This window comes from Lissotriton vulgaris, chromosome 2_1 (assembly GCF_964263255.1).
Source record: "Lissotriton vulgaris chromosome 2_1, aLisVul1.2, whole genome shotgun sequence".
NCBI lineage: Eukaryota > Metazoa > Chordata > Amphibia > Caudata > Salamandridae > Lissotriton > Lissotriton vulgaris.
Genome location: NC_141687.1, coordinates 547,400,798 through 547,689,155, shown reverse-complemented (window position 1 = coordinate 547,689,155; position 288,358 = coordinate 547,400,798). Strand labels below are relative to the sequence as shown.

General features: G+C 45.6%; 1 protein-coding gene and 1 long non-coding RNA gene across 2 annotated transcripts; both read left to right on the top strand.

The window, feature by feature from the left end:
* The first annotated feature begins 127,565 nt into the window (after nucleotides 1-127,565).
* LOC147730733 (uncharacterized) lies at nucleotides 127,566-130,751 on the top strand. Its single transcript, XR_015308393.1, has 4 exons — nucleotides 127,566-127,636; nucleotides 127,723-127,786; nucleotides 127,889-127,957; nucleotides 128,552-130,751. It is a non-coding gene; the product is annotated as an uncharacterized LOC147730733 (long non-coding RNA).
* A 12,083-nt stretch (nucleotides 130,752-142,834) lies between these two features.
* POFUT2 (protein O-fucosyltransferase 2) lies at nucleotides 142,835-274,626 on the top strand. Its single transcript, XM_086955529.1, has 9 exons — nucleotides 142,835-143,107; nucleotides 150,225-150,475; nucleotides 186,006-186,150; nucleotides 191,343-191,453; nucleotides 195,516-195,582; nucleotides 229,302-229,427; nucleotides 231,249-231,429; nucleotides 232,500-232,623; nucleotides 273,174-274,626. Exons 1-9 carry the CDS (start codon nucleotides 142,932-142,934, stop codon nucleotides 273,325-273,327), a joined length of 1,335 nt encoding a protein of 444 aa, XP_086811655.1. The 5' UTR covers nucleotides 142,835-142,931; the 3' UTR covers nucleotides 273,328-274,626.
* Nucleotides 274,627-288,358: the final 13,732 nt, after the last annotated feature.

The following is a 288,358-nucleotide window of genomic DNA, read 5'->3' as shown; positions in this document are numbered from 1 at the left end:
CTACCATGAGTGTATGCATTATGTGTTTCTTATATATCCATTCTAGAGTTAACAAGAAGATTGGTGAAAATGCAGATTTTTCTAGTATTCATGACGGAAAATCTTAATTTTATTAAAGACACGGAGGCGAGTATTATGCTTTCTATTCTTGCATTTAATTGCACAGCAGCCAAGATAAGCAACAAACTACAGTTCCCAGAGGGCCAGAGCACAACTGGGCCATGGGAACGAGAATAAAACGAGAACACAGTAGCCAATCATAGAGGACCTATTAGATAAAGACCCTAACTGACTGCGCAGCTTCCTCTTTTCGCTGGCGAGCAGGTCATGAAAAGTCATTAAACAAAGGGAAAATGAGTAAAATTAAGGATACAGCCAAAGTCCAGGAACATAAGTCTTGTATCAGAGGAATCCAAGGAAGAAGACCAAACAGGAGTCCAGGAGGAGGATCCGGGAGCACTGGAGTTGGAGAACTCGGAGGTGAGGATCGTAGGAGACGAAGAGTAGATCTCTTAAGATGAAGCCGGAGGCAGGGCTGGATTCGCTGTAGGGAGGGAGAACAAATGTTAAAAATGTTGCGGCGGGATAATACTCGCCTCCGTGTCTTTAATAAAATTAAGATTTTCCGTCATGAATACTAGAAAAATCTACATTTTATGGCAAGACCGGAGGCTCCTATTATGCTTGTTCAAAGCATATTAACTACATCAGAAGCCACAGTATGAACAGGTTTACAATAGAGCATGCGAAATATACTGTCATTTGACCAGTCTGCTGATCTCAGAATGTCTTCCAGACGAGAGCCAGACCAAAAGACTGTAGAAGCCATGGCTCCCCTGGCCGAATTAGCCCCGAAAACGGAGACATCAATTCCGGCAAGAGACATGACCCAACGGACCCAACGGGCAAGGGTAGGAGAAGAGACAGGAAGATGGGGTTTACGAAAGGAAATAAGGAGTTGAGAATGAGAGGCGTTCTGAGATCAGCAGTTCGGTGTTCGTACACTTTTAAACATTGTCCCACACACAGCTTAGGATGAGCTGGAAAGTAAGGGTAAAACACTGAATCCAAATTAGTCTTGGTACGTCTGCGTATCTGAAACAGAACACCTGTAGGAGAGAATTGGCGAGCAGAAACATCTAGAGCCTTAACATCAGAAACTCTCTTAATGGAAACCAGACACAGTAACATGGTAAGTTTAGCAGATAGCATCTTGAGTGAAAGAACAGCATTGTCTGGCCAACTAGTAAACAATTTAAATACCACTGTAACATCCCACAAAGAGGTATACTTAGCCAACGGTGGTTTTGCACAACGTACACCTTTGAGTAGACGACAAATCATAGGATGCGCACCAACTGGTTTACCATCAATTTGGGAATGGTAGAGAGACATGGCTGAACGATAGAGATTGATGGTGCGATAAGCCTTACCGGAACTGGCTTGTGAACCTAGGAAATTAATTATGAAATTCAGAGAGGCTGAAATGGGATCGAGGTCCCTTTCCAAACACCTGCTTGTCCAAAGAGACCAGGCGGATCTGTATGCTTTGGATGTTCCCGGAGCCCAAGCCTGGCTGATAAAGATCGAAGCCTCTTGTGAAATGAGGACGTCAGAAGAGGAAGGCCAGAAACTTTCCAGGCCGAGAGTTGCAGGGAGGAGTCGAGAATGAGACTGTGTTGGTCGCCTTGAGGATTGAGGAGAAGATCCCCGAAGGAGGGAAGAAGGACCGGGAAGTCCACTGCTATTTCGAGAAGAGTCGGAAACCAAACCTGGGCTTGCCAGAAGGGGGCAACTAGAACCAGAGACGAAGACTGACGGCGAACCTGAGAAAGAACCCTGTTGATCATCAGAAAAGGAGGGAAGGCATAATGAAGATGACGAGACCAATCTTGCAGGAAAGCGTCTGTTGCCAAAGCCAGGGGATCCGGGCGCCAACTGTAGAACCGGGGCAATTGGGAATTGAGTCGGGATGCAAAAAGATCGATAGAGAAAGGGCCCCAAAGATGGGAAAGAGAAAGGAAGACGGATGGACAAAGCTTCCAATCGCTGGAATCTCGAAGAAATCTCGAGTGCCAATCCGCCACGCTGTTGAGATCTCCAGGGAGATACTCTGCTGTCAGAGAAAGATGATGGGCGAGACAAAATTCCCACAGACTCTTTGCCAAGTCCGCCAGGGGTTTGGACCTTGTTCCGCCGAGATGGTTGATGTAGCGGACCGCAGAAACATTGTCCACACGGAGGAGGATAGAACAGTGAATCCTGTTTTTGGAAAGGCTTTTGATCGCAAAGGAACCTGCAAGCATCTCTAAACAGTTGATGTGCAACTTGGACTCCTCGGCGGACCATGAACCTCCAGTCGAGATTGGTCCACAACGGGCGCCCCAGCCCGACAGGCTTGCATCTGATTCTAAGACTAGATCTGGGGCCGTGGCGAAGATAGTGCGCCCGTTCCACGCATCCAAATGGTCTATCCACCATTGAAGCTCGGTGCGGGATTCGGGGTCTAGAGCCACGAGATCTGAATATGCGAGGCCTTGTCGAAGGTGATGAATCTTTAGGCGCTGAAGAGCGCGATAATGGAGAGGGCCAGGGAAGATGGCCTGAATGGAGGAGGAGAGGAGACCGACGATCCGTGCTAGAGAACGGAGGGACAAAAGAGAGGACTGAAGAACAGAAAAGATCTCCGCTTTGATCTTGGAAACTTTGGATAGGGGAAGGCGAAGGGACGCTGCAGCAGAGTCCACCAGGAAACCCAAGAATTCCGTGTTCTGAGATGGAGTCAGAGACGACTTGTCTTCGTTGATGAGAAAACCCAGGTCTAGAAGAAGAGACTGAGTCAAGAGCAGGTCGGAAAGAGAGACTGTTTGTCTGAATTCATGAGAAGGATATCGTCCAGATAAATAATTAGTCTTATGCCCAGAGATCGAAGATAGGTGACCACTGGTTTCAAGAGTTTTGTGAAGCCCCAGGGCTCGGATGATAAGCCAAAGGGAAGAGAGGTGAAACAATAGTTGACACCTGCCCACTGGAACTGAAGAAATTTCCATTGAGAGTGATGAATGGGAACCGTGAGGTATGCCCCCTGAAGATCCAGACGGACCATCCAGTCGTTGGGGCGAAGAGTGTCCCTCAGATGTAAAATGGTTTCCATTTTGAAATGGCGGTAAACCACAAACTGATTGAACCATTTCAGATTGATGACCGTGCGGAGCTTCTTGTTTTTCTTTTGAACAAGAAAAATGGAGCTTAGAAAGCCTGAGGAGTCGAAGGGAAAAAGTTGAATCGCTCTTTTGTGGAGTAGAGCCTCGATCTCGTTTGAAATTTGAGATGCCATGAGAGTTGAAAAGACGAGAGGGGGGGGAAGAGAAGATTGAACGGGAGGGGAAAGGAATTCTATTAGGTAGCCCTGCACTGTGCTTAAGACCCACGGGTCTGAACTGAGAGTGCACCATTTTTGAAGAAACAGTTTTAAGCGACCCCCCACAGGAGGGGAACCTTGTTGGTTGGAGTTTTGACGATAGTTTCGTTGACCTTTCCCTCTGAAGCCACGGCCACGTTGGGGGTAGAATTGAGGCTTGTAGTCCTGGTTGTTGTTGGACGAACCTCTGGAGCCTTGGTTGTAGGGACGGTCGGAAGAGCGGCCCCTGCCTCTGCCGGCCCGTCCAAAAACCCGAGGGGCGAAAACCTTTTTCACTGTTTGCTGGGCTTTGTCCAAAGAAGCAAAAGTAGAAACAAATCTACTAAGGTCGCGAACCAAATTTTCTCCAAAGAGGAGACCATTCGCCTTGGGGCCAGGATCCATGAGTGCCAGATTTGAAAGTTTAGGATCCAATTTAATTAGGAGACCCTTGCGACGCTCATGAGTAATTGCGGAGTTAGCATTCCCCAGCAGACAGAAGGCGCGTTGAGCCCACATGGAGATTTCTTCAGCAGAAAGTTCAGAACCTTCTAAGCGGGATGCTTCCGCTAAATCAAAAATGCGGGCAAGAGGGCCCACAATGTCCAACAATTTGTCTTGGCAAGTGGTCCAAGCCTTGTCCACCCCTCTGTGGGGGTCCTTGCCAAATTTGGAAAAGAAGGTGAGGAGAGGTTGGTCGATGGAAGGAACCATAGTGATTTTGTCGGGGAGAGAAGGCTTAGGGCATTCTGATTTAAGTCTGGCCCTTACCGGAGCCTCCAGAGGGAGACGTAAACTGGCTAAGATACATTCTCCGACATGGTGAGAAGGGAACCATTCGGTAGAATTAGGGTGACGAATAGTGGAGGGATCAAACATGGGAAAACCCTCGGAGTCAAAAACTGGCTCAAAAGAAAAGGTATCCAATTTAGCAGATTTAGAAGGGGGGGGGAAGGGTCAGTGATGTCAAACAGGTCAACCAATTGATCAGCGTCATCAAAATTAGCATCATCATCATCATCATCTGTGTCCAATATGGTGGAAATTACCAATTTTCTCCTAGGAGACTCTGCGTGTTTCTCTTTTTGTTTGCGTTTGCCCTCGGAGCCAACAAACCCCTCCTTAGAAGGAGGCCTGGGAGGAACTGAGTCCTCAGTCAAGAGCGAGGAAGACTCGCTAACCAAAGACGCTTTTTTAGGGACACGAGATTGAGCAGAGAATTCCACCTTTCTCTTTCTGCTTTCCCCCGCAGACTGGGCCAATACTTTGGACATGATGCTTAACATGGAGTTTTCCATATTTTTTGACATTCTTTTCATAGAGACTTCCACAGCTGTTTCCACAGAATTATTAATAAATTTATTCAAGTCTCTTTTGAAGGTCTGAGAGTCCTGGGTAGGGACTTCCTCCGAGGAACTATTGAGTTCCATAACCAGACTGTGAAGAAGAACCAAATATATAACACAGGAGGTAGGCGAGGGTTAACTTTCTGAGCAGGGGCGTGTTCAGGAGGTGGGCCGGGCAGAGAGCGTGAGACGACGTCCCACACGGAGGTAGCAAGGCACAAGACTGGAGCTGCAGGCACACCAAAGGAGCCGGTGACCGGAGAGGCTCTCGAGAGGTGAGAGAGGTCGAGGAAGACGCGCGAAGCAGCGCGCGCTAAGACGCTACCAAGAGCGTCTGAAAGAGGGGGGAGGGGGGAGCGAGGAAAAACGAAGCGCCGGAGCTTCGTTAAAACACGCGCGTAGAGCGCGAAAGCAATAGCGCGAGGACGCGCTTCACAAATACCATGCAAATACTATAAAAACGGTCACAATAAATATCAAACCAAGCACAATAATACTGAGAGCAAAAGATAAAGACACTTATCTGACTGCGAGCAGCAAGAAAAGAGGAAGCTGTGCAGTCAGTTAGGGTCTTTATCTAATAGGTCCTCTATGATTGGCTACTGTGTTCTCGTTTTATTCTCGTTCCCATGGCCCAGTGGTGCTCTGGCCCTCTGGGAACTGTAGTTTGTTGCTTATCTTGGCTGCTGTGCAATTAAATGCAAGAATAGAAAGCATAATAGGAGCCTCCGGTCTTGCCATAAAATTGTAAATTACAAATTACTCCACAACATATATGCATGCTTTAGTGTGTATGCGTCTATTGACTAGGGTTTCCCAAGCAGCTTGGTCCTGAAGAAAGCCACTGTGACTCATAGGGCAAGCATGATTGGCTGAAACATGTCAACCTAACAATAGAATGTGAGAGACCATTATTTCTTCATTTTACATCCACCACATCACTGTTTTTAACCCTACCCAAGAAGACCACAATTAAAATTTCCGAAGTGACGGGTTCCTTTGAGGTAGTTTTAATTCACTCACAAACTCACTAATTCACAGGAAAAAAACAGCTCTTCGGTAATCCTGTGTCATAGCACACCTGGGATGCAATCGTCCTGGGTGGGAACCCATTGATGTACCACCAACTAGGTTGGTGGGGGAGGGTTCTTTTAAGGAACCTGATGGGTTTTTTTTATACATGAGTGAAAGACATTCATGACAGCATATTGGGATGATAGCGAGCTTGATTTCAGTTGTTTTTTATATTGATAAGGGAAAGAGAAACTGGCTTATCTCATCTTCTCACTTTCCTATTTTGTTTATCTTGCAGCATGTTGATATACATCTGATAGAATGTATTCCCAGTAAAACTATCACAGCAGAACATACAGCTATATTATTAAAAATTAAAATGTTTTCAAGGTTCAATCTTCCTTTCCAAGCAGAAAGGGACAGGGAACTCATTTCAATAGTCAGGTTATCGCACATGTGTACAATACTTGGTGAAACATGCAATCCTTTCACTTCATACGGACTGCTGCCTAGCAGCACAATTAACATTGTAATTGATATAGTATAAGAATGTTCAAGAAATATGTTAGTGATGTGCATAAGGAGTGGGATTTAAATTTCTGTGTAGTTTTATTGATGTTAAAAGCTACATCCAATATGATTATAAGTATTCCTTGTTCCGACATTTGACCTCTAGGCAAATTACCATATTAGATTATCTTTTGTAAACAACACAGCATTCCAAGGTAATAAAACACACAAAAAATAATGACAGAAATGCTTGCAAATAGTCTCATGCCTGGCCATCACTCGTGGTAGTATTCCAACTCATCTTTTTTTTTGCCAATTATGCCACCTGGGATTAAACCCAGTCATATACAAATCAGCCTTGGTCCTGCTCAAGTAGGAATGCTCCCACCAGAGCTACCAAGCCATGTTCCCACAAAACCAGAATATAGCAAACCAAGACCGGTTTCAGCCTAGTTGGGCCTTTTCAGTTGGGTTCCATTGGCACAGTGAGCCTGGGCCTCATGCCTGGGCTACCTAACAAGACTGAAACCTTTCTCAGGTTACTGGTGTTTCCTTCTGGAGGTTTCTTCTACAAATTTGGGATGGACTGTTCCCAAGAGGATTAGGGTCAGTACTTAGTTGCATAAGGCAGGCCTTTTTCTAGCGTGGCACAGTGGGTGAAAAATGGTGGGTTGGAATGCTACCCCAATCAACTGCTTGTGTTTAGCCTATTTCCAAGCATTCCACCACTTTTTGTGAGGTGTGAATGCAACAAAGCCATCCAGTGTGCATGACTAAGTCAATAATTTGCATGAACTGTGGAACATGAGCCCGCATTTCTATCGATGCCCACGCTGGTGGCGCAAGTCGCCTATTAGTTCCCATTCTGAATAGTTACAAAAATAAAGAGACGGGCGCTGAGAGCCGGAATCAAAGAACAGAGTTTATTTCTCATGAGGAGAGCCTGTCATTTCAGACACGAAACAAGGTGCCATCGGGAGGTGCTCTAACAAGTGAGCTGAGACTCTGTCTTTTATACTTTGCAGAACACTTGGCATTACAGTCACAGCATTGTGAAACAAAGAAAAGACATCCCCATAATCCTCGTGTCAATCCTACCCCACATGTGTTCACAATAGGGACCCTTGACTTGCTGATAAGAGGGGAGGGCAATCACGCAGCTGAGTGTTCCGTCAACTGTTTAGAATGTGTGCGCCTGATCATAGCCCAGGGGGTGGGGTGGCCAGGATCAATAGTGGGTCCTTTGAAGAGGAGTGACTTCATACAAAAAGGGCAGTAAATGGTATCTCCTGGCTTAGGCGATGGCCTCGGACATGTGTGGTCAGTCGGACTCGGGGGAAGGGGTCCTCAAAGGAGAGGTATTCATGCCGCGTGGACAATCGAGTGCGGAGGGAGGGCTTGTCAACAGAGGGGCATTCATGGAAGGAAAGGAGGTGTTGGTCAGGCGCGGCCGTGACTACCAAGGACAGGATCTTGCAGAAGGAGGTTTATGACTTGCCCGTGTGAGGGAGAAGGGGAAGGGGGAGTCAGGGTGTGCACAGGGACAGAGTCGCACACAGAGAGAGAGAGAGAGATCTTATGACTCATGCATGAGTGAGCGGTGGTAGTCAGGTGCAGCTGGGGAGGGCTATGTCAGCTGGGGCGAAGGTGGCCTCATCAAGAGGTAATGGGGGTTTGCGTGGGTCAAGCAGAAGGGCTGCCTTTCAGGGCAGGGTCGCGCAGAGGGAGAGGGTTTCATGGTTTATGCATGTGAGAGAGAGGGGGGGGTTTCAAATACGCGCAGAGAGGAAGCCGGTGTTTCTAATCTTAGGCGGGCAAAAGGCTAGGGTGCCTAAAATGGCTGTCATGTACACATGGGTACAGGCCTTTGCTGACAGAGTGATGCAGTCAATGCTCTACGGTATTCATGGTGCATGCAGGGAGAGAAGTGGGAAAAGGGAAATGAACGTTGCTTATGTACATCAATATTTCTGATTTTCTACAGTCGCCCCTTTTTACATAGCAAAGTTCATTTTCGTAATCGATGAGGGTACATATAAACAGGTGCGGTCGAAGAATTAGCATTTGTCAATACTAACATAGGGCATGTAATCATGGACAGTTAATGTGTTTGGCAGAATGCAGCACATAGGAGATTACATTTGTCGAGTTCCTGTTGTTTCAAAGCACTACATAGCATAAATGTTTCTGACTTAAAAATGTGACCAATGAGGATTTTGATCAAGTAGTCGAGGGCGGAATTCAGTTCAATACACAAGATCTTTTCGTCACAGTGTCTTTTAGTAATGAGCCATCAATGGTAGGCTCTAGTCCGTGTCCTTTCGTTGGCGCTGTTGAGCACCGGCGGTGGAGCTATAGGTCCAGCTCGGGTCTATCCTTATGCGTTGCAGGGTGCGGTCAGTCCTCTGCTGTTAGACCACAGTCCTGTTCCCTAAACAATCCGTTTGGCGGCGCCTTATGCTCGGCACCCATATTTCTGTGGCAACACCCTATTCCCAGTTGAATGCAGTTCTTCCTTTTGGCCTTCCTTTTGGCAATAAGTCACGTGGAAAAGAGGGTGTGTGTAGTTCAAATAGTCGATAGGAGAGAGAGTGGAGTTGGGTCAGAGTTCCTGGGACACACAAAAGGGACCAAGGGAGCAAAGGATAACAAGCAGGCAGGCCCATCAATCGGGCCCAAAGAAGGGGGACGGAGACTCCAGGCACACGTGGTTTAGCAGACGGAGGGCTTCAGGGCAGCCAATCAAGCTTCATTTTCCACGTTTGAAATTGCTGTCTCGTCCCGTATCTTGTTGCTCTGCGGCTCCACCTTTGGTCGAGGTCACATGTGTCTCAAGATCTGCAGCTAGGCTGTACGCCACGTCCGACCCTTCTCCTCCGGTGATCGTGAATCTTTGAATAGGTACAAAACAAGCTTTTAGAGAACTGGCAGACGAAGACATTTATGCATGTGAATTCCTCCCTTGATTCTACGCGTTTGGGAGATACGCTCATCGGTCACAGTCAGAGGTCTATTACCAAGCAGTGCATATGTCGGCATTCCTACTGAGTTCATGCCAAGTTTATTCATCGTCCCATTTATAATTCAAGTGAGGACAAAATAATATTCCCATCAACTGTGCGTTTCATCATGTTCAACATTTCGGAACATTTCCCCTCAAGGCTGGCTAACCTTTTCAAACAGGGCGGGGGCGCTATCATCGAGAGTCAGGTAAAACAAATTTTTCTCGAGGGACGACAGTTACTCATGGTCATCATGTTTATACCTGGGACAGCAGCTGGGGTCTATCAAATGGGGCGGGGACGCTTCGGGCGCTCGCGCTTGGGTGCAAAAGGAAGGGGAGGGAATCTGGGCGTTGGGGGTCAAGCTGGACGTTGGCGTTCGTCTCCGATGAACAGAAAAATAGGGTGCCATTGACATACAGTTCCCCTATAAAGGCCAGATTGGGGGACCTTAGTCGTCTTACCTGTCCTTCCCTTCTCAGCCAATTGGAGTTCATTCATTTTGCAGAAAGGAGAGGTAGTAATATGGCGATATACAATCATTTTAGTTTTCGGTCAATTTCGCTGAACGCCTTCGCGTTCAATAATTATCCAATCAGACTGGTGCCTGCGAGGCACGATTTTACCATAAAAAGGAAGAGGAAATAGGGAGACTCTCATAGAGAGTGAGAGTCGTCCGCAACCTAAACGAGCCATTCGGTACACGTATGACATGTAGAGAGAGAGAGAGAGAGAGAGAGAGAGATAGAGAAAGGGAGAGACGTGTACAAAAATAGGTCATTTAGTGCGTTCACAACACAGAACAGTAGGGGGTCAGGTAACGGAGAGACGCAAACAAAGGGAGAACATAAACCCCTACAGTACACACACACACACACTCAGACGAAGGAAGACAGTACATGTATTACATACATAAGACATTCACAACAAAAACATAAAACAATAGTTGGCCAACGAGATCTATATATTTTTATATCCTACTTATCTTTTACTATCCTATTTACCTACGTGCTTAGCTCTGTCTACCTTTCCCTCCCTTTTCCCTCTCGCCTGTTATCTTTTCGAGCGTTCTCAATTGCCAATACTTACACCTTGGTTAGTCGATCAGAAATGAACCTGGTCGCGCTATTTACCCATGGTTGGATTTTAAACCATTCTCCAGTTTCTTCCTTTGGTGGGAAGTTCTTCAGGCTGATGCAACGGCAAGTATTGATCGGGAGAACAGTCGGACAGCTTGGCTAGATCTATGAGAGTGTGAGAAGGGGGGGCAGTACATTTTGAACATCAGCAACATTTCTAACCTCCCCGATGGGTGCAGTCTTGGTAACCCTTACCCGTGCACTTTTTCTTTTGTCCTTTCCCTACCTAGTCAAACGTCTAGTTACATTCTCTAACGTGTTATTTCGAGCCAATTTTTCGTCATACAGTACCCGTCAAGTCTCTATGTCAGTCCATCCTCCCAGTCGCTATGTTCTGAGGAGATACAGTCATGTCAAGTCTACGTCTTTTTTAAGAACCTATGGTCATAAGGACCATGCTCATATTCCCTTCTTCCCTTTCTCGTCGGTGGTTCGGTCATCGTCCTCCCATACTTCAGCCGAGGTTCCGACGTGACCTGCAGAAGGGAGGAGAAAGAAGGGGGTGGGGGGAAGCATTCAAGCCACATCAGCATGCAGTAATCCGGAAATGTTTTTACCTACCACATACTCTACCTATCTCCACGTAGTTCATTTCTTTGCCATCTCAGCGTTTAAGCCTAGAGGGACCAGAAATGTCAGATAGATAATCACTGACGATCTGCGTATCTACATGAGTTACTTGGTCGTAACCCCTTTTGGTTGGGTGCAAGGGTGGCGGTCAGGTGGCATTTCTGTGGTGTCGCTTTAAGGCTTCTAAAACACTTTTCCGGCTGCCTGTGACACATAATGTAGCTGCTAAATATCGGGTCCTTTTTAACCTTCAGCCTTCATCATACTTTCTCGTTGCTCACAGTAGTAATACATTCAAAACTCATTAATGCAACCGCTACAACTATGCTTTCGTTTTCAAAAATACCTTTAATAAAAAGTGCTGGTGTATAAATACAGGCCTACAACCCAGTGGACCGGCCATGGAGCAGATTGGAAATGTACATAAGAAGAACGAAGTTGGTGGCAGTTCATTGCATAAAGTGCGGTAGTGCAATAAAATCGTATAAAACTTTACTACAGAGCAAGCATGATGCATGTCAAGAATTCAGTTTTTCAATTAATTCATTAATTCATTATCCAGATGCTCGTTCACTGTCTAAATTACACCAATTCATTGTTCCCATTCATAATTAGTACCCACCCTAAATCAGTTCATTGTCCAAACACATGATCAATATCGGTATTGCTTTTCTTCTATAAGCACATAATCACTATCCATCTTATCGACTTTCATTGTCCAAAAATGCATACATATCTCAGAGCATCAATATTCGAGCAATCCGGGTGAACAGGGAGTTCGAAAGTTTCGTTTCGTGTATCGGTGCCATTTTGGGCGAGGTCAGGCAGGTTCCGGTATAGTCAGAATGTCTCCAATGACTCATGGTTGGACCAGAACCTTCCGTTGGCAGTTCAAAAAGTTTTTCGCAATGTGGTAACAGTCTAACAATATGGACCATCAGTCAAAGAGTGGGGAGGGCAACAACAATTTTCCTACCGGGTCATTCTGGTGTTCCACCGGAACTGAACAAGTCTGTACCTTGGCTGTGTTTTAGCCATTTCCAAACTGAGGTTGGCGCCGGCAGGAGTGTGTCGATGTTGCGGGTCCCAGTGAGGGGGACGGGGGCACCCATGCAGAGGGGTCGGGGGCCCCCCGGCTCTCATAGAATCTTCAAGGTTGAGGAGAGACGGTATGGGGCATGTGCCCGCCCCGGGCAAAAGACCGCTTTTCGATGTGGACCCTCTTTAAGTAAGAGCGTTGGGGTGTCGCTGGAAGCCTCCACCTGGAGGGAGGTGGGGGAGGCTCATTCGCGCCACCTCCCCCTTCCAGCGACCCCTCGCCGATCCTCGGCTCCGCCGTTTCGATATTGGCCGTGCCGGCTATTGAAGATGGGGGGGGGGTCGGTGGCTGAGGCAAGACAGCCCCCCCCCCCCTTTTTGACATGTGGTGGGACTACCTCCAACTCTCCAGGAATTTGAAATGTGGCGGGACTACCTGTAACTATCCAGGCGTCGGCATGTGGCGGGACTACCTGTAATTATCCAGGCGTCGGCATGTGGCGGGACTACTTGCACTTGTCCAGGCGTTGACATGTGGCGGGACTACATGTAAGCGCCGCCGTTCTCGCTTCGGCTTCGGCCTTCTTCGCGGGCCGGGCCAGGCGAGAGACAGAGGGGGGGGGGGTCGGTGGCTGAGGCAAGACAGCCCCCCCCGTGGCCTGCAGGGCAGCAGAAGAGGAGAGAAGGAGAGGCCATCACGGTTTTCTGGGCCGTCCGCCCCACAGCCTCCCCTTCCGTCTGCGGCCAGGCGAGTCCCGCATGCCTCGAGGCCTCGCCTACCGGATGGGCGTAACCGCGGACCTGTGGCACTTCGGGAGTTTCCGGAATGGGGGTAGGTACCTGTTGATTTGTATCTATTTCATGTGACCGTTATTTGGGCGTGGTGGGCAATGAGGCAGACATGTTTAGGGCAGGAATAGGCAACGGAACCTAGTTACCTCGTGGCTTGCCTTGGTGTCAAGCTTGTCTTCCCTCGCCATTTTTATGTTTCTTATTACGGGTTATTTCTAACGTTTCTTATTTTATTTTTAGCGAAGTTGATAACTCCTCAGTGGCCTACTGATTTCGCTCAACTCCTTTTCTTTTATTTTTATGCCATAACCTATTATAAGCTATAGCGACTAGTCCACACTTTAATGAACAGGTCCTTATTAGATGTGCCCTCCAGTGGAGCTGGATGGTTCGACTCTAATAAGTGGTCCGGGCTAAACAGGCTACCAACCAGTGGGGAGAAGATAGGCATGACGGATTACAACGGGGACAAAAGTCTGCACTACCTATCTTATCACGGCGGGCAAAGACTAGACAGAATATTTCTATTCTCCGTTGTTTGCAGGCGGTGAATACCTCAAAAGAACCAATACCGAACAATCAATGTTCGGTCAATCAAACAATCAGTGGGGAGAATAAGTGGGCACGAAAAGTTATCGTTACCTACTCTTTCTCTACCTGCAAAGAGAGACCTTGTTCTTCCCTGTTTGCAGACAAAGAATCTCCAGACAATAATCCACGAACGACAGTTCGGGAAACAGTGGGGGAGGAAGATAGGCACGACGGATTACAATGGGGACAAAAGTCTGCGTTACCTATCCTTCACTGCTTGCAAAGAGAGAGCCTGTTGTTTTCTCCGTTTGCAGACAGTGAATCTCCAGAGGTTTCAACAAAGCGTAATACTAGTATTATCCAACAAACAATCATTTCACAATTTGTCGCATTTACGCGACCTTACCCGGACCGGACCGTGTGGGCAGTTCTTCGCCTTCCTCCTTCCAGCGCCCGATCGTTCTCTTACTCCATGATTTTACCGCAGCAGTCCTGTGGGATTCCAGTCAGGACAGTAGGTCACTCAAGAGAGGTCCGTTCAGAATAGGTGAAGTTCATTCAATCGGCAGCCGGACGAGGGCCCTCTCAAGGCAGGTATACTCCGATCATTTAGATGTTCACCTCATCGTCTGGATCTCTCTTACTGGACCTTATGTCACTGATGGGCCCCACTTTGGGCGCCAATTGTGGAACATGAGCCCGCATTTCTATCGATGCCCACGCTGGTGGCGCAAGTCGCCTATTAGTTCCCATTCTGAATAGTTACAAAAATAAAGAGACGGGCGCTGGGAGCCGGAATCAAAGAACAGAGTTTATTTCTCATGAGGAGAGCCTGTCATTTTAGACACGAAACAAGGTGCCATCGGGAGGTGCTCTAACAAGTGAGCTGAGACTCTGTCTTTTATACTTTGCAGAACACTTGGCATTACAGTCACAGCATTGTGAAACAAAGAAAAGGCATCCCCATAATCCTCGTGTCAATCCTACCCCACATGTGTTCACAATAGGGACCCTTGACTTGCTGATAAGAGGGGAGGGCAATCACGCAGCTGAGTGTTCCGTCAAGTGTTTAGAATGTGTGCGCCTGATCATAGCCCAGGGGGTGGGGTGGCCAGGATCAATAGTGGGTCCTTTGAAGAGGAGTGACTTCATACAAAAAGGGCAGTAAATGGTATCTCCTGGCTTAGGCGATGGCCTCGGACATGTGTGGTCAGTCGGACTCGGGGGAAGGGGTCATCAAAGGAGAGGTATTCATGCCGCGTGGACAATCGAGTGCGGAGGGAGGGCTTGTCAACAGAGGGGCATTCATGGAAGGAAAGGAGGTGTTGGTCAGGCGCGGCCGTGACTACCAAGGACAGGATCTTGCAGAAGGAGGTTTATGACTTGCCCGTGTGAGGGAGAAGGGGAAGGGGGAGTCAGGGTGTGCACAGGGACAGAGTCGCACACAGAGAGAGAGAGAGAGATCTTATGACTCATGCATGAGTGAGCGGTGGTAGTCAGGTGCAGCTGGGGAGGGCTATGTCAGCTGGGGCGAAGGTGGCCTCTTCAAGAGGGAATGGGGGTTTGCGTGGGTCAAGCAGAAGGGCTGCCTTTCAGGGCAGGGTCGCGCAGAGGGAGAGGGTTTCATGGTTTATGCATGTGAGAGAGAGGGGGGGGTTTCAAATACGCGCAGAGAGGAAGCCGGTGTTTCTAATCTTAGGCGGGCAAAAGGCTAGGGTGCCTAAAATGGCTGTCATGTACACATGGGTACAGGCCTTTGCTGACAGAGTGATGCAGTCAATGCTCTACGGTATTCATGGTGCATGCAGGGAGAGAAGTGGGAAAAGGGAAATGAACGTTGCTTATGTACATCAATATTTCTGATTTTCTACAGAACCTCTGAGAAAAGCATGTATATTCACTCTAAAAAACATGTAAATCACAAAATAAAATGATGAGGCATATGATGACAAATGCACCACAGAATGTAAAGTAGAGGATTAGGTTTTCCTATATCTTCAGCCGTAAATATTAAACAACAGGCAGAAGATTTCAGCATAACATTTCAAGACACCTGGTAGGTCCACAAAGATTGATATAATAACCCTATCCTGTGGCATTCAGAATCCAGATCCCTAAAAAGGGTGTTCAAAGATACCAATGCGGCGGACCAAGGTCCAGCATTTCTATTCCAAAGTAAAATAAAGTCCTTTTTTCTGTGCACACCCGTCCGGAGCTTGCCGCGCTTTCGCTCCACTGAGGATCAGACAAAACGTGAAGGTAAGGATGGTGCACCAGAGATGAAGTCAAAGAAACTGTAAATATATTCATAATATCCTTTATTCCATAAGTTAGTTTCTTAAAATTTGCACCACAGCCAACGCGTTTCGTTCGTTAGCACTATGTCAGGGTTGGAATGAACACAAAAATAAAAACACTAAATATATGGACGTGACATATATATTTACACAAATAAACATATGACATATGTAAAGTCATGCATGTCAGCAAAACAACCAAGAAGCGACAACTTGGAAAACATATAACGACCATACTTCCCTAAAAAGGGTGGATAAGCTGAAAAAGCCAAACTTAAATATTCCCCTATTGACCAGTTAAAGAAGTCTCACCCAAGAGGGGCAGGGGCTAGTTTAGATTATGTTCATTAGCCTGTAGTAGAAAAATATTGTACAAAATCATTGCCTTTGAAGATCATAGGAGCTGATGCACACAAGCATTTTTGTGGACGGAAAGCTGTACTGCAGAAGTGGTGCCATACATACCCTTACATGCCGTTGTGGTTTAGCCACAAAATATTCAACTACCTACAAATAAAAAACTTTTACTTTGTTGTGTCAAACTATATATTGTTGTAGAACCTATTATGTCATGTGAGCGCGTACGGGCAGCTCTAGGCCTGGCATTTGGTGCTGATTAGTGGTAGTTTAAAGGCTTCTTGTACTAGCCTTAACTAATAAACAAGCTTTGCAAACCATGCTGCCGTTTTAGAGCACCCTTTCAGTGGCGACGAGGATGGGATCTATGGATGGAGGATATGTTGAGTTGTGCTGTAGATTTACATGATGTTGTAGAATCTATTATGGTATCATAATGTGAAGGGGCCAGGATTCTGGACCTGGCAGTTGCCGCCTTTTGGTGCTTTCTGAAGGAATTTCTGTACTACTCTTAGCAAATAAACGTCACTTATAATCTCCTTAGATCTTCCTTTCAGATAAATTTTACATTTCTCACAAGACACCCACACCATCAAAGGACAAAAAACAAAAGAATAAAACAATAGGAGAATGAAGTAAAATGGAAGATGGATGTTTTTCAGCTCAGCTGTTCGTATGTGAATACATATATCAATATAACATTGTTGACAGTTACAATACGCCATGCGCACCCCATTACAGAAAAATCACAGCTAGAAAGTCAGCAATGTACACTTGTAAGCTTGTGCCTATGATTTTCATATATTTACTAGAAATCTCCTCCTGTAGCTAATCCCCAAGATTACCTGCAGCCATAAATATTTTCGCCTGTATAAATATACCAAGTCAACATTTTTTTTTAACAAACTTTATTGAGGAACTGTAGCAATTTGACAGCATAAAGTTATCACAATACGATCATTTTCTTTTTTTGATCCACATTATGGGTATATGGAAATTATACAGAGTAGGAAATCATTATACAGTGGTACAGATAATGTAGTTGTAGAGGATCTGTGATCATTTGAAAGTGCAGACGACATTTTTAAGTGCCAGGCTGCAATGTTATTTGAACATTCACACTATAAAGCTGATTTTTCCTCTTCGAACTGAAATCAACAATCCCAACTATACCCTCCCACCCTTACGCACCCTTCCCAAGCTCCTGGTCTGAAGTATAGTAATGACATTAGCATCTAAGGGGGATTTAGATGGTATTCACCTAAGGGGTTTATATATCGCTAAAGTGACTGAGTGGGGGGTCTGGGGCTTCTAAATACGTGGTCGAAGGGTCATAACTATGTCATCGGGGTACCATGTAGGGGCGGGGGTCAAGAAGTTCAAACCTCTGTAGCATGACATCCCATTCCATCTAGATGGGTCGCTTCCGGAGACCCTTGTCTTAGAGCTACACTCTCAGCTTTCCCTCACTGTATTATGTCCTCTTGCCACCAAGTCAACATTTGTTAATGCAGAAATTAAAAACTGGGGGGCAGATTTACAAGCCCCTTGCGCCTCTTTTACGCCACCATTGCATCACTTTTGTGACACAGCAGCGGCGCAAAGCCAGCGCCATGCTGTGGGGTATTTACAATGTGACGCATCTGGGAGATGAGTCACGTTGTAAAGCCCTGCGCCTCATGTAGGTGTTCCGGTGCCAGGGGGGCATTCAGGTGCAGGAACTCTTCCTAAAAGTAGCTGAGTGAAATCTACAAGATTTCACTCAGCCACTTTTAAGGCCGTGCTGCGTCAAAACCCTGTGCCTGCTTGCAGCATGTTAGGGATAGGGCACACCTGAGCCTTGCTTGAGCTGCATTGCGCCTACGACGTAACTCCAGCAATGCATCGCCTTTCCGACGGGGGATGCGACACGCATCTGTCCATCCGTGCGCTACAGTGCGCTGCATTGTAAATGGAGCGCATCAGTGGTGGCGCATGGGTGGGCAGATGCATCGCAACTCTTCTGGCGCATCCCTGCTGATTAGCAGAGATGCGCCAGAAGTAGTAAATCTGCCCCAAAGTACATATGCACTACTAAACTGTTTTGTGTATAGAAAAGGAAAATATTTTTCTCATGGATAATACTACTAAATTGCGTAACCTGCTAGATTAGGGATTTATGTTACACCTCTGAGCCTGTGCTTTACTATTTTGAGTAAAATATTGAGTTTATTAACAAGCATTGGCAAAGTAAATACGTCTGCCTTTGAGAGCCACTGGCCCTGGTTTGTAACCATGCTGTCGGTAGGAATAGAGAGTGGGCAGGAGTTGCTAGGACAAACACATAGACAATGGAGGGAGGGTGGTAAAGGGTGGGGCAAGCAGATGGACAACCGAGGATAAAATGGATTAAAACACACTGGAAGGTGTACAGGAGGGGCTAGGAAGCAAACTGAGAAACACTTGAGGGTGGGTGAGAGTGCTGGGGAAAGCAAACAGACAACAAAGATCTAAAAAGATAGAATTCTATCGTCACTCCCAAGGAGGATGATGCATTAACAAGGGAATGGGTCAAAACATCTCGCCTACTGGTGAGGATATGTTCCACATGCAGCTTTATGGTCGGTTCAGCTACAGTAGTCTTCACTTCTCAGGGACAAGCAATGTACTTCTACTTCCAGAGAGGAGACTCTCTATGAGTTCTCATTACTGCTGATGTACCATTAGATAATTTATTCACTGAGAATCTTGGAAAGTAAAGATTGTTCCCCTGCTATTTTAATAAAGTCAGAAAAGAAAAGCACAATATTTGGCTTTCTGTCTATTAAAAAACACAACTTCCCTCCATATTCTATAGAGAGAATCAAAATTTGAAAAGAATGTGTGTGTGGTTGTGCCCAGACAAGGTACCTTAAACATTTATAATAGTCAGATGTTGGTCACCAGTGATACAACAATGCAGTCTGGTACCTGCAGTCTTTACAACAGTTACAACAATTTTAATATTCTAGTGCCCGGTGAGATCCCAAAAAATGCTGGTACTTGCTGTCTGTCACATCACAGCCTTTCATATTTTTTCTCAATTTAAAATCAGTATCACACTGCATGAAAGCAACATCCTTATGTACGAGGCATACTTGTTATGCAGCCTGCTCCAGTTGCAAACATACTTTCTCTTCAAAGAAAATATGTATTATCATCATTATTATTATTATTATCATCATTATTTTTTTGTTTTTAAAAGATAACAGCATAATGTGATATAACATCTGATCATGAAAAATTCATGCTGACTCAAGAGAACTATTGATGTCTATCAGTAGTTCTTTCAAGAAGTGAAACAATCATGTGAGACTGGCATGCAAATATTTAACTGAAAGAGACACGTTAGTGATAGATTCCTTACCTTAGAATATCCCCAGGCGTCAGACTGGATCCGGAAAGTTTTTTCGTCAGCAGTACCCCTGCGTGTCGGTTGGTGGCATTGTGCGGCACCGCGTCCGTCGCTGGCATCGTAAACACCAAGATGACGTCACAGCAACTACTTAGGCGCAACCCATGTGCGCTGACATCAGTTATTCCTTTTTACCCGCCAGTAAGCGCATATCCGGTTAGAGCACGTACCTTAGTCACTTTTTGACTATCTTTTAGAGGCTTTTGTCTCCTGTAAGTCTACTCTGGTGCAAGTAGGGATGCCTGGTTTTAAGTCTTGTGGGGCCTGCCGCCGCAATATGCTGGTGGCGGACCCCCCACAACGTCTGTCTCTACTGCCTGGAGTGCGAACACGACTCTCGGTCCTGCATGGACTGTCTGGCAATGGGTCCGAAAGACTTGAAGGAGCGGCGCTGGAAGCTGCTTGAGGTCTGGCACTAGTACTATGCCATTCTTGGTCCAGGGGCCACTCCAGAGAATACTTGCGGGGCCACCATCATCGCTCCTCTAGCTCCAAGTCTTCACCCTCGGATTTTGGTAAGAGACGACACAAAAAGAAGTCAAAGAAGCATTGTCGCTCTCCAACGTCCCCCCGTTGGTCCCCGCATGCAGATGAGGGGGACAGGGGTTCTGCCCCTGTGGCTCCTTTGGAGCCCGGGAGTTCCGTGGCCTACCCACCTTATCTGGGTCCGTCGGCGACTCCCGCACAGGTGCAAGAGTTTCTTGCTACCATAGACATCGGGCTCCTGCCGGTGCGCCCTTGGGCCTCGCAGTCCCGTGCCAGGATCCTGTTGAGCCGGCGGCTCCAGCCCCGATGCCGTAGGATCTTACGCTGGTGGTTCGGCCCATGGTGCTACACGGTCCCACGCTGCCGGCTCTGGCCCCAGCGCCACCCTTGGCTCCGCCTCCGGTGCCGCACTGAATACCATTTGTTCCGCCCTTGCCCCGGTTCCCGGACAATTTTGTCCCTACCTGGGATCCGCACTGGGACACAGCGCCGGTTTGGCCCGTTCGGCACCGTTTGTTCCTTCCCCGGTCCCTGTCCTCCTCCGCGGGCTGTACAGCATATGTGGGAGGTGGAGGATGACTGGGAGGGGTCCGAGGACCCTCTTGCTCATCAGTGTGACTCTGAGCAGGACTGGGCAGGTGACTTAGAGGAGGCTGGTGGCCTTGATGTCTCCTCTGACCCGGGGTTTGCCTCTCTCCCACCTACCATGGAGGAGGGCGCCTCTTACATGGTGGTGCTCTGTTGAGCAGCTGAGGTCCTCAACCTTGATCTCCCTACGGTGGCCCTAAAAACAAATCTCCTCACTGAGGTGCTCCAGATGGCGTCCAAGCATGGGTGAATTTTGCGAATTTGCGATTCACGAATTTGCGGATTTGCAAATTCGCGATCCGCAAAATTCACGAATTTGTGCAAATTTGTGGATTTTTTTACTTTTGCGTGTTCGCGGGGCACTTTGCGTGTTCGCGGCGCGGGGCGTTTTGGCATGTTTGCGCGTGTTCGCAGGTTTTTTTTGGGCGAGACCGTGATGCGCCCTCTGGTTCATCACTGCCACCCTCTCGTTTTTTATGCCCTTCTGCCCTCTGTACCACTCGTTTTTGTGCCTTTCTGCCCTCTGCCCCACTCGTGTTTGTGCCCTTTTGCCCTCAGCCCCACTCATTTTTGTGCTCTTCTGCCCTCTGCCCAACTCGTTTTTGTGGTCTTCTGCCCTCTGCCCCACTCGTTTCTGCCCTCTGTCCCACTCGTTTTTGTGCTCTTCTGCCCTCTGCCCCACTCGTTTTTGTCCCCTTCTGCCCTCTGCCCCACTCGTTTCTGTGCCCTTCTGCCCTCTGCCCCACTCGTTTTTTGTCCCCTTCTGCCCTCTGTCCCACTTTGTGCCCTTCTGCCCTCAGCCCCACTTAGAATGGCGCTGGCAAGCTGCCAGCGCCATTCTAAAATAGCTACAAAGTCAGCTTCAACAGGAAGCACTAAAAGATAAAGTAAAGCAGGTGCTCAAGTTGAAGCTCAAATTCAGATACACAATCATTAATCACCCCAAGTTTGGGGTGATTAATGATTGTGTAACTGAATTTGAGCTTCAACTCGAGCACCTGCTTTACTTTATCTATTAGTGCTTCCTGTTGAAGCTGACTTTTGTAACTATTTCAGACTGGCTCTGGCAGCTTGCTGGCAGCTTGCCGGCACCATTCTAAATTAGTTACAAAAGTCAGCTTCAACTTTTGACCCAATCCGTTCCGCTCGCGAATTTGCAGAAAATCCGCAAAATCCCCGAGCGGAACGGATTTTCCGCCCACACTTAATGGCGTCCACTTTGTTGGAGCCCCTGCTGCCATTTAATGACGCCCTCACTGACGTCTTGCTGGGCACTTGGTTGCGGCCAGCCACAGGGACCCTATGGATAAGAACGTTGCCAGAAGTCATCGCCCGGAGCCGGGTGACCCTGCCTTTCTGACCACTCATCCTATGCACGAGAGTCTGGTCATCCAAGCTTCGATGTCCCATTGTGCCTTTCCCAAGGCTCTGCCGGATAAGGACTCTAAGAAGCTGGAGCAGTTCGGCAAGCGGTTGTTCTCTCCGTTGAGCTTAGGGCTGTGGTCGGTGAACACCTCATGCCTATTGGGCCGCTATTTCCACACGGTGTGGGATACAGTTGCACAGGTGTTGCCTCAGTGTCCTGAAGAGGTCCAAACTGTGCTGTCCTAAACTGTTGCAGAAGGTAAAGATGCAGCTAAGTTCGCCATTCAGTGTAGTTTGGACACCGCAGACTCACTAGGTAGGGCAATTTCTACAACTGTGGCGTTTCGTCAGAAGGGGCTCCCCTGCCCGCTCGTTCAGTCAGAAGCCTGCGAAGAACCAAACTCAACGTAGCCGTGGACGTGGAGGCCACCTTGGCGGCACAGGGAGCCAGCATGCAGGTCAGACCACCCCCGCTCCCGCAGCATCTGCCTCAAAGTCTTCCTAGTCCGAGCTTTGGGGTGCACCCCATGCCAGTGGTTGGCTGGATTCAACATCACCTCCCCAACTGGCATTCTGTCACTTCCGACAAGTCGGTGCTGCAACTCGTCTGGAGGGGTTATTCCCTCCCCTTCGAGTCTACCTCCCTGTTAGACCTGGCACAATTGGCGTGGGTCTCCCTTCCATTTTATGCTGTTGCCTCATGTATATTTGCTGGTGTTGTATGCTTTGGGCACTGTGCCACTGCTATCCAGTGCCACAGTGCAAGTACTCCCTATTGTAAATTGATATATGGATTAGTGATTCCATGTTTGACTATTTTGGTTTACTTGTCAGACCCTAGTCTAGTGCATTGAGTGTGCCAGGGTGTGTTATCCAAATGCTGCTGGTGGGCCTACAGGACTGGTTGTGTCGCCTACAGGACTGGTTGTGCCACCCACAGCCCTGTAAAATGTACCTAAGGTCTGCCATTGCAGAGCTTGCGTGCAGTCTGGTACTGTCATGCTGACTGGGCAAGTGCACCCACTTGCCAGTCCCTAAACCTTCCCTTTTCTTCATATCAGTCACCCCAATGGTAGGCCCAAGGGCAGGGTGCATTGTAAGTATAAGGTAGGTCAAGCCCTGGTGTGTGTGGCATGACCTAATAGTGAATTACAGCCATTTTCGTTGTTCACTATTGCAAGGCTACCTGTTCTCCATAGGCCAGAATGGGCTGTTAGAATTGTTACATTTTATAATCCTAACTGTCTCAGAGAACCTGGTAGAAATTCAAGTTCAGTATGCCTGAACTCAGAATAATAAAATACATATTTTAGTAAAGTTTATTTTAATATTCTGTGTTTGCAAATACCACTTTTAGAAAGTAGGTATTTGCTTGTCTAACCATTCAAACCTGCCTCTGCTAGGTTGTATATTCCTATGTCTGGTTTTGAGAGTGACAGGGCTGGGGAATTCCAGGGGACAGGCTGAGTTACCCAGTGGTGAATAGAGAGATCTGCATCTAGATGGGAGGGAGGAGTTGCACCTGTACCTTAAATATGGCAGTGCCTGCCTTCCACAATGCTGGCTCCACCACCTGGGGAGCGGCTGATGTCTCTGCCCTGCACTGTGAAAGGAAAAGAGAAGTCTGGTAAACAGAGTGCTTCAGAACTGGTTTGGACTGGGCAAAGGCCCCTCTCCCCTCCGACAACTAAGGATTTTGGAGTATAAGTATTGGGACCCTGATCCCATGAAATTAGATCACTTTGGACGAAAGAAGAAACCTTTAGAGAGGAGAGGAACCTGATGAAACTGAGGAGAGACTATTCCCAAGCTGAAGTGCTGCTTGGGGGGATTGGCCTGCAGTGGTTGCCTTACTGCCAAAGGAAGGAGAAAGGAACTTTGTGTACTTTGATTTCAACTTGTGAAGGATCTCCAAGGGCTTGGAAAAGAGCTTGCCTCCTGTTGAAGTCTCAGGGACAACATACTTCACCCCCCCAGCTCTCCGGAGTTCTTGTGGAAGTGCCTGCTGCTGTTTTGGGCCTTCGGAGGAACTGCGTGTCGCAAGGAGCTGGAAGCGCGACTCAACGAGAAGAAGCCTGTCGCCGTCGCTGTGCTTGCAATCGTAACTCCGAAGAATGATGTCGCCGCTGGAACTGTCGCACTGCACCGCATCGGAGAGAAGCGTGCCGCAACACAGAGGGAGCATGTTGCCGTCGCTGCTGCTGCCCTCACAACTCCGAAGAAGGAGGGTGTTGCCGCTGGAGCTGTCGCACTGCACCGCATCAGGAGAAGAACCTCGCAACGAGGTCAGAGTGTGTCGCCGTCTCTGTGCCTGCCGTCGCAACTCCGAAGCAGGAGGGTGTTGCCGCTGGAACTGTCGCATTGCACAGCATCGACCAAGAGCACCTCACATCCCTGAGAAGCACGCCGTCATCGGAGCTGCTGCCATCACATCTTGGATGTCGCCGCTGTAGTTGTCGCATCGTGGAGAAGAGCGTTGCTGCTAGAGCTGCTGCCATCGCATCGTAAGGGTGTCGCCGCTGCAGTCCACGCATCGAACCCAGGACTTCTCGCATCCCCGAGAAGCGTGCCGCATCTGGAAGATCTTCACATCTTTATTTCTTTGCACCTGACTTTGCCGCATTTCCCATCGCTTCAACATTGCTTGTCGTAGAAGCGCAACGAAACTTAAGGTACATTGACGCATAGTGTTGCATCTAAGAACTGAACTGAACTAAGCTTAAATCTACCATCTTAAAGTAATCATAGTGTGTATTTTTGTTGTTTATGGTCTTGTGGTAACTCTATATAAAGCCTACTTATTTTTTATATAAAACCTGTGTGGTGTCCATTTGTAGTGTTGTCACTGGGTTACTGTATGTGGTCACAACTGCTTAACTTACAACACCTCTGAAATAAGCCTTGACTGCTCACTCTACGCAGCCTAGACGATGAGCAGGGGTTATTTTAGGAGTGTAATCCCCTTGTCACAATTACCTACCTGTGCCAACTAGAGACCCCCAAATCTAACATTGGAAGCAGCGGAAGGATCCTGGATTTGCATTTGTGACTCATGTACATTGACTGGTGAACACTACTTAGTGATTGCAGACCATAACTATACCACATACTTTTTGGTAGAATCCTTTTTGGATTTTTGTTCTATTTTTGAAAGATGCCTAATTCAGTAGAGAGAGCAGAATCTGTAGCCTCCCTTAATTGTGAATGGGAAAAAGAGAGGCTTGAATGCTACACAGTAAGGCAGATTAAGTATTTTGAAAGAAAGTCAATGTTTCCACTTCTGGATTTAAAGTGAAGGAAGAATTCTACAAGGCACTGAGGGCCTGGGTAGAAGCCAGGAAAACTCCTATAATTGAGGAGGATGATGATGCAGAAGTACAACAGGAAGAGCAATTGGGCTCAAGAGGAAGGAAGGTACCTTCCCCTGCAGATAGCATTGGCTCTAGCAAAAGTCTGTCTCCAGAGAAGTTGGAGGACAGAGAGAGGTCAAGAAGGCATGAAATGGAATTGACCAGGTTCAAGGTGGATAGGCAGCTGGAATTAGAAGATAGAAAGTTAGATCTTGAGGAAAAGAAAATACAGTTTGTGAATGAAAAAGTTTTGAGGGAGTTGGAGTTTAAAACCAAAAGTTTAGAAGTTACTCCCTCTGGAAGCAGCATACCGTCAATATTACAGAAAGTAGAGTGTATATTCCCAAGGATGTGGTGAAGGAGTTTTACAAAAGTGATGATATTGGTCAGTGGTTCAGAGCCTATGAGGTAGCCATGTCTTCCTACCGGGTCTCTGAGAGAGATTGGGCAGCGGGGTTGTGGGGAAGGTTCCATAGTGAGGGGCGGGATACATTCTTAGACTTGCCTTCTGAAGTCCACAATTCATACAGCCACATGAAAGATGCATTGATGTCTAGATATGGTTTGACACCTGAGCTCTATAGGCAGAGGTTCAGGAAATGCAAAAAGTTAGAAAACAGAACTTGGGTTAAATATGTCACTGTCTTTTGCAGAGCATTGGATGGTTGGGTAAAGGGCAGCAAGGTTAATGATTTTCAAGGTCTCTTTGATTTGATTGCATGGGAGCACTTGTCTGATAAATGTTTTCCAGAGCTGTGCCAGCATCTGATAGATAGCAAGCTGACTAACCCTAGGAATCTTGCTGAGGAGGCGGACCGCTGGGTCAGTACCAGGGTCGACAAGGTTCACATGGGAGACTCAGCCAAATGTGGGCATGGTCCCAGCAGAAAAGTGGGGGGGACAAGGGTAAACAGAAGGAGCTCTGCAAAGGGCCCCAAAGTAGTCCCCAAGGGAACCCCGTGAAAGGTTCCCCGCCTCCCCCTGAGAGAAAGCAAGGGGCCCGACAGGTAGTCCTGTTCCCCAGGGGCCCCTGAAATGTTACAAGTGTGGTGATCTGGGTCATAAGGCGAATGATACCAGGTGCCGCCTGTTTGGTAAACAAGCACCCACTGGTGCTCCGCCCTGGCAGATGGCTAATGTAGCCTTGTCGGAGGAGATTGATTTCCACAGTGGGGGGGGGGGGTCCTGCACAAATGACCCTTGTCTCTTTAGGAGACTGTGAAACGGTCTTAGAAGCTCAGCTACCCAAGAACACTAAGAAATATGATCAGCGAGTGACAGTGAATGGCCAAAAGGTGGAGGCTCTTAGAGATACAGGAGCCAGTGTGACAGCTGTCAGGTGTCACCTGGTGTCTCAAGAGCAGATTGTCCCTCTTGCATTTTGCCAAGTGTTATGAAGTTAGCAGGCTAGTGGTTGTGGGTGGAGCCCAGGGGGAATAGGAAGAGGAGGTGATGGACAGAGGAAGGGGCAGTTAGAGTAGGGACAGGAGACAGGCTGGATGCAACAGAATAAAGCTCCAGTATTCATAAGTAATGGTGTCTGTGGTTATTTGTAGCAGGATGCTACAACTGGCGACGAGGGTGGGATATCACTGACTGCAGCCCACAAGATCACATAACGACACACTGTCCCCTGCAGCGTCGAGGGAAGAGCTTCGCTGCCGAATGAAGCTGAGGCCTGATGAGTAAGGTCGCGAGCAAGTGACCGCGGCCCTAAAGACGCCGGGGAATCCCGAGGAAATCCCTATCTGGGAGCGCTGAAACGCTCGGTCGAAGAAACCCTTGAGCGCGAGTTCCGCCGGGGTGTGTCGCCCAGCAGCCGTGAAGAAACAGGAGTCGGGAGCCCACTCCGACCCTGTCCAGTGCCCCACAGTGAGTAAAGAGGCGCCCTGGTGGAGAGGACGCTGCCCCGAGAAGTTGCCGTCAAGCGCGGCCAAGCGCACCAGAACCGGAGCCTGTGCCGTTGGAGGTGCCTACCTCACACTTGATGCGTGGGTTTTGGCACGCAGTCGGCAGAGAAAAGCGGGAAACTGAGAGCAAGGTGGGAGCCCACCCCAGCCTTACCTGGTCGTAGCAACAGATGAAGAGAGGAAGACCCTGAAGTGTGCTGCTTCCGAGAACTGCCAACCGGTGAGTCCAGAGTGGACGAGTGATCGAGTGAGCAGGGAGAGAGAGCCTCGTGTGCCTGCAGTGACGGCGGCCATCTTGAAGTCAGGCACGTTTCAAGACAAACCCCTTGACTGTTACACAGCAGCCATTTTGAAGTCAGGCACTGGGCAAAGAAACAAGCATTGGCAAATAAACAAGCATTGGCACCAGAAACTAAACAAGCATTGGCAAATAAACAAGCGTTGGCACCTGAAACTAAACAAGCATTGGCAAATAAACAAGCACTGGCAAGTAAACAAGCATTGGCAAAGAAACAAGCATTGGTGAGACCAAGTGAGATTGATAAAGACACAAACAAGCACTGGACTCGACGTCTAAGCAAACATTACGTAGAAGCAAATAGGAAGCGGGTGACACCTACTGCAAAATGGTGTCCGACGTCGAAGGTAATCCCCCTCAACTGAATGACGCCAGCCCCAAGGCTACAGGTGGGTCGCACCTGCGAGCACCCGAGCCTCTCAAAGTGACCACTGGGGGAAGCATAGGTCCCAGATGGCAAGAATGGCTAGAAGAGTTTGAGGATTACATCAAAGGATCGGAAGTGATTGTGGACAAAAAGAAGTTGATTGCCCTGCGCAACCTAGCGGGGCGAGAAATAGTTAAAATAATCAAGGACCTTCCTGCTGCTGAGGCGGATACTTATGACAAAGTGCGTGACGCCTTGAATAAAAGATTTCTTCACAAAAAGAATGTAGATTACGAACGCCATACGTTCCACTCTGCTCATCAAGGGAAGGATGAACCCATGAGTGCCTTCATGATGCGCCTGCGGAGACTAGCCAAACATTGTGAATTTGATAATTTCTCAACAGATGCTGCAATTAAATCACAAATAATAGATGGATGCTACTCCGATCAACTTAGGAGGCGCCTACTGAGAAAAGTGCATGAACTAGATGACATAGAGGAGATGACACGAGTTTATGATCAGGCGGAGGAGTATGCAGCTGATATTGAAACAGGACACAAAGGAAGTCATGAACAAGTGTGACATGCGCACGCCAAAAGTGACAGTCGAAGGAGTTCGAGAGACAGACAATGGAGGTCACGCTCGTCCTCCCGTCAAGAATAATCAAAATATCAGCGACGAGAGCCGTGGAAGAAAGAGAGAAAACCTGAAAGAGTGAGGAAATGTTACCGATGTGGGTATGATTACCCTCATGTGGACAGTTGCCCTGCCATGGGTCAGAGATGTCGGAAGTGCGGTCGAACTAATCACTTCGAAGTGATGTGTGGGGATTACAACAAGGAGAAACGAAGTGGTGCCACAAGGACACCCCAACCTGACACACGAAGCAGTGCCCCAAGAATGTCTCGGTCCGACACCCGAAGACACCATGCGCGAGCTGTCCAAGACCAGACGGAGCAGTCCTCTTGGTCGTCACACTCTAGCAGAGAGTCACGTCGGTCCAGGTGGGAACGGAGGTCACCCTCCAACGAATCCAGACTGTCATCCCGAGACTCAGCATACACCATCGAATACCTGAACCTAGCGGCAGATCCGGACCAACTTAAGAAATATCCTCGGCTGGATATCAAAGTTGGCAATCCTGACACAAAGTTCGTGTTAGACTCCGGCGCATCCCTAACCTACATTCCGGTCACCGAATACGAAAGAATGAGTCCACGGCCTCCTCTGACATTTGCACCCGTGAGAGTCTTCACATGGATGGCTAAGAAGCCACTTCCCTGCCTGGGGAAGTTCTCGACGACCCTCAAACATGACAACACAACCATATCAGCAGTCATCCACGTTATCAAGGGCCCAGAAGCAGACTGTCTACTGAGCTTGCCGACAGCTGAACGTCTTCACCTAGTGGAAATCCTTTTTAAGGTCAGCGACAACCAAGATGTGACCCGCCAGTTTCCCAGATTATTTCAAGGATTAGGCAAATTGAAAGACTGTCAAGTGCGATTGCATATTAATGAACAAGTCAGACCCGTCGCTCAACACCCTCGACGGGTACCATTCCATCTACAGACCGCTGTTGAGGAGGAGCTCCAGGATCTGTTAGCTGCAGATATCATCAAGCGCACTGATGGCCCAACACCGTGGGTATCACCAGTGGTTGTTGTCCCGAAGAAGGGCACGGCCGGCAAAGTCAGACTCTGTGTGGACATGCGCCTGCCCAACACTGCAATCGAAAGAGAACGACACCCGGGACCACATCTGAGCGATATGATCGCAGCTCTCAATGGGGCCACAGTGTTTTTAAAGTTGGATTTAAATAAAGGATACCATCAGCTGGAACTGGATGTAGGGTCAAGATATATCACCACTTTTGCAACCCATTTAGCGTTGTTCAGATATAAAAGACTGAGCTTTGGAGTTTCCTCAGCGGCCGAAATATTTTAGGAAGCAATTCGGCAAGTCATTCAAAACATTCCCAAAACGTTCAACTATAGCGATGACATCCTTGTCTATGGTTCCGATCTACGAGAGCACGATATCGCACTCAATCGTGTCTGCCATGCCCTATTGGAGGCGAACCTGACTCTAAACAAAGAGAAGTGCGAATTCCACCAGGCCACACTGAAGTTCTTTGGCCATATCTTCTCTGGCGCTGGCATGAAGCCTGATCTTGATAAAATTGTGACTTTAAACAACACCAAGAGTCCCCAGGACGTCAGTGAGCTCAGGTCGTTCCTCGGAATGGCCAGCTACTGAGCTCGCTATATCAGGGACTACGCAACAATCAGCCATCCCCTCCGCATCTTAACCAAACAAGGTCAACCATTCGAATGGACTCCCCAATGCGAGCAATCATTCAAGGAGATCAAGAGAACGGTGGAATCTGCGGATCACCTGTCATATTTTAACCCAAAGCGAAAGACTGAGATAACTGTGGATGCCAGCCCCGTTGGGCTTGGAGCCATCCTAGCACAATATGAGAATGACTCAGATCAACGCCGTATCATTGCATATGCGAGTCGTAGTCTGACTGACCCGGAACGGGCCTACTCGCAGCCCGAAAAAGAGAGCCTAGCCGTAGTGTGGGCATGTGAACATTTTCATGTTTTCATATATGGAAAACACTTCACCCTAATCACAGATCATCAAGCTCTCGTCACCATTTATGGAAACCCACGATCCCAGATGCCCCCGAGGATTGAAAGGTGGGGCCTACGGTTGCAGGAATATACATTCACCATAATCCACAAACCTGGGAAGTCTGAAAACCCAGCGGACGACATGTCCCGGCACCCACTTGCATCGTCAGTCTCTAATCCATCCATTGCGGAAGAGTACATACACTTCGTGACTGACCAAGCCCTACCTCTAGCTATCCTCATGGATACCATTCGAGAGAGTACGGCCCAAGACGTCATCCTGCAGAAAGTCCTTCACAGGGTTGGAAACAATCGGTCGAGACACGAACTTCAGGATGAAGATACCGATCCCATTGTTAAACGTGAAATGCAAGCCTTCCGGCATGTATGTGGCGAACTGTCAGCCACCACTGACGGCATACTACTGCGAGACCAGAGGATTGTGATCCCCACTCAACTGAGACAAGGAGAGGTTGCTCTTGCACATGAAGGGCATCGGTAGATTGTGTAAACCAAACGTGCGCTAAGGGAACGAGTATGGTTTCCGTATCTCGATCAATTGGTGGAAGCCACCTTAAAGGATTGTCACCTCTGTCAGCTAACCGGCAAAAGTGATCCTCCAGCACCATTGCACATGACTACCCTGCCCCTTGGAGTGTGGCAAAAGATCGCCATTGATTTCTATGGACCCCTGTCATCGGGCAAATATGTGCTGGCCATCATTGATGAGCATTCTCGATATCCCATTGCATGCTTCGTACCGTCTACAAACGCCTCTAGTACTCTCAAAGTACTTGATGAAGTCTTTGCAACATGGGGAGGTCCCAAGACAGTGAAAACAGACAATGGGCCCCCTTTCAATGGGCAAGACTTTGCAGCATTTGCGAAACACCTAGATTTTCATCATCGTAGGATGACACCCCTCTGGCCACAGGCAAACAGGACAATCGAAAAATTCATGGCCACGCTCAAGAAGACCTTTCAACATGCTACCGCGGAAGGAAGAGATCTGCAAGTGGCACTCAATGAGGTCCTCCGAGCTTACTGCACAACTCCTCACGCAACGACTGGCCAGTGCCCAGCGACACTCATGCTGGGACGCCCCATGAGGAATCGCATTCCAACGTGGGATGGAGCCTTGAAAGCATCACCATCCGCAAGAGATCACCAAGAAATGATGGCAACCGACAAGCGCAATAAAGATAAAATGAAGTCCTATGCAGATCACCGGAGAAGAGCAAGGTCAATATCACTACATGAAGGGGACCATGTTCTCGTCAAGCAAGAGCAGCAGAGAAAGACCGACTGTCTGTTCAAGGATGAACCACTGCTGATCACAAAGAGGAAAGGAACTATGCTGACAGCGGAGTCCGAGCAACGGCGAGTCACGAGAAACATCTTGCACTTTAAGAAATTGTCACGAGATACCACCAGAACCATGACGAGTGAAATGGACACTCCCAGTTCGGAAGAACCACATTCAGTTGGTCATGAGAACACTGCTCCGATCAATTAAACACTGAGTAATACTAGTCCGAGAGCCAGGTTGCCACGACCTCATCGTGACATACGTCCACCCAAAAGACTTATCGAAGAGATGGACTGAGAAGTCAGTATGTTTGTTTGTTTTGTTACAAAAGGGGGAGATGTTATGAAGTTAGCAGGCTAGTGGTTGTGGGTGGAGCCCAGGGGGAACAGGAAGAGGAGGAGATGGACAGAGGAAGGGGCAGTTAGAGTAGGGACAGTAGACAGGCTGGATGCAACAGAATAAAGCTCCAGTATTCATAAGTAATGGTGTCTGTGGTTATTTGTAGCAGGATGCTACACCAAGTTGTTAACGCCGACAACACAGAGAGTCATTGTCCAATGGCTCAGGTTCCCTTTGAGTGGGGGGGTCTCTGGTACTCTTCAGGTAGTTGTAAGGCCCGCCATACCTGCTGACTGTTTGTTGGGAAATGATTTGGAGAGCTCCCCTTGGGAAAAGGTGGAGAAAACAACTCACTTGAAGATGGTTGGACTGCCTGACTGGGCGTGCGTGATCACCCGGTCAATGTCAGCCAGTAGGGGTTCTCGAGAGGATCTGGAGCCTGAGAGGGAGGCCCAGGACCCTGCTAAAGAGAGAAGTCGCGAGGGGCGCGGGGAACCGGCCCCCGAAGTTCTCACGGCCCAGGAGGAAGTAGAACCTGAGGGGAGCAAGTAGCTGAACTGTGGGACCTGCCTGCCCCTCCAGGGAGGAATTGTGCAAGGAACAGAGAGAGTGCCCTTCTCTTGTGGGCTTGTAGCAACAGGCTGCAAGCCAGGTAGCAGGTGATCAGTCAGGGTCATACTTGATTTACTGGGAGAATGGTCTCCTGTATAGTGAGCCTAAGGTTGCTGAACCTGGGTCAGCCCGTGTGCTGGTGGTACTCCAGAAGTTCAGAGCCTTCCTACTGTAGCTGGCTCATGATGTGCCGTTAGCAGGACATTTGGGGCAGGACAAGACCTTGAAAGGCTTGTCACCCACTTTCATTGGCCCCAAATGCGCAATAGCTCTGATGCTCATTGCAGGACTTGTCAGACTTGCCAGGCAAGTGGAAAGAAACACCCTCCTCCGGGCATCTCAAACATCCCCCTCCGGACCTGTGGTGGCCAACGGAAATGGGCCCTGCCCCATCTCCCGGAACCCATGCAAAAAATCTAGGAGTAAGATGGGATGAGAACCTGTCCTTCTTGCCGCATATACAACAGCTTACCGCTGGCTGCCTGCACAAACTCAGAAATTTGCGAAAATTTCTGCCTCTGCTACCAGTCGAGTGTCGAAAAATGGTTGTTCACGCAACAATCACATCTCGACTTGACTATTCAAATGGCCTCTATCTTGGTCTGCCCAAATATGTGGTGCAACGCTTACAGATCGTGCAGAATACGGCTGCGAGATTGATAAAACGTGTCCCTTTCAGGCAGCACATCTCTCCGCATCTGCACGAGCTGCATTGGTTGCCAATGGCAAGCAGAATTAAGTTCAAGGTGCTTACCATGGCTTTCAGAGCGCTAGTGGTTGTTGTCCCGAAGAAGGGCACGGCCGGCAAAGTCAGACTCTGTGTGGACATGCGCCTGCCCAACACTGCAATCGAAAGAGAACGACACCCGGAATCACATCTGAGCGATATGATCGCAGCTCTCAATGGGGCCACAGTGTTTTCAAAGTTGGATTTAAATAAAGGATACCATCAGCTGGAACTGGATGTAGGGTCAAGATATATCACCACTTTTGCAACCCATTTAGGGTTGTTCAGATATAAAAGACTGAGCTTTGGAGTTTCCTCAGCGGCCGAAATATTTTAGGAAGCAATTCGGCAAGTCATTCAAAACATTCCCAACACGTTCAACTATAGCGATGACATCCTTGTCTATGGTTCCGATCTACGAGAGCACGATATCGCACTCAATCGTGTCTGCCATGCCCTATTTGGAGGCGAACCTGACTCTAAACAAAGAGAAGTGCGAATTCCACCAGGCCACACTGAAGTTCTTTGGCCATATCTTCTCTGGCGCTGACATGAAGCCTGATCCTGATAAAATTGTGACTTTAAACAACACCAAGAGTCCCCAGGACGTCAGTGAGCTCAGGTCGTTCCTCGGAATGGCCAGCTACTGAGCTCGCTATATCAGGGACTATGCAACAATCAGCCATCCCCTCCGCATCTTAACCAAACAAGGTCAACCATTCGAATGGACTCCCCAATGCGAGCAATCATTCAAGAAGATCAAGAGAACGGTGGAATCTGCGGATCACCTGTCATATTTTAACCCAAAGCGAAAGACTGAGATAACTGTGGATGCCAGCCCCGTTGGGCTTGGAGCCATCCTAGCACAATATGAGAATGACTCAGATCAACGCCGTATCATTGCATATGCGAGTCGTAGTCTGACTGACCCGGAACGGGCCTACTCGCAGCCCAAAAAAGAGAGCCTAGCCGTAGTGTGGGCATGTGAACATTTTCATGTTTTCATATACGGAAAACACTTCACCCTAATCACAGATCATCAAGCTCTCGTCACCATTTATGGAAACCCACGATCCAAGATGCCCCCGAGGATTGAAAGGTGGGGCCTACGGTTGCAGGAATATACATTCACCATAATCCACAAACCTGGGAAGTCTGAAAACCCAGCGGACGACATGTCCCGGCACCCACTTGCATCGTCAGTCTCTAATCCATCCATTGCGGAAGAGTACATACACTTCATAACTGACCAAGCCCTACCTCTAGCTATCCCCATGGATACCATTCGAGAGAGTACGGCCCAAGACGTCATCCTGCAGAAAGTCCTTCACAGGGTTCGAAACAATCGGTGGAGACACGAACCTCAGGATGAAGATACTGATCCCATTTTTAAACGTGAAATGCAAGCCTTCCGGCATCTATGTGGCGAACTGTCAGCCACCACTGACGGCATACTACTGCGAGACCAGAGGATTGTGATCCCCACTCAACTGAGACAAGGAGTGGTTGCTCTTGCACATGAAGGGCATCGGTAGATTGTGTCAACCAAACGTGCGCTAAGGGAACGAGTATGGTTTCCGTATCTCGATCAATTGGTGGAAGCCACCTTAAAGGATTGTCACCTCTGTCAGCTAACCGGCAAAAGTGATCCTCCAGCACCATTGCACATGACCACCCTGCCCCTTGGAGTGTGGCAAGAGATCGCCATTGATTTCTATGGACCCCTGTCATCGGGCAAATATGTGCTGGCCATCATTGATGAGCATTCTCGATATCCCATTGCATGCTTCGTACCGTCTACAAACGCCTCTAGTACTCTCAAAGTACTTGATGAAGTCTTTGCAACATGGGGAGTTCCAGACAGTGAAAACAGACAACGGGCCCCCTTTCAATGGGCAAGACTTTGCAGCATTTGCGAAACACCTAGATTTTCATCATCGTAGGATGACACCCCTCTGGCCACAGGCAAACAGGACAATCGAAAAATTCATGGCCACGCTCAAGAAGACCTTTCAACATGCTACCGCGGAAGGAAGAGATCTGCAAGTGGCACTCAATGAGGTCCTCCGAGCTTACTGCACAACTCCTCATGCAACGACTGGCCAGTGCCCAGCGACACTCATGCTGGGACGCCCCATGAGGAATCGCATTCCAACGTGGGATGGAGCCTTGAAAGCATCACCATCCGCAAGAGATCACCAAGAAATGATGGCAACCGACAAGCGCAATAAAGATAAAATGAAGTCCTATGCAGATCACCGGAGAAGAGCAAGGTCAATATCACTACATGAAGGGGACCATGTTCTCGTCAAGCAAGAGCAGCAGAGAAAGACCGACTGTCTGTTCAAGGATGAACCACTGCTGATCACAAAGAGGAAAGGAACTATGCTGACAGCGGAGTCCGAGCAGCGGCGAGTCACGAGAAACATCTCGCACTTTAAGAAATTGTCACGAGATACCACCAGAACCATGACGAGTGAAATGGACACTCCCAGTTCGGAAGAACCACATTCAGTTGGTCGTGAGAACACTGCTCTGATCAATGAGACACTGAGTAATACTAGTCCGAGAGCCAGGTCGCCACGACCTCATCGTGACATACGTCCACCCAAAAGACTTATCGAAGAGATGGACTGAGAAGTCAGTATGTTTGTTTGTTTTGTTACAAAAGGGGGAGATGTTATGAAGTTAGCAGGCTAGTGGTTGTGGGTGGAGCCCAGGGGGAACAGGAAGAGGAGGAGATGGACAGAGGAAGGGGCAGTTAGAGTAGGGACAGGAGACAGGCTGGATGCAACAGAATAAAGCTCCAGTATTCATAAGTAATGGTGTCTGTGGTTATTTGTAGCAGGATGCTACACCAAGTTGTTAACGCCGACAACACAGAGAGTCATTGTCCAATGGCTCAGGTTCCCTTTGAGTGGGGGGTCTCTGGTACTCTTCAGGTAGTTGTAAGGCCCGCCATACCTGCTGACTCTTTGTTGGGAAATGATTTGGAGAGCTCCCCTTGGGAAAAGGTGGAGCAAACAACTCACTTGAAGATGGTTGGACTGCCTGACTGGGCGTGCGTGATCACCCGGTCAATGTCAGCCAGTAGGGGTTCTCGAGAGGATCTGGAGCCTGAGAGGGAGGCCCAGGACCCTGCTAAAGAGAGAAGTTGCGAGGGGCGCGGGAAACCGGCACCCGAAGTTCTCACGGCCCAGGAGGAAGTAGAACCTGAGGGGGATGCCATGGAGCCTAACGGGGAGCAAGTAGCTGAACTGTGGGACCTGCCTGCCCCTCCAGGGAGGAATTGTGCAAGGAACAGAGAGAGTGCCCTTCTCTTGTGGGCTTGTAGCAACAGGCTGCAAGCCAGGTAGCAGGTGATCAGTCAGGGTCACACTTGATTTACTGGGAGAATGGTCTCCTGTATAGTGAGCCTAAGGTTGCTGAACCTGGGTCAGCCCGTGTGCTGGTGGTACCCCAGAAGTTCAGTGCCTTCCTACTGGGGCTGGCTCATGATGTGCCGTTAGCAGGACATTTGGGGCAGGACAAGACCTTGAAAGGCTTGTCACCCACTTTCATTGGCCCCAAATGCGCAATAGCTCTGATGCTCATTGCAGGACTTGTCAGACTTGCTTGGCAAGTGGAAAGAAACACCCCCCTCCGGGCATCTCAAACATTCCCCTCCGGACCTGTGGTGGCCAACGGAAATGGGCCCTGCCCCATCTCCCGGAACCCATGCAAAAAAATCTAGGAGTAAGATGGGATGAGAACCTGTCCTTCTTGCCGCATATACAACAGCTTACCGCTGGCTGCCTGCACAAACTCAGAAATTTGCGAAAATTTCTGCCTCTGCTACCAGTCGAGTGTCGAAAAACGGTTGTTCACGCAACAATCACATCTCGACTTGACTATTCAAATGGCCTCTATCTTGGTCTGCCCAAATATGCGGTGCAACGCTTACAGATCGTGCAGAATGCGGCTGCGAGATTGATAAAACGTGTCCTTTCAGGCAGCACATCTCTCCGCATCTGCACGAGCTGCATTGGTTGCCAGTGGCAAGCAGAATTAAGTTCAAGGTGCTTACCCTGGCTTTCAGAGCGCTAAAAGGCACGTGTCCCAATTATCTAAAACTTCGACTTCCCCGTTACCACCAAAAACGAGAGCTGCGCTCAAACTCCTTGCTCAAGCTAGCTATTCCGCGCGTGAGGAAAGCTAGACTTGGAGGCTGGTCCTTCTCGGCCGGCACGGCGAAACTTTGGAATACCTTGCCCCCTGCCATCCAATCTGCCACGACAGAAGCTAGCTTTAGGAAGCTCCTAAAAACTTGGCTTTTTATGCAATAATCCTGATCTTCCTCCTGACTACTCGCTCTTTGCTGTAGGACTCGCTAGCGCCGGGACATCTCACCAGAGGTAGCTGTTCGCGCTCTACAAGCATCTGTACTATTATTATTATTAAAGAGTGGGAGGAAGCACAAGGCTCCTCTCCAGCCATTCCCTGTGGTCAGTATCCCCTTTGAGCGGGTGGGGATTGACATAGTGGGGCCACTGGACCCCAAGACAGCCATGGGCAATAGGTTCATCCTGGTCTTGGTGGACCATGCCACCCGGTATCCGGAAGCCATACCTCTGAGTACAGTGACGGCCCCCGTGGTGGGACGAGCACTGATGGGTATTTTCTCCCGAGTGGGATTCCCTCGTGAGGTAGTGTCTGACCGGGGAACCAACTTCATTTCCAAGTATATGAAGTCCCAGTGGTAGGAGTGTGTTGTAACCTACAAGTTCACCACTCCTTACCACCGGACCTTGAAGGGCATGATTATGGGTCTTGAGGAACCCAAGAGGCATAAGTGGGACGTCCTCTTACCGTGCCTACTCTTTGCATACTGTGAGGTGCCACAGAAATCTCTAGGGTTCAGTCCCTTTGAGCTTCTCTATGGATACCCAGTCAGAGGACCTCTGAGTTTGGTTAAGGAAGGCTGGGAGCAATCTCCCAGGAAACCTCCACAGGATGTATATAGCTAGATGCTGGCCTTCAGAAACCAAACTAGGCGTTTCAGGCAACTCGCTGAGGCGAATCTGGAAGCCAGTCAGGAGGAGATGAAGCGCTGGTATGACCAGAATGCCACTCTGGTAGAGCTTCAACCTGGCTTGAAAGTGTGGGTCATGGCCCCAGTGGAGCCCTGTGCACTCCAAGATAAGTGGACCGGACCGTTTGAGGTTGTGGAGCGCAAGAGTCCAGTTACCTATTTGGTGGACTTGCGGTCTCCTAGGAACCCTTGAGGGTCCTACATCTAAACCACCTTAAGCCCCACTTAGAGAGGTCTGAAGTGGACATGCTCTTGGCAACAGATGCTGGGACGGAGGAGGAGACTGAGCCTCTTCCTGACCTCCTGTCAGCCTCAGAGCAAGATGGGTCAGTGGATGGTGTTAACCTCTCTTCCACCCTGACCCCTGAGCAACAGAATGACTGCCGCCAGTTGCTGGGACAGTTTTCTCCCTGGTTCCAGTGTCACAGATTAGTGCGTCCATGATGTGGACAAAGGAGACAGCTTGCCTGTGAAGCACAAGTCTTACAGGGTAACTGGCAGGGCTTGCATTAAAGAGGAGGTCTAAAAAATGCTTGCACTTGGGGTGATTGAGTCATCTAGCAGTCCTTGGGCCAGCCCAGTGGTCTTGGTCCCGAAGGCTGCAGCGCCGGGTTCCACACCTGAACTCCAGTCCTGTGTGGACTACAGAGGGCTCAATTCAGTCACGAAGACTGAAGCGCACCCCATCCCCAGAGCTGATGAGCTCATAGATTGGCTAGGAGCTGCACGGTACCTCAGCACTTTTGACATAAAGTCTGGGTACTGGCAGATTGCCTTGACTGATGAGGCAAAGGAGAGGTCAGCATTCTCCACACTAGATGGGCATTTCCAGTTCCGTGTTATGCCCTTTAGAATGAAGAATGCCCTTGCCATCTTTCAGAGGTTGGTCAACCAGGTGTTGGTTGGACAGGATGAGTTCAGTGCCGCCTACCTGGATCGCAGTGTTTAGTGCCAGATGGGTTGAACATCTGCTCCACCTCTGGGAAGCGTTGATGGTGCTGCGGAAAGCAGGTCTCACGATCATGGCGAGTAAGTGCCAGATCGGGCAGGGTTCTGTGGTGTACTTGGGACACCAAGTTGGGAGCGGCCAGGTGGCACCCATACAACCCAAGATTGAAACCATCCTGGCATGGGAGCCACCCAAAACCCAGACAGAGGTAAGAGCCTTCTTAGGTCTCACTGGGTATTACAGGAGGTTTGTTAAGGGGTATGGCAGCATGGTTGCCCCCTTGACAGAGCTGACTTCCAAGAAGCAGCCTAAGAAGGTGATCTGGACGGACACCTGTCAGAAAGCTTTTGAGGCCCTGAAAGCTGCCATGTGCACGGCTCCCGTACTCCTGGCACCCAACTTCTCAAGAGAGTTTATCGTCCAAACAGATGCTTCAGAGCATGGTGTGGGGGCTGTTCTGTCACAGATGAAAGAGGAGGGCCTAGATAAACCCGTAACCTGTGGTCTGGGCACTAAATAAGCTGAGACCATACCTGTTTGGGACTCACTTCCGGGTTCAGACAGACCACAGGCACCTCAGATGGTTGATGCAGATGAGGGTTGAGAATCCAAAGCTGTTGAGGTGGTCCATCTCCCTACAGGATATGGACTTTACGGTGGAACACTGGCCTGTTACAGAACACGCCAACTCTGATGGTCTGTCCAGATTTTTCCGCCTTAGTGAAGAGAACTCCCAGGAGTTAGGGTAGTTTTCCCCACTTTTCAGCTGGAGGGGACACGTGTTAGATCTGGCACCATTGGCGTGGGTCTCCCTTCCATTTTTTGCTGTTGCCTCATGTATTTTTGCTGGTGTTGTATGCTTTGGGCACTGTGCCACTGCTGTCCAGTGCCACAGTGCAAGTGCTCCCTTATTGTAAATTGATGTATGGATTAGTGATTCCATGTTTGACTATTTTTGTTTACTTGTCAGACTCTAGTCTAGTGCACTGAGTGTGCCAGGGCGTGTAATCCAAATGCTGCTGGTGGACCTACAGCACTGGTTGTGCCACCCACAGAATCAGCTCTGTAAAATGTGTCTAAGGTCTGCCATTGCAGAGCCTGCGTGCAGTCTGGTACTGTCATGATGACTGGGCAAGTGCACCCACTTACCAGTCCCTAAAACTTCCCTTTTTTTCATATCAGTCACCCCTATGGTAGACCCAAAGGCAGGGTGCATTGTAAGTATAAGGTAGGACAAACCCTGGTGTGTGTGGCATGTCCTAATAGTGAAATACAGCCATTTTCGTTTTTCACTATTGCAAGGTTACCTGTTCTCCATAGACCAGAATAGGCTATAATTGTTACATTCTATAATCCTAACTGTCTCAGAGAACCTGGTAGAAATTCGAGTTTAGTAAGCCTGAACTCAGAATAATAAAATACATCTTTTAGTAAAGTTTATTTTAATGTTCTCTGTTTGCAAATACCACTTTTAGAAAGTAGGTATTTGCTTGTCTAACCATTCAAACCTGCCTCTGCTAGGTTGTGTATTCCTATGTCTGGTTTTGAGAGTGTCGGACTGGGGAATTCCAGGAGACAGGCTGAGTCACCCAGTGGTGAATAGAGAGATCTGCATCGAGATGGGAGGGAGGAGTTGCACGTGAACCTTGAATAGAGCTGTGCCTGCCTTCCACAATGCTGGCTCCGCCCCCCGGGGAAAGGCTGATGTCTCTGACCTGCACTGTGAAAGGAAAGGAGAAATCTGGTAAACAGAGTGCTTCAGAACTGGTTTGGACTGGGCAAAGGCCCCTCTCCCCTCAGAGAATAATGGATTTTGGGGTATAAGTATTGGGATCCTGATCCCATGAAATTAGATCACTTTGGACTACAAGAAGAAACCTTTACTAAGGAGAGGAACCTTAAGAAACTGAGGAGAGACTATTCCCAAGCTGAAGTGCTGCTTGGGGGATTGGCCTGCAGTGGTTACCGTACTGCCAAAGGAAGGAGAAAGGAACTTTGTGTACTTTGCTTTCAACTTGTGAAGGATCTCCAAGGGCTTGGAAAAGAGCTTGCCTCCTGCTGAAGTCTCAGGGACAACAGACTTCACCCTTGTGCTCCCCAGAGTTCTTGTGAAAGTGCCTGCTGCTGTTTTGGGTCTTCTGAGGAACTGCGTGGCGCAAGGAGCTGGAAGCGTGACTCAACAAGAAGAATCGTGTCGCCGTCGCTGTGCCTGCAGTCGCAACTCCGAAGGAGGGTGTCGACGCTGGAGCTGTCGCACTGCACCGCATCGTAGAGAAGCGTGCCAAAATGAAGAGGAAGCGTGTCGCAGTCGCTGCTGCTGCCATCACAACTCCGAAGAAGGAGGGTGTCGCCGCTGGAGCTGTCGCACTGCACCGCATCAGGAGAAGAATCTCGCAACGAGGTCGGAGCGTGTCACCGTCGCTGTGCCTGCCGTCGCAACTCCGAAGCAGGATGGTGTCGCCACTGGAACTGTTACATTGCACCGCATCGACCAAGAGCACCTCGCATCCCGAGAAGCGCACCGCTGTCGGAGCTGCTGCCTTTGCATCTTGGATGTCGCCGCTGTAGTTGTCAAAGAGGTAGAGGTTACGCACTCCTCAGTTGTTAGTGTGAGTTGGGTTGTGGTGTGCACCAGAGATATCACTCCCCGACAAGGTGTGGTAATCCAGAAACAGGCTGCGACACTTGAGATAAGTGCTGTCTCGCTGAGCACAACCTTATTGAACGTGAAGACGTTCTGAAGAATTATAATCAAACTTCAAAGAATCATGATTTCCATCATAATTTATTCCATGTTTTATCCACAGGAATTTGTTTACATCATTCAGCAAATTGCTAGTTTGACATCCTTAAACTTCCCAAACTGTTCGAAAAAATCATTGAGAGTTCACCCAATGCATTTCGGACTATTGCAGTCCTTCATCAGGGGTAGTCTGAAAATAATATAGAAAAAATATATGTAGGATTTTGTCAAGCGTCATATTGCACAAACACATTTCAAAATGGAAAATAAGTTGATAAACAAAGTGCTTCATGATGGTTACTGAGTCAATCACATTTGTGCCAAAACCAAATGAACAATGGATATAGTATTCCAATAGCGAGTAACGTTAAACCAAAGGATCAAAAGCAACAGAATGTGAGGTGGGTGGTCAAATAAAAGGTCAGAGAAGACCGCAAACCAGAATGTACAGTAAGTGCACGATGTTAGCCCAAAATGTTTAAAACAAATATCGAAGAGTTCAAGTTAATCAAGAGTGGTGTAGGAAACAACAACATAATGAGATAAGTGCCGGAATCGTAGTTGCTAAAATAAATGGTGTGACATAGAGAAGTATACCAAAAGTTATATCCAGATCAAAGGCGAAAGTGAAAAAAACACGTAAGATCAAGATGACGAAAGCAGAATATACCGTGCAACAAAGTGTGGTTAGTTGAATGAGCGTACTAGCGGCTAGCGGACAGAACTTACTTTAAGGCTCAAGACAAACAGCATGTCAACGCCGTTCAGTTGTCTTTACACAAATCTGTGTATTCGTGTAGTAAATATAGTAAAGGTTGAGGACAGACTAGAAATGTGAACATAGAAAGAGGACAAATTTAGTGGTGGCCATCTTGTAACGGCGTATATAAGAAAATTAAAAACAAACAAGAAGTGTATATAACAGAGAAGAAGTTAAGATAATTAGATGTGTCAGCTGTGCCCAAATATAAAAATGACAGAAATGTCTACGCCAATGCATTCATGAAGTATTTTGAAGAGAACAACATCCTGAACCTCAACTCTTGGAAGACACATGCCAGGATTTTCCTAAGGTACATTGATGACATCTTTGTCTTGTGGCAGGGAGATCATGAATCTCTGAACAACGCACTACTACAATTGAATAACATTAATGATCGCATTCAATTTACTCACGAATTTAACCAAGAATCAATCACCTTCCTTGATGTCAAAATCACCCGTGTTAAAGATCATCTTGAAACTGACGATGCGAGGGGAAACATGGCGGCCGTAGGCTAGGCGCGGCTCGCACGCCCAGAGGCTGATTTCCGAGACCCTCGCTGTTACTACTGCGGTCTCACTGGTGATGCCGTATCTGAGTTTTTTCTGAACTGTACCTGTTACCGGAGCCTTTGGGGAAAGCTTTGAACCGCTTCAGCGGTGTTCTTGTACGACGTGAAAGAACTGCGGAACAAACGACAAGCTGCTTCTGATGTGCCACCCTTTTGCCTCACCCGTCTCAGCCTCCGCCTCTCTCCTGTGCTGGGGGCATGCAGCCGTGGAGATCAGGTGCGGCCGCGCGGCTGCTGCTCGAAGCACACACACGGCGGCAGCGTTCAGAGGAGGGAGAGGAAGGGAATTGTTGAGAGCTACAGCGTCGACCGCTTTGGTGGCAGAGGGGACGAACGGCACGAAGGAAGCTGCAGAGGCGGGTTTGTTAGATTTCGGTGATCAAAACATCTTTTCTCACAACTCAAGTAAGCTCTTTAAGTTCTGTCGCTAGCCGCTAGCACACTCATTCAACTAACCGCACTTTGTTGCACGGTATATCCCGCTTTCGTCATCTTTATCTTACGTGTTTTTTTCACTTTCGCCTTTGATCTGGATATAACTTTTGGTATACTTCTCTATGTCACACCATTTCTTTTAGCAACCACGATTCCGGCACTTATCTCATTATGTTGTCGTTTCCTACACCACTCTTGATTAACTTGAACTCTTCGATATTTGTTTTAAACATTTTGGGCTAACATCGTGCACTTACGGTACATTCTGGTTTGCGGTCTTCTCTGACCTTTTATTTGACCACCCACCGCACATTCTGTTGCTTTTGATCCTTTGGTTTAACGTTACTCGCTATTGGAATACTATATCCATTGTTCATTTGGTTTTGGCACAATGGTGATTGAATCAGTAACCATTATGCAGCACTTTGTTTATCAACTTATTTTCCATTTTGAAATGTGTTTGTGCAATATGGCGCTTGACAAGATCCTACATATATTTTTTCTATATTATTTTCAGACTACCCCTGATGAAGGACTGCAATAGTCCGAAATGCATTGGGTGAACTCTCAATGATTTTTTCGAACAGTTTGGGAAGTGTAAGGGTGTTAAACTAGCAATTTGCTGAATGATGTAAACAAATTCCTGTGGATAAAACATGGAATAAATTAAGATGGAAATCATGATTCTTTGAAGTTTGATTATAATTCTTCAGAACGTCTTCACGTTCAATAAGGTTGTGCTCAGAGAGACAGCACTTATCTCAAGTGTCGCAGCCTGTTTCTGCTGCTGTAGTTGTCGCATTGAGCGGAAGCTTCAAGCATCGTGGAGAAGAGCGTCGCTGCTGAAGCTGTTGCTGTCGAATCGTAAGGGTTTCGCTGCAGCAGTCCACGCATCGCACCGAGGACTTCTCGCATCCCCGAGAAGCGTGCCGCATCTGGAAGATCTTCATGTCTTTATTTCTTTGCACCTGACTTTGCCGCATTTCTCATCGCTGCGACATTGCTTGTCGTGGAAGCGCAAAACAACTTAAGGTACATTGACGCAGAGTGTCACATCTAAGAACTGAACTGAACTAAGCTTAAATCTACCATCTTAAACTAATCATAGTGTTTAGTTTTTGTCGTTTATAGTCTTGTGATAACTCTATATAAAGCCTACTTATTTTTTATATAAAACCTGTGTGGTGTCCATTTGTAGTGTTGTTACTGGGTTACTGTATGTGGTCACAACTGCTTAGCTTACAACGCCTCTGAAATAAACTTTGACTGCTTGTTCCATGCAGCCTAGAGGGTGAGCAGGGGTTATTTTAGGAGTGTAATCCCTTGTACTGACTAGAGGAGAGGGCCCCTATTTGTCACAAGTACCTACCTGTGCCAACTAGCGACCCCCAAATCTAACACTCCCCCAGCCATGCCACCTCAATTCCACTGCATGTCAGGGGATCACTTTGAGCTTCTCTGACAGGAAGTCATGGCCCTCTTGGCCAAGGGGACCATTGAGCACTTTCCTGGGCCAGAAGTAGGACATGGTTGTTATTCCCACTACTTTCTGGTCACGAAAAGGACAAAGGGGGCTTGCGCCCCATCTTGGACCTCAGGAATGTCAATCGCTTCCTCCGGAAGAAGTTGTTCAAGATGTTGACTCTTGGTCAGGTTTTGGCTGCCCTTGACCCATGAGACTGGATGGTAGCGTTGGACTAACAGAATGCATATTTTCACATCTCCATCCTGATGGCCCACCCGCGTTACCTGTGGTTCACCGTAGGCCAGGAGCATCTTCAGTTTGCCATGCTCCCCTTCAGCTTTCCCAGCGCCCCTCGGGTGTTCACGAAAGTGATGGGAGTTGTCGCAGCTCACCTGCGCAGGTCAGGGGTGTCAGTCTTCCCCTACCTCGACGACTGGTTGTTAAAGGCTGGTTCGCCCCAGGCAGTTGTAACCCACCTTCAGACTACGGCCGACCTCCTGTATTTGTTGAGGTTCTCCATCAACTTGCCGAAGTCGCACCTGAGTCCCTCTCAGAAGCTCCCCTTCATCTGAGCAGTCTGGATTCGACGCAGTTTCGGGTTTATCCTCCCCAGCAGCGAGTCCGGGATATTAAGGCTATGATTCCGATCTTTCAGCCTCTATCCCGGGTTTCAGTCAGATGACCATCCGGCTCCTGGGCCTGATGGCCTCCTGCATCCTGCTAGTGCAACATGCCAGATGGCATATGCGGGCTCTGCAGTGGGACCTGAAGTTCCAGTGGGTGCAGCATCAGGGCAACCTGTCCAATCACGTCCAAATCTCAGAGGGCACTGCAAGACAATTGCAGTGGTGGCTCACAAATCACGATTGGGTCATTGGCAGATCCCTCTCCCTTACCCAACTGGAGCACACAGTGGTGATGGATACGTCCCTTTTGGGAAGGGGAGGCCACTTGGGAGAGGTGGAGATCAGAGGCCTCTGGTCTCTGGCGTAATCCCGGCTCCATATCAACCTTTTGGAGTTTTGGGCGATCTGACTTGCACTGAAGGCATTCCTTCCCTCTGTCCGGGGAAGTGTGGTGCAGGTGTTCACGGACAACACCACTGCCATGTGGTATTGTAACAAACAGGGCGGTGGGGTCGTGGACCCTATGTCGAGGGCTCTGCGTCTCTGGACATGGCTGGAACATCAAGGCATTACCTTGGTGGTTAAACACCTGGCAAGTTTTCTGAACGCCAGGGTGGACGAACTCAGCCGCCGGAGCTTGATGGACACGAATAGCGTCTGAACTCGGACATGGTGCAAGGTCTCTTTCAGCAGTGGGGAGAGCCTTGGTTAGATCTATTCGCCACCGAAGAGACCTCGCAATGTCATCAGTTATGCACGTTGGAATTCCCAAGGCAGCACTCACTCAGCGACGCTTTTCATTGCGAGTGGAGTTGCGGTCTATAGTACGCCTTTCCGCCTATACCACTACTGCCCAGCGTGCTAAAGAAGATGCGGCGCGACAGGTCCCAAGTCATTCTTGTAGCTCCGGATTAGGCACCAAGATGCTCGTATCCTGAGCTACTCAACATGGTAATCGATCCCTGGATACAACTGCCTCTTCGGAAGGATCATCCGTCACTGCAGCAGGGAACAGTCCTCCACCCGAATCTGTCTAGCCTCCACCTCCATGCGTGGAGATTGAGCGGCAACAGTTGACGGCTTTCGATCTTCCTCCCGAAGTCCATGATGTTATTCTGGCAGCCAGGTATCCCTCCACCAAAACGGTATATGCCTGCAGGTGGAACAAGTTTGTGGCATGGTGCACAGCTAAGTCGGTGGATCCCCTTTCTGCCCCAATTTCTGGAAGCCTTCTGTTCCTTCTTTCTTTGGGCCAGCAGGGCTCTGCTATGGCAAATATCAAAGGTTATCTTTCAGCCATTCTCTGTTTAAGTCTCCGGTTGTTAACCATTTTCTGAAAGGCATTACACACACGTTTCCTACCGTGCCGTTCATTATGCCTCAATGGGACTTAAACCTTGTCTTAACATATCTGATGAGCGCTCCCTTTGAGTTTTTCATAACTGTCCTTTGCGTCTTCTTCTCACTCTCAAAACGGCTTTCCTGGTAGCTATCACCTCTGCCAGAAGAGTGAGTGAGCTCCAGGCTCTTTCTTCCAAAACTCCTTTCCTTTCTCTTCATCCGGACAAGGAGGTTTTAACCGCATCATTGCTGCAGCAATTCCCGTCCTGTGCTGCAATTTTAAAAATCCTGCGTTATGTGACAAGGTCAACTCGTCACAAGCACAGCGCAGGTAACGCCCATGACGAGCTGATCTTGTCACACGCATCGAAGGGGTTAAGGACCAGTCCTTCTTTCTTGCCAAAGGTTGTCATGCCCTTCCACATCGGGCAGACCAACACTTTGCCCACCTTCTTTCTGCCTCCGCATCCATCAAAAGAGGAAGAGAGGCCTCACCATCTGGACCCGAAACGTGCGCTCTCGTTCTATCTGAAGCGCACACAACAGTTCCGGGTGGATGACCAGCTCTTTGTTGGCTTCGTAGGCACAAATGGACCATCTCTCTGTGGGTTGTTCTGTGCATCAAAGCATGTTACTCATTGGCTAGGAAGGAACCGCCTGTGGGGATGCGTGCCCATTCTACTAGGGCAACGGCAGACACTCCTGCCTTGGGATGAGGTTGCAGGACATTTTTCAGGCAGCTGCGTGGGCTTTGCTACACACGTTTACCAAGCATTACTGCCTTGACAGTCAAGTCCAGAAAGATGGCTTCTTTGGCTGTTCTGTTCTCCGTGACTTTCTGGTATAATCTTGTTCGCAGTCCCACCTACGGGGTTGGTGTTGCTGGGGTATCTATTCTAAGGTAAGGGATCTATCACTAACATAACTCTTTCAGATGCACAAGTTACTAATTGTGTAACAATATATCTGCAAGAGACATTAGTTAGTGATAGATTCCTTACCAAACCACCCATCCTCCCCGTTCTGTGAACTGATTTCTAGGGTTAAGGTCATCCATTTCAGGGCCCTAGTTTCATGGCACCAGTGGTCAGTTTCTTACATGGCTCTGCATTCCTGGTGCAGAAAGTCGTGTACAGAACTGACGTCAGTGCCCATGGTTGGCGCCTAAGTATTCTCTGTGACGTCATCTCGGTGCTTACTACGCCACCTACCAATGCGCAAAGATTAGGCATGGGCAAATTTTGCGAATTCGCGTTCCGCGAATTTGCGGATTTGCGAATTCGCGATCCCCAAAATTCACGAATTTGTGCGAATTTGCGGATTTTTGTTTTTTTGCGTGTTCGCAGGGTTTTTTGCGTGTTCGCGGGGTTTTTTGCGTGTTCGCGGGGCTTTTTGCGTCTTCGCGAGCCGCTTGCATAGCTAAGTTACCCATGCAGTCGTTTATGGGAGAGGGAGAGAGATAGATAGATAGATAGATAGATAGATAGATAGATAGATAGATAGATAGATAGATAGATAGATAGATAGATAGATAGATAGATAGATAGATAGATAGATAGATAGATAGATAGATAGATAGATAGATAGATAGATAGATAGATAGATAGATAGATAGATAGAGAAAGAGAGGGCAAGAGAGAGGGAGAGAGAGAACGAGAAAAAGAAAGAGAGGCCGGATCTCTGAAGGGCCAGATTCCTGTGTTGCCCCTACAGAACATACAGCTTTTTATTTTTAGCAAAATGCATATGAAAATTGTGCTGTAAAGATCTCTTTTAGTTTAACCCCTCCTGACAACTCAAAATGGGTGTATTTGCCATCCTCTCCCTTCTTCCTGTTTTTTATATCTGTAAGTGCTTCCTGATGAGGTTTAATTCCTTGGACAGGTGCCTCGTTGCCTACTTGTAACTATTCTCTGACCCTGCTTCAAGGGTCAGAGCAGGGTCAGAGAATAGTTGCAAGTAGGCAACCAGGTGCCAGGAAGCAATTAGCAGCAGGTGTCCAAGTTGAAGATAAGTTGTTTGTAACCCTTTTGTAAAAGGTTCCAAAGAAATTAGGTTCAACTTTTGCACCTGCTGCTGTAACCCTTGCTTGGCGGAAAATTCGTCCCCACTGATTCGTGGATTTTACCACGATTTTGCGAGATTCGCGGATTGCGAAATCGCGGAAAATCCGCAAATTCGCCCGCGAAACGGATTTTACGCCCACCCTTAGCAAGGATCCAGTCTGACACCTGGGGATATTCTAAGGTAGGGACTCTATCGCTAACTAATGTCTCTTACAGATATATTGTTACACAAGTAGTAACTTGTGCGTATAGAACAACAAAAAGCTATACCTTCCTGTCGTGTGTGCTTGAAATGCGCGGATGTATGTCAGGTTAGATATCCTGTTGCCGATGGTCTGCTGTCGTATGAGATGTGCTGACAACCATTTTGTTCAGCATTTAGGCTCTCTGACACCTTAAGAAATGTTAAACATGGTATTTTATATTTTATATCTGTCCGATTACCACATTTCTAGTGATCCATGAATTGAGAATGCTTGAACCATATTTCAAACTAACACACTGCTCACATTATGAAGAGCAAATAATCCTAAAGCAAGAATAGTTCTGGCTAAAGACAGCTGCACAGATGCTATATCCATAAGGTATCAGTGGTCCGCACTTACCATCTAATGTTCAAACTACTCCAAAACCATAAATGCATTAAAACAGAAAAAACACACAAAAAGGAGTGCCTCAAGAGCCGAACAATTGTATTGTAGAGTTTGTTCTCTTTGCTTCTTCTCTCCACCTTTCATGAAGTGCACGTAGTTCAATGGTGTCAATATCAATGTACTCTTCTCCAATATCAAAAAATCATGGGAGCCGTGATATGAAGTCTCAAAACAGTTATTTTTATTGTTCTTCATTACATCAAAGAAACAGCCTGGGCAACACATTTTGTTCTCAGAGAGGACTTCCTCAGGGTTAATGTATTTCTTTACAGCAATGTCACAGCGCCGTCTACTCCTATTTTGTTGTAAGGTAATACCAAATGACCATATATGAAGGAGGTCAGTGACAGTGGTGGTGTGTCGTATTATCCAGTCTGAGCTTACAGAATACAATGGGGTGTGGACATTAAGCTGCAATATTTACATATAGTAGCCTGGTATTTCCCTACAACAATATAGGAGCAGTACAAGTACTCCAAGAATTTCAAGGAAAACTGATCAATGTTACATGTGTAAAACTTCACTGTGACAGACTTCACTGTGACATTGCAGTTACATGATCTCCTTCATGGTGATAAATATTTCACAGCAGAGTGTGTTGAATTATCACAGCATACATTTAAAATACATTTAAAATGTGAGGCGCAAGAAGGTATTTGAGGGTGATCTCAATAATGTTGTCAATTGTATGCAAAAAGGTTCTGGTGAAAAGAATGTCGAGGGACCAGTAAATTGAAACGATGCCGAAGGATATTTTATTGAAAAATGTTCAGGTGTATGTTGTCCAGGGTAGGCCAAGTAAGTTCCATCTAGAACGAAAATATTAATTTATTCGAAAGTGTATGATGATTTAGTTTGTGAAGAAGGAAAACGTAGAGGAGATCAGATTGTATCAGCATGAAAAGTAGACATTCTTATCCATTTGTCATGCCATTTATTGTAAAATGTAAATTTGTATTGTTTAGTTAATTAAAACCATAACAAGTCTAGCATTATAAAACATGGTACATCAAGTTTCATAATTAGAAGAGACTTGATTAACATATAATCAAGCGTTAATTCCTTGTGCGGAATAGTCAAAGTAGTATACATTATTTGAAAATGCAGAACTCATGAGGCTAGCCATAGCTACAACGCAAACTCCATTTTTAGGATGGAACATAATAACATTTCGCCTGAAGTTAATTAGGTGTACAAAGTTAGGCGGTTAAATTAGTGTGCAAAATGAGCAATGTAAACACTGGCATAGTTTACAGGAATCATAAAGTGCATTTGCTAACTATAGCTAACACTCAAACTTCATTTTTACATTGAAGCATAATGAGTGCCTCGTCTAAAAGTTGATTCAATGTGTAAAAAAGCAAGGTAAGTGCAAACTCCTAAATTAAATGCTGTCGCGAGCACGTAAAGTGCATTGTGTTGACTAAAACTGCCTCACTGTTGGCATTCTTCGATTGAAACGTTTATATAAAAGTTATAATTATAATTATATGATTAATTATATTTGATTATAATTTAATTTAATTAATTTAGACAGTTAAGCCCATTAAAATAGCTAATACAAAGCGAGGATATTGCAGACAGGGTTAAATCAAACTTAGCATTTGTGCGTCTACGCATCTTATTTTTTTAAATTCAACCAGGTGCTATATAAGAAAGTGCCAGAGCGTCATGTGCAAGCTTAGATGGATTCATGGACCTGTGCAAATGAGCAATTACACAGGCAGACCGCATAAAACCCTGCACGAAAGCCTGGATTTCATTGTGAATTTAGACAATGTTGTGCAAAATATCACTAATGATCTCATATCATACTGTGCCTAGGGTGCAGTAGACTAGACTAGTGTTTCATCTGCTTATATGATCCTACCTGGACCAAACTGCACCTATGCAAATTAGTTCAGTTTAGATGAATAAAACTATACTACAATAAATACAAGTGGAAACACCGGAGAATATTTAGAAAATTGTAAGTTTGCCCCTGGGGAGCGTCCCTCGTTGTTTGTCCAATCTCTCATAGGAGTTTGCCAATTTCCACGAAAAATGTGCCAAACTGTGCAAGATCGTTTGGAGTCACAGATGTGTATATGAGCAATAGTGCTTCCTTACATGTTCTTATCCCATGCTGCATAAAGATTGGCCCTAAATACCTTCATCTCTGTTGTAATAAGCTTACGCAGCAGCATACAATGTGGCCAACTGATTAAGAGTGGGATTGGCACAGCCCGCATTGCTCCTGTCCCAGGGCACACTGGAAGAACTGTATTCCCTTATGGGTGCTATTCAGAGCCTAACTGCCAAAATATTTTTAAATGCATATTTTCCGATAGCTGCTCTCAAGTAAGGTTGACAAAGGAAGACTTCGTATGATGCTGGAAGCTCATCTGCAACTCTGATGCTTCTTGCTTTGTTTATGTCCAATTTCCTTGAAACTTTCTTGGCATGTATCTTTATTTTGTTCTATAGTTGTTCTTTAATGATTAGGAGAGCTAATAAGAGCGCTGTTTAATGTTGATTCGGCTGTGTCCAAGTACTTCGCCCAAGTGCTTTTCTTGTCTGAAAACAGTGCTAGGAGGGCACCCCTCAAAGACTCAGGATCTGCTCAGCTCACCTGATGATAACATTTGATTGTGTCTTTTTTGCATGCTATATCCATGCTTACTAGATTGAATTCCAACTGGATTAGGGCGCATCGAGTGTTGTTTGGCATGCCAAATATTTTCTTATATGATGCAGCGCTCTAGAGTCTCGGTTAACCTTCCTGGTAGGCAGGGTGGCCATAGTTTATTGTAGGTGCAAGTTTGCCCCCTACACCTCTTCGAATTGCCTCAGCAGAGTGGCTGTTTAGTTTGTGATATAGGTTTGATCGCGCATACGTAGTTTTTGCATCTTTTCCGGCTACTGCCTTTACCAGCACTGTTTGTGTTCCCGTATCCAAATTCCGACGTAATTGTATTATTTTTATCTATTTTTAGTGGACCGAGATGCCATTAATTGTAGAATTAAAGTAAGAAAAGTATTAAGAGCTGAAAATGGGTAGCTGGTTACGTGCAGGGAGAATGAGGAGATTATACATCAATTTAATCTGTTTCTTGTTAGTGGTAAATCAATGAAATTCCCAAAACCTCTACACCAGCCTTTGCTTGTTCAAAGTGCACCATGTCGGTGAAGTACACTGGCATGGGACGTAAAAGGTCCTTACAGTGGTCATAAGGCCACCTCTTGGTTTGTCCTAGAATTTATTGATGATTAACAAGAGGACCATCCTCCAGGGCTAAAGAAGAAAATTCCCCCACAGACTAAATATTATTTAGCTTATGACATTGTTCGAATACTTTATGAAGAGTTCTTCAACACATGACAGGTACATCTATTTTCTTGTTTATTTTCAATAATTTATTGATTGTTTGTATGTATATCAAAAAAGCTTTTTTCTTAATTTCTGTATAATTTTCTTTTTTAGTTCATTATTTTCTCTTGATTATATAAACATTAAAATTCAACACATCATATTACTATTTTTCAGGTTTTAAATACATTTCAAAAGGACAACCAAACTGCCACACATAAATCTACACTCACATACCACTCATATATTCATCTTCACACACTCCTCTTATATCCAGAGCAATCTCTTTTTTCTGTAGTTGAGGTAACCCAAGTTATAATGTAGATTCCCATGCCAGGTGAGACAGGACGAGAATTTCGGATCAGATTTAGTGAACACAAATCTGCAGTTAGGATGAAAAAGATGCCGGCCCCATTGGTGCAGCATTGTCTGGACAGTCACCATAGCGAATCAGATTTGAAATGGTGTATACTGGAAAAGGTACAACATAAAATGGGACAACAAATGGAAAACACACGAAAGAAACAAGAGGGTTTCTGGATTTACCATTTGGACAGTGTTCGTAAAGGATTGAACGAGAGTATAGCCTGGTATGTGACTAAGAACCCCTGATATTTCTCTATTTTGATTTTATCTTTCCCACCTAGAATCCTCAATATTTCAATACTTTCAACTGTACCGATCATGCCCAGGTACTTCAGTTAAATTGAGGTCTTTAACAATGGTTCGATCTGACCCTATGATATAATAACTGTTGTATGTATTGAATATAGGGCTACAGGTTGTTGGAGAAATATTGTTGCATATGGACTGCATTATAGTGGTATGATATTGTTAAATCAAATATTGCCATTCGATATTTGGCAGTTACCACTTTGTAGGATCTGAACAACAGGAGAGGCATGTGAAGTATAGGTGCGTTGCAGGATGCATAGCTTTTCTATCATTAGTCTTTAGACAATACAATATGGCGGATACCTTATCATTAAGTTTGTCCTTCTTCGACCCTAAGGACTTTTGGCTCGGTTACAGTTCCTTCTTTATACAAGGCTATTGTTACGATCATAGCGATTGCGACATCATGAACATGCTTTACAACAAATTCCACCATAACTTGGTGTACAACCGAGGACACTAGTAAATTAGAGGGTCTGCCCTTATTTCCATATACCATAGCATATCTTAACTAAATAAATAGCTTTAGATGCTAAATGGAAGCCGACAGATAAAATGAGTATTATTAGTAATTACTTGGTAATCATTGAGAAATATAATAAACCTTTAAAACTCTGATATAGCGAATAAAACACGTTACAATATGGCACCCGTGTTTGGAGATCGTGCTGACGTGCGGTTAACACACCTCTTTGAGGGAGATCACGTGTGAATTGCCTTCGTGCCAGTAGCAGAATTTAAATCGGTATGAGGGTGCTGCTTCGAATTATGGCGTTTTGAGTCGGAGTAAATATGGAAACGTGAATTGAAGATCATCATGGTAAGTTTGGCAGGATGCGTCTGGATGCCATCTATAGAATAGCGTTCTCGATAAAATTAAAGCCGCTTTTTTAACTCTTTATAGCGGTTATTGGATATGCAAATATATCGGCAAAAAAACTATGATTATTAACACTCATAGTGTGAGAGAGAGGCTATATAAAGGCTGAGTGTTTTAAGTAGTTTGCCATCATTTATACGGTGTATGCCAACTCTTATAGTTAGGTAGTACGAGAGTATGTGTAAGCTCATTTATAATGCTGAGACACTAGCACAAGGTTATAAAACATGTTGCCTTACAGTATATTATCCCATCAAAAATCTAGTGTATTAGAGTAAATTAATACTAAAACGACAGAATAGTAAATTAGGTATTTCAATTAACAAGAACTAATACATTCCGTATCACTATACTTTTTGACATCGTATTCACAGTCATTTCAGTAAAGATAGCCCCCAGATTTTTTAAAAATGGAATGGGGTTTTACGTTATAGTCGAATGTCAGGAATAAGCTGTGTTCTTTAAACTATACCTAATAAGTTAGTGGATTAGAATAGCAAACAGATATCATAACCGCACTTTCCCTCTTGTAGGTTTGATGAAAAGCCTTGAATGCACAAGTTAGAAAATATAAAGATCTTTTCACTACAAAATCTGAAGAATTAAGAGAAATGCGAGTTTCCTGACTAAAATATGGTCAGTTTATATCGAGAATGGCGAGAGGGTCCATAGCATTTCTTAAATATGAGAGATCGATCTTAGACTTATACCAGTGCCTACATATATCCCGGGCCAAGAAAGAAAATAAGAAAAAAAGGAAGGAAGGACATATCGAACTACAAGGTCCTATAACTATCTTGTATATAGGTAAGGAAACCACTTGAATAATAGGCCTCACCAAAGAAACATTAGAGGTTCAATCTGATAGATAACTCTCATCTGCTATCTTTATAGGACTGTCAATTGAACTGAGTGGCCTTGCAGATATGAACAGGTCTTCTGTGTTTCCCTAGAATCTTTAGAGGGTAAGAAGAGCCTTCATTAGATATGATGTTGAAATGGGGGAGACATTGCTTAGAGATTGAGTTGTCTCTTTTGTGTTTCTTTCCCGCTAGTAAATTCTCTTGATAATATCTTCTTCCGGTATTTGCTGACTCACAGTTAGTTTTTAATTTAAAGCCCTTATGTCTATTGATGAGACTTTAATACAAGTTTCCCCCCTGGCACTTTATGACATGTTGGTGTACATTGTATTTCAATGCAATTGAGAAATTATGTGTAGCTGAGTATCACAATATGTATTTGACTGTCCTTCAAACATATGAAATGTCATGGGTACATAAAGTTGTATTTTGTAATTTTAGATACCCAGTGTCCACACAAAAAGGAAGCAAACTTTTCTCTGTTGGGCCTGAGGAAGGTGGTACAAGCCCACCGAAACGTGCGTTGACCTGGCGTGGGAATCTACATTGTTACTTGGGTTACCTCAACTACAGAAAAAAGAGATTGCTCTGGATATAAGAGGAGTGTGTGAAGATGAATGTATGAGTGGTATGTGAGTGTAGATAGATGTGTGGCAGTTTGGGTGTCCTTTTGAAATGTATTTAAAACCTGAAAAATAGTAACATGATGTGTTGAATTTTAATGTTTATATGATCAAGAGAAAATAATAAACTAAAAAAGAAAATTATACAGAAAATAAGAAAAAAGCTTTTTTGATATACATACAAAAAATCAATAAATTATTGAAAATAGATGTACCTGTCATGTATTGAAGGACTCTTCATAAAGTATTTGAACAATGTCATAAGCTAAATAATATTTAGGATGTGGGGGAATTTTCTTCTTTTGTCTTGCTATTTTCCTCTCTATTCCCTGGCTTTAAGTTTACAACAGGGGTCCCAAGTCTATGTTGTTCCATCCTCCAGGGCTATCACAGACAGAGAATTCCAAATTTGTGGTAGAGTTTAGCCATGAGGCGGCACCAGTTGTACTTGCTGAGGACAATGCATTCCAACTCAAGTTGATGTATGTATGATCTAAAGTTGGGGACTAAAGCATCTGTGTATGGTTCTCATGCTTTAGGTCAAATAGATTGATTTACAGAATGACAATAGCATTGAAAAAGTCTGCTCAATAGGCAAGTGAGATTTATTGACAAAAGTGGTCATGTATATCTTCGCAACACAAAACACCCAGGGATAAACACCTTTAAAACTGTTCCGAAAGATGAAAGTCATAAACTTACATTGGTTGGTTAATTGACACAGTCGAAAATAGTTGTAATGAATGGGCAGGAAGCAGAAAAGAGAATATCCAAAGTATGGCCAAAGTATTTGAGAGACAACTCATCTTTTTCAATGCAGGTTCTCACAAATGAAATGGGAGTGCGAGGAGGACAGGCATAAAACAACAAAACATTAGCCAAATACAACACAAAATAGGAGAGGAGGAGTGTAGTCTTGCAGATGATAGTGTGATGTACAGGGATGACACCTTGGACTTTAAATCAAGATGCTTGTTGTGCATATCCTTGAATCAAGGATGCATATGAATGAGGAAATGCTGCAGGCATTTGGCATCATGAGGTTGCCATCATCTTCGCAGCAGAAATATCTGGAGAGCAATCTGTGTTCGCTTGTGAAATTCGAAGACTTTGTATGACATTTAGGTTTCATTCTTCATGCTTTCTTCATTCACAGTTAATAGGTCACAATACCAATGCAATCAGTCTTCCCCAATTTATATCCTCCTGCAAACAAGAGAAAAAATATTATATTAGAAACAGGAGCACTGACTCACATGACAACTAAACATTCACTAGTGACTTTTATGTATATTTCAAATCCTAGAAGATATATAAAACAATGTATGACAATTAGAAAATCATTTTGCTTCCTGTGTATAAGATTTTGATTTTAGAAAGAGAATAACTATTTTTTGTCTGGAGTTTGTAAAGTCACAGGGGCAGATGTATCAAAATACCTATTTGCGAATTTCAAATAGCGATTTTTTGAGAATCGCTATTTGAGAATTGCAAAATGGTATGTATATAAAAAAATTGCAATTTTTTTGTGATTTCTTAAAATTACTTAATTGCGATTAGCAAATTGCTAATCGTAATTAAGGAATAATTTCTCATTCATTGCTATGGGCCAGGAGGCCCATAGGAATGAATGTGAAGTTATTCTCAATTTGCGATTTATAATTTGAAAATCGCAAATTGAGAATAAATTCAAGGGTGCAAGGGTGTCATAAGGACACCCTGATGCACCCTTGAAATTTACATGTGTGTGCATATGGTGCACATACATGCCTAAGGGCATGTATGTGCACCATATGGCACCTTCACATATGCCAAAAAGTGCATTTGTGAAAGAAATCGCAAATTACCACCAACTTGAAGTTGGTGGTAATTTGCGATTTCTTAAGGAGAAATCGCAATAATTTAATGCTTGATGCATAGCATTTAAGGAATTACAATTTGCGAGTCCTTAAATGCTTACGCAAAATTAAGGAATCACAAATTTTGCGATTCCTTCATTTTGCTATGCAATTTCCTTCATACATACCGTTTAGCGAATTTTTAGTCGCAAACGCTGCTTTTTTGCGAATCGCAGCTTTTGCGACTAAAAATTGCTCTGTTACATCTGCCCCATAATCCTGTTCTATCCATAATATGGTGCTATATCGTCTGCTACACAGCAATTCATCCCCTCAATTGTTGAGGCTTTCCCTCCCTTCCCCATTGATGAACACTTTGGGGCTATTTGGGGTAGTTTCTGCCTCGGGCTCCTTACATTTTGTTCAACATAAGATATCCATGACAAACTTGTGTCCTTTTTTCCAACATCCTTGGGATTTTAAAGGGGTATAGGGTTTGTGGCTTTCCCTGGAGGGGAACGAGAAAATAGTCAAATACAACTAAATTGTGAGTATTTTTGGGAAAAATAGGAAGCAAGTTCTCCTCAAAAAAGTGTCTGTTTTTTGTTTTGTTTTTGTTTTATAAATAAAAACAGCATCAATAAAAGGTTTGCATTGCTAAACTCACCATCTTCTCAGCTTACAGGAGCATGCAGCACTAAATAAAAAAAATGAATCGCAGCCCATTTTTCCAATTTTTGTGCTTTCAACCCACTTCCGTTTTGTGGTGGAAACTGGTGTAGAACCCATGGGTGACTCAGAAAAGCTATAGATTTATAAAAAAGTAGACAAAATTCTGATTTCAGCAAGGGGTCATATGTGTTGATCTCTCACGGGCCTGATTACGATATTGGCCGGGCTGCGGACTGGAACCATAGTTTGGTGGTTCCGACCACAGAATTTGGATGCGACTGCCCTATGGGCGGTCGGAAACATCCAAATTTCAATGGCAGCCGGTGCAATGGGCGGAAAAGGTTCGTAGTCATAGCTGTCATTGAAAAATGGATGTCTGTAAACATCCCTGCATCGTGTGGCAGGCACCATGCGGCTGCCACATGGTGCAGGGATGTTTAGGAGGGCACCATAGGTTCCCCAAGGCCCCATAGTGGGGAAAAAGTGGGCACCCAAAGTCACTTTCTGACAGCCTTTCAATGTCAGAAAGGCCGACATGGACAGGTTGAGGGAAAGTGCCATCCTAATCCCGACGCAGAGCCAAGACTGGTTCCGTAGTCATAATGGGATTATGATGCCTTCTGTTGCTTGAACAGCAGCGCCTGATGCCTCTTCCTGCACCATTGTAATGCAGTGGGTGGACCGCAGTGGCAGATGTCGGATGGACCACAGCCAATGTTGGTCCGTTACGATCCGCCCAACATCATAATCGGGCCATAGCTATTGAAATAAAGAAATATTGAAAATGAGTAGAAAAAAGGCTATTTGTGACAATGATTTAATCTGCAACTTTTTGTCACAATGGTTGATTTACAAAAGCAATATACCATTATGTCCACTAGTCTTTTCTGGTTCTGGTAAAGTGCCCAGAGTCATAAAACCAACAAAAACAGGTCAGAACAGAAGGCCACAAAGCAAAAAATCTGAGGATACACCCGCTGTAAAAGCCAGGTCTAACAATTAGTCATACCCAATATTAAAGATTCATGTTAACTGTAACTTATTAGCCCTGATGAAGTTGGTTAGATACTGTTCACAAGACGAAACACGTGTTGGCTACATTCTTTCTTCAAACTGACTTTAGCAACATTGACCTTGAAACTCTAACATTGGAATAAAGCAAAGAAGTTACTACAACTACGAATTGGTGGACTTACATTTTGATTGGACGTTTGCTCAGGATAAAACCATTTTTGTATTAATATTTGGGGATGTCTTCTCCAAACTTTGGGATGCCTGGTGCACATTGCCTATTTAACCTTGGAGCAATTCTGGAATTTTTGAGTATATAACTTTGTATCGATTCAGCACAGATTTGTCCCTACCACCTTTCATCTTGTTGTAATATGTACGGGGCTTTACTTGGAGGTTTTTTCGGTAGTTTGTTTAGGATGGCTAGGCCTTTCTTGAGAAGAGGCTATACAATTGCAAAACCGCACCTTAAAGCGGTGGCCTCAAACATTGCCCATGATGTGGTGAGATCTGTGACTTCTGCTGTTGCATAACACATTAACAAACAATACCAGGAAGGTGCGGGTCTTGTGTACAGGCCAAGCACAAGTATTAAAAGGGCGCAAAGATCTTTGAGGCTTAAGGGGTCCACCAGCTGCCTATAATAAAAGGAGGCGCTCTTCAAAAAGCACTTGCAAAAAAAGATCTGTGACGAAAATTCTGCATCTCATTGTTATGCATTACTTGCAGACTGGCAGGAAAACTCAACTGTGCTGTCGCCCCAGCATTTTAAAACGCTCAATCAAATTGCCAAACTCACACTGCTTGTTGGCCGTATATTGGGAGACATCAGACCTTATTTCAAAGCTGATGCCATCTACTGTCAGGATTTTCTTTTTTAGAGCCTTTGTAAGGATTTCTTCCTTAATTTTATAAGTATTGAAATTAACTAGAATTTTCCTTGGTTTTGTTTTTATTGGGTTCACCCTGTATGGATCTCTATGGGCCCTCTGTATGTCCATAACCAGTTCTTCTGAGCAATCCATGTGGGTTCCCAGCTTAATCAGCCTCGCTACAAAGGCCTTCAGATCTTCTCCCTCTGCCCCTTCTGGGATTCTAAGTATCCAGAGATTATTTCGTCTCTGATTGTCCTCTAGTGACTCCATGTTTTCCTTTAATAGCACCTCATTCCCTTTAGGCGCATGATCTCTTTCGTGTTACCTTCCAATTGTAGTGTTAGATCTCTCACAGATGTTTCCAGCTGAGATCTCCTGGTAGCAGGCTCATCCAGCTTCCTATCCAAACTATCACATGCAGTTCTGATCTCTCTTTGATTTGATTGCGATATCTCAAATCTATTCCTGACCTCAATAGTTAACAGCTGCATAAGATCTGTAACTGATTGGGACTGTGTTTGAGGTTAGAGTTGATGTTGAGTTTGCACTATCTCTACTGGGCCTAACCCCCCTCCACACTCAAGTGATGGATGTAGGTCATTGTGAAGTAGTGGCATTGACTGGGATTTTTCTGTATGAGAGTGCTCTTTAACTCTAAAGGAGGAATAGCTCATTTTCTCTTTCTGACCAAGCCCAAATTCTTTTGAGACTGATGCCTTTTGCAGCTCAGTCATACTTGCCAGCACCTGGAACCTATTTGAACTTGTAATATCTTGACCTTCTGACAGCCTGTTTGCTGTAGAGACCAGGGCTGGATTTTGTAGTAAGAGGGTCAGTACTACCTTATAGAAAGTCCTTAGTGAGAGTGTAATCTTCAGGTTTTATACCTGTGTCCCTTCTTTTGCCCCCCTCGACTTCCTCCTACTTGGGCTTACCCACACTCCTATTGCTGCACCATCCTGTCTTGAAGCGGAAACCTCTGACACCAACATTTTCTTGCAAGATTTTATTTGCGTATCCTTCGTGGAGTTTTTTGCTCCCAAACTCCTCAATTGGTACCTAGCCTGATGAGCGTTTTTTTCTAATGCCCCCACTTCACTCTGTGACACTTGAGCCGCCCCTATATTTAATTGGTCAGTTTCTTTTGTGCTCGTGAAATCCCCTCTCTTCCTTCTATTGGCAGAGTTGACTGCTTTCTGCCTCTATCATCTACACTACCCCTCTCCTTGGTCAAAATACCTGCTGAAGGGGTTCCTCAACACACATGATGTCCGGAGGTGTCTGCCATATATGCTGCAGGGATTCCAGCAGCATGCCTGGCTCACGATTATCAACTTCATGCATCCTGTGCCGCCTCTGCCAGAGCCGTCCGAAATGGAGCGCTGAGCCACTGCCCTCCGGCTCCTACCGAGCTCCCGAGCTGCTCGTGCCCAGCATGAATCCCGGCCGGGCAGCCCCGCAGACTCCGCCAGGCTGAAAAGCAGCTACTGGTAAGATGGCCTGATAATTCGGAGTGAGCCTGCTGTAGTTTCCCTCGAACCGAACGCCATCACCGCTCTATGTACTTTCCAGCGCTGGCTCTGACTCCAGGCGAATCCTAGTTTCGTAATTTGAAAATTAAATGTTGCTTCCTTCGTTTAGTAACCCCTTCACCTATTTCAATTCACCATTTCTAACTTAGCCTAGTGGGACCGTAAAAGTATTGTTATTAGTGTCTTACTCGGGAGTCTCTGCAACCGCATTTTAACAGGCCGCCACAATTTTCGTAGCATAGAGGAGGGCGAAGAATTTCTTAAATCTTTATCAGGTACAGGGGGAAATAGAGAATGACAGAAATTGGTGGATATATGTAGTTATAATCAATCTGACTTCTGGCCTATTTATTTTTACTCTGATTGAATATCCTCTATATTTTTTCCTCTTATATCTATTTTCCTTTTGCCTTTTTGCTTTGTTTTGATTGGCACAGTTCTCGCTTCTGGATTTTCTCTGATCAGGCGCAGGCAGAGAATTTCCTAAAACCTGCAGTTGCATTTAGCTGAACGAACTCTTAAATTTGGTAATAGTCTCTTAATTTTGGAGGGCCTCCTCAGGCTTAGGCCATGTAGAAGGAAGAGGAGGGTTTTCTAAGGGTGGGAGGGGGTCACAGGTAGATTTTAGTGCACAAGTGGGGGAGCATGGGGTAAAAAAACAAAAACTATGTCCTCATCAAATCAGCTGGTACTCAGGCCTCAGTCTGACAACAAGTTTAAGACATAGAAATAGAAGATGACCACCACTAAGAAGGTACAGATAGAATGACTATCTTGGAATGTCAATAGGCTTAAAGTGAAACACAGAAGGGAAAAGATTTTGCAATATTTAAAATATGTCCCAGCCCAGGTCATAATTCTTCAAGAGACCCATCTAACTAGCGAAGAGATGAAAGAGATATTTAAATCTAGAAAATGGCTACAGAGAGTGGTGTTTACGGACCATCAACTTACTATATGTGGGGTAGCGATCCTTGTCAAAACTAACCCACAGATAACAATAGAGGACAGCAGAGTGGATAAGGCTGGTATGATTGTTAAGTAAAGATGTTATGATCAAGCCTACTCTGTAGTCGATTATTATGGCCCTAATGTAGATGACTCTATTCCATATGGTAATCTACTTTCAGAACTTTTACATTTCTCTGACCCTATCATAATTGCAGGGGATTTCAACGTGGTTTTAGATGCTAACCTAGATCGTTCCACTTTACAGACCAGTGAGTTAGGAGCTGTTATAGATTCTTCACAATTTTCCATGTCGATTAAATTGTTTACAGCATTTGCTTTGTTATTCAAGATTTCACTGCCGCTGCTGGAACACTTAATAGGGAAAATCAGTTGCGGCAAATCCTTTAGGCTGAGCGTTTCCACCCACAGGCTGTGCGCTTTTGTCAAAACCTATGATTTCGTGATCACCCTCTTTAAGGTTGCTCTGCTGCACATTCTGCTCCATTGCCACTGGTGTCAGGCTACGATAATATCGATCAATAGTGTTCATACCACAATCAGAGGGCGTCTTTTTGATGAGGTGGCTGTATCTCTTCTAATAACTGAGAAATCTCTTTCAGGAGGGCGGCTCCTGGGTTTGGCAAAAAAAATGGGTTGTACTCCTCTACATCACAGCATGGTCACCTGTTCTCCAGGCACTGTGGTTCGTTGAGAGCTGCCACACAGCCATATCCATGTGGTAGAACCATGAGCACGTGACTAGTACGTTATCAGGGTGATGTCACAACACTACATGGCCCAACGCGGTCACGTGACACACACCCTCACAACCCACCCGGAAGTTGAGGTAATGGAAGGGACATCACTTTCGGGGCGGGATAACTGTAACTTTTTTCTTGATGTGAAAGGTATCACTCCTACTATTCCCCAATCCTGACTCAGAATTTGATTACAAACAATTTGTTTATTATGAATAGGGGGAAATGCTGAACAAATCTGGGATATTTAGTTTGCTTCCAAAACTTCATGGCTATAATATCCAGACGGTTATTCTCCATTTAAATTGAAGTTTGGATCCTTCAAAAAGTGCAAAAAGCTAATTGCAGTACATTTCAGAACTCCTACACGACCTTACACTTGTTAAGAAACAAAAACATTTGAGGTGCCACCCATGGGTTTTGACACATTCCCAGATCTGTAAAGGTGGAAATGATTCAAAACTGCACACCTCCCCAGAGCAGGCATAACGAGGGTAAATATCTTTATTTCTCCACATTGTTTCCTCTTTACATGTGTGCTTTATTCTGAAGCACACATAGAAAAAGGAAAACGCCTTATAGATTAATTTTGTGAACGAAGGTGTCCCTTCCTGCACAAAACCAATCCTGCCAACAATGCAGACACCCTTGCACTGTGGTGCCTGGGAGCCGGCGCTAGCTCATGGGAGCCAAAATAACTATTTCACAGTGGTAAAGGACAGGAATGCGCTGTATATCATAAATGTGGTGCATTCCTGCCCTTTACTTTTGACACAGGGCAGCACAGCAAAGTGACTTTCTGCGCTGCCTTGCATCAAAACTCGTAAATGAGGCAAGTAATGTAAAATAAATTTACATTCAGTCTAAACATATTTTTTCTGCAATAATGTTGGTTTTCTTTTTTATTGTACATATTTATTTAGTCTTGGTTGTTACAGTTTATTTATCATTTTCCACATTGTTGCATTCTCCAAGATCTATGGTGTCTTTTGACAGTGTGTTTTCTCCTTCCCTCAAGCTTGGTCTTCTCTCATACCAAACTGCTCATATCCCTCCTGACTCCGACGGAATAAATTTTTATAGATAGATAGATAGATAGATAGATAGATAGATAGATAGATAGATATCTATATATAGGCCTGCGTCTTGGGGGAACCCGGGAGAAACAGGACAGTGGATTCTTATATATATATATATATATATATATATATATATATATATATATATATATATATATATATATATATATTACCTACTGGCGGTCGCCAGTAGGTAGTTATAGTTAGGATAATTTTCAATGTTAAATCTCAACATTCTATTTTGAATAACTTTGGCGCCGGTTGACGAATCTGCCTGAAATTTTCAGGAAAATGGTCTCATGGCGGTCCGGTCCTTCCCTGAAAGTTTGGGGGGGATTCGTCAAGCGGGGGCCGAGATAAAAGGGGGGTCCCAAAACGCGTTTTCCCCATGTTAATTTCCATAGGGCGGTCGATTTCACTTTTAGCCCGAACGGCTGAATGGATTTCCACCAAACTTGGCAAAATTGTAGGGACTGGTAGCCCGATGTGCCTTTGCTATGTCTCAAGATATGTGCTCCAGTGGATTTTGAGTAATTAAGGTTCAAAAAAATATATATATCTATAGCAGCGCACCGGTACGCGCACGGGTGCGCGTACCGTGCGCGCCACACGACTTGCGCGAGGAAAGCTGATTGGCTCTCGGGTGTCTGTAAACATTCTAAACAGTCCGGAGCGGCCGCCATCTTGTGTCTCGGTAAAATCGAGACACAAGAGGTGGCCAAAACAAAGAGGGAAATGAACATAAGGGGGCAGAGTAGACCCCCCCTGACCCCTAGGTTTGATGTGGGGGCCATAAAAGGGCCCCGCAAGGCAAAAAAAAAATTTTTTTTTTTTTTGATTTTCGCGGGGGGAGCGCCCGGTACGCGCACGGGTGCGCGTACCGGGGAGCGTACCATGGGAAAAAAGAATGACAGTTTTAAAAGTAGCTGTTTAGAAAAAAAAATGTTTAGTTGTTTTTTTTATACATACACATACATATATATAAATGCATATGCACATATATATATGCATATATGTCTATATGTGTGCGTGTAGAGAGAGGTAGAGAGGTAGAGGTGTAGAGGTAGAGAGGTAGAGAGGTAGCGGTAGAGAGGTAGAGATTAGTAGAGAGAGAGAAGAAGAGAGAGGTAGAGAGGTAGAGAGTAGAGAGTGAGTAATAGAGAGTAGAGAGTGAGTAGTAGAGAGTAGTAGAGAGCAGTAGAGAGAGTAGCAGAGTGAGTAGTAGAGAGTAGTAGAGTGAATAGTAGAGTGAGTAGTAGAGAGTAGTAGAGAGTGAGTAGTAGAGAGTAGTAGAGAGTAAGTAGTAGAGTGAGTAGTAGAGAGCAGTAGAGAGTGAGTAGTAGAGAGTAGGAGAGAGTAAGTAGTAGAGAGTAGTGGAGAATATTCCAAAGTTTGGCACAGCACCACTTTCACAATGAGTCCAATCAAATCATATCACTTAGAGTACTTATTGAAGCGCTGAATCTTGGTGTATATTCAAATGCTTTTATTTTCCTTAAGTTTATGTACCACAGCCAGCCGAAACGTTTCGTTCTGTACAACAGAACTTCTTCAGGGCGTTCTTATTTCCTTCAAGTTATGTCGGTATCCCGTTGTCATATAACTAGATATTTCTTCCAAATGTTAGACGAGACATAAGTATATTCTTATTAAAAGTGACTAGGTATCAATTTTACCCACACAATTCGGGCAGACTTGAGTAATTTATAGCATCCTCAAAGTCAGTCTTTCAAAAATTCCAAAGTATAGGACATGATAATCCAAATCCAAATGTTTCTCAAGAAAAGTCATTTACAATCGTTCGGAATATCGGTGTTTGGGCAGATATGATCCAGGGACCCCCAGTATGCAAGGGGAATTAGTCCCCCCTCTACAAACATGCACGGGGGCTGCGTTGCAGAGAGGTGTAAAAAGGGTTGTGGCTTCATTACACCTCTCTGCAATGCAGTCCCCTGGCGCATACTGGAGATTCCTGGTGGGCTTTCAGGTCTTATATAGTTAGGAATTAGCATTAAAAAAACCTTTGAAATTCACTGAAAAAACCAAAGGTTTCACACCAGTTATAGTTAGGAATTAGCATTTAAAAAACCTTTGAAATTCACTGAAAAAACCATAGGTTTCACACCAGTTATAGTTAGGAATTAGCATTTAAAAAACCTATTAAATTCACTGACAAAACCAGTTATAGTTAGCTGGAAATTTTACTGACATAAAACCATTGAAATTCCCACGTTATAGTTAGTTGGACTCACTATAACTTGCGCGCCTGCAATGCACTGCTGATGACGTCACATATTACATCACTCATGACATGGTCAGTGACATCACTCATGACATCACTGATGACACCATCCAGTGAATGTGTGTCTTTCTGAAAAATAAATTTGTTTTATATATGTATTTGTAAAGGTCGATGGAAGAATAAATGTTTAAATAAGTGTGTAAATGGATGTTTTTTTTAAAAAAAATTGGTTGGTTAACTGGCTTATTAAGTGTATCTTAGTGAATACATATATTAGCGAGTATTGTTTAAATATTTAAATGTTTGTATCAGTGTTTCTCTTTGTGTATAAGTGGCTGCAGGGGTTGGTGACTGACTCACTGTTTGTATGTGTTTTGAAGACAGAATATGTGCAGGACTGTATGGGTGGACGAGTGTGTATATGTGTGTGTTAGTGAGTGAATGACTGTCTCACTAGTGTCTTCATTACTAACGACATATGTTTTAATCTAGTATATGTGAGTATTGATGTATATAAGTGAGTATAGTATATATAGTGAGAGATTGTAGGAGTTCCTGTTTAAATAAGTATGTGTTTCTATAAGTGATTGTTTAAGAGAGTAAGTATGTGTAAGTTTCCTTAGAAGTAAGGTGGTAGTGTGTGTATAAATGTATATGCAAATAAATGGATGTTCAATAGTTTATGTGCATGTGTGAGTATGTGTGTGAGTAACTTTTGGATGACTGCTGATGTGTAACAGGATGTATAGGTGTATCACTACATATGATGAGTGAGTATATATATGAGTGACTATATAGAACTGTTGGTGAATGAGTGGATGAGTATATAGATGGTGGAATTACTGAATTGGTTGTTGTTACTGGTTTGGGTATCTCCATTTTTTTGAAAATGTTTGTTTCTATTTTTGAATATTTGTTTCAAGCGTTACATTACACTGAAATTAGGTCTGTCACTCTGTCACAAGGATAGTGTCATCAGTGATGTCATGAGTGATGTCACTGACCATGTCATGAGTGATGTAATATGTGACGTCATCAGCAGTGCATTGCAGGCGCGCAAGTTATAGTGAGTCCAACTAACTATAACGTGGGAATTTCAATGGTTTTATGTCAGTAAAATTTCCAGCTAACTATAACTGGTTTTGTCAGTGAATTTAATAGGTTTTTTAAATGCTAATTCCTAACTATAACTGGTGTGAAACCTATGGTTTTTTCAGTGAATATATATATATATATATATATTATATATATATATATATATATATATATATATATATATATATATATATATATATATATATATATATATATATATATCATTCCACAAAGTTGCCCTTGAAGGAGATCACACACCTCGGGGTATCCGCACACTGGACCTCAGGCGGCACCACCAACAGAATGCCACACGCAATCACGAAGCCATACGCGTTTCAAGCCATTACAGCCCTTGTTCACTGGCAGGAAATGAGGCAAGATGCGGGCTTAGCAGAACGTGTTTTTAATTAATTACAAAGTCCCGCTCATGTGGGCGTCACCGTATGCATGATGGTAACTGTAGTCCTAATATTGCCACAATAGGACTTCCATATATATATATATGGGTAACTGGTCATAATATTGATTACAGAATATCGATTGGACAAAATATCGAGTAAAAAATATCGAGTATAGAGATATATCGAAAGAAAGAATATCAAGGTCCAAAATATCGTTAACTGAAACAGTAATAAAATATCGAAAACAAAAATATCGAATCAAAAATATCGAGTAGTTATAATATCTATTTTTTAGTGTTGGTAAAAATATTGATAAAGTAAAAATCGAATGTTAATATTATAATAAAAACCTTAAAAAAATAATAATATGTGTATTAAATGAAAAAATAGTTATATTTAGTCAATATTTGTAATGTAAGAAATGTGTAATTTATTAGAAATATATATCTTTTATGGACGGGATGTTGGGTTAATAGGGGATAAGGGTGGGGAGTAATTTAAAAAATTGTATGCAAATAATAAAATAAATATTATAAATAATTTGTTAGAATAATAAAAAAATAAAAAAATATTTAATGAAAATAATAAAAATTTAAATAATTTATTTTAAAAAAATTATTTAAAAAATACAATAGAAAGTTAATTTTTAGGAGCGGGATGTTGAGTTATTAGGGGATAAGGGTGAGGAGTAATTTAAAAATTAGTATGAAAATTTGAAAAAAATAGTAGAAAATAAAAATTTGAATAACATTTTTTTTTTAAATTATTTAACAAAAAATTAAAATAATTTAAAAATGTTATTACATTTTATTAAAAAACAAATTAAATTTAATGTTTAGGAGCGGGATGTTGGGTTATTAGGGGATAAGGGTGGGGAGTAATTTAAAAATAAATTGGAACAAATAAAAAAAAAGTAAATAATTCTATTTATAGTAATTAAAAAAAATGAAAAACAAAAAAATTCAAAAATTAAAAATTTCATTTAGAAAAATAATTTAAATTAAAATTTGAATATTTAAAAATATGAAATAATATAATGAATTGCATTGAAAATAAACATTTGGAAAAAAAATAATATGGAAAAATAATAAAATAATAGATAATATAGAGCATTTAAATATTTAAAAAGTTTAAAATAATACAATTTCAATAAACCATTATAAAACAATTAAAATTTAAATATTTAAAAAAAAATGAAATTTATTTCCTAATAGTGGGGTAAAATTGTATAATCATAATTTAAAATTAAAAAAAGTAAAAAATAATAAACATTTATAATGGGTTACTGTCCAGCACCTTCCCTGATATTTGTCTGACTGGAGTTGGAATAGTAAATTATAATGGGTCAGTGTCCAGCACCTTCTCTGATATTAGTATGGCTGGAGTAGGAATAGTAAATTATAATGGGTCAGTGTCCAGCACCTTCCCTGATATTTGTCTGACTGGAGTTGGAATAGTAAATTAGAATGGGTCAGTGTCCAGCACCTTCCCTGTCCCTCCGGGCAGGTCACCCCCCGAGCACACTCCCCGTGAGTGAGCCCGTCCCCTGGTGCCGCCTCTGCCCTGAGCTGTGCCCTGTGCATCTCTGCCAGATCCGCGGATCTCCTGTGCCTCCTGCCACCAGCTGTGCCCTCTGCTGTGCCCGACCGCTGGATCCGCTTGGTCCGCGGATCTCCTGTGCCCCCTGCCACCAGCTTGCTTTGCCGCCTTTTCGTTTATCTTTTCCCGCCGTTTTGCCCTAGCCCCCAGTGCTCCCCCCCTCTTCGCCCAGCCCCGGCCGCGTTTCCCGCCACCTCCCCGCCGCTGCCCCCCTGCGGCCCCACCCCCTTCCCTCGCTCGCCATCCCCATTCGCCACCCCGCTCCCCCTCCCAGCAGCCCCTCCCTCGCTCCGCCCCCCCACTCTCCTCATATGGCAGAGTGGCCAACGCGCAGCGTGTACGCGCAGCGGGCACGCCCTAAGCGCGCCGAAGGCGCGCCAAAGGTAAGCCCTTCTGCGCCCGTCTGCGCCTGGACCGCGCCCAGCGCCCAAACCCCTGGCCCCGAGGACCCCAGTCCACCCGCCGGACGTACAACGCCGCCACCCTCAACGCACTCAACACCGGCCAAGTCCCGGGATGCTACCGAGCCACCCCGAGACGCACCCACGGACCCTTCAGCTGCCACGCCTGCAAGTTCACCTGCATCCGGACCTGCCCCGCACCAACACCCGCCAAGCCGAACACCAGCAGCAACCACCTCAAGTGCATCCTGCTCAACACCCGCTCCGTCCACAGACACGCCATCGAACTCTGGAACCTCCTCGACACCACAGCTCCTGACGTTGCCTTCCTCACGGAAACCTGGATGAACGACTCCTCAGCGCCCGACATCGCCATCCCAGAGGGATACAAGATCACCCGGCGAGATCGCGACATCCAGCCTGGAGGAGGCATCGCCATCATCCACAGGGACACCATCCACATCACGACCAACACCGACGACACCCTGACTACCGCCGAACACCTACACTTCCAGATCCACACCGACCCGAAGACCACCCTCAGAGGCACCCTGATCTACCGACCCCGGGGACCATGCACACAATTCAGCGAGGACATCGCCGACTTCGTCAGCCCGCATGCCCTCCCCTCCGCTGACTACATCCTCCTGGGGGACATCAACTTCCACCTGGAGAACAACAACGACCGCAACACCACCACCCTGCTTGACAACCTCGCCAACCTCGGACTCAAGCAGCTGGTGTCCACCCCCACCCACCTCGCCGGACACACACTCGACGCCATCTTCTCATCCAGCAAAGACATCGCCTTCAGCCATGCCACTGGACTCCACTGGACGGACCACAGCTGCGTCCACTTCACCTTCAGAAGAACCACGATCCACCACCACCAGCAACAGGTTGCTCGAAGAAGCTGGAACAAGATCACAGCCGACCAGCTCGCCGCTTCCCTGAGCCAGCACCCTCCCGCCAGCTCAGCGAACCCCAGCCAGGCCGCCGACAACCTCACGAAGTGGATCAGCAACTGCGCGGACGAACTCGCCCCACTGAGGACCCCGCCCAGCAGACCCGGCATCAAGAAGGTCCCATGGTTCACCGACGAATTTGAGAGCTCCAAGAAGAACTGCAGAGCCCTCGAGAAAGCCCCATCTCGCTCCTCCCGATTCCAGCCAAAGTCATCGAGAAGACCGTCAACAAACAGCTGGCCGCCTTCCTCGAGACGAATGGATCCCTCGACCCCTCACAGTCTGGCTTCTGAGCCAACCACAGCACCGAGACCGCCCTCATCGCTGCCACCGATGACATCCCAGCCCTGATGGACAATGGAGAAACAGCGGCCCTCATCCTCCTAGACCTCTCCGCGGCATTCGACACTGTCTGCCACCGCACCCTAGTGCAGCGCCTCAGCAACGTCGGAATCCAGGAGAAGGCACTGGAATGGATCATCTCCTTCCTCGACGGAAGAACACAGAGAGTCCGCCTACCACCGTACAAGTCAGAGGCCACCGAAGTCATCTGCGGCGTCCCTCAAGGATCCTCGCTGAGCCCCACCCTCTTCAACGTCTACATGAGCCCCCTCGCTGCTATCGCACGCCAACACAACCTCAACATCATCTCCTACGCTGACGACACCCAGCTGATCCTCTCCCTGACCAACGACCCCGCCGCCGCCAGAGCCAACCTTCACGAAGGGATGAAAGACGTAGCCGAGTGGATGACGACCAGCCGCCTGAAACTGAACTCAGACAAGACGGAAGTCCTCATCCTGGGCTCCTCGCCCTCCGCCTGGGACGACTCCTGGTGGCCCCCCGCACTGGGCACCCCACCCAAACAGACAGACCACGCACGCAACCTGGGCTTCATCCTGGACTCCTCCCTCTCCATGACCAGACAAGTCAACTCCGTCTCCTCGTCGTGCTTCAACATCCTGCGCATGCTACGGAAGATCTTCCGGTGGATCCCCACCGAGACCAGGAAGACGGTCACCCAGGCCCTCGTCACCAGCCGACTGGACTACGGCAACGCCCTCTACGCCGGAACCACCGCCAAGCTCCAGAAAAGACTCCAGCGGATCCAGAACACCTCAGCCAGACTCATCCTCGACATCCCACGACACAGCCGCATCTCCGGACATCTGAGAGACCTGCATTGACTCCCCGTCAACAAGAGAATCACCTTCCGTCTCCTCACCCACGCACACAAAGCCCTACACGATCAAGGCCCGAGCTACCTCGACAACCGCCTCAACTTCTACGCTCCCAAACGCCATCTCCGATCAACCAGTCACGCCCTCGCCGCCGTCCCCCGCATCCGAAGAACGACAACAGGAGGAAGGTCCTTCTCCTACCTGGCCGCCAAGACCTGGAACTCCCTCCCTCCCGACCTGCGCCTGACCCAAGACCACCTCTCCTTCAGGAAGAAGCTCAAGACCTGGCTGTTCGAGCAGTAGCAGCACCCCCCCCCCCCAAGCGCCTTGAGACCCTCCGGGTAAGTAGTGCGCTTTATAAATGTCTTTGATTGATTGATTGATTAGTATGGCTGGAGTTGGAATAGTAAATTATAATGGGTCAGTGTCCAGCACCTTCCCTGATATTTGTCTGACTGGAGTTGGAATAGTAAATTATAATGGGTCAGTGTCCAGCACCTTTCCTGATATTTAATAGACTGGAGTTGGAATAGTAAATTATAATGGGTCAGTGTCCAGCACCTTCCTTGATATTAGTATGGCTGGAGTTGGAATAGTAAATTATAATGGGTCAGTGTCTAGCACCTTCCGTGATATTTAATAGACTGGTGTTGGAATAGTAAATTATAATGGGTCAGTGTCCAGCACCTTCCCTGATATTAGTATGTCTGGAGTTGGAATAGTAAATTATAATGGGTCAGTGTCCAGCACCTTCCCTGATATTTGTCTGACTGGAGGTGGAATAGTAAATTATAATGGGTCAGTATCCAGCACCTTCCCTGATATTTAATAGACTGGAGTTGGAATAGTAAATTATAATGGGTCAGTGTCCAGCACCTTCCCTGATATTAGTATGTCTGGAGTTGGAATAGTATATTATAATGGGTCAGTGTCCAGCACCTTCCCTGATATTTGTCTGACTGGAGTTGGAATAGTAAATTATAATGGGTCAGTATCCAGCACCTTCCCTAATATTTAATAGACTGGAGTTGGAATAGTAAATTATAACGGGTCAGTGTCCAGCACCTTCCCTGATATTTGTCTGACTGGAGTTGGAATAGTAAATTATAATGGGTCAGTGTCCAGCACCTTCCCTGATATTTAATAGACTGGAGTTGGAATAGTAAATTATAATGGGTTAGTGTCCAGCACCTTCCCTAATATATTTCTGGATGGAGTTGTAATAGTAAATTATAATGGGTTACTGTCCAGCACATTCCCTGATATTTGTCTGACTGGAGTTGGAATAGTAAATTATAATGGGTTTCTGTCCAGCACCTTCCCTGATATTTAACTGACTGGAGTTGGAATAGTAAATTATACTGGGTCAGTGTCCAGCACCTTCACTGATATTTATTTGACTGTTTTTTGAGTACTATATTGAATTGGGTAAGTTTCAACAATTTTGTTAGTTTTCTATGTAATTTTCATGAAGTGGCAATAGTGTGTTATATACATGTTAAATATCTATCTCAAAAAGAATATTAATAAAAAATCAGAAGTAATTTATTTGTTTTTACAATATATGTAATGGTACATGCAGTTTGACATTTACATTTCTTAACATAATTAATAAAAATTGTTAATAACAGTTTATTCATTTATAAAAAATAAGTAGACAATTTGTATTTATAATATGCACAGTACAGTATACAATATTTGTTTCATTTTACTGAAGTACTTAGTTACATAGGATGTATTACAATACATTTATTTATAATCATAAATGTTGTACATTTTTACAAAAGGATATTTTTGATAATATTTCAACAAGAAATGATAAAGAGTTCTTCCTTACATTTGCAAAACAAATAGTAATATTTAAAACATATTTAACAAAAATAATGTATAAGCATATTAATAATTTATTTAATAATGTTAATATGTAATATATTAATATTATTAAATACACATGTTATATATAGACATAAATATAAACTAATAAGGAAGTAAATATTTATGTTTATAATTTTAAATTAAAATAGAATTTTAAATACTTTGGTACATATTAAATACAATGTTCATAATCAAAATAAGTTATACAAATAATTATTATTACATGTATATAAATCTTTTAGGAAAAAACATTATTCCTAATGGTATAATAAATAGTAAATCATTTAGCAGGTTGGATATAATGTTTCATTAGTAATTTCAAAATATTTACATACACGTTTAAAATTATTAATAATAATAATTAATATAGTATATTAATTGTTAAAATTAATTTACAATGGTTTTAAATGATTACATTTTTATAAAATCAAATCTATGAAAGCTACAAATATTTACTCACATTTATATTTCTCATTGTATTCATTTACAATTGACATATATAAATGTTATTAATAATAATAATAAATAATATTTATTATTTATTATTATTAATTTAAAAATGGAATATAGTTGTAGAGTCACTTAAATAAAGGAACAAATATAATATCTATAAATTCACAAATAAATATGTTTGATGTATTTATTGCAAATGTTATATATTTTTATAATATTAACATCAAATAATATTAATAAAATATTATTTAATATGAATTAATAAAGGATATTTAATCTAATAATATTTTTATATGTGTTAGAAAATAGTGTATAAAATTATAGGTGTACTTATATTTTTTATTTCAACTCAGAACATTGTATTTTGTATGTTTAAGTTCCTAATATTGTTTGAAGGGGACTACTTTTTTACCTCGTAAGGTTATTTTGCTTCATTCAGGACTGGAGAAGCTCAAAGTTGGAAGCTGCATCGCGTTGAGAAAGGTAAGGTGTATTTTAAGTAATATATCTTAGAGAGTAGTAGGGTTTGAGTGTATATTACAGTTTTGTAGTACTATTGTGTGTATGTAGTCGTTTTGCTATGTTTAAGGTGAAAAATCCTTTTGATGGAGGTGTCGTGAGTGTTTGAGGCGAAGTGTAGTTTAATGTTTTGGATATTATCATATGTGCATTTTAATGCTTTACATTATTGTTTATATATATTTGGAAATGTATGGACGTTTATGTGGGTGGGTTTGTTTTCTGGATGCTTTTTTACAGGTTCCGGTATTTCGCTGGTTATTTGCGGAGAAGGAAGCGTTTTTTTTGGGGAGAAAAGAGTGTATTACTTTGTAATGTAATATTTAAAACTCTCTCTCCTTTTTTCGTGCTTTCATGGAGCGATTTTTATTTATTTTAATATTTTTCAGGTTTTAATGGGTATCCGTTTGGAATGGACTTGGAGAAGATAATGCGTTTTTTTTTTTAAAACAAAGTGTGTGTATGTTCATTTTTTGGAATAAAGTCTACAAACTTTGTTTATTTCCGTGTTCCTGGAGCGATTTTTATGTTATTTAACTGTTTTTCGAGTTTTGAGGGTATCGCCTTGGATTGGGAGAAGAATATGCATTTTTATTTTTAAACACGTGTGTGTATATCACTTTAAATAAACAAGCATTTGCAATGCAATAGGTCTAGCATTAGGAAAGTTTGAGCTATTGGTATTGTAAATTAGAATTTTTTTATTTATGTGTTGGTTTTGAAAATAGCGAAATTAATAGCTTTGTCATTTACAATGCCAATAGTTATAACTTTCACAAATGTGACACCTATAGCATTTGTAATGCAATATGTGTTGTATTTACATGACTTAGATGTATTGATATTACAAATAACAACAGCTTTTATTTTTTTTTTAATAATTAATACTTCAATAAAATTTATTGTAATTTATAATGGCAATAGCTTAAACTTTTGTAAATAACTTTTGTGAAGATTATGTTCAGTGTATTTTATTGTGACGAAAATCCAAGAGTCGAAGTGAAATATTAACATCTTTTTGTGACATTTGTAATAAAGCTTGAAACATTGATAGAACATATTTGAACCAGTTGTTGAATGGTTGCATAGATTGATGCTGTGGTGGCGACGAGTAATGCTGTGGCGTTCAGTGATGCTGTGGTAGCGCATAGTGATGTTGTGGTGCCCCCGAGTGATGCTGTGGTGGTGCTAAGTGATGCTGTGGTGATGCGATAGATAGATAGATAGATAGATAGATAGATAGATAGATGGATAGATGGATAGATGGATAGATGGATAGATAGATAGATAGATAGATAGATAGATAGATAGATAGATAGATAGATAGATAGATAGATAGATAGATAGATAGATAGATAGATAGATAGATAGATAGATAGATAGATAGATAGATAGATAGATAGATAGATAGATAGATAGATAGATAGATGGATAGATAGATAGAGTGAGTGCGATAGATGAATAGAGTGAGTGCGATAAATGAATAGAGTGAGTGCGATAAATGAATAGAGTGAGGGCGATAGATAGAGGAAGGACAATAGATAGATAGAGGGAGGGCGATAGATAGAGTGAGGGCGATAGATAGATAGATAGATAGATAGATAGATAGATAGATAGATAGATAGACAGATAGATAGATAGATGGATAGATAAAGTGTTGGCGATAGATAGACAGATAGATAGAGTGAGGGTGATAGATAGATAGATAGATAGATAGATAGATAGATAGATAGATAGATAGATAGATAGATAGATAGATAGATAGATAGATAGATAGATAGATAGATAGATAGATAGATAGATAGATAGATAGATAGATAGATAGATAGATAGATAGATAGATAGATAGAGTGAGGGTGATAGATAGATAGAGGGCGATAGATAGATAGAGTGAGGGCGATAGATAGATAGAGTGAGGGCAATAGAGTGAGGGTTATAGATAGAGTGAGGGTGATAGATAGAGGGCGATAGATAGAGGGCGATAGATAGAGTGAGGGTTATAGATAGAGTGAGGGTTATAGATAGAGTGAGGGCGATGGGTTGCATTCAGTAGAGTGTAATTATGTGGTGTGCAATTATGTGGCACTGAGTGGTATTGTTTGGAGTGTATGCTGCATTGAGTGCAGTGTAATTATGTGGAGTGTAACTATGTGGCACTGAGTGGTATTGTTTGGAGTGTATGTTGCGTTGAGCACAGTGTAATTATGTAGCATATTTAGTTATGCAGCACAATATCCTTTGTGCAACAACATCAACTGTTGCATGGCTAAATACTTATAAGGTCCCAAAGGCGAGATCTATTGGGTATGCCAATGCTTGTTTAGTCTTTCCACTGTCATCCATCCCTTCAATATGGATACGATCAGCAACACAAGATGCTATGCTGTAAAGTGTGCTATAAAGTGTCCTTGAACACCAGATCAACTCATTGAACATTCTTGTCTCCCCTTCTCCTTTTTGGAGGCCATCTTAGACTAGCTAGTCTTCCACTCTGCTGATATTATTATTACTAGTTTATCTTATCCCCTCAGCACGGTACTACACCTACCCCCTACTCCCAACATGGAACCCATGGGCAGCAAACACACTTATAAAATAAATTACCCCACCGGGCTCACCAACAAAAATGCAAAAAAGTTTAAGCACAACTTCTTGAAGTCCCATCCTGAAACCCCCTTTGTAGACACCTACTTCTCCCTCAACAATGGAACGAAGAGCACAGAAATCATCCTATACACTACACGCAGAGCACAATAGAAAAAAGCAGTCCTTACCCTGCTCACCGTCTCGACCACTAGGAAAAATGCCTATGGTGTAACACTCTCAATCACACCATCACAACGCTATCCTGCTAGAGCAACCATCACCATCTACAACAACGGCACCATCTTAATTCAATCCACAGACAGAAACCTAGACCTATTTGACATCCTGTTCCCCGCCTTCAAAGAATACTTCTCAAAAAATCTCAGAGCCCACACCATCCAGCCTTCATTCCCAACACCCTGGACTCCTCAGCACCTCCTAACACTAACACGCACCTCCCCCCTCCCCCCATTACTCTACTCTATCACCCTCCGTCTACAGACACCTCACACCCTTCAACCTTAGACGCCGAACCCACCTCCTCTTGCGTCCCACACACCGCCACAGCCTCGTCCCCTCTCCCACATAACTCACCAATCACACCTCCGACTAGCTTCTCAGAACACCCCCCTCCCTTAAATGCACCCAACGCAACATGACACTCGCTCTTCCCATATCCCCCCTACACTTTGCACTCCCGTCCCGTCCCGCAAACCAATCTTCGCAGAACACCCCTCCTCCCCCAACCGCACCCCACACAACATGACTCTCTCTCCTCCTATCTCCCCCCCCCACACTTGGCCCTTCCGCCACGCCTAGCCTTCACCCCTCCCTCAGCCTCTCACCCCCATTCTCACTCCCCACTTTCCCACCTCCACCCCCGCAACCCCCAGCCTCCACACCTCCCCCACTTACCCTTCCCCTCTTAGCACTGATGCCCTGCCCAATAACGCCAACACTCACCCTAACACCAACCCTCTCTCCAACTTTTCCAACCCCTTCCCCAGCACCACCTCTCCACCCCGTCTCCCCCCATCTCCAGTAACCTATACCCCTGTTCACCGCCAGTACCCTTCCCCAACTCCGTACCCAACACCCGTACCTGTTCACCGCCAGTACCCTTCCCCAACTCCGTATCCAACACCAAGCTGGACATGATGATGTCCACCCTCCTCCAAATGAAAGAAGAACTACACAACGTCAAAGAGCTGCTCATCACACACCTCAGACACCACCCCCCCACCACCACCTTTACACCTAATAACACTCTCCCCTCACTTCCTACTCGCCTTACCACACAACACTCCCCACTCTGGACCTCTATCCCCTCTCGCAATACCACCAATCGCCCCAGACGCACTACCAATAGGCTTTCGGACCAGGACATACACACCCTTCTCCACTCTTACGTCTCGGCTCCCCAAAATCGCCTAGCCACCAACAACCTGTCCATCCCAACGATTCTCTCTAACCCTCTCAGGCACCACACGCATAACACCAGAGGCTCCGTCCCCAACAACCTCACAAATGTACCCCTCACTACAGAACCTTCCTCCACCCTCTGCTCCCCCAAACTCAAATGCATACTTCTCAACTGCAGATCGGCCCAAAGGCATTCCGCGGGGGTCGCCGATCTCATCGTGTCTCTGGAACCGGATCTAGCCATTCTGACTGAAACATGGTTGTCTGAATTTTCCACACCTATCATGGATATCCTAGTCCTCCCCCAACTACAGTATCAGTAGACTTGACAGGTCCAAAAAGAAAGGCGGTGGAATTGCCTGTATTTACAGAAGCAACCTCTCAGTTATTAAAGCGACCGCCCCCTCTCTTACCTCCTGTGAATACCTCTGCCTTGATGTCATCAGTGAAAGCAAACCGGTACGCTCACTACACATCATATACCACCCACCTGGGGACAAGCTCTTCTTCTCCCAACAACTAATGGACATAATCTCAACCAACTCAGGACGGCAAAACACCCAAATTTTCCTTGGCGACTACAATCTCCATTGGAATGATCGCTGCGACACAGTGGTAAATAGCCTCAAAAACTTCCTCAACGCCCTTGATCTCACTCAAATATGCAATAGCCCGACCCATGAGAAAGGCTCCATCCTTGACCTCATCATTTCCAAAGAAGACTCTATTCAACTTGAGTCAATCCAACCTTGTGACTGGTCAGATCATCATATTGTCTCCTTCTTCATATGAATAAAGTTAATTTAACCCAGTTCAACCCTCCAAGCCCAAAGTTTGGAAAAGAGACATGAAGAAACTCAACCCAAACTCCTTACCGCCTAACAGCTACAATCTCTTACTTCCTCCGTCCGGCGTTACGGACGTTCAACTCCTGACTGACCATTATTTCAATGCTATGACCACAATAATCAATGAGGCTGCACCCATGCAACTGAAAAGAGTTGCGTCCAAGATCTCCAACCCATGGTATGACGGGAGCCTCAATGAAGATAGACGGGCCATGCGAATGGCAGAGCGCACCTGGAGATCAGCCCCCTCTGCACTGCACCTAAAAACTTTGAAAAAACAGAGAAACGCCTACTTCAGGAAAATAAAACGCTCAAAGAGAGATTTCTCCAGCCTTCAGCTAGCCCAAGATAAAAACCGCCCAAGAAAACAGTTTGAGCTAATCAGAACACAATCCAAAGTACAACCCCAGACACTCTGCACCATGGGCGCTACACCTTCCTGTGAAGACTTCTTTGCTTTCTTTAACCAAAAAACCGACAACATAAGAAGCGATCTCCTCAATGACGCTATCCTTTACTCCAACCCCCAACACACAGCACTGTCTGAACCAAAGAACAATGCTACATGGTCATCTTTTGGCACCTACTCCGAAGAAGAAATTGGCAGACTGCTCAGCACCCTGAAACCATCTAATCACCTCACTGACCCCCTTCCTGCTAACGCTCTAAAAGTCTTTACCCCGTCGCTCCTCCCACTTTGGACTAAGATCATCAATAGCTCTCTTCAACAAGGATCCATCCCTAACGCCCTCAAAGTCGGACAAGTTACACCGCTACTAAAAAAACGACAGCAGACCCCACTGATCTAAAAAATTGCCGTCCTATTACAAATATTCCCACGCTCGCTAAACTGTTGGAAAAATGCGTACAGCTACAACTGACTAACCACATAAATAATTTTGATCTCCTCAACCCTCATCAATCAGGCTTCCGAGCAGGGCACAGTACCGAAACTGCTATGACTCACATAGTTGACGACGCCCTCCAAATCCTAGACCAAAATGATACCTGCCTCCTCATCCTTCTTGATCTCTCTTCAGCATTCGACACAGTTAAACATGAGAACCTACTCGAACTACTAAACACAAGAATGGGTATATCTGGTACTGTTCTCAAGTGGTTCACTTCCTTTCTACACAACCGGTCTCAGAGATTCAAAAGCAACAACCTGATGTCCTCCTCGGTACCTGTATCGTTAGGCGTCCCTCAAGGTTCCTCACTCTCCCCTACACTATTTAACTTAGTTATGGAACCTCTCACTACTTTGTTACAAGCATCCAATGTTCACTTTCACATGTATGCCGACGACACCCAACTTTATCTCAAAATACAATCCCCCAAGGACATCATGCTTCTGAACTCCACGATCAGAAACACCCAATCCTGGCTTGCAGAGAATCACCTCAAACTCAATGCGCTGAAGACTGAGTTCCTCCTGATCTCACCGCCCGCAGAAATTTCTACCGCTCAAACTTGGCTCAAGCAACTAACTGCTCTCAATGTACAACCTACCATCGTTGACTCAGCAAAATCTTTAGGCATAACACTTGACGCCAATCTCAACATGCAGGAGCACATCAGCAAGGCAACCAAAGGAGCGAACTTCCAAATCAATACCTTGAGAAAACTTAAACCCTTCCTTCCAGCCAAAGACTTCCAAACTGCAGTACAAGCTATAGTCATCCCGCACATAGAATACGGCAGCATCGCCCTCTGCGGGCTCCCCCTAACCACAACGGCACCCCTAAGAGCGTCCCTTAACGCTGCAGCGAGACTCATAACTGGTTCAAAAATACACTCGCATATTTCCCCTGACTTTAAATCCCTGAACTGGCTACCTTTTGAAGCCAGAATACATCTGAAAATCTCCTGCATGACACACAAGGCTATACACATGAACTCACCCGCCTACCTCTCTCAAAAGCTGACAATTTCGGGCGGTTCTAGAACTACTAGAAGCACAAACAATCTTCTGCTGAAGCCTCGAAGATTTCGGAAGGAAAAAACCTATAAACGCTCCTTCTCAGGAATGGCGCCCAGGATCTGAAACCAGGCTCATCTCCTCCAACAAACTTTTTAAGAAAGAAGTAAAAGCGATCTTCATGGCTAAATACACATGAACTATTATTCTGTATTTCCCAGGACTCCGCTCTGTACTACCTACCCGACCCCTTGGTCTATTTGTATTACTTGTATTATCGACGCACTTGATTGTATACGTTCCCTCTCTATATATCCTACTTTATACTATTGACGTACCTGTCTGACTTTGCACCCTGTACCTACACCACCTCAAATATTACCTACTGTTGTATTACTGACTCACCTGCGTGACTATGCACCCTGTACTCACCTACCTCAACTATGCCTACCTCTTTGCTAATTCCAAAAGTAGTTTAAGCACGCTTAGACAAGTATATGCTCCCTCCATTTTGTACTTTCATATTATTGGCGTACCTGTTTGACTATGCACCTTGTACCTACACTACCTCAACTATGACCTACCTCTTGTTTTTTGACCTATCTATGTAACTTTGCATCTCGTACCTAACTACCTCAACTATTACCTATTATTATGCTATCACCCCATGTCCTTGAAAAGCGCTCTGATATCTGCAAAGATCTTGTTCGCGCTATATAAAACTTTGAAAATAAATAAAATAAATAAAATTGTGGTACTGCAAAAAAAAACAAGGTAGTTCTGTGCAAGGGTGAGTGCTATGGTGTTGGGCCCAGAAGCATAGTTTGCACCGCAAACGTTTTACAAACTAGACCTGAACTCATCACCGAGGCAAATGCACGAGGGTAGACCACACTCATTTAAATGATTTCCTTATGTTATCCCTGCTGCCACGGAAACTCTACTGGCTCCCACAGATGTAACTTAAGTTCAAGGTCTTTGCATAATTTTCTACGCCTTTCAAGTTGTGAACGCAACTCCAGAACCCATTCAAAAGCTTGTCACTCACTACGTGCCAGCATGGACCTACAAATTTAGTAGTGACAAATTGATCTTCCTACGGAAAACCAAACGAAAGCCTAGATAAATAAACATGGAGACAAAACAATCAAAGTACTTGGACTCTGCCAAACATGGAAAAGCTCAGAAGAAAGCTGAAATCATCTGAATTCAAGGGAAATCGTCAAAGCATTCCTTAGACTATACAGGACAACTCCCCCTTTGACAGAGGGACTGGGGACCGTATTTCTAATGATGTTGACATCTTCCATTACAACCCTATGGAAAGGGGCCACCTGCAGCATATCAAAGTGTTTGTGACTCTGCAAAGTCCCATCTACCTAAATCCTTGCTCCAGGATACTGGTTAAGAGGAATATTTTCACTAGCACGTGCCACAGTGCAATTGTAATGAATTTAAATCAAGAAATAAGGTCACGATGTACGAAGCCCAGGTGGCACACTATAGCGTGCAAATTTCACTATGACGTGTGTGACTTGGGCTTCATTTTTTGATCTGACTGATGTAATAATCAGTTGCATCACAAAATGTGGGTTCATAGATACTCCCAAGACCTCTTGCTTCATGAATATTAAAGAGGCAGGAAGAATTCTGCAACCCTCCTGAGAATGCCTGCAAACGCAGGGATGGATGCATGCGAGATGCAACACACAACAAGTAGTGTCGTTCATTTCTAAAGCTAGCAGTGGCTTGGAATGTCCGTGCCCACACTTATCAACCCACTTTGTGATCTAGTGCCCATTTGATGGCGGCCCCTGCTTTTATCATGTGCAAATTATTAAAAGCCACACTTGGCAGGCCTTGGGCTGTCCAGTGGCAAGGGTGTAGGACAGCACAGCACTTTTGACTGCAGAACGCGGAGGGAGGCTCACGTGCCAGCACCACCGGTTTAGGAAAACAGGCTTGAAGCAGGGACGTAACACAGCAGCCCCTCCCCCACCTTCAGCCGAATGCCTGTGAGAATCCCAGGGATATGTGAGAGTCAAGGGCCCCCGGGAGGAAGGGCGCTCATGAGAGCTTTGTGTCAGTGTGGGCACAAAGTAAATCATTTCCCAACCAGCCAAAGTGCACAGCACTTCCACTTATAGAGCAGACTGTGTGTAAAATCCCCTCTTTGATCTCCAATGTTCTATTTAAGCAATAGTGAACAAGGGACGGTGCGTATCAAAGGAGGAGAGCAAGGAGATGACTGGGAACGTGGGGAAGAGAACGAACCAAGGATGTGGCTGGGCACTGGGAGGCGTAGTCTCAATGGGAGTGAATGCATAAACTAAGCACAGACCTGGTAGCACACTTATTGGGCAATGGACGCCTCGCACTACACTGGCTCGACAGTGGTAGGCACACCTCTCTCCCGAAGATTTGGCCAAGAGAAGAGACGCCTCCTGACACCATCCAGCCTTCTACTCACAAACTGCTAGTCACGAACAGGCAGAAACATCGATTGCACTTACCCAAACACATTTCAGGCTTATACTTTTCAGGAAAAGTTGCATGTTTAAAGCCACAGATTACATTTATAATGAAACTGCACTACAGCAACAGCACCGGCCCTGATGTAATATTAACCCCTTGTATGCTGATGACGAACCCCAGCCGTCATGCACTACGGTGCTCGTGTGCTGATGACGGCTGGGGTTCGTCATGGCCCGCCCCTGTTCTTTTGTTTACCGCACAGCGGCGGAAACGGGCCAGCAGCGAAGGGGTTAATAGCCGCTGAGCAGCAGGCTAGCAGCAGAAAGTCTTTTAGGCGCTTACGCAACACGTAGCTAAACTAATTTTGCAGTGAAAGGATCCCATATGTCAGGCAGGCTCTGAGGGATCAGTGAGAGCCGGACTAAGGAGTCGCTCATTAGCGACCCTCAAATGTCAGACACCGGGAGGAAAGGAGAGGCCTGACAGGGAAGGAGAGACAGCGACACAGACACCTGGAAGGGAGAGGTGCGAAAAAGACAGCGAGGTACAATGATGGAAGAGGTGGCGACGTGAGAAAGGGAGCGGGCACAAAGAGGGGAGAGGGCGCGAGCTAGACGGGGACTGCAGGTTAGAGATAGGAAATGAGGGAAGGTTCGTGAGAGAGAAGGATTGAGTTGGTTGCCCGGGCGTGGAGTGGACTGACGACTCCAACGCCCGTGTGTTCGGGAGTGGGGGGAGTAAAATAAGTGTTGCGTAAATCTGGGACTACTTTAAAGGGAAGAAGTGGCTTTGTGTACTGTGTGGACTGTGTGGGGGTATGCATGTATCTGGGTTGTGTTTGTGACAGTAACTAAAGAGAGGAGCCGAAAATGTGTATTGGGGGGCGTTCTGCCAAGCTAGTTGTGACACACAGAATAGATGTAAAGTGCGTGTCTGCAAAGTGAGGTAACATATCTTCTGCGGCCGCGAAATGAAATAAAAAAAACAAGCCCATTACCGCTAATGTAATTAAAGCAGGGGATGGGGGAGCGGATCCTTTGAAGCACGGCCTTGCGGCAGTCAACAAAGAAGTAAACAGCAGGGATGTAATTAGGGGGGAGGATAAGTCGCGCTTGGGTGAATGCCTGAGGCCAAGCTGCCCGTGGGAGGGAGGCTGATGGCTGTGATAGAAGCGCGGTCACGAGCACGTGCACTTCTACAAATCCGGCTCGTAAAAAGTCAGCTTTGTGGATGGGCGGCATTAGGTCTCTCTGCGAGACCTAAAAAGGTACCACACTTCTTTTTTTGGGATTTCTTGGAGCGTTTTTTTCTTTTTTTACTTGTTTTTCGGGTTCTTGACTGTTTCCTAAATTGGATTTGTGATGGATTGCCAAGGGATTGGATGGATTATAGGCGGATGTATTACGTCTTCTTCTGTGACATAAATTGTAAGTATTTTCATTTTATATTAGTTGGGTGGGAAATGTAATTTTCATTTTTATTGTAATGTTTGATATTATAATAAATATTGCATATTTGTCTACAAATTGGTTTTTAAATGTTTATAAATATGTACTACAAATATGTAATATTTGTTATGATACCAAAATATCAAGATTTAGGAAATTTTTAAGTAAATATCAGAAACAATTGTTATTTTTTGAAAGATAATTTACAGAAGGGTTTTTGCTATTAGGGATAGGTAGTCTAGACCTCTTGTTGAAGTATATAGTGTGACCTGGCTTTGAAGTAGTCGGAACATTTGTTTTGTTAGTTTTGGTCCTATTTGTGTTACAGATTGTTTTATGCGTAGTTCTTGGTAGCTTTGTTCTTTTAGTAAAGCTTGTATTAGATTGTGGAAGGTGGGTTTTCCTCTGCTAGTAGTAGTTTGGGATGCATTGTGCCATCCTTCTACACTGTTGTTTGTTTTAGCCTCCTGATTCAAAGTACTTAGATATACATTCCACCAAGCTATATGGAATTTAGGTTGGCGTCTGTGTCCAGATTTATTTATTTATTTTATGATTTCTAGAGCGCCTGGTGACCCGTAGGCATCCCCGCGCTATAAATCTGTGCAGACCAAGAAGGGGAAAGGAGGGGAAGGATTATTTGGGAAACAGAAGGGTCTTGAGTTTCTTACGAAACAGGGTGTGCGAGGGTTCCAGACGAAGGCCGTGGGGGAGTGCATTCCAGCCTTTGGAAGCTTTGACCGCAAAGCGACGGCCGCCGGTTCTAGCCTTCCTGAATTTTGGTACAGTGGCCAGATGTTCGGCGTCAGAGCGGAGGGGTCTGGAAGCTTTATATGGTATAACCATGTGTCTTATTGCGGCTGGGCCAACTCCATTGATAAGTTTATGGGTGGTACACAGGGCTTTAAATTCTACTCTCTGGCGGACAGGAAGCCAGTGTAGGGCTTTGAGGGCAGGCTTGGCTGACACTCTGGGGGGAAGGTTCATAATTAGCCTAGCCGCCGCATTTTGGGTGCGTTGGAGTTTGGCCAGGGTGTTTTCCGGAGCCCATAGATAGATGGCGTTGCTGTAATCGAGCCGGGCTAAGACAAGTCCCTGGATCAGTAATTTCCTAGATAGCGGGGGGAGAAGGGGAAGAATCTTACGCACAGATCGCAAGAGACCAATGCACGTACCAGCAGTCTTGGTCGCCTGCGTCTTCATGGTTAGGTCGGGTTCCAACCACACTCCTAGAGTTTTGATCTCCTTTTTAGGTGCGGGGATTTCGCCAAAGGAGTCAGGCCAAACTGAAGGTGGGATGGATGTCCATTTGTTTCCCAGAAGCATGATCTCGGTCTTTGCACCGTTCAGCTTCAAGGCCGAGTCACACATCCAGGTGTGGATGTCCTGAAGACAGTTCAGCAGGCTGTCAGGATGGTTATCCAGGTGAGACAGGGAGACGACTAGTTGAGTGTCGTCTGCGTAGTTTATTATTTTAATCCCATAAGGGGCCACTACGTCTTCCAGGGGGGCCATATAGACATTAAACAGAGTGGGGCTGAGCGACGACCCCTGGGGAACTCCGTTCTTGAGAGGAAGAGGTTCTGACCGAGAGTTACCGTCCCACACCTGGAAGGAGCGGTTGGAGAGAAAGGATTCAATCCATACTCGCGCCGCGCCCACAATTCCTGCCTTGGCTAGGCGATGTAATAAGACACGGTGGTCCACCGTATCAAAGGCGGCGCTAAGGTCCAGGAGGATCACTGCCACTGATCCTCCTGAGTCAAGAATGCCCCTTGCCTCCTCGATGACAGAGAGGAGGGCGGTGTCCATACCATGGCCGGGTCGGAACCCGGTTTGGGATTGGCGCAAGAGATGGTTGGTCTCAAGGAATTGGGACAGTTGCGAATTGACTAGCTTTTCCGCCATCTTACTGATACAGGGGAGCAGCGAGATAGGGCGGTAGTTAGCCATGTCGTCCGGGTTAAGTTGGGTTTTTTTTAACAGGGCCTTAACGACGGCATTCTTCCAGTTGGGGGGCACCATGCCTTCCGACAAGGAAGTGTTGAGAAGGTCCTTGATGATAGGGGCTATAATGTGAGATACCTTTTTTAGGAGTCTAGCCGGGGCTGGATCGAGAGGGGAGCCTCTTTTCATTTGCTCCAGCGTGGAAGTAACTTCAGAAAGGGAGACTGCTCTGAAAGTGTCCAGCTGTGGGTTGTTGTTGCCGTCCGCTATGTCCGAGATGGGAGGGGGGCTGATGGTGGGTAGGGAGTCCAGTATCCGCAAGATTTTAGCATCAAAATAGTTGGCCAGATCCTGACTTCTGTCTGGGGGGGAGTGAGAAGAGGGGGCTGTAGGAATGTTCAGTAGTTCTTTAACTATCCGGTATGATTCCTTGGAGGAGTTTGTAGCGGTTTTGATTCTATTATCATAATATGACGATTTGGTTGACTTCAAGGCAGTTTTGTAGCGTCTTACTGCCAGGTTATACTTGTCTTTGTTACTGTGAAGCCAGTCTTTCCTCCACACTCTCTCGGCCTTTTTACACTCTTTACGGAGCGCTCTGAGGTCGGGACTATACCAAGGTGCATGGCCCTTGATCTTATTTTTGACCTCTCGGTTTTTAAGTGGAATAAGGCTGTCAAGTGAGGAGGAAATCCAGTCTCTGACCTGAGTGTCCGCAATGGCGGGGTCGGCTGTGAGACTGGGGATGGTAGCATCAAGAGCCAGGGCCCAGTCTTCTACCGAGAGTCTGGCCCAGGATCTGTTCTTGGTGAAGGTTGGAGGGTTATGAGGTTATGAGATCTATGTAACCTTCCCACCCATGTATCTTCAAAGTAGTCTAGAAGTGGGGCTAATTTCTCCTCATATTTCTTGTAGTATGGACTGTCAATTAGTATATTATAATGTTCTGCAACGTCAGTAACAGGGACATAGGAAAGTGCAATTATTTTTTTTATTTGATATGCAAAATTGCTATCTGTTGCATATTGGATGCTTAATGTGGATTTTTGGAGATGTCTCCATATGCTTTGGTTAAAATGATAATAGCAACCTTGTATTGCTGTGTGGGGAAATGTTTTTAAAATGCTATTAATCATTGCTAGCTCTAAATCAATAATTATTTTCTGGGGAAAATAATTATTAATTTCATGTTTAATTACATTTAGCATTTCTGTATATGTGTTTTGTTGTTTGTTAGGTAACAAACAGTAAATAAATGGTATTTTGTAATGATGGTACAATCCATGTATGCTATACAGTTGGTAGAATGGTTTAGGACATGGTTTAAAAGTACCATCCATCATCCAGTGTTCGCATTGTTGTAGTTTCCTTAAATTATTTGCAGTAGCAAACATAATAATTCTGTTTGTAGGGCTTTTGTTGTCAAATAGTATGAATTTATCCTTATTATGTGTGATGCTCATTTCTAGGGATATTACAATTTCCTCGAATGTTGTAGGGTTAGGTTCAGTTGTAATAGTGAGTCTTTTTTGGCATGCAATTTTGCGTTTTCGGGAGTCAATTGATGGCAGTTGACCTGAAGCATGGCTAGGAACTTTTAAAAGTTCCTCTTTTAGGATCTGTGTTGTTGGTTTGTTAGTTCCTGTACTTGCTTCTTTGATACTTTCCAAAGCATCCCTGATCTCTATTTCTGTGACATTAGGGGGGTGATTGTGTTCTCTAGTAAATAATACATTTGCTTCTTCAGTAGTAGCCCCACCATAGCATTTATTTGAATAATATTTAGTACATTTCCAAAATACTTTCGTTCCTGTTTGTCTTTCCTGATTATAAACATACCCCATATAGCATAGCAAAAGTGTATTTTTCTGTGACATTACAAATTCAGCACCTTCAGTCATTTTTCTATTACTTGTGCTAGGAAAAATTAGAAAGAAACATATTTTAATGTAAAATATAGTTCTACGTGTGTTTTAGACATTTATATTTCACAGTTTATACTTACAGTTATCTTTTCTTGTTTAGAGAAGTGCAGAAAAGGTGTTTTCAAAATATGTCTTGTATGTTCTTCTTTTGTTTCTGTTGGTAGGAAGAGCAAGAATGTTATAAATTAATCTTTTATAATATTTGTTGCTTTTTCTAGGGGAAAGCTGTTTAGTAGGTAGCATTTTAGGGCCTTTTAGGAAGTTAACAGATATACTTACTTGTTAGAATTGTGTAGTCTTTGCCTTAGGTGGAGTATTATGAGGATGTATTCTGAATATCTGTCAAGAAGATAGAATTTAAAATAAATCTGTATTAGAAAACGGCTTAAACATTTTAGGGCCTTTTAGGAAGCCAACAGATATACTTTCTTGTTTGAATTGTGTAGTCTTTGCCTTAGGTGGAGTACAATTAGGACGTATTCAGAATATCTGTAAAGAATATAGAATAAATAAAAATATATATTAGAGAAAAGCTTTAGCATTTTGGGGCCTTTTAGAAAGCCAACAGATATACTTACATTTTTAAATAGTGTCGTTTTTTCCTTTGGTGGAGTAGATTTAGGATGTATTGTGAATATCTGTAAAGAAAATAGAATAGAGAAGAAAAGGCTATTACAAAAGATTTGTAAAGAAAAGCATTTGGTGTGTTAGAAAACATTTATATATACTTACAATCAGTATGTAGTGGCTAAGAATTAGTAACAGGTTATGTGTTTTCGCAATGTCTGTAGAAGAAATGGTAAAGTTGAAAAATAAATGTTATTTAAACTGTTAAGAGATATAGTAACATTTCTAGCTTAGTACTTGTTTTTTTATAAAAATTAGCTATAACTTACTTGAATTATTTATGTTGCAATCTTGTTTTCTGAAGTAGATTTCTCAGGAATAATGTTGTCAAAGTGTAGCCTTCTTTTTTCTATAGAGTTAGCAGCAGGAATTAGCTGTAGGAATGCACTCCTTTTATAGTGTGTATTCCATTTGTTCATTCATTTGATTGGATGTTTTAAGAAAGGGAGCATTTCATTGGCTAGTTTGAATGTTTTTACATTTAATTGCTTGGTTTGTTGTTGTGAAAATGCCAATCTGAGAAGAATTCTGTATTGAAGCTCGTTAGTATTTTATTATATTTCAAAAATATGTATTTATAATGTGATAATATATGTTGAAAGAATAGTATTTATTAATATATGTGCTGCAATGTTTTGATGATATGTGGCAAAAATGGTAGAAAATGTTCACGTGTTTCTCATTTAATTTTATATGTATTGTGAAGTGTATAAAGTACAAAAAATCTAGAATTATATATAAATTAAAATATTAAATGTATTAATTCTATTGTCGATAATCATATATTTTCGATATTTTGGCTATCTATATATTTGCTGTCGATATTTTTGTAGTGTTATATATATTTTTTCTTAAAACGATATTTGTGTAGTCTATATATTTGCTATCTATATTAGTGTTGCCGATAATTTAAATAGTCGATATTTTGACCTCGATATTTTTGTAGTTTCTTAAATCAATATAGGAACTCGATATAATTGCTGTCGATATTTTATCGCCGATATTTTAGCAACTCGATATTGTGGCCGTCGATATTATGTCAGTGATCCATATACCCTTTGATGGGCGATGTCTGCCGCATTTGCTGTCTCCGTAGTCCCCAAGCAGTCAGCCTTTCCTGCTGCTAGGGTCCATGCCAAAGTATATATATATATACTTTGGCATGGACCCTAGCAGCAGGAAAGGCTGACTGCTTGGGGACTACGGAGACAGCAAATGCGGCAGACATCGCCCATCAAAGGGTAAAAACAGCGAGACCCCAACGCACTACATATACCAGCATGCCCGAGCCCTGACCCTCAAGGCGTCCACCTGGGGGCACAAACAAACTTTGAAATACACTGTAAGCATAATGTAACTGCGCTGTGAAGTCTCGAGATGTCAAGGCTGTCCTCTGATGAAGGTCAAGGTGACCGAAATATATTAGGAAACACCATTTTAAAAATAAAGCTTTGCTTCTCTATAATTGGTGCGGCTCATTCTTGTTCAATTGGAGCGAGGTTGGGAGATGTGTTATAGGCGTGGTCCTGCCTAAGAGCCAAGCACCGCCGGCAAGAACACCATTATGCTGCCCGAAACTGGACCTCCTTTTTGACGACTGCGCAAGCAACAAGGGCAGCGGGCTGCCGCCAAGGAAGAGACTTTGGCACGGACCCCAGCAGCATGAAAGGCTGACTGCTTGGGGACTATGGAGACATCAAATGCGGCAGACATCGCCCATCAAAGGGTAAAAACAGAGAGACCCCAACGCACTATGCATACCAGCATGCCCGAGCCCTGACCATCAAGGCGTTCACCTGGGGGCACAAAAAAACTTTGAAATATGCTGTAAGTGTATAAAGTACAAAAAATCTAGAATTATATATAAATTAAAATATATCCTGAATGATGAAGGTCAAGGTGACCGAAGTATATTAGGAAAACGCCAATTTAAAAATAAAGCTTTGCTTCTCCATAATGGGTGCGGCTCATTCTTGTCCAATTGGAGCGAGGTTGGGAGATAGGTTATAGGCGTGGTCCTGCCTAAGAGCCAAGCACCGCTTGCAAGAGCGCCATTATGCTGCCCGAAACTGGACCTCCTTTTTGACGACTGTGACTCAGATGTATTCATGCATAGACTGTAGGATGGAAACCTGTACACTGATCATCAAATCCTATTTCTAATCTTTAGTATTGCTGCAACTGAATTTCTTGTATGCCACTAAGACTTAATTTTCTTCTACGTTTCGGTTTACCTTTGGTGATTCTATATCTTTAGAATATGTTCTTGAGATTCATATATATCAGTTTGGCCCTTAAACTGTAATTAAACTCATTCAATTCCTAGTAACTATGTGGTCAAATGGGCTACTCTGTATATTGAATTGTTGGATTTATGTTAGCTCCCCTTTACCTCCCAGGCAACTAAAAGATTAATCACAGGATAAAAGGTAAGTCTGGCCTAGTGCTCCATCATGAGATTCCACTGTTGTTAAATGCCAGACTCAGGCAGCCCTCCAGGCAGCTCAGGATGATGTGAAGGCCCTCCAACTTTGATATACAGTTTCCCAGATGGGGGTCAACTGCAGGGAACTAGAGAAGGCCAAATCACACTTAAACGCCTTCTTCACTACTGCGGCTGAAAAAGCATGCATTAAACTGAAGTGGCCCAAATATGATCAGGGCGAATGCTTGTCCCCCAGTGTGAATTGCAGGTAGTGATCCCAGCCACCCTGGACAAGACAGGTGCTCTACTGACCCACCCTAAGGATATAGTGGAATGGTTTGCAAAATGTTATTTGGAACTGTACCATTCGGATAACGTTGTCCCCCTATCGTCTCCAAGATAAAACGGTCTCACCGGAGAGGTTTACAGAATGGGCAAACCCCTACTCCTCCACCCAATAGCACAACCATACAATGAGGCCACAAACCAAGGCTCCTTATATGATTTCTAACAAGGGCACTATCACAGTTATCCCTAAGGAAGGCAAGAACCCTTTGGACTGCGCCAGCTACCACCTGATCTCGTTCATCAATGTAGACCTTAAGATCTTTGCCAAAATCCTGGCGACATGGCTGGAAAAGTTTATCCCTCCGTTAATTCATGGGTCCCAGTTTGGCTTTTTTCCGGGCAGAATACATTGTGTGACCATCTACAAACCCATGCCGATATCGTGTAGCACATCAAAGATGCCCCGGAAAAGAAACTAGCTCTCTCCCTCAATGCTGAGGCCCCATCTGTGTTGAGTGATGGCCAGGAGATGACTTAATTTCCAAGGTCCAATTCCAATACAACTCCCCCATGGTCTAGGTTCAGTGCGAGGGCTTTCTCTTTAACACAATTAGCATCCATAGAAGCACTATCAAGGCTGCCAACTCTCCCCCTCCTGTTTCTTCTGGCACTGGAGCCCTTATCACTAGCCATTATGCAAATGTGTTCGGCATAACTATTAGAGATGCAAAGGTAAAGTCCCCCGTAAGCTCCTAGTGGGAACAGAGTTGGATATCAGAACTTATGTATGGAGCGGGCATTGCCCACAAAAACAAGCTGCTGTGCTCTGGACCAATACGGAAGTCAGAGAACTCCGTTCGGCCCACATGATCTCTTATAACCTGGCCTTTCACCTCTCCCAACTAGCACCCTACCTACATCACTCAGCTGAGACACTGCATGAATAAAATGGCACCGCACTGACACCTTGTACCTGTGGCTCCTGTGTTATCTACTAGTATCCGATCCCCCTGGGTGGGATAACCCTGTTCTTGCTGCAATGTCCTCTGCGTGGGAGACAGCTCATAAACTCTTAGGGTTTGATCCACACCTCCACAGCAAGGCCCAAGTTTGGCATAATACAGCCTTTCACACTGCTGATAAGCCATTCTGTTGCCCTTGTGGAGTGCAAAGGGCATGGTACACTTCGACCATCTCCTTAGTAAAGGCATGCTTAAACTGTTCCCAGTGTTAAAAGAGGAATTTGCCCTCTCCCTGCCTGACTACTGTAAACACAGACAATTGACACATTGCCTCCACTTAGTAATGGACAACTTCCTTATGGAACTCTTGGCTTTACCCATTCTATAATGCCTCTGGTTATGGTGCAGATACAAGGGACTTGTATCTGAGCACTTTGGAGTTTTTATAATAGATGTGCACTCTGGCCCCACATGGCAGGCAGCCCCAGGCATAGAATACACCCTAGAAGACTGAACAACCATACTCAAGATATTTTAAAATTAAATTCTTGTACTTCTAAATCTTCCATAAATGGCTTTGGACCCAGCGAAGGCTCCACCAGGTCAGACTACTGCCTCACAGCCACTGCTGCTGGTGCTCAGACGACGACTGAGATCAATACCATATCCTATGGCACTGTAGGGACATGCAACCTTATTGGACAGCCATATGGGTTCATATGCAATGACTCTACCCAAGCTATGAAGTCCTTGGTCCATTTCACAATAGTTCACATTTCTGGAATGCCCAAGCTAGACACCCACACACACCAATGGGTAGCCATGGCGCTGGCAGTGACAATTATGCATCCTCCATCACTGGCTTCAATCCACTTGCCCCACACATAAAGAATGGACTGTGGAATTTCAAAGGGAGGGCTTGTACGAAGGTTACATGTATACGCTTGCAGACAAATCAAAGACCTACCCGAGAAGGTGTGGGGACCCTTTCTGATGAATGTCTCTGAGTGACATCTGACCATACTAGCTCGAACACAGCCTCTCCCCATCTCCAAAGCTAGGGGCCACATGCCTCCCTGCTCGGTCTACCACTACACCGCAAGTGAGCCCCCGAGATAACAGTATACTAACGTAGAGATGACCATGCACATTGTTAAACCTCCTAGCCCCATGACCGATGGACCCTGGCCTATATCAGACTAATGAACGGGGCTCATCATAGACTTATTACGATAGGTCACTTCCTCCCTGGTCCTGCAAACTAGCTCGACCCTGTCCCACAGCAGGTCTGGAAAGCAGGATTTCCAAGGGCGTTAGTCTATGGCTGTTGCTTTCACAGTGTATTTGACCAGTGTCCTTTTTTCTCCTTTTTTTCCTTTTTGTTGTCGTCCTTAAAGGCTTGAGGAGGGTGATGGCCCCCCACACAGTGTAGACTGTGCAAGTTTGGCCTGGAGGACTATGGAACACAGATTACCTAACTCGACATTAAACTGTACCGGACTGGAATAGGAGGACTGAAGTCTCCAAGGCTCAGCAGCCCTAGTGGCCATGCAATGGCGGTCACCCTTATACCAAAGACTCCATAAGCTCTCGATTCAACGATTTGCTGTTCCTGTTGACACCATGGGTCGATGCCTAATGCCTACTGTATGTTTTTTTTTAAATGCCAATAAATAAAAGTTGCACACAAGAGAAATGAAATGACATGCTAAATAGATACTAAATTTACCAGACATGGTCCATGGCATGAGGATGGCATTTATTTGAAGTGAACACGTAATCTGCATCTTGAAGAGACCATGTACTGTAATCAAAATATTTAATGGATCCTAGATTGGTTTATATTCTCGTGAAAAAACAGGACCTAATAGAAACAAGTAAGGTATTGGCACAAGGAAGCATAAACCAACCAGGGGAAGTGCTGCACTACACCAGTCGACTGCATGTGTGAAAAAATGAATACAAATGCTATAAGCTGCAGGTAAATAAACCCCTTCGATGCTGATGATGAGCCACGGTGGTCGTGTGCGGATGACGAGCTGAGCTCATCATCTAACGCGGCTTTTAGAAAAAAGCCGCGTAGCGGAAAAATAACCGCCGCAGCGATGCGGTTAACTAATTTCCCTCAAAATTATGGATCCCATAACACCTCGGATCTAGAGTTGCCGCCTGACTAGTTTTCTACCGGCACTGATGTCTCGAATGGTACAAAAATAAGCAAAAACCGCCTAAAGCCGGTATTTTTAGCCATGATCTGTGCATACTTCTGATGGCGCATTGGCCAGGGTCACAATTTGCATTCAATAGACGTTTGTGGTTGACTAAGAGCCGAAGGGAGTTAGCATTCAACAATTCACAATTATAACAGTGTAACCCATTTGATTACACACTAAGGAGCAGGATTCAGTAATCAAATTTAAGGTGGATTTATTAAACATTAAGAATCAAACCACCAAGTGAGCAAAAGAGAAAAGTATTATGCACATGAAGCATTACAATAAGTATATTAAGTCATCAGATATCGATTAGGGCTTGAAAGCAAAAGTCCAATAAAGATGGTAGTCAGAATAATCCAAGTACAAATTAACAGAAATGTTGTGCTTCTCAGGGAAGCTCAATTCCTCCCCCTAAACATGAGTAATTCAAAAGTAGTTTAATCTAAATTAGAATCTACCTACAGATGGGTCATTAACGACAGGGTGGAATGGAATTTAAGAATGCAGGAAGGTTTCAGAATTGCAAGGCTTCAGTAGAAAACTTCTAAAGGGAACAAGTGTTAAGCATGTAGCCATAAACTTGTTAGCAACAGGGATAGCAGAGAGTTCTGTACCTCTTAGAGTCCGAAAAGATCTGGCCTACAGTTTAACAGCATATATATTAATTAAAGCAGATACAATCTCATTATCTAACTGCCATGCCACCTTTCCTTAGACCAATGGTGGTGAACCTTTTGTTATTTTAGCAACAATGGAGTTTTCTCTCATCACAAAAAACCTAGGCGCTCCCACATCCTTGAGCACTTCAATTTTTGCAAATATTCAATGAATAAACAGCTTCTTCACAAAGTCTGCTTCTCCACACTTTCTGCCAAGATCTATTTCTCAGTACTCTCTATTTCTAATACATAATACTCCTTTCTCTAACTAATGAGGGACTTCACCTGCAGAGGAGAGAACATGCAAGACAAGCAAAAAACATACCTTTCGAAGTTCAGACCTACTATAGTCAAGTTAAACCAAATCTTAAAGTTCACTTCAGGTACATGAATATAGATGCACATGGTATTTCTAAATAAATGTTAGATGAATACTAAAATCATTATTACATATGTGACACACTTTTCATTTGCGTGCAATATAACTTGAAACATAAGTGTAAAAACGTATTAATCTACATTTTGGCCTGATTAGGCTAAAGATTAATATGCATTTGTTTATGAATCTTTAGTTTTTACAGTATTTGCACTTCAGTTTTACATTTGAGTGCAACTCTACATTAATAATATTAGATCACACAAAATATATGATGCTCAGTGCACATATATATTTCACAGTTCTGACGTAGAAAGTTTTTTTTTTTTTTTTTTGGGTAAGACATTTATTGTGCATTGTCATAGAAAAATTACAGTCAATTCCGCCTACAACCTTAAAAGGCCGGCTTTGCAAAGTACGCAAGAATAAATGAACAGTTCACCCATACACAGCCCATCAGCCGACAACCATAGGTCCGGCGGCGCATGTTCGGTAGTAGCGTAGGCGGTGGTTTCGACAGTGCATCCGCATGGTAAATTCGCCTGATCAGTCTTACATTTTGTGGTATTTTTTACAAAAGCCCCCGTAACCTAGTGGGGACAATACAAACAACAAAGCAATAACCCCCTGTAAACCTTAAAGCACTGTATCACAGCATTCTTCCCCCCTCACTTGCCTATCAAGTGTAGCTCATAGTGGCAACAAGTCTTTAAAACAGTGGAGCGCTCAGCCCTCATTATCATCAGATGCCAACGACACCATATATTGTTGAAAGGGCTCCCAAAAGTCCCTGGGGCGGGATCCCATAGGCAACTCTTCCTCATACGTGACTAAGGTGTCTCTACAATAGGTCAGATCTTCCAGCCAAGTTCTCACTTTAGGCTTTCGCCTACTGTTCCAGTGTAGGGATATTCGTCTCTTCGCCATTAATAGCGCAATCACACAAAGTTTACGCCGTCTCGCTGGCAAGTGCGGCACCAATCCCAGGAGACAAACTTTAGCGGTACACGGCAATTGGGCTCCCAACATAGTGTTGAGCGTCCGTATCACCTGGTCCCAGTAATGTGTTACAGCATCACAGTGCCACGCCAAGTGTATGAAGTCCGCGTGTTCCCGCCCACACCTAGTGCAATTAGAGTTGTCTCTCAGCCCATATCTGTGCAGACGTGCAGGGGTGTGGTACATCTGGTGCAAGTATTTGTAATGGATCAGTCTAAGGTTCCCGTTAGGTGTTAGCATCCCCGTGAGCATGCAGGAGGCCTCCCAGTCCTCTTCCGTGAGATCCTCCCCCAGTACCGCTTGCCATTTCTCCCTGGCTCTTGCAGTGTTACCACCATTGCTAGCTTGTGCGCAGCGGTACAGTCGGGATACCAGATGTGCAGCTGAGGGGGTGTTGATCATGAGTGTCAGTGGTGCTAGAGCTTGCGGTTCCGCTGGGAAAGACACAAAGTGTTCCTTCACCGCCCTCTGAAGCCTATAATAGTTAAAGCTAAACAACAGAGTTGGATTCTGGATATATGTGAGTTGGTTCAGCTGCACAAAGTGCCCTTCCCTGTACAAATCCCCAAGGGTGTCTATGCCAGCCCGTTTAAGGAGGTCCATCCCCACCTGTTCTTGCGTTACAGACAGCGCCGGGTGGTGAGCCAACGGGAGTGTCGGTGCATAGAGTGGTGTGCAACGCGCCATCTTACTGAGTGTCCTCCACGCTTCCACCGTGGTGTTCACTGGGTTAATATCGCGGGCGTGTAATCTGGGACGTTTGTGTGTCAATATACTCGTTAGTGGGATAGGGTCAGCATCTCCATGCTCAACAGCCACATGCGTGAGGAAAGGAATCTCGTGAAACCAGTAATGCGCGTATTGCGCCTGAGCACACTGATAGTATAGATAGATGTCTGGCACCTTGAATCCCCCACTAGCGTATGGGAGCGTCAGGGTCTGCAGGTCTAGTCTAGCCTGCTTACCCGCCCAGATTAAGGAGAGCATGAGAGATTTAATGTTACGGAACACCTCCGCCGGGGGCTTAATAGGGATATTATTAAAAAGATATAAGAATTTGGGCAGGAGCACCATCTTCACAATGGCAAGCCTGTCCGCCAGTGAGAGCGGTAGTCTTATCCATCTCTTGACCTTGTCCTCCAAAGCAGAGACAGCCCTCCCGTAGTTGGTGCGGATAACTAGCTCTGGATCCCTGTGGAACCAGACGCCTAGGTATTTCGTCGGCTCCTCCTGCCATTCCAGGGGATAGTCCAGAGGCGTGGGTTGGGTGCTATCCGTCAGTAGGAGTATGAGGGATTTGTTCCAGTTAATGTGGAGCCCTGCATATTGGCCAAATTTAATGTATTCCCGCATTAGGGGGTTGAGGTTTGACTCCGGGTTTTTCACATATAAGACCATGTCGTCCGCATACAGGGCAATGTGTATGGGCCGCTTAGGTAACTGAATGGCCGAGTAGTGGTGGTGCTGTCTTATTTTACACGCCAAGGGTTCCAATATAAGGGCAAAAAGCATAGGCGATAGGGGGCACCCTTGTCTGGTGCCACGTCGGATGTCAATCGGAGATGAGAGATGTTTGTTCACCCGTATACGGGCCGTCAGGCCCGAGTACAGCATCGTGATCCAGCCAATGAACAAGGGGGGGAATCCCATCCGGAGTAGAACTGCTTGCAGGAACGGCCAGTCAATCGTATCGAATGCCTTAGCCGCGTCCAGCAAGACAGCAACCGCCTTGATGTCCGGGGCCAGGTAGTGCGCCAAAGCAAAGAGGGTGCGAGTGTTGTGTGCGGTCGACCGGTCTGGGATGAACCCCGCCTGGTCTGGTCTTATTAACATCGGCATTAATGGCTTTAGTCGGTCCGCCAGTATGCTGGCTAGGATCTTGGTGTCAACGTTTATCAATGAGAGAGGACGGTAGGAGTCGCACTGTTCTTCATCCTTACCAGGTTTCAGAATGGCGATGATCAACGCCTCTCTCATAGATGGTGGCAGAGTCTGGGCTTCGTGGGCGGCCTCGTACAGATTCACCAGATGCGGTGCTAGCGTGCTAGCGTACGTTTTATAGAATTCTATGACGAAGCCATCCGGGCCCGGTGCTTTGCCATTAGGGAGCCTTTTGATGGTGTCAATAATTTCTTGTGTCGTGAGGGGCCTAGCTAGGTATTCCCTGTGCCCGTCTGCCAGCCAGGCAATCTCAACGTCAGCCATGTATTCCAGTATCTCCTCCCGTGGTACCTGTGGTCTGGCCTCGTATAGAGCCCCGTAGGTTTCCCTGAATTCGCCCATAATGGTCGGTATGTCGTGCGCGCGTGTGCCTTGTTTGGTGCGTATAGATGCTATATGTTGTGGTGCCCTTCCCGAGCAAATTTTTTCTGCTAGGGCCCTGCCCGGCCTACCCCCTTCCCCATATCTCCTGGCCGTTGTTCTCTTAAATATGTATTTGAGTTCGTCATCAGCAAACGTGTTGTACTCCAGCAGTATGGTTTGTATGTCGCTTAGTAGCGCCGTGTCCCCAGTGTGTGTGTAGCGCTGTTCCAGGTCTCGGAGCATCTCCTCCCTCCTGGTAAGTTGGTGGCGAATATCTTTCAGTATACCGGCAGACGTGTTAATGCACACGCCCCGTATTGTCGCTTTAAATGCTTCCCATAGAAGGCACGGGTCCTCTGTGGTAGGGGCATTTAGTTCGAAATAGTCAGTGATCGCTGTTTGGAGTGTATCTACATAAAGCGGGTCGCGCAACGCCTGTGCGTTGAAGCGCCATGTGTAGGGCGGTGGGACATATTGTGGGATCCGTAACCGTAGGAGCACGGGACTGTGGTCTGACAGTGTTCTAGGGAGATGTGTAATCTGTTCCACCCAGGCAAGGACGTCCTGAGTGGCTAGCCAAAAGTCTAGTCTGGACCAGCTCCTATTTGCAGCATTGATGTGTGTGGCTACCTGTTCCCCCGGATGCAGTAACCTCCACAGGTCACCGACGTGCAAATCAGACATTGCGTCAAGCAGCATTTCCCTCGCCTTGGTATGGTGCTCAAGCGTGTGTGCTGCCCTGTCAAGCCCGTCCCTGAGTGTGACGTTGAAGTCCCCTCCCCAGAGAACATTGTCCGCTCGTACATCAGCCACAATATGCCATAGCCTTTCAAAGAAGTCTGCATCGTCCACGTTTGGACCATATACATTCACTAGAGCCAGTCTATGATGTCTCGTCTCGCCTACTACTATCACATATCGACCCCCTGGGTCAGTGTGTGTGTCTGTGATTTTGAAGTGAGTGCCTTTTTTTATCAGTATACTAACGCCACGGGAGTATGATGAGTAGTATGAGCCAGTTGTGGATTCTGCCCATTTATTCCCCAGCCCGTGCGTGGAAGTGGGTGCCAAGTGTGTTTCTTGTAGGAAGGCCACATCGACCTTGAGCCTGTCAAAGTACTCAAACATTTGCCTTTTCTTTTTCGGGTTCCCCAGCCCCCTGACATTCCACGTGATGAGGTTGAGTGTGTCAGAGCGCGCCATTAGCGTGTGGTCTGGTGGAATTGTGCGCCGCGTGATCTGTGTGGCCACCTATGAAACAGCACAATCCCAACATTCGCTATGCAGGCAGCAAAAGAGGTCGCAATGCTTCTCAGACACAGTGCAAATACAGTAACTTCAATCAGCTTCCCCATCCCCCCACCTCCCACTTTAGCACCCAAACTTCGCCAAAGCCATTCCCCCCCGAACTTCAGAACAGTGAGTAAACTTTTTGTGGGGAACACCCTCCTGGGGGTGCCGCCCGAAGCACACATCTCCATCCACATAGTGGATGTGGACGGGCGCGATTAGCGTGCTATTACATCATCGATATTAACATCCTGTCCCCCCCACCCCATCCCCGATTCCCCGCAGGCACTTAGTGACCTTCAACATTCTTCCAACCCCCCCCCCCCCAAAGTATAAGACCACTCGTAGGTAGTATCGAGCACCCTCAATGTCAGTGTCTCGGGGCTGCACAGCGAAAGCCAGGTAGCGTACCTCGTTAGTTTTCTGTCCATAGTTAATGGAGGCCCAATGCTCCCGTGCTGGTTCTGCATTAACAGTTCCCCATAGTACTCACTGCGCTACCGCCATGTACGACTCCCATCCAGGGTCCGCCAGCAGTGGGTGTCTCAGTCTCGTGGCGCGCCACGCGAAGCCTCACCCAGTTTGTAGTGTCCGTCGTGCGTCGCCCACAATGCTGTAGCAGTCCAGAGAGGCACACGTTGAGCCATCGCGCTTTCAGTCGTTGTCGCTCATTCTGCTCACATTCTCCTGATTTTTCCGACGTTTGGTGAGGGTCTTGACGTACTCCTGTGCCGCCTGCACCGTCGTGAGGACCACCGGCTTACCATCCGTCAGGATTTTGAGTTTTGCAGGGTACAGCATCGCGTACCCAATGTCCAGCTCACGGAGCTTCTTCTTGACTGTAGCAAATTCCTTCCTGGCTTGTTGCACCGCCATGGTGTGGTCTGGGTAGAACTCCAGCGAGTTGCCCTGATGGTTAATGGCGCCCTTTTCCCTCGCCAGCCGGAGTATAGTGTCTCTGTCCCTGTAGTTGAGTACCCGGGCGATGATTATTCGAGGCGTAGCCCCTGGTTTCGGAACGGGGGCCAGAGAGCGGTGAGCGCGTTCAATCAGGAAGACTTCAGAGAAGCTGTCAGCCCCGAAGATGTCCTTCAGCATACTTTCCACGTATGTCTCCATCTTGCCCGTGTTGGTGGATTCTGGCAGGCCCGAGATGCGCACGTTGTTACGGCGGGACCTCGCTTCCTGGTCCTCCACCTTCGCCTTCAGGGTTTCCAGGGTCCTCTCAATGGCGCTGTGTGTTTTTGCGATGTCTCTGGAGTGATCCTCCACCGAGGAGATCCTGCGCTCCGCCTCCACCAGCCTCCCCTCGTGGTTTTCCAGCTTGTTAGATAGGGAGTCCACCCGCGCCACGACACTGTCCATCTTGCCATTCATGTCATGTAGACTCTGCTGGATAGCCCTTAGTACCGCCTCCATGCCGGCACCCTCTTCCAGTACCTGGTCTCCAGCAGCGTCCTGTGTAGCGCCGGTTTTCGTCGCTTGCTTCCTTGCTTCAAAGGGCAGCTTTGACTGTTGCTTGTCCGGCTTGCCCATCGCGCTCGGGGGGCCAACAGGGCTAGTGACTTGTGGGCTCGCAGGTAATGCTGTCGCAGTCGTTGTCCGTGCGCGTCGCAGCCTTGGTCCAGACGAGGCCCTGCTCATTGGGCCATGTGGCGGGCTCCACGGAGGTGTAGGTCAGCTCAGCGCGCTGTGCAGGAGTGTCATGTGCCAGTGCATACGGTGTAGGGCGCTGGCCGTGTCCCTGTATCTCCTAGGCCGTGTGGGGCGGACTCGCTGGTGATGGCGGGTCTAGTTCGCGCCGTCAAGGCAGCGGTCAGCATCGGCGAGCAGCTTCCGACGCGCACGCGCCTTTCAGCTTACCTCCGGTCGATACTCCTCCCAAGGCACCGCAGTAGCCGCACAAAGTGAGGTCTCCACGCCGGTGGCACGCTGATATGTCACGATAGGGAGCTGGCAGCGTCCGGCGCAGGGTCGCTGAGTGTGCGTGTCACCGCCGCCGCCATTTTGGCCGCCGTGGAACGCATACAGTCCGCCGCGATTCCTGCAGGTTGTACAGGCACCCCGTACCTGAAAGCCGCCGATATTGGCGCTCCACAGCTAGCGCGTTGAAGGGGGGTTTGACCAGTGGTCGTCGAAGGGCGGCATCGTGTGGTTTCATCTGCGGTCACTGCAGTCGCGCGCCGCCATTTTGGGCAGCCGGTCCGCTCCAGGAGATGTCATGCCGATTTTCTTCGGCGTGCGGTCCGTTTCCCGGCCGAGATCGCCACAGAGTGAAGGCGAGTCTATCAGCCGTCCATTCCGCCGTTTTTCGCTGGGATCGGGACAGGTTTAGGGTCAGGGGTTCCGAGGAGACGCGCCCGTCCGGCGGAGCCGACTTAGAAGTCAGCCATCTCGCAGTGCGCCCTCTAGCGCCCCCCTCTGACGTAGAAAGTTGGAGCTAAAATTACACTGCTCCACTTCAAACAGCAAATATTAATAGAATGCACTTTCAAATGTTTTCTAGAGCTGATGTAATGATCCATGACTAATAATTAAAGAAGTTGCTTGTAGTTGTAAAGTATATATTTGAAGGTGCAACCCTCAAAAAGTTGTTTGTTTATTTTACTTATTTTTCTTTTTGGTTAGAATATCATCTATTTCTCTGAACATAAGTAGGTGTAGCAGACATCAGTCTATTTTGGAAATACCTAGGGCCAGATGTGTGACCCATTTTTGCATGCGCAAATGGGTTTGCGAACCCATTTGGGCATGCAAAAACATCATTGCCCATGTACAAAGCCTATTTAGCAAGTCATAATCTATTTGCGACTCGATATTTGGAAGGGGCGTTCTCTTCCAAATAGTGAGTCTCAAACCCATGTACTAATGTTTTGCAACTACAATTGAGGTCACAAAACAATTGCAATTACCACCTACTTCAAGTAGGTGGTAATGCATTTGCAAATGGGAAGAGGTCCCCAGGAGACCCCTTCCCCTATGCACATGCATAGGGGACCACTTCCTGCCCTAAAAAAATAAAACAGAAACGTTTCATTTAAAAAAAATATTTTTTTTAAATGCAGCCCGTTTTCTTTTAAGGAAAAAGGGCTGCATTTAAAAAAAACTGCTTTATTTCAAAGCACTCCCAGACATTGTGGGCTGCTGAGCCCAGCAGGCCACCATCCCTGGGAGGGCCTGTCATTCCCAATGGGCTCACAAATTGCGAGAGGCTCATTAATATTAATGAGCCTCGCAATTTACGACCCCATTGGGAATCACAAGCAGTGTTAAACACACCATTGTATATTTTATTTTGCGACTCAAAATTTGCAACTCGCAAATAGTCTCAAATTGCGAGGTTCAAAATAAAATGGTCGTACATCTGACCCCTAGTCTTTATCACATATTCCATCTAGGTGTAGGGTAGGTATTTCTTTGGTCCTGAAGAAACGCTGTGGATCCAGTTTGAGACATTAAGGCATGAAATACGTCTACCCTACAACACTCATTATGAGGCTGTCACCGTCCATAGAACCCAAGCGACAGCACTCTACCTGTCAAGGGGTGGGGCACTCTATTTAAACTGAACAGGTACCCCTTTTGGTCACCATATCTCTGGCCCCTGGAATTGGGACCACTACCTACACAGTGACCAAGGTTAAGAACTTGGGAGTCACCTTTGACTCTAAACTTTCATTTGAACACCGTGTCAATCAGGTTACCTCCGTCTCTTTTTATGCACTAAAAATCCTTTGAAAAATCCACCAATTTATTCCAGCTGAGCTTCGTAAGCTGGTGGTCTCAGGACTTGTCCTTTCGAGAGACGATTATTGTAATGGGCTCTTTATTAACCTTCGCAAAAAATGTTTCGCCAAACTGCAGATCGTCCAAAATGCAGCGGCTAGGCTCCTGCTGAATATCTTAAGATGTAAATCAGTTTCTTCGGCATTGAAGGATCTTCATCGGCTGCCAATAAAAAAACTTATAGAGTGTAAGGCTCCATGTATTGTTTTCAAGACCACTCAGGACATAGGACCAGGTTTTCTCAAACGGAATTTGTCATTCTATATTCCAGGACGTAACCTTTGTTCATCCTCTTCAAACGATCTTGTTGTTCTCAGGGTGAAAAAATGCTCCTGGGGAGGGAGAAGCTTTTTGTTGGGTGCTACTAGGCTGTGGAATTCTCTCCCAACAAATCTGAAACACGAGAATAATCTGTTAGCGTTCAGGAAGGCGCTAAAGACTTGGCTGTTTAGTTGTTAAGGTCTGTCGAACCTCAGCTTTAATGAGTAAGCGCCTTGACACCCTCGGGAGATTGTTTCCCGCTCTATAGGTTGTCTTTTCATTTCATGCAGGTACTCTTTAGGCAGTTTTAATTCACTTAGCACTTAACCTAGCATGCCACCCTACACTCGCTATACCCTCAAACATATTAATCACTGCAGCAAAACCAGAAGACCTTCAACAAAGAGCCCCCTTGGGGGGCCCGTTCGAGGAGCAGTCCAATGATGAAGCATGACACCCATTCAGGTGTGTGAGGGCTCTATCTTTTGATCATTAGGATCTCCATCTTTCTGTAGGGTTCCAACCTTTATTTGTATCTTTCTATAGGAACATCCGCCTCTTTATGTATAATAATTAAAGTAAACAAAGACAGAAATGTCAGGGTACAAATGAATATATGTATGTAATGATGTTTAAAGTTTTATTTAATTTCACGTTCGGGTCTTTGTATACTCTTAAAATAACAACAAAGGGTCTGTATTTTTCTCTTGGAAATGGAGGAAAGTTTGAAAACAAATTGGGGGAATATATTTTCCCCATTGTTTTATTTTGAAGCAGAGCTACTTTTAGAATGAAGACAGCTAAACCAAAGCCATTTGTGGCTTCTAAAATTGGGAGTCTTCCATCTGAATTGGGTTTATTGGCATGTATGCAACCCTACTCAGATTCCAAATATAGGATCTGATTAGTTTAGTTTAAAAAATCAGGGGCAGATTCACTAACATTTTAGGCAATGCAGAGCAACAAGGAAACTTGCTGCGCTGCTTGAGAGACATCAGAACTGCGCATTATTATAAAGATAGGACACATTATTGCTGCCTGCTTGTGCTGGAACGTTGTGTGCAGCCTAGCGCCAATGCAGGCACCATTATGAGCAGGATTGTTTCTATGGAAGAAGGGATACCTTCTTAAACACAAACAATCCTTAAAGGCATTTCCCATTTTCTTTGTATGATGCAGAATGCATCACAAATCGAACAAGCATTGACATAGCCAATAGGTCTCGCCTTTGGGACCTTATAAGTATTTAATTATGCAGCACAATATCCTTGGTGCAACATCAACTATTGCATGGCTACACACTTATAATGTCCCGAAGGTGAGACCTATTGGCTATGCCAGCGCTTGTTTTTAGCATGCCTGGGCCGATTTTAAATCCCAATCCAACCCTGGAGGGCTCCCCCACTGACGAACACATGACATGGCACGGTGCAATATTTTGCCATTTGCGCAATACAAAGCTCGGAATCTCTGCTCAGTGTTGAGAGGCTCCTCAAACCTTGTTTGAGCCAATCTTAGCTCTTGTTTGCTAATACCCACTTTACAGACAAAAAAGGCACAATGCTAATAAACATGTTGTAAAAATGCATACATGAAGGCAGGCTTCACACAGTACTTGTTAACAAGAGGTGTATAGTACATATACGATTTTTTTCCAAATACCCCTTAGAGGTTATAAATGTTAATGATTTTTGATTTTTGATTTTTTTTCTACTTACCATTAAAAGGCTTTAGAACAATTGCGTGATTGACACGTGACTGCGGTCCGAGGAGCTGTCACACTGCTCAGTTGAATGGAGAATTTTTGTGAATTACTGCTCCCTTCTTGACAAGTCTCTCAGTGAAGCCACGTCTGGAGCTGTTTTGCGGTTTCGAAATAATGATTAAAGACCTGGATCACTTTAAGGGAAGATTTAAATGCTGTGTTCAGGCTAATCAGTCTCCCGTGCAGAGCCTGGCTGGAAATAAACCTGGGGGCTCCTAAGTGAGAGGTGGGGAATTAACGTGTGTGTGAGAGGAGCGAACCCGCTAGGTGTAAAAACGGAGAGTGAGGATTGTTTCTAAGGTGGGTGTGAAATATATATAATCAAGATGAAAGGTGAGGCATGAGCTGTAATGGAGAGGACTCAATGCAAGCGAAGCACACAGGTACACTACAAGCAACAGAACGATGCGCCTTCGAAGTCACAGAAACTATATAGGAACAAGCAGCACCTGTTTTCAAGCACACTCTTGCTTGTGGTGGCATCCGCCTTGCGGGAGCGAGCAGCGGCCAATTGGCATGCGCGCCACTGCTTGCTCCCGCAAGGTAGATGCCACCACAAGCACGAGTGTGCTTCAAAAGGAGCAGACCAATGGCTAAAAGCCCTCCTAGAGCAGCGCATGCTCGCTGCCTAGGCGAGACCTAAAAAGGAACAGGAAAAAATAAAGGTATTTCTCTAAACTAGGCCTGGGGATGGGATGCGTACCATCTTGATGCATTCCCAGGTTTACAACTCTTTATAAACCTGGGAATGTGCCTAAATCCATGGGTAAATTCATGCCAATAGACCCATTTCAGGCAGGAGACTCGATTTTTTAAACCAAAAATGACTTTAGTTTGGCTGTATCCCACTAAAGTTGCCTCTTCTTCAATAGAAGTTATAATGTTTTGCTAGTTTTATGACAGAACACTTTTGGCATCTAATGGACTCAGTAGAGCTGTGACGTAGGTGTTAGACCTGAATGCAATGAAAGCTTGTTTTAGAATGTTGAGTTCGCAGTTACAAGCAGACGAATAAAGATGTGTAAATTAAGCACCTTGGTTGGTGTAGTCATTGACGAATACCCAGGCTGGGAAGGGCGCTACAATTGCCGACGAGAGTGAGGTAAGAAGCCCAAAGAATGATCATGCTCTTTCAGAGAGTTTGCCATGGTCCAAGCAACTGCTTGTGCATCCCATGTGTGTCGCTATCTAAATACGGAATTGCCGCTTCATGCATATGGAGTCAAAGCTCAGCTCCAACTGCTGTAAAGCAGGTGAACACAACAGAAGCTTTGCAAAGAATTTACACGCTTATGGTCGAGAACCTGCTGGTCAAGCCATATCTAAAGGTACCGTGCTGCCACACAAGGTAAAGTTGTACATTATATGGGGTGTTAATAATGAAAGTAGAATCAACCCAGTTTACGACGTGCAGCTGCTGAAAATCATGGTTTGCAAAATAACACCGTGAAAAGAAGCGCTGCAAGGTAGAGATCAACCAGTTGTCAGAAAATACAAATTGACATTTATAAGAGAATAAATAAATGACTTAGTGAATACACTAAAGAGAGTCATCGCAGCACATCACTCGGTGAAGCTGGCTCAAGGAGAAGTGCTCGGGTTGTGCTTACGGAGCCAGCCATATCCAAAACGGTTCATTCACAAAGTTGCAGATTGGGGCTCAGAACAACTTCACAGGTCTTCGAAGAATAAAGAGCACAGAGTGACTCTCTGAATAGTGACATTTTTCGAAAAGTAGCAAAGAATGTCATATTGCCAGAGATCATTGAAGTTAATTCAGAGGCCAGCATGACACAAGGTTGCACAGATGAGTTGCCTAAACCAAGTCACAGTGATCCACCAGTGCCGCCAGTAAGTTCCACACTGGTCTACAATGCTGCTGCGTTCCTGAAACCACCACCACCTTTCAGCACCACCAATGGCGATAGATGGACTGCTTGGATAGAGAGATTTGATGATTTTATTGATGCACTTTAAGAGACTGATAACAAAAGATTATCAAGTATTTCAAAAATCTGCCTGGTGATGGTGTGAAAGAAGTCATAAAGAAAATGCTGAGAACTGACAAACAAATCACATACAGCCAAATTAAAGAAACGCTGAATATCAAGTTCAATCCAGTACCAAGTGTTGATTATGAAAGAAACATTTTCAGTCAGGAACACCAAAAAGTTGTGAAACCATAGATGAATTTGTGGAGAGAATCAATACGCTCATCAAGCACTATAAGTTTAATGAATTTAATGATGAAGAAGCTATGTGTCTTAGAGTTATTGATTTTATTTATAAGGTTTTATACAGCGCGAACGTGACCCACGAGGGTCAGAGCACTTTACAGTACATAGTTAAAGATATAGGAAATGAGGTAGTGTACATGCATTTGACATTCATCATTATCAAAAGAGGCAAGAAGTATGAGATAACATAGGTATAGGATAACATAGACGACCAGTGGACAACACGTGATGATCATAAAGGAAAACAGCATATTACAGTTTAAGAGTTTATTACACCATAGGTCAATATTGTGGAAATAAATAAACATATAATGATCTCTTACAATCCATGCAAGGTAGCCAGTTATTATAGGATCATAACGTCTTAGGATGTAAAGTTGTTCATTAGGAGTATTTTGAACACCTTTTTGAAGGCAGTAAAGGAAGAGATTCCTCGCACCACTGGAGGTAAAGCGTTCCAAATCTTAGGCGCGATCTCTAAAAAGGCTCTGCGACCAGTTCTCATTTTATGAAAGGATTGTGGTTTCAGAAATAAAGAACTACCACTGCCCAATTGTCTGCTACCTCCGAAACGTTCAAGCTTCAGGGCTAGATAACTGGGTGTGTTGTTACACAGTGCTTTATGGGTCATACAAGCAACCTTTAGTTGTATTCTTGCCTCATATGGCAGCCAATTAAAAGTTTTCAAAGTCGGGGAAATGTGGCTATTTCTTTTTGATCCTGATACCAGCCTTGCTGCAGCGTCAAGTGAGGCCCTCAGCGGAGCCAGCTTATATCTTGGGAGGCCAGAGAGAGTGGTGCTTCCATAGTCTAATCTTGATAACACTAAGGCTTGCACTGCAATTTTTAAGTCAGTCTGAGGGAGGGAGGGTTTAAGTTTCCTGAGTAAGCTCATCTGATGATTGGCTCCCTTGGTGGCCTTATTGATATGTGACTGCATATTCAAGTGTTTGTCTATGGTGACTCTAAATGATTTCACTGAGTCAATGATGAGGGGTGCACGGTCCATGGCTGTTAGTTGTTTCAACCATTGCTCTCTCTTTGGTGTGTGGCTGGGTGGGGAGATGAGAATGAATTCTGTTTTTTTAGTATTAAGCATAAGGTGGTTGTTCATGAGCCAGCTTTGCGTGTTCAGTAGAATAGCGTTGAGGGAGATGAAGTCTTCTGGAGTGGAGCTTTTCAAATACAATTGGGTGTTGTCCGCATACAGGTGATATAAGATATTCAAGGATTTCAGTGCGTTGACCAGGGGTTCCATTAGTAGGTTGAAAAGAATAGGTGAGAGGGCTAAGCCCTGTGGAACGCCTATGTCGACCCCAAATGGTTGAGAGAGTACATTCTTCATCTTGATTCTTTGAGACCTGTTATTAAGGAAGGAGGAGAACCATCGTAACGCTGTGCACAAGAGGCCCATACTTTGTTCTAATAGTGCTAGTAGGTTGTCATGTTTAACCGGGTCGAAGGCGGAGGAAAGATCAAGCAGTATCATTAGGCAGGATTCATTGCGATCAAGCATTAATAGTATGCCATCCAATATGTGTGTGAGAGCAGATTCAGTGCTGTGACCTTGGCGGAAACCAAATTGCTGAATGTCTAGAAGGTTGTAGTTCTCAATATTGTTGCATAATTGAATTTGTACACATTTCTCCAGCAGTTTCTCCAAAGTGGAGATGTTAGTTATTAATGGGCGGTAATTGTGGAGATCATATGGGATGGCGTCTGATTTCTTTAGTATAGGCGTAACCTGCCCTATTTTGAGGCAGTCAGGTATGGAGTATTGTTCAGGGAGGCATTTACAATTTTTGCCCATAGTGGTAAGATGGATGATTTTATCATTTTGGAAAGGGCATGAGGAAGGGGGTCGGTGAAGTGGTTGGAAGGATTGATTCCCAGAAGCGTGTTATACATTTTTTGTTCGGATATTGGCTCGAAGGTGTTCTAGGAGGCGTTGTTTTTTGTGATTTCCAGTGGAGAACTATTGAGGATCTTGAATTGTGAATGACCGTTGGCATCATTGGCCAGAGGTTGTGGGAGTGCCTTCTTAGATTGGATGTCGAGCTCGATGACCTTTATCTTTTCAAGAAGTTGGCAAGATCATCACACGAAGGTGTAGCCCGGTCGTTTAGATCCGTAGAGTTAGCCGACAATTTCGAAGAGTTTCTTTGGATGGTTAATTGCTTGGTTCAACTGGGTTCTAAAAAAGTCTGCCTTGGTTTTAGGAATCTTCCTGTTGTAAGAGTTCCTTAATGTTCTGAGGTGAAGTAGGTGACCATCGGTGGGTGCAGATTTCAATAATTGTTCAGCAACTCTTAGCTTGCGTCGCTCTGTGTTCAGGGAGTCATTAAACCAAGGTTTGGAAATCTTGGTGGAAACATTTTTTTCTTCAAGGGGTGCTGTGGAGTCCAAGATTTCAAGCATCGTGGAATTGTAAAAGGTTGTGAGGTCATGGACATCGTCCGTGCCCGTTGCGGGGATCAGGGCAGAGTTGTATCTATTTACCAGGGTGATGGGGTTGATATTCTGCAAGTTCCTTTTCCATTGTTTAGTTTTTGCTGGTTGACCCCTTTTTTAGGATAACATCGATATTGATGGAGAAGAAGATACTGTGATGGTCAGTCCAGTCACATGGGGTCATCAGAAATATTGATGCAGAGGTATTCACAGGCAGTTAGGGCGATGGAGTCTGCTTGCTTGACTGAGATGGAGTTACAATAGATGCATGCTAACCCACCTCCAGGCGCCACTAGGCGGATTAAGTCATGGCTAGGAGGAACCAATAGATCAAGGATGGGAGAGGAGGAGCTATTTAACCATGTTTCGGTAAGGAGGATAAGGTCTAAGGGCCCGATGTAGGTCGGTCGGTAACGGCCGAAAATCTTTATTTTCGGCTGTTACCGACCGGTATACCTGAAATGGTATGTAGGGGCACAATTTTACAGAATCGGTAAATTCACCGATTCAGTAAATTTACCGATTCTGTAAAATACTGAATCGGTATTTTTACCAATTCGGTAAAATACCGAATCGGTATTTTTACGATTCGGTAATTCTCCGATGTAGGTGGGACTCTTGAGAGTCCCAGGAGCCTTAACGAATCGGTATTTTACCATCAAATCCAATTTGATGGTAAAATACCGATTCAGGTGTGCATGCACATGTGTGCATGCACACCTATGCCATGTGACAGGCAGACCTGCCCTTAGGGCAGGTATGCCTGCCACATGGCACCCGTGCCTGTTTTGGGGGTGCCAGAAGGTGTCAAAGTGACACCCCCTGCACCCTTGTGTGAATCAGTATTTACCGATTCTGTAAATACAGAATCGGTAATGCCCATTCATTCCTATGGGCTTTGAAGCCCATAGGAATGAATGGGCATTAACGATTCTGTATTTACAGAATCGGTAAATACCGATTGTTAAAGATTCGGTATTTCAACATCTGGATATACCTACATATCCACACTTTAGATTTACCGATTTTTAATTACCGAATCGGTAAAATTCGGTAATTAAAAATCGGTAAATCTAATTTATCTACATCTGGCCCTAGGTCATTCTCTAGGATGAGGTTGAATATGTCAGGAGCATGTTTGCTAGCTGATCTGCAATTAATGAGTGCGCACTTCAACTTGTCAGTAGAGTGGGTTAAGGTAGTCTGCTCTATGTTGATATTCGTGAGATTCTCTCTATTTACGGATCTGTTGTTGTGAGTAGGTTATCTGAAGGGGTTGGTTTGATTAGATTGGATAGTGCCAAATTGTGGTGTACTGCTATCTGTTGCTATGTCATAAGATAAGAGGAGATTGTCTATGTCGCTGTCTGATAGACCCATCTTTGCTCTCCTAGGCCAAGAGGGGGAGGTAAGTTGGACTGTGTATTATTGACGGGATTTATGATCTTGGGGATGAGACTGCTAATTTGTGGATTGATTTGGTTGCTCTGACTAGCTTTCTCGTGGTGAGAGTTCTTGGGGAAGAATGTACTAGTTTGGAGACTGATTTGGTTCACAATGACATTGGTGGCTCTGTGCTCATTTAGAAGATCATTGGTGATGTTTTATAGGTTATGCATCTCATCCTGGAGCTGGGCTAGGGCTAAGGTTAACACATTGAATTGTGCAAACCAAGGGGAGTTGGTAAGGTTAGTCGTATGTGTGTGAGTAAGATCATTTATGGGGGCGATCTGTCGGAAGGGTCTGTATGCATGCGCAGGTTCTCAGGTTGCATGGGGATATCAACATTAGGGATCAGAGTGGTATGTAAAGGGATATTTGTAAGGATGTCCAAGTTGGAGTGTGGGCTGGCCGTTGTGTGTGTGTTCGGATTGGTGGAGTGAGTATTGAGGGGGTTAGTGTCAGAACCGAAATCGAGATAGACAGTAGGTCTGGGGAATCTATGTAATCTAAGTTAGATGAGAGTGAAGATAGAGGCACTATGTGGGTGTATTCAGGGTTGGAGGCTTTATTCATGGTCGAAGGAGATAACCGTGTAGAATCATCAGTGCCACGATCAGTAGCTAAGATTAACCCAGACCCTCTAGGCTGACAGATCCAGACGTGGATGCGAAGGATGTGATGGGGGGTAGGAATCAGTGGGTGTGACTGTATTGTGATGGTTGGAAGCTGCATGTAACCCAGTCCCTCCTGGGCCAGGGGAACTGAGTGACGTTGTGACCGCAGTGGTTGGGAGGTAGAGCTCATTGGGGATGTGAAGAGATGTGAGCCCGGAGGATTTTGTTAAGGGGTTTTGCCCTGGAAATGGAGTGGCATCTAGAATCTGAGGATGGTGAGATGTGGGCAGAGTCCTATTCTTGCTATTTACTGCTGTCTTGAGAATAGGGAAGATCCTATCTATGGCATCTACATTAGCATTGGAGGCTTGTATAATGATATTACCGTTATTGTAAATGGTGATAGTGGCATTCGCTGGGCAAAAGCTGAAGCTGCTACCGACAGTTTGAGGGCATGCTGGGTCTTTTTAACAGTGGAAATACGGAGCAATGAGTGAAAGATGTTTCTCCACTGGGCACGTTTCTTTGTGTGGAAGATAAGGTTGTTGGGTAGTAAGCCTTTGCTGATGCAGATGTTTGGGTCAGAAATAAGAGTCTCCGGGTGGGTTACCATTAACCTGTGTTTGAATTTTTTTGCTGCATTTTTGGAGAGCTCAGTTGGGTAAATAATGGTGAAAGCATGATGGCCTACAGGTTCAAGGTTTTTATGCATTGTCAAAAAAAATATATATATATTCTTTTTTCCTTCCTTCCCTTTTCTTTCTCTTTCTTTTTCCCTTTCTTCTTTTCTCCCTTCTCCCTTCTCCTTTCCCTTCCCTTTTCTTTTTCTTCTCTCTTCCCCCTTTCTTTGTTTACTTTTCCCTTTTCCCTTCCTTTTTTATATTTTATCGTCTGGTGTCTGACCCTTCTAAGTAGGATAGTATTATTTTGTATTGAGAGCTCAGTGCCAGTTCAAGATGGCCGCTCTGAATCCTTCCTTGCCCTGTTTCTGCGATGTGGTCCTGTTTTGCTTTCCATTAGGTGTTACCTTCAAAAAGAAGTCCACTTTCACTATCTGTTGAGTGGACCAGTGACCACAGTGGTGTAGTCCTGTTTCTTTGTTAATGATACCTTAGGAGGGGGGGGGGGTGTGGCTACGCAACATGGCCGACAGGACGTGAGCTCCTGCAGCTCCCGGCCAGCCTAGCCCAAATATCCTGCTTAAATGTTGATCCTGTGCCCGCATGATGAATTAACTTGAGGATTAGGAGTCCCCTTGTCTAGAGGTACACTCCGGTGTCGAGCCTGAGGAGGTGGGACGGCCGGAGGCGGCGAGAGACACCTGAGCCGCGGGCGGGGGCGCCCACCATACGAGAGGCCGGGGCTGCGGCCTAACTGCCGGACTGCTGCCGCACGAATCCAGTGACCGGACGCTCCTGTGTTCGCACTGCTCCTGAGCCCGCCTGGCGGCGTGGTTGGGGGACCCGGGGGACCGTTGCCCAGGGTGCTGAGACCGAGGAAGTTCAGCGGCGGGAGGCGGCGGGGGGCGCTTGGGTCCTGGACACCAGCGCCCAGCCTACGAGAGGCCGGGGCTGTGGCCTATCTACAGGGCCGCTGCCGGGCTACCACAGAGATTGCTGTTGCCCCCGGGACTACGGCGGATAGTACGTGTGCCCCCCCCGGGCCCGGAGGCTTGAGGTGCTGTTGCCGATCCTTCCCCCCCGCCCCCGGAGTCCAGATCCTGGCGGCCAGCCATGGGACTTGGAGCGGCTACCGGGGGGCGCCATCTTGACCCGGTGAGTGGAGGGCCGTGCAGGGGCCCCTGCTGCCATCGGGTCACCCGCGGGACCGGATACGGCGGGGAGGATTGGAGCCCCCGCCGGGGGAACTTCACGTCTGCCTGGGAGGTGCGGAGCGGAGCGGGGACCCTGCTGTAGTGGGAGGCCGCCTGCTGACCGGGAGGCCCGTTGTCCCCTGAGGGCAGTGGATGCCTACCGCCTGGTTACTGTGAGTACGGGGAGGTCTCGCGGCGGTCTAGCGCCGAGTGCGGAGGGCACGTGGGCCCTGCTGGGCGGCCGAAGAAGCTCCTACACTGGGGACCGTGTGGGTCAGGGACACGAACTGCCTGGGGTCTCTACCCGGGCCCCTGAGGCCTTTGCGGCCCTTCATTTGGAGGGCGGTGCCCTGCTTTCAGTGGCTACTTGGGTTGGGACAAGCCGCCACTGCCGATACAGACTCTGGACTGTGGATCCTCCCCTGTATGTGCTTGTGGCGGAGCCGCTGGTTTCAAGCGGAGTTGAGGTGGTGAGTGCACTGTCCACCCGCGGCCCCTGAGTGTTGGAGTTTGTGGCTCCTCCGTGCCTGGCGGGATTTGGTGGTCCCCCTCCCTGTCCTGTGGGGCTCTCTGGCTGTTGAGGAACCCACCGACGGGGAAGACATCTGGGGGGGCTTCACTGGACAGCAATGATGCGGAAGGACAGGGCGGCCCGCTCCTCGCAGCCCAACACTATCACCCGTACACGACCCCATTGATCCCGCCGCAACGCATAGCCCGCCAGACTGGCCAGGAAGACGAGGAGCGGGCGACCAGTAGCCCATCGGAGCCCTCCAGGATGGAACTGCTAAAGGCCATACAGGGGTCCCATCCGCCTTTGAACGGCAGATTGAGACAGTGTCCATCGATGTTAATTTGCTGCGAGCGGACCTCCGCAAGGCCACCGATAAGGTAACTGAGGCGGAGGGGAACTTTGCACAGTTACAGGGGGAGGTGGCCTCCCTTAAGCAGACGGTGTCACAGCTATCGGCCACCACTGAGGAGCTAGAACGGAGAGCGGAGGATGCCGAAGGACGGGCGAGATGCAGTAATATCAGAGTCCAGGGCATTCCGGAACGGGCGGAAATGGTGTATGCGGAACGCTTTCTTGAAAATTGGATCCGTACCACGCTCTGCCCGACGGGGTTATCGGAGGTCTTCGTAATCGAACGTGCCCATAGAGCGCTGATCCCACCGCAGCGACCTGGAAATCCGCCACGAGCCCTCATCGCAAAAATGTTAAATTATCGAGACAGAGACTGTATCCTGAGGGCGGAGAGGGAAACAGAGGACCTCACGTTCGAGAACTCCAAGGTTTCTGTCTATCCTGACTATACCCGACAAGTCCAGGAGCAGCGCAAATCCTTTTTGGTGGTTAAACAGAAGCTACAGGACATGGGCCTCCAATATATGCTACTGTACCCCGCCAAGCTCAAGGTCCTTTCCAAGGGCAAGGCCCATTTTTTCGAGCGGCCGGAGGAGGTCTGAGAGTGGCTGGAAATCAGGGGCGATGCTATCCCCCCTGAGGAAAGGGGTCACTCTAGGGCCACTTGGGGGATGCGTCCTGCGAGGAAGCGGCGTTCTGGGCGACGACATTCCACTGGCACCTTGGGCGATGCTGTGGGACGACGAGTCACAGTGGGGGATGACGGGGCCCTCTGCATGGAGTCCGCGGGGGCCGAGAACTTGCTGTAGGAGATTGCGGACAGCCCGCGAGATGCTGTGTTGGTGCCGGACACGCTGCCACTGCAGCTGGACACCTTACCGCCCACGGTAGACACGGTACCAGAGACACTTGCTGATGCAACTGCCCCTGCGGAGACCCGGCCCTGAGGACTATATCCCTGCAGACTGGTTGGACCCTTGGCTGTGCCCTTTTTGCTTTTTCAGGTGATCTGGCTGCTGTGTGGGTGCGGCCTGGTTGTGTGCGGGGGGATCCGGAGGGCGGGGGAGGCTGCACGGGTCATAAGTCCTTCATGTTTGGAAGTCTGAGGGCTCGAAATGTGTTTGGGGGCTAAAATGTGTTGGGGGTTGCTTGGGGGGAGTGGGGGGGGGGGGGGGTTGGGTCCTCAGTATTGTCGGGGTGGTTGCTATACTGGAGGAAATGGGGTTGCTGTGTACGTCTTGGCACCAGCGGGGGAAGGGCATTTCGGCATGTTTAGTTGTTGCAGGAATATTGCTCGTGGTAGGGGGCAAGGGGGGTCGTTGGGGGGATTTGCAGGGGGGGTTTGTTGCAGGCGTCAGTTGTATTGCAGTGCGGGCACAGAATGGGACAATTGTTGAATGTGTGGTCGTGGCCCTGGAGGGGCCTGGCGATTGGTTATGGGTTTTAAGATCTTAACGTGGCATGTGAGGGGGCTGGGCACGTGTGCTAAACGGCATAGAGTCCTTTCATTCCTTCGTAGGCACGGAGTCTCCATTGCATGCCTTCAGGAGACTCACTTAGATGATGAAGGTGCCCGTAAATTGGGGAGAAAGTGGCGAGGCCAATTGTATCACTCTTCTTTTTCCTCCTATGCCAGGGGGGTACTTATTTGGGTGGCACCCGGGGTCCCCTTGGCCATACAATACATGGAAGCTGATATACAGGGTAGATACTTACTTCTGAGGGTGAAACTTGATGGGAGAGACCTCACGCTTTTGAACTCTTATGCTCCCAAGGTAGACGACCCGGGCTTCTTCCTAACACTCCAAGAGGTGCTGGTACCGGATCTGGAGGCCCCTCTGTTCTGGGTGGGAGACTTCAACTGTGTCCTGGATCCCATGCTGGATCGTAGCCCTCCCCGCGCGGGCACAAAGCAGCGCATGACAAAGCAGCTCGGTGAGGTAATGGAGAACCTGGGGGTGAGGGATATCTGGCGCCAGCGGCAACCGGCTCTGAAGCTCTATACATGCTTCTCCCCCACTCACGGCACGCATAGTAGGCTGGACAGGATCTTGGTCGCCAATGCGGATGCTTCCATCACTTTGGAGGTCACACATCAGGCTTGCTTCCTCTCTGACCACTCCCCAGTGACGTGCATGGTGACATGGGAGGGGCAGCCTTCCCACCCTCGAACCTGGCGGATGCCGGGGGATCTCCTACAGGATTCTGTAGCGAGGGACTCTGTCCAAACTGCACTCAACAGTTACATGTAGTTGAACTGGCAGGAGCGGGACATGCCCTACTCCACCAAGTGGGATGCACTAAAAGTGGTTAGAAGGGGGGAGTGTATGGGCCTCACCTATGGGGTCAGGAGGCAGCTCCTCCGGGAACTCCAGGACGCTGAGAGTGACTTGTTGCACCAGCAAACATTGCTGGACCCGGACGAGGCGCAGTAGGAGACTGAACGGGCGGCTCGAGCATGTGTACACGACATTCTGGACCGGCTTGATAAGTATACGCTAGGTCAATTTAGACAGCGGCTCCATCGGGAGGGCGATAAGGCGGGCCGGATGCTGGCCTGGGTTTTGCGGTGGGAATTTGCCCCGGAAAGGATAGTGGCGCTGCGAGATGTTACGAGTCGTATGGTGCACTTTGAAGAGGCCCTACTCCAGGTCCTCCAGTCTCATTTGCAGACGGTATATACGGCTGACCCTGCGGTTTCTGAACACTTGTACCTGCCCTATTTGCAGGATTTACCCTTGCAGACCCTGTCTAAGGACGCAGTGGAAGACCTAGAAGCAGCATTGACGTTGGGGGAGGTGCGGGTTGCTATGGCCAGTCTCCCGAGGGCCAAGGTTCCAGGGAGTGATGGTTTCCCCCTGGAATTTTATCAAGCGTTTGCTGAGACGGTTGCCCCTGGCCTGTTGCAGGTGTATGTTGAGGCGTTTGGGAGTGGCGTTCTGCCGACTACCATGAACCAGGGCGAGATCTGTATGGTTTTAAAACCGGGGGGTGACAAATGTGACCCGGCGGCGTACAGACCCATCACCATGATTAATACAGACAATAAGATCTTGACGAAACTCCTGGCGGCCCGCTTAGCGCAGAACATGGCGCACTTGATCCATTCGGATCAGTGTGGCTTTATTCTGGGGCGTAATACCGCCATGAACTTGCGGCGGTTGAACCATATCCTACACGAAGTCCGCGGTCGGGAGAAACCATTGGTGGTAGTGTCTATTGATATAGCAAAGCGTTCGACAAAGTTGATTGGGGCTACCTCCTGGAGGTCCTCCGAGTGGTGAACATGGGCCTCAAATTTTGTCGCTGGGTCCGCCTGTTGTACACAGCTTCCTGTGCCAGAGTACGGTTGGGTGCAGGGCGTTCTGCGGAATGGAGACTAGGTCGGGGGACGCGGCAGGGGTGTCCCCTCTCTCCGCTCCTCTTTGCGTTGGCTATAGAGCCTTTGGCGGTCAAGGTCCGCGCGCAGATGGCACAATGGGGTATCCAGGTGGGGGACACGTGTAATGTGATCTCCTTATATGCGGACGATGCTCCCTTTTATTTGAGGGTGTCGGAGGAATCGCTACCCGTATTGCTGCGACATCTCGACCACTTTGGGAAGGCCTCGGGCTTACGGATCAATCGTGGCAAGTCCTTAATATTCCATCTGGCGGGATGTGGAAATGGACCGGTGGCGGGCCTCCCAGACCTTGGGCTACGCTGGGAACAGGAGGCATTTCGGTATTTAGGAATTCAGGTGGCCCCGACGGATTCTCGGGTACTGGATCGAAACATCGGTCGGATAATTACGTCCTTGCAGGGCTCGGTAACCCTCTGGAATACATTGCCGCTCTCCCTCATGGGACGACTCGCTATTGCGAAGATGGTGATGCTCCCCAGGACGATTTACGCTCTTCAGAACTTGCCCTGCCCTATTCCGCCACGAATATTTCGCACCCTTAATACCTTGCTTACGTCACTGCTTTGGGCGGGAAAACGTAGCCGGGTAGCGCTACACACCTTGGTTCGGAGCTGGGAGGAAGGTGGCCTGGAGGCCCCGAGGTTTGATCTATATTATTACGCCACGCATTTGTTGCCGGCGGCAAGGTGGTTCGCGGATGGGTGGGAGATGCAGCTTTTGGCTGGAAGTGCCACCGAACGGATGTTGCAGGTGGCATTGATGAGGGGGAGGGGAGCGGCTGTGACCCTACCTTATGTGGTGCGCCACACGCTACCATCTGGCAGAGATGTGTGGAACGAGTACTGCGGAGGGCCCCCTTTCATAGGGAGCTACCAGTTTGGATCTTGGCGCCTATTGTGGCTATGGAGGAGCACATGTCCTTTCGGGACTGGAGAACTGGGGGATGTGATACCTTGGCGGATCTCTACCCGGGAGACTCGTTTGTGTCCCACGAGGAGGCGGTGGAGGCCTTTGAGCTAGGGGGGGACAGTACCTACATTACCGCGGCATCCAGGAGGTGGCGAGGGAGTTGTGGCCCCAATTCCCGGAGACGCCTCAGCCCTCGCATACATTAAACATCATTCTGTCCTGTGGCAGGGGTCGAAAGTTGATATCCTTGCTTTATTCTGCGTTGCGTCAGGACTCGGAGCCACCGGTCCAGCCTGCGTGGGGTGCCTGGGAAACAGATCTGGGGGAGACTGGAGGCCGGGCAGCGCAAGCGTACAGGAGGGCTTACACGTAGTGTCATGTAATGCCAGATTTAAGCTCACACACTTTAATTATGTGCACCTTACTTATATGACACCGGTTTCCCAACAGCGCTTCTCCCCAGACAGGGTGGACACTTGTCCCAGATGCGGAGCTGAGAGGGCGGGGTTCCTCCACTTGGCCTGGGATTGCGCCTTAGTGCGAAGTTTCTGGACGGTGGTGGTGGGACGGATAGCCGCCACTACCGGCCTTAGAATAGAATTGACCCTGCTCCACTGCCTGCTGGCTCTGGTTCCATTGCCCAGGAAACGGTAAATCCCCTATAAATTGTTACAGCTCATGTTGGTTCTGGAGAGACGTAGGGTAGCCATTACCTGGATGGGACGGAGGGCCCCAGAGATTCCCGCATGGCTGAGAGATGTTCGGGAGTGGTCTCTGGCGGAGGAGACGCATATGCAATGCATGCGCAGGGCTGAGAAACTGCATGATGACTTGTTGGCATGGAGAGTAATGTGCACTGCTGGCCTGACCTTGAGTGATTCTGAGGGGACCAGTGCAGAATTGTTTACGCCTGAGGGGTCAGGGACGGATGAAGAGGGGGAGGCAAATGGGGACGGATAGTTTGGGGTTGTGTTTTTTGCTCGGCTCCTACCTCATGTTCACTGTGGATCTGTCCTGTTTGAGATGTATAGCTCTTATTGTAGTCCCATTGGCCGATCTTGCCTAGTGATACTAGTATCCCTAATGTGCCTTAATGAGGTTATCGTACTGTATGCAACAGTTTTTATATGATGACGTATTTGGGGGGGAATGTTTTTGTTCTCTGTATAACCAAAAATAAAGTTTAAAAAAAAATGATACCTTAGGGATGATGTCCTTTCTCAGTTATTCGTGCTGTGCCCACTCTTTTGTATCCAAATCAAAAATCCCTTAGTGGTACTCTCATAGCTGTTTAAGCAAGCAAGCTTCCTTTTCTCATTGATAGGGAGACGATGAACTGCTCCAACAAAAACAAAAACAGGTTGCAAAAAGGTGGTCAGCCGTGTTGAATGAGGATGGACTGCACCACAAATAACGATTTGCAAAGAGGAGGCCTGTCGAGTTGAATGAGGATCACCTCAAGCACAATAAGGCACAGAACAAAAAACAAAATCTGTGTCAAGTAAGTGTGCTGGCAAAGGAAAGCCACACAGACTCCTGTCTGCTATGCATGCTCACATATGACTGCAATAGCACTATGCAAAATGTCTAGTACACCGCCAGCGTCATGACAGGGAGGGAGATACAGAGGGAGAGTGGGAGACAGGGAGGGAGACACAGAGGGAGAGTGGGAGGCAGGGAGGGAGACACAGAGGGAGAGTGAGAGACAGGGAGGGAGACAGGAAGGGAGAGTGAGAGACAGGGAGGGAGACACAGAGGGAAAGTGGGAGACAGGGAGGGAGACACACCGGGAGGGAGGGAGACACAGAGGGAGGGAGGGAGACACAGAGGAAGGGAGAGGGAGGGAGAGAGAGGGAGGGAGACACAGAGGGAGGGAGGGAGAGAGAGAGAGGGAGAGAGAGAAGGAGGGAGAGAAGGAGGGAGAGAGAGAAAGATGTGTGTATGCTGGGTCTGGTGGCTCAGTGGACGAAGGTGTCTGCTGCAGGGACCTGTGTTTAACCTCATGGTCATAATTTTTGTTTGCTTTAGCCCCGCCCCCTCCCCCTCTGACCCCGCCCCCACCGGTGTGGCCCTCAGCCACAAACCACACTGTAAATTTGGCCCCCGAGAGAAAGTTTGTGAGTACCCATGGTATATGGATATTATGTATTTCACAAGTATTATGTTTAGATTGAATTAGTTCACTTGTTCCTTTTGACGTAGGGTGTGAATTTTGACCGTAAGAAGTTATTTTAGACTAGTTTCAGAGAGAGTTTTTTCTTGTGTGTATTTCCTAACCTAATTGGAATGTCCATGTTCATGTTTGAATTGAGTCAATAAGGATATGAGCCTGAATTGTATGGGGCTATTTTTGAATGGACCGCATTAAGAATTACAGGATTCGTTTTTTAGGTCTCGCCTCTCAATGCGCATGCGCATTGAGCAGAGCGAGACTATAGCGACTTAACCCCTTCCATGCTCATGACGAACCCCAGCCGTCATGCACTACGGTGCTCATGTGCTGATGACGGCTGGGGTTCGTCACGGCCCGCCCCTGTTCGTGCTGTTTACAGCACACCAGGGGAATCGCGGCCGCATCGAAGGGGTTAAACAGACTTTACCCAACTAGTATCCCAACTGGCAATTTGGTGCTGTGCCCGTGCGCTTTTTGGTCAATGCGCAAGCGCATTGACCTAAAATGCGCGTGCACATCATCAAATCGCCATCTGTTCCCCAGCAGCACTCCTCCCACACCTTTGAAGTGAAGCTTAGTTTCACTTCAAAGGCCCCTGCTGCTTCACACCCTCATCGCCGCTCTCCCCGCTCGGCCCCCTCCCCTGCCCGCCGTGTCGCATTTCTTCTCCCCCCTCCCCTTCTCTGCCTTCCCTCATCGCCGCTCTCCCCACTCGGCCCCCTCCCCTGCCCGCCGTGTCGCATTTCTCCTCCCCCCTCTCCTTCTCTGCCTTCCCTCATCACCGCTCTCCCCGCTTGGCCCCCTCCCCTGCCCGCCATGTCACATTTCTCCTCACCCCTCCCCTTCTCTGCCTTCCCTCCGTCTTGTTCTGCTGAGCCGCTTGTGTACGAAACCAGCGTCTGGTCTCTCTTGCCAACAAGATGTCACATTCTTTCCCGCCAGTTCCAGTTCCGATTCCCGCATGTCGAGACCGTGGGTCGCACCTCACAGTGCAGCGAGCATGGACCTTAGGGAAGACATGTCCGGCTGGACCCAGGGGGCCGCGTTTCTACTAATAGAATGTGTTACCAAGTCAGCGCATCTGGACTTTTCTTGTAGACGTTTCAGTGCCATAACACATTTTGAAGGAAATTTAGTATTTAAAACTGACGTTGAAACGTGTCTCTATTGGGCCCTTTATTCATGTTGTTAACTTTACTGGCTAATAGCACAGATTGATTTCTGAACAATGAATGTAAATAGTATTATGGTAGTCCTTGTCCGCGATTTAGTTCCGGTTTATATTTCACTTCTGACTTAATCTTGCACCAAAATACCAGTCGGGTGGCACACTATAGTGATCACAACAGTTTAGTTCATGTATTTAAGCCACACCCCCAAGTACACAGGCCAGGCCCCTTCTACGGACAGCCCACTTTTTGCATTAGACTTGAACCCCTGACAAACGCTTCCTTTTGCTGGCCGTGTTTAAAGGCATGGCTTTCTATTTGACTTTTCACTTACTTCCTAAGCTGAATTTACATCCCTCATTTTAACATCCAGTGTAATATGAGTGCTTAGGGTCGATTCTTGGCTTCGGCGCTCGTCCTTTGTTGCAAGGGCTTCGAAAGCATTTGAGGTTGAGTCAGCCGTGTATGTAAACCTAGATGTTGGCAAAGAGCTCTGAACCCTTCATGATCTTTTTATATTTTGTGAAGAATGGATGATCTCACATACTTTGCTTATGAAAATTCCTCACATGCGTTCATACTACATGATGAGCAAATTTTTAGGTTTGGACTACAAACAGCTGTTAGTTGTCTGTTTTCGACATGCTATTGTGGACAATACCACTGCTTACCCATTTCTTGCTTTTGGTTGGCTCAATCATTACTCTAATTTGCTTGCTTCTTATTCGTCAGTTTCCATGTTCTTTCATTCATCTTCTAGTGTTCGTCTTTCCCCAGAGCCTGGACTCATTACTTGTGTCCTTCCATTGCTCCCTTTTCAGGCACTACTTTTTTTCTCTTTGAGTAAGATCTCTGAAAGTGCATGTGCTTTTCAGCTGTCTCCCCCGTGTATCAGGGGTGTGGGGGTGTTAATATTTCACTTCTGTTCTTGGATTTTCGTCACAATAAAATACATTGAACATAATCTTAACTAAAGTTATTTACAAAAGTTTAAGCTAATGCCATTATAAATTACAATCACTTTTATTTAAGTATTATTTAAAAAAGTTAAAAGCCATTGTTATTTGTAATATCAATACATCTAAGTCACGTAAATACAAAACATGTTGCATTACAAATGCATAGGTGTCACATTTGCGAAAGTTAGAACTATTGGCATTGTAAATGACAAAGCTATTAATTTAGCTATTTTTAAAAACAATACATAAATAAAAAAAAATCATTTATAAGACCAATAGCTCAAACTTTCCTAATGCGAGACCTATTGCATTTCCAATGCTTGTTTCACTTGAAACTCTTCACTTACAGTGATAGGCTCAGTCCGCTATTTTAAACATGATATGAACGTTGCAGTTGGCAAATTTCGATACATGTTATTACTGAATGGTTTTGCCTCTGGCACAGTGAACACAATCGAGGGGAGATCGGATGGGTAGTATGTGGAGCGTTGACCAAGGGGGACTGGATTTGCAAGTGAAATATGTAATTTTATTTATTCTCGACTGCCCGTTTAATATTAGTATGCTCTATACTTTTGTTCACCCGCCCCAGTACTCGCAATCCGATGTCAGTCAAGCTGATATGATATTCCTACACTTCTGGGTTAGTAAAATTCGGTAATGATCGGTATATAGAAATACGCACAATCTGTTGTTTACTTTTTCACCGCGCATAATGAGGCGTTATTGAGCGCCGGTCCGGCAGACGTGAGCTTTGATTTGCTCACAAGATAGTATTTCCGCCGCAAAGACGGAAGTATTGGTAATGTAGAGGACCAGAGAGGAAACCAGTGTTTTCATATTCGAGCACGATGATCGGCTGTTGAGCGACAGGAAATATAGTGGAATCTGTTTGATTGGATACTCGTGGCAATTTTTACTTTCAAGCATTTGATTGGTGGAGAACCTATGCGGACCTAGTTGGACACCATGTTTTTTAAATTAGGCGGGAATACACGAATCCACTGATTGGTTCGTGTGATCTTTTTAAGGAACGAACGGGCTCCGGACCGCTGCGCAGTGGATGTTCACATACCCAGTGTTACCGTCTGGATCTCTTTTGTAGGAATCGTTGCTCTGGCCCAGGTAAATACGGGGGATATATTGTTAGATAGTATTAGTCTATAGGTTTCTGGTATTGTGATTAATTGATGGATATCTCTCGTTTGCAGATGGAGGCAAATGGCTTTTCTTAAAAACTCTTTGGTGAATAATATTGGATACTTTCTTTTGGAGGTAAGCCTTGTAGCCTTCGTTGATTATTAGATGGGGGTAGTGATTTTGGCTACGTATAGATGTATTAGTATATATGATTAGTGACTCTCTTATTGTTTTCAGATTTGAATGTGGAAATTACACAAGTGACTATATCCAGGCATGAATATTAATATAAGTTGTTGTTTTGAGGTGAGACCTGAGTTTTCTTGCTACCATTATTTGCAGTTGTCTATACTAGAACGCTGTACTGGGGGCACTCTGGATACGGGATGAATCAGACTTTGTTTCCGACTGAGTTAACAATAAAATGTTTTACTCTGCTACAGTGACCTATCCAATGCAGACTTAGACAGTGACATGTCTGGCATAAAATAGATGTAACTGGCTTGAGGTTTTCTACTTTGTTTCTTGCTTATTTATGTCTCAGATTTTACATCAAAGCGGGGAGGACTAAATATACTGGATTTTAATACTGAATAGAGGTCACCGCATTTTATGATTGAATACAGTTATTTTGAGGTAGGCTACTGCAATGATGCATTTATTTCCTTAGTTGCTGACTGTAAGCTCTTTTTCAATCAAATGTATGTCTCTATTGTCAATGACAGTTTCAATGATTGCAATTTTGTATCGCAATGATCATCGTATTTATTAGAATGGTATATAGGCAGGTGTCAGAGATTGTGAGGTGATTGGTCACAGTTTATATACTGAATGTTTGTTTGTTGATTTAAATGGAACAATATCTGATATACGTTATTTTCTTTAATTATTCATTCACAGCCCTGATGATGTCCACTCCGGACGAAACGCGTTGGCTGTTTTGAGTTTTCAGCACTGCATTAATTTGGCTATATTTGGACTATTTGTATTGTTACTTCTGTCGCTGATATTGGATGAACTTTGCAACAATAAAACTTTGGAACTCAACATTTGAACCTAAAGTCTTGTTTACGAATACGACGTTCCTTCCTTATATTCTTCACTGCTAGGATTTGAACCTGTGACAATGAAGTCAAACACAAGCCCCTATAGATGATGCATTAGCCCACTAAGCCACCAGGCCCGGATTTTAACAGTTCCCTTTTAACGGTTGAGAATTCAAGTATTTCTTAGAGGAGCTGAACATAAAGACTCAGAAGAGTACACCTTTATGGGAGCAGGCCAACTGACTTGTTGACTGTTTAATGAGTACACTAAAGAAAGCAGAACATTGTGCAACTCCTGAGCGGGTCAGTTCAAAATTGTATTGAATTCCACTCTACAAGCCTATCATTCAACACCTCACTTGACCACAGGAGAAAGTACTGCAACACTGATTTTTGGGAGAGCAATGACAACCAAGTTACTGCAATAGACCTACAAAAGAGAAGGAAACAAGAACACAACTTGTACAAATTACTTGGTTAATAAGCAGAATCTGAAACCCTAAGCCCACAAAAGACGACATGCAAAGAACATCAAGTTTAAGAGAGGAGCTCTTGTGATCACCTGACAAATGCGAAGGAGGAAATCTGACGCTCCATATGATTCTTGATCTTTCCACATAGTGCCCACCAAAGGGACACAAGGTGATTGCACAGCATCCTGTAATGTCGATTACGAAAGACTCTTCTCACTTTCGGAATTATATTCATCGGTCTTCTGAACGAGATGGTAAAGGAAAGACCAAACTTGAAAACTAAGTGACTGATTTTACCACTTCACTGTCTTTGAAAATTTCTCAATATGAAGATGACAGCTTCCAGTAACCAGATCAGGATGAATAATAAAAGCGCCAAGAATTGAAGAGATGAGATGTTATTGTACATGTATATAATACAGTAACTGTGGGTAACCTGTTATAATGCCTGGTGCTTTACTCTCAATATACTGGTATCCCACCAGACTTAGTAAGTACAATATAGCAAATATAATACTGAGAATAAATAACTGTGTCTGACTGCAGACTCTCGTGATGACTTCTTTTATTCATACACTTAGTAAATTCTCAAACATCCAGATGTGTTTTGCACACATTGCGCTTCTTTAGGGCTGTAACGAACATAGAAAATATGCACATACGTATGTTTCATAAGAGTGGAAAATTAATATGAAAATTACAATGTATTCTGATTTCATACAATTTTTTATTTAATGTTCCAACTCTAAAACACGGCACTAATCCCCTTCTCTATTAATAATGATCAAAAAGTACATAATATTAAATCTTATCCCAGGAGACCAACATCAGTTATTGTTAACATCACAAGAACCTCATTAATCAACATAGCCATAGAGTTTGAATCTCTCTGAACCTATTCCACTGAATTGTTTCCGCTAGTACAATGCACTCATATTTCATACAATGCTGATCAATTATCAAACATAGACACATAAATTACTTCCATGTCTCGTAACAATCTTGTAACAAAATTATTTACATTACATCCTACACCGGAGAACATGTTTTATTTGTCAACTTTATTATCTGTCACAAAAACCTTATTAATGAGTTGCTCCAAAGTCATAGAAATTGAGTTTCTCTGTACCCATTTTTTTGCAATTCAGTGTTACAGTTCCCCCATACTAGCCTATGAACGTAAATGATGAAAAATTGGACATACCATGTGCGTATGTAATTTCCTTTCATGTATTATTTCCCAGTAAGTATTGCTATCATGAGTTGTCTTTAAGGAATTATTTTTCTTATTGTGAAAATCACTATCTGTATAGTTGCCTGTAATAGATAATAATATGCCTAGTGTTGTGATGTTATTTCACATCTTCTTTCTTTACTCCTTTCCTGATGTTCAGCCTGGTTGTGAATGGAATACTATGACCTCATAGAATGTTGGGTGCATGATCTTGGGCAGTTGGTGTCAGCAGGCTGAGCAGCTAGAAGGCTGCTCCTGGTGGGGTGTACATTCTTGCCTAATTATCATTTTGGCTATATCTAAAGCTTCTGTAATTGGAATTTAAATAAAGTTACAACTTGGAACCTACTACATGGCTTCCTGTAAAGGTTCTTACTTCAACACCTAGCTATAGGATGCATATTTCACGGGTATGCACCCTGATTTGAAATCGACAAGTGAAATCACACTTGCTTGTATGCACGTTTTCAACATGAAATATTCAGTAGCGGTCAGTTGAGGGAGTTCCGTGGGGCAGTGAGGCGGGGCGGGAGAGGGGCAGGGTGGGGGGGGGGCAGTAAACATCAGAATATGGATGCACAGAGGTAAGTAAACATTTAAATGGATAAAACGAATTTCTTTGCGCATGCTGCATCGCAAAATGTGATGCAGCGCGCGCAACAAAATTCATTTTATTCATTTAAATGTTTACTTACCTCCGTGATCCATATTCCAGTGTTTACTACCCCCCCACCCTGTCCCTGTCCCTCCCCCGCCCACCTCACCGGCCCACGGAACTCTCTCCATGGACCGCTACTGGAAATATTGTATCCTTCACCAAAACAATGCTTCTCTATATAAACTGATTTATTTTTAAAAATTACATTTTTTTTTAACAGAGGGTTCGATAAAGTGTCTTGTGAGTTTTATGACGCAACCCTTTTGGCTTCTAACGGACTCCGTAAAGCTGTGATGTAGGTCTCAGAGCAGAATACAATGAAAGCTTGTTTTAGAATGTTGATTTTGCAGTTACAGGTAGATGAATAAAGACATGCAATATTATGCTCTCTGCCAGTGCCTTAAATGGAAAAAAATAAGTACAGGTATTCATTAAAATGAGCTAGAGGTGTAATGATGGGGCGGGGCTAAGGGCAAGACTTGATGAAACTTAACAACTTCTATATTAGTTGCAGCACATACCAAAACACATTAGAAATGTGTTTATATATATATATATATATATATAAACAAAGCAGTTTAACTCATTACACAAAATGAAAGAGAAATGCAATAATATGTTAACATTTCATTTTGTTTGCAATAGTTGCACCTTCTTAATGTCATACTGTTAATTGATGTTTGCCACAATACTATATATTTTTGAGCACGCGAGTAGGAAGAGACTGAAAATACCCCCACGTTGCACCAAGGCGCTTATGGCACCAAGCAAGTGAAACAACTCATCATGACCCTCCCCAGAAGATATCTCTGGTCTCTTCCATCGATCTATCCATTCATCCTTTCATCCTACCATTTACCTACTGATGTCCACCATTTAACCTTTACATTCTATCGTCTAATCAGTCTTTCATCAATCATTCAGTTTTTCACCATTCCGTCTATTCACCCTTCATATCTAAACCTATCCAACTCCAAACCCATCCATTCATCCATTCACTCATCCATCTCTTTACCCACCCTTTCCCTCATCCAGCAATCAACCCTTTCACTCCACTAGTTGATCCACCCTTGGACTCAAACCCTCCTTTCACTCATCCATCACCCACCCTTTCATCCATCCTCCCTACCGTTCATTCATCCATTCAATCTTTCACTTATCCACCATTTTATCCAATCATCCACCCTCTTTCACCCATGCATGCTTTCACTCATGTTTTCATCTATCCATTGATCTATACATCCACCCTTGCTCACTCACCCATCCATCCACTCACCCATTAACCCACCAACCCTCCCTTTTACGCTATTTATTAATCTTTGTCACCGATCAGACATGTACAAACAAAGTGCAACACATTTTCTTTAAAATGCCTCCTGAGAGTGTCTTGATTATCTCTCTTTCACTTTTCTCTTACAAAAACAGGCATAGAAATACAGGCAAACACACAAACGTAAGCAGACACACAAAAGACTCTGGTATGATAAAAGCCATGTAATACTCTTCACCTACCATGGCTTTGTTAATTGTCACCAGGGCCGTACTGGCCGTAGCCTGATTGCCACTGCTAGGGGACTGCCATGATTCCTGTGAATGCACAGGATAGTTTTATTTATGTATTTATTTGTGCGTTTTTATATAGCGCGGACTTTACCCGAAGGCGTCAGAGCGCTTCACAATAGGAACAGAAAATTACAAATTTACAAAAGTAGACAATAAGTTACATGAGGTAAAAGTGACAATTGTGAGCAAACAAAATACATGAGGTAGCAAACAGTGCAATACAGGAGGAAAGAGTGACAAGAGTGCAGGTTACAAGAGAAAGCAAAGTACAATTAGAGGTATAATACTGCAATATATGCTAGACACAGAGGCACAAGAACAAATGTTACGTAGGCAATGGTGGCACTTGTGCAAGTATCAACAGCAAACAAAATGTGAGAGGTAGCAAAACAGTGTGTTACAAGAGAAAAGTGACGTGTGCAAGTTACAAAAGGGTACCATACACAGCTACAAGGATAATACTGCAATAAATGGTAAACACTCAAACTACCAGAACACACTGGGAAGGCACTTCCATAGTCATGGAGAATAGTTTTCAGTGATGGGAGGTCTTCCTTCATATAATAGAGAGGGAGTGAATTACTTTAGGAGGAGGAAAACTTTGAGGTCCGTTTTGAAGACCTGGGAGGAGGTGGTGGTCCGGAGCTGAGGCGGAAGTGAGTTCCTTATTCTCACCGTGTTGCCTGAAAAGGATTGGACCATCGTTCTTTTCTTCTTGAAAGTGGGAGGTTCGAGCAGTAGATTTTCCGCATTACGTGAAGGTCTAGAGCCTCCAGAGAGTTTCAGCTTGTTAGCCAGGTAGCGAGGAGAGGAGGAGTGCAAGGCTTTGTGGGTAATACAGGTAATCTAGCCTCGATTGGGAAGCCAGCGGAGGGTGGATAACATCGGTGTGAAGTGGTCGCTTCTTTTGGCCCCATAAAATGAAACGAGCTGCTGAATGGAGAACAGATCTAAGGGGGGACAAGTGGGATTTGGGGAGGCCAGTAAGAAGAGAATTTCAGTAGTCCAGTCTGGAGAGAACCAGCGATTGCACCAGGGTTTTAAGGTCCTGCTCCGGGAAAAAGCGACAAATTCCCCAAAGAAGGCGCAATTGGTATCGAGCAGACTTTGCAATGGAATTGATGTGGGAGATTAGATTGAGTTTTTTGTCGAGTATGACACCAAGAGATTGATGGGTTTATCGTTAAGTAGATTCATCTGATCCACCCATGATTGAACCGGGGGAGGTGAGAGTGAGGAGGAGAGGAGGAGGAATTCAGTTTTGGCAGGATTCAGAATCAGTTGATGAGTTGACATCCAGTTTTGAATGGGGTCGAGAGTAGAGCTTAGGATGGAGAGATCGTGAGTGGAGGCAACCTTGAGGTAGATTTGAGTGTTGTCTGCACAGAGATGATAGTGGATCGAGGATTTACTCAGGAGATTTCCCAGTGGTTCTAAATAGAGATTGAACAAAGTGGGTGCAAGTATAGAGCCTTGCGGAACACCTTGACCTACCGCCACAGGAGATGAAAGACTATTCTCTATTTTGATCATTTGGGGTCTATCTGAGATGGAGGCAAACCATCTAAGCACAGTGCCCTCCAAGCCCATTCTCTGTTGAAGAGTGTTGAGGAGGGTGTTGTGATTGACAGTGTCAAAGGCTGCAGAAAGGTCAAGGAGAATTAGAAGACAGGACCCCCCCGAATCTAGAATCCTCAGCGCGTCATCAACCACTTGCATTGGTGCTGTTTCAGTGCTGGTGTTTTGGATGAAGCCGGACTGGCAATTGTCAAGAAGATCATTGTCCTTGATATGACGAGAGAGTTGTTTCGCTACACGTCTTTCTGTGATCTTCGCAAGAAAGGGTAAATTAGTGATGGGGCGGAAGTTGTTGAGGTCTTTCGCATCAGCAGTGGGTTTTTTAAGCAGAGGGGTGACCTACCCAGTTTTGAAGGAGACAGGAAGGGAGCCTTGACAAACGGAGAGGTTGACCAGAGTGGTCCAATAGGAAAGGGAATGGGTGTAGAAGTCAATGGCAATGGCACTGGGGATGGGGTCAAGAGAATGGTTGGAGGGCTTTGTTTCGCGGATGCACTTGAGGAGGTCAACTTCAGAGATAGGGTCGAAGTTATGCCAAATGGCTGAGGATTTACGCTCCTCTGGAGGGGTAGGATGAGCGACCTGATCCACAAGTGATTTCACTTTTTCATCGAAGAATATAGCGAAAACCGCTGCTTGCTTTGTAGAGTCCTCCAACATTGAGGTTGGGGGGGAGCAGTTAGGAATCATGATGAGATTGAATAGTTTTTTGGTTCTATTTTTGGCTGAGTCCAGAAGGGTTTTGAAGTGCGATGCTTTCCCAAGGAAGATGTGCGTGTGGTACTTGGATCTTGCTGAGCGAAGCATGGCCAAATTATCTGTGGAGGGCACTTGCCTCCATTGTTTCTCCAAGAGTCTTAGCTCCTTCCTTTCTTCATGGTGGGATTTGTTGAACCAAGGAGCTGAGGGAGTGGGCCTTATCTTTTTACTTTTGAGTGGAGCGACGTTATTGATTTCGGCTGCACGGACTGTGAGGCATTGGGAGGTGAGTTCGTCAACATCTAGGTTCGGGTCTAGCCTTGGAAGTGATAACAAAGCTGATTCACAAAGGGGTCCGACATCAATATTTTTCGCATCACGGAACCAGGAGGTAGCCCTCTTAGGTTGACCAAGGGTTATAGAGTGTGATAGGTGGAGAGAGAATGGGATGAGGAGGTGGTCGGACCAGTCTACTTGAATGGGGGTAGTGATAGAGAGCATGCATGCTTTAGAAATAACAAGGTCCAGGATTGAGCCCTTAGAGTGTGTTGATACTGTGCAGTGTTGGATAAGATTGTTTGCAGAGAGGAAGGTGGCCAGCGAGTTCGCCGAAGAGTCATGCGGTACGCCCCAGTGGAGATTTAAGTCACCCACGAAGGTCTGATTTTCACTTCGCGAATATTGGTCGCTGATGAAGTCAGTGAGTTCCTCCATAAATGAAGGGCCACTACCAGGCGGGCGATAAATGACACGGAATCGGAGGGGTGAGTGGTGGTGCAATTGAAGCTCAAGTGAAAGGCATTAAAAGGTGTGGAAGGAGCTGATAGAAGAAGCCTTAAGTTGAAGGGAGTTTCTAAAGATGACTGCAACACCTCCCCCAATGTTGTCAGTTCTGTCGTTCCTACATATATAGAATAGCCTGTGGGTAATAGGAGATCAAATATAGAGTGAGAGGTATCTTTGAACCAGGTCTCTGTGAGGAAGAGCATGTCAATATTGTGAAAGGTGATGATATCGGAGATTTCAAGTTTGTGGTTTACTGCAGATCTGCAGTTGTGGAGCAGACAGCGCAGCTCTGTCAAGACTGTTTTGGTGACGGGGGCACTTGGGCTCTGAAGGGTGATTGGGATATTGTACTTATGCGGGGGTGCTCGGGAGGGTTTAGGTGGATGCCTGGTTCTGACAGAGGAGATTGTCGGAATAGTGCTGATAGCAGGGTTACTAGGGGATGCAGGTTGAAGAAGGGTGGCGTTCAAGGGCTTGTGTGAGTTAACGAAGTTTGCGGACGACAGTTTGAGCTTGGCTGTATTGGGGTGAGTGGGCGGGGTGCATCTCGTTGGAAGTTGGGAAGGTGTAGAGGTACATGGAGAGGTGGAAATCTTGGAGCTTAAACGTGAAATGGCAGCTACAAGCTGTGAGATGGAGGAGATATGAGAGCCTAGTATATTTTCCAGAGAGAGTAAGGCAGAGCACGGAAGGTTGGGCGGCTCGATGGAAAGGAGGTGGGTTGGGGTATGGGTTTCAAGAGTGGGGAGAGGTAGAGCTTGAGAGCGGGAGTTGGTGAATCGGAGGTGAAGGGAGAGTTGTCTTTGTTGGTGTTACAATAGGGAGAGGAATTCAGGACATATTTAGGTGAGATGGGTGCAGAACAAGGCGGGGAGATGGGTGCGGAACAAGGCGGTAAGGTGGAAGGAGAGAGGGCTATGTGGAGTCATGGGAATGTAGGAGGCTTGGGAGGACAAGAGGCAAGGTGGTTGTAGAGGGCCTGTCAGCTAGGAGAGGTGGCTGTGAGGGAACGGGCATCTGGTAGAGTGAAGGGGGTTGAGAGAAAGGGAAGTTGAGGAAAGGAAGTGGGCCCAAGGGAGGGAAATGGAAAGGGTTACCAAGGGGGAAAAGGGAGTAGCACAGCATTGCTGGAGTAGTTGGAAGGAGGAGAGAGATGCAGTGGGTTTGTGGAGAAATCGGGGTAAATAACAAGGGGAGGAGGGGGTAGAAAAGAGGGGGGAGGGAGAAATAAGGGGAGCGTAGGGAAAGTTAACTGGGGGAGAAGGTTGGAGGAGAGGTGGACTAAAAAGGGGAGTGAAAGGAAGGAATATGGGGGCGGAGAAGAGATTGGAGTGCCGGGATGGAGCAGAATGGACGAGGAGCGTATTCGCTGGAGGTAAGGCTGAAGTGACGCGGGGAAGAGCATACTCTGAGGGAAGAGAGATAGGAGAGGAGGTCATAGGGGAGAGGGAGGGAAGAGGGCCGACCTGTGCTTCTTGAGAGTGCAGCCAATTGGAGTGTAGGGGGTCAGGGGAGGAGAGAGGGAGTAAAGGGTGGAGCTAAAAGGAGAGTCAGGGGGAAACCCGGTCACAGAGAAGGGTAGGGAGGCGAAGAGGTGGTCAAAGAGCAAGAGACAGGTGTCTTCAGCTTAGATCATGACAGTACCGCCAATTGGTATTTAATTCTATTAGAAATGTCATTTAAATCAACTTGTGGTTATGCAGCACTAATGTTGACTTCACATTCTGCTTAGCATACATCTTCACATTGCTTTAGCACAAGCCCGATTCCAAAATCAAGAAGATCACTCTGTAATAATCCAAGCGATTGATACCAACGTGTGTATAAACTGATTAAAAAAAACAAAGTACAAGGATGTACTGCTCCATTAGCTCCTAGTTACCGCTTAATGTCACATTCATACGTTCAAGTTCCTGACCACATGAAATGACATTCATAATCTGATTGGCTCAGCAGCCCCAAGGGTGATTGTAGAAAAATAACATGTGTCTGTCACAAGAATGTGCCCCGTAAGAAAGAAAGCGTGCCTGCTTAATTGTGATACCGAACTTAATGTGCTCGTGGCATAGATCAGAATCCAAGTGAATGAGAACCCGGTGCAACCCAGAAATTAATAAAGTGAACTCTGCTTCACCTAAAATTACAAGTGCAAGGAATACCCACTGGCACCCTAAACATAAGGACAGGAACAACTTCAGGCATTACCCTTGTTTATAATAAAAGGAGCGCAATCACAACCTTTATTTTTGCAATGTGATTGACAGCACAGGGTCTGAACGGACCCTGCTCCATCAAACAAATTACAGCGTGAGGGTGAGCACCGGACATTATTCAAATGAGCTGCGTTGAATAGCTCAGCGGGGGCTCAGATCGGGGCTACAGAAGCAGCGCCTTGGCTGCCAGACACACCTTGTAAATGTATTGGCATTTATATAGCGCACTACTTATCCGTAGGGTCCCAAGGCGCTTCGACCGCTGCGAAACCCTTCCTGGCTTCCCTGAGAGATGGTCCCTTAATGGGTATCTCCAGGGTGAGACCAGGCATCCCCGGCGGTCTGGTGGGGCCGTTAGTGAAGATGAGGCAAGCTAATGCCCAGAGTTGCCGAGTGTGCTCGCTGATCAGAGTGGGCACCGAGGCGAGAGAATTATCGAGTCCGCTGACCCTGGTCCAGAAACCTGCCGCGCCGGGAATCGAACCCTGGTCCCGGGCCGTCCTCTGCTCTCGGGTCTGCCGCCTCTAACCAGTGAGCCACACTACTTCACCTTCATCTCCTGCACACCAGTACAGCCAATGAGCCGACCTTTTCATGAGTACCGGTACTCTCCAGGGCAGTGGAGAAGTGCCGGTACTCAAAGTGATCATTCTAAGAAGTGCCGGTACTCAGTACCAGTGAGTACCGGCCCATTTAAAGTTCAAGTTCGGAGATTTGTATAGCGCACTACTCACCCATAGGGTCTCAAGGCGCTTGATGGAAGGGGGGGAGCTTTACTTGTCGAATATCCAAGTTTTTAGTTGTTTTCCGAAGGCGAGGTGGTTCTGTGTAAGGCGGAGGTGGGTGGGGAGAGAATTCCAGGTTTTGGCCGCTAGGTAGGAGAAGGATCTTCCCCCACCCCCATGGTGGATTTATTGATGCGTGGAATGGCGGCGAGGGCTTGATTGGACGATCGTAGTTGGTGGGGGGGGGGTAGAAGGACAGTCGCGTGTTGAGGCAATCGGGTCCTTGGTCGTAGAGGGCTTTGTGTGCGTGGGTGAGGAGACGGAACGTTATTCTCTTGTTGACGGGGAGCCAATGGAGGTCTTTGAGGTGGTCGGAAATATGAGCTTGCCGAGGAGTGACCAATATGAGTCTGGCTGAGGCGTTTTGGATTCGTTGGAGTTTTTTCTGTAGTTTGGCTGTGGTTCCGGCGTAAAGTGTGTTTCCGTAATCCAGTCGGCTGGTGACCAGTGCGTGGGTGACTGTCTTTCTTGTTTCGGTGGGGATCCAACTGAAGATTTTTTTGAGCATGCGGAGGATGTTGAAGCAAGATGATGAGACTGCGTTGGCTTGTCTGGTCATCGAGAGGGAGGAATCCAGGATGAAGCCAAGGTTACGTGCATGATCTGTAGGTATGGGTGCGGTTCCCAGAGCTGGTGGCCACCAAGAGTCGCCCCAGGCAGAGGGGGAAGATCCTAAGATGAGGACTTCTGTTTTGTCCGAGTTCAGTTTTAGGCGGCTGTTCTTCATCCACTCGGCTACGTCTTTCATCCCTTCGTGTAGGTTGGGTTTGGCGGTGTTTGGGTCTTTGGTGAGGGATAGGATCAGCTGAGTGTTGTCTGCGTAAGAGATAATGTTGAGGTTGTGTTGGCGTGCTATGGATGCGAGGGGACTCATGTATACGTTGAAGAGGGTGGGACTGAGTGATGATCCTTGTGGTATGCCGCAGATGACTTTGGTGGTCTCTGATCTGAAAGGGGGGAGGTGGACTCTCTGGGTTCTTCCGGCGAGGAACGAGATGATCCAGTCAAAAGCTTTCCCTTGTATTCTGATGTTGCTGAGGCGTTGTATGAGGGTGCTATGACAGACTGTGTCGAAGGCTGCGGAGAGGTAGAGTAGAATGAGGGCAACTGTTTCTCCGTTGTCCAGTAGTGTTCGAATGTCGTCTGTTGCTGCGATGAGGGTGGTTTCTGTACTGTGATTGGCTCGGAAGCCAGACTGTGAGGGGTCGAGGGATGTGTTGGATTCGAGGAAGGCGGCGAGTTGACTGTTGACGGCTTTCTCAATGACTTTGGCAGGGAATGGGAGGAGCGAGATGGGGCGGTAGTTCTTAAGTTCATTGGGATCTGCAGTGGGTTTCTTCAGAAGGGCGCTGAGTTCGGCATGTTTCCACCTTTCCGGGAAGGTAGCGGAGTTGAAGGAACAGTTGATGATATCGCGGAGATGGGGTGCGATGATGGAGTCTGCTTTGTTGAAAATGTGGTGGGGTCAATGGTCGGTTGGCGATCCTCAGTGGATTGAGTTCATAAGGCGGATGGTGTCTTCGGTGGTGATTGGGTTCCAGGCGCACAGGTTGTTGGAATGCGGTTTTGGTTCGGAGGTGGGTGGGGAGGACTGGTCTTCCGACTGGTTTTCAAAGCTGCGATTTTGTTGTAGAAGAATGAGGATAGAGAGTCGCAGAGTTCTTGGGAGGGAGTGATGTCGTTGGTGCGGGGGTGGGGTTGGTAAATTCTTTGACGATGTTGAATAGTTCTTTGCTGTTATGGGCATTGTTGTCAAGTCGGTCCTTGAATGCTGATTTCTTGGTGGATCGGATCAGTTGGTGGTGTTTGCGGGTGGCGTTCTTGAAGGTGGCCAGGTTGTCAGAGGTTGGGTTTTTTCTCCAGGTTTTCTCATGCGTCCGACAGATCTTCTTGGATTTCTTGAGGTCATCGTTGAACCAGGGGGCTTTTTTGCTACTTTGTTTGAAAGGATGGTTCTTCAAGGGTGCTAGAACGTCGGCGCTGTGGGTGATCCATTGTGTGAGGTTGGTGGCTGCTTGGTTTGGGTTCGATGATATGGCAGGGGGGTTTTGGTGGAGCGAAGTGAAGAGCTGGTCGGTGGTGATTTTGTTCGAGTTTCTTCGAGGAACAGGATGTGGGGGGTTGTGGGTCGTGGTCTTTTTGTAGCTGAAATGAATGCAGCTGTGGTCCGTCCAATGGAGGGCTGTGGTGTGATCGAAGGAGATGTGTTTGCTGGAGGTGAAGATAGGGTCGAGCGTGTGTCCGGCCAGGTGGGTGGGGGTGTCGACCAGTTGTTTGAGTCCAAGATTGTTCAGGTTGTCCACAAGGGAGGTGGTGTTGCTGTCGTTTTTCTTTTCCAAATGGAAGTTGAGGTCTCCTAGTAGAATGTAGTTCTCGGAGGTGACGGCATGTGGGCTGATGAAGTCAGTGATGTCTTCACTGAATTGTGTGCGGGGCCCTGGTGGTCTGTAGATGAGGGTGCCTCTGAGTGTGGTCTTGGGGTTGGTGTGGATCTGAAAGTGGAGGTGTTCGGCGTTAGCAAGGTTATCATCGGAGCTGGATGTGATGCGGATGGTGTTCTTATGTACAATGGCGATGCCTCCTCCAGTTTGGTTGATGCAGTCCTTTCGGATGATCTTGTAGCCGTCCGGGATGGCTATGGCGATGTCGGGTGCTGAAGAGGCGTTCATCCAGGTTTCTGTAAGGAAGGCGACGTCCGGTAAAGTAGAGTCGAGTAGGTTCCAGAGTTCGATGGAGTGTCTGTGGACCGAGCGGGTGTTTAGCAGGATGCAATTTAGATGGTTGGTGTCGGAGCTCTGTTTGAAGTTTGTGGATTTGGTGTGGGTCCTGATGCATTTGAATTTGCAGGAGTGGCAGGTGAAGGGTCCATGGGCGTGTCCTGGGGTAGCATGGTAGCATTGTGGTGTGCGGCCGGGGTTAAAGGCTGAGAGGGTAGCGGCGTCATATGTTAAGCGGGTGGAGTGGGTTTTGCGAGGAACGGGCGGAACAGGAGGTCTGGCGCTGGGCACGGTCCAGGCGCAGACAGGCTTACCTTTGGCGCACCTTCGGCGCGCATCCGCTGCGCGCAAGAGCATCTGTCATAAGTGGATAGTTGAAGGGGAGGGCCGAGGGAGGGTCAGCTGGGAGGCGAGAACGGGGTGGAGATCAGGGCAGGGAGGCTCAAACAACAACAAACAAAATGACAGCGAGCCAATAAGGAAACCGGACTGGGGCACGATTGGCGATCGCGCGAGGCAAATGGCAGTGGTGTCGGCACAATCAGGCAAAATCAATCTGCAGGCAGCACAAGTTAAAAGTTGGACTAGCGCACCTTGGCAATAAGCGCTACTATCAAATATACCTCAGCAAAAATGAAATAATTATGCAGGCTATCAATTTGGATGAAATAATTATGCAGGCAATCGATTTAAATGAAATAAATTATGAAGGCTCAAGCAGTGCAGTGCGAGATCGCTACGATACCGGTGAAGGCGTGGAGCAGCGTGTGGAGCAACCGCTTCTGCTGGGAGCAGGAGCTCTATGTGTGGCGTAGTCATTGGCGGGTATCTATCTAGGCTGGATTGCACGCCATAGAAGTCAGTCAGTGGTAAAAATACATTCTCTCATGCATGTCAATAGCCTTGATTCGGGCGGGAGACGTGCCGGTTTTTGAATTCCTCCCTGCTGCAAGGTAACGCAAGGCAGCAAAATGCGCTGCCATGTGTTGCCTAGGGTTAGTAAACCATCCAGAGCCTCGCAAGTTAAGGGTTTGTATTGCTTTGCGTGATGCAAGGGCAATACAAGTCCTTAGTAAATCTGACCCCTAAATGTTAGCCACTGTAGTTCACTTATGCTTATACTACAAGAGCAATCTATCAGTTAATGCAAACATTGAATTTAAAACTAAAACTTTATTTAAAAAAAATATCCATACAAATGCATTTCAACGGAAAACATAAAACGCCCTAGAAAGTCGGGGAACTTACTGCTAGGTACAGTAACCATGGAAGCCAGAAAGCCGGAAGTGCGTAACGCGCTTTTGCGTAGGGTGTGAGTCGGTTGTCTTCATTGATCTGTAGCCTGCAAGCGGAAGGCTAAAGCATTTCACGTTCCCTTTACCAACATGGCAGTGGGCCAACGGGAAGTACGTGTCCGCATTCCAAGAGTTCCACCGAGTCAGACTCCCCGCAGTTTCGTACTGCACTTGTTTCCTGCTGAGTTCGCAGCTGCCAATTAAGGCGGCTAACCACCTCTCCCTTTACCAAGATGGCGGCCTTTCAGCGGCGCTCACTTGGACTGTGTCTGCACCTCTGTAGTGCTGTCTCCCTCCTTTTGCTATACTACTGTACTCGGTCCCTGCCCGGAGTTACAGCACAGCTCAACCCGGACTCTCCGGAGGCTTGGCAAAATGTGAAATCCGCGGCTATAGCCATAGATAGGCGGTAAGAGAAAGTATTTCTTTGCAAAGAGGGACATATATCATGCAATTACTCCGAAGAACGTGGGAGGGGGTACCAGGGGAATTGAAACAGTGCCACTTGCAGATTACAGGCACTGATCTCAGTTATATCATTCAGAGGGTTGAGAGTTTTCTGCAGTGAACAGCATGTAGCAGACCTGCAGGTCGCAAGTAGCAATGCCATTAAGATAACCTTTGGGTTTATGGAGCTGTAGCGAACAACTCAATATAGTATTCGTTTTTACTCTGTTTTTTAATGTTATTACTATTTACAATTTAAGGCGCATAGAAACAGACTTTTTTCCCACTATTGAATGCTTTTTGACCTGATCGAAACCGATGCTAACATCCATGTCTGTAAATTCTACGGCTGCTTTAGAATTCTTATTATTTTTTGTTGGAGGTATAATGCTTATTCACTTTCAAATTTCAGTTATGCGCCTTTACTGACTGACACAACAATTGAAAGTAAACCATCTACCACACCGTCCCTTATAGCTCCCCTTAAGTGCTTCTCCGGTCCAGAATTGAAATGAGAAACAGACCCGCTATGTGAAAGATTTACACAGACTCCCTCCACGGCTCCACCTAGTATTTATGTTGGGAATTTGACTGTGAACATCGTTTCATTGGCCCCCACCTCAATAAGTTGACTACGAAAATAGCTGACATTCCTTTAGCCACATTGGCTAGAAAAGTGTTCTAATTTCATGTAGAATGTGAGTAGCGGCTTTCAAACATTTCTATATTTAGGTTCTTTGTAAATAAGACAATGATACAGTTTCTCAAAGCCGTTTCTCATTTTGGGAGGTATTGAAAGAGCTACTAGGGAATTAATATGCTACCACTGGTCTGCTCTACGTAACTGTGATCTATTTTTAGGACCATTTTACTTGAGACAGCATATGTTAACTGCAAAAATCTGAAGCTATGAAGTGAAAGTGCACTCTCGGGCATACCTCAGTGAGGCATATTCTTTGGAGGGATATTACAGTGAGGCAGTAACTTTTTCACAAGTTACGTTGGTGTGTACGGTTTTTGGCTCCCTTTGTGGCATCAAATTTGGTGATGTATAATTGAATTATTTTTGTAATGTGTTGGGGAGACAGGTTAGTGCGGCCACATACTCGGGGTCTCGCAGTGGGCACCTGCAGGGATTACCAAGCAGGGGGGGGCCTACTCAGGAGCGCTAATGATGCCCACATACACATGGATTGCTGGTGGCACCAGAAGTCACAAGCGACCCCGGCCCGTTTATTTATGGCCTTCTAGCCACGCCTGCCTAGAAGGTGATACAATGTGTGAGAGTGTTTCCGGGGCTCCTGCGAGACACTCGGAAACACTAGAGCGTTACATCCCATCCCAAGTTAGTCTTTTGACGTAGAACCCAAACTACTGAGCTAACAGGCAAAGTCCGCCAGTAGCTGGCTGGGTCTTGGGTTCGGTCTGAGATTATGCCTTTATCTTCCTCTGATGGGTGTACGGTCTGTACAGTCTCTTGGGGGAGATTGTGATGTCAGTCCAGCGTTCTCTGTTGGTGATCCAGGATGCACTTGCACTTATTCATTTTCGGTTGGTTCGTTTGCGGTTGGTTCACTAACTTGCTCCAATCCTTCAGAATCAGATGGTATCTGTTTGAACCACGAGATGTTCCTCGTTACATCTTCCCCGTTTCGCTGCACGGTTATGTCCGTACCTTTGGTCGCTTTAATTATCCACGGCTCTGGCTCGTATGGAGTACGGAATTTCCCGCCTGGCGTTCTGGTTCGAATTAACACAGAATCTCCTGGTGCCAATCCCCGTTCATGAGCCCTCGTCCTCCTCCGACTTGCTTTGTCATTATTCTTCTTCCGTCGTTCTTGTGTGGCCTCTGGGTAGTAGGGCTCAGTTCTCCAACCTTCCGTCATGGGGAGCATGTCTCTCTGTGGTCCTGCCAGCATGAGTGACCTTTGGGTCGTGCTTTGAGGTGTGCTCCGGTACTCTCTCAGGAAATGAAGGAGCGCTTCTTCGGGGTCTGTTGCTTCCACTGTGGCTATCCGCAGGATTTTGTTAATGGTTCCCATGAACCTCTCGACTTCCCCATTGGCCTGGGGCCATTGCGGTGTGATGCGGTGATTCTTCACTCCTAGTCCTTGTAGGAAGTCTTTGAAATCATTACCTTGGAACGGAGGGCCGTTATCTGTTTTGAGCATCTGTGGGATGCCGAACATAGCAAATGACTTGTTTAGGATTGGTTGGATGTTCACAAAGCTGGTGGACGCCGCTACCTCCACAATAGGGTATTTGGTGTAGCTATCTATGAGTACCACTGTAACTCTCCCATCTGGAAAACTGCCAAAGTCTAAACTGACCCACGACCATGGGGCTGGCACTGGTTCCTCATTGACTACTGGCGCAGGGACTTCAGGGGCATTCGTCAGTTGGCACGCTCAGCAGTTTTGTACTAGGGTATCAACCTCCTTCTCAGGGTCAGGGAACCATACTTTCTCCCTCATTCTGGCTTTCATTCTTCGAGTTCCATGTCCTGCATGGGCGAGCATTGTTGCCTGGGCCTGTAGCGTCAAGGGGATTACTACTCTAGGTCCTCTGAGCACGAGCCCATTTTCTGCAATGCTGAGTTCGTTATGCATCTTCCAAAACTTTCCCAAGCGTAGTTGGTCTGTCTCTCTCCAGTCTTGGGTGTTATGTATGTATGTATGTATGTATGTTTTTCTTTCTTAGCTCCCAAGTTCTAGAATTCCCTCCCGATATCCTTTCGACTCTGCTCTAGCTATGACTGTTTCACGCAAAACGCTTAAAACTCTCCTCTTTCAGCAAACCTTCGAGTAACTCCTGCACCTGTCTCCCGTATTTGTTTGAGCGCCATGAAACAGTTGGGTGACCGTGCGTGGTACAAATGATTTTAACATAACATAACATGTAAAAATCCTTTCCAGGATCCAGCTCGAATTGCTTCAGCGACTCTTTGGATGATCGGGTCTTGTTCATACTGAGTTATGATCGTGCTTGCTGATAGTGCTTGCGGGCATGCCCACTGAGATATCATGTTCCCAAATTCTTCTGTTTGTGTGTCCTGCTCAGTGTTCAATGCTTCTTCTATGGCTGGGTGGCGAGATAGAAAATCAGCAGGATTCTTTGATCCAGGTTTGTACACAAGGTCCATCTGATACTGCTGTATTTGGATGGCCCAACGTTCTATCCGGAGTGGTGGGTGCGGTGCGGTGCCCCTGAACAGGGGTATTAATGGCTGATGATCCGTGATCATTCGAAATAGATGTCCAGTTATGTATAAGTGGAAGTGATTACCAGCTCACTTGACCGCTAGTGCTTCTCGTTCAATTTGGGAGTATCTCGCTTCGGTTGCCGTGAGCGCTTTACTAGCAAATGCGAGGGGGGCCCACACTCCCGGTTCCGTCTCTTGTGACAGTTGGGCTCCTAGACCAACTGGCTGGCGTCTACCACTATTTCGGTGTGTCTTGCTGTGTCAAAATAGGCCATGGTGGTTCCATCTAATAGGGCCTCTTTGACTTTGTTGAAGGCTTCTTCCTCTTCTTGGGTCCATCTCCACGGACTTTCCTTCTTTGTTAGATTCCGCAGTGGTTCAGCAATAGTTGCTAAGTTCGGGATAAATCGTGAACAGTATTGAGCCATGCCTAGGAAACGTCTTACTTCCGACGCTTTTGTCGGTGCAGGGGCATGTTTGAGGGCTTGAGACTTCCTGGGGTCTACTTTTACCCCTTCAGCGCCGAATACGTATTCAAAAAATTCTTTTGACTTTTGAAAGAATTTGCACTTGTCTTTGTGCAGGGTTACTCCATGCTCCGCTAACCTCTTGAGTGTAGCCCTCAGTCTTCGATGATGTTCTTCGCTCGTCTTAGAATGTATTAAAATGTCGTCGCTGACGTTTAATACTCCTTGCAGCCCTGACAGTATTTCTTTGATGGTGTTTTGGAATATTTCGGCAGCTGATGATATGCCGAAATTCAGCCTTTTGTATCTTCTGAGCCCCAGATGGGTCGAGAACGTAGTGATGCATCTACTCTCCTCGGGCAATCTCAACTGGTGATATCCAGCGTTTAAATCTAGTTTTGAAAACCATTGGGCTCCATTCAGATCAGCCAAGATATAATCCACTGTGGGTGTGATGTGTCTCTCCTTTTTATAGCTTTGTTGGGCATGCGCATGTCGATGCAGATCCGTATCTTGCCGGGCTGTCGGGGCTTTTCTGCGATTACCATGGGAGACACCCATGGTGTTGGGCCCGTCACCTCGATAACTCTGTGTCTTTCTAGTTGGATGAGCTCTTGCTCCACCGCTGTCCGCAGGTGGAATGGAATCCTCTGGTGTCTCAGCGCGATTGTTTGAATCGCTTTATCAATGTGTAATCTTACAGGTGGTCTCTTGATCGCCCTAGGCATTCAAAGAGGGACGGGAATAGTTGTAAGATATCTTCAGTTTGAAGCGACTTTACAGCATTGGTGAATGCAATGAGGTTAAGGTCCTCTGCTGTGTGGCTCCCGACAAAGAGATCAGCTTCTTTGTCGACAACTTGGAATGTCGTCATTACTTCTCGGTCTTCCGATTTGACCTGTACTAGCATTTTTCCCCGTAGAGGCAGTGGCTCTTGGCTGCCGTATGTCAATTTCCGGATTGTGGATAACACCAATCGCAGTTTCGGGTTGAGTGCTTTGTAGTTCTGTATGCCCATCACGTTGACGGTGGCGCCTGTATCTATCACCCCGGTCACTGAGGATCCATCTATTTGAATTTGGCATTTGGGCTTCGGCCGTCGCCTTTTTTTCAGATCGTTTGTGAAGGATACGAAGTAGCATTAATCGTCTTCTTCAGTTGATGATTCATCAAGGCGTTCATAGCGTCGGTGCTGAGTCTTTGTTGATCGTGACGATTGTGTCTCGTCTAGGGCTAAGTGCCTGACTGCTCCTGACAGCTTCCTCTTTCCGGATTGATTTCTCCCTCGGAATCCGCCTCTGCATACACTCGCAAAGTGGTTCGGTGTTCCACACTTCGAGCAGGTCTTCCCTCACTCGGGGCAGCTGTCTGGGGCATGTTCCTCTTGTCCACAGTATCCACACGACGTTCGTCGCGGTGTTCTGGTCGGCCAGCAGCCTCGCCCGCTCCGGACAGAATTGCGAAGGGCATCCACCCTTTCGGTCTTTATCGTAGTTCCAGTGTCGGCGTTGGGGTTAAGGGCAGCCTCCATTGCTGTGGACCGAACATCCGACAGTTCATGTGACCGCGCAAGGAGCAAAATTTCTTCTAGTGTGATGCGGGCTGACGCAGTATCCGCGTCCTCAGCGGTTTATTTCGGCATCCTTGAATTAGTTGCGCAGTAACTTCTTTCGACTGGTCATCCTCCGTGCAGGTACTTGTTAACTCCCTCAGACATGCATGGAACGCGTCCATGGTCTCTCCTTCTCTCTGCCTTGATTGCCTAAACTTGAAGCGCTCGTAATGTGGGTTGAGTTGTGGGTCGAAATGAGCGGTTAGCGCTCGAATGGCTGCGTCATAGTCATTATCTGCTCCCGTGTTTGGGAGGTGTGCAAAGAGTTTGTAAATCTCATCTCCCCCCGAAATGCAGTATTAGTGATCTTTTAACTTTGTTATCCTTTTCTCTGGTTGCTACGAAGTAGTTATTCAGCCGGCCAATCCATACTGCCCATCTCGGGGCTGCTGTTGCTGGGTCAATCAGTTCGCTAAAAGGTGGTAATGCTTGAATTTGTGAGTGAGCTGATTGGTGTGTTGGGGGTCCTGCCTGTTGCGCTGGGGGTGGTCCTGCTCGAGGTGGCCCTTGCTGTGGTCCTCCTGCTGCACCACCTGGCGGGTTTCCTTGTTGCTGCCCTCCTGCGGCAGCAGCACCTGGTTGGTCCGACATGATGTTGGTTCTTTTATTTTGCCGTGTCTCTGGTGTGCTTTACTGATGGTTGACGTTCTACTTTAATCTATGTCAGTCCGCCACCTTTCTTTCTCTCTGTGTCAGTGCTTGTTTGGTTTGGTCTCTTGCATGTGCTTGTTTTCTTCTGGGTACTGCCAGTGCTTGTTGTGTTTGGATTCTTGCACTTATCTGTGCTTGTTTTATTCTGGGTGTTGCCAGTGCTTGTTGTCTTTGGCCTCGTGTCCTAGCGTGTTATTTCCCTGGGTGTTGTCAACGTTAGATGTGTTCGGGCCCTTGTCTTTGCTTGTTTTTTTCTTTTCCTTCCCTCGCGCTGTGTTCTCCTGCAGTCTCTTGCTGAGCGTGTGGTCTTCCTCTTCGTTCTGGCGCCACGGCGCTCTGCCTAGGGCCTTCACACGTGCCCTTCAGACTGGGTTGTGCCTCGTCACTATTGCACATGCGCGCCTCCTGAATTCTGCCGATCGGGCCTTTTGACTATCCGGCCTGCTGCTGCTGGTGCTCGCGTCTCTCGGCCTCTCAGCGCACCGGTCCCCTACGCAGGTCCTGACATACGCTGCTTACCGGTTGTCTTCAGACGGGTCCGCTAGTCTCTGGGGACCATTTCGCATGTTCCGTCCATCTCTTCAGGTCAGCGCTCGCTCCGCTCACGTGAGCAGGGGTGTCTTGGGGTGATTCTTACGCCTCGGGGTGGTTTCATGTAATCCCACCCTCGTCGCCAGTGTTGGGGAGACAGGTTAGTGAAGCCGCATACTCGGAGTCTCGCAGTGGGCACCTGCAGGGATTACCAAGCAAGGGGCATCCTACTCAGGAGCGCTAATGATGCACACATACACATGGATTGCTGGTGGGACCGGAAGTCACGAGCGACCCCGGCCCGTTTATTTATAGCCTTCTAGCCACGCCTGGCTAGACTGTGATACAATGTGTGAGAGTGTTTCCGGGGCTCCTGCGAGACCCTCGGAAACACTAGAGCGTTACATAATGGACTTCGGAACTATATTCGAAGTGATTTTGAAATGTGCATGCTTTATGTCCAGCTCTTAGCTAAGGGGAGCTTGCTTAGTCTTTCTCAGTTGGAACCAAAAGATTTGATATTATGTTAGTATGAGATTGGGGTTGATGTTTTGATGAAAATGTATTTCAACGTAACCATGCACCCTTCAAAATGTAAGGTTTTTCCATCTTTCAGCTATCTTCTCTATGATGTGAACCCTCCCGAAGGGTTTAATTTGCGCAGAGATGTTTACATCCGCATGGCCTCCCTAGTGAAGACGTTGGTGAAGAGCAACAAATGGGTGCTGGTCCTTCCCCCATGGGGGCGGCTCTATCACTGGCAGAGCCCTGATATCCACCAGATCCGAATTCCATGGTCAGAATTCTTTGATCTTTATAGCCTCAACGAAAACGTCCCTGTCATTGAGTATGAACAGTTCCTCGAAGGTACGTTACTAAAGTATTGCATGCTATCAGAAAATGACTGCAGCTGTGCAATATTTTAACAGTTTGGTTCAGTTTCAATTTGTTAGTCAAAACGCTCTGCATTTTAAGTAATCGCCTTTCCCCATTCCCCAAGGTGTTAACCAACTATTACGTGAACCGTAGTGTACATAATGATTTTTAGAAGTATTTTGTGATTATGCAAAAATAATGCATGTAATGAGAACAAGATAACCCCTTTGGTTTTCTTATTTTTTTTCCTAACTTGTACCAGCTAAGTTCACTTGGAATCTTGTCTAAATCCGTTCCTAATGTACCTCCCCTCCACAGTACCTGAGAAAGGTGAATCTAGGTCTTAATCTAACCATGCACTACAGTCTTAACAAGCATTAGGTAGTTGAAAATCTTCTCTTTATTGTTGCATATATCAACAAGCATTAGAAATGCAATCGGGCTCGGATTTATTTGAGTTTGAGCTAATGGCATTGTAAATGCCAATGTATTGTTGCTATGTGTTATGGAGTGTGTTCATGTGGTGTGTACTGCCAGTGATCTCCTTGTGAGTGTGTGAATATTGCACCACTTGCCTGTGATGTCCTTCTTGTGAGTGTGAGAAGCTTGCACCTCTGCTGCCTGTGGTCTCCTTGTGAGTGTAAGAAGCTTGCACTGCTGCTGCCTGTGATGTCGTTCTTGTGAGTGGGAGAAGATTGCACCTCAGCTGGCTGTGGTCTCCTTGTGAGTGTATGCACTGTCATCGCTAGCCTGTAGATATGCACTGTCATCGCTAGCCTGTAGATATGCATTGGCTTCACTAGCCTGTAGATATGCACCGTCATCGCTAGCCTGTAGATATGCACTGTCATCGCTAGCCTGTAGATATGCGCTGTCATTGCTATCCTGTAGATATGCGCTGTCGTCGCTAGCCTGTAGATATGCATTATCATCGCTAGCCTGTAGATATGCACTGTCATCGCTAGCCTGTAGATATGCTCTGTCATCGCTAGCCTGTAGATATGCACGGTCATCGCTAGCCTGTAGATATGCATTGGCTTCACTAGCCTGTAGATATGCACTGTCATCGCTAGCCTGTAGATATGCATTGGCTTCACTAGCCTGTAGATATGCACTGTCATCGCTAGCCTGTAGATATGCATTGGCTTCACTAGCCTGTAGATATGCGCTGTCATTGCTATCCTGTAGATATGCACTGTCATCGCTAGCCTGTAGATATGCTCTGTCATCGCTAGCCTGTAGATATGCACTGTCATCGCTAGCCTGTAGATATGCATTGGCTTCACTAGCCTGTAGATATGCGCTGTCATTGCTATCCTGTAGATATGCTCTGTCATTGCTATCCTATAGATATGCTCTGTCATCGCTAGCCTGTAGATATGCGCTGTCATTGCTATCCTGTAGATATGCGCTGTTGTCGCTAGCCTGTAGATATGCATTATCATCGCTAGCCTGTAGATATGCACTGTCATCGCTAGCCTGTAGATATGCACTGTCATCGCTAGCCTGTAGATATGCACTGTCATCGCTAGCCTGTAGATATGCATTGGCTTCACTAGCCTGTAGATATGCATTGGCTTCACTAGCCTGTAGATATGCGCTGTCATTGCTATCCTGTAGATATGCTCTGTCATCGCTATCCTGTAGATATGCGCTGTCATTGCTATCCTGTAGATATGCATTATCATCGCTAGCCTGTAGATATGCACTGTCATCGCTAGCCTGTAGATATGCACTGTCATCGCTAGCCTGTAGATATGCACTGTCATCGCTAGCCTGTAGATGTGCTCTGTCATCGCTAGCCTGTAGATATGCACTGTCGTCGCTAGCCTGTAGATATGCTCTGTCATCGCAAGCCTGTAGATATGCATTGGCTTCACTAGCCTGTAGATATGCGCTGTCATTGCTATCCTGTAGATATGCACTGTCATCGCTAGCCTGGTAGTAGTGGTGGTGGTTGTGATACTGCTAGTAGTGGTAGTACTGGTAGTGGTAGTACTGGTAGTGGTAGTACTGGTGGTGGTGGTACTGGTAGTACTGGTGGTGGTGGTAGTACTGGTGGCTGTAGTAGTGGTAGTACTGGTGGCTGTAGTAGTGGTAGTACTGGTGGTGGTAGAAATGGTAGTACTGATGGTGGTAGTACTGGAAGTACTGGTGGTGGTGGTACTGGTAGTGGTAGTACTGGTGGTGGTGTTACTGGTAGTACTGGTGGTGGTGGTGGTACTGGTAGTGGTAGTAGTGGTAGTACTGGAGGTGGTGGTACTGTTGGTGGTAGTACTGTTGGTGGTAGTACTGCTGGTGGTAGTACTGGTAGTGGTGGTACTGGTGGTGGTGGTACTGGTGGTGGTACCGGTAGTGGTAGTGCTAGTGGCGGTGGTACTGCTGCCCGTAGTACTGGAAGTGGTAGTACTGGTGTTGGTGGTACTAGTGGTGGTAGTACTGGTGGTGGTAGTGGTACTGGAATTGGTAGTACTGGTAGTGGTAGTACTGGTGGTCGTGGTACTGTTAGTACTGGTGGTGGTGGTAGTTGTAGTACTGGTGGCTGTAGTACTGGTAGTACTGGGGGTGTTGGTAGTACTGGTAGTGGTGGTACTGGTGGTGGTGGTACTGGTGGTGGTGGTACTTGTAGTGGTAGTACTGGTGGTGGTACCGGTAGTGGTAGTGCTAGTGGTGGTGGTACTGCTGCCCGTAGTACTGGTAGTGGTAGTACTGGTGGTGGTGGTACTAGTGGTGGTAGTACTGGTGGTGGTAGTGGTACTGGAATTGGTAGTAGTGGTAGTACTGGTGGTCGTGGTACTGTTAGTACTGGTGGTGGTGGTAGTAGAGAAATCTGTGCACTGCCAACACCATGTGTTAACCTCAGAAAAAGCTGGTGCAAGCCCTTTAGAGTGATTCACATTTATTGCATGAAAGCTGGGAGCACTGTTGAGGTATCAGACCAGACTGAACAATAGATCACTGTCTAAAACTACTCTTCACTGGAACCTGGTTCTTAGTAGAATTTTTTACCTAGTCTGTTTAGGTATGTTCTACTCGTATTATTGGATTTAAATCATCTTAAAATTGCCCTTAACAAAAACTATTACAAATACATCTTTCTAGCATAAGGGCTGCAAGTGTATGGTGTTTGTGCTGGGTGTCAATTGGGATAATAAACCAATGGGGTGCGTGGGGTAGTTTAAGATATGCCTAGGCGTAGGCACGTTGGAGAAGACCTCGTGACTTAAGAGCAGCTACCCCCAGAACTATGGCGTGTGCTAAAAAGTGTAACACAATGGCCTCTGTGGACACTCCCAAGTACAGCCAGAAGGGAGAGCAGAAAAGGCTACACAATGTAATGACCACTGGTGTCAAACGAGCAGTGAAAGTTCACGACAGGACACTGAGGTTCAGACCACAGAAAGCACAAGATGTTGCCATCCAAATTAGCCCATCTTAACTTGAGGGCCTGCCACCCCGCCCCCTCGCCTCCCCCAACACTCAAAAAAACACCTTGACCGCGTTTCCCGGGAAGCCTCTGGTAAGGCGGTTAAAGAAATGCATTAGTGAGGTAACAAGTCCTATATGTTAATATACATATTACCATAGCCGCAGGGGGCGAAGGACTAAAGAGAACACATTTCCTGTCGCCTCGCCCCACCCCGTGCAGCATCTCTGTCAGCGCTCCTTCCCAAACAGCCCGACTCCCCTGCAGGGAGCGTCGGGGCCTTTAGTTATGAACGGGTGACTGCGCGGCTGCTCCCCGCAACGCCCCTCTGCTATTCATTATCCCCCCCTGCCCAAGTCAACTGCTGAGAGACGACCTGAGCCCCCACCCCGTGATGCATTTCTACAAACAGACACATATATGTAGCTTCCAGGAAATATATATATATAAAACAAAATCACATGTCTGCTGAACACAAGCGCTCCACGAATGCGTTCTGCCTGGCTGGACGCTAGCTTTCATCCGATGTAAACAGCCCTACACAGAATGTCCGGGGAAGTAACATTTTTCCAAACAAAACCTGCCTTGTTCAGGTCCGTCTGCGCGCTGCCAAAGGCGAAGGGGTGCAAGGGGGAGGCAATGTGGACGAATCATCGACTATATGCTAGATGGTGAACGCGCCCACATCTGGATTGCATTACACGGGTACTCTGACAGCTCCTAATTAAGATTAATCACTCTCCGTGCTCGTTCGCGCACACAATATGCCACATCGGGCACGCGTAAATTACTTACAGCCTATCACGTCAACGCTACTAAATACACAGCACAGCGAAGACGAATCACTAGGCAGATGCCATAAAAAACTAAGGAATTTGCCAGCCGGAGCCCTTTCTGAATTTTTTTTTTCTAAATACTAAAGAGCTCGCAAGCTCCGCCTCTCCACTTCGTGGAAGGCGAGGCCCGAGCCCTAAAAAGGATCAGCCAACGCGTTTCCTCCACATACATGTGGACTTTTTCAGGACACAAGAAAGAATAAGGAATGTCCGTCCTCACAAAGGAGGATGAATTACTGAGGTCCATTATCTCTGTGCTTATTCCTTGGGAATTCATAAAAGGATGGGAAGGAATCCGCCCCTCATTCAATACCACAATGGGTCTGGCGCAAGCACACAATCGTGGTGCTTTCGGACGATTTTTCGAATTTGAAAGAAATACGCACAGAGATATTGTGCTTCCCATACGTATCCTAAATTAGTTGTGGGCTCTGAAAACTTTGACTGTCTCTTCAAGCCTTTGGGCTTAACGGACGGATTCCATCTTAAGGAATTTATATATTTCCAAGATGGATGGACCTCAGTAATTCATCCTCTTATGAGAGGATGGATATTCCGTATTCTTTCTTGTGCCCTGAAGAAGTCCACATGTATGTGGATCAAACTCGTTCGCTGATCCTTTTTGATATATGCAACAAGAAAGAGAAGATTTTCAACTATTCTCGGAATATTGTGGATATTTCAAAAAATAGACGTATATTTGTAAAAGTGGTGTACCTCGTCTTGCTTTGTATCTACCTAACCTAGGTTGGCATTCTTTGGGCAGAGGGTGTTTGCAGTGTGTGCACACATTGTCATATTTAGATTATTGGATCCAACAGATTTCTGGTTTAGGAGATATCAGTTGTGTGTGCAGCACCTCTTTTGGTCCACTGCCTGTTGCTGTTTCCTTACATTAAGCATTAGGCAGTTGATTGCTTAGCCATTTGTATGAAGGTCTCATCTGAATACTTGGATGAAATACAAACTGGTACCCCACCACACACATGAAATTTGTATACACCACCATTATTTCACAGTAAAAGGGGAATCCCTCTTGAAAATAACAAAATTAACTGTGCCCTTCATGTCCACATCAGAGATGGGCACATATGCATTCGGGCTCTTATGCAACTTAATAGGTCCTCTTTAACAAAGATCACCATGTATTTGGCTTATGACCATTTAGCAGTGGAATTGCTGTGCTCCATGTGCATCATTGCACTAATTGGATAGATAGCTAAAAGTTCAGACAGATCAAAGCTCCTGGTGCACAGTGCTCAAGTTCCCATTCAGTTCTGGTCATTCACATATCATGTGATTGTTGATCCTCAACCTCAATCTGCCAGATACCCCCTTAACCTAGGAGTTCTACACCTGTATAGTCTACCACTCATTCAATATCTCCCCACACCAAACCTACTTTCACAAGCTCCAACCCTCCACAGAGGCTCCAACCGTACTTTCCTAGGCTAAGGTACAATACTCATACACGTCTAGCATCCACAAGATAGATGACCTGATTAAAGCACTTCTTGGACCTGGATATAATTCTGTAAATGCCAGCCAGTCATGTAGGAGTCCTCCATAATGTATAACTGTTTGAGTACCTGTGGCTCTGTAGCTCATTTTGGTTCTGTAGCATGTTCAATAAATAATACCACTCTCAATATTCACCCTCCCCCCGCCCCTAAACTCCTTGGTTCCAGTTACAGTGATGTGTAGACAACTTCACTTTCCCTGGATGCTTCATCCATTACAGTAATACAAAATGCCTAGCACCCTGAAACAGTCCCCTCAGTCCACTTCTTATAACAAGTAAAGATACACTACCAGGACCACACAATAGGACTTCCTCTAAAGAAGAGCTTGGTTTGAAAATTACCAAGTATGGCCAAAGCTATAGGAACAAAGCTTGATCTTCAGTGAGATGTGCACTTGATCATTAATGGATTAGTGCAGAATGTCCATTGTCTTGAAAGAGGCCTGTACAGCTAGTGAAAATCTGTAGGAAAAGAGTGCCAAAGGGTGTCCCAGGCAAGTCTGCAAGCTTTTGCCACTGAGTGAGCAGAAGCATGCAGCCAACCAAGAGGCCTTTAGGAAGACGCAAGTAGAGTTACCATGGCCTAGTCTTGACTCAACCCATATTGAAAATAATTTTACCTTTGTTAGGCAGGGTATTAACATCTCTAAGATCTTAATTCGGAATGAGCAGGTGGAAATGGCTGCTGCAATTTTAGACTCTAATTAAAGGCCCACATCCATTTTGAAACCCAAGATTTTCAACACCATCACCAGTACTGAAGGATGATCAACATTCTGTGATTAGAAGGACGTTTCAGAGGTTCTGTTCCATAATGATATGTTATGTTACGTGTATTTATGAAGCGCACAATCCCCTGCAAGGGTATCCCAGCGGTGAGCAGGTGTGGGAGCCTGACCCCAAGGGCAAGGTCATGGGTTAATCAAAGAGACAAGTGTTCAGCATCTTCCGGGGTTCAAGGAAAGAGTCTCTGATCTGAAGTGAGAGGTCCTTCCACACTTTAGGAGCAATGAAAGAGAAGACTCGACTTCCAGTTCTGTTCCTTTGTATCCATTAAATGTGTGCTTCCAGTGTGTTTGTCGAATGAAAACGAGCAGGAATCCTGCTAAGCGGAGGTGCCTGGATGGACGGTGAAAAGAGTTGCTGCTTTTCAGGGGTGCTTCTAGTGTTTTGAAAGTGTGCATGAGAAGCTTGAACTGTGCACTCTTGTGTATCAGGAGCCAGTGGAGATCCCTGTGGTGTGATGTTGATCCTTAATAAGAGCTTGAGGATGCCTGGCTGCTACATTTTTGATGTTTTGTACTTGTCTGGGTACATGTTTTATTCCAGCATAGAGAGAGATTCCATAGTCCAACCTCCTGGTGATGTGGGTGATGGTGCTTCTGATGTTGTTCGGGAGCAATTTGACTATCTTTCTCAGCATCTTCAGGGTGAGTAGCAAGATGAGGTGACAGCCTTGACCTAGGCTGACATGTCCAGCTTGTCATCAGTGATGATCCTGAGGTTTCTGGCGTGTGAGCTGGGTGTAGGAGTGGGCCGATGTCTCCTGGCCACCAAGTACAATCCCAATGGGATGTGTTCTTTCCAAAGATCACTACCTCCAGTCATGTCGGTGATAAGTTTGAGGCAGTTGGGCTTCATCCAGATGGATTCTTCAGGCATGCAAAGGGTGAACTTGTTCCTCGTGCTAGAGGTTTTGACCGAGACGGACAGTGTGAATTGCATGTCGTCTGCACAGAAAAGGATGTCATGGGTGCAGATGACTTTAACCACAGGGGTTATGTAGGCTCTAAAGAGGGTGGGACTGACTGATGAGTCTTGGGGTACTCCACACTTGAGTTATTGGGTTTCTGAAGAGTATGTCTGTGTTCTTTGTGTCAGGAAAGAGCAGATCCAGCAGAGGGTATGTCCTTGAATGCCAATCTCATGTAGTCATCTGATGATTCATTGCACTAATTGGATACTGTGTTAACACTACTGAGAGATTCAGTAGGATGGGGCTGCAATTCCACCTCTGTCCAGGATCATGCGGATGCCATCAGTCTCTGCGATGAGAGTTGTTCCTGTGCCATGATTTGATCTGAATCTGGACTGCATGGAGTCGAGCAGCTGGTAGTTAATGAGTTGTTTGTGAGACATCTGTTTTTTCTTGGATCTTTACTGTGTAGGGTTGGAAGGAGGAGGAATATGGGTCTGTAGTTTGTGTCTGGGTTTCCGAAGGGTTTCTTTAGTAGAGCGATGACTTTGGCGTGCTTCCACACTTCCGAGAAAGTAGCCACATTGATGGAGGTATTGAGGTTGTGAGTGATGTCTTTGCTGATAGGTATGAATCCTTTGTTTAAGGTGTGGTGTGGGAGTGTGTCTGAAGGGGACGTCGTAGTGGATGGATTTCATAGTAGCAGTGGTCATGTCTGTGGTGATCATGGTCCATGTGGTCAGATTTGTACATCTTTAGATCCCGGAAAGCTTGATGTAATCAATCAGTCAGGGGTTTATATAACGCCCTACTCCCACGTGAGGGTCTCAAGGTGCTGGGGGGGATTAGTCGAAGAGCCAGGTCTTGAGGTCCTTTGTTCCTGTAAAAATGATGGAGCGCTATTGGGAGGCAAAATTGTCATAGATGTAAATTACCTTGCTGCTGAAAGAGTCTGAAAGATCATTGCAAAGATCTTGTGAGGGGGTAATGTTACTTGCTGAGGCTGTGTGTGGAATGTTTAATGATGGAGAAAATGTATTTTGCTGCTATCGGTGATGGCTTCTATACTGTCTGCGAGGGCGGCTCGCTTGCTGTTCCAAATTTGCTGGTGGTGTTACCTCAGTGTTGATTTGAAAGTATCCAGGCCTGTGGTGTTCTGGCTCACTCTTCACTTGATTATAGTTTGCTTGCAGTGCAACTTCTTCAACCTGAGTTCTTCTGTGTACCAGCCGGTTTGTGTTTTCGTTCTTGTTTTGTCGTGCTTGAAGGGGTTGGGGCATGGTGTTGGCACATGTGGTGGTCCTAATGTTGAAATTCTCAGTGTCTTCTGTTAGGTTGCTGGTATGCTAGGGGTGGTGCTCGGAGAGGGCGGTAGCCCAGTCCAATTCCCCGATATCGTTATCATCTCAGGCGGTCGGATTCTGTAATATGGGGTAGTGTTTTTGAAACATGGTGTCCAAGTGATGAGAGATGGTTTGTGACTGTGATCTTGCTGAAATATGAGAAGATTGGATCCAGGAGGTGTCAGCAGCGTGGGTAGGTTTGGTGACGAGCTGAGTGATGATAATTGTCACTTCTATTGTGTCAGAGTTGCATTGGCATTACCCTTTGAGGTTATTTGAACAGTCATTCAATAAGAAATCCTCAACATACACTTTTATCTGTACCCCAGGCACCCTAGGAACCCTAGGAATAAAGGAAACTATTGGGTATACCTTTAGGTATATTTAACTACCTATCCCCCATCTGGATCCATGCTTATCCAGTTTGATTGAATCTAAGAACTCCCATTCTATCTTTGGTTGAGCCCGACCTGGTGGTATCATTCTACCGGGGTGTGGATAGGTGCCGATGATGAAGCATGTCACTATAAGTGAGTGAGGCATCTACTCCAATATCTTTGGATACCCCAGAGGTGTGAGGAGGGATCTCCCTTGAAACATTCGAGTGTTCTTTGTGTATGAGATTAACTTTGGGAGAATGCAACTGGTCTTATTATCTCTCGCTCTCTACATTGTGATGAAAGAGTTGCATTTAGGCCTCTGGTTGCTCAAATTGATTGCTGCCAACCTACGTGTCTATTTAACCATGAGCAACTAAATATCAGCATACATGTACAAATGTAAAATGTGGGTTAGATGGAGTGAGTCACTGGGTCAACAAAGATGGTAAATAATCTTCACAACAATGAAGAGCCTTCTGGTCCACCACAAATAAGCTGTCGCGAACAGAAGTGAATGGAGCTATAGACATTGCTCGAGCCTGATCCAGAAATAAGATAAAAAACAATTTGACACTGTCCTTGCAATAGCCAAGGTTTGGAGGCTATTTATGATGTCATGGAGGATGTCTTTGACAGTGTTGTCAAACACTGCAGACAAATCAAGGAAGCCAATACCCCCAACTGTAGACTATCCATCAGGCATCAAACACTGCAAGAGGGACTGAATATTTTCTGTAATGTTGATCAAGTTGACCTGCTGTTTGCTAAGAGCACCAGTGGTTTCATTTAAGACTGGCATGATTTGAGGAATCAGTTTCAGTGCTTCTCTGGAAAAGCAAGGAAAAGGGGAAGGGGTCCGAGTAATCAGTTGTTTAGAAACTTGGCCGCAGCACTGAAGATCTGTACCTGCAGTTTGTCGTAATAGTCAGTCAAGCAGGTTACAGCATTTAAAGGGAATATTAGCCTACAGCAATATAAAAGATCCCTGATAGTTGAGGTCTTTCTTTTCCCTAGCAACTCTAAGTATAGTGTCTATCCTTCCTACTGGAACAGGCTCTAGGTCTTCATCTTTATTTGTCATCATTTCCATTGCCTTTTTCAACCTGAGCAACTTTTTGCTGATAGAGGGTTTTCTTGTGAGTCCATAATGCCGTGCTCAGCCATATCAAATCTTGCTGACTGCTTATACAGCTTTACTTTCATCATATTATATCGTTTGTTGCTGGTCTCTCCCTCCGAGTCCGCAGGTTTCAGGGCTTCCAGACCCCCCGCCCCCATTTCCTCCCCTCCTATCAGAAACTTTGTCTGTGGACTTGGGCATTCTCTTCAGGTTGAATAATGGTTTAGTCTACAGTTGTCTTTTTTTTTCTCCTTTTGTACCTGTGCAGTGTGGGCAAAGTTTGGAGCTTCAGTCTGCAGGTTCCCCTGCAGCACTATTGCAAAGGCCCTGTAGAGTCAGACAGCAAAAGATATCCTTTCAAGCCCAGCCTTCAATACAGGTCTGTCGAAATGGTTGCTGCTTATTTTAATTTGACATGAGGGTGGGAGAGTAAAATGTTTCAAGCTTATTTCTTACCCTATACAGAAATCTTTTGTGGCTTACTTATTGGGTTCTAAAGTTTTGGCTGCTGTCCTGTACTGCAGCCCAGTGTTTGAATTATGGGGCCAAGACGTGTTATCCATCAGTTTGCTAGTAAGTGTGTGGCTATTCATCGTCAGTGTGTATGTGCTAGTGGTTGCAGGCATTATTGCAAGCACATGCATTTCAGTACTATCCCCATTTTACTGTGTACTTCAGTGGAGTTCCTAAGGGTGCACAGGGAAGCACGCGCAAGCTGGTGGGTTGCAGGCCTGTCGTGTCCAAGCCACCAGTTGAATTGGCTTCCAGACCCTGCCAGATATCACCATGTGATCACCGTGCCACCTGGCCTGTAAGATGTAATGATCCCCTTTGTCTTCTCTTCGCTGCAGCCTGGAAGAGACCATCTCCTCCAAGATTGTTCATATGGCATTTTGTGTCACAATGAGGTGGCCTATCTAAGCCTACATCTGGCCTGTTGGCCCAGCAGGCTCAACAGCAACCATCTCCTGTTCGGTTGGCACCTCAATGACCCCTACCTTACACTTTGTCCTGACTGACCCAGTACTTCCTTCCCCTGCCTCACGGACCCTTACGTTCGGCCCGTCTAGGACTCAGCCACTTAACTGGCATAGCTGGCTTTGCCACAGGCTGAGGCACCCTGCATTACATCTAGGCTGCAGGGTTTATATGAATCATACAGTGCAGTCTCAAGCCATCCTCACAGGATAGTTATTTTAGGGTGCCAATATTTACCAGGGAGAGTGGCTATCATTGAATGTTTGGCTTAGGGTGCCAAAGCCTCATGTGTGTACAGTCATCTTGAGTCATTAACATTGACTTTCCACCTTGGCTGGCCTATTTCACATGTTCACTAAGAGTAGGGTCATGCATGAGATTGGCTTCCATGAACATGGCCAGAAATAAGACACCAGGTACAGATTGACTCCCAGTGGAGTTCTAATCATCATATGCCGACTTACTCGCTCCTAGACTGGTAGAACTGTACAATCAGGCGACACAGGAGGGACACTTTCCCAGCACAACGAGAGAGTCCGTAATTCTACCGCTACTGAAACCGGAGAAACCAGCATGGGTCATGGCGGCCTATCGGCCGTTGTCTATACTTAATCTAGACTATAAAATTCTGAGTCGAATACTGGCAACTCGTCTTCTCCCCCATATGTCATCATTAATACACCAGGATCAGGCGGGTTTCATTCCCACCAGAAATACCGCATTAAATATTAGGCGACTGCTTCAGGTCTTAGAGGCGAGATCCAACTGCGAGGATGATGAGACCACCTTTGCAGTGGATATTGAAAAGGCCTTTGAGAGCCTTGAATGGATTTACCTATTTGAAGATCTTAAATTGGAATGTGGCTGGCCTTGAACGTAATCTTGATAATCCAGATTGGAACACTTTCCTGGAACCCTACGACATCTGTTTACTACAGGAAACATGGTGCCAGGAATCCAGACATAGAGTGGGTTTTTCGACCTTCTATGTCCCGGCTGTTCATCAACAAGGTTCCAAAGGACGCCCGTCAGGTGGTCTCCTTATTTGGATTAATATAGCTCTAGACCTCAGCGTTCTCCAAAGAACTACTGAATCTCCTGACCTCCTATGGCTAACACTCCAACACAAAGGGGGAAGGAAGCTAGAACTGTTCAACATCTATTTAAGGGACAGCAGGAATGGAGGATCTACAACCCTATTAGGTCTAAATAATAACCTGGCTGCTTGCAATGCTGACTCTCTCGTCCGGCTGGCAGGCGATTTTAATTGCTGTTTTGAGCCTCTAGCTAGAGAAGACATTCTGGACACCAATGAGGAGGACAACAGGAGGGGAATTCCCATCTTGAATCTCGACTCGATCCCGAAATGGTCACAACGGGTGATTGATATAAATGCTCTCTGTATGGAGCATAACTTGAGAGCAACGAATGGGCGTTCTAGGTCAGATCCCATGGGTGCCCACACGTATAATAGGACGGGCCACTCTTCCAGAATTGACTTTGTCATGCTCAATTATACCCTCTGGCCATACCACCAAGACATGGAGGTTATAGAATCCTGTGATAGTGACCACAACCCTCTTGCTGTAACCATTTCTGATCCCTGGCACCAGGACTTTCAAGAAATCACGAACCAAATATGGAAGTCGTCACATGAGATCCTCCCCTCGAATTGTGGGAGACGTCTCAAATGGGCAAGAATCGCAGCAGATGAGGCACGGATGATGCAAGCTAAAACCATCCTACTACAGGCTGAATCTAAGTTTAGTTCCCCAGATGGTGATAGTAAGAAGTTTCTAACACTATTTTTAGAGACAATAGCAGCACTAAGTGGGCTATTCACCATTTCAAAACCCAGCGCCAGAAGTGCTGCAAAAGGCGCCCCGAGAACAAATGGAAAGTGGTTTACAGCGGATTGCCGAAATGCTAAGAGCGAACTCGTGGCTGCAGTAAAAGGGAAAGACCAAATTGCTATCAGGTCTGCAAGGAAACTCTACAGGAAATTGGTGTCGGAGGCCAAGCGGTCTTATGATTTCAATTTCTGGCGTGATCTAACGGAGGCAAGCACAAAGAAAGATGCCAAGGGGTTTTGGGACTTGCTAAGGTCAAGAGACAAGCCCGTAGATCACCAATTGACCTGTAACATCCCTGGCGCTGTCTGGTTTGCCCATTTTTCGAACTTGTACACAGCACAAACAGGGCCCACTCAACCAGACCTGCTACTAGGGTTCAGTTCCTTAGTTCTTCCTCCAAATGAAGTTGTATTTACCGCCGTAGAAGTGGAGAAAGCAATTAGCTGTATAGTTCCCAATAAAGCGGCAGGCCCGGATGGGATTCCGGGCGACCTAATAAAAAACAACCCCCCGTTTTGGAGCAGACTAATTGCAGAACTACTCAATGAGGCTACATTGGGGGGACCCTTACCTGACTCCTGGAGGGGCGCTGAAGTCGTCCCTATTTTCAAGAAGGGTAACAGGGAGGACCCAGCAAATTACCGCCCCATTAGTTTGTTGGACACAACGCAAAAGGTGGCGGGGAAAGTAGTATTAGGCAGGATTCTGGAGTGGGTGGACGACAATCAGATACTATCCGATTTTCAAGCGGGGTTTAGATCTGGGACAGGTACCGTCGAGCAGACTTTCCGCCTTCTAATGCTCTATTGGAAGGTAGTGGTGCTAGGAGGAGGCAGTTTATATCTAGTCTTCATAGACTTGAAGACGGCCTTCGACCTGGTACCACGAGCATTACTGTGGAAGGTCCTTGACGGTCTAGGTCTACCTCCCTATCTTCTGGCCTTATTGATAAAATTTCATGCTAACAACTTTGCTCAAATCAGATGGGGTGCCCAGGGAGAAAAAACACCGCGTATCCCAGTAGACAGGGGCGTCCGCCAGGGGTGCGTGCTTGCCCCCACTCTGTTTTCGTTATACGTAAATGGAGTGGTGGAGCATCTTTTACAACATCCTGCTGATGCACCATCCCTGGCTGGAAGGAAAATCCCGACACTCCTGTTTGCTGATGACACCCTCCTGATTTCGAAGACACCCATAGGCATACAGGCGCTACTTACTAGCTTTAAGGCCTTCTGTGATGCCAAGGGCTTAGCAATTAATATTGGTAAGACCAAATTCCTTGTTCTGAATCCCCCGAAGAAATCTGTAAAACCCCCCACTCTAGACTCCGTTCCATTAGAGCAGGTCAAAGAATTTGATTACCTAGGCATACGCCTTTGCGACAGTATGAACTGGAAGGCCCACCACCAGAAAGTGTTTCTAACCCACAAGAGGGTTGTTGGCGCTCTACTTAAAGAACAACGCGCCTCTTCCACAAAACCGATCGGGGCACTCCTTGACATCTATAGGGCCAGGGTCGTGAGTGCAGCGTTGTACGGTGCAGAACTTTGGGGAACCCAGAGAGTGGACACTTTGGCCACCCTAGAAAATAAATTTCATAAAGACTTGATGAGGCTACCCCAAAGCACTCCCACAATCCCACTCTTGCTTGACGCAGGTACTCGCCCTATCTGCGACCAAGCTAAACTGCGTCCCTTGCTGCTGTGGTCCAGAATCTGGAACGTTCCTGAACTGCATAGCTATGCGGATGCCTTGAAAGATGTCTTGTCCCTCCCTGGCTGGCACAAGATCGCCTGGCTCAGAGAGGTTAAGAAGGCACTTACCTTGCTTGGTCTAGGATCTGCGTGGGAAAACAAAACTGCACCTCCCAAACAGGAACTGAAGAAGGCATACTGGTCCTGGGTCGATAGCGAGAGACTGGGTAAACCAAATCATCCAAAAACTGTTGCCAACTTCCTGATGGTTAAATGTAACCCCTCCAGAGAAGCTTACTTGGACCTGATACACAGCTCTCATGATAGGGCTTTATATTTTAAATTCAGGGTTGGGGTTCTACCTTTGTGCCAGTTCACTTCTACCTGGAAACCACCTTTGCAAACTGTTCCCGACTGTCCATTTTGCGAGTCGAAAATAGAATCCGTTGCACACTTCTTATTTGAGTGCCGAGCATATCTGGCTCCTAGACGGAGGTGGCTGAAGCCCCTTTTTAGGAGCCTAGGAACTCGTTCACACCTGGAAGCCTTGAGAATACTGCTCTCAGACACAAGACCCTTTTTTTCAATCTGTATGGCAAAATTCCTAGGATGGGCCTGGCGTATAAGAACCACTAAAAAATTGATGATCCAATAATGTCTCCCCTTTTCTTAAAATGTTTTTAGTCCAATGGTCAGATTCCTTTTATTGTATAATGAATTGTAAGTTGTTGTTCGACCATTGTTATATTGTGATGTCTTGCTTTTATGATATGTTTTTATATATCGAAATAAAGCTTACTTACTTACTATTTGAAGTAATAGAGAGATTTGGATTGGGACCTATATTCATTAAATGGATAGCTCTGTTATATTCAGACTTTACAGCCCGGGTCAAGACGGGCAGACTGGAAGCTGTAGAATAGAGCGGGGTACGCGACAGGGGTGCCCATTTTCGACCCTGCTGCCGATGGCAGCCAGAGCTCGTACAGGTCGATATTTCCAAGGGTTAGAGGATACTGGTCAGATTCATCGTATTGCATCATATTCTGAGGATTTTCTATTGTTTGAGGCAGATGCAGGAGAGGTGGCCAGTGGTGCTAAAGAACTTCTGCAAGGCCTGGGACGAGTGGCTAACCTAAAAGTAAACTGGGCAAAGTCATGTCTCTTTACTGTCCGAGCGAACAGATTTGGCCCACAGGAGACGGAGGGAGTACAGTGGGAATCTCACTGCTTGACTTACCTAGGCACCCAGATCTATCACTCTCAAGGAGACATATTGAAAGGGAATGCAGGGAGAACCCTGAGAGGAGTTAAGAGTATCTTTGACTTCTGTGGGGACCCTGCCTGTGTCTGTGACGGGTAGAGTTGCCCTCCTGAAGATGGTGATGCTCCCAAGGCTACTGTACTACTAGGAAGTGCTGCCGGTGTGGATCCCGGCGCGAATATTTAACCAACTTAAATCACTGGTGACAACGTTCATTTGGGGAGCCGTTAGACGGAGTGTAGCACGCACCATCCTTATGAGGCCGAGAGCAGAGGGGGAGGTAACAGTTCCTGACTTCAAGAACTACTACATAGCCGCACAATTGTAGTGGCACACGAAGTGGTTGGCGGACAAACTTAGAGGGCCAGGACAGCGAAGGGATGGGATTCGGAGCTTGCGGCTTCTTTCAAGAATAATACTGAGACTTCCTTGCCGAGACAAAATCTCCCCACGGACATGAGGACAGCACGTAAATGCTGGAACAGGAGCCCGAGACGCTCCAAGATTAGAAACCCCTACGCACCAGAGATTCCGTTGATTATGTGTGAGGCACTCCTTCATGGAGGGGACTGGCTTGGATTCGAAGCTTGGGGAGATCTGAGAAAATCTACAATGGGAGGCCTCTATGAAGAGGGCAATCTGAGCCCAATAAACGATCTTTGGGAACGCTATGATATACCCGAGAGGATTTCCTATTACACACAGCCCTTACAGCAGCGATAAGAAAACGTTAGAGGGAGGGACTCACAGAGCCAGGGACTTTGACAGGATGCCAGTATATGGTCTCTGTGGATGGCACCTTTAAGGCGGTCACATGTCTGTATAACGACTCACATATGCAGCGCAGTCTCCTCTGACTATGGTTCACAGGGAGTGGAAAACTGACTTGGATAAACCCATAGCGCGGACAAGGACTGGGGGAAACTGGTGGCAAGAGAATAGAAAAGCACTAGAAGCGCTAGGTTTCATTTGGTATACTTCTACGTGCTGCACAGGGCCTATCGTACTCCAGACAAGATCAATAAATATTTATTAGAAATGGGATTTTTGGTAGGCTAGGGCATGTGCCAAAGCCAGGCAGAAACCACCACTCTAGTCAGGATAAGGGAGTTACACTTCTAAAAAAAAAAAACTGCTCACCCCCTTGGTAGCTTGGCACGAGCAGTCAGGCTTATCTTAGAGGCAGAGTGTAAAGCATTTGCACTTAATCTCCAGTAATACAGTATAGCACTGCGAAAGGACACCACACCAGTTTAGAAAAATGTCCAATATTTTTATATACTTAAGACAAGACCAAAAATGATAAAAATCCACAATGCAGTACTTGGAAATCTTCAGTTATCAAAGTAACCTTGAAAAACAGTTCCTTGAAGTCGATCGCTCCGTCTGGGGCTATCCCAGCGTCGTGAACAAACAAATCCAAACAGTTCTGGCTGACCGCAGGGTCGTGGGCCCGCTACAGTGTTGGGAAGACCCACAAACAGTACCTTTTAGAAATGCAGAACGTTGGCGACCTCTTGTTGAGCTTCCGAAAGCACGGCGTCTGTAGGCGTCGGTTCCGGAGGTCAGTGCAGGAGTCCTCGGGGCCCTCGAAGTCCCACGCGTTGCAGAGCGAACTCCGCTCTGTTGAAGTCAGGAGCACTGGCGTCTGGTGCTGCGGGGCGAAGTGCAGCGGTGCGGAGTGCGGTGCATTCTGGTCATGGTGCGAGCCACGGCTCGGTGGCTGCATCAGATGGCGCTGTCGGTGAGACCAGGGTCCCAGTGCGAAGTGAAGGTGGTGCTCGTCTTGGTGCTGGCAGGTCTCGGGGCAAGCAGCAGCGTCTTCGTTGCTGGAGCGCTGTCGTCTGCAGTCAATGGCGCCGGTGTCGGTAGGCCAAGGCTGCGGTGCAGGATGGGGGCGGTGCGTTGTGTAACTTTACGAGTGGTGCCCTCGAACCACGGTGCAAGCAGCGGCGTCTATTTCGGTGTGGAGCGTCGTCGTCGGGGAGGTAGCGGCGTCGTCGTGAAGCGAGGCAGTGCGGTGCGCCCAGGTTGCGGTGCGAGCAGAGGCTCGGTGATGGCGTCAGCAAGCGTCATTGGTGAGACCAGGGTTGCGTTGCGGCTGTGCCCTCTGCGGTGCCTTCAGGACACGGAGTAGGCGTCATAGACGGCGTCTGGTTGCTTTTTCCTCTGTTGCAGCACAAAACGCACAGCATCCAGTGCTGAGAGCAGAAGTGCTAGAAGTCGTTGCTGTTTCTGAGACTTCTTGAACAGGGGGCAAGCTCTACCTCAAGCCCTTGGAGAAACTCACATAAGTAGATTGCAGAAAGTTCAGTCCAGTCCTTTTACTGCCCAAGACAGAAGCAGCCACTGCAGGCCAACCCAGGAAAGCACACAGCAAAGTGGTAGTCCCTCCTCACAGCTTCTCCAGCTCTTTTTCTTGGCAACCTTCTTGATCCAAAAGAGTTCTAAAGTTCAGGGGTCTGGGCCCCAATATTTATATCCCAAAATCCTTTGATCTCTGAGGCAGAGAGTTTCTGTTTCCAGCCAGAACCAGTTCGGCCTTCTCTGGTGTGACTTCCTGGCAGGTGGTGGAGACAGCATTGTCAGAGGTAGACCAAGCCCGTTGAGGTGCAAGGAAATCTCCTGCCCCTTCCCCAATTGCAGCCCAGGTCTATTCAGCCCTTTCCTGACCCACCTAGACTATCTGGAGCCACTCCTGCTCCCCAGCCTTCTGTTATCCAAAACCCAGACAGGCAATCCACATCCTAACAGAGGCACACAGAATGACTGAGCAAGAAAATACCTACTTTCTAAAAATTGTATTTTCAAACACAGAACGTAAAAATCACCTTCCCTAAAAGATGCATCTTTAGATTCTGAGTTCAGGCATGCTAAACTTTATTTTCCTATCTAATTCCCCAGGCCAGTTATGTTTATAAGATGTTATAGACAACCTCCCCATTCTTTCCCATGGGGAACAGGTAGCCTTGCAATAGCGAAAAAGCAAATTACGCCCAATTTCGTATCAGGACATGCCACACACACACCAGGGAATGTCCCACCTTTCACATACACAGCACCCGGCCCACAGGGGTACCATGGGCCTACCCTAGGGGTGGCTGGCATGTAAGAAAAGGGAAGGTTAGGGACTGGCAAATGTGTGGACTGGCCAAGTCGGCATGGCAATTACAAACTGCTCGCAGACTCCGCAATGGTGGGTCTGTGTTACCTTTTCAGGACTACTCACGTGGGTGGAGCAATCAGTGCTGCAGGCCCACTAGTAGCATTTGATTCACAGGCCCTGGCACACTCCGTGCCCTTTACCAGGGACTAAAAAGTAAATCAAATATCCAATCATGGAAACACCAATCCTTAACGCATTTTACTACAGGAGCACTTGCACTGTACCACTGATCAGCAGTGGAAAAGTGCGTAGAAACCCTACGCCAGCAAAAATAGAGTCAAAACCGGCTGGTCAGAAAGCAAAAACTCGGGGGAAACATGGCAAAAGATGCCAAGTCTAACAATATTTCAATACGCAAACAGCATGCTCATGCTGCCATAGAATAGGAGCAGAATTCTTACACATGTTTTGGAGCTCCCAGAGTATAGGGGCCTTTTGGGAGGAGGTAACTACGATTATGGCAGATGCAAATACCCCTGATTATTGCCTTCCACACTGGTTCCCTCACACTGCTTAGAATAAAGTAACAAGTAAGTTTCAGGACCTTGGTCTGGTCTTGGCTAAAAGCGATATCACCAGCCACTGGAAATCGAGAGACTGCCCTATCACGCTTAGATAATTTATAAAATGGGCTGAGTGCGAAAGCTGTGTTACAACACAAATAGCTAGAAGGACAGGGAGTGAAAAGAGACTGGAGAGAGCTCGAGCATGGGCAGCATTGCTGGACTTGTTAAAAAAAAGAAAATATGGGAGGGGTGGACCAAGAGGGAGAGGTCCCTGATGCAGATGATTGATTCCCCTGTACCAACCTTAACAGTAGCAGTGACACATGCTTGGCATACCCCATTTCATAGTGCAGATATCAATTAAGTTTCGTACCAGTGACCAATAAAGTCAGAAGTGAAATATCTTTAAGTCAGCTAGATAGATAATTGACTAAATGTGGCACGCCTCGCCTGGGTGGGAGAGTAGGATGGGGAGAACAGTTGTGGTTAATGTACATAGCTATATAAGAACTGTAGACTTTCAAGGAAACAAATGGGTATTTTATTGTGATATCACGCCCATTAGGAAAGCCCTCGTAGGGGGTATCTGGATCCAAGTTGCTGAGCTACACAACCGAGTACTGTACAGATGTATGGTATCTAACTCTAAACCATAATAAGAAGTGGGCTAATGAAGATCATGTTGCCCTACTACTGTACTGTATTGGTTATCAGAAACATCTATAACATTTAGTTACAATGAGATTGGCTTCCATCCATATATTATTGCCATTGTGCACATTGTTGTAAGCTGCAGAGAGGTTGAGGAGTTTTGGTGCTGTGTGGTGGTCATCACCTAGGAAGACAATGACTTCTTTGGTTGGCCAATGTGTTTTCACTCCTAGGGGATTTGGGGCTGGGTGAAGGGAGAAGGGCAGGACAAGATTAATCCATTCTGTAGGAGTCCTGACCCTGCCAAGCTTGGATTATTGAAGGAAAATGCGGTTGCATCAGCTTTAGAGAATCTCTGCTATAGAAAATCTGACAGGTGTTCCTGAGTTGGTTCTAGAAGTCCAGATACTCTTGAACTTGTCTGTTGACTCCCGTTTTTAGGTTTCGGCTACCGTCGCACTGCGAAGCAGTGGGAGGAGCCGAAATCTTTTGTGTATAGTATGGGGGCCTGAACAAGCCCCTCTTCTCCATTGGCTGGCCTCGTAAATGCTGGCCAGCCATTGGAGGAGAGGAGCATCACTCAGTTCAGGGCCCGCCTTGACGCGATTCGGGGGCGTTTTGCTCTCTTTTTTTAAGCCCCGCCCCTCATCTCATTAACCAAGAAGGATTAGTTCGGCTCAGACCTAAACCAAATAAAAGCCCGAACTCCCCACAAAAAAGAGCCCAAAACAACCCCCGCCCACCTAACTTAATAGACTTACAAATAACTACTTGTTTTAATAGACTTGCAAATAACCACTCGTTTGATTACTGAAAATTCAAATTGGAAATAGTTACTGGTTGTTAATTGCGTTGCTGGTCACAGATTAACGCGCCCAGAATACCGTGTTGTTCCCGGCAGATTTATACCGGGTCAAATATACGCGATATTAGTGCAGTTACTTAGCGCTGCGCAGGCATCAGTAGGAGTTTCCCGCGCTAGAACACTTGTTCATTTTCCGGTCATGGTGCTGGATAACCCGTGTTTTTTCGCCAACCCTTTCCAGTTCGAGATGACTTTCGAGTGTATGGAGGACCTACCTGACGGTGAGTGACTCCCTGGTGAGCCCATAATGTGCCCACTTTCTAGAAATGACACGCATGCATCATCTGATGGTAAGTGACCACCTTTTTCTTAAATACCACACAGCTTTTAACAGGAAGGATTCATTAACGGTAAGTGATCCACCTGAAAAATGCCTCCCCTAGACCTGCTTGACGGTGAGTTATCTCCTCCTGGGTGCCTGACAGCGCCACCTTTCCCGTTCATATTTTCGATAGAACTGCCAGTTTTAACACGGAAGAATTGGATGGGGAACTTCGCAATCCTTCATGGCGTATATAAAATGTTTGACCTGCCTATTAAGTACCGTGATTAGTAATTAATTTCAGGCCTGAGTCTCACGATGGTGAGCGAGCTCTAGTCCTCTATGACGAGAGAGAGAAACGGATAGTCGTCATTGGAGTGTACTTAGACGGGCTACCTGCAGATCCGTACCTGCCTCCTAGTGAAATATAATCGGTGACATTGTGCATCGTTGAGTCGGACGAGAATCGTTCATGGGGGGAAAATAGTTTGAAGCAGTCCTTCACTAAGAGATCCTGATTAGTTGGGGGTCTTGGTAGCCCATTCAGCTCTGAAGGCTTCCCCCGCCCAATCAACGACTTAATCTACCGGCCCTGTCAAGAATGGTGGGACACCCTGCCTCCCCATGGTCCGTGATCCACGATGGTGTGCTTGTTGTGCTTATTCCTGGTAAGTGAATCTATATGTCGGAATCGAGAGCAGGAGGTAGATTTGCTTCAACAACAGTGCGAACACCCCCTCCTGTTTCCCCACACCAAAATATAGAGCTGCATATGTGCCCACAGCACTTGAATACGGGGTGCAACTTGCTAAAATACTATTTTCTTGGAGGCTATAGTCCTCCGTACCTTGGAGCCAGACTTCATTTTCCATGCTGCATTGTAAGCTGCAATCAACTGTCCCAACGCCGCACATTATCTTCGGTCGAGCCTACAAGACAGCACCAGCTGTCTGAAAAAGACCTATTGTCAGATTACCAAGAATTTTGAAAGCCCACCCGTTGCCCATCACCGGTTGACTTTATGTTCACACTCGTTTGCCTTCGTTTCGATAGCTTGCATTGTCCTTTCCCCTAAGCGTAACTTGTGCGTGTCCTTCACTGCTAGCTTTTAGGGAGCTACTTAAAAAAATATATTTTATTAAGAACCCCGTGATAGCGCATGTTTTTTGGTTCTCACTCGTGCTTGTCTCTGCTCTGTATTTTGCTCTTCCATCTGTATGTATGCACCCATCATGCCATGCTGTTGCTCTGTCGCTTGTATTTCTTTCCCCTGCGCATTGTGTTGCTCTCCATTGTGCTCCGTGTTGCTCCTCCTCCCGTGTGTGCTTCAGTTCCTTTCACCCAAGTGCTGTGATATAAATGTGTGTGTAAGTTCATTTGCTCACTATTTATTTTTGTTTTAATCTCAAGACCATTTTCGGATTGGTAAATTAAAAAAGAAAAGGCGCTCGTATATTTGTAGAGTCGCACTTGCGCGATCGTGCCTGTGAAGACTAGGCATGAGTGCAGTCAGGGGCTGTTCACACCAATATGGCATTGTTCTTGATACTTCATTCACTGGGCTGATTGACTTTGGCAGGTTGGACACGTCCATCCCACAGCTGTTTCTGAAATTGGAGCCTATGATAAGTGCATTTCACATATCGGGAGCAAATGGCTCCCCTGTGCTGTTGGAAAGGAAGCATGAATTAGTGGTATTGATTGAATTTTGTTAGTGATACTGGCTGCATAGCCATATTGTTAAAAATATACGTAGCTTTGTATCGATCTACTACAAGTGTTTTTCTCACCACATGCCATTGGCTGTGTCCTGCTTCATTCCACTCTAGAAAGTGCTTCCATTGGGATGCACGAGGCATCAGAAAAGTGCAAATACGGAAAAGTATATTAAATCATTGTTTTCAAGTTACCTCTATCTCCTGTGTGCGCTATATGCAGAAAGCCATCCTTTGTTTTGTTCCAGTATTGGCAAATCCAGAAGGACTAGCTTTAATGTGCTGAATAGCATTTGTGTATGCAACGCATGCAATCTGTGTTTGTTCGGGCCTGTATTTGCTCATTTAAGCCAGACCTATTGATGTTGACAGTACTTATTTTTAGTTGCTTCTGCCACACTTACGTTCACAACTCATCCTGTACTAAGATGGTTTTAGGTTTGCACTGCTCCAACAATTTACCTTCTGCTTCATTGCTGATCTGCTTTCTCCTTGGGCTTGATGTAGTGGTTACAGTATAAAGCTGTTCTGCTGGCACAATAATAGTTTTCTTTGAGTCGTATAAATTAATCGTATGGAATGTCGCCTTAGTAAATATAGATCACTTTACTCCACTCAACGTACCTTAACACAAACAAGGGCAAGTGAGATGGAAACATTAAAATAATCGGTATGGGGGTTCATATGTCTCATCTTTAATCTGCCGCAGTGCAGAGTGACTAGGGAGTGCAGAGTGACTAGGGAGTGCAGAGTGACTAGGGAGTGCAGAGTGACTAGGGAGTGCAGAGTGACCAGGGAGTGCAGAGTGACCAGGGAGTGCAGAGTGACCAGGGAGTGCAGAGTGACCAGGGAGTGCAGAGTGACCAGGGAGTGCAGAGTGACCAGGGAGTGCAGAGTGACCAGGGAGTGCAGAGTGACCAGGGAGTGCAGAGTGACCAGGGAGTGCTAGAGAGTGCAGAGTGACCAGGGAGTGCAGAGTGACCAGGGAGTGCAGAGTGACCAGGGAGTGCAGAGTGACCAGGGAGTGCAGAGTGACCAGGGAGTGCAGAGTGACCAGGGAGTGCAGAGTGACCAGGGAGTGCAGAGTGACCAGGGAGTGCAGAGTGACCAGGGAGTGCAGAGTGACCAGGGAGTGCAGAGTGACCAGGGAGTGCAGAGTGACTAGGGAGTGCTAGAGAGTGCAGAGTGACCAGGGAGTGCAGAGTGACCAGGAAGTGCAGAGTGACCAGGAAGTGCAGAGTGACCAGGAAGTGCAGAGTGACTGGAGAGTGACTGGAGAGTGCAGAGTGACTGGAGAGTGCAGAGTGACTGGAGAGTGCAGAGTGACTGGAGAGTGCAGAGTGACTGGAGAGTGCAGAGTGACTGGAGAGTGCAGAGTGACTGGAGAGTGCAGAGTGACTGGAGAGTGCAGAGTGACTGGAGAGTGCAGAGTGACTGGAGAGTGACTGGAGAGTGACTGGAGAGTGACTGGAGAGTGCAGAGTGACTGGAGAGTGCAGAGTGACTGGAGAGTGCAGAGTGACTGGAGAGTGCAGAGTGACTGGAGAGTGCAGAGTGACTGGAGAGTGACTGGAGAGTGCAAAGTGACCAGGAAGTGCAGAGTGACCAGGAAGTGCAGAGTGACCAGGAAGTGCAGAGTGACCAGGAAGTGACTGGAGAGTGACTGGAGAGTGACTGGAGAGTGACTGGAGAGTGACTGGAGAGTGCAGAGTGACTGGAGAGTGCAGAGTGACTGGAGAGTGCAGAGTGACTGGAGAGTGCAGAGTGACTGGAGAGTGCAGAGTGACTGGAGAGTGCAGAGTGACTGGAGAGTGCAGAGTGACTGGAGAGTGACTGGAGAGTGCAGAGTGACTGGAGAGTGCAGAGTGACTGGAGAGTGCAGAGTGACTGGAGAGTGCAGAGTGACTGGAGAGTGCAGAGTGACTGGAGAGTGCAGAGTGACTGGAGAGTGCAGAGTGACTGGAGAGTGACTGGAGAGTGCAGAGTGACTGGAGAGTGCAGAGTGACTGGAGAGTGCAGAGTGACTGGAGAGTGCAGAGTGACTGGAGAGTGACTGGAGAGTGCAAAGTGACTGGAGAGTGCAGAGTGACTGGAGAGTGCAGAGTGACTGGAGAGTGACTGGAGAGTGACTGGAGAGTGACTGGAGAGTGCAGAGTGACTGGAGAGTGCAGAGTGACTGGAGAGTGCAGAGCGACTGGAGAGTGCAGAGCGACTGCTGAGATTAAGCTAATGGCAATGTAAATGACAATGCCATTTATTTATCTGTTTTCAAAACCAACACATGAATACAAATTTTGTCATTTACAATGCCAATAGCTCTAACTTTTCCAAAGGCGAAACCATTGCATTGTAAATGCTTGTTCAAATTTGCTTTGTTATAGTTGATTTGAGGCAAAAATAATTTACTAACACCGTGGAGTCAGTTCAGTTCAAATGACTTTATTCGATTCATATGAATCATAAAAGTGTACCATACATATATAAACTGGTTAAATAGTCATAAAAAGAATTTATACAAAAAGTGGCATAAAATACATAATTCACAATTTAAAACGTTTGAGTACAATTTGCCTGTTTTAAAAGAACATTTCCACCGCCATTGCTTTTACTCCCCCATCCTACTTTTAGTAATATACAACATCTTCTCGATCTATCTCAGATGTATGAAATTTATAAAACCTAAAATCACTCAAGTTCTAATTTCCCTTTCACAGTTCATACTGTCTCCTAATTAATAGAGCAGTTCTAATGAAGTGAAGTACGCCGCTGCAAATAGCAGCAGTAGATAAAGTTCGTGGAGTCTGCTATCTGCATTCAGAAGGGTTATACTTTCATGTTTAAGGTAGCTGAGGACAGTGCACCAGAGAAGATGGTTTCACAAGATCAGCGATACCTGGAGAGAGAACATTAAAATTAGTTCCTTGAGGTATGAATTCGTGTGTGGCTCTGCTACTAGTCTGGAGGCCCTTAACTATTTTTCTGATTTCTCAACCTAGTCCAAGTCTTGGAGGTTTGGGGAAAAAGGTGAATTGGGTTGTAAATGTAGCATGCAAATGTGCTGAAAATGTAAGAGTTACCCGATTTCTATGACTTCTGAATAGAATATACATTTATTTGTAGTTTCACAATTAAATGTCAGGACCACATCTGAGTACTATTGTGTGGCATGAGAAAATATTTCAGGCACGTTCAAAAATCGCTAGATGTCATTAACGTTTGAAAGTTTCTACTTATTGATTGTTGTAATACACAGACGTATAGATGCCTGTGAGTAAAAGGTGATTTTTTAACCTAGGGGTGAGTGACATCTGACACTGTGAATGAAGCTCACTCGAAAACCTAAAGAGGAAACGTTTTTCCATTATTGACCGCTTCCATCTACTTTTGTTATGTGTCGGTCCAGATCCAGTACACTAACAAACAAGCTTTAAGAATTTTGAAATTACAGTTTGCAATGTAATATTTTTAAACTTACAAACGTATGTATATTTGTGGGTTTTCTTTTTTAGTTTGTTGTTTAAATTAATAAAGGTCGTTGGTATTGCTTTCTTTTTGTTTTATGTCTGCTAAACAAAGGTAGGCATGTCAAGTCACGAGTGGAAAGTGATTTTTGGTGTTCACTCTGTATTGTAATTAAAGTGAAGAACCAAATTTCGATGCCTAGATTTTGATATACAAGAAATACAGGAAAACAGCAGGAGTGCTAAAGTGTTTGCTAACAATATTAATTATTGATGGTGTACAGGAAATAATTGTGAAGGCAAATTACGAAATAATAAGATCACAGTAGTCGCTTTTCAAGAAACCTGGACAAGGGAAAATGTGGCACTAAATGATTACCTGGTACATAACAGAAAGTGGAGAAAGGCAAATTTGGCCAACTGGCAGCTGAATCGGTCACTTTATCTCTTTGTTTACTACAACTGAAGAGTCTTTAAGGAATTCTCCGACTGTAGTAATCTCGGGCAGGAAGACTTTTATAAAGAGTAATGGTGTACATATTTCTTAGGAAAAACTTATTGTGAATGTTTACTTAGTATCAAGTAAACAACAAAACAGTGGAAAAAGCTGGTCTACCTAAGGAGATATGCCTTAAATTTCCCTTAGTTTCAATTTTGCTAGTGGGAGATTTAATGTAAAAGTACCCCCAACTGAAACTGTGTTTCAAAAGACTATGAAAAGGTCAGAGAATACCTAGTCAAATTATAAGTCAACCCAAAAGAAATTGTCTTGGGACAAACTTGGATCTCTAAAAAGGCCTAATATGACCATAAATAATGGGAGAACATTAAGGGCCAAATGTATCATAATTAGGAATAGCAATAACCAAATTGCGATTTTCTGTGAATCGCAATTATGTAATCGCTATTCCTACGTTATGAACCTCCAAGAGTTTCATTTAGTGATTCCTAGAGAGTTGCAAATCGACCTACGTCATTAATATTAACGAGGTAGGTCGCAATTTGCGACCCCCTAGGAATCTTTAAACGCACGGGGATGGTCGCCTGCTAGACTTCAGACCACCATGTCCATGATAGCTTTTCAATAAAGCAATCATTTTTGTTGTTGTTGTAAATGCAGCCCGTTTTCCGTAAAGGAAAACTGGTTGCATTGAAAATAAAATAATGAAATCTTTCTTTTCATTTTTTAAGAGCAGGCAGTAAAGTGTGGGGTCACTGCCTGCTCTTAAATAAAGTTTTTGCTGCCATTCCCAAAGTAGGAGGGGTTCCTAGGGGTCCCCATTCCATTTGCAAACAGGTTACCACCAACTTGAAGTTGGTGGTAAAATGTGAATGTTTTGCAGCCGCATTCACTGTTTCAAAACATTCATACATACTGCTACAATACTGTATTTGGAAGGGACGTCTTAAACATGCCCCTTCCAAATCCCGAATCGCAAACCATTTTTGCGATTTAGCGACAGGTTACCCAATCACAAAATGGGGGTTGATACATTGGAAAAGCCTTTTTGGGGGACGCAAATGGGCCGATTTTGCGAACTGGCCTATTTCAGAACGCACAATAGGTTCATAAATGTGGCCCTTAGTGACCAACTAGCCAGACAAACCTACAATGAGAGAATGTCCACACTTGTAGATTATGCAGTATCTCATCAGGCAATTTCTCACTTATCATTGATCTGGAGGTTGGGGGACAGATTGTGAACTGCCACAGGCCTCTTGAATTGTCAATGTATTTTAAAGCTTGCACCAGTGATATTTGGTATAATGGTCCTCAAGTAAGGTGCAAAAAACAAAGAAGGATCATTTGGTCATTGAAATTAAGAAAACGGAGTGAAGAAATGGTTCTTGATTTGTTAGCAAGGTATACACAGCGCATATCCCAAGAAAACCTTGAGGATTATGCCAGACTAATACAGACAGAAAGAAGCTAGAATAGCTTTCACTGAGAAAGCTAAAACAAGAGTCAAACTAAATGAGCGCACCAGAGAACCCTTTACACTAGATCAAGTTTCAAGATTAGCAATATTGAAGACAATAGAAAAGAATATATATATATATATATATATATATATATATATATATATATATATATATATATATATATATATATATATATATATATATATAAATTCACTGAAAAAACCATAGGTTATAGACCATATATAGTTAGGAATTCGCATTTACAAAACCTTATTTTACTCACACAAAACCATTGAAATTCCATATATAGTTAGTTGCACTAACTATATATCGTGCACCCGCAATCCACTGCTGATGATGTCACATATTACATCATTCATGACATGGTCAGTGACATCACTGATGACATCACTGATGACATCTCAAATTACATCACTGATGACATCTCAGATGACATCACTGATTACATCACTGATGACATCTCATTTGACATTACTGATCACATCACTGATGATATCATTCATGTGATAATACGATGAACCTCTTCAGACTCTAATATAACCTTAGATACAATCAGTGTAAACAGACACTCACAGACTGTCACTCATCCATGGAGTTACTCACACACCTAGTCAGTCATGCAAAGAATCAATCACACCTCCATTTTCTCAACTATACAGTTATACAAACTTTACTTATTCAAACATATACTAACACATATTTACTCTCTTATACAATCCCTGATACAAGTTCACAATGATCCATACAGCCACTCACACATTCATGGGCTCTTATGCACAGTTATTTATATATGTCAACTCTCACATGTACTGTGTTTTACATATGTACTTACTTTGACATGTAGCACTGAGATATCCATTCACTCACCAATACACTCATGCACACAGTCAACCGCCCATACAGCTGTTTCCACATGCACTTTTGAAACCATACATCTAGTGAATCAACTGCTCACACATCTATGCACAGAGTCATACACCTCCCAGCCACCCACACACACACTCAGTCTCCCATACAAATACTTGGGCAACCAATCAATAACCCATATAGTTACTCATATAGCTACTGATCAACACATGCAACAGTTTACAGAACAACAGACATAATGATGCACAAATTAAGACAGTTTAGTCACTAACCCATGCACTCAGTGAGACACATTTAATCACTCACTCATACAGTCAGTCATGCACCTACTAAATCCTTCATCCAGACACTTATACATCCACTCATTCTTCAATATGTAAGACATATTTTAACTTTACAGAAACATACAGTCACTGGATGTTGTCATCAGTGATGTCATCAGTGATGTCATTTGAGATGTCATCAGTGATGTCATCAGTGATGTCACTGACCATGTCATGAGTGATGTAATATGTGACATCATCAGCAGTGGATTGCGGGTGCACGATATATAGTTAGTGCAACTAACTATATATGGAATTTCAATGGTTTTGTGTGAGTAAAATAAGGTTTTGTAAATGCGAATTCCTAACTATATATGGTCTATAACCTATGGTTTTTTCAGTGAATTTTCAAGGTTTTGTAAATGCTAATTCCTAACTATATATGGTCTATAACCTATGGTTTTTTCAGTGAATTTTCAAGGTTTTGTAAATGCTAATTCCTAACTATATATGGTCTATAGCCTATGGTTTTTTCAGTGAATATATATATATATACATACATATATAAACATATATCATCTGTATATCTATATAAATACAAACATAAATGCATGCATACATATACTTATATGCATACAGATGCATGTTATTTACATGAAAGTTGAAAAAACACTAATAAAAGCAAAGCTAAAAAGCCACCTCATTACAAACAGAATGGCTTTAACTTAAACGAGGGCGAGATCTATTGCATTTTCAATGCTTGTTTACTTTGGTTCCATCAAGAAGGCATTCAGATGTGTCACACATTTGCCATAAATTCTGAATGTTAGCACTCTAGTTGCACATTAGATCACTGTAGTAAAGCTACTGCTCACCAGGGACGTCTGCTGCTGGTATTCAAAGTGCATGTTTCAGTCTGCATGTCAGAATTTTTTTAATGAAATAGAAGAGGATTTGAGAAGTCACTCAAAATGATCCCTAATTTTTCTTTCTGAAGCTCTAATCATACTTTCTATGGCAAAATTAACCCCCTCATGTTGTTCCTTTTTAAATTGAGTGTTTTCAGACTTACCACTCCATTCCAATCAAGATGGCTTCTGGTGTGCCATACTTTTGTCATAAGTAAGACTGTTAGCGCTCTAGTTGTTCTTTAGAACACTCTGGGACATTCTGTCATTGGGCTATACTTGGGGTACATCTGGGTGATATTTGGGCTACATTTAGGCTCTTTTGTCTCTGGTGGCCATCTTGGGAGACTGTATGTCAGAATTTTCTAATGAAATTGAAGAGGGTTTGAGAAGTCACTCAAAATGTGCCCTAATTTTTCTTTCTGCAGCACTAATCATAATTCATATGGCAAAATATACCCCCTCATTTTGTTCCTTTTTAAATTAAATGTTTTAAGAGTTACCACTTTATTCCAATTAAGATGGCTTCAGGTGTGCCATACCTTTGTAATAAGTAGGACTGTTAGCGCTCTAGTTGTTCTTTAGAACACTCTGGGACATTCTGTCATTGGGCTATACTTGGGCTACATCTGGGTGATATTTGGGCTACATTTGGGCTCTTTTGTCTCTGGTGGCCATTTTGGGAGACTGCATGTCAGAATTTTTTAATGAAATAGAAGAGGATTTGAAAAGTCACTCAAAATGTGCCCTAATTTTTCTTTCTGCAGCACTAATAATACCTTCTATTGCATAATATACCCCCTCATTTTTGTTCCTTTTTAAATTAAATATTTTAAGAGTTACCACTTTATTCCCATCACGATGGCTCCAGGTGTGCTATACCTTTGTAATAAGTAGGACTGTTAGCGCTCTAGTTGTTCTTTAGAACACTCTAAGACATTCTGTCATTGGGCTATACTTGGGCTACATCTGGGTGATATTTGGGCTACATTTGGGCTCTTTTGTCTCTGGTGGCCATTTTGGGACACTGCATGTCAGAATGTTTTAATGAAATAGAAAAGGATTTGAGAAGTCACTCAAAATGTGCCCTAATTTTTCATTCTGCAGCACTAATCATACTTTGTATGGCAAAATATACCCTCTCATGTTGTTTCTTTTTAAATTAAATGTTTTAAGAGTTACCACTTTATTCCAATCAAGATGGCTTCAGGTGTGCCATACCTTTGTAATAAGTAGGACTGTTAGCGCTCTAGTTGTTCTTTAGAACACTCTGGGACATTCTGTCATTGGGCTATACTTGGGCTACATCTGGGTGATATTTGGGCTACATTTGGGCTCTTTTGTCTCTGGTGGCCATTTTGGGAGACTGCCTGTCAGAATGTTTTAATGAAATAGAAAAGGATTTGAGAAGTCACTCAAAATGTGCCCTAATTTTTCATTCTGCAGCACTAATCATACTTTCTATGGCAAAATATACCCCCTCATGTTGTTTCTTTTTAAATTAAATGTTTTAAGAGTTACCACTTTATTCCATTCATGATGGCTTCAGGTGTGCCATACCTTTGTAATAAGTAGGACTGTTAGCGCTCTAGTTGTTCTTTAGAACACTCTAGGAGGCTGCAGTAGAACACAAAGGAATCAACTGACAGTCTCTGTCCTTGTTGGATGTACATGTTTTACTGAGAATGTCAGACTTCATTTTCACATGACTGAGAAAGATAATGTGAATTTACAGAAAATATGCTTTCAGTTTAGCTTATAGATCCCCTTCCAAACCACTGTGGGAAAATCATGAGATATTAGTTTTCTTTCAAACAATATTCATGATATCACAGCAGAAGGTTTTTTCACATGGTAAAATCACCTTAGAACCCACCACAATTCCTAAAACGAGTATGGTACCATCAACAAATGATTTATAATGTAACTAAAGTCCTAAAACCCTCTATTAACTACAATGCTTTTTAATGAGGTGCTATCATGTATATTGGTCCCAAGATGGCTGCCAACACTTCTTGGATGAAGTGCTGACAGCCAATCAGATCAGATGTGTGGTTAGGCTCCGCCCAGATATATATCTTTTTTTGAACCTAAATTACTCAAAATCCACTGGAGCACATATATTGAGACCTAGCAAAGGCACATCGGGCTAACAGTCCCTACAATTTTGCCAAGTTTCGTGCAAATCCATTCAGCCGTTCGAGCTAAAAGTGAGGCCAACCGCCCTATGGAAATTAACATGGGAAAAACGTGTTTTGGGACCCCCCTTTTTTCTCGGCCCCCCCTTGATGAAACCCCCCCAAATTGTCAGGGGCTGCTCAGAAACAAAATGTTCCATTTTCCTGAAAATTTCAGCCAATTCCGTCCACAAACGCCAAAGTTATTAGACATAGAATTTTCAAAAATCCCATAGAGAAAAAATCCTAACTATATATACCTACTGGCGACCGCCAGTAGGTAATATATATCTATACTACTATTATAAAGAGAGAACTGTGTCCTTTGAGCCAGGTAAACTCGAAAAGTACACCACCAATCCAAACACCCAAGACATCTTTGAAAACCTCAGGGCAAGCAGAAGGACATAGGCTATTAAAAATGAAAAATATACGTTGTTTAAAAAATTTAGAATGAAAAATAATGTAGTCCCTTGCAAGTAGCGCCGGCCGCGACGTCTGCGTGATGACATCATTTGCGCTCCCTGGCAACACTTCCTGAAATGGCGGCGAATCGTGCTGCCCGGGGTATCCGAGGCTGTGCAGCTCTGCGGATCGTGCCCACGTGCATGCTGACATCATTTGCGGTCCCTGGCAACACTTCCTGAAATGGCGGTGAATCGTGCGGCCCGGGGTGTCCGAGGCTGTGCATCTCTGCGGATCGTGCCCATTGACGGAAGATCGCGACCTGCTGGGAGGACTGCCGCGGCCCTGCTTGCTGCTTAGCGAAGTGGCAGCCTGTGCGGGCGGGGCGCCTGGAGCGGGACCGGACAATCCCTTAGAGCGCGGACGGGGGTGAGTCCTGGAGTGACTGGCACTGCTTCATGCGTGGGGAGCGGGAGGTAGCAAACGGTGAATTACAGGAGGAAAAGCGCCTGAAGCGGGACCGGCGGCTCTCCGGGACACGGGCGGGAGGGGGCTGGGGCCGGGGCGGGAGGGGGAGGCGGGCGGGAGGTTGGCCCTGAACAACGGCGGCTGAGGTAAGGCTCAGGCTCCGGGACACGGACAATGTCGTGGCGGGCGGGGGCCGGGGTGGGAGTGCACACAAGCCTGAAATGCTGCCCCCAGCCCCCTTCTGCCCCGGGCAACGCTGGGGCGGGCTGCTAGTATATATAATATATATATATATATATATATATATATATATATATATATACACATACATACACACAAATTCCTCTCCAAAGGGCAAGAAGAAGAGGCCACACCGGGGAGACTGTGGAGGAGTCTTTTATTGCTGATTTAAACCAAAGTTCGGGCGGATGCATTTCGGCATAATTTTAGCCTTCCTCAGCGCCTAATCGTTTCAGCAGGGTGTGGGGAAGAATGCCGGTGAAATACCTTTTTCCCTCCTGCCAGGTGCAAGCAAGCTCCGCCCCCCGAACAGCTCGAGATGTAATTCGCTGATATCAAGTGTAGTGGGATGCCCAATGCGTCCATACTACAAGTCCCAGAATGCTGTGGGCTGGTCTGGCACTGCGACAGGGGTAGGTAGAATATGCGGGCAAATGTCACCTGTGTGTCGGCAATGCAGAAACCTCCTCTGCTCCCCAAACTGCACCGACCTCATGATCCCGATTATCCATTCAGCAGAGGCAGGACCGTAGATCCGAATTTGCCAGGCGTGGGGTACAGTGACTCCACAGCAGCCTTACTTCATGCAGGATCCCAAGGTGTGCTCTCGGATATCCCAGTAACCTGGGCTCAAACAATTCCACCAACGTAGATACCAATAAGTCCGGAGCTCTTCGTGGTGCAGGGACCTCTTAAAGCGCGTCATTGGCAACCGCGCTGAATATGTACAAATTCCTCTCCAAAGGGCAAGAAGAAGAGGCCACACCGGGGAGACTGTGGAGGAGTCTTTTATTGCTGATTTAAACCAAAGTTCGGGCGGATGCATTTTGGCATAATTTTAGCCTTCCTCAGCGCCTAATGGTTTCAGCAGGGTGTGGGGAAGAATGCCGGTGAAATACCTTTTTCCCTCCTGCCAGGTGCAAGCAAGCTCCGCCCCCGAACAGCTCGAGATGTAATTCGCTGATATCAAGTGTAATGGGATGCCCAATGCGTCCATACTACAAGTCCCAGAATGCTGTGGGCTGGTCTGGCACTGCGACGGGGGTAGGTAGAATAAAAAAAGAAAAGAATATTGGAGGTGTATGCAAACAGCAATTTGGGAAGAAAAGAAAAAAGATGGGCAGAAGTAGTTGTAGCCTTACATGAAAATCACTCTTAAGATGTTTTGGGCAGGATGTTTGCAACAAAGTCACAGGTAGTTGCAAATCCTGTTGAGGAGGAACTTTTGTTTAAATACACGTTTTTGCAAAAGCTTTTTTACGTCGATAATTAATTTTCATATCTATTGCATTTCCATGTATTTACTTATGACTACTTTTTTGAACATTGAAAGCACTCTGCAAAAACTAAAACGTGACCTCCAAATTGGAATGATGTATTTTGGTTATGAGTTTCCTCTGTAAGGTTGAGTTGGTACCTTGTCGAGGTATCTTTCAAGCCCACTTTGCATACCTGTTTTCGCATCTTGATTGAAAAGTCATGGATGATAACGTTACCTCTGTCTTTTACAGAGGCTGGAGGACCTTTTATTGAACAAGTGTATGTTCTACAGGGCTATGCAGAGGGCTGGAAGGAAGGTATCTGGGAGGAGAAAGTTGATGCAAGGCCTTGCATTGATCAGCTCATGTATTCTGCAGACAGAAATGGCCACTACAGGTAATGTTTCATGATATAATTTTGTACTTCCAGTCTCATTAATGTATACATAAGGGTACCAATGCCAATTGAGTAATATTTTCATGAAACCTTCCAACATCTATTATCCACTTTAGATTTTGTTTTTGATTTATTTATTTTTGCTTTGGTGATTTAGTCCTCTGCTCGATTCACAAAGCCATTTGTGCTCTTAAATCAAACCTATAAGTGCAGAGGGCTGGATGTATGATTGCAAGTAATTCACAAAAGGTAATTGCATTAAATTCAAGTGTTTGGGAGTGAGCAAGGTGTGGTTGGTCTCGAAAGTTTGTGAGCACCCACAACTACGTGAGGTAAGTGTATTTACACACTCCTCGACTGCCCTTTCCTATTCTGAAAATAGTTAGAGATTTGCTCTTCTTTTAGCAGCATCAGTAAATTTCTTTATCTGGTGAGAAGATGATGGTACACTCCCAGTCTCGAAGCGGAAAAGAACATCTACTGGGAAATATATTTTTCCAGAGATGAAAAGAAATGTTCCATTTCACAATGGCATTTCAGCAGATGTAAAAGGTCTTACCAAGATGGTGGAAGTGCCATCACCGAAAATGTTTACTGAAGTACAATTGGGAAGCTAAAACGGATGCTACTTCCCATGTGTAAGCATGAAAGCTTTTGTGAACAGCAATATCCATTTGTCAGTTCAGTTTAGTTCAATAGTCTTTATTCGGCCCTAACAATCGCCATAAAAACACAAAATTAAAGTACATTGTACATCATTTAGTTTTTCGGCTTCATAGATTATTAAAGAGCTTTGCTCATTTGGTAAAAACACATATAAAACCTCATTAAATATAACATTTGCCCATTTATATTAACTTAAGAAAAGTATATGAAATGATATATTTGGCACTCATTTAAACTATTGAAATTATATATTTGGTACTTATTTAAACTATTAGCATTCTCATTAGAGCTAAAATAAGTATCCTTATAAAGCATACCTCCTCCTCAGTTTTAAAGTGGATAAAATGTAGCTGCGGACAGAGAAACAAATTGTAGGAGTTTCTAAACATTTTTTAAAAATCAATCCCTCTTGGAGTGAATGAAAGCGCTTATGCTTTAAAAGTGGTCTTAAAAAGCGTCTTCTCAAGCTGCTGTATAAAGTGTGTTGTTGTTTGTGAAGAGGAGTTGTTACATGGGCAAACCAGAAGAAATTCAAACCAGGAGCTAGGGTTAGGGAATGCACCCAAAAAATTAATTGTATTTAGCCTGTGCTTTGTAAGATACAATCTGTGTTCTGGTTTTTCTACCCAGGTTAGATACTGCTCTGTCCCATGCATTGTTGAAATAGGCAGATAGTTAAGAACTTAAGTTAAACGACTTGCCCTTGCGAATCTAATTCATTTCTCATAGTAAATTTGTTCTTAACTATGGCCTTAGTTTGGTGCTCAATGCAGTTTGGAGAATAAAAAAGGTTAATCATGCCCATGTTGTTTTCTTTACATATGCCAACCACGGGATAAGCGTCTATTGTCGAATTCCAGACAATTTCCTTAAATGTCTCTTGAAAAAACTCAATTGTGGGGTATACTGTATTTTGACCCAGAGTAAGATGGGGACCATTTTAACTTTGTCTTCTAAATAGCTCATACCCAATTCACTGTGGGATATAACATTTGGGATTGATTTTGGGTTAGCCAGAGACCGACAAAGACATTTGTTTTCAATTGCCTGCATTCTGGGTGGTGTTTTGTGACCCCACACACCTGATCCATATGTTCCCACGCCCAGACATTTAGACTTGTATAGCTGGACCATCTCTTTAATTGGCTTGTGCCCATTTTTTTTTGCAAATCTAAAAATAGATTCACTCACTACTCCCATTTTTTGTATCCTCTAACTGGTCATGCCGCCCTATGACAGGTTTGCTACGAACAGGATGCCCAAATAATTGAAATGGACAACCTTTGTGATGGCGGTCTCGCCAATAAAAAAATATTTTATTTTAGTGTGTTTTATACCACAAGTTAAAATAAACAATATCTGTTGGTTTATTTTAAGGCTGAGGTTTGTCATAAAGCGTTTAAAACCCTTTGAAAGTTTCTGGAGGCCAATTGCTGTTTCTGAGATTAAAACTGCATCATCTGCATATAAATGAACTAGGATTAGTCGGGAGGCAAATCTAGGAGTATCATCAGTACATAAACTCAGGGCTTTGTCTAGGAAATTAATAGAAAATAGAAACAGAAAAGTTGGCATTATATAACCCTGCCTGACCTCTCAGGCTACCTTTATGGGTTGATCACAAACACCTTGCTGAGTGTAGCGGACCTTGGTGGTGGTATCCCAGTGTAACCGCCTTATGAGGTTCAGCAATGGTGGATCCACACCCGCTACCTACATTAAAGACCATAGCTTTTCCCTACCCACCAAGCCAAAAACACAGGAGAGGTCCATAAGTGCCATATGTAATGAACCTCAACTGGTCTTGACATATTTTCCTGAGATGAGTAATAAGTTCAGTGCCTGTTCGATGGGCCCACTCCCGGTCGGAAACCATATTGAACCTTTTGAAAAGATTTATTTTCGGCCCAAGTTTCCAGTTTTTTCAGGATCGCCCATCCTAGAGTTTTTACTGTGGCATCTAACAAAGAAATTGGGCGAAAACACGTTGGGCAATTCCTAAATCACTTTCTTAAATATAGGTACTGCAATGCATTCATTCCATGTGTTAATTGGGGTCTCCTTCACAACTGATTTAATGATATTAGTAACTAATGGACCCCAAAATTCCAAATTAGATTTCAACAAGTCAATAGGAACTCCGTTGGGGCCTGGGGCAGCACTATGAATAACTTTAGTGACCGCTTTTAAGTAATTAAATTTGCTTGGCCAGACGTCGTCAAAAAAGAGCGGGTCAGTTATCGTTTCCGTACGGGGTTCATCGAGATGGTCCTCAGGATGACCATGTAAGTCATAGATCTGCACACAAGTAATTAGTAAATATATGGGTTCAGATTCATGACTGAGGTTGTTGGTTGATTCATTACTGTTAGTAGACTAGCCCTTGTGTGTAAGCAGACTAGTGATTTGGGATAGACAGTCGAAAATATTGAGCAAAATTCAGTTCTCATATTTTGAAAGATGTTACTTGAGATATACCAACCACTTAACTTCTAAACATACTAAACTTTGGGGTTTTGGTTAGGTGGTACAGTTAATACTTAAAATGAGCTAAACAGTTGTACAGTTGATGATAAGCTTGTCCTTGAATTTCCCACAGATTTTGAGAATTGCGTTAATGTATAATCCTAGCCACTTATTACAAGGCTAGCCACCATTGTTTGAAAATCGGTACCCCAGTACTGAATGCATATTCATTTTGGTGGGGATTGGAATCTTACATTTATTTTGGTTACTCAACCTCTCGCCAAACCACAGCTTTATTCTTGATGTGGGGGAATAATAAACATTAATACCTATGGAAAACCATTGTTCGGCTCTCCAGTCATACACACTGCCTATTGGTGATATCTGAAGGCAGAACCTGGCATCCTGTGCTCCAGATGCAGATCGTTCTTCCTCTCTCCCAGCACACAACTTCCAAATTTTACATACTTAACTGGATATCACTTCTTCTGAAGTAGAAAGTTAGAGATGCTGGCTCTTAATTGCCACAGATTCAAAATGTTAATCACTGATGTGGGTTTTCTCTGTATAATTTCAATATTCGGCATTGTTAATGTTCATTATAATGTAATGCCTCACCCATGTCTGAATTTTTGTTGTTGTTGTAATCACGAGGAATGTTATCCATGTGATAAACATTTTTTTCTTTTCAACTCGGGTGAGCTGTGCCCGAATTCTAGTCTGAAAGATTAAGAACTGTGAGCCAAATTCTTTGGGAATATCTTCTTACTGAAATGCCGGTGAACTAAGTACTCACACTCAAGGTTGGAGCTCTCAATGGGCACTCGCAATGTGTGATCTAGTTAGTGCTTTTAATATTTGGCAACTGCCCCCCATCCTCTCTGCACATTTCAAGAGTAGGCAGCAAACTCAGAGACTCTTGGGAGATCTGCTGCCAGTGGCTCAGGTAAGCCACAGGTTCACCTTGTGCTTGGCCACCCAGCCCTTGACATCTCATCTTCAAGTGGACATTATGCTCCTGTTCCTGGTACTCATGCTGGGATATGGTAGGGCTGTGGCCCTGTGTCCTGCCCAGTTGGAAATGCTGTGAGCCCAATGCCAATCTACACACAAACTCTGCTCTAATTCTCACTCTCAAACTTTCTACTCAATACAGCGTACTAGCACATATGGTGACCGCTATTCATACAGTAGCAGTCTCTATCACTCATCCTGCAATAATTTACATTACCACTGATTACATCATTCTCTTTTCTTGAAGGAGAGGCATTGTCAACTTCCATCAAAGCCACCAAACACATGGCTTGCCTTGTGTTCTCTACGGTGCTGCACCTACGTCCTTAACACAGCTCCTTGCATTCACGCTCATATACTGCGACAGTGGATATTCATGATGTTTCTCGAGAGTTCTTTTTGTGGAATTAATTATGGTTTCTATCACTATTGACAGAGGAAACAACTGAAATATCAAGAGTATACTACATGTTTCAGGATTTCGTAAAAGGCGATTTGCCATAGACTTTCCTAAGTATATATTTGTCTTGTATTAATACCTGTATATAAACATGGTATCTAGGTCAAACTAAAATGTAGACCTGGTTTTCAAGACAGTCTAAAAAAAAAGAATAAAACAAATTAAATGAACAGAGACAGTGTCACATTGAAGGCCTCGCTCAAAAAGTGCTGAAACGTAGTTGTGACTAAGCAACACTTAACCATGATGTGGTGTGGCAGTGTCACTGAATATGGAAGTACAGAGTTAAGCCTCCTCCAAACCTATCATTACATGATCGGACTCTGTCATTGTATTGTATGCTGTGCATGTTTATGGATTGTTCAGTGTGCTACTAGTGGTTGGTGTGCAGAGTTGGTATTTTAATACTGATTGTGAGGGCTGATCATTTAAGCTTGTTCTTTGCCTTTCTGCAGCTTTGTGTTTCATGTCTTTTTGATTTTAAAGCATAACAGTGCTTATTAAGGTTTTTGTTATATATTTCTGTATGAATAGTTTAAAGCAAACATTAAATATGAAATATTTAATTAAATAACTTCTCCCATAGGGGCTGGTTCTGGGGCTATGAGGAAACCAGAGGTTTGAATGTGAGCTGTCTGTCAGTTCAAGGATCAGCATCCATTATGGCTCCTGTCCTTCTGCAAAATACATCTGCACGGTAAGCTTCTGTTTGCCATGCAACTTTACCGGGGGTTGAACCAACCACCTAAACAGACCTTTATCCATCTCTGCTCCAGTGTGGATGCCATCAACTAGTCAACATTAACCTATTAGAGAGGATTTGTTTTTTTAGTTTCTAGTTGTTGACTTCTGCAATATACATCTGCACGCTAAGCTTCTGTTTGCCATATACCTTGACCGGAGGTTGAACCAACCACCTAAACAGACCTTTATCCATCTCTGCTTCAGTGTGGTGGGTGCCATGACCTAGTCAACTACAACCTATTGGAGAAAATTAGTTTTTTTGGTTTCTACTTGTTGACTTTGGGCACTTTTTCATATTTTTTTATTACTACTGATCTTAAAGTCATGTTTTACCATTTTTATTTATTTTTAATAAATACCTTCTATTGTCTTTAACTGAATTAGTTTGGAAATGTTAGCTTCTTTTTTGCTTAACTGTCATGTTGACATGGTGGTGCTATTCATGTAACACGTACAATTTTCTCTGAGGAAGGCCTTGCTGCTTGTGTCACGCTACAATTGGTAAGGTGTGTGCTCCCCAAAGAAATGTTTGTACTTATAGGCATTGAATTTTATTCAACCACATCTCATACCAATTTTGTGTCCTCTCCCCTCAATTTAACTATCTTGGTTACTATTGAAATAAACAATAATCACGGTGAATGCTTTCAATTGCCTGAAATTGGCCAAAGGAAAATATATTGTTACTGTTGATGTTATGTAATACACTACCTATACAGGAATCATAAAATTAAGGCAGATCAAGAGGAATTCATTTTTGTTTTAATTTCCCCTTTGAACAAACCAAAGTAAAGAAAAAGTTTACCGATAATCAGGGGGAACACTGGATTTAGAAGTGCATGAAGTATGATTGTTATTGCAGCCACCAGTGGCTTTCCTTTGTCAAACTTGGTGAAGGTCAGAACAAATATTGTATAGCAAGACTTTGGCCACAATGTCTTTAAAATAAGTGGGTAAATGTTCATGAGTTGCAGTAGGTAGTGGTTAATGTGTGAGGAGTTGTCCAAGTTCTACAGAGAGCATTTGTGCACGTGGACAACACACAGGAGAATGTGGTGGACACACAACGTTAGTGAAATGGGATTGAACAAAGGCTCACTTAAGCACAGAGGATACTGCATTCCTTCATTCATGACCTAAAGTCAGAAGGATTGACAACTGGAGGAATTCCGAGAGCCCTTGTGGTATGATGCTCAATAAATAAATACAGATCAAGTGAGCCATTACAAACCTGCAATGAATAGCAATCTTACTATTCCCTGGAATAGTGGTTGTAGGAACGTAGGATCCTTCTGCACGGTTACCCCCACTTTTTTGCCTGGTACTAGGCTGTATTTTGACTAGTGTGATTGGGATCCTACTAATCAGGACCCCAGTCTATCTGCTTTCTCCCTAAACTGTTGTGTTGAGTACATCCCAGATTGGATACTAGGGTACCCTTATAGGTCCCTAGTATATGGTACTAAGGTACCCAGGGCATAAGTACCCCAGAGGTCTTCCAATGGCTGAAGCATATATTTTGCCACTTATGAGAGACCATTCAAAAGGGATCTACAGGCCTGCCATTGCAGCCTGTGTAAGCTGGTGTTGGCACCACTTACTAAAGATATAGGTTTACTATATCTAAGGTCACTGCACTTAAAACCTATGTCACCCCTATAGCAGGCTTTTACAACCCTGAAGGCAGGGTGCTTGGTTCTAAGTGAGAGAGTGCCCCTGCATGAGCAGGACACCCATGCAACCTACGAAGTCCATTCTCCCGGGTTGTCAGTGAAGCAGCCATATACTATGTAGAGGGGCACCACGTAATTTCGTGATTACCACCTCGAAAATGGTTGCAACGAATCCTATCAGGTTTGGTATCAAAAATGTTGGAGTCATACCTCCATACCCTGAATAGTGTGGGAGAAATGATTCCAAGCACTGGAAGAGCCCTCTGTTAGGCTCTCAGTACTCCTGGTTCCAGGCTTCTTGACACGGACAGCACAAAATGGTTGCTGCCGACCAGAGACATGGTTCTGCCCTCCTGCTGCTCACAAAAGACACACAATTGATGGACGGAATGCAGAACAAATCAAAACATTCACCCCCAGTCAAGAGATCTGGGTTAAATCCTTCATTCTTTTTCTCACCATGCCACCCCAGTTTAGACCTGGCCATATACAAATCAGTCTTGACCCTGTGCCTCATGGGAACTTTCCAGCCCGAACTGCAAAGCCAAGTCCTCCCTGGACCATAAACAAGCATCCTAGAACCGGTTTCGGGGTTTCACCCCTCATCAACCAGGATAGCTTGAATCCAATGGCACAGTGAGCCCGGGACCAACCTCAGGCATATCCTGTGACAAGGATCTTCAGCCACACACTGCATTGTGTGCATCGTGGCCTGCATCTTTTGGTGAGCTGCTTGAGGTCCTCTCGCGATTCCTGTGCCTCCGGCCTGTGGGTCCATTTGAGGGTCACCTTTGCTTCTCCTAGGCTCCCCTGTTTGCTTGGGGCCTGCCCTGGCTCTCCTGCCTTTGGTGAGTCCCCTGGAACTTGCTGGTCCTGACGTTGCTCCTTCTTTGATTCGTGCGTGGCTTGCCTTTGCCAAGGCTTGTTGGTGCTCCCGCTGGACACCGACCCCTCGGCACTCGACATCCTTCGTGGGACAGCTCGTGCATGGTTCCAGGTCTTCCTCAGATTCACCTGGTCCTCACAGCTGCAGAGTCAAGGTCACCGTCATGCCACACACAACATCAGAGGGCATTCGTCTTCCAAGTCTCCTGGTCACTCCAGAGTGACATAGACACTGTCCCCTCTGCTTGAAGGTACATCTCGTCTAGATCTACCTTCGGATTCCACCAGACACTTTCTCCTCTTCCAGCAGCGGCACTTTCCTGAAGTCCTCCATTGGAAACGACAGCGGTTTCCGACACCACTTCACACATATTTACCCGGCTTCCCTGGTGTAGGTAACCTTGGTACTAGGGTATTTATGGGTGGGGTGGCTCTCCAACCTTCTGTCTTCCACTGGGTTTCTTCAGGGTCTACTGGGAGGGTCCTTTATCTATAAAAATCCAACAACGACTTACAAATAGAGTTGTATGGAGCATGCAGTTATGTACTTACTTCACATGCTCTCCGTGGGCTTCCCTATCTACTTACCTTGGGGTGCTCCTTGGGTCCCCAGCATTTCCAAGTCCTCTCGACACTGTCTTGACTCCAGTTGTGGTTCTTATATCACTTGCTTAGTATATGGTTTGGTCTCCCCATCCCACCCCTTCGGGCTTTTGTATATTTGTTGCTATTTACTGTGCTTCTTTGCTAAAGTATTGTGCATATTTCCAGATAGGAGTTATTTCTATGTTTAGAGAGTGTTATATAATAAATACATATTTTTATAACTACTTTGTGTGGTTCGTTTTCACTTTTAATCTATACTATAAGATTGTATTCTGGTAAAACAAGCTACTGTACACTCCTTCTGGACTAAGCCTGAAGGCTGCTCTCCACAGCTACCACTTAGAGAGCTTTCTAAGGTTGTCAAAGACATCTTAAATCGCCATAAGGGTTGTCTGAACTGGTGCAAGGTGCCCACTTACATTAGTGGACATCATATACCAGGCCTGCTTCTCACAGTGGTTAAAATGGGAGTATTAATTGAATCCTGTTGATGAGAGGGAATTATTGTTTGTGAGGTGTTAACTTCTTTCAGACTTTCATGTTTGGTTCCTCAGCTTGTCATGAATGACCTTCCAACTGTGTGTGATAGTTCAGTCCGGAAGGGGTATGAATGATTTGTCGGACTATTTTGAGAAAGGGAAACTACCTTCGTGCTCCCAGTATTTGCCCATTTTCCATGTCAGTCAAACAGTTATCACAAACACCGCAAAGTGTCACCTTCAGTTAGCTGTCGTGTGAATGTGTCAACTTTGAGTGAAAACCAATTGCAGAAATGTTTCCACTGGCTTTTGGGAGGTGTGCTGCCGAACATTTCTCAAATACTAACCACAACTACTTCCTGATTTTTGCAGATCCGTGATGGTCGATCGAGCCGAAAACTTGCTCCACGATCACTATGGTGGTAAAGACTATTGGAATGTGAGTATTTCGTAAGAATAATGGTTTACCGTGGGGTCAACCGGTTTCATGCTTGAGCGACTGACCCCACCTTTTCCCAAGGCTGGAGTCTCATTGATCTGGCAAAATAACAAAATCTGTTTGCCAATGAGGTTTTAGAGTGACTAATATATCTGTGTATATTCTTGTCATCATCCAGTGTGTGCAGAGTGTTGGCAGGAGAAACATAGTATGTGTGTTGGCTGATTTGTTGGGCACATTATCCTTTCAAGCAATAAAGACCTGCTTTTTCACTGTAAAGGATGCTAGTTATAGTTGGGATTCATGAGGGATTTATTGGAACATATCCCTTGTTCAATTTCTGCAGGCGACCACATGAAAAAAGGGTTGAATTTAACCACAGGTAAGTGGTATACATACCCATAGTTCTTTTTTTAAAAAATTTTGTTTGGAAGTTTACAAACTCTTTTTGTTTCTCTGTTGAAATTCACCATAGACTTAAAGTTACAGTATCAGCTCTAAAATATTTTTTTTAACATTTAAAATGTAATTCTTAAGCAGCAGCAACACATGTCAGGTAGGTCCCGGTGCTCTGGAGCAGTGGAAGAAGGCATAGGTGGGAGGAGCAATAGATGGAAGTTGAAGTGTTCCTGATGCACTTATAGGGAGCCGTTCACGACACAGAGGCTGCTGCACAACAGTGTGCAATCCGAATTAACTGTCTTCTAGATGAGTCGCCCAACCATCACTGGTGCCACCTACAGGATTCACTGGGTCTTCCAGCGAGCTCTGGTCTTTTCAAAGTCTCATTTGAGATTAAGAAGCAGAGGTAATCGTCCAGTACAGAGCCTACCTCTCATCTGGGTCTTCCCGGCCAATGAACAATTTGGAAGCATTACATTTCTTCAGTCAACTCTAATGTCTGGTACATTCCCTGTTGTCCCACGGCCCATTAACATCTGGCAAATTCCATGTGGAGTTACCCCAACAGTCCAAGTTCGTCAAGTCTTCTTTTGAGCACTCTGTAAACTGCTATACTTTATTTCTAACTGAAATAATGGACTGTTGAAAAAAATTCTCGACAGTTGCACGTGCTAACTCCATGGAAAGCTTAAGTTCATATTGTTTCATGTCCAATATGATACTTCTTTTGAAGTTTGGATGTGCATATGACATCATTGTTTGTGGCAGTGGGCAACACCAAGCACTCTTTTAGCAAAGTAAGAATATGTGATGGTCCAGCTATCTACTGTCCTACGTATCATGTCTTGAAATATACAATTCCCAGCAATTTTCCTAAGCTTTTTGCCAAAAAGTAAGAAGTGCTGTATTACTTCAATCAACATGAAACTATGCAGTGCCTCAGTATAGAATTATTTCCTAGACTGACAAAGTAGCCGACATTTTTTTTTTACCATCATCTTAGCCTAAATTAAAGTGATTGCTATGACTTTGGAGGAGATTTTTACGGCTGTTGTTTTATTTATGATGGTGTATGCATTTCTGTCTTTGTTTATTTTGTTTTCGAATATTGCAGATGTTAAGACTGGTAGTGTTATAACATTGTCTTTTTTGCTCGTTAAAATATGTCTCTTTTGAAATATTTGAAAAACTCCCCTTTTAACTTTAAAATCATCACTTAATGATTTCTCACATTTTGAGTGTAGTTTTTAGGTAGAGACTGGGCAGCCCATGTGCTGCTCTGCGAGGCATGGTATATTCGAGTATGGACTTGTAGCTCCGTCCACTCTCTGCCCATATTTTTCATTGGCTTGTAAATGCTGGCTTCTGATTCGTTAATAGGCTTTTTAGTCCCTCCTTAGTACCACCTTGTCTTCATTCGTAACCTCCCATGAGGACTGGCCCATTAACTTCAGTTGTAACACGGTATGTCTTATTTAGTCTGTAAGCACTATTTTTTTTAATGCGTTTCTCCTATTGCAGGCATGACATTCTTTCCTGCAACTTTCAGCCCGCCATGCACGCTTTCATTTCTCAAGCAGCCCAGGACAATGGTGTTCGAGGTCTCTCAATTACAAGAGTTTCAGCTATTAGCATTGTAAAAGACAATGCCTTTGATTTATGAGTTAATTATCAAAACAGAAAAATAGAAGGCATTGTCATTTACAATGCCAATAACTTAAACTCGCAAATGCGAGACCTATTGCATTGCAAATGCTTGTTATACATTACTTGCAGGTCTTCTACTGCTGGGTTGCGGGAACAGTTGACAAGCCTCTAAACTGTGAATCATTTGGCCCTGGAATTTGAATATCTTTACTAACTGATACATTATTTGTGGGTTCTGGTGCATGACAGGCCACTTCCATGCTATGCAAGCTTTTGTTTCATTTAAGACATGCACTACTTTTTTTCTGAAGAGAGAAAATAGGAATTGTGTGCAAATGGCCCTCTGTGAAGGGTCACCCCAAACATTTTTCCTTTCGCCTCCTCTTTTTCTGACCTTCTTTGTTTGGCCTTAGGACTCTGAGCACTTTATCACTGCTGACCAGTGCTAAAATGCATGTGCTTCTCTCCTAAACATGGTGACATTGGTGAATACATGATTGGCATATTAGGTTAACTTGCAAGTCCCTTGTACAGTGGTATGCCATATAGCCAGGGCCTGTAATCTAAATGCTACTAGTGGGCCTGCTGCAAAAACAACACTTGATGGACAGAATGCAGAACAATGTCATACATTCACCCCAGTACAGAGATCTGGGCCTAAATCCATCGTTTTTTTGCACTCCACACCACCCCAGTTTAGATCTGGCCATATGCAAATCAGCCTTAACCCTGTGCCTCATGGAAACAGTCCAGCCCGAACTGCCAAGCCATGTCTTTACTGGACCAGAATCAAGCATCCTAGGACCGGTTTCTGGCTATCGGCCGTCTTCAGCCAGGATAGCTTGACTCCTGTAGTGTGGAGACCATGGGACTCACGTCTGAGCATACCCATCCCACTCGGGGTGACAAATGCAAAAACAACAATTGATGGACAGAATGCAGAACAATGTCATACATTCACCTCAGTACAGAGATCTGGGCCTAAATCCATCATTTTTTTGCACTCCACACCCCCCCCAGTTCAGACATGGCCATATGCAAATCAGCCGTAAACCTGTGCCTCATGGGAACAGTCCAGCCCGAACTGCCAAGCCATGTCTTTACTGGACCGGAATCAAGCATCCTAGGACCGGTTTGATGGACAGAAAGCAGAACAATGTCATACATTCACCTCAGTACAGAGATCTGGGCCTAAATCCATCATTTTTTTGCACTCCACACCCCCCCCCCCCAGTTCAGACATGGCCATATGCAAATCAGCCTTAACCCTGTGCCTCATGGGAGCAGTCCAGCCCGAACTGCCAAGCCATGTCTTTACTGGACCGTAATCAAGCATCATAGGACCGGTTTCTGGCTATCAACCGTCTTCAGCCAGGATAGCTTGACTCCAGTTGTGTGGAGATCATGGGTCTCACGTCTGAGCATACCTGCAGCACTGGTTGTGGCACCCACACAAGTAGCCTTTCAAACCTGTCTCAGGCCTGCCAGTACAAGGCCTGTGTGTGCAGTTTACTGCCACTTCGACTTGGCATTGAAAACTACTTGCCACGCCTTAAACTCCCCTTTTATTACACATCAGTCTCCCCTAAGGTAGGCCCTAATTAGTCCCAACGGCAGGGTGCTGTGTAAGGAAAAGGTAGGACATGTACTCTAATGTTTTGCATATCCTGGTAGTGACCAACACCCAAATTTGTTTTTCACTACTGTGATGTCTACTCCTGTCATAGACTAGCATTGAGAATTCCTTAAAATACTTTAAAGCTGTAATTCCTGATCAGAAAGGAGTAGCTGCATCATGCTTTATATCTTTGGAATGGTAATGATAATTCCTCTGTAATAGCAAAGTTGGATTTAACATTGTTATTTTAGAAATTCCACATTTAGAAACAGGGCATTTCTGTGCTCTTACTGCCCTGCAGTCTGTCTCCAGTACACATCTGGGGTGGGTGACAGCTACACCTTATGCATTCCCTTTAGACAGCCACAAACGCAGAAACTATAGGTGTGTCTGAGTACCCATCAACATACATCTGCATTCCGATGGTTCTTCCTGGGCAGGAAGAGAGGAAGGGGCTGACACACTCCAATAGGTGGTTTCTGATGTCCCACACAAAGGACTGATTAGTCCTGGAGCCAGGACTGGGAAGAAAGGAGAGCCTGCATGCACTTCAAAGATCCTTCTTTGAAGTCACCCCCACTTCAAATGCACAACTGGGTATAAGTACTGGGCCTCTGACCCTACCAAGACTGTACACTACTGGACCTGTGAAGAACTCGGCCAGGAGTAAAGATGCAGTGCTGAAGCTTAATTCACACTCAACTTGACTGCTGCTCTGGAAGAACTGCTTTGCTGTGCTGCCCTCCTGCCTGCCGATCTCTGCACTGCTGAGAACAAGGACTGGACGCATCTCACTTAAACCCAGAGTGACTCCAAGGGCTTGCTGGCTTGCCCTCTGTTCTGAAGTCTCAGGGCTATCAAAGAATTCCTTCAACCCTGCGACAGCACCTGGACCCTGCCATCCTTGAGTCCAGCCCTGCCAAAGGGTGCCAATAAAGTCCTGAGCCCTTGAAAGTGAGCTTCTGCTGTGCAGAACCATCGAAATTGACGCAGTGACGACTTGGCGCCTATTGGAACCGACGCATTGCCCTTCGACACAGAAGCTGATCGGCATCGCTTTGTGCGGCTCGACAGTGATGAACAGCACGGCTTGACGATGACACAGTGGCTGCACAAAGCCTTCATAGTCTGCATAGATTGAAACCGACACTTCCTCCATCCAACATACTTTTTTAGCTGAACGTGTGTCCAGTAGCTGGTCTGCCCTCCATTGCTCTCTGCCTGAACTTTGGATTTACCCAGTCCAGCGCGACCTCAAGTAACCCCTAAGCGCTATTTGTTTCTAACCACTACATTTTAAAATGAATCTTTAAAAATTCATAATTCCGGTTCTACCTATTGGATTTTTGTTGTTTTGGTCTTGAGCTACTCATAGAATTATTGTCAGTGTTCCTAAACCTGTGTGGAGTATTTTCATGGGGCTTTCATTGTGTTGCTGTGTGTGTTGCACACATACTTTACACATTGCCTCTTTAGATAAGCCTGACTGCTCTGTGCTAAGCTACCAGAGGGTGAGCACAGCTTATCTTTTAATGTGTATCTGTCTGCTTACCATGACTAGAGTTGTGGTTCCTGCTTGTACAGGCTTCATACTCTGACAACCAAAAACCCCAGTTATAACTGGAATATAGAAAATAATGTCCAGGATCAAACAGTGTTCCAACCAAGGATGCCTTGTAATATCGAAAAAATAAACTTCTTCAGATTTCAAAGGGCTATCTTGACTACTAAACAACTAATTCTGTTTCCTTTCTTGTATCAAGTCTGCCATTCAGCGGGGAAGAGAAAATACTATTCCCCATTGTTAATGGTTTGTCTAAATGTTTTACACTTGTCTCCGTACAAATAGTCTTATTCTGTCCATGCACTCCCTTTGTCTCCCAATTGAAATACAGAAGGACCCCCCCTCCCCCACCGTCCTTCCTATAGCTCTGGCTGGAAGCAGCACTCAGGTCCCTCACGTTACACTCACTGACCAAGACAAAAGGTACACATGCCTGCTGGATGTATGAATTTGACCACAGTTAAATAAAGACCTTTTAGTAGTACGGCACACCATAGCTCTAGACACCTGTTATTGTCTCTTCTAGTCTTTTGAGTCCATAACTGCACACTGTTTTTGTTTTGTCCCTGAAAGCTGAAGAAGCATTTTCATTTTGCTTAGAATTGTTTTCTGGTGTGTAGGTTCCTTTGTTTGCTGTTTATGCTTTTAATAGCATATAACTACATCCCTAATCTGTTTCCTAGAAAAAGAGCACTTGTGTAGTGTCTGGGAGATTATCAACAGTTCCTCGCAGGACTTGGTTGCTTGGTTGCTTAATGTGGTGCCCATGGGATTTCTTTGGGTTATGGTTATTCCATGATTGCTGGAGATCTTCATCAATCTCCTTTAATTGCTTACAGTCACTGATTTGTATTGGAGGGCCCTGTTGCTTGTCTATTGATTATTGTAAAGGAATAAAACTGTAGTCTGGTATTGTTTTGCTTTAGGGATATTAGTCAGGCTTTCATATCTTTAAAAATGTGTATCCTTTAACACAATCGTGGAAAAAAAGAAGTTGTATTGGTTGCATGAAATTGAGGAAATACTTTTTTAGTTTTTGCAGTCGGGATGCATTCAGTTTATCTTTATTATGATACGGAACTCCGAGGGAGGTCTACACAACATAAAACCATTATAAAACAATGATACATAGTACAAATTAAAATCAACTATTAAACATGTATAAAACCTCCAGTCTTTAATACATATTTTAAAAATGACATTAACTGTCCAATATAAAGTGACGGCATGCATAACACCACCAAAAAGATATTATGACTGCCATTCTGCGGGTTCAACCACTTCACAATATCATTGTGCATAGCGCAATAAAAACTGTACAAGCATCACATTTCAGTTCACAAAACCATAGAAGCACGTTATCCCTCACTTAATCCCAACCTCACGAGAGGTGCTGAACATCAGAAGAAAAATGGAAAAGCTAACATATTAAAAAGCTTATTTGAAAGCTTAATTTTCGAACTTTTATAAAGTGCAATATGTAAAGTGCAAAAAATGCATAATATATTCTTATAAATGCAACCTTAATGAATAGCAGCATACACACACAAAATTAGAATATACCAGTGATGCATGACTAAGACATGACCAGAAAAAGCACCATCTGTTCCATTTCATCAGAGCATTCCAGACGAACATTAACATTGAATATGTACTCCCACCTATGAGGAGCCACAGCCATAATGGAAATACAATGAAAGTCTAAAAAATAAAGTTCTTGTTGAACTCGACCATCCTGTAATCGGATCATTTAGGGGAACATTGAATTAGTTTTGAACACGCACAAATGATCCACCAGGCCATGATATTCCTGCCCCATGGCCCTAACAGATATTTTAAAAAAAATAAAACATCTATACATCTTATTCCAGATCATTTCATACAAAGAGAATTCTACAAATGGACTAGCTTCTAAAGCAGAATGTATGTTATATTTAATAAATATAGGCCTTAAAAATGGCAACATACGTTCTGTAGTGCAGAACACACGATACATGGTTGAGGCCCTGAATATGTAGCTGGCACAGCTCTCATCTCCTGACCTTTTTCAGGATTGTGCCCCAAATGCCAGTAATCACACGTAAAAGAGAGTAGATCCAGTCACAGCAATAGGACCAGCCTTCTGATCCCATGTGGAAAATTCCATATTAAATAGGGCTGAGGTTTGTTCTCCAGATTTCTCTGTTGCACCTCCTGATTACGCCGATTTGACTAGTATATCTCTGGCCAAACTTATTTTAGACACAGTACCATTTATTAAGCTCTTCAGAGCGGACTTGGACATGAAAGAATCTATATTAAGATCAATTGCAAAACGTTTGTTACCCTGCTCAAAAGACATGAGAACACACTTCTTTCAGCAGAGCAAAGCCTAAGAGGATAATAAGCAAAACTTCAGGCGCATAGCATTGTGGGTTGCAAGTGTATTCAAATTGCCTATCTGCTGAAATATTCGACCTTCAATCCCCTCGAAAGAGTGCCAATAACTCATGTCTAGCACTTTGCACGCATAGCACAAAGAAGGGGAGATTCTGGCCTTATAGGCTAACAAGGCATGCCCAAAATAATGTCTCTCACAAATGTTTCTAAAATCTATTCACGGCATTGGACTGAGAGAGATCTCTGCTCACGCAAAGCTTCATGTGACCAGTATCCTGCCTGTTCTTGGAGAAAATCTTCCTGAGATAAAGATACCAGTTCACTATTTCAAGTTTATCAGTACCCAAATACCAATGAAAGTTCCTGTTGCGTCTTACCTATTCTTTCGAAAGATCAAGACTTTGCTTTTGGAACTATTAATCTTCAGAAATGGGCTTCAGCATACTTTGACAAGGCTACTAGGTGCCGCCGTGAGCCAATAGGAGTTAGGTCCATAGTGGCTACATCATTGTCGTATAGAAGGGAGCCAATGGACATCGAAACCAATTCTCGGGGGTTAACCCTTGCGTGAATTAAGGTGCCTTGAAGATCAAAAATATATAAAGAAAACAAAAGGGGAGCCAACAAATAGCCTTGCCTAAGACCATTATGTATTTAACCTTACGGGATAAACCCTGTGTCCCTCCCCTCAGAATTTGGCACCAGGTATCCGTGTGTAACTCCATATTAAGATCCAGGAGGTGGTGTGTAACCCCCAAAAGAAGTAGCTTCCCCCACAGCGTTTGGCGATGTACTCTATCAAACACGCTGGAGTAATCAATTAATGCTGTGTATACCAGTTTACCACAAGATAAGACATATTTTTTCACTCCCATTTGAAGGATTGCAGTATTATTCAGTGTACTATGATTCATCCTAAAACCAGCTTGTTCCGGAGGAATAATATTCTGATCTTGTGTCTACTGCTGTTAAATGACAAAGTAAGCTCTTTGCGAAAAATCTGCCAGATGCACCCAGCAATGCTATCTGTCCAAATCATGCCAGAGAGGATTTGGGGCCATTCTTATGAAACGGTGCAATGAAACTGCCCTTCCATGACCAGGGGATTTTCCCTGAATGGTAGCAATAGTTAAATAGCGGGGCAAGGAAATATCCCCAAGCTACAGCCTCCTTTTTAATCATCGCAGTGGGAACTTCGTCAGACCCCAAAGCGGTGGAAGTTCTGGCATTCCTTTTAAACCCCACTATCTCATCCACAGAAGGGGCACCATACCCCTTGAGCCAAACCACATCCACACAAAGGTTCATGGGGTTATCTAACTTGGTATTACTTGCATACAACTGGGGTATATAATCCGTCCAAGTATTTTCAGGATTAGGGATTGTCTTTAGCAGTTGCGGCCTCTCTTGGATTGATCCATTTTAATTTACATTCTCTTCTACTTTTATGTAGCTTGCGACGGGTTCATATCCGTTTGTGACTATCAATTTCATGCTGTTAACCCAGGGCAAACAGAAAAAGCGGAGTCCTATTTTCACAAAATTCAAAGGCATGCCGCACTCGCACACTGAGCATCATGCTGTAGTAGTGAGTAAATGACTGACAAGAATGTGGTCTTGTTCTTCCTGATGAACTCTGTGACGATTACCCTATATCTTTTTCCTCTCCACTCTCCATTCCTTTAGCTGGGATTATTATTGGATAAGAGATACTTGGCAATTCTTCAGCCCTTGTCTGAACCACCTTTTGATATTTTTGAAAGTCATATAAGGCATTACAGCCAGTTCAATTGGCTAGTTCAGGCCAGAGGATATCAAGGTGTCTGTCTCAAATGGAAATGAGCTTCAGGTGTATTTATTGAGATTACATATTGCCTGTTCATGTTGTTTTCATATGATAATTTGATCAAGTGTACTGTTGGCTCAGCTACGATACCTAAAGACCTGCTTAGTACATTACATTTTATGATACCTATTGCTGCACATGCCCCATAACCCTCTGATGTTTGTGTCTGATGCTTGTGTTGTAGCTCAAAAATCTGCAATCTTTCTAAAACTCACAATCACTGCATTGTGCTTTGCCATTATTGGCTGGGTCAGTCCTGCCAGATAGTTGTGAGCATTACAAATTTGGAATCTTTGCCTTTACAAAATATGTTGTTCTTGCTCAAAGTAGGTGTAATGCTATTGGTGGGAGATTTAAATTGTAGTTATAAATGAGAGGGGGAACAGAACTAGCAAGAGTAGCGGCTGGCCGAGGAAACCGCCTGGCCGGGAAAATTTGTGTCAACATTCAAACTTTTTGAACTGTGGAGGAAACTGGATAGAGGAGTTAAGCAGTTTTCGTTCAATTCGGAGACCCATGAAACACATGCTAGACTAGATTATATATTTTCACCAGCTCCAACATCTTATAAGGTTCACTAATGCAACTTTCCTAGAGAGGGTGTGTCTGATCATTCACATTGAGAATCGCTCTGCCTTTACCACCCTCATGGGCAACAGAGGGCTGGAGGCTTAACCAATGCAATTTAAAAGATAAGAAGCTAATAACCTAAAGTAAGCCGATCATCCAATATTTTGAAAGAAAAAATGGGCAGCTGTTGAATCGGATGCAACTGTATAGGACACATACAAAACAATAGTGAGGGGACAGATGAGATCACAAGTAGTGGGGAAGAAAATGATAAATTTGAGGATTGCAAGAAGACACAGACCGACATTCTGATTCTCGAAAAACAGGTGATGCAAGGCCTATTAACAGAGGAGGCACAAACAAATGGTTAAAATTGCAATATAGCAAGACTTTAGAAAATTAGGCTAATAATATATATTTACCATAGGAAAAAAGACGGATGTAGGGAACAAGACAGGGAAACTATTAGCATGGTCGCTTAGTAAAAATGAAGATGACAATATCTGGATCCAGGTGGTGGTGAAAGAGAGGGGCGAAAAGAGGATGGGCAACGCACAAATGGCTAACGTGTTTGCTGGATTCTTTCAAGATGCTATTGATAGCGTTTGGATGTTTATAATTTCTCAATGGATGTATTTATAAGGGACGTGTGTTTTGTACGACTGGTAATAACACATATGGATGCCTTAGTGGTGGACATTACAGATGCATCCAGGATGAAGTAGTGCAGCTAGAGTGGGAAAACCCATGGCCCGAATGGGCTACATGCTGTCACAATTATTTAATAGATTTGCTAGTAAATTAACAAAACCCTAGAGAACCATATATGAAAAGGTAGGTGAAGAAGGAACCCTACTTCCAGTGGCTATAATACTCAAACCAGGTAAGAACCCCAAACAGTACTCCTCTTATTTGCGCATTTCACTGCTAAATATGGAAAACAATCATAGCATAGGTACTTATAAACAGATTATACAGGGTGTTGGTAAGCTTATTATATCCTTATCATTCAGGCTACATGCCAACAAGATTGATAAGAGACAACCTAAGACGGTTGCACTGTTTAGTGGAAAGGGCATGCAGAGTGAGATAAGCAGCAGTGGTCTTGTCATTAGTCCCTGAACACACCTTTGCTTTGGTAGAATCTCCCTTATTGGAAATACTCCATAGAATGGGAGGAAAATGTATATTTGGCGAAACTACTCTATAAAAAGCCTCTTGTAAGGGAATGGAACAATGTCAAGGGCATTTCCGCTAAAGAGGGGCACACGGTCAACTCTGCACTAGTGTTAGAACCACTGGTTTGCTGGATAAGTGGAGGCCCCTTAATAAGAGGGCTTAGATGGACAGGGGATTGGGCGGACCGCATGTCGCCGTCTGAAGATGACCAGCTCTTACCTTTGGCAGATCCAGAACGACTTTTGCATATCCTCAAAGTATATGACCAATATTCAGGTTTTAAAGTGAACTAGGAAAAATCTATCAGGTAACAGTTGACTGAGGAATCCATAAGGAGGACATTGCGATCCCCATAGCAGGTCACAAATACAATGTTTACATATCTAGGAGTACTTACTCCTAAAGATGTCAATCTATTTACAGACTTACACTAAAAATCGATTCTTACAATATTTAGACATCATCTGGAACACTTGGAAAATTGCAGCTGCTGCTGTTGGACAGAGCACCCATGTTCAGCTTATCACACTACCTAACCATTTGTACGTATTACAAGGCATGCCATTTTGGATACCCAAGGCCTTACGTCGACAGATACAATAACACACACCCTAATGTGAGATGCCCAGAATTTCATAGGAGACTCTAAGGAACGGAGTGTATGAAGGTGGAATAGTGCTGCCCCATTTGAGAAGATATGATGGGGCTTCTCAGGTAATGATAATCAGTGCTTGGGTGTTTGTAGCTCAGCAAGAGGCCTTTTTAGGTCTCGTAGAGAGAGACCTAATGCTGTCCATCCACAAAGCTGACTTTTACGATCCGGATTTGGCCTCAGGCATTCACCCCAGCAGCATTTCTCCTCCCCTTACCATTTGCTCCTGCCTCCGAGAGCTTCAAAGGGATCTGCTTCACACTTCACGGCCGCCGTGACTCACATTTCTCCTTCCTTCGTGCCCAGCCCCCCTCCCAGCGCTGCCTTGTTTTCCATGCGCAGATCAGAACACTTTTTAAACACTATTTTCTCTGACTACTGAATGAATTTGCAACAAACCAAGAAATAGCGCTTTGACTAAGTAAATGTTTACTTTCATGTCCGGTTCTAATTCCGTTAAGCTGCATTTTCTGTATCGAGGAGCAGAGGCTGACAGGAGACTTAAAATAAAAAAACTCACGTTTTTGGCCCCCGCTTGGCTGCTCTGAACGAAACTTGCCTGAAAAATTCAAAAGAACAAAGTAGATAAATGTTTTCTCTTTATGGAAAGTCCAGTGCATATTTGTTCTACGGTATCAAAGTTATTAGCAAAACAAAAATTATCTGTTCAGTGGAAAGCCTGACAAAACCATAATGCCAAGGTGCTATCACCACCTTTGTTATATATATTTAAGTGCCACAGCTGATAAGGCCAATCTCCGCTTTTAGTTCTGCTTTCAATTCATGTTTTTTTAATTTATATTTATGATCTGTCATTTTTACTTATTTTTTTTGTTTGCAAACATATATATGCACGTCACATTTAGCTGGTGACATTTTCACTTGTATTACTTTTATACTTTTAATGCCTGTGGCATATACTTGAGTAAAAATGAAGATAAAAATAGGCTTCCTAGGCCAGACCTATTTGTTTTTGCCCCCAATGCTGGTTTCCATTGGTGGGGAGGGTCCCCTCTGTCCATCACCCCCCCCTCACTTAACTCTTTCCTTTCTGGAGGTCATTGCCCTCCTACACTTTCCTGCCCCTCTGGTGTTTACTTCTTGACCTTCAGACCCAGCAGCACCTACTTGTTCTACACACTTCAGATTATTTATTCGTTTTTTTTATTTTTAATCGGAAGTGTGGATCCAGAGCCTTTTGGCTCTCACCCCCCCCGTACCTGTCTCTACTGTAGTCCCACCATTGTTACACCCCTGTGCCCAGCCCTCCAGCTGGCACTCAACTCAAGGGGCTCCCACTGTGCATATCCCCGTGGTTCTTTCATCACACAAGCCTGCGTTGTACCAGAGGTATGCTGTGAGAGGCCCACAATGTTTCCACTCAAGGCCGCTCGGCTATCTGTGGGCGCCCCAGATGGGCCTTTTCGAGGCCGCCTTCACTCCTGTACAAAATAGGGTTGTTTCTCTCGGCTGCACCTTCGTTCTCGCAGTGTGTGCCACGTGGATTGAGCGTGTTTGCTCTTTGCATAGCGCTTAATACAGCAGTGTTATCTAAGCACTGTAAATAAAAGCTTATTTTGTACTCTGGCCTGCAGGTCACATCAGGTGGCAGCAGATGGTGCTGCGCCTTGAAGATAACCTTTGAAGCGCCAACATCTATGTGAATCCAGGAATATGTTTACACTGGATCCCTCTGGGATGTTTTAGCATTATTTCGGGGTCTGGGGGTGTCTTCCCAGCAGGTTTATGTCCCAACATCCAAGTGGTTTGTAGATACAGTCAAGTACACAGAACCTTCCCCCGTGAAGCTCAAAGATGTGACCCACACTGACCAGTTCCCACTCATCACGGAAGGCAATGAGTATTTTTGCTGGTTGATCACTCTAGAATGGTCCACATGCACACTTGCGGTTCAGATTGTTGACAGTGAATGCATTTTCTTTGAGGCAAGCGCTTTTCCTGGGCAGCGTGAGCTCTTAACAAGTTAGGCATTGTGTCTGACTACTGAGGTGGAATGACTCTGCTCTCCTCCAGGGCGGTCAGAAACAAAGACGGAGGCCATTTAAATGCTGACTCTGGCGCGCAAGCGCTCTGCATCCTTCATTTGGCTCCTCCATCCAGGCCATCTCTTTAGTGACCAATGTGAGACGTGGCCTGTCATTGGCAGGTCAGGTGAAGGGTCATGAAGGCCACCAGGTATTTCGCCACCAGACTCCCACAGGGGCTAGATGTTTTTGCTTTATTTATTTAGCTTTCGCTCCCTTGGCCAGAATGCAGCGATTCAGTGGTGTGTATTAATGCTGGCAGGGTTTTTTTTTTTCGCCTTGTCTGCCTTAAAACGTCTCTAACAGCTCAGGAGTGGTTGGGTCTCTTTACAAATGATGTTGAAGCTGCTTGAGAGGGAGTTCACCTTGAGCAAAATGATTACTTGCCTCTTCCATCGCCCGCCATACTGATTTGTGGTTTGGAAATTCCAAGCTCAAGGGCTGTACTTGCCCTGTTGTCAAACGCAGACCTAAAGAGAAACCTGCAACTCGCACAAATGTGGAAGGGACCAGGGCAGGTTGGACTTTGCACTTCCTTTAGCATCAAAAGTTGAATCATATTTTGTGCTGAACAAATGAATCCGTATCAGCACGCTGCCCTGAATGTCGCACGCAGATAAAAGTGACGAAACTAGCTGCAACGGGACATTCCTGGTAGTTTGGAAATATTATCTTTGGATTTATCACTGGTGGAACGGGCACCTAAATGGAACAAAAAAAATAAAATGATATAGTTTTGATTATAAACGTTTTGTTACTCCTAGTCTGTGAGCTTGCTCCAGCAATCCACCTCTGGGTACCATCACAGAACCATTAGAGGTTTGAATGCCTCGTGCTCTGGAAGCAGTGGATGTCTTACACTGAAATGCGTGAGTCAACTGCACTTGGTGGTGTCCACAAAGTAGCCAATCCTTGTTCAGTCCAGATCTGCAAAACCTCTGGCTGAAATGTGCATACCCCCTGCTGGAAGCCCCAGAGTATAGCACTTACAGAAAGTTTATCGGGTATCCCACTAAGTAATCCTGTGCCGGTGTATGTTGGGAAGATGCTACTCGAGCCACCTTACTCCTGGACCGGATGGAGGGTCTGGACATAGTACAATTTAGCACCAATATTATCTGCATGGCATTCGTGGTCTTCGTCACAGCTTGGCCAGCCTCACTGCCCCAAAAGTTTACAGAGTGGCTCAGAGCACAGAGAACTTCTCCTTTCCAAGTAAAAACATATGCAGTGGGATAGCTGGCATTTGTGCAGTGACAACAGAGGCCCTGGTCGTATAGCATTTACAAGCCCAAGAGGTGGAGAAAAAAAAGTTGGAGATGAAAAATCTCCTTTATTATTTAAAAATTACCCGTCGCCTTACTGACAAAACTGGAAAGAGTCCTCACAACCACTGTACCACGATGTTGAGTTCAGGTGCAAGCAGCTCACAAACGCAACTGGCCTTACTTACGGCAGCTGAGAAAGACGTCTCCTAAGGCAGGTGCTTCAAATTCAAAGAAGTCCATGGGCTCATGGGGTTTCTGTCAGTCTGGCTCAAACCAACTTTGGGTCCCAAGAAACTGGGGTGACCTGATTAGAGAAACGGGAGACTAAATTGACCTTGTCTGAAGTGGAGGATGATTCATCGACCCTGGTGCTATAGGCCCCAACGGCCACTACTTGCATATTGCAGGCGTCCATCTGGACAGCAGATAGCCTTATTCCACAAAATTTCTAGAAAAGGACATGCATCAGTTGATATTCTTTGACGAGGCCCAATAACAGAATCTACGCGCTTGCTCCTGTGCTGGGACTTGATGCAGGGCCTTCTGCTAGCTCTCCGGAGAAAATCAGGAGTCAGAAAGAGAAAGCCTAGTTTCTCTGTAACAGCCATTCAACTAGAGTGATGTGGGGAAGGGTGCATGACTGTTCCACCTAAACATACGTAATAACTGCAGAGGTGGATGCTCCCTGTGAATGACGTTTAAGAGGACCAAGAAGAAAGGCACACACGAGCTTCCATCTTGATTAAAATGGGAGCCATCGCCGGGTACTGGACCTTCTGCACATTTAGGGGGTAAACCTCTCACCCCCGGAGTTCAGGTGTGACATAAAAGTATTGCTGACTGGGGGTTCCCAGACCTTAAAGCTGAAGTTGTGGGACTTCTATATGAATTTCCTACTCCATTAGGTGAGATATAGTTGTGATGCCTCCTCTAGCTCTCTGCTTTCTGGTTCTGGACTCATAATTCTGGGAGACCACCAGAACCGCGTCCTTAGTGAAACAATGAAGTCCCATTCTATACTGTTAGTCATCAGAGCTGGTAGGACTGTGTTATGTTATGTTATGTTATGTGGGTGTTTTATGTAGCGCTCAGCTACTCCAAAGGAGTGTCCCGGCGCTTTCAACCCACGGATCAGACACTAACACACAACACAACAGTAGAATGAACCAGAAAAAAAAATAACAGAAAGCTAGAGACAAAACAACCAACATCAGCTGTGGGCCCATATGCTCCTCAGTGTGAGGCAGGGATATTGTGTTGTTCATGACAATCTCTGCAGAGGACTTGATCACAGCAAGAAAGATGTGTATGGACCCTCACTCACCTTCACCCCTCACACACCCTCACCCTCACACACCCTCACTCTCACACACCCTCACTCACCCTCACACCCCCTCACCCGCACACACCCTCACCCTCACCCACCCTCACTCACCCTCACCCATCCTCACTCACCCTCACACACCCTCACCCTCACACATCCACACACCCTCACCCACCCTAACACACCCTCACCCCCTCACTCACCCTCACACCTCCTCACAATCACACACACTCACACCCTCACACACCCTCACTCAACCTCACACCCTCGCACCCCCTCTCACACCCTCACCCCCCTCACCCTCACCCCCCCTCACCCTCACACCCCCTCACCCGCACACACCCTCACCCTCACTCACCCTCACCCCCACACCCCCTCACCCGCACACACCCTCACCCTCACTCACCCTCACACCCCCCCAACCTTTTCACCCTCACACACCATCACGCCCTCACCCTCAGACCCCCTCACACACCCTTACTCACCCTTACTCATACACCCTCATACACCCTCATCAGCATAGCATAACAAAACATAGCATGGCATAACAAAAAAAGCATAGGATACACAACCTCACAACCCTCTCACCCTCTCACCCTCACCCTAACACACTCACCCACCCTCACCCACTCACCCTTACTCACCCACCCTCACCCCCTCACCCACCCTCACTCACCCTCACTCACCCTCACTCACCCTCACCCACCCTCACCCACCCTCACCCACCCTCACCAGCATAGCATAACAAAACATAGCATAACAAAACAAAGCATAGGATAGGAAAACATAGCATAGCATAACAAAGCATAGCATAACAAAACACAACAAAACATACCATAGCATAACAAAACAAAGCATAGCAAAACAAAACATAGAATAGTATAACAAAGCATAGCATTGCAAAACAAAACATAGCAAAACACAACAAAGCATAGCATAACAAAGCATAGCATAACAAAGCATAGCATAACAAAACATAGCAAAACACAACAAACCATAGCATACATAACAAAACATAGCATAGCATAGCATAGCATAACAAAACACAACAAAGCATAGCATAGCATAACAAAACACAACACAGCATAGCATAGCATAACAAAACACAACCCAGCATAGCATAGCATAACAAAACAAAGCTTAGCATAGCATAACAAAACATAGCATAACAAAACATAGCATAACAAAGCATAGCATAACAAAACATAGCATACCAAAACAAAGCATAGCATAACAAAGCATAGCCTAGCAAAACACAACAAAACATAGCATAGCATAACAAAACACAACAAAACATAGCATGGCTTAACAAAACATAACAAAACATAATAGCATAGCAAAACACAGCAGAGCATACCAAACACAGCAAACCATAGCATAGCATAACAAATCCTAGCATAGCAAAACAAAGCATAGCATAATAAAACAAAGCATAGGATAGGAAAACATAGCATAGCATAACAAAGCATAGCATAACAAAACACATCAAAACATACCATAGCATAGCAAAACATAGCATAACAAAACAAAGCATAGCAAAACAAAACATAGAATAGTATAACAAAGCATAGCATTGCAAAACAAAACATAGCAAAACACAACAAGCATAGCATAACAAAGCATAGCATAACAAAGCATAGCATAACAAAACATAGCAAAACAAAACATAGCAAAACACAACAAACCATAGCATAAATAACAAAACATAGCATAGCATGGCATAAGAAAACACAACAAAGCATAGCATAGCATAACAAAACACAACATAGCATAGCATAAGAAAACAAAGCTTAGCATAGCATAACAAAACATAGCATACCAAAACAAATCATAGCATAACAAAGCATAGCATAACAAAACATCTTATAACAAAGCATAGCCTAGCAAAACACAACAAAACATAGCATAATAAAACACAACAAAACATAGCATAACAAAGCATAGCAGAGCAAAACATAGCATAGCATAACAAAGCATAGCATAGCATAACAAAGCATAGCATAGCATAACAAAACATAGCATAGCATAACATAGCATAGCATAACAAAACATAGCATAGCATAACAAAACAGCATAGCATAACAAAACAAAACATAGGATAGCATAGCATACAGCATCACTCAGCACCACCACAGCATCACTCTGTGGCACCACAACATCACTGAGCTCCACCACAGCATCAATCTGTGTAACCATTCAACAACAACCGGTTCAAATATGTTATCTCAATGTTTCAAGCTTTATTACAAATGTAAGAAAAAGATGTTCATATTTGACACATGTTCTTGGATTTTCGTCACAATAAAATACACTTAACATAATCTTCACAAATGTTATTTATAAAAGTTTAAGCTATTGCCATTATATATTACAATAACTTTTATTTAAGTATTAATTATTAAAAAAATATAAACCATTGTTATTTGTAATATCAATACATGTAAGTCACGTAAATACAACACATATTGCATTACAAATGCTATAGGTGTCACATTTGCGAAAGTTATAACTATTGGCATGGTAAATGACAAAGCTATTAATTTTGCTATTTTCAAAAACAAAACCTAAATAAAAAATGTGTCATTTACAATACCAATAGCTCAAACTTTCCTAATACGAGACCTATTGCATTGCAAATGCTTGTTTAGACTTGACAGAGATGCAATAGGCCCATGCGCGAATATGTGCCATGGTTGTATGTCACTAAAATCCCTCTGCAATTACAAGGACCCACAAAGTCAGTTATTTAACAACTAGAAGCCCGTCCCGACGTTGTCAGGGTATGAATTGCTGCCGGCCAGTAGTATATTGTTTTGTAGGATTTCGTTTTGATAGTATTTCTTATCTGTGACAGGCCTGTGAAACGCTCCGATTCACAGTGCACTGCTGATGCACTTAAGAGTGCCCATTCAGTAGTGTGTGAACTCGAGTTTCCCTACTTTATTTTTCCTTGCAATATTATATAGCGCGAACTCTACAACATGGCATGAGCACAATTTACATTACAGAAGAACACATTCATTTGTGGTAGGCACGGGGAGACAAAGCGATTTGCCTCGAATCACAGGATGTTGAGCTAATGCCGAGATTCGAACCTAGCTCCCCAGCTCTAAAGTTCGCAATTCTAGAACTTGTGGCGGGAGGGGTGTCTAAAAGTGTATGTCGGTGCTGGCCATCAGTGAGAGAGACCTCTGCATTTTTCAAATTGGTGGTGAAAAAATATGAGTATGTTGCTGGAGATGTGGGCCACTGTGCAACCAATGTACTTACCGGGGGAGGGTAAACACCCATTGTTCCGCAACTTTCTTTCCGCATACCATCACTCCGCATACTTTCATTTGACTCGGCAATGCCATTATAACGCATGGCATTACATTTTATATGCTTTTACCACGCATACATTTACAACGAAATTCGTTGTAAATGCATGAATGGTAAAAGCATGTTTTTAAAAAAATATTTGGATAAGGTAAATATGGGTATAGGAGTATATGTTTTGGGGTACTGAGGTATATATTTTGGGGGTGTTTGGGTATTTTAAGGGTTCAGATAAAGTTTTGGGTTATGGAGTACAGGGGTAGTTTTAGGGTTTAGGGATTGGTATGGGTTTAGGGGTATAGGTGTATTTTTAGGGTTCAGGGCTAGGTTTGGGTTTTGGGGTATAGGGGTATTTTTAGGGTTCAGGGGTAGGTTTGGGTTTTGGGGTACAGGGGTATTTTAAGGGTTCAGGGCTAGGTTTGGGTTTTGGGGTACAGGGGTATTTTTAGGGTTCAGGGCTAGGTTTGGGTTTTGGGGTACAGGGGTATTTTTAGGGTTCAGGGCTAGGTTTGGGTTTTGGGGTCCAGGGGTATTTTAGGGTTCAGGGGTAGGTTTGGGGGTACAGGGTTATTTTTTTAGGGTTCAGGGCTAGGTTTGGGGTAAAGGTGTATCTTTAGGGTTCAGGGGTAGGTGTGGGTTTTGGGGTACAGCGGTATTTTAGGGTTCAGTGTTAGGTTTGGGTTTTGGGGTACAGGGGCATTTTTAGGATTCAGGGGTAAGTTTGGGTTATGAGGTACAGGGGTATTTATAGGAATCAGGGCTAGGTTTGGGCTTTGGGTTACCGGGGTATTTTTAGGCTTTAGGTATAGGTTTGGGTTTCGAGGTACAGGGTAAATTTATAGGGTTAAGATGGGTTAGTGTTTAAGGGTGTTGGGGTATTTTAAGGAGTAAGGGTGGGTTATGGTTATGGGGTGCAGGGGTATTTAAAGGGAGCAGGGTGGGATTAGCACACAATATGAGACATGGCATGAAGGGCGGAACGTACCACACGCCCCCAGCGTTTGTCACTCCCCCAGCACACGCCCACAGCACAACACAGACACGCCCACAAGGGACTAATTTGCTGGCACGGTTCTTTTACCTTTTAAATGTATATGGTGGGCGTTTGCATGGCCTATGTCCTTCTGCTGCAACTGCCCTTTCCAACGCTGTTTTGGGTGTTGTGATTGGTGCTGCGGTTCCTGAGATTACCCGCCTCAAAGGTTTGGGCTCTCTCTTTATCATATTAGTATGGATGACATATAGCCATGGCAAAGATAGGTTGAAAGAGAAGGTTAACACTGGAGACACTACTCTGAGAAAGTTGAATACTCGATGAAGTGAGATACCAAGTTGGATAGATAAAATGGGATACCATAAGTATCACTAAGATAGGAAACGGGGAGAGGGAGACACGATAGATTAAAAACTATTGAAGAGCTTTATAATGAATATGAGTTCTCGAATGTGCAAAAATACAAGTGCATGCTTGCAATTGAGAGACACACTAGCGCTAAAAAACAATGGAAGACATAGAAGTTACTTCCCCTACAGAATATAAAGTACTAACCTCTACATATTTGAGGCTAAACCTCAAATATGTAGAATGCTCGTTGGTAACAATGCTACCACACTAGCAAATGTGCGGTGACACTGAGAAAAAGACTTGGGGCATATTGATGACTTAGAGTGGGAAGAGGTGTACAGACACCCCAGAATGGTGGCAATATGATCCTGGATTCCAGTTGGTACAATTAAAGATACCACATAGAGTACACTACAAAAACACAAATGACGAGCTTTGGTGGGACTAGTGATGAAAAATGCCTGAAAAACTGTGGTCAACCAGGTACCTTTTATCATATTATCTGGTAATGATCAAAGGTTTTTGAATTTTGGAAAGAGGTTAACCAGTGCATAGGGGAAATATGGGACTCCGACCAGGTATGCCCCTATAGAACAGTGATAGTAGGCATATGAAGTGAGGACATACTACCCATGTACCAAAAATATTTTATGATGTAGAGCTTAAAGTGGCAAAGAGGAAATTAGCTAGAAATTTAGGAGGGCTGGAAACACCAACTATACAGGAATTAAAAAATAATGACTGGTGCATCATGACTGAAAAGTATGTGTATGAGAGTAGAGGTTTTCCAAAGAAATTTAAAAAAACATAGGATTAGATGCCATTATAGGGAATGGAATAGGTGAGGGATGGATTGCCGCCAATACTAAGTGTAATACAATGAACCAGCTCAAAGATGCGCTACAGCTAGGTATAAGAAATGCATATGATGTAAATCTGGTCGTATGCCTACTTGATTTGGTGTATGTGACTGAACTTGCCTCAGATGTGACCATATTGCTTTTATTTAATTCCATGGATATAATAAAAAAAACAATAAAATGGTGTTAAAAAAGTAGTGTCTTCTACACTAAGAGAATTAAAAACACTGTAACAGGGAGGAGGAGCCAAGCGGGCGACCAAGATTGTCGTGTGAAGGCTCGGCTCCGCTGATCTTCGCTCCTAACTATGATATCCTGTCTGAAAATGCCACCTCCGGACCAATGCAGTTGAGAGACAAATATACCTCCTCTCCTGGTCCTTCTACACGCCCGGAATCCGAAGTTATCTCTCCCGGACGATTGGGGCCTGGTCGAGACTGAAGCCGGAACCTCAAGTCAATGTGGAGACCGGACCCAAAGTGAACAACATCTGGGTCGAGTGGGATGATGTCCCGGTCCGGAACTCGGAAATGATTGTCGACGTGTGCTGATGAGCTTGACGGTCTTGATGCTTCAAAGGAGACATATACCTCTCATACTGCGACCTATGGTGCGATTCACCCAATTTTTCATCCTGATTAGCATGTTCAACATTGACTACTTCGCCCTGGGTACGACCCAATTGGTGGTGCCGCACTAATTTATTGTCACTCACAGACACCCTAACAACGAGGTGGCAGTGGATCTAGTGTGGGTTTCGTCCCCAATCCGGATCGAGTGAAGAGGTGTCATGGCGGCGCGACCGGAGCAGGAAAAGTCCGCCTCACGATCCGCCAGGGGGCCCAAGACCGTACAAGTCAATAAAATGGAACGCTATACTGTCCTCAAAGAATCCCCCGGTGAGACTAAAAAGAAGCCGTCGGTGAGCCAAGAGGACCAAACTGAACCCACACTAACGGATCTAATGGAGGTCATTGCTGGCGTACGAACATCGCTTGGCCAGAAGATGGAGGCGCTGGATACTAAACTGGACACTGTCACCATTAAAATAGGGCTGATTCGCATGGACCTTGCCAAAGCTAATGAAAAGGTCAAGTCGCTTGAAATCAAAGTGAACGCACTAACGGATGACGTCAGCCAGTTGCAGCAAGAGGTGAAAAACCTCGAGAAATCAAGAACTTTTATGGACCGTAAGCTGGATGAGTATGAAGGAAGAGTTCGGCGTAATAATATTCGTATTCTTGAACTACCAGAAAATTCAAAGGGGCAGACACCGGATTTGTTTATCGAGACTCTGATTCTTACTCATCTTGCTCCTAAAGGTCTTAGCAACATGTTCACAGTTGAGCGTGCACATAGAGTACCGGGAGGAAGGTCGAAACCGGGTGCACCCCCTCGTCCCATGATTGCACGGATGCCGAACTTTCGAGACTGTGATGCAATCCTACATGCTGCACGTAATGGTCCCCCATTCAAATATGAAAATGCGTCCCTCTCCTTTTTTCCGGACTATACTCAAATGGTTCAGAGACAACGTCAGAGTTTTCTTGCTGTGAAGAGGAGACTGAGGAACAAAGGATTGAAATATGCAATGCCGGTTATGATTTGAATTCAATGGAAAGACCTTGATTTTTAATAACCCGCAGATGGCGTCAGACTGGTTGGACAGTGTGATGACCTCTGAGGCGGAGGGCCGGGACCGGGGAGAGGTGGAGGACCGGGAGTAATGTAGAAGGATTGTATTTGGTCGCGATGACTCTGGGGTGTGGATTTATGGGAGGGGAGGGGGGAATTGCAGCTCATCCTTTGCTGATTTGTAGTGTTGTCTCATATTTTGTATATATTTATTTGGAATCGGTACGAAGGGTTGGTATTTGTGGGAGTGGTGAAGCGGCAGGCGGGTCTGTGCCCTCCTTCAATGTTCTACCTCTTTTAGTTGTAGATTAGCGTAGAGTGTTTGGGGCGACAGGCACACTGCTAGTTCGGGATGCGCGTAAGCGATATGCAGGGGTGCAGGGTGGGGGTGGGAAGAGGGGGGTCAAATCTATCCTGGAAAGCGGAATGGCAATCTGCCAGTTTTCGTTTTCATTTTTGTATCATCGATTGTCATAATGTTGGCGATTAATTTTTGCTCTTGGTTTGAGTTATTGGTTAACGGCATCAATGTAATGTACCTGATAAGCATGCAGTCGACACATGAGGAACATTTGTCTTTTTCATATGATGGGGGGGTAGTGAACTCAAGGTTTTAAGCTGGAACGTTAATGGGTTGGGGGATAAAATAAAACGTAGTGTGGTGCTTCAATATCTTAAACCTCAAGCACCGGATGTGGTCTTGCTGCAAGAAACACACTTAGTTGGAAACTCCTGGATGGCGATGCACAGAATGGGCTACAAGATGGTGGCACATGCAGGCTTCACTTCCGGCTCCAGAGGGGTGGGTATCCTGCTCCGGCAGGCACTCCCATTGGTCATTGACACTGTGTGGGAGGATGACAAGGGCAGATACATTGGGGTTTCGGGTCGCTGGGAGGGGCGTGTGCTCACTCTTGTATCGGTTTATATTCCTCCTGGGCTGCAGTCTACTTCCTTTTTTGATCTGGGGAAAATGCTAATGGAATTGCCGGAAGGGCTTCTGATCCTGGGTGGTGATTTTAACGCTGTTGTTTCTGAGCTCTCAGACAGACACCCCCCCAAGAGAGATAGGACGTGCCCAGAGGTGGATGCCGGACTTCCTTGATGCAATGGGTTTTGTAGATGGTTGGCAACTGTTTCACCCAGAAAAGAGGCCGTATACATTTCACTCGGGGGCACATGGCAGCCTTTCCAGGCTGGATTATTGCTTGGTCCCGGCGGTTCAGGCATCTCATATAGTAGAGGTAATTCATCTTGCAAGGGGTATTTCCGACCACTCTCCGCTATGGATTAGGTTTTCTTTTACCCCCAACTCTGCCGGTAGGATTGCGCCTTTTAACCCCTGGTATATCCGTAACCCCAAAATACGAAAAGATCTTACGAAAGCACTTGATGATTATTTTATCGATAATGAGGGATCGGTGTCTTCATGAATGAAGGAATGGGTGTCTTATAATGCGCATAACTTAACCACAAGGGGCATCAAGGTGCAGATAACAGACGGATAGACACAACAAAGCAGAAAGGAGATATAGTAATCGTTAATAAGCCAGGGAAAAGAGCCATGTCTTCAAAAGTTTACGAAAAATCACCAATGAGGGTTGGCTGGCCAGTTTAGGCGGGAGCGCGTTCCACAGTTTGGGAGCCGAGAGGGAAAACTCTTTTCCTCCCCATCTCACCTTATTGACTCTAGGGACGGTGAGCAGGTTTTTGGTGGATGAACGAAGGGATCTGCTGGGGATATTGGGGCTAACTACAGATTTAATCCCTTCGGAACCTGATCCAAATACCGCCCTGTGGGCCAGACAGAGTAGTTTAAAAGAAATCTTGGCCTGGATTGGCAGCCAGTGGAGATCTTTTCTCGCCCTGGTAGCCGATGAGCGCCTAGGCAGGTTGAGAACCAGCCTAGCGGTGGCATTCTGAACCACCTGGAGGCGCTGAATTGATTTCTTGTTAATACCACCATACAGCGCATTACAGTAGTCGAGCCTGGAAGATACCAGGGCGACCGTTGACTGTTTGCGTGCCTCAGGGGACAGATAAGGGGCGATCTTTTTTAGTGTCCGAATGATAGTACAGCAAGTGGCCACTGTTTTGTTGACCTGAAGGTCGAATGAGAGGGCCGGATCAATTATTACGCCCAAATTCCTGGCTGCTTGTGCCGGTTGGGGCGAATCCCCTAGTGCAGAGGTCTTCAATCTGTGGGGCGCGACCCCCAGGGGGGTCGTGGAGTCCTTGGAAGGGGGTCGCAGATTCTGCCAGAGCACACAGTTCCTGGCGGTGGGCTGATGGAGGGTGTTCATGGCAGAGGCCTAATTCACACCAAGGTGTGAAAAACATCAAAGCCTCATTAACAAGTAAAAGGTCTTCTAAAGACCTGTCAAGTACTCGGGTGTGGCTGTGTGTGTGTGTGTGTCCCTGAAGCCGTTTCGAGCTGGGGAGGAGGAGAAGGGGGGGGCGGAGGGGGGCTGGGGGAGCAGGCTGTAGTGTAGCCCTTTGAGGTCAATGCATATTGCGCGCCTGGAGCTGTGGGTCCCATGACATGTCCCCCGCCCCCAGCAGGAGGGCACAGAGATGCTCTCCCATGATCGGGAAAGAAGGAAGAAGAGCAGAGCGATACTGACCCCCCCACCCCCCCCCCAATGAGAGAGGCACAGAAAAGGTGGGTGGATGAATGATGGGTGGATGGATGGATGTAAGGATGAAGGATGGATGAATGTGTGAAAAGGTGGGTGGATGAATGATGAATGGATGGATGCAAGGATGGATGCATGAAAGGATGGATGGATGAAAGGGTGGATGGATGGAAGGGTGGATGGATGGATGAAAGGATGGATGAAAGGGTGGATGGATGGAAGGATGAAAGGGTAGATGGATGAAGGATGTATGGATGGATAAAAGGTTGTATGGATGGATGGATGGATGGATGAATGGATGGATGAAAGGGTGGATGGATGAAAGGATGGATGGATAAAAGGGTGGATAGATGGAAGGATGGATGGATGAAAGCATGGATGGATGAAAGGGTGGATTGATGGAAGGATGAAAGGGTAGATGGATGAAGGATGTATGGATGGATAAACGGTTGTATGGATGGATAAAAGGTTGCATGGATGGATGAATGATGGATGGATGGATGGATGTGTGAAAAGATGGGTGGATGAATGATGGGTGAATGGATGGATGAAAGGGTGGATGGATGAAGGATGGATGTATGGATGGAAGGATGAAAGGGTGGATGGGTGAAGGATAGATAGATGGATGAAGGATAGATGTAAGGATGAAAGGGTGGACGGATGAAGGATGAATGGATGGATGAAAGGGTGGATGGATGGATGAAAGGGTGGATGGATGGATGGAAGGATGAAAGGGTGGACTGAAGAAGGATGGATGGATGGAAGGGTGGATGGATATATGGATGGATAAAAGGTTGCATGGACGAATGATGGATGTGTGAAAAGGTTGCATGGACGAATGATGGATGTGTGAAAAGGTGGGGGGGATGAATGATGGGTGGATGGATGCAAGGATGGACAGATAAAGGATGGATGGATGGAAGGATGAAAGGGTAGATGGATGTATGAATGGATAAAAGGTTGCATGGATGAATGATGCATGGATGGATGTGTGAAAAGGTGGGGGGATGAATGATGGGTGGATGGATGGATGAAACGGTGGATGGATAAAAGGTTCCATGGATAAATGATGGATGGATAAAAGGTTGCATGGATGAATGATGGATGGATGTGTGAAAAGGTGGGTGGATGAATGATGGGTGGATGGATGGAAGGGTGGAGGGGTAAAGGATGGATGGAAAGATGAAAGTATGGATGGATGAAGGATGGATGGATGGATGGAAGGATGAAAGGATGAAAGGATGGATGGATGTGTAAAAGTGTGGGTGGATGAATGATGGATGGATGTGATGAGGTCTAACAGGCGCATTTATGGTTGTCAAAAGATGATGATGAGGAGTACCAGTTTCTAAAAACTTTTGTCGGAAGGGGGTCCTTACCCCTAAAAAGGTTTTAAAAGGGGGTCTCGGCATCAAAAAGTTTGAAGACCTCTGCCCTAGTGAGACAGGCCACCAATATTCATTCCATAATTCATGACTCCCTCCAAAGACCAAGACTTCAGTCTTCTCTCCGTTAAGCTTAAGGTGGTTACGTATCATCCATAATGATACCAATTCCATGCACGCTCTAAATTTAGGGGCAGAGTCTTGTGTCGGTTGGGAAGTGGAGACGATGATCTGAGTATCATCGGCATAAGAGAGTACCTGATACCCAAAGGATCTTACAATTTTAGCGAGAGGGGTCACATAGATGTTGAATAGTACAGGGCTCAGAGCCGAGCCCTGTGGGACCCCACATTGCACCGCCTGGGAGGGAGACAGAAATTTGCCCAATTTAACACTCTGCTGTCTCTGATACAGAAAAGAGGAAAGGAGATTCAGAGCGCTGCCCTCGACCCCTATCGCCCTCAACCTGTCGACCAGGATTGAAGGGGACAGAGTGTCGAAAGCTGCCGTTAGATCCAACAGCACCAACAGCGCGGTTTGACCTCTGTCAACCTCTGATCTGTTGTTGTTAACAACAACCGTGAGGGCCGGTTCTGTACTATGGGCCGCACGAAACCCATGTTGGGAGACATCCAACAGATTCTCACTCTCCAGATATGAGGTCAGGTGACGATTGAGATGGGCTTCGAGTATTTTGGCCGGGGCCGGAAGTAAAGAAATAGGCTGAAATGTTTTCAAGACTTCGGGATTCAAGGAAGCCTTTTTTAGCAGGGGTTTAACCACTGCGGTCTTCCAGGCTACGGGAAAAATCCCCTCGGTAATGGCCATATTCATAATCTCCAGTAAGGAAGGAAGGACAGCATCTCTGCATGCCTTAAGAGTTTTTAAAGGGCAAGGGTCTAAGGGGGAACAGGACTTAGTAGCGTCAAGGAGATTGTTAAGATCTACCAGTGACATCCTAGGAAAGTATGTCAAACGGGAGCAAGGACTTGCTTCCGAGACCACAGGCATGACCGGGGAATTTGGCAAAGGTAAGGTGGATGTTGGCCAGGTGTTCAGCTCCAAATTTAGAGTTTCTAGGGCAGTGTGTATGTCAGCTATTTTTGTGTGAAAGAAGTTCGCAATGTTATCACATAGCGCCTGTGTCTCAACCACTGAATTAGCGGTTTTGGGTGAGAATAAGGAGTTGATGATTTTGAAGAGCTCTCTTGAAGATTTCAGCGCGGCAGTGGTGTTATTGAAGTAGCTCTTTTTTTCCTCTATTATCGCCCTTTTATATTCTTTTAAGGCCTGTTTATTCTGGCTCTTCTCGGGAGCGTTGGGTTGGGCGAGCCAGGCTCTTTCTTTTTGTCTGCATTTCTGCCGAAGCAATCTCAATCGTTCAGAGTACCAGGGGGCAGCGGGGCTCTTCCTAGCAGAATAATGCTTTTTAGGAGGTGCTAGAGTGTCCATAGCCGTACCTAATGCAATGGACAGACTTCGAGCAGCGGCATTGGAGTCTGGCAAGAGGGAGAAATTGACTTCTGCCAGAAAAGGGGCTATGGAACTATTGTTGACCTCTCTATAATTTCTTCTGGTTTACCATGAATTGCTATTTTTTGGAGTCGGGCAGAGGAAGGTATGATTAGACGGAAAGGAACTGCCCAATGATCTGACCAAGTTAAAGGGATTGGCGTTCTGGTCCCCAACCTGTTAGCGTTGGAAAAGATACCATCTAACGTGTGACCAGCAAGGTGCGTAGGACCATCTACCAGTTGGCTCAGCCCACAGGCGTTCAGGCTCTCCACTAGAGCCATCGTGTCAGTGTCATCAGCCTTCTCCAGGTGAAAATTAAAGTCACCCAGGAGAGTTAGATTAGGCCTATTGATAAAGGGCTCTAACATTTCAAGTATGTCATGAACAAATGAGGCCCTGGGGCCAGGGTGCCTATAGCAGAGAATGCCAGAGAAGGAAGACGTGGGGGCAAACTGTATGGCGAAATATAGAGCTTCAAATGTATCCGGGGGGAGGAGAGTGGGTCTATACGACACGTAAAACCGTCCCTACAGAGAATACCCAGCCCCCCATCTCTACGCCCTTCTCGGTCCATTCTAACCAGGGCATAGCCTTCGGGGATAGCATCAACTAGATCCGGACCGGCAGCCCCCGAACCCCAGGTCTCAGTTATAAAGACCCAGGCGGGTTCCCTTAGTGATACAAACTCCTTAAAAGCTACATTATTTTTGACCAGTGACCTGGCGTTAATGAGAAAGCCAGGCTGGCTCCATTACCAGGCTGTCTGACCCCTTAACTCTCAGCGTCCTGGTCCGATGCTTTTTGGACCCTCGTGTTCCCCCCTGGGGGAGTGGGGTAATACAACCACAGGTGACATTATCACGGGATCTCGTATGATGGCATGGTAACGAGGGTGGCCTGACCGAGAGTAAGGTGGCAAGGGAGTATAACTCAGTCGTCTGGAAGTGTAACGCGGGGGACAGCCTCCCTGGCGCTTCCTCAGCGCTGACGGGCGCGGACAAGCTGGACTCTGGCGCGACTGCGGCGCAGGTCCTGCGCGTCCGCTGCTCGCGTCCGCTGCGCGGATCCATGCCCGTCCCCGTTTATACTAAGCGCTGGACTGCGTAAAGCGCTTCCTCCTTATTCAAGATGGCCGCTCCTAAACGATCCCCGGGACCGGCCGACTCAGCACCTAACTCTGCTGAGAGCTGGCCCAAGGTGCGGGAATGGCGGGGAAACAATGTAAATGCGCTCCTTAATCGAGGCAAAGTGCGAGTGCAAGCAAGGTAAAATTATTAATAAATTTTTAAAACACGTTAAATCCGTGGCACAGCAGGGAGAGGGTACAGAAAATCAAGCAGTACAGTCACCAAGCAACCTCCCGGCTTTCCGCCTCAGGAGGGAAGAAACACACACAATCAGAAGCTATCTCTCTGGGAAGCCTTTAAAACGGTTATCAGGGGACAAGCCTTGTCATTGATAGCAGGAGTCAAAAAGGAACGTAATAAGGCATTGTTGAAGCCGAAATGGAAATTAGTAATCTTGAGGGGGAATTGGAGCACGGGGTGACTCAGGCTAATTTACATATCCTGAACCTAAAAAAACATGACTATAAATTATTGGTCACTGATATGGCTAAATTACTCGGTAGAGAACAACAGGGGAGGATCTATGATTTAGGGGACAAGGCTGGGAAGCTTATTGCTTGGCTGGACAAGAGGGAGGGAGCCGGACGTATTGTTCCGGAACTCATTTCGGAGACAGGACAGCTGATTACTGACCCACAGAATATAGTTGACACCTTTGCGGACTATTTTCAAATGATCTACACCTCGGTCTCAGATAGACCTGAGGAGGACTCCCACCTATTGCTTCGTGATATACGGCTCCCCTCTCTGTCCAAAGAAGACGGGGAGTTTATGAATAGTGAGCTTACAGTGAATGAGATTGCTCAAGCCATCCGTGCTTTGAATTCGGGCAAGGCGTTGGGACCCAACGGACTCCCGATCGAGCTTTACAAACTTAAGCCGGACAAATTAGCTCAATACCTAAAAACTATGTTTGAGGAAGCCCGTGAAGAGGGAGTTTTGCCAGTAGACCCAGAGAGTGGCATTGATAGTGGTGATACCCAAAGAGGGCAAACCGAAAAATAAATGTGCCTCATACCGACCAATCTCCTTATTGAACGCTGAACCTAAGATTTTGGCTAAGCTCCTAGCAAATAGATTATTAAGAGTCATTGATGGTCTTGTTCATCCGGACCAATCGGATTTTATCCCCCATAGGAACACGGTCCTGAACTTACGTCGGCTGCACGGCGTCATAGCTAGAGCGCATACTTTGCGGGAATCGGCTGTGGTCGCCTTATATGCAGATGACATTTTGCTTTACTTGACTTTCCCCCGGAAATCCCTTATGGTGGTGTATGACGTCTTAGCCTCCTTTGGTTAAAAATTCTGGTCTTTCCATTAATTCGGGAAAATCTTTGTTATATGTTCTCAGTGGGGATGCTCCAGTTCCGCCTATAACTGCCCCATTCAGAATACTGTCACTGGATTCCGATATCTGGGTATATTTATCACACTTGATCAGGCAGTCCGATATAAAGAAAATCTCTTGCCTCCACTCCAGAGACTTAGAAGCTACTCAGCACACTGGCGTAAGCTCCGCTTTCCTTACTGGGACGAGCTGCAATTTTTATAATGATGGCTTTGCCCCGTTTCCTCTATGCTCTCCAATACCCTGGATGTCGTGCCGGCCAGTTATTTTCGAGAAATAGAAGGATTGCAGCGTAGTCTTTTGTGGGAAGGAAGATCTCGTATTGCGTTGACAAAACTGACACTTCCTTGGTATGGCGGTGGAATCGCTCTACCGGATATTAAAAGATACTACTGGTATTCCCAGCTTGCCGCCATCGACCACGCAACATATGGGCCCGTCACGGATCCTGGATTTGTGATAGATAGATGGCTGCTCCCCGGGGGCAATTACTATAGAGCGCTGTATTCGAGGCCTGCAAGGCAAAATTTGACGGGTCCCACCAAACACGCAGTGAAAATCTGGCATGATGCAACGAGTTCGTTGGGATGGACGGGTAAACTAACACTAGCTACTCCCCTTTTTGATTCCGAAAGGCTGGGCAACCTGTGGAACACTAAAGGCTTCGATAAATGGGAAATGATAGGTATTTCTGCCATTAAGGATGTATGGAGTAAGGGAAGTATTAAATCCTTTGAAGAAATGCAGAAGGAATTTGAGCTATCCAGTTCCGAGTACTTTAGGTATGCACAGGTCCGACACTCGCTACAGGCGACTCTTGCCGTAGATGAGGAATTCCCAGATGCATCTCCCCTGGAAGATAGGATATTGGATGGCCACCTCCCTGGCAGAACGATTTCCCTCATTTACAAAAAATTAATCAACAATAGAGCGGAGCTGTTGGGCGATTTGAGGGAGAAGTGGTAGGAGACGGAATAGAATTGGATGACGAGGACTGGTAGGCGGCTGTCTCTTCTCCAAAGGTGGTTGCCATTCCTGCCAGGCTTCGACTCGTTCAATTGAAGATCCTACATAGGGTATATATATCACAGGCCCCCGGTTGGTTCAGATGGGGTTGACACTGGAGGGATTGTGTAAACGCAAATGTGGCCTCTTAGGTACATTCTTCCATATTATTTGGGAGTGTTGAGAGGTTGCGCAATACTGTAAGGAGGTTCACACCATTATGAACATGGTCACGGGGATATCCCTGCAACCGGAGGCGCGTAGATGTCTCCTAAACATTTGGGAACCCACTGATTGTAAGGCAGCGCAGACACAATGGGTCACATTGGGTAACATGATAGCCAAAAGAAATATTGCCCAGAGGTGGGGCTCGGACGCGCCACCTACCCTTGGAGAGTGGGAAAGAGATATGGACTGGTGCATGTTCCTTGAAAAAACTGTGTATGTTGCGAGAGGACGTCCCCGGAAATGGGCCTTAATCTGGAACCAGTGGAATGCACAGAGGGGTGGGATTTGTACACCACCTAGAGATGTTATTGATGTTCCTCCATCCCCATGAAAGTGTTTTTTTGACTATGTACTTTTGTTTTCACCCTCCCCCCCCTATTTCATGATGTATTGCTAAAAGCTATGCAATTATCTGTACGTATGTTTTTACTGATGCCTTGTTTTAATAAAAAGATTTATAAAAAAAAAAACACTATCAAACCAATGTACTTTAAAATGACCTCTCGAATGTCTTCCCTGCTGCTGCCTTTCACAGTGCAGCGTGTGTAGAGGTTTGTTTCCCATTCTTCTGCTGTATGCTTGGACATTTCCCCTTTTAAAGTAAAGATCGCTGTCAGAGCACTGCTGCGGATCACCACCTTTGCACAGGCGGCTGTGAAACTCTGCTCCGTGTTTCTTGCTCTTAGACGGGCTGAGGACGGAGCCTAGTGTCGTAGTATGTGCTGCTCTTAAGACTTTTCCTGTTCGATGCATTTTTGCTTCAAGCTTTCATGGAGCTCCCCAGAATAGTCTTCACTCCACGTTCTTGCCATTCCTGCAGACTCGACGTAGCATGGTCTTTGCCAAACACTTGCGAGTGGTGGGAGACGAATTTCGAGCAAAGTATCTGGACTCCAATGATGACATGGACAAAACACCCTACAATGAAGTATGGAAAGAGATGAAGGTGAGTCTTTTAGTGCCTTCCAAGCAAGTCATTATAATTGCTTTTCTATGTGTGGTCAGTTAAAGGTGGCTGTTTGACAGTACTTGTGTCAAGGTTTGGTAGAGGCACATTTACTGAATATTCTTGTCCATCAGGAGCCCTTCTCATATTTATTGATCTGATTCTTATGGATGCACCTCTTGCGTATCGATGTAAGCCACTCGCATGCATCTTTATATAGTTTTTCAGAGGTAGAACTCTTATTTATGTTCTTTGATTAGTAATATGCCACACTGTTGGTTATTTGGTCTATAGTCCACAAGAATGGCCTTTGCACGTGTATGGTCAGTTGGTGATGTTCTCTTGTGTGTCTGTGTGGTCTGTCAGAGGTACCGCCCTTGTAATGTTCATATGGTCCACTTCAGTTATCACATGAATGGTATGATTGCTAGATGTACTGCCATTGTGTACGTTCACGTGACCAGCTAGTCCTGCTTTTGAGGATGCTCATATGGCACCACTCAGGCCGTTCTTGTGGTTTCACAGTTAGGGGAGGCGTTTCTTGCTGTTGGGTAATATGTCTGTCGTAATTAAAATGCGTGTTCTTTCATTTAACATCTAGGCGTAAAGAGTGCTATAAAATGTTTTACAACTAATGCACGAAAAAACTTTTGCAAATGTGCAGGCAGTCAAATTCAGAATGTGGTTATTTTGTTAAAATACAGTTTACATGCTATTTGTGATATGTCCTCATTAGCAAAAATGGATACCATGTGGTCTGAAGAGAATATATCTTTTATTTTTTACAAGAAGCGATTGTAATTAAACGTCTGTTTAAAAAAAAATTGTTTTTGCACTTCAGGCTCTTCAAGGCTGGTAGGGGGAACAACAAAGTATATATATTTGTTTAAAGGTAGACACCTCTCTTTGTAGAGTTGGCTGCAGGCAAGGATTTTGCCTTCATTTCAGGGACCAAGCAGAGCCGGAGCCATTATGTTTGTGATTTCTTGGATGACTCCACTGATAAGAAGACGAGCTTCTTGCTGACACTGCTGATATTTCCACACAGCCGTGGAAAATTCTCAGTGTAGCACCACCATTACATTCAAGACAAGCTGCTGTAATTGTAAAAACACATCCTATAAGAGGGTCTTTTTAATGCTACTTGTGCATGATGCAGGACAACTATAAACTGCAGGGGAAGCACATCCTATTGTCTACTGAAAGCAGCATTTTAACAAGACCTCACAAATGTTAGTCTCCACACAGGACAATCTGCATTTTAAGAAATTGGTTGCTGATGTCATTGTTTTGAGGATTTACATTTTTTGCATGGCTGCCATGAAGGGAAGGCCCTAAACAGGTGCTGCTTACGTTTTCTCTGTTAGACTTCTGCACTTGGGGATTTGGATCAAAAATGAGTTGAGGTTGCTGTGCCTTTATAATCCTCTGCAGACCTTGTTTGTGATGGCGAATGATCCCATTTCATGACGTTGAGATTATCATTATTTTAAAGGCTCGATGTGGAACCATGGATAGCGAGCACCTGGGCGAAAGTGACACCGCGTATTCAGGTTTTTGCTGTTTCATCGCAGGGATTGAATATGACCAAGAACAATTCACTTACAAGGGATTTGACCAGCTGAAAAGCAATTGACTGTCAAGAGAAGGACATTATTTGCAGAAAAGCTAAATTAAACATGTACCAATGTTTCTGTTATTCTTGATGGGATTTCCTTGTACTTCCATGAAAAAAAATAACGGCATCAAAATAGTAATATTAATAATAATTATTTTATGCTTAAGTATGAAATAATGATTACGTATTTTTCTTTCTGCTAGGTAAAGCTGGGCAGTGCCATAGGTGGACCATATCTTGGAGTTCATCTCCGCCGAAAAGATTTTATCTGGGGACACCGGACAGATGTCCCCAGCCTGCAGGGAGCCGCTAAGAAAATCAAAGCGCTCTTGGAGAAGCACAATCTGAAGAAAGTATTTGTGGCAACTGATGCTGACTCTGATGGTATGTTCGAATAGATTGTCCGCTTTAAGGCTGTAACTCGCATATATAATGTGATCAATAACACAGCTACAATAAGCCGAAAGCATGAAATCCTGTGTGTTTTGTGGCTCTTCCATCTGTAAAATGCCTTAGTGTTTCATGTATGTAGGGTATGCATGCTTTCAGTTTTTTTCTTCATTGTTGGTCATGCTTCTACCTGTGATTTACCTCTTTTAAGCTAGTACTGAAGTGTTTACTACTGCAAAGCAAACTTGTATGTTGAGAGAGTGGGTGTCTGTGTGTATCTTTGCAGAAAGTAATGGATAGCAGGCTTATTTGCAAACAGAGGAGAAAGGAGTGCTGTCAAGTCTTCTTAAGAGTTTATTTCATTTCCCAAGTATAGCCGCATCACATTAACAGGTACCCTGGTGTACCTTTTATAGATCTTCTTGTGATGAACTAGGCATCTTCTGCTTTTGCGTGGCGTGGAGGAGGGGTATTGCAAGCTTAACTTGTGGGATTGAGTTAGTCATGTGATACGTTTTTGCGGAGCTTGCGTGAACAACTTCAAAGGGCCCCCACCTAGGATGAAGATCTTTTTGTAATTTAAAAAAGAAATCATGTTGAAGAGAAGGCAGATCTAACATCTGGTGCCACTTACCGGAAATGGCTCTGTCAGCTGCCTTGTCATTCATAAACCGAGCTGGCTTGTCTTAAATTTATGAATAAATGTTGCTGAACACAAGTGGGGCCCTAAAAAAGCACGGGTCTGAGGAATAAGGCCTTCCCTGCTCTCATCTTCTGACTGCCCTGGGATGAGAGTGTGTTTAACTTTGTACTGATGTTGCTATGTGCAAGCCAGGTTAATTGTTCCATTTTACTTTTCAAGTGCTTTATAAATATAATCGAGTGAATTACAGCATACATTTTTTTAACACCCTTTATAGTGTGCCCCAAGTGGTCGCCTGCATGACTACTAATATGTTGTACCCGCAGAGGCCGCTTTCCATCCTATCTTCCACTACTAAATCGGATAGAGCAAAACGACTCGTTTTCAGATTTATGTACTTTTATATGTTTCTGACTTGCAGACGTGGAACAGCTGAAGAAACTGCTGCCAGAGATGGTGCGCTTTGAACCCACCTGGGAGGAGCTGGAATTGTACAAGGATGGCGGAGTTGCAATAATTGATCAGTGGATCTGCGCCCATGCCAGGTACAACCACTTAATTTTTCAAGGCTTTGTTTGCCAATGTTAAGGCAGCGAGTCTGGATTGGCTTTTATGTCCTCTAGCCCATCCACATTCCAGAATAGATCAAAGTGTGCTAAAAATATTTCATACACCAGTCACTCGCTCTCAGCACATTCACTTGGCTCCCGAGAGCCTACTTTATCTACTTTCTAAAATTCATCCTGTGAAATATTCCCATCCTCAAAGGAGTAAACTGACTACAACCTGCTCAAATAGATCCTTCCTTGTCCTGTGTGGACTCCCAGGGAAACCACACAACCAGTCCCTCAATCTTGCATAATGCTCGAGACCCAGTTGCTGGGGAGACCACTGTTGCCATAATGGTACTCCATGCTGGACGTAGACATGGACTCTTACTGAGTAGCGTGTTTAGCATGTAAACTGCATGACTGGCAGAAAACCAGATCTAAAATGGCACCCCCGTACAGTTATGCACAGTATCGTCAGCTGTACCATGCTACTCCACGCTTCCACCACTTTCCTGGAACATATTTGAAAACACCCAGCTTGATGTCCCCATCTGCAGGGAACCATGCTTAGTCACATATAATTGCTAATTATTTTAACTACCACAAACCAGAAGCAGTTTCTGGGGAAAAAACACAATTTGAAAAATGAAACTAGCTTTTTTTTAAACCTTTATTGAAGCATCGGGTCTCGGAGTCTTACCTCCAAGGGGTAAATAAAGATTTTACATTCCAACAATAATCAGTTATTATTATTGCATGTAACCACACTCTTCATAAGACTCTCTTGATGGTGGTTAAATTCATAATCTGGTTGCCCCATAACTTATCACTAAGCATAAGAAGAAATGGGGGTTTGGGGGGCTTGAAAGCGGCAATGAAAGAGTCTGAATGCTGCCATTTTCTCGGATTATTGGACTTACTGTTCCGTATTCTTTGTTTTTTGAAGTACTAGAATAAAGTTTTATTTAATATCGTCCAATACTCTGCATTTTTTTACAGTGCATGCAATCTATACTACTATAATAAAGGAAGAACTTTGAGGCGGGTAAACTCGGGAACCACAGCTCCAATCCACACACCCGATACACCGTTGTAATCATCAGGGTGTGCAGATGGTTATAGGCTATATACATTTTTAAAAAAACGTTATTTTAAAAATTGTACATAAAAAAAAAGTAGTCCCACCGAAGTAGCGCCGGCCGCAACGTACGTGCTCACGTCAGGAGCACGGGGAGGAGCGGCATCCAGGAGCGCGACGAGGAGCGGCGGACATGGCGCGGGGGAGGAGCGGTGATGTGAGGAGCAGCGGACAGGCCGGAGGAACGGTGACCAGCGGCGGTGAGGTGAACAAGCAGCGGACAGGCGGGAGGAGCAGTGAGGTGACTAGCAGCTGACAGGCGGGAGGAGCGGTGACCAGCGGGGGAGGAGCGGCGGCTGAGGTAAGGGGACCCACGGACAATGTCGGGGCAGGCGGGGGGCGGGGCAGGCGGGGGACGGGCCGGGCGGGGGCCTGGGCTTCTGGACAATGTCGGGGCGGGCGGGGGTCGGGGAAGCCTGATTGCTCCCGGGCAAGGTCGGGACGGGCTGCTAGTTCCTTCAGATAATAATGTAATAGTTATAGTTAGGTGTGCGTTTCCATAGGAAATGGCTTTTTTGGTTTGGTAATAATTTTGGCACCATTAGAGGAATCTTCACAAAACTTTCCAAAAAGTGCTATTTTGGACTTGGGTCCTAATTTTGAGTTTGGCAGTCCGATGGACTGACAAACCCACAGTGGGGGTGCCGTCCGACCGCCCTATTACGAGTTTTGCGTTCAGACTTCAAAGGACCGCTGCAACTGCGTGGGATCCATGATCCCTCAGCGGTGTTGCAGTGGTGTGGTGTGAGGCCGCAATTTGCAGGTGGTGCAGCTGCGGCACTGCCAAGCATATTACGAGTTTCCTCACATCACCCAAGGGTGGTGGTGAGGAAACTAAGTGAGCCCTACAGGGCCAGGGGATGCATGTAGGGGGTACATGCTGTGCCCCCCTGTATGCATGCACTCACACTTCCTGCACAGCATGGACTGCACAGTCCATGCCATGCAGGAACGCTCTTTGGCACTCCCATTGCAGATATGAGCCTTAGAAATGTACCACCAAAGCACCGCCTGCCAGGCCAGAATTTGGTGGGTGGTGTGCAGACAGGTTTGGTGGTATAGCAGTGGGGCTCTGGCAAGTTTTAATCAGGCCCTTAGTTTCTTCATGGAAAGTTTCAGGGGATCCATCAAGCAGGGGCCGACAAAAAGGGGGAGTCCCAAAATGCTAAATCCCCATGCAATTTCCATAGGGTTTTTGAAAAGGGCTGCAGCCACAAAGGCCGAACTGAATTAAATTAAGTTTAGAAGTAAGCTAAATCTTGGTCCAGACAGTGAGCTCCACCTTAAAAGAATAAATAAAACAAGAGCATCTAGATTGGTCGAGGGGGCTTTTTTGGGGACTTTTTCCCATTGGCTGACTGCTACATGAATAGAAATGTTGTCTCCTGTCCTGAAAATATTTTACAAACAACATATAAGTGGGCAGGGTAGAGATACCCTGCCCCCTAGCGCTTTTGGGCGGGGATGAGGGGGTCGGGAGGATTCCTTGAGGGAAAGGGACAATTTATTTTTTGCTGCGATCCCGCAGTACTCCAGTAGTATCGTAGGTAAAAAAAAAAAAACACCTGCCATTTTAAAAATAAATAAACTTGCCAAACGCGACATTGCGCAGTTATGGGGGGGCTGCGACGGCTCCCCTGGTGGTACAATGGAAAGCCAACATGGATTGGTGTATGCTTAGGGAAAAGACGGTCTATGTTGCCAGGAGTAAGCCCCAGAAGTGGACGAAAGTGTGGGGGGCCTGGAATGCTTACCGGGGAGATATTTGCTTGCCACCGGAGCCTGTTTCTCTGGATGAACATATGTCACCATAACCTGTGACACCAACTGTGATACGTGGTACTGCTGAATCCTGTCTCTTCCTCTTCTCCTCTACTATCCTCCTCTATTCTCCTGTATCAATGCTTCTGTGCTCGTTTCCCCCTGCCCGCTGCCAACGCCTCGAAGGCTTCCTCCATTCCATTGCCACTCTTTAGCGCCACTTGGCGTTTTTCTTCCTTTCCTTGTTCTATGTTCCTCTTCTAACATAAAACTATAGAAACAACCTTCATTGTACTGTTACGAGTGTTCTTGCACTATTGCTCTCCTGATTCACCGTGCTGCCTTGCCTCCGGGATGTTAGGCTGAATAGCTGTGTGCACTTTTCAAATAAAGGTTTTAAAAATTTATATAAAATAAATAAATAAATAAACTTGACCCCTGGTCTGGTCTGTTATTTGGTTTGAGGGAGGTGCATGAGGACCCCCTCCCCAAGCCGATTACGGCCCCTGGGATCCCATTCCCTGGGCCGAATATCAAATAAAGAGGAGGTGGGCAAAAGAACAATGTATTTAACAAAGATCTTTTGACTGGGGGAGAATGTTTGCATTGTCAGAATTCCGTCCATCATTTGTTTGCTGTAACACTTTTCGCCGTAAGTGGGATGGGTATGCTCAGGCATGGGTCCCTTGCTCACTGTGCCACTGGATTCAAGCTAGCCTGGCTGAAGAAGGGTGACATAATCTGAAACCGGTCTCAGGATGCTTGTTTGCGGTCCAGGGAGAACCTGGCCTGGCAGTTCGGTCTGGACTGTTCCCATGGGGCACAGGGTCAAGACTGATTTGCAAATGGCTGGGTCCAAACTGGGGTGGCGTAGTGGGCAAAAGAACGATGGATTTAACCCAGATCTTTTGACTGAGGGAGAATGTTTGCATTGTCTGCATTCATTCCATCATTTGTTTGCTGTGACAAAAGAATGGCACACCTGATGCCATCTCAAGTGAATCAATTGATAGAACTTAAAACATATAATTTCGAAGGGAACAAAATGAACGGGTTCATTTTGTCATAGAAATTATGGCTAATGCTGTAGAAAGAAAAATTAGACACTTTTTAAGTGAGTTCTCAAATATCATTCTCTTCTATTTCATTCAAACATTCTGACGTGCATTTACTCCCACCCGCACGTGGGCGGATCCACAAGGGAGGTTTGCAGTTCTAGAAGCTAGTTGGGAAGGGAGACCGCTTAATGTGGTCTCGGCAAATCTTTCCTCTGCATTGGATAAGGAGGCTTTGCTGACTTAGGGAAAGTTTTGTTGGATCTCCCCGCGGGCACGCTCATGCTGGGGGGGAGGGGGGGAAGACTTTAATATGACTATTTATTTATTTAGAAGCTTATAGAGTGCACAGCTACCCCTGACGGGGGTGTACCGGCAATCGGACAGGCGAAGGATGGGAGTACACTCAGTAGGTTTAAGCGCTCGAGAAGAGCCAAGTCTTAAGGTCACATCGAAAGATAGATTCAGAATTGGTCAGCCGCAGCAGCAGAGGCAAGCTGTTCCAAGTTTTGGCGGAGAACACCGCAAAGGCTCTGCCGCCTATTCTAGCGAAAGCGGGGGATGACAAGGAGGCACAGATGATTTGATCTAAGAGCGCGGTTAGACTGTGCATGCTTAAGCCGAGCTCCAAGATAGTGATCTAAAAACCAGAACCATTGATTTGAATTGGATGCGCTTGGCCACTGGAAGCCAGTGAAGCTTCTTCAGGTATTGGGAGATCGAGTGGTGATAAGGAATATTATATATTAGCCTAGAAGCCGCATTCTGAACAGTCTGTAAGCATCTGATCAGGTACGCAGGGGCCCCTACGTACAGACTATTTGCGTAGTCCAGATGTGAGGTGATCAGTGTGTGAACAATGGTCCTGCGGGAGTCCTGTGGGAGAAAGGGGAACATTTTTCGGATCAAGTGGAGTTTTCCAAAGAAGGCTGCAGAACTTGAACAATTTGATTTTTACATGAAAGTTCGTTATTGAACCAGAATCCCTGGTTCCTGGCTGACATCACTATTTCCGGAGGGAGGTTCAATTCTGATGGCCACCAGAGAGGAGGAGGGGGGAGTGCTAGTTTGATTGAAGAGTAGCACCTCCGTTTTATCCGAATTGAGCTTGAGGGTATTAAGGGCCTTCCAGGAAGAGATGTTGAGCAAGCAACGTCTAAATTTGGAGAATTTAGCTTCGGAGTGGCCCCTGAATGAGAACACTAATTGGGTGTCGTCAGCGTAGGAGATTACACTGACTCCACAGGATTCTACTAGAAGGCTAAGTGCGAAGCCTTGAGGGACACCGCAGTTCAGAGGTTTCTCCTCAGACACAATAGGCTGAAGGAAGACTTGTTGAGTGCGGTTATTTAAAAATGATCTGATCCAGGATAGAGGGGTGCCCTGGATCCCGAGGCCGAGTAGTCTCTAAATCAAAATATAATGAGAGACCGTATCGAATGCCGCATACAAGTCGAGGAGTACTAACATTGCCAAATCGTTTCCTCGCATTCACAGATAGTTTCCGACAACTCCAGCAGAGCAGTCTCCGTTCTATATCCAGATCTGAACCTGGATTGAGAGTCGTGTAGAAGGCGGCTGGATTCAAGATGGGTGGCTAATTGCTCCTCGACTATTTTTCGAGGACTTTGGCAGGTTTTGGTATGAGGGAGATGGGGCGATAGTTTTAAAAAAAAACGAGGGGTCAGCATCAGGTTTTTTCAGGATAGGTATCTGCATGGCCTGTTTTCAGGAAGATTCCAAACCGTAATGAGGAGTTCCATATGGAGTTCAGGGGCGAAATGATAAGGGGGGGTAACTGAGCTAAAAAGTGAAGCCGGGCAAAGGTCCTTAGGAGAGCCCGCTTTACAGGCAAGCCATTTTTGAAGAGCAAACTCTGTGGGGATGGGGCGAAAGAGGTAATGAGTCATGATTAGAAACCCCAATGTTTTGTGCCGGGTGTTTCTGGGTGGGGCAGAACATGGTGAAGATGTCCCGAATTTTATAATAGAAAAAATCTTATAGGCCATCGCAGAGTTCCTGAGTAGGGGGAATCATACTGGACAGGACGGCAGGCTTAGTAAAATCTTTGACAATTTTGAAGAGGGTTTTGGAAGAATTACTGGCAGAGTTTATCTTCTTAACATAGTAATCCTTCATTTCAGCGCGCATTAGTCTATGAAAGTTCTTGATTGAGGCTCTATAGATTGCTTTGGTCTCGGTATTGTAAGTGAGTCTCCCGGTTCGCTCCAGTTTTTTGCACCAACTTTTTTCGTCACGTAGCGCGGGGGTGAACAAGGGGGCGGAGGGTTTTAGTCTGGTGGATACTAAGGGTTGAATAGGAGCAACCTTATCGAGTAAAGAGGAGAGCCAGTCATTGAAGCTAGAAACATCAAGACTATGGAGGATCATACTGACCGATATCCTCAGCGTCCCCTGACACGTCCAAATACTCCCATGACTGATTTTGCGCGAGCCATGGGCCTAGTAGACATATGGCGCACCATGCTCCCGAACTTGACTTACTACACCTATTACTCCAACACCCACAAAAGCATGTCCCGCATTGACTATTTCCTCACTCATGTTGCTGATGTCGGATATTTTAGACACCCTCGTGGTCTGCCGAGGGGCATTTCGGACCATTCTTCAATGTGGATTAAGCTTGCATATCACAATACAATACAAGACACCACACCACAACACAATTGCCCTTCACCCCTGGTTACTTAAAAGTCCAGACATCAAAGAGATCCTTCTCACTCAGACAGACCATTATTTTAATGAGAACGTCGGTTCGGTAGACTCAACACAGATATTATCGGAAGCTTTCAAGGCAGTGCTTAAAGGGAAAGCCCTAGCGCTTAAAACATAATGTTCGAGGCATATGGGCTGCAGATGGTACATTATGAATAGATCGCCATCTGGTGTTGGGCTCGGATGATTGCACTTTGTTTTTCTCTTGGAGAGTCTTTTGTATCTTGGTGACTCCTCCCTTAGTTGGTAGTGCGCATGGGCATCGGCTCCATCCTTAGATTGTTTTTTTCCGCCATCGGGTTCGGATGAAGATCGAGACGCTCCAGATCAACTTCTGAAGAAAGTGATTTTTTGGCGCGTATTCCCTTTCCAATTCGACGGTATTGTTAGCGAACGCGTTCTTTTCCATTCCGACGCGTTACAAATTCAAAATAGAAGAGAAAAACTTGGATCTACGTCGAGGAACAAGAGACCTTTCTCGGCGCAGTCAAGCCCGGAGTCCATGGAAAGGACTCCATTCAAAAAATGTCCATCGTGTGGTGCTAAGTTCCCACACAAGGACCTACACGAGGTGTGCAACCTCTGCCTATCGCCTGAACACGAATCCAGGGACTGCGAAGCCTGCGCAGCATTCTCCTCCAAGCTAACGATCAGAAATCGTCGAGCTCGAAGGCACGAGGCTTCCAGAATGCAGGCGGAGGCGATCCCGGAGCTGTTCGGAGACGAACAAATCGAGGAAGAAGAGGACCAGTCGGGGTCGGAAGGGGACCAGTCGGAGGTTGAAGAACTCTTCGAGCAACAAACCGTGAGTGACGACGTCCCCTTACCGAAAAACCGACCCCGTGCGGTAACGACCCCGCCCTCGGGCCCGGTCAAATCGCTGAAAAAAGTTTCCGACGCCCCGCCTTCGGGCCCGGCAACGAAACCGAAACTGAAACCGAAACACTCGGAATCCCACCACGTCGGATCCGAGAAAAGGGCGTCATCGACTTCGACACCGAGGCGGCATATAAAGGAGAGCTCGGTATCGAAACATTCCATGTCGAAAAAGAAATATGATGTATCGCCCAAAAGACACTCGATACCCAAAAAATCGGAATCGAGCAGACATTCGGTGTCGAAACCAGAAAGATCTGAGGATCGAAAACAAAAACAGCTCTCGGAACCAGGACCCTCGGTACCGATTCAAGAGCAACAAACAGATCCCAAGCAAAAGATCTTGTTTATTGACCCACAAACTGGGAAAGTGGTCACTAAGAAGAGAAAGAGTGAACAGTCAGAAGATAAACCTCTTCCTCCAAAAAAGAGAACAATGGGGACGAACATAACTCCTCCTGCTTCTCCTCGTCCTAAAGACACACCCTCTTCTCCTATTCCTCACAATAGGCCACATATTCCTACACCCTCCACACCAAGACCAGCTACACCTCAGTCAGATGTAGACAGTGATATAGGGGAGGGAGAACCTCAAGGGGATGACGAATCTATCCAGGATGAGGAAGATCCATGGGAAAATTACGATGTAGGGTCAGATGAAGACAACGACCCAGAGCTATACCCCTCAAAGCCTTCACCACCTGATGATAACACAGGTTTTGTGCAGCTCATTAATAGGGCAGCAAAATATCACAAACTAGATATGCACACAGAACCTCAGATAGAGGATTTCTTGTTAGAGACTCTACCTAGTGCACAGAGAACATCAGGTACTCTTCCTATGCTAAAGGGTCTTCTCACTCACACAGAAGAAATATTCGAAAACCCAGTGAGAGCCAGGGTGTTAAACCCAAGAATCGATAAAAAATATAAAGCGGCTCCAAAGGACCCAATATTTATTAGAGGGCATGTACCTCTAGACTCGCTAGTGGTCTCAACCGCTCGTAAGAGAGCAAACTCATTATCTACAGGAGAGGCTCCTCCACCAGATAAAGAGTCGAAGTTAATAGATGCATCAGGCAAGAGAGTAGCATCACAGGCAGCAAATAGCTGGCGTATAGCTAATACACAAGCTCTACTCGCACGTTACGACAGGGCACATTACGATGAGTTAGAAAAGCTTCTCACACATCTTCCTAAAGAACATCAAAAGAAGGCAGACCAATTAATTCAGGAAGGTAAAATAATAACTAATACTTCCATTAAGTGTGCGTTAGACGCAGCAGACACTGCAGCAAGGTCTATTAACACTAGTGTCATGCTAAGAAGGCACGCATGGCTCAGAATCTCAGGATTCAAACAGGAAGTTCAAACAGCCCTACTGAACAGACCATTTGATCAGAAGACATTGTTCGGTTCAAGTACAGACGAGACATTAGAAAAGATGAAAAAGGATACAGAAACGGCTAAGTCAATGGGAGCATTGCAACAGCCAACGCACAGAGGTTCCTTTCGTAGATCCACCTATAGAGGGGGCTCAAAAAACACAGGAACAAATCAGCAATCCACATCTTCCACACCAACATCACCCAGAGGTAATTCAAGAGGTAATTACAGAGGTAACAACAATAAGGGTAGAGGCCGCGGAAATAATAACACCCGCAACGCCTCAACACCAAAACAGTGACTTCATAGATCTCCCCCCAGACCACATAACACCGGTCGGGGGACGTCTATCACAGTTCCTACCTGTCTGGGAAGACATCACGTCAGACAAGTGGGTGAGACAAATTATCCAACATGGTTATTGCCTAGAACTCACAGCTACCCCGCCAAACATCCCCCCCAAACAGCGCCCAATGAGTCAGGATCATTTGACATTGTTAAGAGAAGAAGTGCTAGCACTTCTACAAAAGCATGCAATAGAGAAGGTCCCAAAGGATCAACAAGGAACAGGAGTATACTCTCTATACTTCCTGATCCCCAAAAAGGACGGGTCCCTACGACCAATATTAGACCTCAGACCTCTCAATGCTTACATAAATTCGGAGCACTTCCACATGGTCACGCTCCAACAAGTACTCCCTTTACTGAAGCAAGGGGACTTTCTTTCTACACTGGATCTAAAAGACGCTTACTTTCATATCCCAATTCACAAAGCCCACAGAAAATACCGAAGGTTTGTGTTAGAAGGACAACACTACCAGTTCAAGGTCCTTCCGTTCGGTGTCACAACAGCACCGAGAGTTTTCACAAAATGCCTAGCTGTGGTGGCAGCACACCTAAGAAGACAACAAATACATGTCTTCCCATACTTGGACGATTGGCTAATAAAGGCCAAATCCAAGGAAGAATGTCTTCACAACACACAGAAGACAATTCAACTGCTGCACCACCTAGGGTTTACGGTGAACTACAAAAAATCACACCTGCAACCAAACCAGATCCAGCAATACCTGGGGGCTACAGTAGACACAGAAAAGGCAATAGCATACCCCAACCCAATCAGAGTACAGACAATGGTCGGGTTAATACAAAAATTTCAACCACAACACTCACTACCAGCACGAGTGTTTATGCAACTATTAGGCATGATGTCCTCTTGCATACTGCTAATACCACATGCCAGACTACAAATGCGTCCACTACAAGAGTGTCTAGCGACACAGTGGAATCAGGCTCAAGGTCAGATTACAGATCTGGTGTTGGTAAACGACCGGACGTATCGCTCTCTGAAGTGGTGGAACACAGAAAACATTTCCAAAGGACGGTCGTTCCTAGAGCCAGTTCCACAAGTAATAATAACAGCGGACGCATCGCTCTCCGGATGGGGAGCGCATATGGACAAATACACAGTACAGGGGAAGTGGAGTGCGCAGCAAAAGAAGCTGCACATCAACTACCTGGAACTGTTAGCAATATTTCTAGCACTAAAAGCTTTCCAAATGCAAATAACAAACAAGGCAGTCCTGATCAGAACAGACAACATGACTGCAATGTATTATATTCAAAAACAGGGGGGGACACACTCTCTCCAACTGTCCAAACTAGCACAGGACATATGGAGATGGGCCATTCCTCAAAAAATCTACCTGTTAGCGGAACACCTACCAGGAATTCAAAATCAGATAGCAGACATCCTAAGCAGACAGTCAGAACAAGTTCACGAATGGGAACTGCACGACCAAATACTACAGCCATTCTTCCAAAAATGGGGGCAACCAGAGATAGATCTGTTTGCAAATCATCAAAACGCAAAATGCAAACAATTCGCATCCAGGTACCCACACCAAAGGTCCCAGGGCAATGCACTGTGGATAAATTGGTCCAACAAATTTGCTTACGCGTTCCCTCCTCTACCACTAATTCCACTACTGGTGAGGAAACTGCAGCAGCACTCAATGACAATGATACTAGTGGCACCCACGTGGGCAAGACAGCCGTGGTTCACCACGCTGCTACAACTCTCACAAGTACCACATCAAAAGCTAAGATTATTACCCATGCATCTTACACAGAACCATGGAGAAATAATGCACCCAGATCCCAAGCAACTGAACCTAGCGATCTGGCTCCTGAGGTCATAGAGTTTGGGTATTTAGATTTACCACCAGAATGCATGGAAATCATTAAACAGGCAAGACGTCCTACCACCAGAGCATGCTATGCAGCAAAATGGAAGAGGTTTGCTATACACTGTAACAGTAAGCACATCAACCCTCTGGACGCATCCACTAAACAAATCATTTGCTACTTATTACACTTACAACAATGTAACCTAGCATATACATCTATTAGGGTTCATCTAGCAGCCATAGCGGCGTACCTACAAAACAGACAACACCTGTCATTGTTTAAAGTACCAGCAATTAAAGCTTTCATGGAAGGACTCAAAAGAGTCATTCCACCAAGAAGACCACCTTCCCCAGTCTGGAATCTCAACATAGTGCTTACCAGACTAATGGGGCCACCCTTTGAACCTATGCATAGGTGTGAAATACAATTCCTCACATGGAAGGTGGCCTTCCTCATAGCTATCACGTCACTTAGAAGAGTAAGTGAACTGCAGGCTTTTACGATTCAGGAACCATTTATGCAGCTACACCAAAATAAAGTGGTTCTTAGAACAAACCCAAAATTCTTACCAAAGGTTATTTCAGCATTCCACATCAATCAGTCAGTGGAATTACCGGTTTTCTTTCCAAAACCACAAACAGTAGCGGAAAGAGCCCTACATACACTGGATGTTAGAAGGGCCATATTGTACTATATAGAGAGAACACAAACTTTCAGAAAGACAAAACAGCTATTTGTTGCGTTTTCTCCCACACATAAAGGCAATCCCATCTCCAAAGCGGGCATTGCCAGGTGGATTGTAAAATGCATTCAAATATGCTACTTAAAAGCAAAGAGAACATTAACTGTTCCTCCTAGAGCTCACTCTACACGTAAACTAGGGGCATCTATGGCATTTCTGGGAAACATTCCACTAGATGACATATGCAAAGCGGCTACCTGGGTTACACCGCACACTTTCACAAAACATTATTGTGTAGATGTGCACTCAACACAACAAGCTAGAGTGGGACAAGCAGTATTAAAAACATTGTTTCAGACAGTTGCAACAGACACGGGCGACCACCGCTAGGGAGAGAACTGCTGTATAGTCTATTCATAATGTACCATCTGCAGCCCATATGCCTCGAACGGAATATGCTACTTACCAGTATGCATCTGTTCTTGGCATAGAGGGCTGCAGAGTGGTACATGCCCTCCCAGCCTCCCCGGAAACCTGTGTCTGTTCCAACACTATCTTATTTAGATACACTTACATGGGCACTCTTATCTGTATTCTACTATACTACTCCATCTAACCCTACTATGGCAAAACAATCTAAGGATGGAGCCGATGCCCATGCGCACTACCAACTAAGGGAGGAGTCACCAAGATACAAAAGACTCTCCAAGAGAAAAACAAAGTGCAATCATCCGAGCCCAACACCAGATGGCGATCTATTCATAATGTACCACTCTGCAGCCCTCTATGCCAAGAACAGATGCATACTGGTAAGTAGCATATTCCTTATCAGGCAACACAACCAGCAACTTTATCAGCTGGAGACTGAACTCCAGCGCCTAGAGGCACAGTATGCTTCCTTGCCCAGTGAGGACACGGCACATCAGTTAACTGTGACACAGCTAGAATACAAAACCCTGGCGAGGGAAAAGACAAGGGCCAGATTACTCCTGTTGCAGCACAAGTTTTATGAAATGGGTGATAGGGCAGGGAACATTATGGCATGGCTGGAGCGGAGGGAGCAGGGGGAGCGTTGGGTTTCCCAACTGACCATCGACGGGGCGTGAAGCGTCTCAGATTCGCAGGACATCGCGGATACATTCGCAGACCACCTGGAAAAGGTCTATACCCTCTCCACTCTGTATACAGCCGAGGATTCAAGGCAGCTGCTGGCTGACTTGCGCCGACCCACCCTATTGGAGGAGGATCAAGATTTTATGGACGAAGATCTGAACAATAATATTTGCAAGGCCTTTTATAGTATCCAGTCAGGGAAGGCAATGGAGCCTAATGGGGTCCCTATAGTCCACAGCCGGACGGGTCACGCCCCCCCTGAAAAACATGTATAATGAGAGCCTTGCAAAAGAGATTCTGCCAGAGGACTGGCGGCTGGCCTCTCTTGTTGTCATTTGGAAACCAGGAAAGCCAGCTGACAGTTGCTGTTCTTACCGACCAATCTCATTAATTAACGTTGAGGCAAAAGCACTTGCAAAGCTCCTGGCTTCTCGCTTGGTGTCAATAATCCCGTCGTTGGTCCATGCGGACCAAACGGTGCGGAACACGGCCCTAAACATTTGCTGTGTTAAAATTGTACTTGGGCGCCGAACCTTTAGTGAAGAAGATGCAGTAGTACTCTCTTTAGATGCCTCTATTGCTTTTGACTCTATAGAATGGACCTATTTCTTCAAGGTGCAGAAACGCATGGGGTTTGGCCCACGGTTTCTGGGACGGATCAGACTTCTCTATACAGACTTGAGGGGCCAGGTGAAAATCAATAGCCTCACTTCTAGAGTGTTCCCGTTGGGTAGCGGTACCAGGCAGGGCTGCCCCCTATCCCCCCTGATCTTCTCCTTAGTTCTTGAGCCATTGGCGACCTGAGTGAGAGGGGACATCTCAATCAGAGGGTTGAAGTGGGAGGAGGGACACGGAGACAGAATCTCGTTGTATGCAGATGACATCCTAATCTATCTAACATTCCCATATGCCTCCAAACACGCACTGTTAAACATCTTCATCAACTACTCAGGATATGCCATCAATTGGGCCAAGTCGGTGCTATTTGTTCTGCGGGATCCTGTCCCCAGGCTCCCTCGGGGCTTTGAGATTGAAATAGCTCTGGAAGAGTTCCTGTATTTGGGGGTGTATATCACACCGGATCCCCAACTCTTCTATGATAAGAATCTGGCTGTCACCTTAGAAAGATTACGCAGTGATGTCAAATATTGGAGATCGTTGCCCCTAGCTCTGCTGGGCAGAGCTGCCCTGTTTAAAAAGTTGGCCCTCCTGAGATTCCTTTATATCCTTCAAAATTGCCCCTACAAAGTCCCTGCTTCATACTTTAACCCCTTCACTGCGGCGGCTATTCCGCCGCAGTGCTAAGGGGGCGGGGCGGCCGCATGCTGGTGACGGAACCGCTCCGTCACCAGCGTCGGTTGAGCTGTGTTTGTGACGGAGCGGTCCCGTCATGGCCCGCCCCGCTCAATAGAACGTCCAGCGCAGGCGCGAAATTCGCTCTGCGCAGGCGCGCCGAGCGGGCCATGGCGGTACCGCTCCGTCATCAGCACAGCGCACCCGCAGCTGATGACGGAGCGGTTCCGTCATCAGCGTCCAAGTCAAGTCAAGTCAACACTTATATAGCGCACTACACACCCAGAGGGTCTCAAGGCGCTTGAGGAAGGGGGGGAGATTTACTTATCGAATATCCAGGTTTTAAGCTGTTTTCTGAAGGCTAGGTGGTTTTGAGTAAGGCGGAGGTGGATGGGAAGGGAATTCCAGGTTTTTGCCGCTAAGTAGGAGAAGGATCTTCCCCCCATGGTGGCTTTGTGGATGCGCGGAACATCGGCGAGGGCTTGGTTGGACGAACGCAGCTGGCGGGTGGGGGTGTAAAAGGAAAGGCGCGTGTTGAGGCAATCGGGTCCAAGTTCGTAGAGGGCTTTGTGTGCGTGGGTGAGGAGACGGAACGTTATCCTCTTGTTGACGGGGAGCCAGTGAAGGTCTTTCAGGTGACCGGAAATGTGGTCTTTGCGGGGGATATCTAGTATGAGTCTGGCTGAAGCGTTTTGGATGCGTTGGAGTTTTTTCTGAAGTTTTGTGGTGGTACCGGCGTACAGGGTGTTTCCGTAGTCCAGTCGGCTTGTGACCAGTGCGTGGGTGACCATTTTTCTGGTTTCGGTGGGGATCCAGCTAAATGTTTTTTTGAGCATGCGTAGGATGTTGAAGCATGATGATGAAGCGGCGTTGACTTGTCTGGTCATCGAGAGGGAGGAGTCCAGGATGACGCCCAGGTTCCGTGCGTGGTCCATCGGTATGGGTGCTTTTCCTAGGGCCGCTGGCCACCAAGAGTCGTCCTAGGCGGAAGGGGATGTACCTAAGATGAGGACTTCCGTTTTGTCCGAGTTCAGTTTAAGACGGCTGTGCTTCATCCACTCGGCTACTTCTTTCATCCCTTCGTGTAGGTTGGTTTTGGCGGTGTTTGGGTCTTTGGTGAGTGAGAGGATCAGTTGAGTGTCATCAGCGTAGGAGATGATGTTGAGGTTGTGTTGACGTGCGATGGTTGCGAGGGGCTCATGTATACGTTGAAGAGGGTAGGGCTGAGAGAACATCCTTGTGGGATGCCGCAGATGACTTCGGTGGCCTCTGACTTTAAAGGTGGGAGGCGGACTCTCTGAGTTCTTCCAGCGAGGAACAAGATGATCCAGTCCAATGCTTTTCCTTGAATTCCGATGTTGTTGAGGCGTTGAATAAGGGTGCTATGACAGACTGTGTCGAAGGCTGTAGAGAGGTCAAGGAGGATGAGGGCGACTGTGTCTCCATTGTCCAGTAGTGTTCGAATGTCGTCTGTTGCTGCGATGAGGGCGGTTTCGGTGCTGTTTGGCTCAAAAGCCGGACTGTGAGGAGTCGAGGGATTTGTTGGTTTCGAGGAAGGCGGCGAGCTGATTGTTGACGGCTTTCTCAATGACTTTGGCAGGGAATGGGAGGAGCGAGATGGGGCGGTAGTTTTTGAGTTCGGTGGGGTCTGCTGTGGGTTTTTTCAGAAGGGCTCTGAGTTCGGCGTGTTTCCAGCTTTCTGGGAATGTGGGGGAGTTGAGGGAGCAGTTGATGATGTCTCGGAGATGGGGTGCGATAATGGAGTTTGCTTTGTTGAAGATGTGGTGGGGGCATGGGTCTGTTGGGGATCCTGAGTGGATGGAGTTCATCAGGCGAATGGTGTCTTCAGTGGTGATTGGGTCCCAGTCGTAAAGGTAATTCGGGGGGGGGGGGGTTTGGTTCGGAGGTGAGTGGGGTGGACTGGTCTCCGGGTTGGTTGTCAAAGCTGTAATGAATGTCGGCGATTTTGTCATGGAAGAATGAGGCGAGGGAGTCGCAGAGGACTTGTGAGGGGGTGATGTCGTTGGAGCTGGCGGTGGGGTTGGTGAATTCTTTGACGATGTTGAATAGTTCCTTGCTGTTGTGGGCGTTGTTGTCTAGTCGGTCTTTGAGTGCTGATTTCTTGGTTGTCCGGATTAGTTGGTGGTGTTTGCGGGTGGCATTTTTGAAGGCGGCTTGGGTGGAAGTGTTTGGGTCTTTTTTCCAGGCTTTCTCAAGGGAACGACAGAGCTTCTTGGATTTCTTAAGGTCATCGTTGAACCAGGGGGCGTTTTTGCTGCCTAGCTTGATTTGATGTTTTTTCAAGGGTGCTAGTTTGTCGACGCTGTGGGTTAACCATTGTGTGAGGTTGATGGCTGCTTGGTTAGGGTTCGACTAATTGGCAGGAGGTTTTTGAAGAAGCGATGTGGAGATCTGGTCGATGGTGATTTTGTTCCAGTTTCTTCGCAGAGTTGGTTGAGGGTGGTTGTGGATCGTGGTCTTTTTGTAGTTGAAGTGGATGCAACTGTGGTCCGTCCAATGGAGAGCTGTGGTGTGATTGAAGGAGATGTGCTTGCTGGAGGTGAAGATAGGGTCGAGTGTGTGTCCTGCGTAGTGGGTGGGGGTGTTTACAAGTTGTTTGAGTCCGAGATTGGCGAGATTGTCCAGAAGGGTGGTGGTGTTACTGTCGTTGCTCTTTTCCAGGTGGAAATTGAGGTCTCCCAGTACAATGTATTCCTCGGAGGGGAGGGTGTGTGGGGTGAAGAAGTCAGTGATGTCTTCACTGAATTGTGTACGGGGTCCTGGTGGCCTGTAGAGGAGGGTGCCTCTGAGTGTGGTCTTGGGGTCGGTGTGTATCTGGAAGTGAAGGTGTTCGGCGATAGCGAGGTTGTCGTCTGAGCTGGTTGAGACGCGGATGGAGTTCTTATGGACGATGGCGATGCCTCCTCCTGTTTGGTTGGTGCGGTCCTTTCGGATGATCTTGTAGCCTTCCGGGATGGCCATGGTGATGTCTGGAGCTGATGAGGCATGCATCCAGGTTTCTGTTAGGAAGGTGACGTCCGGCGATGTGGTGTCGAGTAGATTCCAAAGGTCGATGGCGTGTTTGTGAACCGAGCGGGTGTTGAGAAGGATGCATTTTAGGTGGTTAGTTTCGGATCTCTGTTTGGTGTTTATGGATTTGGAGTGGGTCTTGATGCAGTCGAACTTGCAGGAGTGGCAGGTGAATGGTCCATGGGTGTGTCCTGGGGCGGCTTGGTGGCAGTTTGGTGGACGGCCGGGGTTAAGGGCTGTGAGGGTTGCGGCGTCGTATGTGATGCGGGAGGTGATCGGTTTGCGGGGACCAGGGGGTCTGGCGCTGGGCGCGGTCCAGGCGTAGACTGGCTTACCTTTGGCGCACCTTCGGCGCGACTCGGGGGCGAACGCTGCGCGTGAACGCTGCGCGTAGGTCCATCTGTCATAAATGGAGAGTGGAGGGGGCGGAGCGTGGGAGGTTCAGCTGGGAGGCGGGAGCGAGGTGGAGGGATGGTGTGGGACGGCCCAGCAAACAAAATGGCAGCAACAATAACAAATGCTGCAGGGCAGGGCGAGATGGGGCAAAAAGCAATATCAACAATGGAGCGCTATGGGGGAGATTTAATGCAGCAGTGGCTAGCGGTTCAAAGCGCAATAATAAGGTAAGAAGCGCTACGAAATTTGGTAGCAGATGTTATAAAATGCACTCAACAATCAATAATTTACCAAGCAATACAAAACCCAGCAGTGCGCAAATGAACAACAGGCTAGCGGTAGAAAGAGTGCTTGGTAGTGTCAAAGCGCTACGCTACGATATGCACTCAGCAATCAATATGCCCTCAGCCAAATGCAAATGCACTCAAATGCACTCAGCAATTGATAATTCACAGAGCAATACAAAGCCCAGCAGTGCGCAAATGAACAACAGAGGCTAGCAGTAGAAAGAGCACTTGGTAGAGTCAAAGCGCTACGCTACGATACCAGGTGAGGAGGAGGTGAGGGGAGCGACCGCTTCTGCACAGGACAGGACGGATAAGAGTATTGAAGGTGAGTTTCGATTATTGCTATGGGACGGAGGAGTTCCTCGGGTAGCGCTACACAAACTGACTAAAGTGTAGTATGCTCTACCGGATATCAGACTTTTTTTATTGGGCCTCACAGTTAGTGGCCACAAATCACTGGCTGTATCGTTCCCCGGTGGACCCTGCATATATACTAGATAAATACCAGATGGGAAAAGAAGGGTATCTAGAGGCCCTATATACTTTGTACAGTAGGGCCTACGTATCGCCCTCTCCTGCTCAGACGGTCGACATTTGGCATCAGGCAAATAAACGTCTAGGTTGACTACGGCCATGCCTTTATGGTCTACTCAAACACTTGGGCTCTTATGTTTTCAACCAGGCTTTGATAAATGGGACCCAATTGGTATATCTAATGTTGGCCATCTAGTAAAAAAGGGCAACATTTTCACATTTAGTGAACTACAACAGAAATATAAATTGGCCCACGGGGAAGTTTTCCGCTATTTGCAAATCTGCCATGCGCTCCTGACAGCACTACCGGACCTGAAAGCCTTAAGGGAATCGTCCCAACTGGAGAATTGGCTACTCTCGTAGCCCTTGCCAAACAAAGCCATATCGCTAACATATCGGAAACTCTGCAATAATCTACTAGATCCCTTCCAGGCTTTCGGGACAGATATCAGGGAGACATAGGACACATTCAGGATGAGGACTGGCAGACATCACTGATGTCTCCTAGGGAATCCGCCATCACTCTCCGGTTTTGTTTAATTCAATTAAAGGTTCTTCATAGAGCATATCTCACCGGAGGGACCTTAGTAAAAATGGGAACCAGACAGAGTGCTCAATGATTGCGGGGCTGTCAACAAGAGGCAACCTTTTTCATATGGGACTGTCCTCTCCTGCGTCACATACGGCAATGCAAATGCAGGAAGCCACAGGGAAACAACGCTCACACCAGCGCTGGGGCTTCTCAATAGCTGGGACACTACTGATCTTACAGAAATAGAACAGCAATTAGCCACGCTGGGATGAACCCTGGTTAAGAGGGTGATAGTGCTGAAATGGGGGTCAATGGAACGACCATCGTTCAGGCACTGGGCAGCAGAAATGGACAAATACATGACTGCTAAAAAAATGTATAAATCCAGAGGGTGCCCTAAAAAATGGCTTAAGAAATGGGGAGGGTGGAATACACATAGAGGGGGTTTATGTTCATCACCAACAGTTGAAATGGACATGTCAAGATGCAATAATCAGGTATTCGGATTGTTAGATCACCTAACTGTATGATGCTGACTCATGATAACATTGTGATATCCTATGTACGACAACTGTATGTATCGATGCTTTGTGATGTTTGGAATTAATAAAAAAAACTATATTAAAAAAAAAAACATTCTGACATGCAGACTAAAACGTGCCCTTTCAGCACAAGCAGCATACTGCCAGGTAACTCCCTGGTGATCAGCATCTTTACTACAGGGTTCACATAAGCAACTAGAGTGCTATCATTCAGAATTTCTGACCAATGTGGCACATCTGAACGCTATATTGATGGAATGGAAGTGGAAAACTAATAGCATTTTCTACTGTGGATACTGCAGTAAAAGAGGAAATTAAGGAGCTTTATAACCAATAAGGCCACCAGAGAAAAAATGTAGACAAAGTATAGCTCAATGGCAGAAGTGTGCAACACTCATTTTTTTTCTTCGTTTTTCTTAAATGCAGTTTTACACAGCTTGAACCAAAGGTATTGGAGTGCTTCACATTAGCATCAGTTACATTACACAAGGACACAATAATTTTGGTTTTAGGCATGGGGAGACTAAGGACCCTATTATGAGTTTGACGGTGCGGACGCAGGACCGCCTCTCTGCCGCACCGCTAAACCCGTGTGGTGACTGCCTGCACTAGTATGACTTTCTAAGTCATTGGCAGGCTTTTTCTTTGGCGTTCCTACGGTGATGCCTATATAATAGTCACTGCAATGGGAACGTCGAAGGAAGTTCCAACACGACATGGACATGGACTGAAACTTCTGTGCATGCACACAAGTGGGCACATTTTGTGCCCCCTCCTCCCCCACTCCATGTGCATCCACAAGGCGTGAGGCACAATGGGGCCCTGCAGGACCCCTTTCTTTCCTTACTGCCACTGTTTTCATGGAGGAAAGACCGTCATGAAAACAGTGGCGGTGATGAAAATTGTTATCTTCTTGGTGGGACCACCGCACCACCACCAGGCAACGACTATTCCCGGGCGGATTCAGCGGTCTCAGGGTGGCATGATCACTACGGTCGCAAGGGAGTTGTTGCAGGACCGCCACTACGAGTCTGACGGTTCTCGGACCACCAGAGTCGTAATAGCCCCCTAAGTGATATGCTCAGAATAGCAGGATGCTGAGCTGACGCCGAAACTCGAACCTGGTTCCCCAATTGCAGTCTGCAGCTCTCTCCTCCGTAGCGCCACATCTTCTCCATTAAGTGCAACATATAATCAAGTGAATAACTGAATAAAAAAAATAAGGTAACCAATAATTTGAAAGTGCTTCGTCACTATTTTAAAACTCAGAAAAAATGTCCTCATTTTAGTTTTTTAGAGTACTAATTATCATTTCTATGGGAATAAGACCCTATCATTTTTTTTTCTAAAAGAAATGAATTGGGTTTTACAGTTTTGATTACATCACAATGAGATCAGGTGCACCACACTTTTGCAATAAAAGTAGAATGTTAGCAATCTAGTTGTTCATTGGAATACAGTTGGGAGGCAGAGGTCAGGGGCACGTAGTCCTATCATTTTTAAACCATACATCCCGGAATGCAAGACTTTTATGTTTCCGAGACACGACACAGTGCATGTTGGGCAAAAAAACATAAAATATATCTGTATATCTATATCCAAATGCCCGAAGCTATGAAGAGGCACTCAATAACGTGCCCACTATGCAGTGTACCATTTCAAATTGCCTCAGCAAGTATTGCTGAAATACCCAACGCATTTCAAGGCAGAGCGCCTCTTCATTAGGGGGTTCGCTCCACAAATAGCGCAATGACGTCTCTTTGTTCAATTATGCTGCTTCATTCTGATTTGCTAATGGCCCTCAGTGGGCCGCACTAAGTGCGCTTTCAACCACATTGCATGCTGGATTTTGCAGTCCAAAGAAAGTACTTTATTAATTTCCCTTAGTAGGTTTAAAGCGATTTTGTGGCAGTAAAAGCTTTATTTAAATACTTTAGTAGGATCCGACATGTCAGGGTAATATTTTCTTACTTCTTGCACCCTGTGCTGAAAAATTGCTCCGATGCAATTCCGGGCCCCAGCCTCTTTAATTACCAAGATGGTGCACTCTTCCACGGCAGGGCCGCCGTGTCCTTAAATTATTCACCAAATTCCGAAGCTACGAAGAGGCACTCAACAACGTGCCCACTATGCGGTGTACCATTTCAAATTGCCTCGACATCCTCGGTAAGTATTGCTCAAATACCAAACGCGTTTCAAGGCAGAGCGCCTCTTCATCAGAGGTTTCGCTTCACACATAGCACAATCATGTCTCTTTGTTCAATTATGCTGCTTTATTCTGATTTGCTAATGGCCCCCTGTGGGTCATGCTAAGTGCGTTTTCAACCATATTGCATATTATATTTGCAGACCCAAGTGAGTACTTTATTAATTTCTATATATGTATTATATAAGGATGCGTGGTACTTGAATGCATGGTAAAATAATGTGTGGTAAAGGCTGCATACCCTTTTACTGCATAATAATTGCCATTGTGTTTTTGTGTCCTTCAGTTAGCTATAAAATATGTCAGGATTTATTTTTTAGAATTGCTTAGTTACTGAAGGCCTAGAATATTTCCAGAAGTCAAATGGGTAGCATTTGTTAACTGACACAGGAGTTAGTCTGTGTCCAATAACATTACATGTGTGTATTACTACCTTAGGCAGAAGCAAGAATCTTCTTTAGAGTATTGCACCAAAAGCAAATGTTACACCTTCTTTCATTTTGCAAAGGCAGAATAAAATGATGATATTTTCAATGTGCCACTAATGCTCCCGGATCCAAAAACAATGTTTTAAAAAAAGTTGAGTTTTAGTGATTATATGTGGTAGCATGTATTTAAAGTTTTATGTTTAAAAAAAATAGCTATAAATTAAACTGGCAAGCAGAAAATGTGCTTTTTTTTTTTTACGACGTTGACTCATTTCTTCCACATTAATGCTGTCTCCGGGTCTCTGATATTAACCTTGTATGACTTTCTGTATCCAAGTACATCTAGCATTCACCGTAAGCCCCTCTCTTCTCTTTATCTTTCATGCAAAGGTTTTTAACTTAAATTTGTAGAGCCTCATGATGTTATGGGAGTTTGTTGCATGATTGTTTGAGACTGGATGGTCCATGCATATAGTATGAGGTCCACTTGATATCCTCGTTCATTCTTGGGACAAATATAATACTCTGTGTAGTGTGGAGGGAAAAAACTGCAATGCACCAAGTAGTTCAGCAAATGTTGTGATATTAACTAAAATTGGCGGCAATTTCATGAGTGGTGTGTTCACTCATGAAAGAGAACAAAGATTGGTCCTTAGTGAAGACATGTCTCCAAGCAGGGCGACCAGTGATTCCCATCTCATGGTTTACTATGGAGCACCATGGAGAAGAGTGGTGGAGTTTTCCTATATGATGGCCACATTGAATCTGTGCACTGCCTGTCTTCATAGATGAGAAATACTGGATGGGTGCATGAGGCTGTCTTCATAAACGTCTGCAGTTAATCAACACTTGGGAAGTATTTTTGCCTACCATGTTTGATTGTTTTTGTTTCTATTTAGCCATATAATTTATACACGCAAGTTTCATTTCAGATTGCGCATCATTTTTTGGTATCCTTAAATTTATCACAGTCATGTATATAATTGGCAGAGGGATGCGAGTCGTTTTCTTAAATTGTAATGATCGTTTTCCTTATTCAGTGAATTGAACACTCAGTGTGATTCTTGCTGCATGTCCCCATTCTCTGACCTGGTGTCTGGAATGCTGATAGTGAATGATGTAATAGAATGCTGGTGTGTGGTGTGGATTGGAGGCTAGGACATAGGGATAGTTAGATATGGGATGAGCACTGAGAATATCTACCTGCTGTTGCTGTAAGCTACGTGAAGGAAATGGGGTGTATTATATGGTGTGGTTGTCCAACCGCACCATGTAATAACACTTACTAACCCGTTTGGGACCACTAGGTCTCATGTGTTAAACCCTTAGCTCAACCCTGGGTAGTTGTGGCTCTGAGCTGTCAGGCTTACACAAAGGAACAAGTGTAAAGCATTTAAACCACACTAAACAATTGAATAAGATATAACAGACACAAATTTTGAAAAATAAAGCAGAATTTTATATATTTTTAGTACCCAAAATGAAAAGGATCCACCAGAGGGTTCTGGAGCAGGATAATTTACAAAGTATAGTAAATCAACATTTTTTACTTAACCACTAATAAGCATTGGGAAATTAAACAAATTTGGCACTTGAAAACTTTTTCAAGAAAAACTTTGGTAAGTATCAATGCATTTACTTAGACTTACTTCAGACAGCCAACTCCCCCAGGCAGCTAGTCAGGGGGACCAGCAAGGTCCTCAGAAACTGTTACCGTAAAAAGGAAGGCAGTCTTAAGTTTCAGCGTCAGTGGCCCCTTGCTATTGGCTTCTATGTAGTAGTCCTGATGCAATGGATACAGGATTCTCAAGGACGCTGAAGATGTTGCTGCTGACTGGTCTTATTCGGGCTACTCCTCGATTCACAGGCTTGGTGAGGTGATCCTGGTCGTGGGTCGACATCCGTTGAAGTCCATTGAAGTCCTCTCGAGGCGGACGTCCAGTGACCACAGTCACCCGGTACAGTGTTTTCAGTGGTTCCCTTCTTCTGGTGGTAAATTGTATTCTGGCCCATCAAACTGCACTTTGATGACTCTCCTGGGTCCAGCGATTCGAGGCAACCTTTTTCCATAGTCCTGGTCCTTGGTGCTGCATGGCAGCGATTCAGAATCTGTGCTATCAACTTGCCCAGTAGGCTTCTTCAACTGTGGTGGCCCTGTGCTGTAAACAGGAAGTCAGCCATCTGACCCTTGGAGTCTCTTGCTTTGTCTGGGTTCTGGAGTCGACTTCTCCATGAGCAGGACATAGCAGGCACAATCCCTTTTGTTTGCTAGCCACCTGGTGCAGTCCATGTCAGTGCAGCCTCTCATCGACAGGTCCTTGGTGCAGCAGGGCAGTTCTTCTTTGGTCCTCTTCGCCTATCCAACAAGATCAGGGGTGCCCTTTCATGCCAAAAAGATGCCCTTAGGGTAGGTCGTGATCACTACCCAATGGGCTACTAGTTTCCCTCCCCTGATGACTACTTCCTGTGAAGTGTGACATTTACCTTTTCAAGAATTCTCTTTTTTGCCCAATCTCAAAATGACAGAACCCCTTTCACCCATATACAGAGCTCCCTAGCCCAACTCAGAGGTGTGGCTACCAAGGAGCCTACACGCCCTTGGAAAACTGGTTTGGCAATGAATTATCCCCCTCTTTGACCCTAGTAGTAGCCTCTCAATGTAAACACTAGAGCTGCCTATGTCCCAATTGTTGGTCGTTTGCCATTCAAAGGTGGCTTCTCCTCTGAAGCTTTTCGTTTGGGCTAACTCCAGTGTGGCTTCCTGCCAGGGAGAGGCGCAACTCTTTCCCCCATGCAGGCTACAATTGTGTCCTTTCCTGGAAGTCGTTCACCCGTCTTCTCAGGAAGGCAGAGGGCTGTCTGGGAGTACAGTCACTGTGTGCAACCATAAACAGGCACTAAAGTGGGAACTTCTAAAGTTACACTTTGCCCACCAGTGACATTAAATTCAATGTAACAATTAAATCAGATTTAATACACTGATTCTTTTGATACCTTACAGTACCAATTTTAGTGGTACTATTCAGAAGTTAGCAGGGCTGAGATGTCAGCCTGCAACTCTGTACTTGCCAATGGGGCTACTAACCTTTCAACAGTAAAAGCGACAATTTAGGGTTTTTACTGCTGGAGCATGTAAAAGTACGTGTTCCACCTTTTAATATACATCATCCTTGCTTGGGGCTTTGCATTCCTACCTTAGGGATGACTTATATATATTTTAAAAAAAGATGACTGGGCTTTGCAATTACATAAAATCGAATTAGCTGTTTAAAACTGCTCTACCAGTCTGCAGTGGCAGTCTGGGAGAAATAGTTTACCATGTCTTACTCGTGGTGACCAACTAGTACTGCAGTCCACCAGAGACACTTCAACTTACAAGCCCTAGGTACACCTGGTAACATATACTAGGGACTTACAAGTAGGTTGAGCTGTGCCAATTAGGTGTAAGTCAATCAGCCATGTACCTTTTTAATCGTCAGGACGTGCACTAATTCCTGATTAGCAGAGCTTGGTTCATTTCAGAGCCATTACACCAGTGCCTGTGTGAGGGCAAACTTGCAAAAAGCCTGTTTCCTTACACAACGTTCGTAAAATTAAATAAAAAAATTACCTCCTACCTAAGTGGCTGCAGACTCTTGTAGGAAGACCTGGCCCTCCAACTACATTTTGGTGTGGAGTTGTCAAGGACCTGCTTGGAAATGCAGCAAAGCTCTGGTGGGAGTTTGGGGCTATATAACTGTGGCGGACTGGTCTGTGGCCACCTACCCTCAAGTCCACAGGAAAGTAATTCCAGCCCAAGATGCTGGGCAGCAGGAGCCTAGTGAAGAGTGTGGGCAAGGTTTTGCAGGGACAAAGGGCCAGCTGAGGAGATTTATAAAATGAGGTGAGGTGTCCCAGTGCACAATCCTAAGCTTATAGACAATGCTGTGGAGACAGTGGGAGAGGACAGGACATCTCCTTCATAGTAAGAATAAATCTGAAATGACCTATGGAGCTTCGGTAGTAATACATTCCATGGTGATGGTGACATTAGAAGAAGTGTTGGTGAGTGTGCAGTATGTTTTCTCTAGGTGTCTGGCACAGGCTAGTCCTGGCCTTTGGAGGGTTATGTGTGCACGGTTGGTATTAGTGTACTGAGACATGTGCACGTTTCTCCACTTGAAGCATATGTGCTGGCCTCACATATCATCACAAGACCACTCACAGCTCTGTTGAGAAATACCTGCTCTGCCTACACCGCTAGAGGGGCGTGCACTGCATGACCATCAAGAAATCTGTTGAGTGCGTCAACGCATTCAGCTTATTTTATGGTGCCTAGTGTGCCGTGACCAAAGGAGATGCAGTGGCTCATTCTAGCATTGTCGTCAAAGTGATGTACTGGGGTCTTGTGACAATGGTCAGTACCAGGTAAATGGAGACTTTCCTCCCCATTTATTTGTATGTCAGTTGGTACTTGAAGAAGAGGGTGTGGTGTTTGGGGGCATAGCAGCACAACTTGTTTATGAGAGACTCACCAGTGTCTAGAATTTCAGAGCTGGGTGTCTGAGTGGAGGTACTGGCTGTGTAAAATTTGAAATCCTAAAGGAGGGTAGTAAACTAATGTCTGATTGGGACAAGTCTTGAGACATTGAAGAAAGACTACCCAAGCCCTCCTAGTTAGTTTGAATAGAGAAGTAGGACTATCTCCAGGGACATTGGAGGGTACACTGTGTCCTGAAGTCACTTGAAGTCGAAACATCAACTACTTGGCATTTGTCATGTTGTGATGTTAAAATATGACATTCAGTTAATAAATAAGCACAGGCATTTGGCATTCTTGGAGCTCATATTATATGTAGTCATGTTAAGAAATGTGCCTTGTTTCACACTAACTGTGAAGGTTATTTGGTTGGTGATTCTTGTATATTGATATGTGCAATATACATCTTATTGGTAATTGTTAGAAAGGGGGGTTTGTGGTTGGGTAGGGTACGCAACTAAGCCAGGCAGAACCCACCACTCTAGTCAGGGCAAGTAAGTTACACACCAAAGCTCACTTTTCCTCACCATCTGGTAGCTTAGCTCGGAGCTGTCGGACCTATCATCAGCGGCAATGACCACACCACAAAAGAGACTCCACACCGGATTATATAAAAAATATATAGTATGTTATACATAACACAAGACCAAAACAACATAAGTCATAATTACTGTGCATATTATGCAGTCACCTATATAGTACTCGTTATCTTGAGCAATGCAAGGCATAAAACAACATATATCAGTGAGGCTCTGAGGCAGAGGTCTTCAAACTTTTGGAAGTTGAGCCCCCCAGCTGAATTTTTTTAGATGTTGGGCCCCCCCAACACCTGACAGAAATTTCTGGAGTCTGTACACCACATCATCAACCGCCACGCGCATATTTTGGGCCATATCCGGCAAATAATGTTCAACCTTTTTTAAACCTCTGCGCTGTGTGGGTGGCAGAAGGGCCATGTGAGTGCACAGTGATCCATGCAACAGTTTGAGAGTAGGGTAAGAGGAGTGACTGCAGGGTGCGTGAGGTGACCATATGAATTTGGGTGCAGATGTAAGTGCAGAATGGGACGAATGAATGGAAGGTTAGTGATGGGCTTATTTGAGTGGGACTGCAGATTAAGCAGTGAGGGGAACAGCTGAGTGAAGTGCCACATGAGTGCAGGTTGTGCTTGTATGACTGCAGGGTGAGGTACAGGGTGAACAGCGCAAGTGCATTGTGAGTGCAGAGTGATCAATGTGAGTGCAGCGTGAGCGGTGAATGATGTGATTGCATGGGGATCAGTGTGAGTGCAATGTGATTGCTGTGAGTGCAGGGTGAGCGTGAAAGTGAAGGGCGAGAATAAGGAGCGAGTTGTCTGAATGCAGGGTGCATTCCCAGACATTTAAAGTAACTTAGCATGTTATTGACGACAGCATAGGATTTCAGTACCTTCAGGGCATGAAATTAGAGAGTGCATTTTGTTATTTTGCTTTTACATAGCAGTTGCTACAGCACGTTTTGTCATTTCACGCTGCATAAGAAAACAGCCATCTCTCTGTCTAATTCTCTCCTTCATTTGATCTTTATCATACTCTGCCTCGTATTCCGTTCCGCTCTTTTCTGTTCTATCCCACTTAGTTGCTCTTTCCCTTTCATGCTCGCCATCATCAGCGGTCCTCACACTTGACACCTGATTTACGCTACTAATTTATACATGGATAAGCACTGGTGTGGGTTAAAAACAGATGAGGATAGTAACATACACCAGATGCTTATATACGGCCCCCCAAAAGTACAAGAAAGAAGAGTTGCTGTTCTGCTGGGAAGTGACATACTGTTCGTTTCATATATTGCTGCTGTCCGTGCTGTGCCACTAGAAGTAGCTATGTTTTGAAGTATCTGTTCCCACGTAGAGTAATGTACTTCTGCTGAACAGTGCCTGATATATTGAAAATCGGTTCATTAAAAGTGTTGCTTGCTTTTGAACAGGGCAAGCACTTCGCACTTGAATATATAAGGTTTTATAGCGACTTACCAGTTCTGTCCCATTTAAAGTATTGCAGTCTTAATTTCAAGCCAGTGTTTGCCAGTAGGATCCACCAACACTTATTTTAGGAACTAGCACTTATTTTTTCTTAACATAATTTGATCCCAAGTAAGAGAGAAAATACAACAAGCATTGGCATAGCCAATAGGTCACGTTTTTGGGACCTTCTAAGTATTTAGTTATGCAGCACAATATCCTTGTTGCAACAACATCAACTGTTCCATGGCTAAACACTTATAAGGTCCCAAAGGCGAGACCTATTGGCTATGCCAATGCTTGTTTTTTCTTTCCTCCCAGTCTTCTACTGTGTTTCAACTTAATTTCCAATATGTTGATTCTGGAAACTTTACTGTGCTATGGTTTACCATGATGAGTTGGTGGTAGTTGAACTGGTCTTATGTAGCTATTTTACCTTCTGGATTTTTCTCATTGTTTGGTGCAGTAGTGTATCTATCTTTTTAGATCCAGGATGAATTTATAGGATTGATGTTTCACGAAAACAAAAAAATATCTATGACGCTAATTTACCTTTCTGCAAACATCTTAAGCTGCACTTAATGACAGCACAGGTATCTAAAAGGTATTTCAGTCCCACAGGATTGGGACATAAGCATAGTTCTACATAAGTTATTACTTACCTAGAAAGTCTCCCCCGTGACTCCTATTCAACTCACGGGGCACTGTTCTGCATAATACTGGTCTATGTACCGAAAGCCTTCATGGTTTATGAATTTTACAAAAAGGCGAGTGAGTTTTGTTAAACTACTGCAACATAAGAAACTAACTTGACAAGTCAGACTAGCACCTCAGTAGAAGTGCTGAAAGTCTTCGCGCATGATTAACGAAGAGAGCTTTTTAAACACCCATTTGAGCCACCAGTTAACCCTACAGATGAATGAGCTCTGTGGCCAATATCTTAACCGTCTATGGCTGTGCCCAACCTTTAAACAGGAGGAAAATAAATGTGAAAGTGTGAGGTAAAGGGGCAGGGAGTTCTGGTGGTGAATGCGAAAGGCATGAGGTGAAATCAACACAACGCAGCCTTAGTATTCACCACCTCGACCTTTGATAGCATTGACCACAATCTTCAGAAAAATCTTTAGCACCGGGCCTTTTTTATTTTACAAATTAAGCACCGTCATTAATTTGTAGAGCTGAAATGCTTCAGCTGCAGTGGGAGGCAAGGAGTCTGCCCTGCTATGGAATAGAACGCAAAGAACAGGACTGTCTGTTGTTTGCTTTCGGTTTTAGCAGGGGAGAGAGACTCCCTGCCTCCCACTGCAGCTGAAGCATTTGAGCTATACTAATTAACCCCCTCCTGTGACAGTTGCGTCTGCTCTTAACATAACAAAAGCACGGGCATGTAGTGCCTCCTCAATTTAACCCTCCCCCCTCCAACCCTCTGTTACCTGAGCTCTACAAGAAAAAGAAACCCCATTTGAAATGGGTGAAGACGTGACATTGAGACAAACAAATGTAAGAGTTTAGGGTGAGTGTGTGCCCCCCCCTGAGATTATGTTGCACCCCACAAATCAGATTATGACAACAACAACAAAAACGCAAGTCATCACATCACCATAAATGCATGGCACGTTAAGCATGATTCATAAATACTTTGCACCCTATGCAAGTGTCCAACATTACAGTGCATATACTTTAAAATGTATCGCTCATAATTCTGGCCCAGACAAGGTACAACGATTAAGATCACACCAGTAATGCAGACTGTCAGATTAAATCAACAACCTACAAGGAGGACATAGGGGGCGGATGCACCTGCACGCCTATTATGCAGGATACAGTAATAGTGGTAGCCCAGTCCACCAACTAGGCATGGCCACTCCTAACTCCTGGTAATGTAGTTGCCACTTTTGGCGAAAATGTGGTGCTATAATGGGAACTGTAACAGGAGGATGGTGATCTCACTCTGGGTAACTCCCCGTAATGCACAAGAGGAAACAAAGTGTGATCCCCCAAGATATGTCCCAAGCACAATGGGGGAGGGGGTGGTAGACGCACACTGTGGTTACGAGCGGGAAGACCTCTCCTCGTCCCACCGTGTGTATACAGACAATGTCTTCTACATGGTGACAAGCCCGGAGCCCTTCATTGACACCCGGGCTGCTCCCTCTGAGCCAAAGTAGAGGCGGTGGTGCCCCTGAAGGGAGAGCGGAAAGGCGACGCTACTCCCTCTGGGCCCCACTGTATTCCTGGTACTGAGAGCAGCCCTCCGTTTCCCCGGGGGCCCGCTCTGTCTGGACTAAAGGCGGCGGCAGGGGCAGAAGGTAGCAACAGGAGAGATCTTCTCCCAGCATGGCGGCTTCCCCGCAGAAGGCCTCACTGGTGGGGGTTTCAAATAGCTGGCTTCTGTTTCCTCTTATGGAGGGATGGTGCCAATGGACGGCACTCTTCCCCCCACTCTTACTCAGGTGTCTTATGTCGCGGTCCCCTCACTGAAGAGGGGCCACGTGTAACCTAAGGCACAAGATACTCCGTTAAATCACTTGGTTGGCAGCTACTCTGCTTGACCTTTATAGGCACATGGTCTGTGCGAAAGGATCCCAGTCTTGGCGAAACATGATTGCTCTGACCAGAACTATCTGGGAACCGAAGGAGCACTTGGCACTCTCTTGTCCTAAGAACAACACCAGCACATGGGGCACCTAACTCGCACTGATGTATGCAAATGCCTTATGGACGATTCACCAGTTGCTGACTCCCTCAGACGTTGTCAGGTCGTTTTAGTAGAGTTCCTTTCATTCATGAACTTTCCAAAGAACAGGGAGGAGCCATCCCCTGGAGAACACTGAGGCACAGAGAAGGGAGTAGGCAAGCAGGCCAGCACAAGAGACCAAATGCAGGGTGACAGTCTCTCCAGCAGCCCAACATGTAGCAGGCCAGCACAACAGCAAATAGTCCAAATGGTTGTTCCTCTTGGCAGCACAGCAGTCCTCTGGCACAGTGCAGCATGTAGAGCCAGCAGCGTCTAGTTAGAAGCCCCATGCAGTGTCTAAAATTATGGGGTCAGAACCCCTGTACTAATACTCACAATGTCTTTGGTCAAGGGGTAACTTCAAAAGGACTAGAAGTGCGCAACAATCCATTTAATCCAGCCCTAGCTTCAGACATCAGTAGAGGTAAATTAGCCCTTAGTGTGAGTGCAGCACACAGCCTTTACAAATGTAAAGTACGAACCCCCTCTCCCAGCCCAGGAAGACCATCAGTATGTAGATGAATGCAGATGTAACCCTGCCCCACCCAACCCTTCCTGTGTGATGGCTATCTGGAAAGTATGCACAAAGTGTAGCTGCCACACAGGCCCAGACGTGGATTGGAGTCAGGCTGCACAGCACAAAGAGTCATAAGCATAGAAAAAATGCCCACTTTCTAAAAGAGCCATTTCTAAAATAGTAATGTAAAATCCAACTACATCAATAAGCAGGATTTATCACTACCATTCTGAACATAGCAAACATGGCAAGCTGCTCCTTTCAGATCAGAAATTACTAGTTACATTTATATAAGGGAATTCCCAAGGCTAGTCTGAGAAGAATTGGCCTCACAGCATACGCTGTTTGTCACTACCAGGATATGCCACACAATAAAGGCACATGTCCTACTTTTACTTACACAGCAACCTACCCATAGGGCCACCTAGGGCCTACCGTAGGGGTGACCTATGTGTAATAAAAGGAGAGATCTGAAAGAAACAGGTTAGTATTAGATTCCTTACCTTAGAATATCCCCAGGCGTCAGTCTGGATCCGGAAACGTTTGCGTAGCAGTACCCCTGCGCGTCGGTAGGCGTCGTCTGCAGGCGTCCCCTGCGGCTCCGCGTCCGTCGTCGGCGTTGTGCGCCGTGACGACGTCGCTGGAGTATATAGACGCCGCCTCCGTGCGCGGACGTCAGTTCTTCTTTTTTCCGCGCCAGTTAGCGCAGATCCCAGAAGTGCAGTACTCCGGTCTTTTGACCAAGTTTTTTCTTGAATCCTTGAATCTTCTTATGGTGCCAGTAGGATGCCTGGTTTTAAGAACTGTGACGACTGTGACCGCACGATGTCGGTCACGGACCATCACCGACTCTGCCTCCGGTGCCTGGGCCCCGACCACGACGTGGACGCCTGCGTCGATTTCCGGGCCTTAACGAATAAAGCTAGACGGGAGCGGTCCCGCTCGAGCTCCGGGTGTCGGCCCCGCATCGAGAGCGGTCCCGGTCCGGCCGGAGGTCAAGGGAGCGATCGAGGGAGCGGTCGCGGAGCCGTCACGAGCGCTCCGGGAGTCGTCACCATTCCTCTGGTTCCTCAGGTAGGAAGCACAAGAAGTCGGGGCGTCATCATCGTACCCCCGACTCCCCCCGACGCTCGCGCGATGCGGCCGGGGGTTCGGGTGGCCCCACTGGCGCGGCCTGCTCCATACCCTGCGGTCCCTGGGCAAGGCGCGTCGCCCGAGGAGATAGAGGCGTTCCTCATGGCCATGAGGGTACTGTCTCCTCCGATGGGGCCTCCGGCGCCTTCGGGCCCTGTGGTCCCGTCCGAGGGCCGTAGCGGTTCGGGTGCTCCTGCCTCGACGCCGTCGGGTGCTCCGGCCCCGGCGCCGCCGACTGCTCCGGCCCCGGAGCCGCAGGGGCCTTCAGGGTCGACGCCGGCTGGTAAACCGGCGTCTCCGGCGCCGATTCCATCAGGGCTGCCCCTGACGCCGCCCCCGCGCGGCTCCGGTTCTCCGGCACCGGTGCTCCGGCACCGGCTCCGGGCGGCGCCGCCCCCATTCCCTCTCCGACTCCGGACGCGGAGTCGAACCGGCGTCGCCCGACGACGCAGAGTCCGACGCCGATGGGGCCTGTGGACCCCGGGGAGCCGGTCTACATTGTTGATTCCGAATATGGCGAGGATGTAGATTACGGAGAGGAGTGGGAGGGGTCTGAGGACCCTCTGACCCGCGAGTGTCAGTACAATGTGGACTGGACGGGTGACTTGGGTGACACCAGTGGTCTGGATGACTCCCCCCAACCCTGGCTTTGTCTCGCCTCCTACCGTGGCTTCGGAGGAGGGGGCAGCTTATTCAGTGGTGTTGATGAAGGCCTTAAACCTTGAGCTCCCCGTCGCGGCCGTGAGGACTAACATCCTCACTGAGGTCCTCAAACCGCAGTCATGCCCACAGGAGCCACTGCTGCCGTTCAACGAGGCCTTAACTGACGTTCTTTTGGGCACGTGGTCCAGGCCCGCTTCAGGTTCGCCTGTTGATAGGAACGTGGCCAGACGCCACCGTCCGTGTACGGATGACCCCAAGTTCTTGTCCTCCCATCCCACCCCTGAGAGCCTGGTGATCCAGGCCTCGACTTCCCAGACCGCATTCCCGTCGGCCCCGCCCGACCGGGAATCTAAGAGGTACGACCAGTATGGTAAGAAGGTCTTCTCGTCCCTGAGTCTGGGACTGCGGTCTTGCAACACCGCATGCCTCTTGGGCCGCTACACCCACTCTCTGTGGGATACGGTCACGGACCTGCTGCCTGAATGCCCGCCGGAGGTAGGGGCTAAGCTCGGCAAGGCTATGATTGAAGGCCGAGACGCAGCAAGATACTCCATCAGGTGTGGTCTTGATACGACCGACTCACTGGGCAGAGCGATGTCCACGACGGTGGCGATTCGTCGCCACGCCTGGCTGAGATCCGCCAACTTCTCGGCAGATGTCCAGAATGCATTGATGGACATGCCGTTTGATGGCAGTCGCCTGTTTGGCGACAAAGCGGACCACGCGCTGGAGCGCTTCAAGGACTCCAGGGTCACGGCCAAGTCCTTGGATCTCTCGACCCAGCGCCAGCAAACTGGTTCGTTTTGATCCTTTCGTGGCCAAGGAATGGGCGTCCCCACACGTGCTGCCAGCCACGCGCCGCAACAGACTTATCAACGCGGTGGCGGCCGTGGAAACCGTCGTGGTGGCGGTCGGGGACAGCGGCGAGGTCAGACCACACCTCCCCCCGCAGCATCTGCCACTAAATCCTCCTAGTCCGTGCTTTCAGGCCCATGTGACGCCGGTGGGTGGCAGGGTTCGCCATCACCTCTCCCACTGGCGCACAATAACATCGGACAGGTGGGTGCTGCAGCTCGTCGAAGGGGCTACTCCCTCCCCTTCGAGACCACTCCTCCAGCCATGCCACCGCAGAACCACCGTGTGTCGGGGGACCACTTGGCACTTCTGAGGGAGGAAGTTACGGCCCTCTTGGCAAAGGGGGCCATCTAGCGCATTCCTGGGCCGGAAGTAGGACGTGGTTGCTATTCCCACTACTTTCTGGTACCCAAGAAGGACAAAGGGGGCCTACGTCCTATCTTGGACCTAAGGAACGTCAACGGCTTCCTCCGGAAGGAGAAGTTCAAGATGTTGACATTAGCTCAGGTCTTGGCTGCTCTAGACCCGCAAGACTGGATGGTAGCGTTGGACTTGCAGGATGCGTATTTTCACATCCTCGTCCTGCCGGCCCACCGGCACTACCTGCGGTTCACGGTAGGCCACGAGCACTTTCAGTTTATCGTGCTCCCCTTCGGCCTTACCAGCGCCCCACGGGTGTTCACAAAGGTGATGGCGGTGGTCGCAGCCTATCTGCGCAGATTGGGGGTTTCAATCTTCCCCTATCTAGACGACTGGTTGTTGAAGGCGGGCTCGCCCCGGACAGTCGTCCACCACCTTCAGATGACGGCAGACCTCCTGCACGAGCTGGGGTTCTCCATCAATGTGCCGAAATCACACCTGTGTCCCTCTCAAAAGGTCCTTTTCATCGGAGCGGTTCTCGACTCGGCGCAGTTTCGGGTCTATCCTCCGGAACGGCGAGTCCAGGATATACAGGCTTTGATTCCCATCTTTCAGCCGTTATCCCGGGTTTCGGTCAGGTTGACGCTGCGGCTGCTGGGGCTGATGGCTTCCTGCATCCTTCTGGTGCATCATGCCCGGTGGCGGATGCGGGCTCTGCAGTGGGACCTGAAGTTTCAGTGGGCCCAGCATCAGGGCAACTTGTCCGACCATGTCTTGATCTCGGAGGGCACTGCGAGACAACTGCAGTGGTGGCTTATGGACCGCGATTGGGTCAGAGGCAGATCCCTCTCCCTTCCCCAACCGGAGCACGTTGTTGTGACGGACGCCTCCCTCCAGGGCTGGGGAGGCCACTTGGGAGAGGCAGAGATCAGAGGCATCTGGTCTCCGGCGGAGTCCCGGCTCCATATAAACCTGTTGGAGCTCCGGGCGATTCGTTTGGCACTGAAAGCATTCCTCCCCTTTGTCAGCGGGAGTGTGGTGCAGGTGTTCACGGACAACACCACCGCCATGTGGTACTGCAACAAGCAGGGCGGGGTGGGGTCGTGGACCCTTTGCCAGGAGGCTCTGCGCCTCTGGCAATGGCTGGAACATCAGGGCGTGACTCTGACGGTTCAACACCTGGCAGGTTCTCTGAACGCCAGGGCGGACGAACTCAGCCGTCGGTGCTCGATGGATCACGAATGGCGTCTGAACTCGGACGTGGCGCAAAGCCTCTTTCTGCAATGGGGAGAGCCTTGGTTAGATCTATTCTTCGCGTTGGAATTTCCAAGGCGGCACTCACTCAGAGACGCTTTTCATCGCAAGTGGAGTTGTGGTCTGTTGTACGCCTTTCCGCCTATACCACTTCTGCCCAGAGTGCTGAAGAAGATCAGGCGCGACCGGGCCCAAGTCATCCTTGTGGCTCCGGACTGGGCTCGAAGGTACTGGTATCCCGAGCTACTCAGCATGTCAGTCGGTCCCCCGATCCGCCTGCCCCTTCAGAAGGACCTTCTGTCGCAGCAGCAGGGGACGGTCCTCCACCCGAACCTGTCCAGCCTCCACCTCCATGCGTGGAGATTGAGCGGCGACAGTTGAGGCCATTTGACTTGCCTCCTGAAGTCTGTGATGTGATTCTGGCAGCCAGGCGTCCCTCCACAAAGTCGGTATACGCCTGCCGGTGGAACAGATTTGTGGCATGGTGCACAGCAAAGGCTGTGGACCCTCTTTCTGCCCCTCTTTCCGAGGTTCTCCTCTTTCTTCTCTCTCTTGCCCAGCAGGGCTCTGCTCTGGGCACTATCAAGGGCTACCTTTCTGCCCTTTCGGCCTTTCTAAGGCTGCCTGATCAACCTTCCTTGTTCAAGTCCCCTATTGTAACGAGGTTCTTGAAGGGCATCACACACATGTATCCTCCTGTTCCGTTTGTGATGCCTCAGTGGGACTTGAAACCTGGTTCTAACCCTCTTGATGTGTGCTCCCTTTGAGCCACTTCGTTCCTGTCCTCTCCGTCTCCTGACTTTGAAGACGGCCTTCCTGGTTGCCATCACCTCTGCCAGGAGAGTGAGTGAGCTCCAGGCTCTTTCTGTCAAACCTCCTTTCCTGTCCATTCATCCGGACAAGGTGGTTTTGAGAACTAGACCTTCTTTCCTGCCCAAAGTTGTCTCTGCTTTTCACATTGGGCAGTCCATCACCCTCCCTTCCTTCTTCCCGCCCCCTCATCCTTCAAAGGATGAAGAGCTGCTCCATCGTCTGGACCCAAAACGTGCGCTTTCATTTTATATGGATCGCACACGCCAGTTCCGGGTGGATGACCAACTGTTTGTTGGCTACGTGGGTGCGAAGAAGGGACGGGCGGTACATAAACCGACCATCTCTCGGTGGGTCGTCCTGTGCATCAAAGCGTGCTACTCTTTGGCTCGGAAGGAGCCTCCTGTTGGGCTGAGGGCCCATTCCACTCGGGCCACGGCGGCTACAACTTCCCTGGGCCGGGGAGTCCCTTTGCAGGACATTTGCCAGGCGGCTACGTGGGCCTCGCTGCACACTTTTGCGAGGCACTACTGCCTGGACAGTCCAGTCCGGAGGGATGGCTTCTTTGGCCGTTCGGTCCTCCAGGACTTTCTGGTGTAGGATTGTATTGGTTCGCAGACCCACCACCGGGGTTGGTATTGCTGGGGTATCTATTCTAAGGTAAGGAATCTAATACTAACCTGTTTTTTTCAGATGAACAAGTTACTTACCTTCGGTAACGATATATCTGTGAGAAACAGTAGTTAGTATTAGATTCCTTACCGCCCCACCCATCCTCCCCGTTCTGCGAACTGATACCTAGGGTTAAGGACAGCCCTTTCAGGGCCCTAGTTTCAAATGGCACCAGTGTTGGTTCTCACATGGCTCTGCGTGTTCTGGCGCGGAAAAGCTGTGTACAAAGAACTGACGTCAGCGCGCGGAGGCGGCGTCTATATACTCCAGCGACGTCATCACGGCGCACAATGCCGACGACGGACGCGGAGCCGCAGGGGACGCCTGCAGACGACGCCTACCGACGCGCAGGGGTACTGCTACGCAAAAGTTTCCGGATCCAGGCTGACGCCTGGGGATATTCTAAGGTAAGGAATCTAATACTAACTACTGTTTCTTACAGATATATCATTACCGAAGGTAAGTAACTTGTTCTTTAGGGCTTGACAAGTACTTTTAAATGGCAAGTTAACATTGCAGTAAACTGCGCACGCGGGCCCTGCAGTGGCAGGCCTGAGACAGGTTTGAAAGGCTATTTCTGTGGGTGGTACAATCAGTGTTGCAGGCCCACTAGTAGTATTCAATTGTTGCCCTGGCCATATGGGATACCATGTTTCAAGGGACTTAAAAGTAAATTAAATATGCCAAACAGTGTAAACCGTTCATACCATGTTTGAGAGGAGAGAGCACATGCAGTTTAGGACTGATTAGCAGTGGTAAAGTTCCCAGAGTCCTAAAGCCAGCAAAAAGAAGGTCGGAAAAATAGGCAGAGAAAGGCAAAAGTTTTAGGGATAGCCCTGCAAAACAGGCCAGGTCCGACAGTAATGCATGTGTTGGGTTAGTAAGTTTATATGTGAGTTGATTTCTGTAATTTGGGAATTGCAGTATTTAATAATGCTTGTGCTGTGCTGAATTCTTAGTACTGCGAGGCCGGTTTGGAAATTTAAATTATTCACAAGCGGGCTGTTTTGGGATTACAGTGTAAACATTTACTTTAATCACCCTACAGAGTCTAGTTAGCAGTTTGGGGAAGGGAGTGTAGTACCCATCTGCGTGTTGCATATATATATGCTAGTTGTGCATGTCCAAGTGACACTGATGTGTGGAAGAGTAGTAACCTGCTATGATAGATGAGTTGTGTCCATTCGGGGTGAACTGGGGAAAGAGCATTACTCTTTTGCTAGAGGTTGTATGGGGGCTTGGCCCACCCATGGGATGTGGAGTTGCGGAAGTATAGTACCCTGTTGTGAGGGTGAGGAGTTGCATGAGGGAGCAGACAGTGGTGTGAAAGAGTAGTATGCTGCTATGAGAAGTTGCATGGGGGAGTACAACTTGAGTGTGATGTGGCAGAAAAGTACCCTATCACAAGAGGTTGCTATGGGCAATACCCCATGAAGTGAGAATATGGGGAAGTGTAGTACGCAGTGAGGTTGTGGTTGATACCTACAAGCTTTGATTGAATGTTGCAGGTGATAACTATAGATTTCACCTAGTTCATCAGTCTGTACAAATGGAAGATAGAGTATGTTTGTGACTGTTTTGTGATGCGTTTTATTCCGTGTGCGTCTACTGAAGGCTTTCATCATTGTGTTCAAAGACGTCCTGACTTTTTCTGCTGCAGTTTCAAAAGCGTGGGTTACTGGTTGCAGATTAAGTGCTTTCTTCTGCCTGGAACTTGGTCAAATAGATTTGCCAGCTGGTGTGACTGGGTGTGAGGTGTGTTGGAGAAATGATGTGTACAGGAGCCTGTGGTGGAGTGTGTTGTTCCTCTGGGGTTCTGTGTGTTGCTTGGCAAAGATGGAGAAGTCTTACAGCTGTTGAGTCTCTGTCACGGGGGTAGTTAAGCAACTGGCGATGGATGTTTAGGGGCATTGTGTATGCTTATAGTTGTGATGATAGGTTTTATGTTGGATTCTTGTCAAGGGAATTTTGAGTTGAGGTGATATAGGGTCAAACTTGACATTTTTGTTTTATTCCTTGAATGTGAACATTTGGGAATGACGGGGTGCCGTTTATTGAAGAAAGAATGCTGTTGCGTGACTGGGCATCTGTGACAATATGTCCTGCATACATACATGATGTATGGTATAAGTTTGAGTGTGCAGATAAGTGGTGGTCAAACGTAATTTCCAAGAAGGTTGCAAGACTTGGAACGTTGTGCATTGGTAATCACAACCTAGTTGTCTCATTTCTTTCTTTGATGTGAGCTGTAGGTTGCCTGATCTTTTGACCTGCCACAGAGTCTCTGTGACTGTTTGTTGCCTTTGTTTATTTTCGTGGGTTATGGAGAGTTTAACAGGTTCTTGTTGGGTAAATGTGTAAGGTAGGCATTTTTAAGATTGAGAGATTATGAATCCCTGCACTTAAAATGATAAGGAATGGCTATTCTTTATTTTGTTTATAAGAAGGGAAGGGCTGTCCCTATAGTATCCTATGTGTCCCCATTCCCTGCATGTCTGAGCTGGTGTCTGGAATGCTGAGAGTGAATGGTGTAATAGAATGTTTGTGGGTCTGTTGTGATGTTGAAGCTATGAGATAGGGACAGTCAGTTGGAGAGAGAATGAAGACCTGACAGAGTCTACCTGCTGTTGCTGCAACCTAAGGGCCTGATATTAGATAAATAACTAATCTCCAACCTGAGTGGCACCAGACTCTTGAATTAAGACCCTGTTTTCTAACTTCAATATCTTGTTACCATCGAACCCTCTGTGCTGCGTTGGCGAGTGGAACTCTTGTTTTTTTGTCTTAAATTTGATGTCGGGCAACTTTCAATAAATTGTTGTTCTCATCCATGCAGGTACTTTATAGGAACCTCTGTTTCAACATTCTCCTTTCGGATTTATGAGGAAAGAGAAATTCTGGGCATGGATCCAAAGACAACATACCATCGGTTCTGTGGGGACAAAGAGGAAAACTGTGAGCAGCCCACCCACTGGAAAATTGTGTACTGAATTAAAGGGGAAACACTAGACCACGAACTTCTGAGTAGTGTTGTAAAATTCTGAAGAGTAGTGGCATTCCTGGATTCAGCATGCTAAACGCAGCGGAACATGGATGTACCCATGGGGAAATATGTACTCTTTATAGACTGACTCCCTCAATGAGGTTGCCCTGCAATGGCACAGGGAGATTCGTATTTTTTGCCATTGGTGGCAGGTTTTATTCAGGTGCTCTCGTGTTTTTTTCCAGCAGCCTTTTAAAACTTTTTTTGTTGCATTATGTACTAAACTTTTTTGTAATGGCTAAAATACATGTTGCTCAAACACAGTATATATGAACTGTCCATACCGTGCAAGGACATCGTTTTGCGGGATCCTTGGTAAGAGACAAAGGTTTCAGAACATAATGCTTCCGTTTCATGAAGCAAGACCACAAAAAAAACATTTTGCTTATCTCAAACATTTTGTAAGTATTTTCTTGTACACCTGGATGAAGAACGGTTGTGTTAATAACAGTGTTTCTAATGAGATCCTCTTGGGACACTTTAGCTATTCTGATATGGCTTGTAAAAGAAATGTGTGTTATCAAATCTGTCTTCATTATTGTACATCTAGGAGGCACCTGTTTATGGTCACTGGTAGGACGCTGTCTTCTACAAGAGGCTGTAACTGAGAATAAGTGCTGATTGCATTTGTGGGCTTCTTACAACATCATAGGAACAACATTGAACGCCAGTGAGGTGGCTTTTTACACGTTTGTTTTTTGTAAATTCACATTTGGAACTGAATTGTGTCGACCACCTTATTTCACTGCGGCTCAAAACGACTGTCATGAGGACCACATCTGTCAATCACTGGAGATCTGGTTGTGACTGTAACAGACAAAGAAGAAAAGATTCCCTCAACCATTGTGCCCCTTGTAAAATGTGTGCTTGCCTGTTTCTAACCTTGATTCTTGTGGGGATTCTCCGCGCCTGTACAAGAAGATCTACCGGAAATTATGTCATAATTTTTTGAAGATGGAGGGGAGCTGTGTATAGACTACAGGGATAGGGCTTGGTGGGATAGTATGAGATAACTAGATGGCAAGTTGGCATCTAATGCAATCAAGCATTCTTGTTCAGTATTTATACAGTAATATAAATTGAGTTTTTTCCCTGGTGGTCTTCGTTAATCCAAATTCTTGGTGAACTCGAAAGGCTATGGCTAACCTACCTCGCTTGCTTGTTCTTTCCTTTCGGTACATAAAATGTCAGTCTCATTGTCCCATTCAGGTCACTTTTTATTAAACTTCAGTATTGTAGAGTCTCAGAGTGTTGCATTTTGTTCAATTCTCCCTTCTCAAAAGTTCCTTCCGACTTTGTGTTTCCTGCAAATTTACGAGCAGTTGTTACTCTGAAAATGCTTGTCCGCAAACACCTTTGACACAGTTTCAGTGCACTTAAGTTACTCCAAAATAAAGTGGGATTTCATGATCAATTTCATTTGCGGCAACAAATGGACAAGGACCTTTTTTGTCAGCCATAAAGGATACTGGACTTCTTGTACACGTCTGTTTATTGTGAATCATTATGGGTTGGAGTCCCTTACATGTTCGAAAGCGTCATCTTAGCCTTTGTGTTGAGTTAACCCTCTGTACCTCCTTACCTAAGTTAGATAGGTGTGAGTAAACATGATGATATGGATATACGTTTTGCAGGCACCTTTTGATGAATAAGGGTTGTCCATGTTTTTCAGGCAGAGGTCTTCAATTTTTCCCTTTAAATGTTTCATTCTCAATGTTTAAACCGAGCATTTATGTTTACAGAAGTAGTCACAGATGCTAAGCTATCTGTCTTGCTGAAACCATGGCTTCTTTGTAAATGTATGAAGCGCCCCTTCTTACTTTGCATTCTGGGAATGTTCTGCTTACATGGGTACTAGCTTTAATAGGTTTGAAGAGCAGGTGATATAAAAGGACAGCTAGATTTCCCAAACTACCACTAAGAAATGGAACCTTGTTTTGTGTGGAGGGTTTTGTGCCTTTAAACAGGTGCATATTTATTTTGTTTTGGCTGCACAACTTGTATGGCTTTTGTACAGTAGTTTGGCCTTGAAAGCAGCCCCAGCATCACACCGTGCAGTTCCCATCAGTGCTGTTGGATGTGCATCACAGCGGAGGGTAGGTTCACTGCCTCAGGAATGGTAACAGCTCAGAGACGGTCTGCTCCCGAAGCAACAGCCGTCTTCCTCCAATGAGTGCTCTCAACATGTCTAACCTCCCAGCGTTAACTGCCTGTTGTATGTTTAAGGTGTGGGAGGAGTGTCCTCAGCTAGTGAATGTGGCAAGCTCCGTCGAGGTAATTCGAAATCTGATGGATCAATCGCTCCTTTCTTCTTTAGTGATATAGTTTGGTGCACTCTTGTTAGGCCGCTCACCTCCTTCGCTTTAGAATTCAGCAGAAAGTCCTAATGCAAAGTATTGTTTCGTTCCATTCTCACACGTCTATGTATGTAATATTGCTTTCTATTTATGTGTATTAAGTGCTTACAATGGCCAACTGTGCTGATAATTATGCGTTTTGTAAACTGAGAGAGGGGAATATTTCCACTCCGAACCTCTTCCAGGACTAGCATCCATTAGAACAATTAGACAGGTAGTATTATTACAAATGCACTGTGTGAAGGAAAAGCAGACCACATAGCCAAAGAACAAAGCACGTTGAGCTGGGTAAATCCATTATTTTCTGTTATTGGTACAGGGTGCATGTTAAATGGAGTGTCTGATTTACAATGTGTGTCTAATCTAGAGTAATGCTTGTCTAGGAAATCTTCAGGCATGGTGCACAGTGCCTGAGAGGATTAAATGCATGGCATCCGTGTGTGCTCAGAGCTGAATGGTCAGACAGACGCAGAAGCACCATAGGGAGAAGACAGGTTACATTCGTAAGCTTGGTCAGAGTCCTATGTTTTTACATGTCTTGTGTGGTTCATGCAACAGTTTCGTTCTACATGCCTGATTGAATAAATACTCACGAGGGCATTTCAGACCCAAATACTTTACCTGCAGGGTATCCTGTGTAGTGGTTTTCGATATGGAACGCTTGAGGAACATCTGCATTTGTTTTATGTTTCTGCTGTAAGTAATGTAAATGCATTTCAATTTTGGGAACCTTGGAGCTGGATAGTAAGAGGATCCGATGTCTGTACGGCCTATAAACAGGTAAGCAAGGTCGTTTTTGCCGGCCTAGCTTTGCTCCACATTCATCACTTGTGCTGCCTCTATCTGTTCCTTTCTCTACTTACAAAGTTGCATGATGAATTTGACGTATTTTAGGAGGAGGCGGCTGCTGAGGCATTAAAGTGGTGGGCCAGCGTGGGGAAAAGAATTAAAAAATTGCTTACCCGGTTTCTGCAGCATCGGTGTTCTAGCGGCTGCTCCTCGACTCCTGGTATGCCACAGGCTCCCCTGCTCCAATCCAGATGCAGGTCTCATGCTGGTATAACCCAGCGTAAGAGCAGTGCCGTGATTAGTGTGAGCACCCTAGTTAGGCGCTCACTAAGAGACTACAACACTAAGGGAGTAGGACTACGTACAGCTCAACTCGGGTGGAGAGATCGAAGTTCGCTGGGCTTAGCCGGCCAGCCAATCTGTCATGCACACTTGAAGCAGCGGCATCACTCCTCCTTCCTGCAGCTGTGTTGTCAGAATGGACCTGCCCTGTCCTCGGCTCAGCTGCAGGAAGTGAGAGAGGAAAAAGAAAATGATAATGACCTTTATCATCATTTTATTTTCCTTTTTTCACTGCTGAAAAGTAGTGGGGGTGACACTCCTCCGCATTAGCCAAGGAACCACCGTTGATTTTAGGCACTATCTTTCTTTGTGCTTGTATTGTATTTTTTGCATTTATTCATAATACATTATTTGTAGTGACTTGGTTTATGTCACATGAGGCCAGCTTCAATGTATGTGTGGATTGTGAAGCAATTTCTCACTGCTGAGTCGGAGAGGCCTGCCTTCATTGTTGCAGAACCAGAACACATTTGTCTGCTATTCGCATGGTATTTGCTTTTAAGTGGTGTCTTTCGTAGGTGTGAGTGTTGGGTTTAGTTTCTTGAGAGTCTGTGGTCTTTATTATCAAGTGCTCAAGACAGCCTCATACTATGATTCTGCATCCTGCATGATTCCACTTACCAGCTTATCACTGTATGGCACTCTTGTTAAGACGAGCACAGACCCGCTTATGGGTCCTGAACGTAACCATTCAAGAGATAGGGAATAAGGTTATTCAATGTTAGTAGGAAGACATAGGATAGGGGATCAGAAAGGGCGATTTGGTGGTATGAAGGGCTAGATTTACCTGTTTGCCCAAAAGAAAGGTAAAGTGTCCTCAGCTAGCAAGAGTGACAATCTTCGTCGAGGTTGCGTACACAGTAGGGGCTGATGGAACTTTCAGAGTTACATAAAAACTCTGCGAGGTTCTGCGGAGTTCCGCGGGCAAAATTCGGCATATCATGCTGCTCACACTGATTGTTCCACAATGTACCGCACAAATTGCACCACACCAGAAGGCGCTTCTTTCTGCCACTCAAGTAGATTTTCTACTCGAGCGGCAGCTTTCTCAACGCGAATTGCTGCAATCTCGGTGTTGAGAAATCTCACCAGGAGGCTATCTAGTGCCCAAAAATCACACTAGGAAATTCGGCAGTTGGTAGAGTTTTGTGGGAACTTCACATTCAAAGCAGAACACGGAGTGAGCAAAACTGCAAACTCTGCCAGCGAAGCGGAATTTTCTCCCACCCTTAGTATACAGTCCTTTTCTTCCGACATCCGTTAGCCAAATTGTTGTCAGTATATAGGAAATATTGAACTATCAACCCACAGTGATAAAGATTCTTTTTCACTGTCAGACCACGTGCTTGTTAGTAGTATGGAGGAGCAGGAGTCCTGGTCGTCTTGGATTCCCTTGGGTTAATGGTTGGCAGGTGAGTTGGTTTTTCGTACGCAGCCAATCTGGACTGTGTGACGCTGCGGGAGGTGTTAGCGCCATGTTGGGGGAACGAGTGGGCACCGGGGTTGTCTCATTGGAACTATTGTTTCGTGTGCTCATGGGATTGAAAGATTTGGCTTGTTATCCATGTAGTGAACCTTACTGTTGTAAAGTACTTTGACTCAGATGCTCTGTATAGACTTGTTATCTTTGATGTGAACATTTATTGTTGTAAAGGGCTCTCAATCCTTCGGGGCCAGCTTGTGCTATATAAAAGTATCAAATAATACATAAATAATATTAATTATGTTTTTACTTTTTATAGTCAGCACCTGTGAATTTGCATTCGGATGGCTCAAAACTTTGATTTCAGGTTCTAAATGTAATTCCTAAGTGGCCCAGGTCTGACTGTGCCGTTTTTATTCCTGCACAAAATGCAATGCTTTGGCTTGAATATTTGATAGCCACAATGTATCATAGCCCAAAAGAAGGAGATGAGATCTAAGCGGTTGTCTTCTGCAAATGTTTACTATAAATTTAGGATGTTTGAATCATTCCACATGTGTTAGTGTAAGAATAAACATGTTGTCTTATATGTTTTGTGCATTGAAAACCTCAGTGACTCTTTCAGGTCCATTTATTTTTTTTTAGCGTCCAAGCTATTGGAAGCCGAGTATACATGTCTGCACTCCCATTTGAAGCTGCTCCACAAAATGGAATCTGTCTGCACCTCTGTACACTCAAGAGATCATAGACGATGAACACAACATCCAAAAGCACCAGAAAGAATGGCAAGGGTCAACTCCAGGAACATATAAAGACACTTAAACGATTTCGATTTATGTGGCAAAAACTCAATGCAACTCCAAACAGAAATAGAGTGCTCTTCAAAACCAGCAAGCATTGCATTACTCCCGCCACAGACCTTCAAATAAAACATTTCAGTGCAATGTGAACCTTCAGGGAGGAGCTAGCTGATTATTAGACACATCACCTGTCCCGCAGCAAAGCACCTAAGTGGACAACCTTTACCTCCCTTACCATTGACAACCTGACCACTTTATCAGCACCCATAAGGCTACACCAAACAGAGAGAAAATCATCCCATCATCAATAACTGTTGAAAGTTTCTAATCACTGCTTAATATTGGCAATTTTTATCTCACTGAAGATATCTTCCTGAACACCGTGATAAATCTTGCTCTACTGGAGAAAGCCAACCTTCACACCATAAACTTCTCACATCTCCAATCTCAAACCATCAATATCCAACCTTTCCTTCCTCGTGTAAGATTATTGAGAAGGCAGTTGTTAACTCTTTGTAATCTAATCAAGATCAACTCTTTTTGTAGAGCTTCGAGTTAGGATTCATACCTTCGTGCATCACAGAGATCACCTCCTGGAGGTGAATGACATACTGTTCATCACAGACTTTGACACCCCATGACTGCTCTTCCATATTTGATAAAGTTCTGGAAGCTGAACCCCAATAATCTCCTGACCCCCAAAATTGAGAGAACCCCAAGTTTTACCTTGGGCAATTCAGCTCCTTAATTCCTGCTCACTGATCGGCTACCCGCCTATAATTACTCAAAACTTGGCAGAATTAATTCATAAATAGAAACTAAGACCACTCAAAGACGGAGCTCTGGATCGAAGTTCAGTTTAAAAGATTCAATTCAGAATTGTTAATAGAACATTACAAAGGAATGAATAATGTTTTCATAAATACTCCGAATATAGAAATACAGAATCATAAATCACAGCAAAATCCTAATTAGTTAAAGTCCTTAAATCTAAGTGTCAAACTCATGAAGTGTGCTGACAACATCCTAGTAAGAAAGAAAATCTCAAACACCCGGACAGAGTCTGCAGAGGAAAATGAGAAGTTCCCCCCGATCCATCAAAACCATTACACCTGTGCCTGGTATCACAAAGGAGCCAATTGAGCTGAGCCACCATTGCTTCAGCGACGTGTGGCTGAGCAGTGCTGATTTGTCAGCACGCCGAGGAACCTGGGAAGCACTTGTTGCTCCTGGAGCTTGGATGCCCACTAAGTGGCAATCTATCTTTATTTTGATACAAAGCAATTTTGCCGGAAAGAAAGCACTCAATTGGCTCCTTCATAATACACGACGCGGGTGTAATGGTTTCATCCGCTCAGTAAGGTTCTGATTGACTTGAGAGGAGAGTATGCCGTCTCTTTCCCTGAGAAACTTTCCATAGCAGGCTGTGCATTATCATGTTTATAGTCCTAATGAAGACCCAATGGTGAAGTCTTCTAACCACACTCGTTTTCTGGGGGTTTAAACGTCGATGTGAATTGAACAGGCATTCCACACCCAAATAGACATTTCCATGGCAGGATTAAAATCATGTCTCTTTAGGGTCATCTAGTATATTTGGACGCCCAAGCTAGTTTCTGTTTATATGTTAAATGTGTCCAATGTTTTTAATGTCTATTGTGTTAGTATCTGTGTAATTTATGAGGCACATTTATATGTCACAAATATTATTTGCATTCTTGTCCTTTAATATTGATGTATGTATCATCACATACGATATATGATTTTTTTTATATATCGGTCACTCTTTTTCAAGTAAAAAGTGTAGCTGTTATTTCATGTGTAGTATTATCTATGGTCAGTAGTGTACTTCTATGTATCATTAATTGATAGTCCTAAATCTCAGTGGACAAATGTATCAAAAGAAACCTCTGTCTCTATACTACAGTTTAATTAAATTGGATGCAGCGTTAAAATGTGGCATAAATATCCTACGTTGTTTTTCACACTTAAAAAAATAAATGAATTTCATTTCAATTGCAAAATAATTAATCGGTTACAGTCATATGCATAATTAAAATTACTAATTTGCACAAATAACTTAATACCCAAAATAGTATATCTGAATAACCTTTAACACAGTCAACAGGCCAAATATACTTACTTGAAATGTAGAATTTGACAGGTCGTTCCTTAAATGTCCCCCTACAACCCATTTAGACTAACAAATAGGAGCCAGTCTGTATGTATTCCTCAAGATCGAAGTACACCACAGTGATCTGCAAAGCTCCATTGTGTCCTCGATCATCTTCATTTTCTTCTTAGTGTCTCTGGATATGCTGTTTACTGGCAAAAACATAAGACTCGTCAATTTGCTGATGGCATACAGCTCTACTTTAAGACATTATCTGTCAATGATATAGACCACCGCCTTCCCCCATGTAAGCCTGCATGGATTTCTTGATGCAGGAACCACCTGGTACAGTTTATCCTGCTCACCTATGTCAAACACACCAAAATACAAAAAATAATCTGTAATTAATCCTTGATGGATTTATTTTCCAACTGCACCAAGCCTCTTGGGTTCCACATATTGACACAGACTCTGCTTCAGGGCTGTCATCGCTCTCAGGACAGATGGCCTGACATGAACTCATATTTCTCCACAAATTGAAAACCTACCCCCTATTGTATAATTTGAGAGCTGCCGCCGCCAACTGGCACTGCCATGCGTATTTGGTTGGAAAACCCTGATTCATCTCACACCATTAAAGAGCATACTCCGTGGATCCGTTTGACACTTCAAGAGACTGAGTAAGTAAGACCACATCAGCGCCTCTCTCCTGGAACCTCATAGACGTCCCCTGCTATAACTGCTGCGGTTTATTTAAGGCTGCCACCTCCAACACAACCTCTTACAGAGCAGATAAGATTAAGATCTCTGAAGGTAACACAGTCCCATGCTTCAAACAAATAGGCCTTCGCTTGTTGTGTACTTGTGATCAGGCACTACATCCAAACATTAACTACTCCACTTTAAAAAGAGGCTGAATACCCAACTCTTGAAACAGGGAGCACTCCATCTGAAAAACACTAATGACTTACTCCACCTGGTTGCTCATGAGGAGAACCCTGCCATTTTTCATGCCATTCTTGCTCTAACTTTATACCCCACTTCTATTGTAGTACGGGCCAACGCTTTATGACTAGTTATACACTATATAAATACCCATAAATACATACCTGAATTCTTCACACAGAAAGCACATAGTGAAACCATTGCTGTAATTTTCTGTGGGCCAAGTTTGTGAGCATGGATCAGAGCATACAAATACTAATGTGAGCCCAACGATCTTTTCATGCTGCAATGCCATTTTCCATCTGGTTCATGTTTTTTTAACAGGTCTTCGGATTTTTCGCCTAGTCCTTGCTGTTGCTCGGAGTTTGTGCTGTATCCCTGCAGCCACTGCACTGGCGCGCTGCTCTTCCTGGGCTACTTTTCCTTGTTCCTTTACAGATCCATTGGACATTGTTGACTCTGTATCAAAATACATTTGTCTTCTGGAGGATTGCAAATATGCCAAAATTAGCACTTGTCTGTGTTTTTTGGATGTCTGTGAACTGGAAACTAACCTTGAAAATGCTCCATACGTTCAATATACTAGAGAACTGTTGCCATAAAATGTTATAAAATTACTTTACCCTTGGCTCATATTTATGTAATTATTTAAGTGATCTAGCCCTTTAGCTCCACTGCGTTCTTTTACCACCATTAAAAAATGTTGTTTGTGAAACATTTAAATCATTCAAAGCAATGTTTTACTAAAGTACTCATGTTTTTTGTATTGAATTTCTCACACATCAACCATTAGGCTTCGGGTTTTTCCCCCTATCGTTAGGTCTCGCATTCTGCATGCCCTGTCTGCAAGATGTATTGTTTCCTACACTGCCCCCTTCCAACCACGCAAACCTATCTATCTTGCTATTCCATGTTTCCTGGCATGTGTTTCCTATGGTGTTTAACCCTTCCCTACGAGACGAGGTGGATGGCCATATACTGGAACTCCATGTCCAGCATCCATTTGTTATTGAAGAAGACAGCCCCAGACATGCTAAGGGCCACCCTGGGACCACAGACCGAATCGGGAATGGACGGGTGTGTGCACTGGTGCAGTGGCTTTGCTACCTCCAAGAATCTCTTTTCTGGAAAGTCTCAGGGCCTGACAGTATCCTCCCCTATTATTCCCCGCACGCGCAGCCTATCTGTTTGAATCTCGCTAGGATCAGTGAAGAGGTACAGGCTGTGGGAATGAGCTTATAACATGACCCGGCTGATGTCTGGGTGCCCACATCGGTTATGTGCTGATACCATGTGTTGAGTGAGAGTGCGCTGTGTAGTGCGTGTTGGCTACTAGTGTTGGGTTCAGTGTAATTATAAGTGTCATGAGAGAGTTCCCTTTGAAAGCGCTCTGCAAATGTCGGGGTGGACTCCATTTGACTAGGCAGATCTTTGGCAACACATGGATGCAACCACACCCACAGTAATCAGAAGGTATAAAATTGTACAATAATACATAACTTGTTGAACATTGTAGGTAGTGGGGATGGATCCAGGAAAGATGTCTTTAGTCCTCCAGTGATGGGAATTTCTTTACTTTGGAAAGGTTCGAAAGAGTTTGCTGAAAACGTTTGTGATACAAATTTGAGGTCTTTGACTTGCACACTTGGGGCTTGTTAGGATTATGGAAATGGTTGCTGATGCGATGGTGGGCTGCTTTATAGGTGGTGCACTTGGAAGACTCTGTAAAGTCATGCTGGAAAAGAGCTGTTATTTGTTGGTTAAGTTCAGAAAACATTTGCATCCTTATGTATCACCATCAATCATTCTTGGGGATTCCTGTGCCTTTCTTTTTTAGGGGTGTGCTTTTATATTCATGTTTGTTATTTTTACGGGGGGCCAAAAGGTGGCCCATAATCGGGGTGTCTACTTTTAAAAAAAGTTTTAAAGTCAATGGGTGTTTATTCATGGGTCATCTTAATTCTTGCTTATGAGTCAACGGTCCCTCCACCCCCATGACAGAAAGGGGTATGTTTTGTTAAGCTGTGGTTTTCGTGAGCTTATGGATGGTCGTGGTTTTTTAACTAATGTTTTATGGGTGTTTCTAGGCTTCGAGTGTCCTACGTTCTCTAGTGAGGGCGTGTCTTTTGACCTACACATGCACGGGTAATGTGTAAAGAGGAGGCGAATCGTAATTGGTTGTTGGTGATCTAAGCGTGCACATGTATACCCCTCTAGTCCCTGCATGCGGTGTGCAGTGGGACTCTCACTAATGGTGCCAGGTATCTTGACTATGCCCTTTGTCTAGAGGGTTCCTTTCTGGGCTAGCTTTTGGCTTCTTTTTGCTAGTATCTTGGGCATTTCCCTAGGTTCTCATGTGATTTGGTTATTTCTATTATTATGTACCAGAGGGGGGCGAAGAGCTATCCCCTGGCCCCTATGTCTTTCTGATGTGTCGGTGTCCGATATTAGGCTAATTTGCTCACCTGGACAGTGTATGTAAGGCCTTGTGCGTCAGCTTGATCACTAGGCCGGATACCTTGCATGGAGCTGTGCTGGATTTTTGATGATTTCTCTCCTTCCCTGTACTTCCTTTCCCTTTGGCTATGTCTTGTCCATGATTTTGGGCCTTCTGTCCACAGCTGTGGCCTGGGACTTCCAACCAGCGACATGCTATCTTCGTTGTTTTGGATGGCCATTACCTGATGAGCAGGCTTTGGTTGTTTCAAGAACTTTGAGGGAAAGGAAGAAGCTAAATTATTGCTAAATGGAGAATCCTCTGCGACCCCAAACTGAGTCGGATTTTGTCCGATAACTGTTATGGACTGGGACGACCAATTGTTCTTGTGAACATCCCTGCTGACATGGCACCATGTGAAGCTTTGGAAGGGTTGGAGTTTTGTATGTGTGCTATGGCTGGTATGGGGTCTTCATCATCCCAATTATGTGGGAAACCTGGCTCCGGACACTGGAACGTTTCTTTATTTTGGAACTGAGAAGGGGCCTCCTTTGACCTGGAGGCTGTTGGCTACCTTGCCATGAAAGAATTTTGGTCCTAGGCCGTACTCCAGAGAGTGCGGTCCATTTGATCTGGTAACAGGAACCCGTCCCAACTAAACTTGGGTGAGGGGACCTGGGTGCTTGCTTTTATGCACTGGTTGGAGAGCCGTGCTGCCCCCGTCAGACTGTCCTCGCCCTGGGGAGTGGCCAGCCAACCCTGCCTTTAGGGGGTCAGCAGCAGAGTGGAGCCTAGGATCCTGCAGGCACCCGAATGGTGGATTCTAGTGCAGATGCCTGATCTGCATGATGTACAACAGCCCTGAGTTTCCCGAACGCAATAAAGACTTGGAATCCCTAATGCTGTCTTACACGTCAATCACACCTCAAAAGACATTTCAAAATAAAGACTAGTATGTACTGCATTGGGGGTTTGAACTTACTACGTAAATGTTTTTTTTGCAGTTGTGTGAAGTCACTGCCTCCCCAGACAGTTGCCCCTCTCTGCTGCAGTCCTTGTTGAGCTGGGGTCCTTGTATGTTGCTGCTGTTACCACGTGTTTGACCAGCCACCTGCTCCTTGCTGTGGTAGTGCAGTGGCTGTCTGACCTCCCTGCGGCTGAGTGTAAGGTGCATTTGGGTTATCTAGGGCTTGGTTTTGAGGATGGGCATTTTTGCTGGTACTGACCCAGAGTTATCGATCTCTGCTCATGATATTCTTTTAGCCATGTGGCCCATTTGGTGATAATATTAACATTCACTGAGGTCTGGATGCTGCCAACCTCCCTGACCTCTGCTGTTATAACTGGGTTCAAATCCTCTGTGGTTTTGGTGTGGAGCCCCCTTCAAGACGGGTGCCATTTATACATTTGTAGATAAACTGGTACTCTCAAGGGCAGTCTTTTTCAATGTGTGTTGGACCAACTTGGGAGTGTCTCTCTATTTTTCCTTGTTCTGTTCTTTTCTTGTTCCTTTCAGTAATAATGTTATGTGTGAGCCGGTATTTCCCACCAGTGTTTGGTGTCTGCCCCAACTACGCCATCCAGTCCATTTTGTATTTCGGTAGACAGCCTCTTTTTGAGGCTGTAGTGGAAGAATGCGACCTTGGGACCTGCATCGGTCCATGGCTGTCCTATCTCTTGTCCCCTCATTCTGTCTAGAAAGTCAGTTACGGTCTCCCCAGGCTTCATACTTTCTGCCCTCAATCCTCCTGCATCTGGGTGATCAGGGAATATTTCCCTCAGGGCCGTCCATATTGGGTGCCTGTACAAGTTGAATGCAGCCCGTCATGCTCTGTTTGTCAGCGTGACTGCTGGGATGCGAGTGTGGTCGAGTCTGCTCTCTGATGAGACTGCTTAGCAAATATTTGGCATTGCCTATTGCTAAGTTTATCCCTGTGGTGTTCTTCTCAAAGCATTAGATCCATTTCCCTGCCCCATCCATCAATGGTGGTAGTTTGGTTCTGAGCCCTTCATTAGCCATCTAGGCCCATGGCACATGGATGGTCCGTGATGTGCCCCTCTGCAGTAGCGGGCACATTTTGGCTTGGGATATCACTTCTGGCTTCTCTCTATTGTAGTGCTCTCTTTTTCTTAGGCAATCCTGCCTGCGGGGAAAGTTCCACTTGGGATCACCTCCTCCGTACCGGATTCAGTCCTCCGCAATGGCGAGGTCCTCTGGCTTGACTGAGCCGTACTTTGACCAGGGTCTATCATACTGGCCCGCCCTTTTGATCCAGCGGGCTAGCAGGTGGCAAAATGGTTGCGTGAAGGTCTCTCCTTCCTCGCTGGTCACTGTCTCCCTATGGGTCAGTTTGTGTACACCGCACGTTCGGGGGAGCAGCGGAGGTCTTCGTCGCTGCTCTCCTCTTGCATACGGAAAGGTGCCATATTGCTTCTCCTGCATATTAATTGAGTCTACACCAGGCTACTTTGATCCCTTATCACCTGGTTGGCCCCTCTTATGTCGATGATCTGGTGAGGCTTGGGCCCCAGGCAAAAAATTCCCTTCTAGTCCTGCCTCAGACTCTTCTCTGCCCGATGCTCTATACCTACCCCGCTCTCCTCAGGCGGAGGGCGTGCTGGCTGTTCTTTTATTGTGTTCCCAGGGTGAGATATATATATATATATATATATTTTTCTTCTCCTTTAACTACCACCTGGGTTGCCTTCTTCGTTCTGAGCTAGGCGCTGTTCTTCTGGGTAAGGATTTGCCCTCAAACTCGCTATTGGTTGTCCCTTCGGCTGCCTGATCATGTCCTGGGGCACCCCTTTCATCATCTGACCCTGGAGGACTGGGCCACTTCTTCGTCCCCACTAGTTACATTGTTGTTCAGTACTGATGTGAATCTCCCCATTACCCAAGTGTGTTCACCCGAACGGGTGGTAGTGCATGTTCTCTGTGCCGCTGGGGTTCGATGAGTTGAACGTGATAGACTGGGGGAGAGGGGGTTTGGGCTTTAGGGAGGTGTAGCAGCTGTTGCTGGGATTGCCTGGGCCTGTTGGCCTAGTGACTGGTGGATTAGTATAACCTAATGCAGGAAGGGCAGGCATTGAAGAGAGCACCTTCATTCCTACATATGGTGGGGAGGCTCGGATACCTTAGTTGCGGGTTCTAGGATAGAATTGTCAGTCTGGGCCTCCTCAGAGATTGTCCATAGTTCTCATAGTACCTCTCTTTTGCCCTACATATTTTGTCGGAATGTGTGTTCTCGTGTGTTCGATTATGTTAGTATTAAAGATTTGCCCTCTGGCCAGGGGAACACATGTGCTTGCCATTCGCTGCAATACTTGCTAAGGTTTTTAACCTGTGTGGGGAACCTAGTTTGCATGTGCCTTAGCTGTGACTCCATGATAGCTGGGAACTTTTTTTAAGGGACTGGTACACTCTAGCTTCTCAGGATCAAATAATATTAGAATCTACACTGATCGTTGGGGAAATAAACAATGATTACTGGTTGCAACTACTTATAAGAGATCAATACTTTATAAATAGGTGCATCAGAATAGACAGTTAACAAACAAAACATGCATATGAAGGGTCACAACCTGAAAGAAAATGCAACTGGTAGTTCAAAACGTGTGAATTCAGCAGAAAAATGGAAAAACGATTCCAAGAATTATTGGCGCCTTCATAAGCACATTGAGTCATTAACAAAACACAACATTGAAGACAAAAATGCAGTTGCAACAATTTGCCAACACCACATTATCAAGAATGCATGAGTTTATAATC

Coding starts and splice junctions, on each gene's coding strand:
- POFUT2 (XM_086955529.1), top strand. CDS start 142,932: ATGGCGGCCTTTCAGCGGCGCTCACTTGGACTGTGTCTGCACCTCTGT. Junction 191,454..195,515: donor CTGCAAAATACATCTGCACG/GTAAGCTTCTGT, acceptor TGATTTTTGCAG/ATCCGTGATGGTCGATCGAG. Junction 231,430..232,499: donor AACTGATGCTGACTCTGATG/GTATGTTCGAAT, acceptor TCTGACTTGCAG/ACGTGGAACAGCTGAAGAAA.